Genomic DNA, 255,090 nt, shown 5'->3' on the forward strand with positions numbered 1-255,090 from the left:
ACTAATGAAATGACTGCTAATTAACACAATAGCAACAATTAACAAAAAGTGATGTTACCTGAATCAGTATGATTTGAAACCAGAGTATTCAGCATCAAAGAGGAAAAAATTAGATTAGGAACTAATAAAGAACAGAGGGAGTATCTGGTTCAGAAAGTCAATGATTCATATAATGTAGGGATGAAAAACACCCATGAATCATCTAGTGTGTTGTCTCTTTCATGGTAGTATTGTTCCCTACTGTAAATTGTTAGTTTACCCAGACAAAAGGGTTAGTCTGAAGCCTGAAATTAGATTAGTAACCCTCATCATTTCCTAATGAAGTGGCCCTTTCCCAGCACAGCTAACAGCTCTGGAAACACTAATTGATTGTATGTAGCCTCCACTCCCAGATAGACTGCCTTGTGAATTACTTAAGGTTTCTCATTTCCCAACATAGGATTCTTTCCTAACTGTAACAAGCATTCTGGTAAATAACCATACTTATCTCAGAGTTTTGTTTATTTTTGTCCTTTTTTAGTAATCAAAAATCACCATCATCACTCACGTTCTGAGTGATCAGATAAATTCCAGAATATCTTAATAGCTGGAATCATTTTGATCAAATGAAACTAAAACCAAACTGTTCTATGTTCTACAAGGAATAATATGGTGTCTTCATCTACCTATAGTTATGGCAGCAAAGCAGAAGTATACTGGTCACCATGGGAGACTCTGGATACCACAGACCAAGGATCTCAGGAATAGAAATGTCTTTGGTAATTGACTCCCCTCTTCCCCAAGGCAAGTAGGATAGTACACCCCTAAGGAAGCAGGGGAAGATTTGATATTACCGAGTACAGATTAAGAGGGAACCCAAATATAGTTAAAGCACCAAGGTCTATCCCCATCACTTAGTGATCCAGTACAGTAGGCAGCAAAATCAAGGCTGTGTCAAAAGCCTTTTTTCCATGTACAGAAAGAGCATTTTTCATGCAATATAGTATATGTTTTATTAGCGGCAATAGTAATAAAATATTGGCAGTTATAAATGTTGCACAAAGAAGGTCTACAAGTCTATTTCTGAAACATCCACATTTGGAAGCCCAAAGAGTTAGTTGCATTTGCTGAATCTGTTTCCAAGCAGAAACTAATTAAAGCATATCCATACTGGAAATTTTGCTAGGTGTGCCCTTTTAAACTCAACTGTTTTTTAGACAAAAATATCAGGCTAAGGCCAGAAAGTTGCATACAACTCTGAATATACAAAGTTTTCTGTGCAAAGGACCTGCTCAGCTCAAATCTTTATTATGAAAGCCACCATAAGCAGAATATAAAATATACACAAGATGCTGTAGCAGCAACTACATGTACCTGCATGCTCATAGAACTCTATAGAAAGGCAGGGCATTCCTTACTTAAAATGCACCCTCAATTTAATTTTTACTGGCTTCATAATTCATTTGCAAAACATAGCTAAACATATTTCAGCAAGAACTAGGATTTCAACTATATTAATAAGATCATAAGAAATTTTACTTCTAAACAACAGCAGGAGAATTCACTGGCTGAAGGATAATAAAACATATTGGAGAAGAGAGAAAAACATAATTGCAAATTCATAGAACATCAAGAAATTACAATTTTCTAGCATTTAATATGTATTTTTCCATGTTTTTTCCATATACAGCTTTTTCTAAAAGATGGTATTTTCCTCCAAATTTGGCATCACAGAATGTTCTACCTCTCTCTGACTGATAACACACAATGTGCCCCTTTTTCCAGACACCTGCTGACAGTAATTTATCCGAGAGAGAGCACTTTGTGAAGCAGGATTTATAAATCAGAGGGCAACACTCCACCACCCCATAGTTAGAGAACTGGGAAAATATTTAGCAATACCAACAGAAAAAAAAATATGTTTATCTTTTTATCTCCAGATTAAAAGCAGAGCATCCAGATCATGGTCATCACAGTCGCAATGCTGAAGGTTGTTTTACTAACCACTGTGACTGGACTCTTGTTGCAAAAGTCCTTTTGACAGCAGTGGAAATCAAAGTTGTCAGCACCAAAATCATCAGCAATCTCATTCATGTTGCATCGGGAGTGTTTCCAGCAGGCATAGGTTTTCAAATCAGCTTTTTTAAAAAAAAAAAAAAAGTAAAAAGGAGAGTTAGAAGCAGAATACCATACTGTCTGTTTCTCTGTAGAAAGAAGCAGAATCACTGCCCTGGTCTGAACATGCCCAGTTCTTGTCATTCAAACTACTTTCAACGTGTTCTAGCATTCTTCTCTGAACACACACTATCAACATGCTGGTGGGAACACAATATGTGAGGCGATGACATGTGTGTCGTCAGCTCAGTATTAAATTGAGATATAACTCAAGTATTCCCTCTAACTTAATGTCTACACACAAATATTGAGCTCAACTGAAATAGTGCTTTAAACTCGAGCTAGTTGGCCCATCAGGGATTTGGTTTGAATCTCAAGTGTTACTGTTTCTCAAGCTAATAATGCAGTGGGGATGCAGTTATGGCCAACAGCTTGAGTTAGCACAACTCATAAGCTACACAGAGTGATTGGGTTAGCAGCTGAAGTGTTCATTCCAGGTTTCTCTTTGAAAGAACTATTCATTGCTGGATAATGCCCAGTTTGTGCTCAGTTCTCATCACAGAGTCTACAGTTCAATGAAAACACTACATAGAATAGTCTCCTTTTCTAGTTGTGCCAGTGAAGTTTCCTTCATGCTCATGGATTCACGAGCTTGCAGCTTCAATACATTTTGACAGTGACAGAACTGGGGGCATTTAAAGATCCCCCATTATCACAAGACACCATAGTCAGTCCCTATTTTGGAAATGAAGAATGAAATGGGGGTGAGGAAGAGGGAGTGTGTGTGGTGGAATCTAAAGATAGTAGAAACATATTTAAGTTTGGCAGTCATTTATTTTACAAAAGGAGTTAGGTGTTGTCTACATGAGAAAGTTGCACTAATTTAAAAAAGTGAGATGTTCAACTGATGCAAAAGGATACATGGAAACTCTGTATAGTATTGATTTAAGAATGGCTTATTTCAATTTTAGTTTTCTTAAATGAATACAAGAGTTTCCACACAGTCTTTTGAATCAGTTTAACTGAATCAATTTAAAATCTCACTTTCAGTTAAAATAATGCAACTCTCTCATGTAGACAAGCCCTAAGTTAAAGGCTCCATTTACAGCTCACCATATGATCTCCCAGCCATTCTTGTAGGAATCCCAACCTACAAATTGCAAGAGGCAAAGCTACCGTTTGGTTTGGGCAGTGTGTGATCTCTGACAAGGTAGGTTGTTTACCCCAACAATTCTGTCCCTTTAAAAAGTTAGGCGTGGAATAAATCCACGTCCAAAAGAAACTTCTAGTCACTGGCTTCCTTTAGTTTATGCTTAAAGAAATAACAAAACTCCAGGTTAGCTTGCTTCAATCAAGCCCACAGTGATAGCTCACTTACTGAGTATATAGTTTTATACAGTCTGGCCAGCTGCTTCAGTTCTGCGCTTCTTTCTCAGAAAGAACATTCTCTCTCAACAGTCCTCTCTCTTCTGAAGGAATATCATTTATAAGAGCTCAAATCCATGCCAACTGAACCACTTACTGCTTCTCAGTGCCTCTTAGCATTTCCTTACTACCAGGAAGTATAAGCCATATAATGGAAAATATATGATTAAGACCAGAAAACAGATTTTTCTCCTATGAGGTTTCCTACAGTTCCTCATTCCTTGATATTTCTTTGCTGATTCTTAGAAAAGGTGAAGAATAAGTGCAATGTTTATGTCATCCACACTTGGCATTCAACACATGGAAAAACCTTGTTTCTCCAGGCAGATTCATGTTTTCAGGTCAATAACTCCTATGATAGATTATATATATTTGGCTTTTTACTATTCTGCAATAATAAAGCATGCACCCAATGTTCTGGGTGCTCATGACAATTTTTGAAAGAGATAAGTGGATATGACATTCTGGGGTCAGAAAAATTGGTTCATTTTTTGAAATATGCTTTGATTGTTCTGAATTTTTCAACCATAAGTTTATTTTAAGTGAAGTATATTTATGCTGAGAACAAATTATGTGAAGTGCACTTTATCCACTACAGTCTTATGCTGCCTTGCTGTTAATTCATTCACTTGGACTACTTCAATTTGACTTTTTTATGTACCTGGATATATGACAAATGTTGTATATCAGATACACAAACCACTAGTTATCTTCATCAGGTGCTCAAAAAAACAAAGTGTACTGATGATCATTCTCAGCATGTAATTCAAATGGACTACATTAACAAACCTGAACTATATTAACAAACCGGAGTTTGACATTTCCAGACTGGAAATGCACAGACTTTGAATGAGTTAATTTTTCTGTATTTATTTTATTCTGTGGGATAGTATACATACCAAACCTGATCTGTAAGCAACTATCATCTCCATGGGTGCAAGTAGCATTGGTTGAACACAATGAAGGACTATTTGCACAGATGTAACACTTCAGGGCATATCCTAAACACAAAAATAATATTTTATCATTACATAGGAACCAGCAGCTTTCCTAATACAAATTCAAAATGCTCATAATGAAGGACTTTTCAATATCTGTTAGACCAAACCATTTCAAATCCTCAAATAAAAAAAAAAAAAAAAAAAGACTGTTCTTCTCTAAGTACTGCAAGAGCCTCTTAGGCCGCAAATTATTTATGAGTCTCTTAATTTATCAGCCCAAGTTCAGGGAAACAGCAGCTGCATTTAAATAAAGCAAATTGGGACTGCGTCCAACTGCTGCAATGCACAGACTGAGCCTTAAGCTTTACTACCCCAGGGATATTAACCTGAGTTTCCTACATCTTTGTTTTACTGGTGACATTGATGCAGAACTGCTTATCCTTTTAATCAGGCTCTTTGTCCTTTCCCTCTCATTGCTTCTTGCCCCACCCCTCAACCCTTCTTTCTTTCCATCATTTTACCTCTTCTGTTCCATGAACTGACTCTCTTCCTACTTTTTTCCCCTGTCGTGAACTATGCATGTTCTCATAAATCTTCAACACCATGCTGGTGACATCTTTTCCTAATCCTGACTGCTAGTACACTCCCTTCCTATCATTAACCTCCTTGTATCTCATGCTCTAATTTCTTATTCCTTCCCCCCCCCCCCACTCATCTCTGTTCTCATAAATCTTCAACATTCTAGAATATCTGTCCTAATCCTAACCATTAGCATCCACCTCCCTCATCTTCCCACATCATTAACTTCGTTGTCTCTTATGCTCTTTTTTCCTTTACCCTTCTTGCTCCCATCTCATTCTATGTTCCCACTGAAATATATGCTACTGATTTTTTTCAAAGAAGCAAATATGTGTCTGTCCATCGCTGCCTCCTGCTAAATGTAATATCAGACTTGCTCAAATGTGTGTGATTCCATCTTTAGGCTGTACCCTAAAACAGCTATAACCCCTCATACTATGACAAAAATGAATGTTTCTAGTTACCATTTTAAAACTAGAAAAAAATAGATGATAATGACACATCCTTTTTTGAAAATCTTGGCTCAAGTGCATTTGTTTTTGTATAACAAGTGTGCTTCAGGTGAAACCTTCTTTGAAACAGACCTATTTTCCCCAATCCTTGCTTGAATCCTTGAGCAGAGCCACGGAGAGAAGGAACTGTGAGACAGCAGTAGCCGATATTTGTTACACATGTAATTGAAGAAGGCCAGTCTATCGTCTTGCATTATATCTTTAATTTTTGTTAATCCTTTTGCTATCGAAATCATTTTAAGCATGGAGTAGGCCTTAATCCTGAGGCACGGGTTATCCATACTGGTACAACAAGGATCTTGTGTGACAAGCAAGATTGTTTTTTTATTCCATATAAGTTGCATGATAAGCCTATTTATTTGAGCAAAGAGCAAGGGGAAGATCTTGAAAGGTAACAGACTAAGGATAAAGTCATTCCTGGGCAAATATTCATTTTGGCTATTTCTATTCTCCCTGATAAAGATAGAGGGAGGGGACACCACTTTTCCATGTCCTTGGAAATTTCTTTTAACATATAGTTTATAAAAACAATTTTGGGAAAATTAGGACAAATTTAACACCTGAATAAGTGATTACCTTGCACATTTGAAATGCAAAATGCTGAAACTGAGAAGAATACGGTCTTTTGGATATATCCATTGTTTGTGATTTATTCCAGTTAATGCAAAAACCAGAGATCTTTCAAAAAATATCAACTACATTCAATAGTACAAAAATGCCATCAGCATATAAACTGGTTTAGTATTCTTTCCTGTTTATAGTCATACCTTCAATGACTAAGTGCTGACCTATGTACATTGCCAGCGGTTCGAGAGAGAGATTAAAAAGGAGGGGCAGGAGGAGACAGTCCTGTCATATGTTTTTTTATAGTTGAAATGTGAGAGAAGTAATTCCATTAGTTGATAATGAAGCAAGGGGAGAGTTGTGTAATACACTGACCCAATTCAGGAATATTGGTCAAAATCCAAATTTTTTAGAGCAGCCATTAGATGAGGCCATTCAATCCTATCAATGGCTTTCTCTGCACCTAGAGATAAGGTGATATGTGGGGGAAATCTGACATCTGAGCTTGTTGGATCAAGTGATGTTGGATCAAGTTGGATCATCAGCAGCCAGTCTTCCTTCAATGAAACCCACCTGATCTGTGTGTATAATTGATGGGATGATAGTGTTCAGTTGTGTTGCTAAAATTTTTACAATTATTGTGCTATCTGTGTTCAACAGAGATATGGGGTGGAAGTTACCACAGTTGCAACCACCTTTGTTCTTCTTAATATTAAAGTAGTTCTCATGTCATGAGACATGGTTCCTTTTTGGAATGTTTCAGTAAAGACCTTTGAAAAAAATAGAAGATACCTGATTATAAAATGTTTTGTAGAAATCTAACAGAAAGCCATCCATCCCAGGGGCCTTGCTAGAATTCACATTTTTATAACATGTTTGATTTCTTGTGATAGCTTTGTCCATATGTGACCTTGCACTCCATAATGTTTTATGGAAATATGCTTATGAGTGTGAATATAATGTAACTGGAATATGCTTTATGCAAAAGGTCTCTTGTGTGTTCATCCCATTTGTATGAATGTATCATTCTTGTATCTGAAACTAGGAATATGAAGTATGGCTCTGAGGTCCTATTGTAATTATGCAAAGTGTGGGCCATTGATGGTGGTTTAGAATCTTGATGGCTCCCATTGACTAGGACAATTGGTTGTAAATGGCTCTGTTTACTTGCAAGCCTTCCTGTGAGTCAGCCCAGGAAGAAGGGAGGCTGGGGTTTCACAGCACATGTGACCATGTCACATGATGCTGGAATCCATCTTAGTTCTGGTACTTTTCCATTTAGAAGGAGGGGTGGGGATCCAGAGAGATAAGACTCCCGCCTTGGACCAAAGCTATAAAAGAGGGTGGAACAGGACAAAGGGGGCTGCCAGTCATGAGAAAACCCCTAGTTACCACCTGAGCTGGAACTAACAAGGACTGCAGCAAGAGAAGGAATTGGGCCCAGACTAGGAAGGAGTCTAGTTTGTGAAAGAAGCTTATTGGAACATCTCCGAGTGTGAGATATTACCTGTATCAGTTTCTTAATGTATTAGGCTTAGACTTGCATGTTTTTGCTTTATTTTGCTTGGTGACTTACTTTGTTCTGTCTGTTATTACTTAAATCCTACTTTTTATACTTAATAAAATCACTTTTGTTTATTAATTAACCCAGAGTAAGTGATTAATACCTGGGGGAGCAAACAACTGTGCATATTTCTATCAGTGTTATAGAGGGTGGACAATTTATGAGTTTACCCTGTATAAGCTTTATACAGAGTAAATGGCTTTATTTGGGGTTTGGATCCCACTGGGAACTGGGTATCTGGGTGCTGGAGATAGGTGACCTGCTGAGCAGTTTTTGGTTAAAGACTGCAGCTTTGGGGCTCAGAGGTAAATTCAGCACGTCAGGTGACAGTCCCAAGGGGGTCTCTGTGACCGAACCCATCAGATTAAAAACAAAATTTAACTTAGGGTATTAAAAGGTAGGCCTTCAGTAAAATAATCAAATGTATTAGAGTTAAATTAGTTGTCTGATTTATATAAAGTTTGATAGAATTGCTTAAATTGATTATGTATATAGAAATCATAGAAGTGTAGGACTGGAAGAGACCACAACACGTCATCTAGTCCAGTCCCCTGCACTCAAGGCAGGACTATACATTAACTAGACCATTCCCGATAGGTGTTTCTCTAACCTGTTCTTAAAAACCTCCAATGATGGAGATTCCACAACCTTCCTAGGCAATTTGTTCCAGTGCTTACCTACCCTGACAGGAAGCTTTTCCGAATGTCCAACCTAAACCTCCCTTGCTGCAATTTAAGCCCCTTACTTCTTGTCCTATCCTCAGAGGTGAACGAGAACAATTTTTCACCCTCCTTGCAGCAAGCTTTTACATACTTGAAAACTATTATGGCCCCCCTCAGTCTTCTTTTCTTCAAATTAAACAAACCCATTTTTTCAGTCTTTCCTCATATTTTCTAGACCTTTAATCATTTTTGTTGTTTTCCTCTGGACTTTCTCCAATTTGTCTATATTTTTCCTGAAATGTGGTGCCCAGAACTGGACACAATACTCCAGCTGAGATTTATCAGTGCAGAGTAGAGTGGAAGAATTACTTCTCGTGTCTTGCTTACAACACTCCTTCTGATACATCCCATAATGATGTTCACTTTTTTTGCAGTAGTGTTACACTGTTGACTCATATTTAGCTTGTGATCTAACATAACTTCCAGGTCCCTTTCCACAGTACTTCTTCCTAGGCAGTCATTTCCCATTTTGTACTCCTAAGTGGAGTACTTTGCTTTTGTCTTCATTTAATTTCATCCTAGTTACCTCAGATCATTTCTTCAGTTTGTCCAGATCCTTTTGAATTTTAATCTTATCTTCCAAAGCACTTGAAACCAGGTTTGTGTGGTCTGCAAACTTTATATGTGTACTCTCAATGCCATTATCTAAATCATTTATGAAGATATTGAACAGAACCAGACCCAGGACCAATTTGCCCTTCCAGCTCAATTGTGAACCACTGATAACTACTCTCTGGAAACGCTTTTCCAACCAGTTATGCACCCACCTTATAGTAGCTCCAGCTAGGCTATATTTCCCTAGTTTGCTTATGAGACAGTCATGCAAGACAGGAAAAAGAGAAATCCTGTGGCCTTTGTACACAAGGATTTCAGCTTTTCTGGCACCATTCATTAACATTACTTTATCATTGAACTTCAGCAGCTTAAAGATGATGGGTTTGGGCTTGTCAGACTCTCATTGTCTAGCACCAGGCCTTTGATGAGCTCTTTCAGTATCTAAAAGGAGCAGCTGTCCATCCAATTTAAGTATGTCAGGGAGCAGTTTCTGAAGAAAGCTGATAATATCCTTCTCCACTAGACCCTCAGCAATGCCCAAGAGGCAAAGGTGTCTGTGAGAGCCGTAGGGCTTGTCTACATTACCTGCTGGATCAATGGGCAGCAATCAATCCAGCAGGGGTCGATTTATCACATCGCCAAGCACTCTCCCGTCAACTCTGGTACTCCACTAGGGCAAGAGGCGCAGGCGGAGTTGATGGGAGAGGGTCAGCTGTCAACTTACCACAGTGAAGACACTGCAGTAAGTAGATCTAAGTATGTTGACTTCAGCTACGCTATTCACATAGCTGAAGTTGCGTAACTTAGATCGATCCCTCCCCTAGTGTAGACCAGAACTTAGACATCCTATTTTTCTTCCAGTTTCTCTAGTCTAAGCTTTAAGGAGAAAGTTCCTTCTTTAATTTCCCTGGTTTCAATGGCAGTTTTTTGTAGCTCATTTTCCATGTGAGTTATATGGGGTTTTACATCACGTGTATCTTTACAGAGGCCACGAAAATCTTTTGAGATTGAATCCAGTCTGTCTGTGAGGAATTCTTTCAGTGCTGTAATATTCTAGGCTAGGTCCTGCTGGGTCCTGGCCGTGTAGTCTCTCCTTTCAGTTGCTTAAGTGATTCAGGCCTAGGTCTTTTGTTGTCTCTCATTTCTCCATTGGCATCCATATTCAACAGTTTGAAATTTATCCATGGGATTAATTTAAACTTTAAGACAGAAACTTATTGCCAGTTTTCCAGGAAAGTAAGGATTAAAGATGAATTGATATGTTTTGAGTGAGGAGGTCTGAGACTGGGCAGCCATCCTCCTCACAGGTACCATGTGACCCGCTGCTCCCTCCCCACCCCCAAATCCTTCTTGGGGGACAAAACAAAACAAAAGCCAAAACCCAAATTTCCTTTCCATAAGCTGTCAAAGGAAAAGAGAGAAAATCAAGCAAGAAGGAAAAGGATGGGAAGGGCCAGGAAGACTGGAGCAGGAAAAGTGATCAATGGCTCCATGTCTAGTTGGCAGCCAGTATCAAGTGGAGTGCCCCAAGGGTCGGTCCTGGGGCCGGTTTTGTTCAATATCTTCATAAATGATCTGGAGGATGGTGTGGATTGCACTCTCAGCAAATTTGCGGATGATACTAAACTGGGAGGAGTGGTAGATACGCTGGAGGGGAGGGATAGGATACAGAAGGACCTAGACAAATTGGAGGATTGGGCCAAAAGAAATCTGATGAGGTTCAATAAGGATAAGTGCAGGGTCCTGCACTTAGGACGGAAGAACCCAATGCACAGCTACAGACTAGGGACCGAATGGCTAGGCAGCAGTTCTGCGGAAAAGGACCTAGGGGTGACAGTGGACGAGAAGCTGGATATGAGTCAGCAGTGTGCCCTTGTTGCCAAGAAGGCCAATGGCATTTTGGGATGTATAAGTAGGGGCATAGCGAGCAGATCGAGGGACATGATCGTTCCCCTCTATTCGACATTGGTGAGGCCTCATCTGGAGTACTGTGTCCAGTTTTGGGCCCCACACTACAAGAAGGATGTGGATAAATTGGAGAGAGTCCAGCAAAGGGCAACAAAAATGATTAGGGGACTGGAACACATGAGTTATGAGGAGAGGCTGAGGGAGCTGGGATTGTTTAGCCTGCAGAAGAGAAGAATGAGGGGGGATTTGATAGCTGCTTTCAACTACCTGAAAGGGGGTTCCAAAGAGGATGGCTCTAGACTGTTCTCAATGGTAGCAGATGACAGAACGAGGAGTAATGGTCTCAAGTTGCAGTGGGGGAGGTTTAGATTGGATATTAGGAAAAACTTTTTCACTAAGAGGGTGGTGAAACACTGGAATGCGTTACCTAGGGAGGTGGTTGAATCTCCTTCCTTAGAGGTTTTTAAGGTCAGGCTTGACAAAGCCCTGGCTGGGATGATTTAACTGGGAATTGGTCCTGCTTCAAGCAGGGGGTTGGACTAGATGACCTTCTGGGGTCCCTTCCAACCCTGATATTCTATGATTCTATGAAAAGTGCAAGTCCTACCCTCTTTAAAAATAACCCATATCCAGTTCACACACTGAGACAGACAACTATGAAAAGCCTCTTTTAAAAATAAGTTTAAAATTTTTTAAATTCACAATTAAGATTTTTAAATAAAAATTTAATCTTGACCTCCCCAATGGATGATCCATGAGATTTCTTTAGCAAATTTTACCACACCATCCTCCTGATGGCAACATTGTAGTTGTCTACACATCTGAAAACTTATCCTATGAAAATTTTAAATCTGCTTCTACTAAATATTTCCAGTTTTTATCCCTTTGTCCCCTGGCTACCTTCTGCTGATACTATATCAATGAAACAGAATATTTTGTTCCTATACTGCTATGGGACGTTCACTGTATGCCTGCATTCTTGCTTCAGCTTGAAAACATTCTGTTACAGAAATCTACCTCCACCCCTGAACCTGCCCTCACCGCAGAAAGTGACACTGAAATGCTGTACATTTATATAAACTGCACTGCTTCCCCCGCAGTTTGTGTCTATAATGACAAATTCTATCCATGACCACACTGTGCACCTGTTTAATGTGACATTGGTATGTATGTAAGAAAAGTGTTAACGCAGAACCTCCAGGACACTTACCAGAACTGCAATAAGCAATCAGAACAATGAAGACAGTGAACAGGATACAATTTATTTTGTTCATGTTTCTTCCAGAATCTGGAAGCAAGAATAAATGAAAAATGGTTACATGTACCTTAGTTTATAATATTTAAAACCAGAAAAAGTTTTGATTAAAAAAGAGTAAGGTCTAGTAGTCTGAACACATGCATCAGGAGTCAGGAACTCCCAAATTCTAATCTTGATCCCAACAGACTATTTCTATGGCATTGGGTAAATCACATAACTTCTATGTGCTCAGGTTTCCTCATCTGTCAAATGGGGATAATACTCACCTACCTTACAGAAGGGACGTAATGAAGGGTAATTCACTGGTATTTGATACAAAGCTTATTGATATCAGAAGGCTTTGGACAAGTTCCTTAATGTTTGCAAAGTACTTAAGATATCGCATCTGCAAAGAATTATTGGATACTACATATGGATGTGGCAGCTATCTAGGAAAGGAACACTAGATCACAGTGTCACCATGAGGCAGCTCACAGACATGCTTGATTTACTGATTTCTGTTCTCTGTGTTTTCTATTTTTTGTTTATTTTTCTATGCTTAATAGCCCACCCAACCCATACTAGACTTTTCTGTTGGAGCATAATGCAATTCCTTTTTGTAGCACAACTCTCCCTACCTCTTTGTCTCAAGCTGTTATACTTGAACAGCCAAAGTCACAGAGCAGAAGCCCAGGCACTTCTTTAGGAGCATATATCATCTTTTCTAAAGGCACAATTTCATAAACAGGCTTTTAAAGCTCAGTACAATACCCAAAAAACAAAAGTGGGAATCTGGGGGCAGCTGCACAAATCTATCCCTGAGGAAACTTTGCCAAAACCAATGGAGTTATAACACGGATGAACTTGGCACAGTATATCCAGGCATCTGCAAAGGGCAAACCAGAGACATAATTTTGCAATTAGAATCGTATATTTTATGACCCTCCATGTCTTTTCATCCCTCCTACAAGAAGATTGTCAAACTCCCTCCATTTGAGTGAGTGCTTAATTAAAGTCTTGTAAATAGATTCCTACTGTACACACTAAGGATATTTACACACACAAAAAAATTAAATTAAAAAAATGCATTTGTGCAATATTAAGACTGCACAGTTAAAAAAAATACAATGTGAGAAAGTAAAAAGGCAAGGTTCCAGTATCAGTATCTAGGCCATACTACACATACACTGTTTTCTATTCCTGTTTTGCGGGACACATATATAAATCATAAATTACGTACCATAAAGACTACAGAAAATGAAATACAGTGTGGCCAAGGTAATGTCTCTACTGTAATCTTAATTTTGGATTTTGTGACTTTTTGTGATTTGAAACTGCAACATAAAAGTTGCATTAATGCAGATTTTTTGCATTTAATAATTTAAGTGGACGTATAATTCTCTTGATTGAAAGTAAAAAGAAAAGGAGGACTTGTGGCACCTTAGAGACTAACAAATTTATTTGAGCATAAGCTTTCGTGAGCTACAGCTGACTTCATTGGAATGCATGCAGTGGAAATGCATATATCAGCTTATGCTCAAATAAATTGGTTAGTCTAAGTTCCCACAAGTACTCCTTTTCTTTTTGCGGATACAGACTAACACGGCTGCTACTCTGAAACCTGTCATTATGCAAGGCACTTGATTGAAAGTGTAGTCCACATAGCTAGTATTAGCACTTATTTTATTCAGCAGTAATGCAAGGAACCTACAGGCCTGTATCCTGTAAGATATTGGCTTCAGCAGTTCACATAAGGCTTGAGGCCTATGAACTTTGGCATAGATAAATGTCCCAGTGGTCACGCCTAAGTTTTGGGGAACTGGGAATAGGGTGTTAAGGGGAAGTTTGTCCATAACAACCCCAGGAACATGAGCTAACATCAGCTTTTGGATATTTTAGGATAGACACATCTGCAGATGTCTGATCACAAGAGTGCCATGGCAATGAACTGACATATATGATAATAAGTTGGGATCATTAATATACTAACCTTTAGGAGAAGGGCACTCCAACATTAGTAGGGTGAGGAAATACAAATAAAGAGGGGAGAAACCTACTGAATATACATTAGACAAAGTGGTGTCAGCGTAACGTATTATAAAAGTTGTATCCCAGCCTTTGTACGGGGGGAAACAGATGTAGCCCTTGAATGATGGCCAGTGGTGATCATGAGGAAGGTGATGGTGATGAGGAAGATAATGGCCTACATTTCCTGTTGTTTTGCAAGGGACAGTGTGAGTATATGGATGTTCAGATGTACATTCTATATTACCTCTATCTACCATACTGGGTTATAGTGTTTATGACTTTGCGAAATGTATTAATAAACTATTGTAAATACAGAAAGGCTCCTAAAGTGTGAGTGTTGCATCGGGGTTCCCAACTAAACAGTAATTTTAATAATATGGGGCCTGATCTTTGGACAAGAACCTCTCAAACCTCAGAGTTTCTTAAGTAATCAATATAATTAATACACAGTCCATAGATCGAGCTACAAAAGTTCTAGGATTTAGATATAGTATGTAATATTTAGTTATGTTACATAGCAGCTCCTATATCAGATTAGTTCAGAGATCTATTTGTTCAGAAACAGGATGCTAGACAGCAGCCAATACCACATGTCTATGAAAAGACCGTTTTATGAATACAATTATGTAATAGCCTATTTCAGAGGAAATTTCTTCCTAAACCCATGGAGCTGGTGGCTGGCTTAAGTCTAAAATGTGGAGGGTTTGTAGCCCTTATAAAGCTATCATATCTAGTACAATTGTAGATATGCTTCTTACATATATTAAATAAATGTCTTTTTGGAATCCTACTAAACTTTTGCCGTCAACGGTCTGGTGCCAGTCAGTTCCACAGGTGTACTAGGAACTGTACACTACAATAAATTCAGTAAAACAATCAAACACAAAAACAAACAAAACAATGTTGAGCTTCCCTAAAAATGTGCAGTAGAATCTGTTCCCCTCTAAGAGGGAACGCATAAAAACCACAAAGATAGCGTTTCTTTGAAAATGTCAGATGTAATCTATCAAAGCCAGCCATGCATTATTTTTGAGCTGGAAGAATTGACTTTGAAAAGACTCTCTTGATCTTGAATATCTATTGAGGATAGCAACATGTCACAAAACACTAACCTCCCTTGTTCTCCTAGGTCTCAGTTTCAGAAATCACTGCCATAGAGAAGAAGCCAAAAAAAAAAGAGTTTTCTAAATCTAAATCATTGGTCAAAAATTATGCATGAGTCACAAATCTTAAAAGCAGAAAAAAAAAGGCACAGAAGACAATATAATCAGGAGAAAAGAAAAACAAGGGCTTATTTCAAACTGTTGCAACAAACACTGTGCCAAGTGATACATAACCATGCACTTCCTTTCCAGACAGCAATACTGTACTAAAATCACAGTCTTGCAGTAAAAACTAAGCAGCATTTTATTTTTCCATTTTCTAAAAAATGTAAATACATTTTAAAAAACCCACTAAAATGCCATATACGTTATTTCACAAAACGCAAAATTGAAAGATCATTTTGTACAGAAGCACCTTTGTTAGTGCGTTCTGAAAGTCTGCCATCAGCAGCTGCTCTACAAAATTAAAGCAAAGATACTGGAAAACTATCCATTTCACTAAAAAATTCCAACTACTTGGATTTAGGGCTTGGCTACACTTGCAAGTTAGAGCGCTTTAAGGCAGCCCCAGGCACCCTAGCTCCTGAGATGTCCACACTGCAAGGCATGTAGAGCACCTGGACTCTGCAGCTGGAGCACTTCTGGTAATCCACCTCCACGAGAAGTATAAAGCTTGCTGCGCCCCCGCTGAAAGGCCCGCATCAGTGTGGACGAGGTGTTGCATTATGGTGCTGTGATTAGCCTTCAGAAACGTCTCAGAATCCCCTGAAGCCAAGTGGCCACTCTTCTCATTGTTTTGAACTCTGCTGCAGGCATGTGGATACCCCTTTCAAAGCTCCGTTTCTGACAGCCAGAATGCTTATCTGCTCCGGGACAAAGCAAACCATTAGTGTGGAATGCTGCTGTTTGAGTGTGTGTGGGGGGGGAGGAGGTCTGCTGCTGTCTGAACTTACTCTCTGCCCCTCAAAACACACTGTCTCTCCCCGCACATACACACAGCACACTCCCTGTCACTCTCCACCCCCCATCCCATTTGAAAAGCATGTTACAGCCACTTGCACACTGGGATAGCTACCACAATGCACTGCTCTTTGTGGCGTTGCAAGAGCTGCTAATGTGGCCATGCCAGTGCGCTTGCAGCTGACAGTGTAAACACTGCTGTGGTCTCCGAAGGCTGGTTTAACTCCCATCTCTCTACATCTGAAAGTGTAGCCATGCCCTTAGTAGATGTTCTCTCTCCGTAGCAAAAAAAACCAAAACACACAAACAAACAGGACATCTGACAAATCTGTTCATTTATTCCTTCTTAAGTATGTTGTCAAGTGGCTGCAGCAAGAGCATATTCAATACAAGCTTTGCATATAGTGTCACAAGCTTCTTAGTCAAAGTCACAACAGGAAAAAATCAGTAGCTTGACAAAGAAATTATGCTTTTAAATATGGTGAAAGTAGAGAACTGGTAATCAGTACCCTTTGGTGATAGCCTCTGCACTGCCAGTGACTCACTGTTTGACCCTGGACAAGTCATTTTAGAATGATTTCCCTTAAACTCTCTAAGGAGGGGTCTATTTTCTGCTCTGTTGTGAATTCCTGGCTTCTGATAGCCCTAATAGCTGTCTCGGGTGTAGGGAGGGACTCCTTCCACCTCATTCCAAGAGAGACACTGCTATTTTCTGCTGAATAGGGGCAGGAGATTTCCCCTTCCCCACAGCTGCTTTTTTACCCTCACAGTTCACTTCTGAGACAAGAGCTATATTCCTTTTTGCTAGGGTTATTACATTAACACAGTCCATAGTACTTTGGTAATGATATGTTGTCTGTGTCCAATCAACACATCTGCTGCAATGCTATCCAGTATGCCAACATTTAGAGTACCTTGTATATCTTCCCATTCCTGTTCTATTTAAGCTCAAGGCACAGTAATTTCAAATTTTCCTAATGCAAGGAGTCTTACATTTTTTCCAGGGAGCATACCAGCTTCCCTAACCAGATTTGTTCTGACCAGAGAAATCTGGGCACCAGTAGCTCACCAGCCTTGGTAGATTTGCCATTAGCCTTGGCATCTTCAATAAACTCTTTAACAATCTCCAATGGATCAGACCTTACAAAATTCACTGGGGCCCCTTCAGGGAGCCTCCTGGTTCCCAAGTCTAAGGCAGCAGGTGCATTAACTTGGAGTGACAGGGGTTTGTATTTGGATTCCCCTGGCTTAGGGCAATCTTTTCTCATGTGCTTAGTGCAGCCATATGAGTAACACTTTCTTGGACTGTCCTCCTGTGATTGAGGCCTGTAATTATGATTACCCAGAGGGGATCAGTTGTGGGGACTCTCCACCACCCTTGCTTTTGTCAGGGATAAGACAGAGACTCTCTCTCTTTACCCTGGGCTTCTGATCTTCTCTCTGGGGTTTGCATTCACTGGATGCTCTGGCTTGTACATAGGAAAAAGCAAAATTTGCTGCCTCTTGTTCCGTGCTAAGGGATTTATCCCAAATGGGCACCTTGATTTTTTTGAGCATATATTCAGGAAATGTTCCTTTGCAAAGAGGTCAAATAACGGGTCACAATTCTCTACCGCTTTTCCCTTTTGCCCACTTTTTTCACTGAATCACATATTTTATACACATATTCGCTAGGATTCATCTTATGCTTTTTGAGATTCCTGAATTTTAATACACTTCAAGGGTGATTTGAAACTTTGCAACACAGTTTTTGAAAATCCATCATATTTCAAAGCATCTCCCATCTCCATCTCACTAAACATATGCAACACTTCTCCTGAGAGCTCTGAGATAAGCAGGAGAACCCTCTTATCTTTTGGAATCTTATGCAATTTGCAAATTCTTTCAAAAGTGGTGAGATATTTTTCAACACCATCTGTTTCTCTGTATGTAGGGGACAGTTTGCCCCAGTCGGGTGACCTTTGGGGAGGACTGATCACTGCTTGAGGGTTTTCAATCTCTCCTGCACCTTGGGTTCATGCTCCCTCACCTCATGCTTCTGCTTCTTAGCTCCATGCTCACTGATGGTCAGTCGTTTCTGCTACCTTTTCTGCTTCTCAGCTTTCAGGGCTCTCTGGCGGACTGCTTCTTCCTCTCTCTGGGGCTGCACGTTTTCCATCCTCCAGTACCATTTATTATTCCTTCTCTGCTATTTCTAGGTTTTTGGTTAGGTCTGCTCTCTGCGAAGTCTGTATCTCCATCTCAGCCAGTGAGAGTTACATGGCTGTCTCACTGAGAGCTGTGTCTTTGCCATCATGTTCTTTCGGTGGTCTATTATGTTTACTCATCTTACACCTTCTTTTGCTGTATTTCTCTTACCCGAAATAAGCAAACAAAACAAAACAATAAACTAACCTTTTTTTTGGTTCCCAACCTTCTCCCTTGTGAATCTCTCAGAATCTAATTTTTCAGTGCTTGGATTGTGATTGTTCGCTAACCAGACAACTGTGTGTAAATCCTTGCCATGACTACACCAACGTGATGCTCCCCAGGGGTAACCAGGGTTGTGAGGCATCTCACCACTACCTGCCCTTAGTGTGAAGCAGTCTTGTCTGTGCCTGCTGTGGATCAGCTCCCTGAAACCAACAGCCTCTGGCCGCACAAGCACTGTCTTCCACAGCTCCACAGACCTTGCCATTTCAGTATAGGCTAGTACCAAGTACACCAACCCCTGAGTCCTTGGAGCACTCCCTGCAATATTCAGTCCCAGTCACTACTGGCACTCACAATAACTGCCAAGTAAGCTACCTCCAAAGAGACAGTGTACACACAGCTTGACTAATACAAGGTCCTTTATAACATTTCAGCACTGAAATACATGTACAGTAAAAACAAGCATAAATTTATTCACAAAGATTAAGATTTAAGAGATACTGAAAAAGGATAATGAGTGGAAACAGAACTGGTTACACATGAAACAAAACATAAAATAAAGTGGTAGGTCTACACTTATGAATGGTTACCATTCTTATTTAATAAAGTAGATCTTCTCCCAAGGATTCAGTGTCTTTGACAGAGCAGCTGGTTTTCAGTCAAAACCAGGATCCAAATTTTCATGAATATCCACATGCCCTAATAGGGAATTCCTCAGCAAATGGATACCAACATGGCTTTTTGCTTCTCCTTACATTTCCCATAATTCAGTCTTTTCACCCCAGAGTCAGGAGAACAGCTCCTTCCCTCCCCCCGCCCCCCCACCAGCATTGTTTGTTCTCCAATGTGTTGGCTGCAAGTTGTCTTCATATCCTCATGTTGACTTGAAATGCAAATGCTTACTCTACATATGAACCTAGGCAGACATGTGAATATACATTCCTCTGTCTGCCAAAACCAGTTTTTCACCTCTGCTGAGGAGTAACACCTTGATACTAACAATAAGGATATATTTTCAGTACATATACATGTCTTCTTAAATATAATCAGTACATACATTTCACAATAATATGAACAATCAGCATGATCTTGACTTTCCTTTAAGATCTCAAACAACATTCTTTATAGATAAATATTATGAAAACAAAGTGTTAGATGTAGTGAGTTTGTCAAGCCCGATAAGAGTTGCTGTTACAGAACAGTAAACCCTTTTCCAGTTGGCATCAAGGCGTTCTTAGGGCCACAATAACTACACTAGGTTTTCTATTTAAAGCAGCCGATCACTGACTGGTCCCTGTTTGTTTGTCTGCATACAGTGCCAAGCCCTAAGAAGGTTTTCAGATAGGTATCCTGAAAAAAATCAAAGGACCTGTCTTTCAGCACAATAATTTCTGTAAGAAGAATGATTCAAACTTGCTGAGGAGAGTGGGGGAAGAGAGAGAAGAAACACCTCCCAAAAGAAAAAGTCCTAGATTACAAGCTCCCCCAGTTTGACCATAGAGAAACTGATAGCTCTGAGCATTCTTCTCAGCAGCAGCATGACCCTCCCTTTTTTTATATCAGTGGCTGCCATCTGTCACTCACAGAGCTCTAAATTGTGGCCCTCAAGAGTACCTATCAAGAAAATGCTGTATCTGATAAATGAAGAGCTGTTCCCTCAGTGCACACTGTGATTTTTTTTAACTGAAATGTTTGACTCAGTCTCATCACTACAGCAAGGAGGTAAAGGACTTACCTTCTGGGCTGTGGGAGCCCCAAGGATGGCAATACAGGAGCTTGACTGGCTGAGTCTGAGCCTGAGCCTAAGAAAGTGCATAGTGAAGGACTGCTCCCCTCCACACACAGCTTCCCAAGGCAGTGCAGGTCAGGGAGAATGGAACACACACATATATAGATAAAGATCATAAGCTGAGAACCAGCAACTAATTAGGATTCCATGTGTCTCTGCCGCAGCCCAGATGAGAGCAGGCCCAGATGAGAGCAGTCTCATGGCTGCTCTAACTTGTACCAGCTGCCTGTGAACCATAGGCTACCTGAAGACACCCAGGGGACAATGCATATTAGCCTTTTTCCTCCCACAGAGGGGACATGGTTTCTGCTCCCTTTGTGCCAACAGCTTCATCTGCCATTTGTCATAAGTATCTGGGGAAAAGTAACGAGCTTCTGCGTTGTCTGTCATAGTCTGGGAATATTTTCCTTTAAGCCTAACCCCCCCCCCCCCGCCACCACCACCTTCCAGAAAATCATGGCTCTGCCAGGAAACTGGCAAGACCATTAGCACAGTGGGAACAGTATCAGGGAAACCCAAAGTCCCAAAGAAATTAATTCGCTTTTTTACCACACCAGACCCCGTCACAGTGCCATAGTGCTGCTGACGCTGCCTTCTCACTGCTCAGCTCAGAGATAGGCCAGATTCTACAGAGACGTAGCACAGTGCAGCACTGAGCCAATGCTTCATCGGTGTCAGGCAGGAAAATATGGAGTAAGAGACCCAATGGTGGGACTCAGATTGTTCTCCCTCCTACCACAAGAATAACTTGAGAGAGCCCTGCTCAGCCATAAATACCCACCCACAATCCAGCCAACCCCTCCTACTACTTCAGTGATCCCCAGACTTCAGGGTCAGGCCCCGCCCCTTACCCACGTCCACACCCCCCGGGAGCTGGGGCCAGGAGCAGGGCTGTGGCTCCGGGGCTAATGGGGCCACAACTGGGGTTGAGTCTTGCGCCAGGACCAGGAGCGGAGCCCCGTCAGAGGCTTAGGCTGGGGGTAGAGGCCAGGAGTGGAGCCGAGTGGCAGGGAGCTGAGCTGCGGGTAGAACAGGGCTGGGTAGTGCTCCCTCCCCGCCTGGCCTGCACCCCACCATGCCCCCTGGAAGTTCCTCCATATCCCCATAGTGGGGAAGGGGGGGCATGACCCACAATTTGTACGACATCAAGAGTGGGAGTACCCAGTGCTTAATTTCTGCCATGGCTTGCCAAGGCTGATCTCCAGCACCTGTAGACTTGGCAGTTAATAGCTAAAGAGCCCTGTGCGGATACCCGCTTTATATCCACAGATGCAGATATCTGCAGTTATAAAGCAGATATCTGAGGAACAACAGGACTCTTCTGGGAACAGCAGTGGCAAAAGCAGCCTCACATCAGGCCACCGCGTCCAGGAGCCAGCACCCTGCGCAGGCAGCTCCTCTGGCATGGCTTTACCACTCCCAGCCCTGCCCACTGGGGCACTAGGCTCAGCAACAGCTGTCCCTGGTTGTGCTAGTCCAGGAGTGTGCAAGCCGCTGAGCCTGGTACTCACTCCAGTGGGCGGGGCTGGGGGCAGTAGAGCCACACCAGAGGAGCTGCCTATGCAGGTCACTGGCTCCTGTGAGTGGCAGCCTGAGTGCGGCTGCTTTCACCTGCCGTTCCTGGTCGAGCCCTGCAGCTTCTCAGATATCCACTTTATATCCGCACATATAAATCTGGTTTCCGCGCAGGGCTCTATCCATAGCCCTGGCACCTCTGGGCTTGCTGCATCAGTTATGAATGTAAAAAAATTTAATTACAAATTAAGCACTGGGAGTATCTCCCCCTCTGTCAGTTCAAGGGGACCCCAAATCGCGTACAACTGTGTCTGAATCGCTCCTTTATGCCTCAGAAGAGAGACTGTAGAATGGGACAGAAAAGGCACTGAAATGAGTGTGAAGATGAGAGAGGAGATGGGGTGATGGATTGGGAAGGGGTGGAGGAGAAGGGAGAACAGTGGAATGAGGGTGAAGGTGAGGGAAGGGGCTGGGGGAGGAGCAAGGTGGGTGACAGAGGGGCTGGGTGGGGAACAGGGGGGACAGTGGAATGAGGGTGAAGATGAGGGAAGGGGCTGGGGGAGGAGCAAGGTGGGTGACAGAGGGGCTGGGTGGGGAACAGGGGGGACAGTGGAATGAGGGTGAAGGTGAGGGAAGGGGCTGGGGGAGGAGGAAGTGGGGTGACAGAGGGGCTGGGTGGGGAACAGGGAGGACAGTGGAATGAGGGTGAAGATGAGGGAAGGGGCTGGGGGAGGAGCAAGGTGGGTGACAGAGGGGCTGGGTGGGGAACAGGGGGGACAGTGGAATGAGGGTGAAGATGAGGGAAGGGGCTGGGGGAGGAGCAAGGTGGGTGACAGAGGGGCTGGGTGGGGAACAGGGGGGACAGTGGAATGAGGGTGAAGGTGAGGGAAGGGGCTGGGGGAGGAGGAAGTGGGGTGACAGAGGGGCTGGGTGGGGAACAGGGAGGACAGTGGAATGAGGGTGAAGGTGAGGGAAGGGGCTGGGGGAGGAGCAAGGTGGGTGACAGAGGGGCTGGGTGGGGAACAGGGGGGACAGTGGAATGAGGGTGAAGGTGAGGGAAGGGGCTGGGGGAGGAGCAAGGTGGGTGACAGAGGGGCTGGGTGGGGAACAGGGGGGACAGTGGAATGAGGGTGAAGGTGAGGGAAGGGGCTGGGGGAGGAGGAAGTGGGGTGACAGAGGGGCTGGGTGGGGAACAGGGGGGACAGTGGAATGAGGGTGAAGTTCAGGGAAAGTGTGGCTAGCTTGAAGGGAGGTGGATGAGGCAGGGAGCCAGGCTCCATGTCCGCTCCCCTGCAGCGGAGGTAGCTTTTCCCCCGTGCGGGTCTCTCTCTTCAGCCCCTCCCCACAGAGAACTTTCTTCAAGGGCCCTTGTTCCCCGCGCAGGCCCAAGGCGCCCCTCCGCAGCCCCGGTTAGCCACAGACCCGAGCGGGAGGCAGGTCCTCCCCGCCGCAGCGCCTCTGCGGCACGCGCGCTGCACCTCCCCACCGCCTCCAGCCTCCCTTCTGCACCCGCCTCACCCCTCTGCAGAGCGGGGGCGGCTGAGGGGAGGGAGGAGTCCGCAATCTATCCCTCCCTTGGAAAGGGGGCTTAGGCCCTCCAGAAGCGGGGAATAAATATGGGCAGGTTGCCGGCTCAGCAGCAAAAGGGACAAGGGAGGGGGAGGCTCTGCTCCAGCAGTAAAACAGCCTCTTCCTCTGCACTGGGGGGAGAGCAATCCATGCCCCCGGTGGCAGAGGGGAATAAGGAGAGCAGATCTTGTGGGTTGATGCAGCAACCCCCTACCCCCATCCCGCAATCCAGCCCTCTAGCCGGCATGCATCTCCTGAGAGCGCTGGTCTCCGCAGTTCCTCCGCACTACAGTACGCTCCAATAGCCTCCTACCTGCTCTGAGCTTGCACCTGTCCAGCTCCCCGCTCACTCTGCCTCCCTGCTAGATTCACGTCTGCTGGAGAAAGCTCTCCCAAGCCAGCCCCTTCTAGCTCCGTCAGCAGCACTCAGCTTCCCTGTTGGCTTTTGTTCTGACATGGGGAAAGTGAGATGAGAGGGAGAGGAGCAGAAAGCCCACCCTTTAGTTCCCCACACTCGCGTCGCATGGTAAGTCACTCCGCAGTGTGTTCGATCAGGACCTGTGCTCTCCCTTTCTTTTGTAATGGTTTGCATTAGAGCTTGCTAAGTAGAGTCGTGTGTTTATGTTATTTAAGCGAGGTTATCTTTCCCCCTCTACACTAAACAAACAGGGTAAGCCGCTATTTGGTTCAGTGAGTAGTTCTGATCCCTTTATGTGGTTTCCTCAATCCTTGCCACCTATTTCCAAGCTGTCAATGAGTCTTAGGGAATATTTTTTTCACCTCCTCTGCCTCTTGTAATTTGCACCTGCCCTCGAGAAGTGGTATTTTGACTTTGGGCTGGGGTTGGAGCCCTTCTAGAAGCTCCTGCTCTGCCCTGGGACTATTCCATTTACTCACATTCAGCATCTTGGTTAAGGAGCCGAAAAAGTGAACAGCAAATACACGAAGTTCATAGATGATGTTAGTACATCTTAAAGGTGAGGGGGGAAATCCTAACGGTTGAGAGATTCCTGTAGAGGATATAATGGAGTGGTTCTCAATCAAGGGTACAGGTATCCCTAAGGTTACACAGAGCCAGAGGTGTCCAGGGGGTACATCAACTCACCTAGATATTTGCCTATTTTAACAGGCTACATAAAAAGCACGAGCAAAGTCAGTACAAACTAACATTTCATACAGAATGAAATGTTTATACTGCTCTATCTACACTACACAAGGAGATGTAAGTACAATATTTATATTCCAATTTATAATTATATGGTAAAAAAAATTTTATTTTTATGTCTGACTGTGTAAGCAACTAGTTTTTAAGTGAGGTGAAACTTGGGGGTATGCAAGACAAATCAGAATCCTGAAAGGGGTATAGTCTGGAAAGGTTGAGAGCCATTCAACATAATGAACAAGTTAGCCATCTACAAGTGTAGACATCAAGGCTGGAGATGTAGCCTAGTACACAAGGATATAACTACAAGTAATAGGATGAAATTAAGCTATAAAAATTTACGCTGATAGTAAATTAGATAGGCTAAGGGAAAGCACCCCAAGAAAAGTAGTGGAATCCCATAAATTGGAATTTGCTGGGCAAAAAACTAGAACAATTACTTGCTCAAAACTTCTTTAAACACAGAATTAAAAGTTGACCACACAGTGCCCTGTACCCTTCCGCAACACTGAGTCCAGTATCCCAGCATAACATTAGTCAACGTCAACATTAGCCAGTGTTTAGAATAGGGCTGCGTTAGGGGTCCCGTTCCTGATGCTCAGCAACTTCTTCCGTCATGCGGACATTGATGAGAGTTGTCGCTACCTGCTTTTATTTGGTCGCACTCAGTCCCATTAGCCAGGAAGCAGTGGTGCTGGAACATTTTTGGTTCTAGGCACCCACTTCCCCGCTTTCCCCTGGGTGCTTGACACCCACACGGCCCCCGGCTCCACCCCCGCCCCAACTCTGCCCCCATTCCAACCCCTTCCCCAAATCCCCACCCCGGCCCCGCCTCCTCCCCGAGCCCACCAGGTTCCAGCTCCTCCTCCCCCCCCAGCAGGGTGCCAAACAGCTGTCTGGCTGCGGCTGGGAGGAAGGGCTGGGAGGTAGGCAGAGAAGTGGGGACAAGGCATGCTCAGGGGAGGAGGAGGTGGGACGGGGGGGGGTGAGGGGAGTTTGGCTACCAGTGGGTTTCCCCATGCGTATTCCAGCCCCAGAGCACCCACAGAGTTGGCGCCTATTGACTGTCTCTCAGAGCGGGGGACCCGGACAGGGGTAAGGGGGCTGAGGCTGTGGCCATAGCTAGGGGCAGGTATGGAGCCAGGAGCAGAACCCCTGCCATAGGACCAGGCATGGGGCCCTGAAGCAGAGGTCTGGGAGCACAGGGTGTAGGCAGGTGTGGGGCCAGTGGACACAACCCAAGCCCCAGGTGCCCGAGAGCAAAGTCCTACGTGGAAGGACACGAGTAAAGCCCTGAGCACAGAGCCAGCGTCAGGGGAGCAGGGCCTGGGGCAAGTTGCCAGGGATGGCAAGTTATATGGGCCCCTGGCGCCTGGGCTCCAGCAAATTCAGGGCAGGGGGGTGGGGGGGGCTGGCTCTACCAATGTTCAGGGCTGGGTCTCGCCTCCGGCCCCACCTGCTGCCCCCACGCGTCCCTGCCTGTCCTGGGCAGCGGGTAGCTATCTCTGCACTGCGCTCTCTCACTGGCCCCTGGCTGCTACAAGGGAGCGATACTGGGGGCAGGCTAAGGCAGCTGCAGCACTGGAGGAGGAACATGACAGTGCCCCCACCCCGCAGGTGACTCGCATTGACTCCGAGGAGGGAGGGGAGGGAGGGCTTATCCTGGCTATACCTCCTGAGCAGCAGGCCCGGGGGGCTTGTCCTCCTCCCTAGCCCCCAGCTCCAGGACAGCCTGCCTGCTACACCTCCAAACTCGTCATCCCCAGCCCTGCACCCAAACCCACACCCAGCACCCTAAACCCTTATCCCAGCCCAGAGCCTGCACACAGCACCCAAACTCCCTCCCAAAGCCTGTACTCCTCCTGCACCCCAACCCCTGACTGTAGCCCAGCCCCCCTTCCAGAGCCTGCACCCAATTCCCAAACTCTCACCCAGAGCTCACAGCCTTAGGCTGGGCAGGAGGGGAGGGGGGCAGGACTTGGAGCCGTTCTGGGTACCACCAAAAATTATACAAACCTGCTGCCCCTGAGTGGAGCCCCCGGCCTGGGGCCAGAGGCCCTGCATAAAACCTGGCGATGCTGCAGCACCCCCTGCACTCCTTCCCATGGCTACGGGAAGGGGGTCAGGAGCATGGTTACTCTGTGTTAACACTAATGCTTACTCCGGTCTTTCCTCTTCCCACTAAGTAATGCTGTTTTCCTAAAGGATATTTCAAAAGAAAATTCTGAGTATGCACATAGAGTTTTAGTGCATTTTGAAGTATCAGTTCAAACCATAAGATCTGCTCTCAGTAAAATTTCTAGGAGTCCCTGCTGAATGCATGCAGATAACAACTACTGTGTGCCACACTCCCGCAGAAAGCTGCTAACTTTCCAATAGCATATTGTGTCCCTAAAAGGTACATCAAATCAATCCCAGGGTTAAAAATACAAACATTCTACAACTCAAGCTTCAGAGTATTTGTGGATAGAATTCCAGTCATATATAATTGGAACTATATTATTCCCTTTATCATTCACTGTTCTGAATACCAAATTCTAACCATTCAGGCAAACAATTAACTGCATGACCACATATCCTCACCTATATCAAAAGGCATTCATACGCCAAACCTTTTACTGTAAATGTCATACCTCTGTTAAGGTCACCTTATCGATCTAATAATGCAGAAGTTAGAGAGAGAACTGAAGAACTATCATTTAACTGACAGAAGGAACACCCCACATATTAGCAGGCTGCATTAGTAGGAGCATTGCCAGCAGATAGAGGGAAGTGGTTATTCCCCTTTATTTGGCACTGATGAGACCACATCTGGAGTATTACATGCAGTTTTGGGCCCCCTACTACAGAAAGAATGTGGACAAATTGGAGAGAGTCCAGTGGAGAGTAACAAAAATGATTAGGGGGCTGGGGCACATGATTTATGGGAAGAATCTGAGGACACTGGGATTATTTAGTTTGCAAAAGAAAAGAGCAGGGGGGATTTGATAACAGCCTTCAACTACCTGAAGGGGGATTTCAAAGAGGATGGAGCTAGGCTATTCTCAGTGGTGGCAGATGACAGAACAAGGAGTAATGGTCTCAAGTTGCAGTGGGGGAGATCTAGGTTGGACATTAGGGAAAACTATTTCACTGGGAAGGTGATGAAGCATTGGAATGGGTTACCTAGGGAGGTGGTGGAACCTCCCTCTTTAGAGGTTTTTAAAGCCCGGCTTGACAAAGCCCTGGCTGGGATGATTTTGTTGGGATTGGTCCTGCTTTGACTAGATAACCTCATGAGGTCTCTTCAAACCCTAATCTTCTATGATGTCCAGCTATCCATAGTAAACACTTGTAGCCAGTCTACCATGCAAGTAAATCTATGTTTTCGTATTCTGCACGACATTCAGTGGCTCATGACACGTTCTACACAGAACTCTGGTCTACCTAGGCCGATACACAAGGGATAAGGTGGGGCTTACTGCAGATGCTTCAGCAAGGTGGTTAGAGAGACACCAGGTTGAGCAACTAATACAATAAAGTTTTTCTTCCTCACCTTAGCTGACATTCCATTAATAGCCTAAAGCAGAAGTTACGGTTCTGCAATTTTATCCTAGATGTAGTATAATTGCACAAGCTATTTTTATTCATGTATCTACACCACTTGTGAGCCATACCAAGATCTGTGCTTTAAGAGACTGTAGAAGAAGGTCCACTGAGTTTGTTAGACATTGATTATTCAAAGTGTTTCCTTTTAGTCGTATTCCCTTTCACACATCTCCTTGTTTTCATAGAACGTAGCCTTCCTCCTAATATTTACTCCTTAGCACTAGGACTTAGAGGATTGCCAGATGTAACACCTCCAGTTCTCTTTTCACAAATTCAATATATTGCATTTTTCTGTCTGCTTGTAAATAGCTGAACATAGCTCAAGCTTTTTAGCATAAAGCAGAATTAAAAGTTTTGTAAGTGAGCAATTCATTGCCCATATGTGGAAGTAAGACATGTATGAAGATTGATGTTAATACACGAGTGGTGCAGTTTTCCCTTAAGAGTATATTGCACAGGACACATAGCCAATCATTCATATAGCATGTAAGAAACCAGCTTCTGAGGTAAGGAAAGAAGAGCTACATAAAAACAAACAGATGGTATGAATCAGTAGCTAAAACAGAAGTGGTAGAACTTGATGAGCAGATGAATTACCCCTATAACCAGGCTTCAGCTGTAGAGCAGAGAACATCAAGAACATGATGCTTTAGCAAAAGCCCCCTTTGCACAAGCTATGGAAATTTGCAGTTTAAATTAGAAAAAGAAGCAAATCCATTTACACTGGTGTCCTCAATTGAGCCATTGTATCCATCTACGATTTCTGTTCACCACAGAGTTTTATGTTTATTTCTCTTTGTATGGTAAGTACCAGTAGTTTTGGGTGCACAGAGAAGAGTGATGTTTGGTTTTCCCCTAAAATCACATTTGAAAAAAAAAAGCTATATGTAAAAGCAGGGCTTAAACCATATGTGGTCACTGCTTTTTCACATATGAATTTTAGTTAAAGTGTTTCCCAAACTAGCTCTCTCCTAAAACACAATCCTCTTCCTTCCAGGTCTTTTCCTCTTACCCTAAGCACATCACCATAATAGAGGAAACTGAGTCAGGGAAGACTACAAACCTATAGATCACAATCTAGAGAATCGGATATAATTTTATTTAGGTGCTTATGTCAAAGTAAACACTGACAGTTGGGCTTTTAGTGAGACAAGGTGAATCAGGTAGTATCTTTTACAAGCTTGCTTCCCAGAACTGAAGAAAAGCTCTGTATAAGCTCAAAAGCTTGTCTCTCACACAAACAGAAGTCAGGCCAATAATAGGTATTACCTCACCCACCTTGTGTATCTAATATCCTGAGACCAACACAGCTACAACACTGTATACAATTGTGGTTTTTGTCCTTCCAGCCATTTACAAGCATGAGAGACAATGACCTTTCCAATTATTACTATTTAATACCTTATCTACTTAGACATTTTGCAAAAATTGTCCCCAACCCCCATTCAACTCTACCAGATAGCAATGCAGACAACAGCCTACCTAGTTAGAGCTTCCAATGTTCAGTCTCAGTGGGATTTTTTGAAAAGTTCTTGGTCTTAAGACTTGAGATTGAACACATGCAGCTGGCTGTGGGGCCACCTGAGTGGCTGGCTGCAGAGCCGCTCCAGCAGCAGCTGGTGTGGCTGAACCCGGCTGGACAGCCACACTGGCTGCTGCAGAAGTCACAGCACCAATGACTTCCACGACCCCCACAACAGACATGGAGCCATAATCATCAATAAGACAGGGGAACTTTCTGCCCTTAAAGAATATTAGAATCTTTTCATTTTAATACTACAGATTTGTGGTTATGCTGAAAGTTACTAGTCTCTAATCTTTTGTTAACTAATTATTTTTTAAAAAAACCTTTTGTATTTAGTTGAAATAGGAATCAAGGCTCTCGCATTATAGTATTTTCCTTTCACTCAGTATTTAGAAGGTTCAGTAAAAACAACAAGTGAACAGTTTCAAGTATTCCAATTGTTATACAGTTCATTAGAATTATCGATTACGGGCAGAGCTCTGTAGACCTAGGTAGTTATGTCTCTCATCCACTTCCATAGACATTTTTCCTGAGCAATACAGGATTCAATCCAGTAACGTTTCCTGGTTCTACTTAATTCGGTCTTGGGAAAACCTCCCTGACGTGAAGACAATAAACCTACGAGTGAATCTAATGGCACTAAAATCATGTAAAGGAAATAGCAGCCACAATCTATAATAGCTGCAGCCAACCATTACTCAAGGAGATATCCAGCAAATGAGGTTTCAGTTGGGTCCACCAGTGCCAGATACTTTCTGTCCAAGCTGGAGGGAATTTGCTGTGGTAAGTGTGAAGAAGGGCAGCCAACTACAATGTGGCATCAGTTGCAACTTTTAATTCCTTGTTCTACTCTTAGCAAGAGGAATAGTTCCAAGCAACATTTAGAACAATGAAGGCAATATATTTATTTTAATAGCAGTGGAAACAAAATAAAAACGATAGAACAAACAAATGTTTCTTTAAATATAAGGCTTTTAGACATCTGTGTACTGCTAAGCCCCAATTGTGAATCAAGCATAATTACAAAAATTCATATAGGATTCAGGAAAACATTTGATAATACTTAGTCTTACACATAAAATTTGTGTCACTTACCACAAAGTCTGACAGCAAACAGCATATAAAGGAAAAAAAAATCAAACAGTATTTACAAATTTGTACTATGTAATAACTGAGAAATTGCTGATTAGTAAACAGCAGATTATGAATTATACTACATCCCAAAAGGCATGTATCTGTGATCATCATCAGATATTTATTATAAACTAAGATGAAAGACAGATTGTCTGAAAAATAAAGTTTGTTTCATTTCAAACTTACGCACTCAGTCACCAGAATTTTATGGTATCTGTATATTAATATAAAAATGTACAGGAGCACCTGATCCAACCCAATGGGGTTACACAGGCCTAACTGCAAATTCCATTCATTCAAAGCAGAAATTAACAATTGGAAGTCAGTGTGAAAGGCCATTATATACCTTTTTGCAAACTCCTCTGTCTGTTGCTAAGTTTTAAATGCTTGTATAAAAACAAATCCCCATACCATGTTTGTAATATGATCATAAATAGGAAATAGTTTAAAAATGTAAGATATGATTTCCTCAGACTGTCAAGCTGTCTTGCACTTCAGAAAAAAAAGTGAACAAAAAACCCCCACAAAACCCTTCCCCCCGCCCTCAAAAAAAAAAATCCTTACAGTCCAATCAGATGAAAGTTAGAACTGGCACCAATATTCATGCTAGTTGTCCTGCTGTGGAAAAGAAACAATTCATTTACAATATTCAGAAACTGTCTTATGTAGAAGCCCCAGAAAGTTTAACTTCTCTAACCAACAGTTTTTTTGTTTTGTTTTTTAAAGAAGTACAATCAGGTATGACGTGGACAGCGTCCAGAAGGGGCAGGAATATCCAAGACTCTACGTCTGTCTTCATATTCATCAGTATCTGTTGAGTCTTCATCTTCATCCATAGCATATTCATTATGATTAGTTTCCTATAAACAAGACACCCCCATGTTTAACTAAGTACTTAATTGCCTCCTAAATCTCACTCTGATCAAGTGCTAACAATGTAACAAAAAAATTAAAATCAAGATGTCATTTACATCACATTTAAAGTCAGTCTCAGATAAAGACTAATTATAAATATCAAAATACTGTTAAATCAGATTTGTTTTCATGTATCAATTTTATAAAATTTAATCTACATGGCAATTATATTTATAATCTGTTTAAACTTTTATTCATAAACTAAGTAGACCAGTGAGATCAGAATCTGACTCACTAACTGTTGGAATGGTGTTGAATTATTATAAATTACTGTGGTTGACATGAGTTTGGTAAAGCTTGGTAAGTCTGAATTTGCTGAAGAATTCTGGGAGTGGGTTTTTTCCCTGGCACCAGACAGCCTGTATGAAAGTTTACTGAAAGTGCTAACATTACACTTGGACACTGACACAATTATGTACTTTAGATGTTTAACCAGGGTCTCTGTGTATTTGTGCTGATGTAAAAAAAAATCACTATGGTCATGGTTAGTTATGTTTACTAAACAAATCACACAAAAAACATGAAAATGGTGAATGTAGAACTAACTGAGCTGGGTTAACTAATTCTGTAAAACAGCACAACCACAAGAGCTAACCCAAAAAGTAATTCATAAATTAAAAAAAGTAAAATTTAAGCCAGCCTTTAGTCTGTTCACGTTATCCCCTTTAAAAATATTAATCAGAAAAACAAGTTATAAAAGACCGAAAGGGCATATTTCAGGAACATGTAACTTCTTTAAAAAAGGGGTATAAGAATTGGATATTATATGCACCTTTCTTCACCCCAATTAACATCTGAAAAGGCTTGTATCAGACCAAGTGTTTAAAAAACCCCAACACCTCCCCAAAAAATAAAGGCCTTCACCTAGAACTGGTAGCTATACCTGCTTTGTTTGTTAATCAGGGCTATGTCTACACTACCACGGTAAGTTGACCTACACTACACAACTCCAGCTACGTGAATAACGTAGCTGAAGTCAACGTACTTTAGGTCGAGTTACTGCGGGGTCTACAGGAAAAAAATCTCTCGTTTACTTACCTTATTCTTCTTGTCAGGGGTAGAGTACAGGGGTTGACTGGAGAGCGATCTGCTGTTGATTTGGCGGTTCTTTACTAGACCCACTAAATTGACCACCAGTGGATCAATCTCAGCCCTGATCTACACTACGAGTTTAGGTCGAATTTAGCAGCATTAGATCAATTTAACCCTGCATCCATCCACGCAAAGCCATTTTTGTCGACTTAACGGGCTCTTAAAATCAATTTCTGTACTCCTCCCCGATGAGGGGATTAGCGCTGAAATCAACATCATCAGGTCAAATTTGGGTTAGGGTGGACGCAATTCGACAGTATTGGACTCTGGGAGCTATCCCGCAGTGCTCCATTATGACCACTCTGGACAGCACTCTCAACTCAGATGCACTGGCCAGGTAGACAGGAAAAGCCCTGTGAACTTTTGAATTTCATTTCCTGTTTGGCCAGCATGGCAAGCTAATCAGCACAGGTGACCGTGCAGATCTCCTCAGCAGAGGTGACCATGGAGTCCCAGAATCGCAAAAGAGCTCCAGCATGGACCGAACAGGAGGTACTGGATCTGACTGCTGTTTAGGGAGACAAATCCGTGCTACCAGAACTCCATTCCAAAAGACAAAATGCCAAAATATTTGAAAAAAATTTCCAAGGGCATGAAGGACCGAGGCTACAGCAGGGACCCACAGCAGTGCCGTGTGAAACTTAAGCCTACCAAAAAACCCAAGAGGCAAACGCCCGCTCGGGGTCAGAGCCCCAGACATGCCGCTTCTATAAGCGGCTGCATGCAATTCTAGGCAGTTCTCCTACAACTACCCCACACCTGTACATGGACTCCTGCAAGGGAGTTTCACACAACAGGGATGAGGAAGATGAGGAGGAGAAGGAGGTTGAAGACAGCGCACACCAGGCAAGTGGATAAACTGTTCTCCCTGACAGCCAGGAACTATTTATCACCCTGGAGCCAATATCCTCCAACCCTCCCAACCCAGGCTCCTGGACCTTGAAGGCGGAGAAGGCACCTCTGGTGAGTATACCTTTGTAAATATAATACACGGTTTAAAAGCAAGCATTTAAATGACTAATTTGCCCTGAAGACTTGGGATGCATTCGCAGCCAGTACAGCTACTGGAAAAGTCTGTTAACGTGTCTGGGGATGGAGCGGAAATCCTCCAGGGACATCTCAATGAAGCTGTCCTGGAGGTACTCCCAAAGCCTTTGCAAAAGGTTTCTGGGGAGGGCAGCCTTATTGCATCCTCCGTTGTAGGATGCTTTACCACAGCAGGCCAGTAGCACGTAGTCTGGAATCATTGCATAAGAAAGCATGGCAGCGTGTGGTCCTGGTGTTTGCTGGCATTCAAGCAACATCCGTTCTTTATCTCTCTGTGTTATCCTCAGGAGTGTGATATCATTAATAGTCACCTGGTTGAAATAGGGGAATTTTATTAAGGGGACATTCAGAGGTGGCCGTTCCTGCTGGGCTGTTTGCCTGTAGCTGAAAAAAAAAAATCATCTCCGCTGTTATCCATGCAGTGGGGCGGAGGGATGAAGCTATCATCCCAGAGAATTGGGGGGGGGGGGGGGGAGTTAGTTGGGTTTCTGCTGCACATTAACCCAAAAATATCAGTCCCTCCTTTTAAATTGCTAATGTGTCTTTTTAAATTTTAATCTCCCTTTTTTTCCTCCCACAGCTGAAAATGTTTCAACACTGTGACTAGCATCTCCATCCCAGAGGCTAGTGCAGATAAGGCGGCAAAAAAAATGCACTTCCGATGAAATGTTCTCCGAGCTCATGCAGTCCACCCAAACTGAAAGAGCCCAGCAGAATGCGTGGAGGCAGACAATGGTAGAGTTCAGGAAAGCACAAAATGAACGCGAGGACAGGAGGGACATGCGAGAGAACAAGTGGCACGATCAGGAGGAAAGGTGGCGGGATGCAATGCTGAGGTTACTGGAGGATCAAACTGATATGCTCCAACGTATGGTTGAGGTGCAGGAAAGGCACAGACCCCCACTGCAGCCCCTGTGTAACCAACCACCCTCCTCCCCAAGTTCCATAGCCTCCTCACCCAGACACCCAAGAACGTGGGGGGGGGGTTGAGAGGCACCCCCCGGGCATCCAACCACTCCAACCCAGAGGATTACCCAAGCAACAGAAGGCTGGCATTCATTCAATAAGTTTTGAAGTGCAGTGTGGCCTTGTCCTTCCCTCCTCCCCCACCCCACCCGGGCTACCTTGGCAGTTATCCCTCTATTTGTGCGATGAATTAATAAAGAGTGCACGAATTTGAAACAACAGTGACTTTATTGCCTCTGCAAGAGGTGACTGAAGGGGGGAGAGGAAGGCGTTTGGCTTACAGGGAAGTAGAGTGAACCAAGGGGGCAGGTTTTCATCAAGGAGAAACAAACAGAACTGTCACACCGTAGCCTGGTCAGCCATGAAAGTGGTTTTCAAAGCTTCTCTGATGCGCAGCGCGCCCTGCTGTGCTCTTCTAACCACCTTGGTGTCCGGCTCCATGTAATCAGCGGCCAGGCGATTTGCCTTCCCGCCATAAACATCTCCCCCTTACTCTCACAGATATTGTGGAGCGCACAGCAAGCAGTAATAACAATGGGAATATTGGTTTCGCTAAGGTCTAACCGACTCTGTAAACTGCACCAGCGCGCTTTTAAACATCCAAATGCACATTCTACCACCATTCTGCACTTGCTCAGCCTACAGTTGAACAGCTCCTGACTACTGTCCAGGGTGCCTTTGTACAGCTTCATGAGCCATAGCATTAAGGGGTAGGCTGGATCCCCAAGGATAACTATAGGCATTTCAACATCCCACATGGTTATTTTCTGGTCTGCAAAGTAAGTCCCTTGCTGCAGCTGTTCATACAGAGCAGATTTCAGAGTCACAGCCGTGTTAGTCTGTATTCGCAAAAAGAAAAGGAGTACTTGTGGCACCATAGAGACTAACCAATTTATTTGAGCATAAGCTTTCGTGAGCTACAGCTCACTTCATCGGATGCATACTGTGGAAAGTACAGAAGATCTTCTTATACACACAAACCATGAAAAAATGGGTGTTTGTGTGTATAAAAAGATCTTCTGTACTTTCCACAGTATGCATCCGATGAAGTGAGCTGTAGCTCACGAAAGCTTATGCTCAAATAAATTGGTTAGTCTCTAAGGTGCCATAAGTCCTCCCTTTCTTTATACAGACCAGAGTTCCTGAAGATGCAAGCGTCATGTACCTTTCCCGGCTATCCCACGTTGATGTTGGTAAAACATCCCTTGTGATCCACCAGTGCTTGCAGCACCACTGAAAAGTACCCCTTTCGGTTTATGTACTGGCTTGCTTGGTGATCTGGTCCCAAGATAGGGATATGCGTTCCATCTATCACCCCACACAGTTCGGGAATCCCATTGCAGCAAAGCCATCCATTATGACCTGCACATTTCCCAACGTCACTACCCTTGATAGCAGCAGCTCAGTGATTGCGCTGGCTACTTGAATCACAGCAGCCCCCACGTAGATTTGTCCACTCCAAATTGATTCCCGACTGACCAGTAGCTGTCTGGAGTTGCAAGCTTCGAGAGGACTATTTCCACTCACTTGTGAACTGTGAGGGCTGCTCTCATCTTGGTATTCTTGCGCTTCAGGGCAGGGGAAAGCAAGTCACAAAGTTCCATGAAAGTGCCTTACGCATGCGAAAGTTTCCCAGCCACTGGGAATCTTCCCAGACCTGCAACACTATGCCGTCCCACCAGTCTGTGCTTGTTTCCCGGGCCCAGAATCAGCGTTCCATGGCATGAGCCTTTCCCATTGCCACAAGGATGGCCAAATTGCCGGGCTTTGAGAGAAGTCTGTGTCCATGTCCTCATCACTCTCGTCACTGCGCTGCCATCACTTCCTCACCTGCTGTTGCGGATTTTGGTTCTGCATATACTGCATGCTAATGCGCGAGGTGTTTACAAAGCTCATAACTGCTGCAGTGATCTGAGCGGGCTCCACGTTTGCCGTGGTATAGTGTCTGCAGGAGAGCAGAGTTGCAGGGGAAGCGGTGGTTGGATGACCAGTTTTGCAAACCTACTGGACCATCTGCTGCCAGGACACAACAGCTGAGCGGGTTGCACGCTTGCTGTGTTATCGCGAGACAAGAGCAGCTGAGCAGAGTTGCAGCAGAAGCAGCCCTGCGAGACCACCAGGAGAGCAGAGCAGCAGCGGTGGAGGATGATGGTCATATAGAGGACCTGCGAGGTGGATTCATAGCATCAGGAGAGCAGAGTGGCAGTGGAAGCAGTCGTTCGATGACGACGGTTTGCAAACCTATTGCACTGTCTGCTGAAAGCAGTACGGCGCCCGCACGGAAAAAAAGGCATGAAACAATTGTCTGCCATTGCTTTCACAGAGGGAGGGGCAACTGACGACACATACCCAAAACCAACCGCGACAAATGTTTTTGCCCCATCAGGCATTGGAAGCTTAACCCAGAATTCCAATGGGCAGTGGAGACTGCAGGATAGCTACCCACAGTGCAATGCTCCGAAAGTTGATGCTAACGTCAGTACTGTGGACACACTCCGCCGACTTAATGCACTTAGTGGGGACATACACAATCGACTGTATAAAATCACTTTCTAAAAAAACAGACTTCTATAAATTCGACCTAATTTTGTAGTGTAGACATACCCTCAGAACGTCGATCCCGGCGGTAGTGAAGACCTGCCCCAGGATACTGTGTAGGGCCAACATAGTAACTAAGGGTTTATGCTTGAAAAATTAAGGCTTATTAAAAAAAAGCATGGTATAACCTTTCTGACGACTGTCTGAAATTCTTTTAAATAGCTTTGCATTAAAAAACAAGAACAAAAAACTAAATCTGGGTTTTGCTGGCACTAATACTGTAAAATCTTCCCAGCTATGGGCCAATAAAAATCCCAGCTCTTAACTATTGAATTCAATTAGTTCTTTCAGATTTACAAGTATGTAACAGAGCAGAATTTAAGCCACTAGGTCTGAATTTGAGTCAATATGCTAAAATATCAAAGTACCGCTCAACTTTAATATACAATAATCCTCTGCTAAGCATCTGTATCAGAGGCAGAGTAATAAAATTACCAAATCAAATGCAAGTGATTTCTGCAACTTGTGGAACAGAAGAGAGGTCTAGGTTTAAATAAATAAAGGGAACCAAAGGAAAGAGGGGGGAAAAAGCAATGTATCTGTTACAAGTGTGACCTCTGTTGGCAGTTTGCATTCACTGTTACCAGCCTAAACCAGTGCTAGTTTCCCAAAATATCTTTTTAAAAATGTAATCTCCTAATCACATCACTTGAGCGCCCATATTCCTCTTTAGCATTGCCCTGCCCATGGATGCCAGTGTAATTAGCAGCTTCATTTCCCCTCTTATGGAATCGGTTGACTCTGGGCTCTTTTTGCTTATTTGTCAATCCAGTTTTGTTTTGCTGCTCTGCATTTTGCAAGGCCTTCTGCTTTCTTTGAGTGTTTAACTACAGGGCCTGAAAAACATTAAACACCCTAAATTCCATCTGAACTACCTAGACATAGAACAGTTTACAAATTTTATCAAGTCAATTTACACTTACGTCAAAACAAGCTAACAAAACTGCCCAGATTCACCAGCTGCTTCCAAACCTTAAAAATAGATAATCATTCAACAGAAAAGCAATTTATTAAATTTTTGGAATTGATGCAGGAGTTACTGGGTGAAATTCCATGGCCTACGTTGTGCAGGGTAGACTAGATGAACATTAAGGTCCCTTTTGACCTTAAAATCAATCAGCTTAAAAGGCCTGTTTAGCACATGTATGGAAACTTCTCTCCTATCGAGAAAAGCAGAGACATTCTTCTGATGTAGAAGGCAGCAAATTACAATCAGGTCACACCAAGACAGAAAGAGCTCAAATATGTAACAATTTAGATTTGTAAATAAGGGCGTATCCATCCAATTTCACATTTACAAAGGTGCCAATGTCACAAGTTACAAAAACATAAATCTAAGTCACCTGCAGAACAAACAACTCTGTTCTCCCTCTAAAGCCCAACACTGCAATAGCCTGCATAAATGGATGTGCCTGGAAGCATGCCCCGAAAGTCCACAGACATGAGCTATTTCAGACCCCTGGGCTAGAACGCGCAGGTAGAAGCCATTTCAGAATAGCAGACCCATCATGGACGAATTACTAGTCTACTCTCATTGTCAAGATGATTGAAGTTCAGCATCTCCATCCACTGAAGCTGTAACAGAGTGGAGGGGGAAAGGTGGCCCATCGAACAGGAAGGACCCAACCCATTTAGCGATTCATGGATAAAAAATTAAACATTTTAGCTTCAAGCCATCTTTGATTCAAAATGCAAATTATAACTCCAGTTATATGACATAAGCATGTGCTTGTTAGGTGCAGCATAACAGACAGACCACTACGCCACTCAAATTTTTGGATTGACTAAGTAAAGCCCCGCCTGGAGTGTACGCAGTAATCCAAGCATGAGGTGACATTAACATTTAATCATAAATGATAGTTAGATTCAGTTAATCTATTTTGTTATATTCTCTTGGCTACACAATCACTCCAAAGAACTCGGAGGAATTCAAATTAGGGGACAGGATTTCAGTGGGAGGCAGGGGGGAGGAGACGTCTCTCTCTAGATCTATCTCCAGATTTTGTAATTGTTGTTCTTGTCCTTCCCTCTTGTAGGGAATTGTCTATCTTATACTACTAAGAAATAAAATTATAAAACTGGAAAAAGTGTCATAATTATGGAGTCTGGTAAGACCTTTATCTAGAGAACGTACATTATACTATTCTATTAGAGCTAATTTCATTCATGTTTTCTGCAAAAAGGTTAGGGATAAAAGCCAAGCACAAATGACAATACCAACTGTATCTCAGCTTACCATGCGTGCTGTAGACACCTTGAATGTTGGGCATACCATATGAAATCTGGGAATTATGACGTTAAAGAACTTGTCCTTATAGTAGAGACAGTGGAAGGTATAGTATCCTTCCATGTATCCTGAAGTAGTGGAGAAGGTAGTACAGCTGGTATATTCGTAAACTCGACCTGGGCTGATTATTGGAAATTCTCCTGCAAATACAAAACACAACAAAGAACCATTGGGAGTTTTGAATTTAAGTATAAATAGTGTATACTTTCCTCTTGCAATATAGTTAATTTCTATAGACATTAAGTTCAGCTAGAGTTCTGCTGGAATACACAGCTAGTAACAAAAGTTTAAGCGCTTCTGTAACTGTACTATACGAATAAAAGGGGGGAAAAAAAAAGAGGTAAGCTTGTTGTAACAAATCCTGTTTTAATGAACATTCTAGTGACTAGTATCAGAGGGGTAGCAGTGTTAGTCTGGATCTGTAAAAGCAGCAAAGAGTCCTGTGGCACCTTATAGACTAACAGACGTATTGGAACATAAGCTTTCGTGGGTGAATACCCACTTCATTGGAGGCATGTCATTCTAGTGACTAGTTATCTTTGCATCACTTTCAGTCACAAGTGAATAGCAGTTTTTTAGAGAATATTGTTCACTAAATCAGAAGTGCCTAACTTGCTGAACAGGAGTCACTATAACAAGCTCAAAGGACAAGAATGCCCAAACAACAACATGTGTGTGTGTGGGGGGGGGGGGGGGGGAGAGCGGGAGTCTTTAAAAAAAAAAAAAAAACACAAAAAAACCCCCGAACTATTGCTACAAATCATTTCTAAATACAAAAAAAAATACTTAAGTCTTCTGACATGCACTTATGCTGTTAACCCTAATACATAGATAAAAACAGATGGCATTAGAGACTTCAGGATTATTAATATTTATTTGTATTATCAAAGTACTTAGGAGCCCCACTCATGGACCAGGACCCCAATGTGCTAGGTGCTGTACAAAAAGACAATTCCAGTCCCAAAGAGCTTACAATCCAAGTAATTAAAAAATCTTTAAATGGTTTGACTACTTATACTAATATTAACTACTGTATATTAATATACAAATTTGCCCAACAATTTAAAATAGTTAACCAAAAATTATATTCCTTAAGATCCTTTAAAATTGAAGTGAATGTTTAACTCTTTCACTTACACACAACGCAATATGAGAAAGTGGAACAGAATGCATGTTTGCTAAAAGAAGAGAATAGCCACCATCTTGCATCATTACTGAGAATGGCTCCGCCAGAAGTTACAGAATTTTCACATTAATCACTGGAATGCTATGAATGCAAAAATGAAACTCAAACTCTCAGTTTACATACCAACAACTCCAGGACCCTGAACTTCTTCTACATCACCTTTGGCATTGGTTATTCTCCAGTACCGACTGTCCAACTGACAAGCCTTTTCAGGGAGAGCATCTTTGGACATCTCAATTCTATGAGCCAAATCAAATATTTTTTGCGTAGAAATGAATTACTTGTCTAAAAACCACTATAAAATATTTAAAATACTATTTCTATACTCCCTACTGCTTAGAGAAAGTGGTATGTTCTAATGACCTGTATACAGATACAAGTAGGAACACCAGAGCACTAATCCCAGCTTTATTATTCCTCTTAATTACCTACCTCTCCTTAATTCATGACAAATATTGTGACAAATGTTTCACGTATGCAAAGTGATATGTGCTATATATTGTTAGTGAAAAGAAACTCCTCAAAGCACAGGACGACCCATTGCAAGTTTTAAAACAGTCAAATAGTCGTTTTATTTAAAACGATATTAAAATAATTATATTGCATGCTGTACACCAAGCTCCATATGTATACGATATCTAAATTTCATCATACTTCTGAGTACTGTGCATACACATGCAACAGTCATGAGGCTTGAACTCCAGACAGAAGACTCTCCTGTTATCAGGAAAGCCCATTTGCTATTCTCACCTGATTCTGTAAGTGAAGAAGTAATGAGGTGGATGTACAGAACTGAGTTCAGGTAGAAAAGACGTGGAGACTGAAACAGTAATATCTCCTGTTGTGGCCACACACTCCTTATCATGAACATACCTGTGCAACAGAAACATACAAAAGAAATTTCCAACTCTTTATTATGATGTAACCCAATTCTATGGGTTCAATACAGATGCTAAAAGGATATTTTTGAAGAATAAGTTTCCACATGCTATACTAATAGTATTTGGATAATTAAACCCAAAATGAAAAAAAAAAGTTATTGTGTGTGACTATTAGCCCTAAATGAAACTAGACATTCTTTAGTCTTTGTGAATGCACTAGTACAACAGTGCAATGCTTGCCTTAAACTATGAAGGCAGACTTTAGAAATGTCTTCATGCAATTCTTCATATTCAGTTGTGTACAAATCTATTTTGGAGATAGAAAATTTAGTTCTTACAGCATCCCATTAATCTTAAAAGGGGCTATTATACACCAGTGGCTTTCAACCTTTCGAGACTACAGTACCCCTTTCAAGAGTCTGATTTGTCTTGCATACCCCCAAGTTTCACCTCACTTAGAAATACAAAAAAGCATCACAGCGCACTATTACTGAAAACAAAAAATTATTACTTTTTCATTTTTACCATATAATTATAAAATAAATCAATTAGAATATAAATATTGTACTTACATTTCAGTGTATAGTACATAATATACATGCCCCCTTTTACCCCCAACCGTGCGCACGCACGCCCTCTGCCCCGCTCCAGGAGCCGGACTGTGACTCCGCGGAGGGTGGGGGGCCACAGACAGAGGTAAGGGGGCCAAGGCTGGGGACATAGCTGGGGGTGGGGCCGTGGCCAGGAGTGGGGCTGTGATCAGGGGCCAAAGTGTGTGTGTGGCGGGGGGGGGCAGCGACAGGGACGGGGGACACGCGCACAGGAGCGGGGACACGCTGAGGATGGGGTCGTCGCCAGGAGTCGGAGACACTGGTGGGGGCAGGACTGGAACACAGTGGGGGGCGGGAAGGGGCTGAGTGGCGCTCCCTCCCCACCCCTGTGGAGGCTGGCCCAGGTCCCACCATGCACCCTCCACCCCCAGACCTTTCTCCACAGCCCCCTAGGCGGGGTGTGCCCCACACTTCCGAAACCTCTGATATAGAGAACTATAAACAAGTCATTATCCATATGAAATTTAGTCTATACTGACTGCTAGTGTTTTTTATGTAGCCTGTGGTAAAACTAGGCAAATATCTAGATGAGTTGATGTACCCCCTTATGCGTACCCCTGGTTGAGAACTACTGTTATACACAACCAGGATAAAAACAAAAACATCTAGAGAAGTGCACGTGGAGCTTCAAGGTAAATCCATCTCCAAATCTTGTTTGTTTAGAGTATCATAATACATATATTCAATACAATATTTGAATGAATGGTAGATAGACCATATCAATGAAAGAATCCCTTATTTAAAATAGCAAATGTCATTTGTTTACCAGTTTTGTTGTAGCTGTTTTGGCCTCAGGATATTAGAGACAAGGTGAGTGAGGTAATATCTTATGGGACCAACTTCTGTTGGTGGGAGACAAGCTTTTGAGCTATGCAGAACTGCTCTTCAATAAACTCCTACACGATCTGCAGCTGTGTCTTTCTCACTAGCCCTCTCATTTTGCACCTCAAGTTCTAGGCAGGCGGATGGGTTAGAGCTGGTATTAATTACAGTCCCTTCAGTGTGATGCTACTAGTTCTAATATTCCTGGTAACAAAACAGGATTAGTTTAAGCCTTTTGATTCTGCAGCTGTCTCTTTCTCCATCCCCACCCATTAACCCTCACACCACACATCCACACCCAGCTGTCTGGAAAAAAAAAAATCAGCATTTAAAGAAAAGATTGATTTTCTCTGCCTTGTAATTATGCTGCACTACAGATCAAAGTCACGATACCTGAAAATCTGGTCCCTGATGATGGGATAGCCACCTGTTACGACATTGTTTACATAAGATGTGAACCATTCCAAATAAGAAGTACCTAGATGCCAAAGAGGGAAAGTTTTACAAAAGCAGGTACTCTTATAATTAAGCCAGTTATAATATTAACTTTCTTTTTAACATAGGCATTATAAAAGCTAGTAGGCCTTAATATAAACAAATTCCCAGACCTCTGTAGCTGAGTAACTCATTCCTCATCCTGCTCTATTCAAAACACTGACCTCTGCTTTTGCTGGGAACCTAATTGTGGCTTAAATGGTTTGCTTGTCATCCTCCACTCACTGTGTCACAGCTAAAATGAGACTGTATACTCTTCAGGCCAGGAACCATGGCTTTCTATTTACATTGTGAAGTACCTCGCCCAATTCTGGATGCTTTTATACTTCAACTGCCTTTTAGACCTTTACTGGTACTCCTATGATTTAAGGAGGTGATGTTGGCTTTACAAGTAATGTAATTACTATACCTATTTTTTAGGCACTATACTCCACACTTAATCCAATATACTATTTGCTAAAGCTGGTAGGTCTATTACTGGACCTACAAGCTTGGTTTTGTTTTGTAGGTATCTGCACACACACACATATATATACATAGGTAAGGTATTAAAATTCCTAAGAAATCTATAAAATTTTGTAAGTTTCTGTACTCCCAAGAACAAAGCTGGACAGTAGGGTGGAAGCATGTGCAACATGCACACCTGTTACCACCACAAGCTCAGAGCTCTGGATTTATAGGTCACCCAATATAGAAACTGAGATTTTCAAAAACTTGCAGTCATCACTTTGAGAGCAGCTGGATTTATCAGGATCAGTAAAAAATTCATTATTGGGCAGATTCAACCTTGACAGAGTCCCTTTAATGAACAAAGTCCTCAAAGACAAGACATTATCCTCTGTAAGTGAAATAAGCTATAGGTAATTCAATTAATTCAAGGAACATATTATGGGTTTTAGTAATGGAAGATCAATAGTTCTTTAAATTTTGGTTTATATTATTGATGTGAAATGTTTATTTTTAAGTTAATAATTTAATAATATTCTATTTCTCCCAAGCTACACAGGGTTGCTATGGCACAAAGCAATAATTAACATAATTTACTCATCTCTTGTTCCTAATTTTGCCCTAAAAAGCCATTTAATTATTTGTACTGTCCTGCCATCTTTGGGGCTCCTCTGTTGCTTAGTAGTCTCCAATAATTTCTCTTCTCCATTTTCCTTCTTCTATCACCCACCCAATCATCTTCAACATTTTGTCTTGGCCTTGAAATGCTAGAGTTTGGGGTGCACACTGACTATACTGATTCACTCTGCAGTTTGAACACTTGGTTTTTAGATGAAAGTAGGAAATACTAAGATTAATCTTCTCATCTACATGGAATGTGTTGTGCCAGCATACTCATCCACACAACTGGAAGTCATTGTTTCCATAAGACAAGGCCAACCCAAAGTAATAATTAACACTAGATCACTGCAGTCACTATCTCTAAAACAAATCTCCCTCACAAATTGCAAATAATTAGAATAGTACTTTGAACTTCTACAACACCTTTCATCTGAAGATTTCAAAGCACGAGACAGTAAACCTCAACACTCTTGTGACGAAGAAGACAGAGTGATTTCATCACCCAGCACTGCAATACAGCTTCTGGGGTGGAATAAGCGACGGATTTTCCAATACACAGCCACTGCAAGTCCAAAATTGCAGGACTAGAAAGTCTTAGTAAGAGTTTCTCTCTCCTACTTTTACCCACAAGTGAAAGCATTATAGCATAGTCCAGTGGGGCTGTTACTCATCATTGGTGTTGCAATAGAAACAACCTGTGATGCAGGTTAGCACAGATTATGCATATTAATGGTATTCTAAATTAAGGCACTGTTTTCACTCAACAGGAAAGCAGTTCAGTTAGTTGAAGGCTTCCATAGCCAATAGCTAGCCCTATCAAATTCACGGTCCATTTTGGTCAATTTCATGATCATAGGGTTTTTTTTAAATTGTAAATTTCATGATTCATGGGCGCCCAGCTGTGAAGGCAGAACTGCCGCCAGCAGCAGTGCAGAAGTAAGGATGGCATGGTATAGTATTGCCACCCTTACTTCTGCGCTGCTGCTGATGGGACACTGCCTTCAGAGCTGGACGCCTGACCAGCAGCTTCTGCTCTCTGGCCATCCAACTCTGAAGGCAGTGCAGAAGTAAGGGTGGCAATACCACAATCCCCCTATAACAAACTTGTGACATCTCCCCAACCCCCTTTTGGGTCAGGACCTGTAGTTTGAGAAACACTGGTCTCCCCTGAGAAATCTGTATAGTAGGATAAAAAGTACACAAAAGAGCAGATTTCACAGGGGAGACCAGTTTTCACAGTCCGTGACGCATTTTTCATGGCCACGAATTTGGTAAGGCCCTACCAATAGCCTTCAGTAGAAAAGGGAGGTGTGAGGGGGAAGATGAGAGAAACTTCCTACTACAGTCCCAGCCCATGTCAACAGATCATCACAAGGATTCTATAGTCATCAAGTAATGAATCTGAAATCTTCCTCTCTCCTCCTCTATGCTTTGAACAATGCAGTTAGAGAGAGAACCTGAAAAATCCAGGAACATTTTCCTTTTCAGGTATGGTTACATTTAGAAGAATGTTTCACTGGGGGGCACAATATATACTGCAACCTGTGATATGGTTGCAAAGGCTACTAAAACATTCTTCTCCCAGGCTACAGTTCATGGTGTTTTTGAACCACCTGTCTCCGACAGCTCCTCTGATGGTTACCCTAAAGGTGGCTATATATTTTGTCAGACTGACCAGTGTGTTGAATAACTCAAAAACAGAGGTGTGACAAGCATTAATAGGGAAATAAAACTGTTTTAGAACTTATTTTAGTTAATTGTTCAAGTTCCAATACTGGTTATAGGTTTCTTAGGAGTAAGAATACATGTACAAGTTTAGTGCTTACTCTGTGAAGGTCAAAATGTTCTGCACACGTACTAACCAGCTCACAGCATATGTATATTATTTATTAATATATGCAACTTAAGACAGAATGAAATGGTTAGATATACTGGCATCTATAAACGAGGTATTTTTTGCATGAATCCCCCTCCCCCACCACACACACACCCCCCCCTCTCAACATGCTCTTACCTGTAATGAACATATCAATAGCAGATGGATTACGGGCCATCTGATCCTAGAAAAGGAACAAATATTAAATGTGTATACTGAAAAGGAGACTGATGTTTTTTCTTGACATCCTAAATACCTGGATATTTTCCTAGTATTATCTAGGCCCAAATCTAGATTCTTCAACAGAGCATCCAAATCCCACAATCAGATGTTCAAATCACTATTTAAGACACAAATGTCTGTCCCATGTGTCTATGTGCCAAGTTGAGCATTCAAACAAACACACAATCGGGACATTCCACTAAGGTGATCACATTTGAAAATTAGACTTCATGCATCATTTAAAAAAAAAAAAAGAAACAGCCTTAGAATAATCTGAAAACTAACTCCACCTCATTTTTAGAACTCCCATCTTTACATTCCTTCCTACCAAAGGGTCTGTATTGTCTCCAGAGGAACAAAATATTAACATTTAAATGCCTTCAATTTCTCATAATATAGTCCAGGCAAAATAGACATTTAGCATAACATAAAGGTGTACAAGATTTTTCTCCAATCCCCCCCATCAATGTCAGGTGACTAGAACTCCCATTGCTACATATGAGGAAAATAACTAGGAATCCAGCAGGGTAAGGTTCTATAATAAAGTCTTACTTGAGAGTTCCAAGCTCCCAGTATCGTTCTTTAGGAATTTGTGCTGAATGCCCTGGACAGCTAGAATTAGGTCAGTAGTTTCAACAACTGCTTTTCAAGGGGTTTTAGCTTAATTCCAATTCAAAATTAAGACTCAAACTGTAGCCAAGGTATCTGTTGTTGTTGCTTGTCATTACAGTTTTACTGTGATGCCAAGTAATATGTACTGCAATAATTTTAGTAGTGAGAATAATGAATAGTTTAATCTTGCTTTTGAGCGTTTTAGACTTAACCTTGGTGTATGTTTTTAAAATGCACAGTTTAGAAAATAATGCACAACCTGACCAGGTAGGAAGTTGTAACACAAATATATTAAAAGTTAACTTATAATTGCTACTGCTGTAAACTCAACCTGGAATAGGGAAGTCAAGCCGAGTTCACCCTGTGAATTTTCCACAGACAGTACTAAACTCCAGTTGTAGATTTTGTAAATAATTTTATTGGTGACAGTGGACAAGCTGCACTGGCTCAGCAATGCTAACTAGAGTAGAAAAAATATATTTTTATCAATAAAATAGAACACAGATAGCAGATCCACTTATTAAAGAGAGAACTTAATCCCTTTTCTGACTATACTTGCACTTTAATCCACGAAAGAGACAAAGCTGTTCAGGAATTGAGGGCTTGATTCCCCCCACACACTAATGAGACTGAGGGCTTGTCTACGCTACAGCACGGGGTCGATCCAAGATACACAACTTCAGCTACGTGAATAGCGTAGCTGAAGTCAGCGTACTCAGATCTACTTACCGTGGTGTCTTCACTGCAGTAAATCGACAGCTGATGCTCTCCCGTAGACTCTGCTTGCGCTTTTAGTTCTGGTGGAGTACCGGAGTCGATGGGAGAGCACGCAGTGGTCGATTTATCGCATGATAAATCGACCCCCGCTGGATCGATCGCTGGCCGCCAATCTGGCGGGTAGTGTAGACAAGCCCTGAGGAGTAAACTCCACTGAAAATCAATGAAATTATACCAGTGCAAGTGAGAGCAACCAGACTCTGATATTAGAGTGTTGCTATCGCTGTAGTATCTGAAACAATTTTATAAAGCTTTAATAGATTTAAATCGTTTTTCTGTTCTTTCACTGTAGAGTAAGCATTATATATTTCCCAAAAAGATCATACCCCATTTTTCCTTTGTTTTGCTCTTTCTAGAAAAGAGACCTATAACTCACTGCTAAATCCAAAGTCTCCCACCATGCAAAACAAAGCTTAACAATGAAAAAGTGTGACTTGCTGAAACAGACTGGGACAAATTCATGGCTGCCGTAATTCTACCAAATTAAATAGATTAGAGCAGGAATAAATTTGACCATAGAAGTTGGCTACAATCATTGCTACTGGGGGAATTCTGCACCAAAAAATTAAAAATTCTGTGCACATTTTAAAATTCTGCAAAATTCTACAAATTTTATTGGTCAAAATAACACTACATAAATCACAAGTTTCAATTATTTTGGTAATTTCAAATACCTGTCAGCAAGTATGTCTAACAATACAGACATACAAAAATTCGCCCAGGAGTAGAGAGTTAAAGAAACCCCTATGACAACCCAGTTCCTGTTTCTCTGCCCCTTCCCCTCCCCAGAGCCCAGTCAAGGGGGCAGACACCCGAAACCTCTCCCACACAAAGCCCACCTGTGGGGCCCCCCACACTGCAGCCAATACACCCAAACCTCCTCCTCCTCAGAGCCCAACCATGCCCTCCCCATCAGCCCAGATACCCCACCTCACCCCCAGCTGCAGGGTCCCCCGCCCCCCCCCCCCGAGCCCAGGGATCCAGAGGGAGAAACAGCCTGATGCTCCATTCCACATTTGCACACAGTTTCCTGCACTCTGCCCTCTCCTTCCCTCAGGGCATGCTAGGAACTCTCTAGCTCTCTCCCCCCAGCAGTGTCTTCTATGTGCAAGCTGGGCTCTGCCAAGTCCACTGACCCCCTAGCAGAGGCTAGCAGCACTGCAGCCCACTTCTTGTGTGTGTGGGGAGGGGGGGTGGGGGGGGATTCTGCATGCACAACGTTAATTTCTGCAAAATTCCACACTGCGCGGTGTCACAGAATTCCCCCAGGAGTAACTACATTACACACTAAGGTCACTGTTGTGTTAAATATTCTTCTTGGGTAATTTTGGTGTACACCTGAGGGCAACTCAAAGACAGCATCATTTTTATTTACTAGTTAAAAAGCTCTCAGTCATAGTATAAAGAGCATACGCTCACTAAACTGTGCACACTATATATTTCACTTCTTATAAACATGCAAAGGACAAATGCCAGTTTTTTCAAAAAGATACATTTATAAACAAACATTTCTTCCTTACTGGACATTGGTAGAAGATCTCATATTTATTACGACCCTCCACACACTCCAGTGCCATGTATTGACTCAGGCCAGTGTGAATGCAAAAGGTGAGAGGAAGACATTGTTTCAAACCAAGACGCTGTTGAAATCCTCCAGCTGCTGTGTCAATATCCAATAAATCCTCAGAACGATAGTGATTGGATAGTGCCATACTTCCCATCAACCTTAGAAGGACCAACAAGAACAAAAATAGAAACAATGAATACTTGATTAACAAAGCAAAGATAGCTTTTACCTTTTACTCAATGAATAACTCCTCCTTCTAAGGTCTAATTCTGCCATCACTACTAGGCATAAAACTTATACCCAGAGAAGCCTGAACTGTAATATTTTCAACAGAATCAGGTCCTCAATTCGTAAGACCAGCCTTACTGATTTTTTTTTTTTTTTGCAGGGTGGGTTTAACAAATATTGTCTTGCTCATTTTCCACGCTTAGCACAGGAAGAAAGGGGATTCTTGGCCATTCTGGTGACTGCCAATTGCCTCACAAGTTAAAGCAGCCTCAGGACATCTGTTCACCATTGAAATAGCATAATAGGGCAGCTTCACAAGGCAGAAACTGGGACTATGTTTTGCATCAACTCCCTTCAGTACTAAAACAAATATTCATGAATACTTGGTTTCTATAGGCCAAGAAATTGTCAACTTTAGTAACAAATATTTGACAAGACACATTGTTACCTAGATTAATTCACAAAATGAGTTGAGACTGAAGCCAGATATAAGAAGTTAATAAAATTAAACTCTGCTCATCCCTTAAGAATAGTTACAGAAACAAGTCAGCAATTTTTAACAGATACATATTTATGGATCTACACTTAGGGTTTACATAGCCTTGAAGATTATTCAGTTACATTTGGAAGGAAAAGAAAGCATGAAGCATGCTTCTCTTTTTCATCAGTAGAGCCTGTGAAAAATATTTCACATTGAGCTGGCCAATCTGCCATAGGTTATAAACACACACTAAATCCAAAAAAGCACACACCTGAAACCACCATGAAAACTTTGACATGCAGTGTGTTAAACACCACAAAAGTTTGCAGATTGCAGCATTCTGATTATTGTTTTCTGGCACAATTTGACTGACATCCTGCAGTAGCTCTATACATACAAATATTTCCAATACAGTTGGGCTGGTGAGAGATGCGTTTGTTGGAAGACATTGGAAAGAGTTTTAATTCTAATGCAATGTAACTGGTAGGCAGAAAGGAGGAAGAATCACACAGTGCCTAGTTCAAGTTATACGTTTTAGAGCTAAGAACAAAATAAAACAAAGAAGTCAAGAGAGCTTTCAGACTTTTAGCTTGCTTTAAAAAAAACAGGGAAAGAGTTAGTAGGATAAAAAAGTAAACTGTCTCAGCATGAAGCCCTAGTTACTCCAAAGCATTGCAAAAGCAGGACACTCTTTATGTGGCAGGTAAACAGCTTTGGAAATTTCTGAAGTGTAAAAACCAACACTGATCAGATCCTTCAAGAAATGGTTTTATGTCTTTCACTATTTTCTCTCAAAATGTGCAGTTTGGATACATTAGTAATATTAAGCCAGGATTTAATAGGCCTTGAGGGTCATACTAGGATAGCATTTCCAGAAGTTTTTACCATTTCCTGACCAATTCCATTACATCAGTGCTTGGCACTTGGCTTTTTTGTTAAATCACTTACTTGCCCACAGAGGGGAGATTTTCAAAGGGGAACAAGGCATGTCACTCCCATTGCCTACTTCCCTTTTGAAAATCTCTTCTAGAATACCTACTTGTAAAAAGTTCAAGTCATCCTCAGGAATATGCAGAATTGACCGGTTACTTTTTACACACCTGGAGCTAGGGTTGGGGGTAAAAGATACCAAAAAAGGCTCCAGCTGCCACCCAGTGAGAAGTTAGAGGTGCCACAAACTTGCAAATGCCAGCTCAAAACACACACACACACCTCAAATCCCCATCATTTTCTATCAACATACCATTCTTGGCAGTATTTCTACCACTCATGTCACTTTCCCTCAAATACAGCCCAGTGTGCTAAACATGAGAGGCTTGAAGGTGCACTGTTTCTGTGTCTGGACAATATGCAATAATGTTTAATCACTTGCTTAGGACATCAAGAGCTGTCAGTTTTACATTTCAGGGAAACGTCATCTTTTCAGTAATAAGGAAAATTTAAAAAATATTTCTCTTTTGTAGGGTGCAAAATTTCTATTCTATCCTTTTGCTTTTCCAGTGGTTCCACCTCTCTCACTTAAAACTATTCTTGGATTGCCAGGTCTGAAAATTAGTTCCCTGACCATTTTATCACATTTTGCAAATTCTGGTTACAAAATAGGTTAATTCTGCCCTCGATTACAACACAGAGCATACAGAGTAATTCTGTAAACATTGGTGTAATTGAGGCCGTAAATATCCAGGGCTAAAATTTTGCTGATTATCAAAGGTAAAACTTTCAAAAAGCATTCAAGTCCCATTTTCAAAAGTGACTTGGGCATTTAGGATCCTAGCTCCATTGGCAAGGCACTTAGATGCCTAGGTCCCACTGCTAAGGCACTGCTAACAGTGGGACATAGGTTCTTGTGAAGATTTTACCCAAAGAACATAACAGCTAACTTCTATACTGTATATAATATTTTGGATAGCCTGCTTAGCAGGCATTCCAATCCTCACTCCATGTCTCAGTTTAACTGAACTGGCCACCATGAAGAAAAAGAAATAATTAAATAATGGAATTGATAGTAGGTTTAACTCCTTACCCAGGAACAACTAGTTTCTGTCCATTATGAATACGAAATGAACATCGATAATCATCAGGGAGTTTGCAGCCTATTTGTGCTTCCACAGCATCTAGGTCTTCCTCCTGCACACTATCTGCAAACACATTAAAAACAATTTTTGTTTAGGTGGTAGCTTCAGACAACAGAAACAAGAACTGTCGCTTCAGAAATCATCTCAATAAATTGCTTAAAGTACTTGCCTTTGTGTAAACCCCTCTTAAAATTCAATTGGATTATGCCTGACAAAAATTGGTGGATCTCTTAAGACAACTAGAGACAAATGATGCTTTCATTTACACAGTTGCAACCCTTTTGGCTTCAATGCAGCCTAAATCATTTCACTGGAGCTGCACTGCTGTATGTCAGAGCAGAATTTGGCCTAACTGTTTAAGTTTTTCAGTGTATATAAATCTCCCCACTGTATTTTTCACTGGAAAATGTGGAATGCATCCAATGAAGTGAGGTGTAGTTCATGAAAGCTTATGCTCAAATAAATTTGTTTGTCTATGCTATAATGGCAACAGCAAATGTACAATGAATTGGGGGAAAAAAAATCAGTTTATTTTAAAGCCCCTCTAGTCACCACCAAGTTTCAACTGCATTTGATATTACAAAAGTGCAGTGAATTAAAAAAAACAAAAACACAAAACAAAAAAAACAACACTTTTGTTTTAGGTGCAGTATTATTTGACATTTAGTGCAAAAGGAAAACAAAAATACAAATAATGATCTGGCTCAATCATCCAAGAGTCCAGAAATTCAGAATTTAGGTTATTACTCTCCTTATGTATCCCATTGTGACTCTCTCAATTCAAAAGTAGGATTTTTGATCACTTACTGTTAGGCACAAAAGAGAAAATAAGGACAGCATTATCTTAACTAGTACATCTTAGAACGTTCAAAATTCAGATTATTATTTGTACTACCAACTCCTCCTTCAAGCAAACAGCAAGTTTATTACTTGGTACTAACCCCAATAGTATGCTAGTGTGTGTTAGGTAACAGAGAATATCAGTATATCACAAATTTCAGAACAAGGGTTACTCATATAGCAGTAGTCTGTTTTTGCCTTCTAAGAGATCTCAACAATACAAATTTATCAGAAGTAGGTATTTCTTCAAGAGACTCACGTCAGGGTGAGTTTCAATAGCACTGGTTGGAGAAACAAAGTGATGCACCCTGAGACCTTCCCTAAAAGAAAAGAAACATCGCCCCCCACCACTAGAAGTTAGTTGATGGAGTCCTGACTCAGCCACTCTCAGCCAACCAAGTTGTAGCTCTACTTGCTACCATAAAAGGAGGTTCTGTGCAGATTTTATTTTTTGATCATTACCATAGAATTTAGAATTTTTCACTAAAGGAGGAGATGGCCACATTAAATTTCCAGCAAAAAAAAATTACAAAAGCCAATCTTGGAGATGCTTCCGTTACTCTAAATTTCTGATATGGTGTCTCTTTTGGGATCTCAAAAGAAATCTGCTCTTCCCATTATATAAAACTGATAACATTGCACATAGTGAACATTTCTCATGATTTCCTAGGGCTAGCCAACTACTCTCTCAATAGAGATATTCCATTTAATTTCAGTAGAGTTGCTCCTGAATTTGGCCGTATCTTTATACAAGTAACTTAAAAGTTATTGGGCTCAATCCAGGGACAACAGGATGAAGTTCTATAGCCACTGTTATACAGGAGGTCAGACTATGTGATCTATTACTGAATTAAAGCATATTTAGAAAATTAAGGTACCCAAAACGCAACATTTAATAGTCATCATAAGTAGTTACGAACCTGTTTTCCAAATATTTCTAATAAAAAAATCACAACCTAGTAATCACCAAGAGTAACCCCCCGAGGGGAAATCTCTCTCTGTAGGAGCGGGAATTTCTTCTCTGCTTCTGAGCTTTGCTATTCCACACCCCATCTTGAGCCAACAGCTCAGCACAGCTTCAGGTCAGTTTCACACAGAAGACTGAAATAAGCTTGAGGTGGTCTGAGTTCTTTTGGATTTATATGGAATAGGACCAAATAGATACCTACAAACCTGCTTGGGTCATTTTATGTTACAAAATAATTAGAAGCCCTTAAAAATATTTAAAATCAATTCAATTTGGCTCATAGATTCTGATGTTACAAGCAAACTTTCATAATAAGACAAAGTTAATATGAGGCTACAGATGATTTTTTTTTTTAAAAAAAGAATTTTAGCTCAAAGCCACTTGATTAAGTATTTGTTATGCAGAGATGTTTTCAATTAGGTCTTCAAAACAAACTTATGAATATAAGAAAAATATAGGACACAAAGGAACACTGAGAAGTTATGAAGTCCAGCCCCCAACACTGAGACAGGACCAAGTATACCTAGACCATCCCTGACAGGTGTTCGTCCACCTGTTCTTCAAAATCTCTGATGATGGGGATTCCACAGCCTCCCATGGAAGCCTATTCCAGAACTTAACTAGCCTTACAGTTAGAACGTTTTTCCAAATATTTAACCTAAATTTCTCACTGCAGATTAAGCCCATTACTACTTCTCCTGCCTTCAGTGGACAAGGAGATCAATTGATCATGATCATCTTGATAACAGCCCTTAATATATCTGAAGACCGTTATCAGGTCCTCCCCCAGTCTTCTTTTCTTAGACTAACCATGCCCAGTTTTTAACCTTTCCTCAAAGGTCAGGTTTCCTAAACCTTTTATCAGTTTTATTGCTCTCCTCTGGATTCTAATATGTCCACGTTTCCTAAAGTGTGGCACCCAGAAGTGTACACAGTACTCTAGCTGGGGACTCACCAGTGCTGAGTAGAACAAGACAAACACCTCACACCCCAGAAGATTTGCCTTTTTTACAACTGCACTGCATTGTTGACTCATTCAATTTGTGATCCATTAAAACCCCCAGATCCTTTTCAGCAGTACTACCACCCAACCATTTACTTCCCATTTTGTAATTGTGCATTTGACTTTTCCTCTTTAAGTGTAATTCTGTAAAGACAAGTGAAAAGTATTTCATCTTGTTGATTTCAGACCAATTCTTTAATTTGTCAAGGTTGTTTTGAATTCTAATCCTGCTCTCCAAAGCGCTTGCAACCCCACACAACTTGGTGTCATGCGTAAGTTTTATAAGCGGACTCAACTGTATTATCCAAGTCTTGAAATGAAAATATTAAATAGTACAGTCACACTATTATGACATCCGGACAGGCATTAAAACAATACCCCTATTTAATTACAGGATAGGTGCAGTATAGGCAAAAGCAATGTAAGGTTTCCACACTGTATGGCATCTTTTATTCAATAAGAAGGCAGTTACATTTTCACAGTAATTCAATCTTTGGCCCCTTTGCCGAGGCTGCCAACAAATATAGCGCTTTGTGCAACCTGGACATTCATCCTCTGGAAATTAGGCTGGGACAAACACACACCATGTTTAACATAGGCCAACAGCCACAAGGTAGTATTTACTACTGGTGAATGTAGTGACCAGGGAGGGATTTGAACCAGACACCTAGCTGTGAAAGACTAGCCAGATACAAGAAAACCCACACACCACAAAAAGTAGTTAACATGGAGTTAAGATTGCAAGACCTCAACCCTATGTTAGGTGCTAACGTGGCCCCTATTACTGCAGTATGCAAGTTTCTTGATCTTCAGTGTACTCATACTTAACACCTCTGAGGTAGGAAGTGCTATTATCCCCATTTTACAGATTAGGAAATTTCACAGAGACACACTAAGTGACTTGTCCAATGTCACACAGGGAGTATGTGGCATAGTAGGGAATTGAGCCCAGATTGTCTCCTGAGTCTCAGACTAGCAGCCTAGCCATCCCTTCCTCTACACTACCGTGAGCTCTTGTCCTTCTAGAAGATGAGAGTTTGGCTGTGATTTTCAAAGGAGCCTAAGAGAATTAGGCAGCCAAGTTCCCTTAGGCTCCTTTGAGCATCCCAGCCTAGATTCCTAAAATTCAAACATTCCAAAACAAAGATATGTAGAGTTAAGAATATTAACATAGAAAAAACATGATACCGATATTAGAAAACCAGGAAATACAGAGTGACACTTCCCACACAATAGCCATGCAACCTTAACTTAGGCCTTTTGATCCCTGCCCCAAGGATTCACTGAGGGAAATTATAATACCTCACCCCTATCTCAGCCTTTTTGAAACCTGATCTTGGCTACCAGGCTACAAGTGCTCCCCAAGTTAACAGTGCTGCAGAGAGCACAGTAAGGGGTCTGCAGGAGTGTATGAACAGCAGTGCCAATTGGGTGTTGAGGAAGGCACAGAGGAAGTAGCCAGGTTTTGTCACTGCTCTAGAATCTGTGCTGCCTATCAAGAGTTTCCTAGCTGAATTTACGATGTTTGTTTTCCCAAGGACACTTAGTGGGCCTGACTACTTGAAAAATCACCCCCTTTGCTCTCCACCTCCCTGTGATAACTCTTAAAAACACTTATGCCAATTTAATAGGGAGGGGGCTACAAGCATTAGGTCACTCTTGTGCAGGGGCTCAACTTTGAACCTTGCTTCATGTCTTGGTTCACTTGACCCTGGACTGAAGGCCTTCAGGACAGGAAATGGGCCCACATGTTACCTCAGACTTGTCCAAGAAGTTTGGAAATTCAGTGAGGAACAGAGGGAATAAAGGGACCAAGTCTAAGATTGGGGATAATCTTTTTTGGAGTTCAGTTTGATAGAAGTTGGTGCTTTTGTTTATGTAGTGCACCCAGATTATGCAGTGGGTATAAAACTTTAAAAAAAACACTATACAAATATCTTGGTTTTAAAAAACAAAAATAATGTTTATACAATACCTTTCAAAGAACCAATCATCCGGGGACACCGCTGTCCCAAGTACCTCTCTAGATCATCCCAGGCTTTTTTAAGTGTAGCATAATATTGAATATACCTTCCTAAATCAGAGTAAATGCTTATGAAGATAGCCTTCCAGCTCTGATTTCTCCGAGTCTTCTCTGCGCTGAACAGACAAGAATAAAAATACGATAAGTTTCTAGTCTAGAAAATTCACTTTAAAAACAATATGTTATTGCTTAGGCAGTTAGGGTTCTCCTAGGTAATATGGTAACATTAGGTTATAACAGTGTACATAGATACACTTCAGTCCTGTGAAGGTACAGATGCTCAACTAATTCATGGAACTATTCACATTTTTAATTTCCTTTGTAAGTAATTACATTTCAGCCAGTCATCTTTTCCAGGGAAAATTCAGATATGTTATTTCTTTAGAGGACTATATGCCATTATTAAACTCAGGAACTTGCAGAAAACTAAATCAGATCAATTTAACTTGCATGTGCAGAGGGCATTTAAGTTAAAAATAATTCCAACCCTGCAGTCCTCTCTCAATTTTGCCTAAATAAGGACTATGGGACCAGAAACCTGGTCACAAAACACAGAAGTGACAATTAAAATAAAGATTTCATGTGTAGATGAGATTTTATATTCCAAAGAGCACCTCCTGCAATAAAAAACCAAACAAACGCTCATTATAAATTGAGACAAATAGCAGGGGATTCAGCTTTTATTCATTTGTAGAACAGCAATGAACATTTTGGCATTTAAGTCATAAATAAACTCAGTCTTCAGAGAGTTTATAATCTAAAAAACAGATAGAGAAGACGGGACATATTAAGACAAACAGAAGGTAATAACTTGGAAGGTTTATTAATTGTTATGAATTCATTCTTGAAAACATCATAAAAGAAAAGTCTCTGAAAGGAGATGAGTGAGGAAAAGGTGGTGGGAGCATGACTAGGGAAAGCATGTGGCCTTATTTAAGTTTTCAAAATAGTTCCCATAAAAATCAGACTTAAAGAACGACCATGAATCAAAGTAAGGAACACTGAAAATGAACTCTCAAAATAATTCTCTCTTTAGACCTTTTTATTCAAGGACGGATGTTTAAGATTGGACCAGCATGCCAGGCACTGCCATATAGGAGGCTCAGATACAATGATATGTCCCATCCACCAATGCTGACTGTTGAAAGTTCTGCCAGGATTGAATGGTCCTGAGCTGCTAGAGGGCTGGAACCAGTGGCAGATTAACACACAGTCCCATGGGACCCATGTCCAGGGACCCTGGCCAATTTGGGGGCGCCTGCAGGAGCACTGGAATCTTTATAGAAGTGTGTGTGTGTTGCGAGGGACATGATGACACAGGGCTGGAATTGTGGCCCTGTTTCCTACTCTTCACCCTGGGGCCCTGTCCCGGCCAGATGTTGGAGCCGAGCTGTGGTAAGAACTGTTCAGGAAGCCTGGGCTGCTGTGGGGAGCCTCAGACCCTTCACCTGCCCTGGGTGGAGGGCCGGGATGCCCGAGAGCAGCCCCAGACCCATGTACCTGAACCCCAGGTGCACCACCCAGGGCAGATGGAGAATCCAGGCTCCCTAGGTGGTTCTTACCACTGCCAGACTCTGGCTTCAGGCCTGGCCAGGGCCTTGGAGAGGGAAGAGGAGCAGGGGGCAGAGCCATAATTCCAGGTGAGTGGGAGCTAAGGCCAATCTCAGCCCTGAACCGGGAAGAGGTTGGTACTACTAGCAGGGGCTGTACTTCCCTGCTGTGGAGCTGATGAACACCTTATCAGCTCCCTTGCTGTGAAGCACAGCCCCTGCTGCTCTGCATCTGCCCGAGGCTACTACACCCATGTTAAAAAGTGGGCAAGCATTGCTCTCCCACTTTTAGAAGGGGGGAGGGCCATGGCCCAGCTGGTCCTCTCTGGTTCCGGCCCTCTTAGCTCTGCCAGGGTGTTGGGGGCCCAAATGTTCTTTGTGCCCAGGACCACAATAAATCTTAATCCGCCTCTGGCTGGAACTGTTGACTGACCAATTGAGGAGCAAAACTAGCTCGCTCTCTTAAGAGAGTTCTTAGTCAAAAGGATGCTGTGACAGGTTTCCCTCTGGGGTGCCATCTTGAACTGGGGTTCAACTGAGTCCTCCAACCCACCAGCCTGGGCTACCCCTCTGACTGTCCTGCTGTGACAAGCTGTAGACCACTCCCAGTCCTACACTCCCACCAGCATTCACACAGGCAGGGACACCCAGCTGCAGTTACACGCAGGCTGAACAGTCACTGCATGAACCAGCAATAGAGAGGCTACAGCCAAAATAATCCCAGCTTCCCAGCCTAGGACCCCAGAGCTGTACCGCCTGAACTCTGGCCCATATGAATGCATTACTGGGTTCGCCCTTCCCTCAGTGTGGAGGGGAACATGCAAGTTGAGATTTTTCACCAGACACTTCACTTAAAGATACACTGGTTTAGATTAAAACATAAAACAAGTTTATTAACTACAAGATGACATATTTTAAGTGATTATAAGCAATAGCAAACAGATCAAAGTGGATTACCTAACAAAAACAAAATTGCACATTAAGCCTAAGATACTAGAAAGACTTGATATGATCAGCAATTTCTCACCCTGATGATATAAGCAGACTTGCAGATTCTCAAGGCACATGCTGCACTTGTTTTGAACCTTGGGCTCCCCAAGTTGTTTCATATGGTGGGAACCCTTTGTTTCAAAAACAGTTCCCAACCCAGCATGTGGAAAAATACAGGTACCCAAAATGGAGAATAGTGTCATGTGGTCTGGTCACATGCTTTTGCATGCCCTTCTAAGTCATAAAAGCCATTACTCACAGAATGTCTGCAGCATTCTCAGGAAGGCTCACCAGGTGGGGGATAAGCTTCTCTTAAGACCTACTGTTTTTCCTAATGGTCCATTACCCTGAATGGGCCCTTCACAACCAGCTATCTAGACTGGAAGCATCTTGCCTAGTGGGTGTCACCCTAGTGTAACTACATTTGAAATACAGATACATAGTAAATAGTCATAACTTTATATACAAAAATGATACATGCATTCAAATAGGATAACTGTATTCAGAAAATCATAACCTTTCCAATGACACCTCACGACTCATCTTGTACAAACTGCATCATAATTATATCATAATTGTACTCCCATGATGAATATCGGGTGTAGTGTTACAGATGCCATCTTGGTAGAAGCTGAGGGGGAGGACTGGCAATACTGGGTATGCATGAAGGGAAACAGCAACAAAATTCTCCATTTTGTATATTTCCACTAAGTTGCTTTTAGGCTGTTCTATTCAAAATGGGCAGTTTCTTGTCTCTCATTCAGCCTTCAGATGTGGAAATAACAGGTTAGTTATATTTTAGAGGGAAGGCCATTTCCAAATACTACAAAGCATGTAAAATGTTAGGAAATGCTTCTGCATTTATCGATTTAGTTTGAATGAGAACATGTAAATAGAATACACTATCTATTTGAAAAATGGAAATATTCACAGTCATTTTATTTTCACAGATTGCAAGTAAAGTGACAGTGACCGTAATTTTATGATGTGTGCCCTCCATTCCCCATGTTCACCCACTCCATTTGTCATCATTTGTTGAGTTTTGCCTACATTTAGGTCCCAATCCCATTAGAGTCTCTGCCCTCTGCAGCACTTCAATTAAGTCAGTGGAATATTATCCATGCAAAGCATTTGCAGGATCATGGTCTTAGTTTCTAAGTTCTTTGGAACAGGGACATCATTACTGAGGCTGCGAGTCTGTCACGGATGTCACAGCTTGCATGACTTTCCATGACTTCTGCAGTGGCTGGTGCTGGCCCAGGGGCTGCTTGAGCCAGGCAGCCCCTGGGCCAGCAGCAGCAGTTTGGGTGTGGGAGAAGAGGCTCAGGACTTGGGGCAGGGGTTTGGGAGGTGTGGGGGTGCGCTTACCTGGGGTGGGGGGTACCCCTGGAGCTCCTAGGTGGTAGAGCGGTCTCCACACTGCCCACGCACACAGACCCTGCTCCCACTGGGCACTGCCCTGGCCTAGCCCCTGCCTATGCCACCTAGGAGCTGCAGGGATGGAGCTGATAAGAAGCCCCGCCACCACTCCCCCAGCATAAGCAGCGTCCCGGGTCATCTCCCCCAGCATCCACAGGGCCCCCAGACCACCCCGCCCGAGCACCCCCACCCAAGTTTTAGTCACAGTGAGTATTTTTAGTAAAAATCATGGACAGGTCATGGGCCATGAATTTTTGTTCATGGCCTGTGACCTGCCCAAGATTTTTACTAAAAATACCCGTGACTAAAACATAGCTTTAATCATCATTTGTCTGAAAAGCACCACACAACATTGTGGCACTGTATAAAAATTACCTGAATTGCTCCCTGAATCCATCTCAAGTAGGAAGCCAAGGCATTCCTACAGAAGAGGCCAAATCCACCATGTAACATAGAAGTAACAATCTTAAACAAATCTCTGGGAGTATCTTTGAGAGCTGACATTAACTTTGTTCAGTTGATATCAGAGTACAGCTTATCTCAACTTCTGTTAATATTGGATCTACAAAGCATTAAAGACCACAAGAGGCTATGAAGCATTTTGCAATGTTATTCTGAAAGAGCCTATGCAAAAATAGCACTGTTAACAAAATGAGCTGGTTAAAAAGAACTGCTCCAAACTAAAATTTTTGTTCATAAAGAAAGAGTGCCCATACTTACTCAGATAAAAGCCAGTATTTCCTGCAGTGTCTTTTCCACAATGGATCATGACTTGATAGCTGGTTTAATCTTCGACTTACATAGCAGCAGCTATAAATACAAGTCAGTGTTAAGTCTGATTACAAAAAGTAGTAAAATAACAAAGGACAAATGCAAGTCAAGGTATTAACTTATTTAAGATTATATGTCATGAAATGAACATTAAAGCTATAAAATTTTAACAAGTTTTAACTTCATTTTTAGGGAGTGCAAACAGTTTTAAATGTAATACAACTGTCATTAAAACATGCTGTAACAAGGCTGTCTTGTCCACATAAGCAAACAGAAGAAAACAAATGTTATAAACCATGTTACAGAATCACATTTTTAAATCCTGGTAGATACCCAAGCAAGAACAGGGTTTTCTAAAATGGTTTATGACATTTGGGGGGGGGGGCACACCCCCTCCAGCCACAAAATAGTATTATGTTTGAGACAGTTGTTTGCACACTAAGTCATTTTTTCCGCAATTTTACTTTGTTATGAAGTTTCCTCAGCTTTGGGAAATTAGCCCTTTTAAAACACCAACTATACATATCACTGGATAGACCTATCCTCTGTTTGTCTATATTGAATCAGGTCATGATCACTAGTTCCTAGACAAGTATCAACTTCCAGGCAAGTGATGGATACATTGATTCATCTTTATCCACCACAATGATGTCCAAAATAAAGTTACCTCAAAAGTTATCTATACTTTTTAGAAACTAATGATATTTTACTACTGGCAGTGTAAGACCTCTAGCACACATCTCCCAAACTGAAGTTTCCCATAACCCCACAATTTCCTTTCCCACACATAATAGACATGTGTGTAAGAAGTTAATCATCCTGTTCTCTCAGGGGATTTGTAACACTCGTGGCAAGTGCTCCTTCCACTGATCCATATGTATTCAACGTCCTGAGTGAAAGTTAACAGGTAATGGGATCTTTACAGTATAGTGCCATCCCCTACCTGTTATCCACTCGATCCTTCGGAAGAGAGGTTATAATCAGCAATTTTAACATCCATTATATGGTTATCCCACCAGGTTTTAGTAATTAGAGATACAAGGTGGGTGAAATGGGTCCAATAAAAGATATTACCTTAACCACCTTGTCTCTCTAACAGCCTGGGACCAACACAGCTACAGCAACACGGTGTACAGGTTTCAATAAGTGTCACTTAAGTCAAGTTTCCTCTCATAAGAATGTCCAGGGTTTCTTGCCTGGTACCCAAACTCGAAACGTCTTCTCTGTACACGGTTTGCCACCCCAACTCAGCGTGCTCACAGCACTGCCCAGCCGGAACTTGCACGAAACGTCTCCCTACAGCGTCCCGGGAAGCTGGAGTTGGGAGAGCAATGTTGGAGCACACAGGTGCGCAGAGGGCTGGACAGCAACCCAGTGCGGCTGTCCTGAAGCCGGGGCGGGGGGCGACGCACCTGGCCCGGCGCGGGTCGCCCCGCAGCAACACAGGACGGGGGGGAGGGGGGGCCGCACACACGCTGGGGCGCCGGCAGCGGAGAACACAACACACCTGTTGACGCCTCATTAAGGGATCGCAAAACCCACTTGCTACGCTACCCTACGCCCCTCCCCCGTCCCGGGGCCCCCTCCGCCTGCCCGGCGACGCGCCGCACAGGCGCCGAGAGAGCACCCCGCTCCCCGGCAAGCCGCCCACCCCCCCAGGGGCCGCTACCGCCGGCCAAGGCGCGTGGGCGCCCGGGACACGCCGCGCCAGGGGCGCCGCCCCAGCCCCGCAGCAGAGGGCAGGTGGCGGCGAAGGAGCGACTGGCCCCCGGCCTGCGGCCCGCAGCTCAGAGGCGCCCAGCCCCGGGGTCCCGCCCTACCTCAGGAGGTCCCGGTAGTCCAGGAAGCTCAAGATGAGCAGCAGCGGGTCGGTGGGCAGCAGCTCCAGGCTCAGGGGCTGCGGCTCCGGCTCCACGGACGCCGCCATCTTGAAAGGCCTCCCTCCCTCCGCGCCCGGCCGGGCCTGCTGCTGTTGCTGCTGCCCGGGGAGCCCCGCCCCTCACGCCGGTTTGTTATCAAACGCCGGGGGGGGGGGGGGGGGCTGGTAGGAGGAAGCTCTTAAAGGGCCCGCGCCTAACCCTGGAGCGCAGAGCGCCCTTCAGGCCAGCGGGGGCCCTGCAGGCCCGGCGGAGACTCCAAGGTGGGGGTCCTGCCCCACGCGTGGGCCGAGTCTTAAGTGCTGCTGGAACAATGTTTATGGTGGGGGCGCTGAAGACCATTGAGCCAAACCGTAAACCCTGCATATGCTGGAAACCACTTCAAGCCAGGGGGTGCTGCCACACCCCCAGCGCTCCTAGTTTCAGCAGCTGGCTTGCCCCATGGGTTGGCCCTTCTGGGGAGCTGCAGTCACAAGAGTGGGCCCTTGCTTGTGGGGCGTCTTACCAGACATGTCAAGTCTCACTCATTGGGTGTGATGGTGAGAGTCACTGGTGAGCATGAAGCCTCACTCTCACAAGACACATGCCTAAGCTTAGCTCACTCAATTTGAGTAAACAGATAAAGATTTAAAGTATTTTTACTCAGGGACTGAAAGAGACAACAATACATCTGGGGATTCCGGCACGAGGTTTGGAGCTTGGTAATGGGTACTGTGGTAAGCATGGAGACAACAGGACCTTGTTGTATACAAGAGTGTGTGAGAGGAGAGAGAGGGCTATGTTGGAGGGGTGGCTTGTGTGTGAATACTTGATGGTCCAAAAAATATGAGTTTGCCCTAAAAATGAGCAAGACTTGATCGAAAGTGTGCAGGTTCAGCAAAATACAGTTCCAAATTTAAACCACACTGGACAAATTCATGGTCTTTCATTGTCCCGATACCAGGCAAGATTTTTTTTTTAATATGAGCAATAATATGCAAACCAAATAGTATTTGTGCTGTAAAGTGTTTTTCAAATGGGTTATCACTAGCACAAGGTGATATGCAAAATAAACATATTGTTGTATTGATAAACCAGTTTTCTTTTTAGTTAGATTTATATAAAAACAAGTTTATTTTTGAATATTTCTCCTGTTCGGTCCACTGACTGTATGCCTAAATTAGGGGTTATTAATTCTGGTCCTCAGGTTTTTATTGCAACCAGCAAATGATGGTTTTTATTAAAATTAGGGCTGTCAAGCCATTCAGAATTAATTGTGATTAATTGCACTGTTAATAACAGAATACCATTTATTTAAATATTTTTGGATGTTTTCTACATTGTCAAATATATTGATTTCAATTACAACACAGAATACAAAGTGTACAGTGCTCACTTTATATTTTTATTACAAATATTTGCACTGTAAAAACAAAAGAAATAGTATTTTTCAATTCACCTAATACAAGTACAGTAATGCAGTCGCTTTATTTTGGAGACGGGTGGTGATGGTTGGGGACTCTCTCCTCAGGGGGACTAAGTCATCTATCTGCCGCCCTGACCGGGAAAACCGAGAAGTTTGCTGCTTGCCAGGAGCTAGGATTCACGATGTGACAGAGAGACTGCCGAGACTCATCAAGCCCTCGGATCGCTATCCCTTCCTGCTTCTCCACGTGGGCACCAATGATACTGCCAAGAATGACCTTGAGCGGATCACTGCAGACTACGTGGCTCTGGGAAGAAGGATAAAGGAGTTTGAGGCGCAAGTGGTCTTCTCATCCATCCTCCCCGTGGAAGGAAAAGGCCTGGGTAGAGAGCGTCGAATCGTGGAAGTCAACGAATGGCTACGCAGGTGATGTCGGAGAGAAGGCTTTGGATTCTTTGACCATGGGATGCTGTTCCAAGAAGGAGGAGTGCTAGGCAGAGACGGGCTCCACCTAACGAAGAGAAGGAAGAGCATCTTCGCAAGCAGGCTGGTTAACCTAGTGAGGAGGGCTTTAAACTCGGTTCACCGGGGGAAGGAGACCAAAGCCCTGAGGGAAGTGGGATACCGGGAGGAAGCACGAGCAGGAGCGCACGAGGGGGCAGGGCTCCTGCCTCATACTGAGAAAGAGGGACGATCAGCGAGTTACCTCAAGTCCCTATACACAAATGCAAGAAGCCTGGGAAACAAAGCAGGGAGAACTGGAAGTCCTAGCACAGTCAAGGAATTATGATGTGATTGGAATAACAGAGACTTGGTGGGATAACTCACATGACTGGAGTACTGTCATGGATGGATATAAACTGTTCAGGAAGGACAGGCAGGGCAGAAAAGGTGGGGGAGTTGCACTGTATGTAAGGGAGCAGTATGACTGCTCAGAGCTCAAGTATGAAACTGCAGAAAACCTGAGTGTCTCCGGATTAAGTTTAGAAGTGTGAGCAACAAGGGTGATGTCGTGGTGGGAGTCTGCTACAGACCACCGGACCAGGGGGATGAGGTGGACGAGGCTTTCTTCCGGCAACTCACGGAAGTTACTAGATCGCAGGCCCTGGTTCTCATGGGAGACTTCAATCACCCTGATATCTGCTGAGAGAGCAATATAGCGGTGCACAGACAATCCAGGAAGTTTTTGGAAAATGTAGGGGACAATTTCCTGGTGCAAGTGCTAGAGGAACCAACTAGGGGCAGAGCTCTTCTCGACCTGCTGCTCACAAACCGGGAAGAATTAGTAGGGGAAGCAAAAGTGGATGGGAACCTGGGAGGCAGTGACCATGAGATGGTCGAGTTCAGGATCCTGACACAGGGAAGAAAGGAGAGCAGCAGAATACAGACCCTGGACTTCAGAAAAGCAGACTTTGACTGCCTCAGGGACCTGATGGGCAGGATCCCCTGGGAGAATAACATGAGGGGGAAAGGAGTCCAGGAGACCTGGCTGTATTTTAAAGAATCCATATTGAGGTTACAGGGACAAACCATCCCGATGTGTAGAAAAAACAGTAAATATGGCAGGCGACCAGCTTGGCTTAACAGTGAAATCCTTGCTGATCTTAAACACAAAAAAGAAGCTTACAAGAAGTGGAAGATTGGACAAATGACCAGGGAAGAGTATAAAAATATTGCTCGGGCATGCAGGAGTGAAATCAGGAAGGCCAAATTACACCTGGAGTTGCAGCTAGGAAGAGATGTTAAGAGTAACAAGAAGGGTTTCTTCAGGTATGTTAGCAAACAAGAAGAAAGTCAAGAAAAGCGTGGGCCCCTTATTGAATGAGGGAGGCAACCTAGTGACAGAGGATGTGGAAAAAGCTAATGTACCCAAAGCTTTTTTTCCCTCTGTCTTCACGAACAAGGTCAGCTCCCAGACTACTGCACTGGGCAGCACAGCATGGGGAGGAGGTGACCAGCCCTCTGTGGAGAAAGAAGTGGTTCGGGACTATTTAGAAAAGCTGGACGAGCACAGATCCATGGGGCCGGATGCGCTGCATCTAAGAGTGCTAAAAGGAGTTGGCGGATGTGATTGCAGAGCCATTGGCCATTATCTTTGAAAACTCATGGCGATCGGGGGAAGTCCCGGACGACTGGAAAAACGCTAATGTAGCACCCATCTTTAAAAAAGGGAAGAAGAAGGATCCTGGGAACTACAGGCCAGTCAGCCTCACCTCAGTCCCTGGAAAAATCATGGAGCAGGTCCACAAGGAATCAATTCTGAAGCACTTAGAGGAGAGGAAAGTGATCAGGAACAGTCAGCATGGATTCACAAAGGGCAAGTGATGCCTGACTAATCTAATTGCCTTCTATGATGAAATAACTGGCTCTGTGGATGAGGGGAAAGCAGTGGACATGTTATTCCTTGACGTTAGCAAAGCTTTTGACATGGTCTCCCACAGTATTCTTGCCAGCAAGTTAAAGAAGTATGGGCTGGATGAATGGACTATAAGGTGGATAGAAAGTTGGCTAGATTGTCAGGCTCAATGGGTAGTGATCAATGGCTCCATGTCTAGTTGGCAGCCGGTATCAAGTGGAGTGCCCCAAAGGTTGGTCCTCGGGCCGGTTTTGTTCAGTATCTTCATAAATGATCTGGAGGATGGTGTGGATTGCACCCTCAGCAAGTTTGCAGATGACACTAAACTGGGAGGAGAGGTAGATACGCTGGAGGGTAGGGATAGGATATAGAGGGACCTAGACAAATTAGAGGACTGGGCCAAAAGAAATCTGATGAGGTTCAACAAGGACAAGTGCAGAGTCCTGCACTTAGGACAGAAGAATCCCATGCACCGCTACAGACTAGGGACCAAATGGCTCGGCAGCAGTTCTGCAGAAAAGGACCTAGGGGTTACAGTGGACGAAAAGCTGGATATGAGTCAACAGTGTGCCCTTGTTGCCAAGAAGGCCAATGGCATTTTGGGATGTATATATACGGGCATTGCCAGCAGATCGAGGGACGTGATCGTTCCCCTCTATTCGACATTGGTGAGGCCTCATCTGGAGTACTGTGTACAGTTTTGGGCCCCACACTACAAGAAGGATGTGGAAAAATTGGAAAGTCCAGCGGAGGGCAACAAAAATGATTAGGGGACTGGAACACATGACTTATGAGGAGAGGCTGAGGGAACTGGGATTGTTCAGTCTGCGGAAGAGACGAATGAGGGGGGGTTTGATAGCTGCTTTCAACTACCTGAAAGGGGGTTCCAAAAAGGATGGATCTAGGCTGTTCTCAGTGGTAGCTGATGACAGAACAAGGAGTAATGGTCTCAAGTTGCAGTGGGGGAGGTTTAGGTTGGATATTAGGAAAAACTTTTTCACTAGGAGGGTGGTGAAACACTGGAATGTGTTACCTAGGGAGGTGGTGGAATCTCCTTCCTTAGATATTTTTAAGGTCAGGCTTGACAAAGCCCTGGCTGGGCTGATTTAGTTGGGGATTGGTCCTGCTTTGAGAAGGGGGTTGGACTAGATGACCTCCTGAGGTCCCTTCCAACCCTGATATTCTATGATTCTATGAAAGTTGAACTTAAAAATATAGAATTATGTACAAAAAACCTGCATTTAAAAATAAAACTATGTAAAACTTTAGAACCTACAAGTCCACTCAGTCCTACTTCTTGTTCAGCCAGTCGCTCAGACAAACAAGTTTGGTTACAAATTGCAGGAGATAATGCTTCCTGCTTCTTGTTTACAATGTCACCTGAAAGTGAGAACAGGCATTCACATGGCACTGTTTTAGCCAGCATCACAAGATATTTACATGCCAGATGCGCGAGAGATCCATATGTCCCTTCATGCTTCAACCACCATTTCAGAGGACATGCGTCCATGCTGATGGTCCATAATGATCCAAAGCAGAGCAGACCGACGCATGTTCATTTTCATCATCTGAGTCAGATACCACCAGCAGAAGGTTGATTTTCTTTTTTGGTGATTCAGGTTCTGTAGTTTCCACATCAGAGTGTTGCTCTTTTAAGATTTCTGAAAGCATGCATCCCTCTCAGCTTTTGGATTGCACTTCAGATTCTTAAACCTTGGGTCAAAAATAGCTTTAGCTATTTTTAGAAATCTCACACTGGTACCTTCTTTGTGTTTTGTCAAATCTGCTGTGAAAGTATTCTTAAAATGAACATGTCCTGGGTCAACATCTGAGACTGCTATTACATGAAATATATGGCAGAATGCGGGTAAAACACAGAGCAGGAGACATACAATTCTCCCGCAAAGAGTTCAGTCACAAGTTTAATTAACACATTATTTTTGTAGTGAGCATCATCAGGATGGAAGCATATCCTCTGAAATGGTGGCCGAAGCATAAAGGGGCGTACGAATGTTTAGCATATCTGGCATGTAAATACCTTGCAATGCCGGCTACAAAAGTGCCAGGCAAAAGCCTGTTCTCACTTTCAGGTAACATTGTAAATAAGAAGCAGGCAGCAGTATCTCCCAATAATGTAAACTAGCTTGTTTGTTTTAGCAATTGGCTGAACAAGAAGCAGGACTGAATGGACTTGTAGGCTCTAAAGTTTTACATTGTTTTGTTTTCGAGTGCGGTCATGTAACAAAAAAATTCTACATTTGTAAGTTACACTTTCACGGTAAAGCTATTGCACTACAGTATTTGTATGAGGTGAATTGAAAAATACTATTATTTATTTTTATCATTTTTACAGTGCAAATATTTGTAATAAAAAATAATAATATAAAGTGAGCACTATACACTTTATATTCTGTGTTGTAATAGAAATCAGTATATTTGAAAATGTAAAGAAATATGCAAAAATATTTAATAAATTTCAATTGGTATTCTATTGTTTAACAGTGCGATTAATCGCAATTAATTTTTTTGAGTTAATCCAGTGAGTTAACTGCGATTAATTGACAGCCCTAATTAAAATCCACTAATTTGCACTGCTTATAGAATTCTCACATGCCCTAGACTTTAGTATGAATTAGGACATTTATGCAGTATTAAGCAGTGTACATTTTAAAACTATTAAGAGCTGGTTGGATTAAAAATCTGGGCAATTGGTTGTCATCAAAGACCAAAGATGAGAGTCCCTATCTTAACCAATGACCTAACGCACTTCCTGGAAAGTGTCACAATTGGCCTTGAATCTCACTCTTTAGGGATGTAAATTTAACTCTTAAGGACAGCCAACCCTTGGCATCTCTTCCTGGCAGAGCCTCCCAGGCCAGACATGCCCGCTGTCATTGCATCTCAGTCCCATCCAGTTGGCACCCCACTAACCATGAGGCCACTAATGGTTCCTGCCAGTCGGGGCAAGGCGCACACAAGGGAAGGAAGGGGGTGATAGGAACAGGGCAGGGGAGAAGAGGGTAACAATGGCAGATGAGGAGTGACACTGAGGTGAAAGAGACTGTGAGGGAGAGGGAGAGTTGGAGCAAACAGCTAATCAGTACAGGGGAAAGAAATCCAGTTAAAACTGAAGAAAGTTCTGCAAATATCCAGAAGTCCCTGTTTTGGCTGCTACTGGTCCTACGCATCTCTGATTTACACTTGTTTTACACTGGTGTAACCCCATTTACTTCAATGGAGATAACTCCTATTCATACTGGTGCAAGTGAAAAGAGAATCAAGTCACTTTTGTACTCAGGATAAAAGACATCAGAACTTCGGATAACCAGGAGTTAGAGATAACTGGTGTTCAGATTATCAAAGTTGGACTCCTCCACATTAAATTGTGTTTTGCTTTTAAGGGACAGGGTAATTAAGCCTCCCACCCCTCCCAAAATTAAAATGTATAATAAATTGATCTCTCTTGGACTACCCCAGCCAGTGAGCATGCATAATCATAAATATGAGTAGGATCAGACCCACTGAAGTGCTCATCGCCTCCAAGAACAGGCTCCAAATAAGAGCACCAAGCCACTGACGTTGCTTCATAGCATTATTCCTATATTTAGCACACCCACAAGAGTTACCTTTAGAAATGTAGTAGAGCGGATCCCATGCAAGACAGTCCTCAACATGAATATTTTTCAACCTTTCTCAGGTCTGCTATTTGACTGTAGGTCGCATTGGGCAGTTATCCATGATTAGAATCCACTGGGTTTGAAATGATAATAAGAGCAATTGATAGTACACCTCCAAATTCATGAATTAAATAAATTAAATTAAAGTGATGAAATTGTGGAAGATTGGAAACAAATACAAATATAACGTATTTTAGAATTTTTAAATGTGTATATCTTCCACATTATATAAGAACCAAATTTTCTTCTCAAAGTTTTAAAAACATTGTGACTACTAGATATTGTAGTCATAATAACCAAAATAAATTTATAATTCTGTAGTCCCATGCAACCAAGGATCTCAAAGCATTTACAAGCAGTGAATGAAGTCTCATAACTATCCTGTGAGGTAGATAAATATGATTATGCCAGTTTTGCAGAAGGGGAAAAGAGGTGAGAGGTTTTTCGCAGGAGTGGGTGGGTGAGATTTTGTGGCCTGCGTTGTGCAGGAGGTCAGACTAGATGATTATAATGGTCCCTTCTGACCTTAATATCTACGAATCTATGAATCTATGACTAGTGTGACTGAATTTGAGAAAACTATAACACAGTGTGCATCCACACTAGCCATCTATTTGCAGTCACCCAGTGCATCATAATCCACAGCATTCTCCGAAAGTGTCACAGGGGGTGTGAATTGTTGCACCTAACTCACATAGGTGCTGGGACTACGGGTATGGGGGGTGCTGTAGCACCCCCTGACTTGAAGTGGTTTCCATTATATACAGAGTTTACAGTTTTGTTCAATGGTTCTCAGGATCCACACTATAAAAAGCTTCCAAGAGTCAGTGCATAATATCTGTGGTCTATATTATTTGCAGTTCTCACATTTTTGGTTCCTTCCAATGCATGATTCTGTCCAGCACAAGGATCCACACATGCACCCAAAAGAACAAGAAATAAGCCCTAGTATGATCTCATGCTGCCAATATAGATGCCATGGCAGAGAGTCACCAACCTCCCTCTGAAGCCCTCAACTTTGGGCCTGGAAACCCAAATTATTATGAAGAGCTCAAGGAGGTAAGAAGCTTGATGTCCTGTCCATGCATGCATTCAGTAATTTTATCAATTTAATTTCCTTGCTATTCTATTTGCTCTCTTTTCTGTTGTTCATTTTGTAGGGCGGAGTTCCCTATATATATTTATTCATACTTACTTATGCTTGTTTCACTGTTCACATTTGAATTTATTGTATTTGTATTAAAATAATTAAGTTATAAGGCATTTTGGACAATGGAACCCATCTTTTAAAATGGAGTCCAGTTTTGGTTGTTTACAACTCACTTTTTCGCACCTTTTCATTTGGCGGGAAACAGGGTTTGCTGCAGAAACTGCCTCTGAGGAGACTGGATCAAACCAGTCTGGACTAGAACTTTCGCGACACAAAAGGCATAAAAGGGCTGCATACCCTATCAGGGGGGCTGTCCGTCTGAGAGGCAGCTAGTGACTGTCACGTTTGCGCGGACATCGAAGACTTCCTTCCCACCGATCTGGGTATCTTCCACCTGAATCCACTTACTTTGTTCCTGGTTCCAGTGATTGCCTACACCAGCAGTCTCCTAGTTCCTGGTTCCAACACAGTGAACGCCTTGAGCTCCAAAAATAACCCAGGGTTTACTTATTTTTTATGGAGCATGCATAATGTACTAGATATTGTACAAAACATAGAGAAAAACAGGGTCCTTGCATTCAGGAGCTTACATATTAATTAGTCAAATAATGCTGAACAAAAACATAATACACTGGTTAATCAGTGAGTAGCCTCATCTGAGAGCAATGCACATATCTTTTTTTTTTAATATGCATATTTGTCTTCATTGGACTAACATTGACAAGAGTTGTGAAAGACATTTCAAATGACATTCTGCACAAGAAAGTTATTTGCATACTCAATTTGGGTCAAGGAAACAATAATGAACTGTTAGGAATATTTATAATTTTATTTTAGTTACAGCATTTGTCACTTTGGGTGATTTATGGTGCTAATAGGATGATAGGGTCCAGAGTGTCTGTCAGCTGTAAAAGGCCCCCATTAAAAGCAAGGCTTAAAGCAGTATTATTTTCATGATCTCTTGGAGAGTGCTTGGGCTAGATTTATGCATGAATTTAGTACTGGATTGAAAGTCCTGGAGAATGACGGTCCTTTTTTTATCCAGTGAACAGGTGCAGTGACCTGCAGTGGCTCATTACTGTGCTTCCTCTCTGACCCAAGGGGACCAATTGTTCAAGCAAGCTTGCAACTTACTTTTCAGGTACACTTATTCTTTGCTGCAGTTTTCAACAAGGGTACCAATTAGTCCCAAATGGGATGATATTTTTTGGAGATTCAGACACCTGTCCAGTGGGAACAAGCCCGAGCCCACCTAACAGTCGTCAGACAGTGAAAACTTCAGGTTACTTACAGCTTGGGCTGGATTTGACAAGGTGACATAGAGCTAAAGGGCTCCAGAGCCCATTAACAATCCCCTAAGTCATTCATTCCCACTGAGGGCTCCTCTTTTGAAGTTCCCAGGGGCACTCATATGACCTCTGTTTATCTCCTCTGGTAAAAACTCTTATCTGTCTTACACAGACCTCGCCACTTTTCCTAGTAGTACTCAAAACAGTTATTACAATGTAAACAAACTGTGCATGCTGGTACTCATTCTCAGTTCCCTTATCAACTGAACAGCATGCTCCTCATACACATATTGGGTCAAATTTACCCGTCATCTAACTCTAGGGATTTCAGAGAAGATATCCCTGGGCTCATTTGCTCACTCACCTCCTGAGCATACATAAAATGTAACAACAATATTGTAAACCACATGTCTGCGTGGCCCTTCAGACTACAAGGGTGTGAAAAGCAGCACACATTAATGCGCTGTAATTTAGGTGGAAACTAAAAGATAGCTAGTTCACGTTAACATAGCCCTCTTGAAACGGGACTATGTGACTTTTAGCCTGTGTCTACATTTGGTAGTTACAGTGCAGCATGCAAGTGCACACTGTAGTTCACAGCCCTGTAGTCTGCACTGTGGTGCTGTCGTCTAGACATAGAAATAGAATTCCCCCTTGATCTGATGTGACCTTGTTTTGATGAACCGTGCTATCCATCTTAGACATTTTAAGGAGCTATCACCTTAGTGGTGTCTAAGCACCACTACATGCAGCTCTCTGATTACTGAGGGATCCCGACTGGCAGGAGGCCAGTTGTCTCATGTCCATTTTGGAATGTTCCATTTTAATTAGGATAATCATTCTTTTTTAAAAAAAGGTAAACAAAATAACTGAATCTCAAAGTACTGGGAGGTTAGAAATAGCTGGTTAAAAGCTTTGTTGAAATACATTGGTAATGATATATAGTGTAAAGGGCAGAACATAATGCTAAATGGGAACAAACTCACCCCATACTAAAGTCAGGGGACTGTATAAATCAAAACATTAGGGACTAAAGTTGAGAGCTAAACTCCCCAGCAGGACTTTTGTATGGCTTCTTGCCAGCCAGGGGAAAGGTGCCTGCTCAGCTAAGATGCTGGAAGAGAGGTTAGCTAAAGCTACTGGAAGAGCTATACCAAAGGAACTACCTGCTCCAACAGATACAGACCAGAGCCCAGTCTGCTAATACTAAGCAGGGGAAAAAGTTCTTCTCGCTACTGACACCATATGTCATAGAGACCAACTCTCTGGGTTGCCTTTATAAAAAAAACAGGTGCTAACTATAAATTATACCATAAGGGTCTTATCCTACAATAAAGTGATGATCACTGTCACTTCCTGAACTGTGCTACTTCTTCTGCAGTTGCCTTTTTTAAAAAATCCTGCTTCTTGTGCCTCAGCTTCCAATTGGTTAACCTGCTGCACCTGTGCTTCCAGCAGGGCTTGGCTAATCTGGCCCATGCAGTCATTAGTAGCCTGGCAACTGTCTACAGTAGCTTTTACACAGGAGTAATGTTTTTGCTATTTTATGTTTTAGACAGAAAGCTGAAGGATTAAAAAAAGAAAACAAAAGCCTGGCCTGCCTTTCATATTACACTCACCTTTTTCACTCACAAACTAACCGCACAAAACAAGAAGGAGAACTGAATGTGGTAGAACAAAGGTCCCTATCCACTGATTCTAGTAGCTATGTTACAACATCCCCATTGCTGGGCACCTACATGTAACTAAAATCCCTAGGGCTAAATTCATCCCTCATTATTAACTTCAAGTGAGCTACACCAAGAATAAATCTGACCAGTATAACAAAGTCTCAGGGTACATTAGGAATCCAGTGGAGATAGTCAGAGACTGTTTTGTTTTTTCACAAAAACAATTAATTGTTTTTTGTTGAAAAACCAAACACATTTTGGCTGAAAACCAAAAATTTGGGTTTAATTTTTTAACATGAAGTGCTTTCAGCATAAAATCTTGTTTAGTCAAAAACCCACTTTTCCATTGAAAAACAGTTTATATAGAAAATGTTTGTCCAGCTCTCATACAGAGTAAAGTCTGAGATGGAGTCTTTAGCAGCAGTATCTATTTCAGCTGTTTCACACTCCTGGCTAGGAACACAGATTAAGGGTTTGTAAGCATTACAACAAACAATGAATACATGACTACAATTAGGTGGTGGGGGAGAATCAAGTAGTACATATAATCATAAAAAATAACATAAAATTGGTCTGTTTATTCTAGCAGAAGGGGGTTCTCTAGTTCACGGTATGGGTGCCAGAACCCTTAAACTTCAGCACGTCTCTCAGCCATATCACTTTAAGGGCAATGAACTGTCTTATACAAGAAGTGTATCATGAGAAGTCCACGTATTCTCACAGAGATTTAGTCTTTAAGTCTGCTAACACTTACGCATGTGCTTAACTTTACATACTATTAGTTCCACTGAAGTCAATGGTTTTTATCAAGTGCTTGTCATGCTAGTATCTGAGCATGTATTATTAATAATTTTTATATTTAATTTGCTAAAAGCCTCCATTAAAAATGTTCGGAGGTCCTTGGATGGACTGTGTCATGCAATGTACTTTTATTAAATGATACTGTCAGAGCTTTTCTGGTTTATTAGGTACCTTTCACAGAGACACCTTCTCATTAGGCTGGAACAGAACAGCTCCCAGCAGGATGACACAGCCTGTTTATGATTAATCTTAAATTTATATCAGCTTACCATTCATCTATTTGATACTACCTTTGAATCATAATTTAATGGCCTTATCTTAAATGTTCTCTGATACAGTGTCTCAATCTCTCTTTTTTATATCTTTGTGTAGTTTCTTTTTTTGTCATGGAACAGAAGGTTGGATGAATTGTTCCAGTGTCCATTAAAATTTCCTTTTGCCTGCTGTGCAGTGTCTTCTAGGAAGGAGATGAACCTGCTGCAAATGAAATCAGTTGAGGCTGCATTGTATTTATAGAGCGGCAGAAATCTTTGTAGATTATTTTTTCCAAGAATCATGAATCTCCTTCAGTGTTACAAGTCACTGTAATCAATTAATAGGAGTAATATTTTCATTTTCAATTAAAATACGGGCCATGCACAGTCTGTGTGCATCTTAGCAGATGTTTAAAAGCATTGGCTCTCAGAGGTGAAATGTTACCTTATATCTGATGGGGGTGGTGAGAGGGTGTTTCAGGAGCGGAAAGACATGTTAAAGTGCAGCACTTCAGACTGTCTTCTTTTCTGAATTTACAGCATTAGACTGGCAGCTGTATAAATGAATGATAGACTGCAATGTTCTTTTCCAAGCAGGCTATGAAATGAGGGAGCCTTCAGTTTTGTGCTGATGTGTCCCGAATTCAAATAATTTGTTTCTTGGGTATAATGACAATTGGAAGCACAGTATTACCTTGAGAAAAGAGATGGGAGAGATAGCTGCAGTACCCTGTACTCATGAAAGATATTGCATTAGCAACTGCTTCCCAATTACTCTCTCCACTGAAAACTCTATTATGCTGGGCTCTTATTGCCTTTATTCAAGGGCACAAAATTAAAAAGTGATATTGCTGGCACTACTCTCATCTTCCTACCATGACATTGAATAATTGGACAATGAAAGAAAATGTTGAATGATGCTGATATTAAACACATCTAAAGGACAATGCACCTGAACATCAGCTGATGAAGTAATGTCCACATTATTACGCATTCCCTTCTACTACTTTAAAATAAATTGTTTTTATTTTTGTTGTTGGTGATGGAACATTTTCTTTTCCTGTAATTGCTGGAGAGATGCCCTGTTTTAAGGAATATACTTGTGAAAGGGATGTGGGTGAGATGCTTCTCAAGTTAACACCCTCACTGTATTGGTCCTTTCTGTTAAAGGAGTAGGACATCTACTGCCTTTTTCACATGGATCTAGGGAATCAAATTCACTAATGACTTCAGGGTGGTGTAAGTTACACTTTGGTGAGTCAAAAAACTGGTGTAAATTGTGAAGGATAACTTGCATCAATTTGGCATACATTGGGTGAGCAAAATGAGTGTAACCTACACACAGAGGGGTAAGAAGTGGGGAGTTTAGAAGCAAAAAGGAACTGGCAGGAATGTGTACAATTAGGTTTCTTGTAGGGTCCGGTGGGGTGGAACATGCATTATTTTACACGTTACAGTTGTTTTTTAATTACCTCCTCTCCTCTCACACCTTCCCTCCCCCAACACACACATGCATATTCCTTGCTCCATGGTGTGTAAGGACATATTGACATGGGAAAGTTTTACCAGTTATATTGGTATGGGTATAAACATACAGTTATACCACTATAACCCCCTTATTCTGGTTTAAGAGAGTCTTTTTACAGTTTAGCTTAAACCTTTTCCTAGGTGACAAGCTAAACCAAAAAACTGACCTTATATGAGAATAAATGTCCACAGAGAGGGGTAGGGAGGAAGGGTTGTGTTATATTATTATAACTATATCTAACTAAATTCATATTTTAGGTTATACTGAAAAATCTTTCCCCTGTTAACAAGAAACTTTACAAAAGTCAGTAAGTGTTATTATCCCTGTTTTACAGATAGGAAGTTTAGGATGATGTAAATATTCCACCGAATATTTAAGTGACTTGCCAAAAGTCATACACAAAATCACTCTCAGAGGTAGAAACAGAATACAGATCTTCTGACTACCAGAACCTGTTGTAAACACTAAAACCACATCATTTCCATGGACAATTGAAATCATTATTCAACATCAATCTATTCAATATCAATCTAGCTAGTAATAAAATTATTTATATTAGTATTTCAGACAAACATCTATATGAGACAGGATCTCTGAAATTAGTCCTCCTTTTTAAGGGATGCCCAATGTATGAGTCAAACTCACAAATTATACACCATTAAATGAGTAGGAAATAATTATCAAAGCTTTCACTTCTTTGGAGATCATTATCTCGATGCTGCTTTCACCACACTGATCAGTTTTATACTGATGTAACGCCATGAACTTCAATGGAATTATTCATCCTGGATTTACATCATCCTAAATGAGATCTGAATCCACTAAGTACCTCTTTTGTAGCAATACAGAGAAGCCAAAAACACAGTGCTTATTTCTGTCAAAGTGAATCTAACTTTGTTATGTGTTTCTGCTAATGTAGTCATAACTGTCAACCAAGGTTCTTAAGTAGCAACAATCTACAGCCTAATGAAAACACATGGAAACCAGTCAGGGGTCCCTCAGCCAGCAGGTAAGTCTGACACACCAAAGGTCCAGAATGCCTAGTGCTTACTGCTCTGTACTATCATGCAGAAGATGCTCTTTCCTATGTAGTCTTCTTTGCTATAGGTCACTGATCGGCAAATACAGCAGGGGACAGCCTTATCGTTTGTAGCTAGCATCCTTACCTCTATCTTGCCATGGACTAGCAGAAGATGATCATCTCACGGTAGAGATGTTGACCATAGGCGGTGCCAAGCACTCCCCAGCCTATTAGGAAGCAGTGTCAGTAGAATGCGTGGACGAAAGGAGAAGAATACTAAGGCATAGATTCTCAGCTTTGCTCAGTATTTGCTAGGTGCTGCTGAGGGTGTCAGGAGGTCACAGCTGTGGCTCCCTGTTCCGGAGGCTGGTTCTATGCCTGCTATGCCCTGAGCATAGTGTAAAGCAGTGTCAGGGCTGCTAAAAGTACAGCTGCTGTTTATGGCCCCCAGGCCAATGCACCAGCTGAGAATATTTGGACCACAGTAGCACTCTCTGGCCACATTGTCTCTCTTCTTCCATGTCCTCATTATGGTCCTTATTCTTGGATCCCCAGTTCTGTGGCTACAGGGAGATCTGCTAGCTTACTGCCCCCCAATACCACTGGCTATATCAAAGAAGAGAATATAAATTGTAAAACTGTAAATCTAGGGGTCAGTGACAGCATGTGGTGAATGGTAATAGCTCTGCTGAAAACCATCAGACAGGCAAATGCACCATGCGTCGAAAGCCTTGGACTCACTTAGTTACACTCTAGTATTGACCTGGGTTCTTATGTCACTGCCTGAGACTGGAGCACATCCCTTTGGAATATGCCCTTGAGCAGATTGATAAGAATCAGCTGTGCACCAAATGGAGCCAAATGCAGCCATGGTGCAAATAAATGAAATAAATAATACCAATGCAAAAGCAAACTCAAGTCCAAACAGTTGTACATTATTGAAAGAAATAACAACGCTCAAACCTTCTGTTGTTTTTATTAAAGCATTCAGGTTCTTACTACACACAACAAATAGTTTATTGATATAATCTAAATTAATAAAATAGTTGAACAACTCTTTAGATTTATATTTGTATAGAAATGATCTGTGGAGCATCTCACCTTCAAACAGTGCTGCTTGAAAACAGCTATTCATCAGAATTTATTGAAAGAATTGTTTGGGGCTAGATGTTGCACTTTTCATTCTTAGGGAAGAGGGGGAGATTTCCATGCAAAAGAACCATTTTCTCTCCTGCACAAAGCTTAAGGCTTTGGAGACTCTGACTGACTCTTCATCTCCTGTGTCCTTCCTTATGTCTACATTGGAAACTATTGTCTAAACAGAGTAACTAGAAAAGATGGGAAGAAAAATCAATTGCACAATCCTAGTCTGCGAGTGTCAAAGTCATAATGTCTCTTTACACAACAAGTCGTTACTGCATTTCCAGTTATGAGAATCCATTATCACAATGTATTTGTTCCCCAACTCTCGCCTACATGGCTGATAAATGTCAGTTATTGTCAATACGCCTTTGCTAATAGAAGTCAGCCTATTTTCTATTGCTTGTAGTTTAGATTCTATGTAGCACTGTCTGAAAAGTGCCTATGCTGTGATCTTTCCCCTCCCAGTTTAGACAAAGCACATAGTTTGAGTGATTATCTCCTCATTGCAGCTATGCATTTGTGCCACCCATAAGATACCTCTTGATGACTATGAGGCATGTCCTGGCTATATCATCCCATTTATCTTAGTCCACTCATAGATGTCCTGCTCACACACTATGTCTGAGTTGATGAGGAGGTATCTGTCTCCGACACAAAAATGTTTCTGGCAAGCAGCACATTTGAAGCATTCCAGGTGATATACTTTGTCCTTCACTCGCATAGTCATCTCATAGGCCCGGATTCGCTTGTCACAGGAAGCACAAAGGCCATCTTGGCCAAAGAGTCTAAAACAACAACAACAAAGAGTTATGCAAAGTTTCCTTGGAGAAAAGGCAGGGTAGGGGGAAAGAGAGAGAACTGAAACAAAAGAAGTGCACAATATTGGCTTTTTGCCACATTTAACATTGCACTGTAAGATATATAGAAGTTTAAACATTTGCTTGATGAAATCCAATGAGCAGGGACACTCAAAACTTTCCAGCATCAGTGGCATCCAGCAGTGGTGACCTGCCAAGAACCCATGGGCGTCACCTATTTTTTAAAAGAATATACTTATTTGTTATGATCAAAGTAAGGGTCTAATTCTGAAAGGCAATGAACAACTTCAATGGGATTTGAACCTCTCTAGATCAGACCATGAATTCAAACCACTCTAATACTTTCTTTCCACTCTCAATACTTGTTTTCACTTGTATCTTTCCTAATCAATCAGTAGAAATTACCTGCTGATTGATAAATCTTGCCATTGCTCAGTTTTGTCCCCACTATGCTGCAGGCTATGTTTTAGGATTCTGTAGGGTATCTGAGATTCTTTTAAATTCAAATATCAGAGGGGTAGCTGTGTTAGTCTGTATCCACAAAAACAACGAGGAGTCCAGTGGCCCCTTAAAAACTAGCAGATTTATTTGGGCATAAGCTTTCGTGGGTCAAAAACGAAAGCTTATGCCCAAATAAATCTGCTAGTCTTTAAGGGGCCACTGGACTTCTCATTGTTTTTAAACTCAAATGTTTCTCTACTCATGAAAGCACTCCTGCTAGGTTTCAGCAGCTGGACTCTGTGACCCTCTAGAAATCCATTTTAGCCCGAAGGATTTTATGATCTGGATTGCTCTTTAAGCCATATTAAGAAACCCTATTGAGACCATAATTATTGGGTTGTCTATTGAAAGGACCCTCTAATGTATGCACAACATGTTTATCCCTCTCACAAATGCACTACTTTCAGCTGGAACACTATGACCTATTCATCCGTGTGTCATAATGTAATGTCATCCTCTACGGTAGGCTGCAGCTTGCAGAGTTTAAAAACCCTATAATTAATACATAAACAGAAAACATCTTATTATTTTTAATAAGAAAGGGAGAAATTCAGAAATATTATTTGTTTGAAATATTTGCTTGTGTGTTTAAGTTCTCTGCTTTGCTGCATTAATTTTAGAACTAGTGAGTCCATTTCCCATATTTTTACTGTGTTTATCATAGGCTGTGCCTGCTTCAAGAACCTACTAGGTTTGAAAGACAAAAAACCTATTAGACTCAGCTCTCTGAAGGAAAAAGAAATAATTTCTCTTGTCCACCAGGAGATGTCGCTGTTCACTTCTGCCTAATGAAAGTAATACTAATATTTTATAAAGGTTGTGAAATGCTCCATTTCTGAAAACAGGCAGTCTCATTGTACAAAAAACACATTAATTTTGTTCCCATGGCCTGTTATTCTAATTAAAAAGTTAGTAAATATTTGGCAAGTGCACATGGGACTGGATCAATGTTAGAATGTTTCATATAATGGAGATGTACAGTTTAAGCCATTATTGGGGCCCAACCTCCAGTCTCTAGCAAAACTCCCATTGGAAAAGCTATGGGATAAATTTACTAGGAACTCTACTCTCTCCCCCTCCCAATTACCTACACTCTTAAAGGAAGTTTTGTGTAAGGAATATCAGGTTCAATATAAAACTAGACCCTAAAAAGCTGGGGGAGGAGGGGAAATGTGGAGTTCCTACTTATTCCATGCCACCAGCTTCTAGAGCACAAAGAATACATTATAACAAGTGATGTAGAAGGAGAAATACACTTTAATTGTAATCAAGAACACACAGGTTCTTTGTTATCAAGGTATTGAGAAATAATATATTAAAAACTTTAACTCATCTGCTTTGTCAAAATTTATAAGTAGAAAGAGGGCAAGGATCTACTAATGCAAAAATTGTAACAGGTGCTCTTATAGGATCAGATTCAGGAAGACACTAAAGCAAATGCTTAAATCCATTCTATTCAGGACAATGCTTAGGCATGTGCTTTTAACTTTATGCACATGCTTAAATTACATTGATTTCAAGTTCTCCTGAACTGGGCCATAATTATTATAATAAATGTAAACAGCACCGTACCTTTCAGCCTGAAGGGTCCTAGAGAACTTTAAAAACTGATACTCAAACCACAGTTATTGCACAGCAAAACACCCCTCTTCCCCAATATAGAGAGTAGCAAAGCAAAACGTCTCTTTCCCAAGTGGTATTATTGTAGTGTGGAAGACGGAATTTGACTAGACACCAGGATACCTTGTTCTTACAAAAGTGGCAGAAGATCTTTCATATGCACTCATCCTTTAGGGCTCAGTTACTATATACATTGCATCAGAAAGGCAACACCTGCAGAAGTACAACTCCTCTAAAACCATGCTGGGGCATTGGCTCATTACTGACTCAGAGGGAAGAGTAACACTTCCTGACTCTTCAGCACCTACTCAAGGTGTCCTCATGCAAGTGCTAACACAGCTCAGTTCTGCTTAGCTTCCTAGATCAGCAAGCACACTTAGCAAAAGGTGGTGCAACCACTGTGACTACCCTCAGCATTTATATTTTAGGAATAAATTATTCAGTATAATCTTATCATGGATTTTTGTGCTGCAACATCATTAGGGATCCTAGCTTCATTCTAAATACCTCAATAAATCTGAATTTACAGAAAGCAAGCAAGTTAGGATAGGCTAGTATAGGGTAGGAAGGCTCTGTACCTGAGATAGTCCCTCCTGCAGAGTTTCCTGCCCAGTTTATAGTACAATCGTCTCCCCACCTCTCCAAGCCTGCATCCACATAAGTCACAGCTGAGGCAGTCCTCGTGCCAGTACTGATCGATCGCTTTCAGGAAATAACGGTCCCCAATGTTCTGCTGACAACCTCCACATGTCAGCAGTGAAGGGGGGATTTGGAGCACTTCATCCACTGGTTCCCTAAGAGAATGAAACAATTGTTGGAGAAGGGAAAGCCCTTTAAACTCAACCAAACAAGCAAAAAACCAAACCAGTCGCCTAATTAGAATAGGAATTATTGCCAGATTATTCTCCCATTGAAATCAATGGCAGCCCCCTTCACCTCCTTTTTATCAATGGGAGCAGGAGTAGGCTTTTTTCATTTGTTTTAAAAACAGAACAGCCTAATATTTAGGAAATCACCAAAGGTGGCTAAAACATTGTTAATTCTTTGTTTCTTCTTGTGCAAAGACTGCGGTGCAAACATGACAATCTGTACAACACCGCTCGCTGTTCATTGCAGTAAACACATTTAACATGTTGTAAATGAATTGTCTGTATATGTGTACTACTGCCCTCTACTGAAGAGAATAAAAATGTCCCAACTATAAGTCATAGTCACCACACTGCTATAAAATAAGCAAGATTGTAAAAATGAATAAATACAACAGGCGAGACTCTGGCCCCATGGAATTCAATGGAAGTTTTGCTCTTGACTTCAGGGGTGCCAGAATTTCACCCAACCTTACTACAATATTTTTTTCCTCCTGGTCAATGCAACCAAGAGCCTGATTCTGATCTCACTTACACTGGTTTTACACCAGTATAACTGCACTGACTTCAAGGAGTTACTCCTGATTTATACACATGTGGATGAGAGGAGACTCAGGTCCCAAAACTGTATTGTGGTAGTACCTTAAGAGGTTTTTTTGGAGCAAATATTCATCCACAGTATTTTGTTCCTATACCAGTCTGACATCTCATCATTTTTAAACAAGAAAAAGAAGGAATGGATCTACTAATACAGGGGATGAAGCCATAATTTTCTGCAAATACACTTTAAGAAAGTCTCATTGTTGCCTGTTTGCATCACTTTGCAAGTTCTGCCAGAAACACTACTGGCAAAACATTAAAAGAATGACCTATGGGCTTAATCCTGTAAGGTGCTGAGTACCCTGGCCTTGATCCAGCAAAGCATGTAGGGTCTTATGCAATGCTCATTGAAGTCACTGGAAATATGACTCCACTGGATTAGACCCTTAAGCACATGCTTAACTTTAAGCATGTGACTCGTCACATTGAATTCAACTACTCAGATGCACATGTTTAAGTGCATTCCTGAATCAGAGCCAGCGCCCTCAACAGCTGGTAGAATCTAGCCCAGTATTCTTAAGTACCTTATTCAGTTACCGAAATCACAATCTGTGGATAATTTGCTTTTATTACATGCTGCAACTGGACTGGTGAGGGCAGAATGTAACTACACTGCCAGAAGGAAATCTGGCAGTTTAGCATTTTCAACCGGCCAGGGAAACGAACATTTTTCTACCACCTTCACTTACTGGAGAAAATAGTTTCCTAGTCAAAAGTTACTTTCTTCAGTGTCTGAAAAAATGTACAGTGCTCCAACACTCATCCTAACAACTGCAGTTCTTACTTAGGCAAAACTCCCTCTGACTTCACAATTCAGTCATAAGATAGCATCTGCTCTTATGCACTTCCATTTTCACTCTTCACAGTTTATATAGCTGTGTCCTAACATTCTTATGACTTGCAGTCCACACCTGCCAGCCACTATTGCCAGTAAAGTCAATGGGAGTTTCTACATGCAAAGGATCTGACTCTAGAATTTCAGAGCATGTACAAGCAGTCCTCAGACTTACGACACAATTGGTTCCTTAAAATTGGGTCGTAAGTCAGAACGTCGTAACTCGGAACCACAATCTACTCCATTGCGGGACTGAGCATCGTAAACTCAAAACCTACAGTCATAAGTTGAATCAGGGTGTCAATGTAGAACCACCTTAAGTGCCGTTTGTTGTAACTCGAACGTCGTAAAGTCAAGGACTGCCTGTACCTCTGTGCCCTGTGCTTTTCATGCAGTGCTACTCATAGTACCATCCAAGCACATATATAACTATAAAGGAATGTATGATGTTTCTGTGAGGCTGGCTTGAAAACATCAATGCACTAAACAACACACATAAGCCAAATAATATAAACAGGGCATTATACCCACAGAACAAAGCACTGTGTTTTTACCTGCAGTAAATCCTACAGGTCCACATGAATATTTTAGGGATATGAGGAGATAAGGAAGCAGCTTTTCCACAATAAATGCATCCCTTCTTTTGGGAGTTCAGATGTACACATACATGCACCAATATCAGGAACCATGAGTTAGTTATTTCAAAGCCCAAGTCAGGTACTACAGTCTTACACTCTGGCAGATGATCTCTTGAGCTGCTTTCCAGCCCTGCTGGAACCTATGATTCTATGTTTATTTTTAATAGAATTTCTGTTTCATGCATTTGCTTTCTTATGTGCTTGGATTTTATACCCAACAGTTATTCACTACAACATAAAGTAGGTAAATAAATAAATAAATATTGCTACTACTTTGTAGTTGAAACCTTAAAAAAAGGTACCTAGAAGGTTAAATTATAATTCCTTAAAAATCAATGGGAAATGAGAAAAATGGTAACAAATGCAAAATGTCTGATATGACATATTAACTGCCTTAGACCATGTGTGAGTTATGTTTTACACGTATTAGATTAGGGCTTCAGAAGACAACATTCTTAATGACTTACAGGAAACAAAGCCCAAATTAATTAAATTTATAGGGGGAAATAATATTTTAAGTTTTACATTGAAAACCAGAATTTTACAAGTGTTTTTTCTCTGTAATATCACAGTGCCTCTGAGACACAGACAAGTGTAATGTGCCTAATGCTGCTCTTGAGATGTACAGCCCTGGAATTCAGTGAAATGACACCACACATTATGGAGCTGAGTTAACACTCCTCTTCCAATTAAGTGCCTGCATGTGCTTGGTGTACCAATGGATGGCTCCAGGAAATCTACTGAAAGAGCCAAATCATAATGCTACCATCAGTTACTGAATTTATGTAACCTCATCCACAAAGGTGGCAAATGAGAACAAATTTCTCCTCCCATGCCCTCCGTGTATCAATTCTTTATATATTTGTGGTCCATGTACAGAACCCCTACCTCTCACACACCACCATTATAATCTTTTGAAAGTTTCAAACTGTGTAGTATGAAAATGTGGAAGTTGTATACCATCAGATAACAGTTCTGACCTTTCAGTCTAGTCAGCTGGTTGGGCAGATTAAACATGGAGCAGAGACTGAAAATAAGTTAAGCTTTGGAAAGTATTATGCACCCGGTATCTCTGAATTATTCTCATCAGCATCACTGAATCTCAAGAAGTGGGGAAGGGGGAATGCACTGATGCTAAGGGTTGTTAGATTTTTTTCAAACAGGAGGTTTATTCTGGCAGGTTTTTCACAAAACCTGAGAAATCTGAAGACTTTATATTCTTGTTTCAACTCAAAATGGGGAACTGAATGTCTCTGGGCTGGTGCTGCCATCCACATGAGTAGCACACTGATATCCACAGAGGTTGCCTAGTTCAGCACCAGCTCAATGAAATCTACCAAACCTCCCCATTACATTACATGCACCAAAGTGACACACTACCAAATCCACCCAGGTTGTAATATTACAATGGCAGCAGGGTTTGGAAGGGGATGGGGGTTGCTCTGGACTTTGTGGCATGCAGGGATATTATTTTAAAGGTAAAAGCAGCCCTAGTATATTTCTGAACCACCTTTTACAAGAAAGATCTCCAAAGCATCTCCCTAGAACTGGTGCTTACACAAAATAAAAATAAATAACTAAATAAATAACAACAACAACAAATGACTCTTGAAGCTCATAAAGTCCTTTTCAAGCCCATTTGTTGGAGAAGCTCAATATCCATCAAAACACAGAGGCGGTTAGGAATGAAAAAAGGCCACTTACTCGGAAGGATCGAGGCTTTTCCTCTCGATGGCTGATGACATTGGCAGGGCTTGTTCCTTTGTAGTGTGTCTGTGGTAGGATCTGCCCCCTCTGCCCCTACAAAGGCTATCTGCTCCTGATGCCTTTTCACCAGCTGAGTTTCCCCTCCACCCCCCAATGACATTCACAGGATTTCCTCCTGCAACACCAAAGAGAGAAAGAAATATGGGCTGTTGCTGCTGCTGGGTTATGTCTCCGCAAGGCTGACCCTTAGGATCTAACCTCCCATCCTTGCAATGCTCCTCCTGTTTGCTGCGTGGCTGGGCAGCCCCAGCTGCTGCTGCTGTTCAGATCACTGATGGAAATAGACTGTCTCCGCTGTCACTGCTGCTTACCCTGGAGTCCTCTTTGCTTTGCTTATGCTTTCTGCCTGGACAGCTCTGTACATGCTCTAGACTGAGATAGGTGCATATGCTGCAGATGCAGAGATCAGCATCATCCTTATTATTATTTAGCTCAGCCCCGAGTCTCTGGTTTCATTTCCTTTTTCCTGATCACGATTCAAATACAATAGAAGGAAATCACACTTAAAGAGACAGCTGCCCATTTCTTAACTGGACTCCTGGGGATTTAGCAATACAAACAGCAGCATCACGACTGAGTTGGCTTCTTAAAGGGCCAGTAGCACCCTCGCCACAGAGTCCGTGCTGGGGAGCTGACTTTGCATTTTCACAATCCAGTGCAATTTAAGATTACGATATAGTTTTGCAGCAAGCGAACAAACAGATATGAAAACGATCTTCTGGGCGTGTATCAAGTACCCAGTACTATTTTTACTAGCACCTGAACCACATATATTACCAAAAGGACTCTAGGGTAATGGCATCTTTCTCTCTCCCTCTCGCTGTGTGTGTTCAGTGCTTTGAGGTCCAAGAATAAAAAGCATTATGTAAGAACTAAATATTACTATTCTTCTCTACCTAGCTGTGAGCCAGCTAGGTCTCTGTCTCTTTTATTCTATGGTTTGATAGTCATCAGGAATCAGCACAATTGATCCTCACCTAGTTCATGATGGGTAATATAGCAAATGTATACCTTATTGCTGTTTGCTGCTAATTAGCTAGAAAAGCTCTGGAGTGGGAGGTTATTGATCTGTAATTAATCATATAAACACTAGAGATGGGAACCTATGTGACCATTTCAGCTATCTCCCCATCCCTTGGCAGTCTTCACCCCTTACTCTCCCTCAAGGCAGGATGGTTCTCTGCAGTGCATCCTGGAGCAGAGTGATTTACACCAGTAAAATTAAACCTACTACTGCAATTATAGCATTTTGCCTTCCTCTGAAGCATTAGGTACTGGGCACTGCTGGAGGCAGGGCACTGGATTAGATGGACCATCTGCTCCAGTAATTGCAATGTGAAAGATCAGAAATAACATATGAGTGAAGAATGAGAGAACTAGTTCACTTATATATTGATTCCCATTTCAGGAATATATTTGGCCTATTTTTATTACCCCAGTCTCATTTTATTAACCCCTTGATCCAGTTCTTTGGTCAATGGGGCAATAACACCACAGAAACATTAAGGGTCTGATCCAAAATCCAGTGAAGTCAGCTGAAAGACACCTGTGGACTTCAAGGGGGATTGGATCAGGCCCTAAGAAATCTCTGAAGCCATCTTTGATCATTAGGAAACACCCATCCATTTTATTTAAATATAATGTGTCCAATACACTTTACACTTACAGTATGATAGTCACATTCATAATCCAACATTTTTAACTAAAGGAAAAAGCACTTAGTCTTCATCCGCAGGATGGAATGGTGTGATAAATATTTCATGTCAGATATATTAACTCTATGATCAGGAGCAAAAAGTAAACCTTCCAGAAAGAGAGAATAATTAAACTGCCCGGGACTTTATTAAGATGGCTTGAAGGATTAGTAACTGAATTTTAAGGGGGACCAAGAATAAATGTAAGGACTTGCTTTTTAAAACTTTAATTAAAAAAAAAAAAGTAAAGCACCAAGGGTTCAATCCTACCAGGAATGGAACACAGCTATAAGGCCACTGTCTGACCTCCAGTCAGACCAGTTCAGGCCAGGCCTGGAGCTGGCTACTAAACAGAGAAGACTCAGTGAAGTTAATGAGACACCCAACCTGCTTAAAGTGAAGCATGTGCTTAAAGGCTTGGCTGGACTGAGCAAGAGTGCTCAGCACCCTGCAGGACCAAACTGAAAGAAATGTAACATTTTACAATAAATATATTGATCCAGTTAACTTTGTGCAATTTCTAGATCCTTAATAAAATGCCAGAGTCAGTGGGGTTGCAAAGCAGTAATTGAGCATGGAATTTAGCCCACTGTATCTTCTTATTCTCTACATACTATTGTGCATTTGCACCTGCCTGCATTATGTCCAGCAGTAGGTCATACAACTTTGTTGCTTAATTTTTTTTAATAAAGCATGAATTGGTTGTGAAAATAACCTTATCACTGCATGTGTGAAGTAAAGTGTTCTAGATGGGATTGCTCTCAAGGACAGTCAATATTCAAAGTTCTAGCTCCAAAAGTCTTTTTCTTTTTTTTCTTCTAATAAATATTATTTATTTATTTAAAAAACCCACAACAGTGCACATATTTACAGGAAGAGCCTATTGGACACAGTCCAGCCAAGGAGAAAAATCACTCAGCGCAAACCTAACAATGGGTAGACAACTTTTGAAAGAAACATTTAGCGTTCAATCCTGTTAGGAATGGAGCACTGCTGTGAGGCCACTGACATCGGTCAACCACCTCAGGCCAGGCCTGAAGCTGGCCTCCAAGAAGAGAAGGCTCATTGAAGTAAATTGGACACCTACTGTGCTTAAAGTTAAGCACCTGCTTAAAGGTTTTGCTGGACTAGGCAGGAGTACTCAGCACCCTGCAGGATCAAACCTTTAACCAATAAGAACCTCTCCCATCTGGAAATGGCTGAACAAGGTTCAAAGCATCTGGTTAATAGGCTAAGAAGCTGAAGCAGGCTGTATATGCATTTTAGGTACAGGGTTTGACTCATGCTTTCAAGATCCTGGGCAAAATGCCTAAAGAAGGTGATATGCTCAGTTGCTTAAGTAGACAGCCTGTGAAAGTGCTGATGGTGTTACATGATTCTTCCAGATACCACCTATGTGCAAGTCTGAGGAAAAGCATGATGACCACCAGAAGAAGAAGCAAAAAGAAAAGGAGTACTTGTGGCACCTTAGAGACTAACCAATTTATTTGAGCATAAGCTTTCATGAGCTACAGCTCATGATGCATCCGATGAAGTGAGCTGTAGCTCACAAAAGCTTATGCTCAAATAAATTTGTTAGTCTCTAAGGTGCCACAAGTCCTCCTTTTCTTTTTGCGAATACAGACTAACACGGCTGTTACTCTGAAACCAGAAGAAGAAGCTCTCTCAATCTCCCTATTCTCCATGGAGATAAGATGCCAGCAGGAGGTAGGGTGGAGAGAACTGGATACAGAGGAAAAAGCAGATCACTTCGCTGGTGTGGAAGATAACAAATGTTCGTTTCACTGTGCTTAGTGAGAGAGTGCTGCTTGAACTCAATCTAGTTAAACAAACAGTAATCAGGAAATACTGCATGAGGATTAAAGTTGTCATGGTACCTTAAATAGGCTGCACTACAAAGACACAAGGTAACATTAGGCTCCATATGGCAGGTGCTGTTTCAAACCAAACCAAAAGAAGGTCACTTTGCAGGCAGCACAGTGGCTGAAGACAAAGACAAACTGTCAGGAAGAAGTATCCTGCATTGGTGGGCATGCACCAGACTGCAGGATTTGTCTGAGTGGAATTTCCATGAACAGTGCTTAATTTGTGCCAGGGCTTGCCAGGGCTGAGCCCCGGCACCTCTAGGCTTGGCAGTTCATAGTCCTGGTACCTATGGGCTTGCTGCATCAGTTATGAAAGTAAAAATATTGCTTGAGTCCTAGCACCTCTTTCATTACAAATTAAGCACAGCCCATAAGCATCTAAAATAAGTGCCTTCTCCTAAACTTTCAGTGGCTGGATTCAACACCAAATCCCAGTGTATTAACTGACTGAAAGCTGAGTAAGGAAGTTCTCCTTAAGAACTGGTTTTCTAGCAGCTCTATTAGGGTGAGGAAAATGCACATAGCAAAGTAATGGATTTCGTGAGACAACTCAATTTTTCCTGACCAGGTTTGTAGACAATAGATACTGATTCTGATGAGAAGGACAGTATTCTAGTGGGTAGAGCAAGAGACTGGGAATCAGGACGGGCTTTTTGCACCATTTGGGCAAGTCATTTAACTAATTGTGCCTCAGTTTCCCCATCTGTAAAATGCTTATCTCCCTCAATGGAATGCAAGTTTAATTAATTCATTTTTCTTTCCTTATGAGGAATGCTACAAAAGTACAGAGTGCTATTAATTGCTAGAGCCTGCAGTGCCTATGTTTCCTGCATGGGGACTAAAAGACAAGTATTATTTGTAATGTAATCTTTTCTTGTCATTGTACCTTTCTCCAGGAGGCCATGTTTTCCAGTGGTGTTTAACACAGCTTTTCATAATCATGGACTGCTTGGAAATCATGAGCAATGAGTGTTGGTTTCAATTAACTTTCATTAAGATGGATGATCCTGTAGACTTGCTCTTGAAGCAAGGCCTAGATCAAATCCAATGTTGCTGATTGTATTTATCATGCAGAACATGTGCACTAAAGGGCTGTGAATAAATTGGCTGGCTATGTCAGCATATTTCTCAATGAGAGCATTTTATATAATGTTTCACAGCTCCTATGGAAAGTGTCATCCAAGCAAAGAGCTAAATTAGTGCATTTCCAAAGAACTGCACCCCCGTTGGAATCTGGGGAGCCGTCATTATCCTTGCTTTTGATCTCTCCTTATGCGAGGACTTCCTCTTGTACTAACAGAGCTCAGTCCAGCCAGACCTTAGCATTATTTTAAGGCTGACTGTAGCTGAGCATTTCCCATACATTGCATTGATAATGTGGAACCATTTCAGATCACACCTGTTTATAGATGAAAAGGCCAAGAACTAATTTTGTTTCTTTCAACTATAATGGATGAAAATCATTTTGCTTTTTACCTTAAAGTGTAGTTAATGAACCATTTAACACAAGAATAGAATCTCATTGACTGTGTGGTGGGTTAGTTGCTAGCCCTCCAGCTATTAGGCCAGAAAGGTTTGGAATCAAAACCATGTCTAGTGGTTAGAGCAAGACTCCAGGCTTCTATTCTTGATTCTGCCACTGTTTCACAATGTGACCTTCGGCAAATCTCCTCACCTTTTGTGCCTCAGTTTCCCCATCTGCAAAGAGGGGAATAAGGGCTTGTATATGTGGTGAGTTACTGAGTGGCAAGCCAGGATCTAAATCTACCACACACCAGCTTGCTACACAGTAATTCACTGTATGGACGTTGCTACAACTCACTGAAAGTTCCAGACTTCAGTTTAGCATGTGCGGAAAGCTTGTGCACTATAGGTTTACACCCTGGCTTGCTGTGCAGTAATTCACCATGTAGAGAACTCCTTAGATGTATCTGCTTCACATGCGCTGTGTAATAATGATTGTACAGTCCTTGCATGAAGGTCCTATAAAAGTGTAAAGCTGCCACTACGGTGCAAGCTGCACTCTGAGAAGTGCAAGCCTTCTGCTAGGAGATTTAACTGAGGTACTTTGTGTCCACCTGTAGTCTCAATTAAAGAACTCAGTTTACTTTATGAAAACTATATGTGACCTACTGCTGGACACATATTGGCAACTCCATTACAGTACTATCCCATTACATTGCAAAGTGCGGATTTGGGATACCTTAAAGGTGAAAGGCAACATACAAAAACATATTCTTTTCCTTTTTTCATTTGCTACCTTTTCAAGGATCTGGAAAGCTCTTTTATCCAATAACTTTGTCTATGTGCACTGCATCTTTCAAAGTGCTGTTTCTTTTATATGCAGGACTCTACACCTTTAAAAAGAGCTAGCTGCTATCATTCTTTTTAAGTTTTCTAGGGATGGAGATGGTGATAGGATGTAAGGGAGGTTTCTCTGAGTGAGGAGAGCAGGATCTAGCCCTAATGGCTTTTGAAACTCTTGGTAAATCATGTATTCAGAGGACTTGAAAAGTCCTGGCCAAGGACACACTTGTCTTTTTTTCAGGATCAACCTTTTCCTTCAACTGAAGAAAACAATGAAGTCTGCAGTTTGGGTGAGGGTTGCCCTGGGATTGTGGAGTCTAGACTTTCAGATAAGATGATAAAGTGCAGAAAGAAGATCTAGTGACTAAATGTTTTGCCTTATTTCTTTCAACAGGCAACAAAGATGAAATCAGCCTGCTTTTACAGCCAAGAGAAAGCTTCCATGGCAGGTCACACCACTGATGATGAAAATTAAGTTATAGGCAGCCGGATGAAAGGATGTTTCACTGGAGAAATGTGTAAAGGGTTTTTTTCCCCCCCCCCTCTTCCTCCCTCTTTTTTTATTGATTTCTCTCACTCCCATCAAGACTTTGCTGCCTTGCGCACAAGCACAATCCAATTACGTAAGCGCCTTTCTCCACAAGGCTATTGCTCTTCGAAGTCATCCTTTCAAGTAATTTGCACTTTTCCTGTGGTAAGTACTTTCACTCACTCTCTCATGTGCCACTGCCCAGGCACGTGAGTCACAGGGTATGGCTACACTGCAATCAAGAGGTCTGATTGCAGCACTTGTAGACATACATGAGCTAGCTTTGATCTAGCCCCTGACTGTGGGTACATACAGATTCTTGCATACAATTACACCATTAGGGTGTGGACGGAGAGGAGCACTTTCTGGCTAATGGGCACAAAGCTCTTATTTTAGTATTAAGGGTCTGATCCTAAGCCTATTGGAGTCAAGGGATAGATACCCATGGACTACATGGGCTTGGAATCAAGCCCTGAAAGAATTATTGACCTTAGAAAATGACCACTAAGTGTGAATACAAAATAGTTGGTCTCTCCTAGGTGGAAGGCCCAAGGGAATTATTGGGCAACAAGAAATTCTGTAGTTCAGTGTCCCCAGGGAAGACTCTATCATAATGATCATCTTTAGTACTCATATGGTGGTTTTCATCTTCCAATAGCATTACAAACAATAGCATAATTTGTGTGCAAGTAGCCTACATGGTTTCACATTGCTATTTGCCAGGCTGTTTAGTAACAAGACAGATTTGTAAGATTATCCCTGGCATTAGCTGGCACACACAGTGCCCAGTGCATCCATTAGTAGATGGAGTCTCCTGGTAGACGCAGTTGCCTTGGCATCACTATTAGATGTATTAATCCTGGCACCACCTGACAATATACACCATTATCTCTAACATCACCTAGGACTTACACTAACCTTGTTGTCACCTCCCGCAGGGTTTCCATTCTTATTTTTAATTACTTGTGAGCACTTAAATACCGTGGTGATGGGTGCCATAGCACAGAGCTGCAGATAGATTAGGTACATAGCAGCACTAATCTCATCACCACCAGATCTACATGGGCATCTGGTATCACAAGGAGGCTGTATGGCCTAGTGGCTAGAACATAGTGGGTAGAAAACCTGGGTTCTATTCCTGGTGATGCCACTGGCCTGCTGGGTGACTTGGGCCAAGTCACTTCACCTCTGTGTGTCTCGGTTTCCCGATCTGTACAGTGGGGGTAATGATACCGACCTCCTTTGTGAAGCTCTTTGAGATCTATTGATGAAAAGTGCTAAATAAGAACTAACTATTATTATTGAGGGGTCTCTGAAGAGTAGCATAGGTGAGTGCCCTGCCAGTAACACAAACAGCAGCACAGAGAAACAAAGTTCACATCTTGGAGCTCAGCATTTGCACCGTTCCTTAATCTCTCAAGCCCTGTCACTCTCCCTCCATAGTCCCTATATATATATTCACCCACTATCCATCTAACCCCTTGTTATGCTGCACCCCCGGTTGCAGCTTCATCTTCAGGCCACTGCACTGTAGCTCTTTATCCTCACCCGCACACATTATCCCACAAGCCTACTTTCAACTGATCTTGTAACACTTCTTAACAGGACAGAAATCTCCTCCCCGGGGAATGTGTGATGCATCATTTGAGTTATTTTTTGTACATAACGAGGTTGTGTTGCAGGCATTCCAGTCACCTAATTATTATCCTTGACCTTGGGAAAAAAAATCTGAGTGCATTTAACAACAACCCCAGTGAGCTGAGGCAGCTTTGCAATTACGTTGCATAATGTTGTCACGCAAAGGAGGTTGCCAGGGAGATAATGGTAAACACCAGCCTCAGTTCTGTCGGAAAAATAATTGGAGTCATCTCCCTCTGTGGCTGGTGCAGAGGAGCAAATTGGATGGGTAAATTTTCAGTTACTGTAGACATCAGCAGCAACACCGCACTTCACCATTGACCAGATCATTAGTCCCCTTTAAATGCTATGGCCATAAATTGTCTGGCTTCCCCTCAGTACGCACAAGAGTGCATGTAAGCATCATTGCAGTGTGAAACCTGAAAGCTGACTGCACTATAACCTTTATTTTTTTTTCATGCTGTTATTACATCTCTTCTGATTATTTACAATGGTCCTATCAAACTGCTGCATTTGCCAGTGAATCCATCACTTCTGACAACTCCACAGATAATATAATCCTGGTAGTTTTGTAAATAAGGGGCTAAATTCTCCTTTCAGTTACACTGGTCCAATCCCATTGCCTTCACAGGGGTCACACAGAGTAATCAAGTGAAGAATTCAGCTTCTGGCAATTCCCTGTTATTCTACCTCCTTGCTTTCTGCACTAATTGCTGCTATACAACATCTGTTTCATCTCAAAAGGGCCTCTACAGCGGTTGTCGGTACCACCTCTGCTTTGCTAGCATATAAAGATGCTTAAATGAATGTAGAAGAGCTGGGATGCTTTGAGGCTCTCTGGCAGGATTGTTAGGTACTTTTCTCCCCATTCTTGGTCACCAAACAGTATCTGTATTTGTTCCTCCTCCCCCCTCCCCATTATTCATAGAAGTGCTCCCTTGAAATGTGTTGTTTTCTGAATGGACATTGTAGCACTGGAAAGTCTGGTTAGCATGGGGCAGTTATGAGGGAGGCAGTTTCAGGGCTGATGTGAGTTATACAGCTATATCCAGAGGTGCCCACAGATATTTCAGCAAGTATTTCATTTCTTGCCTATGTTTCAATCAGACACCTCACTCTGCAATGAATTAGGGTCTGAACATTCCCGGCTAAATTCTGCTCTCAATGACACCCATGAAATCCCATGATAACAAAGCACCAAATCTGGCCCGAACAGATATAGACTTTAAGGCCAGAAGGGACCATCATGATCATCTAGTCTGATCTCGTGCATATTGAAGCCCATAGAACCAGGGCCAGCTCCAGGCACCAGCTTTCCAAGCAGGTGCTTGGGGCGGCAATTAGAATGGGGCAGCCGTCTGTGTCCCGCAGCAGCAATTCAGCAGCAGCTCCGCCGCTTTTCCCGCCACAGCAGCTTTTGGACGGCAGCTCCACTGCTGTTGTGGTGGCGGCAATTCGGCGGTGACTGCTTGGGGCGGCAAAACTGGTAGAGCCGCCCCTGCACAGGACCTCACCCATCCACTCGTGTAATAGACGCCTAACCGCTGGCTGAGTTACTGAAGTCTGCAAATCATGATTTAAAGACTTCAAGTTACAGAGAACCCACCAAGTTTAAACTTGCAAGTGATCCATGCCCCACGCTGTAGAGGAAGGCAAAAAAGCCCCCGGGGTCTCTGCCAATCTGAGCCAGGGGAAAATTCCTTCCCGACCCCATATATAGCAATCCATTAGACCCTGTGCACGTGGACAAGACCCAGCAGCCAAATACCTCAGTTGACTAGTAACTCAGTAAATATTCATTCAGCATCCCCTTGGTGTTTCCAACTCTTCTTTCCTGGGGCTTTTAAAGGTTTTCCCTTCTTCTACGTGGAAAGCCCCTTGCAGCTTTGCCATTGGAGCTTAGGCAGAGTGTATGGACCAGTAGTGGCCTTCCTGGTGGTTTGCAAACTGAAACGTCTGATGACCCATGCACTGTAGGTTTGGGCTGTTGGGAGGTGAGCTCTTTCTCTGACAGAATAAAGAAATCAGAGAACAATCGAGCTATGCCATTGGGTTCACATCTCCACCCCTGCCTGATTGCTCCTGTGGCTCCCATCCCCCAGTCTGGCTGAAAGCTCCAGGTCCTATTTCCAGGACCCCTTTTCTCACTGAGCAATCAGACTGTCAGTTGGCGCTGATTCTGGGTGTTACTGATTCCGGTCAAGCCTCTTGTTCTCTACCGTGGCTGTCCCTTAGCTGCTTATACCTTTGGCATTAACAAACTCTCTCCTGGCCATGCAACACAGGCCCTGCCATATTATACATGCACCAAGCATTGCAGTATTGCTGTTCTTTCCCTACCCCTTCTCAATAGATCTCTCTTGATGTCAGACACACTTGTTGGCGCACACATCTTTTATAGCTGTTCTCTCCTGGCCCCCTCTACCATCCAATTAGAAGGCTGTCAGCGACAAAGCCATCACTCCTCCCGCAGCTCCTGACAACACTGGGCACTGCTGTACTGCTGCAGAAGATTAAAGGAGCCTTTCCTTTGTATTATTATCCAGTGGCTGTGTGCTCGCCAGAATCCAATTTCTCTTCTCAATGCATGTGTGTATGGAGCAACTAATGCTCTCCTTAAGAATCCTGTTTTCATCTTTATTAAAAAGAACAAGAACACCAAAAACCAGAGCTGTCTAATAAACATTTCCCCGCTATTTTCTTTTTACCAAGCCTCAAGAGAACTGCAGACCTCGACAGTTACAGGGTTGAGGGAGTGGAGGTGCTTTCTAATGGTTATAACAGGGGACCGGAATCAGGAATCCCAGGTTCTTTTTAATGATTCATTTAAAAATAATGGTGATTCTATTTCCTATTCGGTGATTGCTCTTTACCTTGGAAGTGCTCTGCAACTGAGAAACAAATGGATGTGGAATTCTTTCACCTCTAGATCACTGATTCAGATCTGCTCTAGGCTGGTAGTAACTGAAAGTCACTGTACTCTGAAGACTGTTCAGCAACCTATGTGGTGAATGACAGTCCTGTATATTAACTTTACCACTCAGCATAAAGATTACTGGGTAATACAAAAGAAAAGTTGCTTTAACCTTCTGCAGCAGTACAGAGGTGCCCAGATTTGTCAGGAGCTGCAGAAGGAGTGATAGTCTCAGTGCCTAGATCTCAATGGCATTCCAGGAGTTCTACTGCGAGCGGAGTTGAGCCCATTAACTTTCAAACTATGGATTGCATTAAACAGTAAATGTGATGGATGGAATATGTAGCGTTGAGATGCAGTGTAAATTATCAACAAATGTTGTATAACCCCCAAGAAGGGAAACTAGCAATGTACAAACTAGCTTCAAAACAACCCCTCTGTTAATTTGTTTAGTGTCAAATACTGCACTCAGTTACACTGATGTAAATTTGGAATAATTCCACTGGTACTGCAGTGTGAAGCCAGTGGAGTTACACTAGTACCACTGAGGTCAATATCTGATCCATACAGAGTTAAAGATAAATGCCCTTTAGAATTCCTGATCCCGCTATTCAAAATGAAATGCAAGATCAGGATACTCTTTGAAACCGATAGAAATCGCTCTGTTAGATCTTTCTCTCTTGATCCCGCTCGATCTCTCTCCCCTCTCTGTTAATCAAATCATTGCACTGTAATCAGCTCTGATTCTAAGTCTCTATCTGTAAGGAACAGTGTGAGCTTAGAAAATAAAATGATTTAACAAGTTGTTTCCTTCCTCATTTCTGCCCCGATTGAGTTTATTTCACAATTTCTCCTACTCATATGACTGTTGTTCTGCAACCAGGAAGCCAGTAGGTCATTAATGTCACCTTAGTGTGACACCTTGGCAGAAAGATATTTATTAGGGAATCACTATGTTTGGATTTTCCATTTCAGAATCAGAGATGTCTTCAATGCCTTCTTATTTTCTGAATTCCTAGTCCCCTTAACTCTTACTTACTATATTAGGGAACATATACTTTGCACCAAAGCCTGTGTCCTAAAATAGGATGTAACCAATATGCAGCCACCTGATGCACACAGCAGTAGTAGATATAGCTAAAATGAGCTTTTGGGAGAAATACATCTTTCTTTCCTTTCTAAGATAAATATTGCAGAAATTACATTCTTTCAGTTTACAAATTCGTGTTCTGTATGAAGAGGGGATTTCTTTTGGTCACTTTCAGATGATATAAAGAAAAATGCTAGGAATGCTAAAGCCATAATCCTTCTATTCCTTTTGGCTACACTGTTTTGATAAAAAAATGATTGCAGAATCCTCTTGATTTATAATCAGTATGAGATAAATGTAAACAGGGTATTTGATTCTGAACGAATATGTTTTTCTATTAATAATTGTTCTGAGGGTTTTCTGAAGATTTTTACAAGACAAAAAGCACAGTAATTAAACAGCAGATGGCCTGGAACTGGGAAAAATATTTACAAGTTGGGATATTTTCCCTGATATGTTTTGTTCTCAACATAGTTGTGAACAATTTAACTGTTTTCATTCTCGACAACATAATTCCCAAGCATTTTCCTGCCCACCATAGTAGGAACAATTGAGGGCAGCAAGAGAATAGTCATTATTTAGCCCTGGAAAATATATTGTTAATTCCAAAGCAGGAGACCTGGGATTGGCCCACTTTCTTCGGCGACACAGAGCAAGGACTCTCCATTGGGATCTGATCGGAGTTTTCTGCATTGTTGCTTTCCCATGAGTTGAGGGTCCTTGGTGGACTTCACCCCTCCCTATTCAAACAACCTTCTTGTCTCAGTTTCTGTGTCTCTTTTACCCCAGAAAACTAATCCTATTTTTTTCCTCTGTGTTCTTGTGAATTAACCGAACCACTAAAGCATAAATTTCTGCATGGAAAAAAATTCCTCTGCCCAGGAAAAGGGCATCATTGTATTTTTATATTTATGTCTACTTCAAGTGGACTTCCCGTCAACAACGCCCTAGAGGAAATAAACCAAAATCTGTTACGCATCAGTCTCTGTACTAAGTACTTTGCATTCCATAGCTAATAATAGGTAATGATTTTCAATTGACAACTTACTTCCTCCCAAGTGTCATTTATAGACAATGTCAAGGAGAAAACTGTCAGGGACAGAATCATGTTTGAGAATGCAGCTGGCCTGACTTGACTTCCTGTATGGCTGGCTTCCTGTAGACCCCCAACTGCAAACAGCACATTGATAGGCTAGCTTTGTACAGATGGCTTCCTGTGATAGCTCTTCCTGGTCACCACAGCCTGCTGGATACAGACAATTGTACATCAGCAGTGAGCATTTTATATTTGTAAAACATTTGCATATTTGTCCTCAAGTTGCGGTGACCCTGGTGCAGTTATTCACGCGTGGAACTTTCTGTTCAATCTACTTAGAAAATTGTTCATTGAAATATTTATTCTGTACTTCTCTATTTCCAGCCAACTGAGTAGCTCAAAGGGGTTTGCAGACAATTATGAATTAAGACTCATAGCACCCAGCTGAGGTAGGTAAATAGCCTTCCAACCATTTCACAAAAAAGTAAATTGAGACACAAAGAGGTTAAGTGACTTGCTCACGGTCATAGAGTGAGCTGCAAAAAAGGACCTATGATTTGTGACTCATGGTCCGAAGCTGTACCCACTTCTTCGCTGCTCTATGAATTCCTTTCATAGTTCGATAAAAAGTCTCCACTTGGTGTTATTATGTAATGGGAGGGTTCGTAGCACTATTAAGAGAAGCCATATTTATGGTGCCTCTAGTCTTCAGATTCTTCCCAGATCACCCTCCTGTGTGTTTTTGCTACTTTGTAAGTCAATTGATACACAGCATAGAGCCAACTCTGGACTCCATTCCACTGCTTAGGAGTCACAAGCCAAGGGACAATTCCCCCAGCATATGAGCCAACAAAAGCAGACCTGTACAGTCCCCTCCTTGCCAGTCTTGGTATAGGCTGAAAGTGGGAGAGACGTCCCTGTAGCACTGAATGCTCCCCTGGGAGTGTTCTAACTTACTCTGGGAGCCATTTTGTCCCCTGCAGCAGCCTGGAATCCAAGGGGTGGAAATATGGCATAAGGTGGATAGCCATCTGTCTTGGGCAGGTTAGACAGAACAAATCCTGCATCTTGGCAGGGGGTTAGACTAGATTGGCCTTGCAGTCCCTTCTTTGACCCTTGCGGTCCCTTCTAGCCTGTCCCTATGATTTTATAACAACCTTTTCCCTGCCTCCTTCAGGGCTGTCCCTGGAGGGGGCAGGGCCAGGGGCAGAAGTGACAAATCTGTCACTTCTGAGATTGCCCACACTGGCCAATCGTGCCAGCCTCTGGGGCCCCCCAAAGCCCGGGGCCTGGAGCGGTCTTGGAGCCCTGCAGCACACCCAGGCAATTTAAAAGGGCCCAGGGCTCCCCACCGCCGCTACTGCAGCAGCAGCTTGGGGCCCCTGGGCCTTTTAAAGTCATATTTCTGAGTAAAGTACGTTTGTATTTGTGTTTGTAGGTTGCAGAGCAACTGCTCTCTGAATACCCTGTTTTCTGAGTGCTCTGCAGATACAGTAAATCACCTTTATTGACTACAGTCATTCACCATTGAGCTCCCAGTGACAGTGCTGCAGACTTTGGGACTGGCTCCTGTTCAGGGTTAGAAATGCAGCTGGATCTCTTCCTCATTTAAAATCAAAATGAGAGACAAGCCCATGTTTGATGTTGCTTTCAGTGGTTTTTAACAGAGAGATGCAGATTCTTCATCCTGACTGAGCTCTGATGATAAAAACATAAGAATGTCTGTACTGGGTCAGACCAATGGTCCATTTAGCCCAGTATCCTGTTTTCTGACAGTAGCCAGTACCAGATACTTCAGAGGGAATGAACAGAACAAGTCAATTATCGAGTAATCCATTCCCTGTCATCTAGTCCCAGCTTCTGTCAGCCAGAGGTTTCAGGACACCCAGAGCATGGGGTTGCATCCCTGACCATCTTGGCTAATAGCCATTGATGAACCCATCCTCCATGAACTTATCTAATTATTTTTTGAACCCAGTTATACTTTTAATACAAGAACCAGGGAACACTAAATGAAATTAATAGGCAGCAAGTTTAAAACAAAAGGAAGTACTTCTTCACAAAGCACACAGCCTGTGAAACTTGTTGCCAGGAGATGTTGTGAAGGCCAAAAGTATATAACAGGATTGAAATAATACCCAGTGCCTCTCCTCACTGACCTGTACTAAGTGCATATTTAGACATTTCATTTAGGGTCTCATCCTATGAGGTGATAAGTGGCCCTCAACTCCCACTGTCTTCAATAGGAGTTGAGGGTGCTCAGCGCCTCACAGGATCAGACCCTTAAAGCACTATCCTATCCAGCTTGCCCAGCTTCAGGCAGGAGTAGAAAGTATTTCCTCGGCATTTGGGGTGACTCTTAGCTTCATCCAGACAAAGCTAAAACTACACTCAACCCTTCACTCCACATATGCACCCTCAAACTCCTATGGAAGCTGATGGGTGTCTGAGATGCACAAAGAATGTAGGAGTAAGCCCATATCGTGTAAATATTTTCCATTTGAAAACAATCGTTTGCCTCCCCAGTGATTTATCACAGCACAATATGTAATTTTTCTGATGAAAATTAGCAGTAGCAGTCGGCCGGACATGGCATGACTCTTGGATAATGAGGAAGCTTTGCTAGTGTACATCTCTCAGAACTAATATTTACCTAGACTACTTCAGATTTCATAAGCTTTGAAGGCTATCAAATCATATGCTGATCAGACTGGGTGAAATTCACTTCAGCCACATACAGTCAGATTAATTCTATGGGCCAGAATAGTGGCTGTGGCCCCTCCATGTCTCTTGCACAAGGTGTTAGGACCACTGGATCCACACAAAGGTAGATCCCACTGCTTGTTCCCTGACTTGCTCCCAAAACCACCTTCTGCCAGGACCTAGATGAGGCTGGCGTGTGGGCCCAGGCTGGGACATAGAGTATGGGAGAGGACACCCAAAGCAGATACTCTGCCAATTGTTCCCCTGTCCAGCTGCCCTGCAGTGGCACAGAAGGCATTGCATAGCCCTTCACATGAAGGTGATTTTCACTCTTTATACCTATTAGGCCAAATTCTGCTCTCAGTTGTACTCATACAAGTTCAAGGAAGTTATTAGTCCTGATTCTTCTCTCACACTGATCTTACACTGATATAACTATAGCTGAGTAGGAAACAGTTTTCCTGTCCTGGGAAAAATGTCAAGATTTCAAAACAATTTCCCATCCCAAATAGAGACAAAAGTCAAAAATTTCAAAAATTCTCTCAAACCAATCACCCCACCCTCCAAAAAAAATTCAGTTCAGGTCAATCCAAACATTTTATTTAGATTTTAACCTTTTTTGTTTAATTATTTTAAACTATAAATTAACTTAATTTTCAAAACAAAAAGTCATTTTGAACGAAAAAATTGAAACTTTTCATTTCAAAAATATGGTAATGGGACATTTTGACTGTTTCAAAGTGGGGTTTTTTTTTGCCAAAACTTTTTTGAAACAGGAAAAGCATAAAAACTGACCTTTGCCCGTGAAAACCTGGTTTTGATAAACCGACATTTTCCAACAGAAAAGCATGTAATTGAAAAACTTCCAGCAGCTCTGGATAGAACTCCATTGATTTAATCACTTATTCCTGATTTACTCCAGTGAAGGAAGAGGAGAATCAGGCCCATTGGATTGGTATAAACATTTGGCCCACTGGTTGTTATTGGATCAGATGTGTGATCCACCCTGGAGTGAGCACACAGACATGTAGAACCATGGATGCATGTAACAGGCATATTGTCGCTGATTCAGAGTTACTCTGTTCCTGTGTTCAGTGCAGAAACAGAATGGGGGGAGGCCTTTAAGCCATCTTTACCCTTCCCATATTCTGGGGTAGTCAGGGTCCTGCCCAGGCCTTGCTGTAAATTAGAGCAGCCTAACTCTAGTGACCCTATGGACCATGAGAAGTAGAGACTAGCCAGAGTGTATTGTGCTCGAGGCACACACTTCCTCCTTCCCAGAGTGTCCCTTCCCACCTCTGGCCCACATCTCACGTGGTTGAGGACTTTAGGTGTTATTTCAATATAAATGTTATACAGTAGTAATAGCACTGCCCGCCTTCCAGTGTACCAATGTCCCACAGCACTATCAGAATTTTCTTTTTATTTATCTGACTGTTTCCCTAACACTGACATTGATTTTAAACTTCTTGGGCCCATGAGCCCAAATCAGCTTATCCTGACTCAGTGCCAGCTGAGTTAGGCTCCATGTGCTGTTAATACAGCCTAAGAGCAGTATCCACCAGCTCTCCACTCCCTGATACTGGAGCAGCATACAGGGGCACAAGAGAATTGGGCTCTTTATGCCCATTTCACGAAGGTATGTTGTACAGCAGACAGCATTTCATTCTAGCTGCATATGGGCTTCAGTGTCAGACTTATAAATATTATTGCATTTCCTAGAGCTGTGACTGGGGAGATGGAGTAGAAGAGATAGGCAAAGATTCATGTGTTACTTCTGGATTTATGTTTGGAGGAAAGACTGTAAATCTGGCAGAAAGGCAAGAGGCAGGACATTTTCTAAAGAATGAACCTTTTTACCTGTGTACATTTTTAAGACCTTAGTTTGGTCCCTTTCCCCTCCTCCTACTTCCTTTTGGATTCTAGCATTCGTAATGCTGGTGCAGGGAAGAAGACTCAACACTGCTGTTGAGTTAATGATGCAGGAGTTTGTAATTGCTGATACTGGCTTATGTCGTGGAAGCTGTCTTGCTCTCTTTGTCACTTTGTTTTTAATTTCCTTTCCTAAAAAAAGCATCTTATTGCATTGGTCAGGTCTGGATATTTGTAGCCAAATTTTCAAAAGCAGCCTCCAATTTTGGGTGCCACAATTTTTGGATGCCTGACTTTAGTCACTGCGGGCCTTTTTTCAGAGATGCGGAGTTCCTGCTGCTCCCATTGACTTGAAGGTGGAGTTTAGCATGCACAGTACCTCTGTAAATCAGCTCTTAGGTGTCACAGTTGGGCATCCAGAACATGAGGCACTGAAGGCAATGGGCACGTTTTAAAGTTTTGTTCTTGAGTTATTTTCAGGCTATGATATGACCCAAGCCACAACACTGAACTTCATAACTGAACTTTTCCAAAATTTGGGATGCTAGATCCAGGGTTTTGGTTTGAGTCTCTCCTACTTTTTTGTATAGTGATTAATATTCCTATGTTAAGAAAATGTCACATAAAGCTAGTAACAATCATTACTTCTGCCCAAGAGTGCTGTGTCCCACTCATCATAACATCAAGACCTTTTCTTGCTCCGTATTCTGTCTTATGTTTCCATATGATATATTCTGTCTGTTCTTAGAGCCCCTAATCCAAAATCTATCATAACGCTTTTGTAGTAAGGGGGTGTTTGAGATTGACAGGGCCTGGGCTCCTAGACTATTGACTGTTTGGCCCTGCTTGAGGGCCAAAGCCATAGACTGTTTGGGGCTCCACCCTGCCTGAGGGCTTAAGCCCCAGAGACTGATTACTGCCCAGCCCAGCTCAGAGAGCCTGGGCACCAGAGGCAGCTAATTTTCCCCTTTCCACACTGCCTTTCTAGGTATGAGACAGCAAGGGGGCGTGACCTCCCTCTGAGACTGACAGGGAGGGATGGCCACACACGCATACATTTTGAATATTTGTGTGTTCTACTTTGCTTGCCTGGATTTTCTACTCAGCAATTTTGTTCAATCAGCAAATGCAGCCAGTTTTAAAATTAAAATCTGTCTTCTCCAGGTCATTTTCCAATATTTTAAAAATTTTACAAGATGAATAAAACTGCCTCTGCCTTGTTGCATTCTGCTGCCTATTCCTTCACTGACTAGACTTCTTTCCTTCTTCTGACAATCTCTGTTTTCTTCTCCCTAACCCAATTATTTTTTCCATTTTAAAGGTTCTTCCCCTTCTTCCACGTAACCAAGATACTATGCTGGTGAGTGAGATAGATAGATAGATAGATAGATAGATAGATAGATAGATATAGATACGGGCTGTGAGGGAGGGTCCATCTGGAAGGCCCAAAATATTGGCATCTCCCACCCTCCATTTAGCCTCAGTCCACCCTTTCTTGGGGAGCTGGCAGAACCACATATAAGTCAGCTCCCCAAAAGCTGCTTTGAAATTCTAGCAGAAATTTCTTAGCTTATATGCACATGTTTATAGTCATTCTCACCATCTTCCCTTTCATCTTCTTGCTCTGATATTTTAGATGTCTAATAAGCTGCCTGTTTTGCCTTTAATCACACAGCAAAATCCCCCTTCACCGTTTATGCTGGACTCTTTTTATTGCCATTATATTCATTACTAACTGATCCACAGAACCTATTCAGCACATAACCCTCATTTTTTTTTGTTTGAACATCATCCATTTCCCCTGTGTGTATGTTTCTTTCTTGCTCCCTCTGTCTCATCCCATCCCATTAGCTCTCTCTGCTGAATAGCCTGTTCCAGGACATCAAACTTTAATTTAAACAGAAGATGATCAATAAGCTTAGCAAACTGTCCATGTCAACCTCAGCGGTTTGACTCAAAGTGTTTTATAGGTAATTTCAGGAGCATCCTCATTCATCCCTATGATGTGGGAAATATCTACTGCTGGCTTGGCCTGCTGCAGCTCAGCATGCTGGTTGAGAAGAATGTGAACCTCCTTTAGACACCCATACTAGTAAATGGTACAAAGCTGTTCTGGGTCTGAATGTTAGGGTGTGTCTACACAGCTATTAAACACCTGCAGCTGGCCCAGGTCAGCTGACTTGATCTCATGGGGCTCAGGCTGTGGGGTTGTAAAATTGTGGTGCAGATGTTCGGGCCCAGGTTGGAGCCTAAGCTCTGGGCCCCATGATAGGGAAGGGTCCCATAGATCAGGCTCCAGCCTGAGCCCAAATGTCTACACCACATTTTACATCCCCGCAAATGGAGCCCAGGGATGCCAAGTCAGCTGACATGGGCCAGCTGTGGGTGTTTAATTGCTCTATGGACATATCCTTAGTGTCTTCTGAGGCCACAAAAACCAGGACATTTGGGACAAGACTTCCAGTCACACAGGGAGTGTTGAAAAAACCCTAGTTAGAAGATTAAAATCAAAGTCTGTTAGGGAAATAGTCAGATACATAAAAAGAACATTTAGATGGTGCTGTGGGACACTGGTACACTGGGAGGCGGGCAGTGCTGTTACTATTGTATAACATTTACATTGAAATAACCCCTAAAGTCCACAACCAGGTTGGGCCAACACCATTGTGATGCACAAACACATAAGAAATGACCGTCACTAATAATAATGACCGTCACTACCCTAAAGAGCTTACAGTAGGGTTGCCAACAGTCCCTTATTTTTTCATCTCTGTACAAGATCAGGAATTTCTGAGAGATGCAAAAAGCAGAAAAAAATACCCCTGCCGAATGTAGCTGAGTACTGCTTATTTATTATCATTATTACTATTAATAGCAATAATAATAATAATAATTACTAATATCAGGAGGCAGGGTGGGGCAGGGATGCTAAGAAAACAGTCCCTTATTTTTGAAATACGTTAGCAACCCTAGCTTACAGTGTGATGGAAGTTTGTGCTGCCACTACCCTGCACTGGTTCTGTAGATAAATAGACAACTCCTGGCTCCTGCTTAAAGTAGTTTTAACTCACCCCCTGGGAAGATGATTCCCACCCCAACTTTAGTCTGTGGTGGCAGGATAACAGGACAAGCAGACCAGCTATTGCCCAACTCCCATTTTTCCTGCCTGGCCTATGGGCTGAATGGAGTTTTTGGGATGGAAAGAGGATGTTGGGGAGCGGGGCAGTATTCTAGCAATACATTGGACACAGCTCCTGGCAGGGGTGCCTGATTGCACTTCCTCATTGATGTGAGGGCTGAGATAACTACTATTTAAGCCAGCAAACAGCCAAAGCTCGCTGGCTGCTCAATGAGTTTCCTGTCTTTGGTCCCACTTCCTGTCCTGCCTGCTCCTGTGCCCGCTTCAGCCCCTACCCTTCTCCATCCTTGACACCCCTGGCTCTGCTTCCTGACCAAGTTTCTCGTTCACCCACTGATATTCGGCTTCTGATCACTGGCTCTTGGCTCTGCTCTGAGTTACGTCCCCAGTTGTCCCACGGCCCTGATTCTTGACTCCAGCTCAGCTCCGCTCTCACCTCCAGGCCAGACTACTCTCAGGGCTCTGACCATTAGGTCCGATCATGCATGTCCCAGTTATGTTCATGACAGATTGAGCAGCCCAAGAGAAAAAGACCGAAGACCAGGCTCAGCTATGAGACTGAACCCCTTTAAGGCATCCCTCTTCCTGATGGAGGAAATGGGCACCTTGCGGAGGCTGCAGATCCAGATCATGGCCCTGCAGGCACAGATCTCACGACCTCGGGCCCATGTCCCTCAGGAACCAAAGAGTCCACTGCTGGCTCAGTTTGATGGTGACCACAGGAAACTTTGCAGCTTCCTGAATCAGTGCCGGCTCCTCTTCATGCTAAGACTCCTGTCATTGCTCACTGACTAGGCCCAAGTGGGGCTCATTTTCAGCCTGCGAGGGCAACTTGAGGAATTTATCCAAGCCATGGTGATTGTTTTCGATTACCCAAATTGTGCCCACTCTGCTGAGAGGGCACTTGAGAGCCTATGCCTAGGGAACAGACCAGATGCCAGGTTCGCTGAGGAATTCCAGCACTTAGCAACCAACACTAGATGGAATGAGGCAACACAGCGCTACCATTTCTGGCATGGCTTGAATGAAGAAATTAAGGATGAGCTGCCACAGATAAAGTCACCATTCCACCTAGACATGCCCTGGTCAAACTGTGCATCAGCATCAACAATCGCTTAGCCGAATGCCAACTAGAAAGGGAGTCCAGTTTTTGACCCCCAAAAGCCAACCAGATTCAACCCTACATAACTGACTCAGAAAAGAGCTGGCGACAAGCTTTTGACTTATGCCTATATTGCAGGGAACCTGGGCAGTTCATCCAGGGATGCCCTAATAAGACCCGTGTCCTATCCTGGTTGGGAAAGCACCTTTTGTCAACCAGTACCCTGGCCATTGGTGGCCAATGAGCCACCACCCTCCAACTTCCTCTTCAGTTATGCCATTTTGCTTTATCTGAGGTTGAACTGAGGGCGCTGGTGGACTTGGGTTCTGACAACTTTATGGACGTAGGATTTGCTCAGACTCATAACATCCTCAGCATGAGAGATCCCTGATTAACTCAGCATAAGAGCAACCCCAATTAGGTGGAATCCAATGATGGGTTCCCCACTCTCCTCTGGCCCAGTTACTCATCAAACAACACCACTGACTATGACCACCACCCAAGCCCATTGGGAGAGACACAATTTGGACTGATATGCATCCCTCACTCCCCTGTCATCCTTGGTATTCCTAGGCTGGTTGCCCACAACGCATGCATCCAGTGGGGATCACTCACAGTGCACATTACCTCAAGATTCTGCTGCCAGTCATGTCTTCCAAGGTCAGGCGTCAGAGCCGAACCCATTCACGATGTAGCGGCTGAAGGGGAGGGGAGACTTTAAAGCTAGAAGCTGCCCTCTTTGTCACCCCTTCAACCACGTTGAGTATGCCAGAGAAATATTGAGACTACGCTGATATCTTTGACAAAAGGAGGGCAAATGTTTTGCCTACACATGACAATTATGATTGCAGCCCGGGCCTGACATTCCCTTCGGCCATATTCACTCACTTGATAACTCCGACACCCCTGTCAACTTGAATTTGCATTTGCACAATGGTCTATTATATCATGGGAAGTGCCTTTGCATTCCAGAAGGTCAGCCCAGACTGGAAGTGTTGTGGATGTGCCATGATATGCCAGTGGCTTGGCGTTTTGGCTGCTATAAAACTCAGGACTTGGTGTTATGATGTTTTTGGTGGCCAGGGGTGAGTACTGACATGGCAAAGTATGTCAGCTTCTGTGACTGTGCTGTTGGAGCAAGTGCCTACGTGCTAAACCACTCAGTCTACTTCAGCCTCTGCCCACCCCACCTCAGTCCTGGTGTGTGATCTCGTCGGACTTCATTGTAGAAGTACCTTGCTCCTAAGATCATGGTAGCAGTTGATCTGTTCACTAAGATGGCATGCTTTATTTCTATTCACTCTCTCCCCACCACTCAGGAAACAGCCTGCCTTTTCCTAAACCATGTTTTTCAGCTCCATTAATTGCCAACTGGAATAGTGTCTGATCGGGGCCCACAGTTCACCTCCCGGTTCTGGTGTGAACTCTGTAAACTCCTAAGAATTGAACTTTTCACCTCCTCAGCCTACCACATGCAGACCAACAGGCAGACAGAGCAGGTAAATCAAATCCATGAGCAATACTTCTGATGCTTTCTTAACTACCGCTAAGTTGATTGGTCACTTTCCTGCCATATGCCAAATTTGCTTATAAAAACTCCATCTGTACCACCTTCCAGTATAGTCCATTTTATGCCAGATATGCTCTCACCTCCATCTAGTCACTTCTGCATACTCACAATTTCCTGCTGCAGCAGACCTCAATACCCACTTTCACCAAATTCACCTGGAGCATCTGAAATCTGCTAAGGAAACACATAAGTGTCATGCCAAACCTGCCAATCTGCACCAACACTAAGAGTGGGGGATAAAGTCTGGCTGTCTGCTAAACATCTCAAATCCTCCCACCCATCTGTCAGATTAGACCATCGACACCTGGTTTATTTGAAATTATTGAACAAGTCAATCTGTTAGCATTTTGACTCCAGCTGCCGGAATCTGTGAAAGTCCACCCAGTTTTTCATGTGTCCCTATTGAAGCCCTACACAGAAAATCCCTTCCCTGGCCACTCCACTCCACTCCTTCCTCCCTTAGAGGTTCAGGGTCAGGAAGAATATGAAGTCCGAGAAATCCTGGATTGTAAGCGAACCTGAGATCTGCTTTACTCCCTGGTGGACTAGGAGGGTTATGGCCTGGAAGAACAATCTTGGGAACCAGAAGGGAATGTCTATGCTCTGGAGCTCCTACTCACCTTTCACCAGAAGAACCCAGAAAAAACATGTTGAGGATCTGGTCCATGATCTGAAATCCCCCCTCCCACACCCCCCCCCCAAATGTTAATATTTTGGATAATATGGATCTAACAACTGCTGGGTTGAGTTTTGCAAAATCAAAACCCAAGCAACAACTTTCCACAAAACCACACCCAGCAGACTCAACTCATCTCTGCTGTTTGTGCCATAGCTTGGAGTCCATATGTATTTTCAGTCTATTAGAAAAAAGAAAAGATCTCCATCCCATTCCTGTACATTGCCCCCCCCCGCCTCAGTGTGAGAATTTACAGCAAGAAGCTTGGGTCACTGTGACCGCTCAAGCCTGAACCCAATTGGGTGTCCCAAATAGGATAAGTTATCTATCCATAAGGCCCTATGGTCTAACATTCAGGCACCCTGGGTAAATCTGTAATCTACAGTGCTTTGTGTCAGAGAGTTTACAGAGGCAAGACTACATCCATATCCTTTATTTTGAAAGTACCTGTTTTATATCAGAAGTCACATGCCTAGCTGAGCTGTAAATACACTCTTGAGCTTCCTGTGATAATAAAATGAACTGGGTTGAACATAACTGGTGAGGTAAATGAGCTAGTTAGAATATATTCAATGTTATAATGTACAGCTGGTTACAATGGTAGTTCACATTTCCTATCCTCATCCCAGACTGTCTATACTAACAGCAGGTGAATACTTAACTGGGGGATGTTCCATTGCTGCATTTACAAACTCAAGCTATCAACTATTAGTTGGAGAAGTGATATGACCCAATACTGTGTCTGAAGGAGGAGGAAGGAAACTTAATTAAAATTAATACCAAATTAATGCTGGGGAATTTTTGGCTATCATAGAGTATGCTCAGAAAGACAAGATACAGAAGAAAGTGACAAGGAGAGCCTGTGAACCAGTGGAATACAAAGTTTATGGAATCTTGGGTGATGGAGGTTGATGGTTTCAGCAATCAATCCTCTTATCATGATGACATTATTCCATTTGCTTTAGGTCTTTTACTCACAAAGCACTGTGGATGCAAGACCAGGGGCACCTACAGAAAATAGTGGTCCTGGGGATGTAAAATTCAGTGCACCCTCAGCCAACACAAAAAGGGCTTGCATCAGCCACATAACTCATCCATTATTTTTCCCTGCCAGCTCTCTGCTTGGAGCAAGTATCTGCGATTTAGCATTCGAGAAAAGGGCAGTTTCCGAATAAAGACCCCAGGTCTCTCTTCTTTTATAGATCAGGTCTTCCTTGGGCAGTCAGAAGTCAGTTCCCTAACTCCTACTCCCTTCCCTCCACCTCTTGCCCCATCAGAATAGGCCTAAAATGATCAGCTGGCCACTATATCTTACTAGAATGACTGACAATCTATTTTTTGGCTGCTGGACAAAGTTAGGGGAATCTGCTGGGTGCATGAGATATGCACTGCAGGCAGCTAATACCTCACAGCCGGCTTCATTGGGTAAGTGTTGTGAGGGGAAATCCTTGAGGAACAGTAGCTAGCATTCATGTTCCCAGTGCTATGGGAGGAGTTGCCAATTGCTAATGTTAGAGACTGATAATCCACACATGCAAGTGGTAGACTTGGTTATTGAAGGGGCCAGGTAGGATGTTCAGACTAGGAGAAATCAGCAGTAAAATGTATATAACTGTGATGCAAACAGTTTGCGGGAACTGTTGATAGGTCCCCAGGAAACTTTTTCAGAGCATGTTTCAGAACTGCAAGCATTGTTGTCTCTTACTGAGGAGCGCAGAGTGCCAAGCAGGCCCTTACAAGACAAGCTATACGTTTCTAAAGGCATTTAGCTCCTAACTGACTCTGGGAAGGAAATTACAAAACGGATGTTGAAATGTTGCCCTGCTGAAAAGTTGTCATTTGAGTAATGGATGTTTTATTTCCTGTTTTTGCTGAAAGGTAAAGTGCAGCATAATTAGCGAGTGAGAAAGCAACCTTGGCAGCCAAACAAAAAAAGCACATTTTGGGCGCCTGAGCCAATTAAAATTGTTTACACAGCCACTGAACAATATTTTCTCCAAATAATTATGACTGGGAGAATTGATCATAACAAAGCTAGGCTTACCCGTCACAAACCTGATCTTGCAATGTGCCTTCAACTCCCAGGGATGCGAATGGAAGTTGAGAGCATTCTGCAACTCTCATCATGCAGAGTTTGGGAGAAGGGGAGGAGGGCGTTAGAGCCAAACTCACTCCTATTCTTTAGGTTCTGGGTAGGATCCCAAACTGGAGAAGATTAGATGTACAGTACTTTCTGGATCTGGTTCAACTGCTCTGGGGAGAACTGCTGTGCTGCTCTCAGCTAATTACAGTTCAAGATGGTGGAAGTCTGAAAGCAATAGATATTGAGAGATTTTTGACATTTTGGGCATTAATCTCACATGATTTTGGCTGTTTAATATGAATCCAAACTTTAATTTAACCTCATGTCCAAAATGTAGATTAATTCTAATCCTGATTCAGAGTCAGATTGAACACTGCTTCCTAAACTCAGTTTTACATTGAAGAGGCTAAAATTCTCTCATGCTTCTATAATAACAATCTATATCTTTAATAAACCTGCACATACACTTCTGAATCACCTGACCCACACCCCATGAAGCTCACTCAGACAAACACTCAGCTGGATGTCCTAGCTATTTCTGTGATGATTGGCTCTCCTTCCTAGGAACAAAATAATCCATCCAATGCAACCAGGAGTCCAGATAAATATCATTGCTTTTTGACATGATGTTAATATGCTCTTCTTATGGCATAATAACAATATACTTACCATGCATTGGAAGTCTCTCACTCCTGGGTCCTGTATTCATACACATACTTTATTTACTATATTTTTATGCATGACTTCTCCCCATTCTCCTATTTTAATATTTTCTTTGATTGTTTCTGGAGTATAATTAAACCAAACTGTGAAAGCTACTACAGGATGACATACTTTGGTAAGGGTGCTATACAGAGTCGGTAATAAGCAATAACACACATATATACACACATTCTGGATGCTGCTTGTGTCCAGACTTGCACAGGGTTGTATTTTTTGTAAATAGGATCTGCCTGCTGCCTATTTCTGCCTTGCACAGTGTTGTGCATGTGTCTGTTTTAATTATTAGGTACGTCCTGTTTTGTTTTGAGACTTTCAAAAAGAAAAATGAACTGGGAGTGACCTGCCCAGGGAGAGTTATAAAAACAAAAACCTCTGGTGGGTGTGCAGTCTGTTTTGACTTGCCCTTGGTTTAGAGCACGGAGAACAATTGGGAAAAATATGCTCATAGATCAAATTTGCTGGAAGCAGAAATCCTGGGCCAAGGCTCCAGTCACTGGAGAAATTTGAAGTGCTTGGAGGGAAAGTTAGGGCAGAAAGAAAACAGACTCATTTGAAAATACTCCAGGAAATGTCAAAGTGGTCACCACAGAGTTCAGTTTATAGCTTCTTGGTGCATGGGTTCAATTTCCATTGATATCTGAATTCCTGCACTTCAATGGGAGTTGCCCACGTAGGGCTACACTGTGGTTTTAGTAACCACCGCAGAGCATGCAGAATGGGGAAGGATGCAGAAGGGCATTGTCACAAATCTGTCCATGGTAGGGCACCCCCTATAGGCAAAGTGGGGAGTACATCTACATGGGTCCAATTACTCCACCCACACACCAGCAGGCACTGCAGGGTGTCTTTTTAGTGGGTGGATGCTTACCTTACGACTGGGGCCTCTTGACTGTCTCGTCCCCTCTCTGTGTGCCCCCTGATGCCACAAAACAGCCTATAGTCAGCAAAAGGGGTTAAGCAAAAGAAAGGTAAAGAAAAGCCTGTAAGCAGCTTCCACCAGGATATGGGCCTCTCTTACTTCAGAGGGGCCCTGGGAGTGTCAGTGTCCCCTTCAGAGTGCACTGGACTCCAGTGCAAGCCTCTGTTCTTTTCCCCTTCAACTCAGGGGCTCTTCACCCTCCTTCTGCACAAGTCCTCTCTCCAGGGCTGGAGAAGCTCGGCAGTCTGTTCCCTTCCCAGGGTTGGCACCATATGACTGGAGTTGCCTCTTTTTAACTCCTCCTCCAGTCCTGGCTTGATTTTCAGGTGTGGCGGGGTAGGGCCACTCTAGCCCAAAGCCGCTCCTTAACCCCTTCCATGCTAGTGTGAGGTTTATATACCCTGTCACAGGCCTCCGACCACTGGACCATCCTTGGCCAAACATTTTTTACAAGGTCTGTGAGGGGGGCTGCAAGGGTGGCAAATCCTGGCATGAGGCGCCAATAGTATCCCCAGACCCAAGAAGTCTGCCAAACTTATTTCTTGATCGTGAGCACTGGACAGTCTGTCAATGCTTGGACCTGGTTGACTAGTGGCTGCAGACAGCCTCCGCCCATGGTGTATCCCAAATAGGTGACTTTGTGGTTCCCTATTTTACATTTTGCCAGATTAGCCATTAGGCAGGCATCTGTGAGGGCCTGGAGAACTGCTACAAGGTCTTTATGTGGCTGTCCCAATATCATTGTCTACAGTCAAGGTCATCCCAGTAGGCAGGTGCATGCTGCCCATGTGGCTAAATCCAGTACAGTAGTCTCTAGAAAGCTGCCACTGCCCCATGGAGATCAAGAGGCATGAACTGGAATTTATACGAGCAGAAGGGCATGGACAAGGCCATCTTCTGTCAGGATTCTGGCATCAATTGTATTTGACAGTAACCTTTCAAGAGACCTAAAGTGGCTATATATCAGGCCACTCCCAATTGTTCTAATAGTTCATCCACCCTTAGTATCAGGTAGTTATCAAATTTTGATATTGCATTGATCTTGCAGAAATCAGTTCAGAAACTGATCATGTCATCCTGCTTTGGCACTAGTACAATTCACTCCAGGGTCCTGAATTCATGCACGTACATAAAAAATAGCAAATATTTGTCTGTTTTAATGTTTTCTTTAGTTGTTTCTGAAGTACAATTAAACCAAATTGTGAAAGCTACTACCGGACAACATACTCTGCTGACGGTGCTATACAGAGTCTGTAATAAGCAATAATGACTGAATGAACACAGAGAATAAATAACATTTATATTATGTAGCCCGTTACCAAGCAGAAAACGTTACGTTAGATACATACGTATATACACACATTCTGGATGCTGTCTTTGTCCAGACATGTACAGGGTTGTATTTTTTGTAAATAGGATCTGCCTGCTGCCGATTTCTGCCTTGTACAGTGTTGTGCATGTGTATGTTTTAATTATAAGGTACGTCCTGTTTTGTTTTGAGACTTTCAAAAAGAAAAATGAATTGGGCGTGACCTGCCCAGGGAGAGTTATAAAAACAAAAACCTCTGATGGGTATGCAGTCTGTTTTGACTTGCCCTTGGTTTAGAGGGAAGAAAACAATGGGGAAAAACATGCTCATAGATCAAATTTGCTGGAAGGAGAAATCCTGGGCCCAGGCTCTAATCACTGGAGAAATTTGAAGTGCTGGGGGAGGGGAGCGGGAGGAGAGTTAGGGCAGAAGGAAAACAGTCATTTGAAAATACTCCAGGAAATGTCAAAATGGTCACCAGAGAGTTCAGTTTTCAGGCCTCTGGTGCAATTTCCATTGACATCTCCTTGCACTTCAATGGGAGCATCTGTATCATTATTATTATGAGGCCATAATTAAGAAGGATATTATTGACTGAGACGTGAGTAGTGGTGAGCATACTAGTTCCCATTGTAGTCAATGGGAGCAAGGGTACTTAGTTCCTCTCAAAATCAGGCCCTAAGTATTAAATGTCGTACTCTAGCCAGATGGCCTATGTTTAACGTTTCTCAATGTTAATTCTTCTTGGTGTGTAACTTCAGTTTTGTTCCTGGAGTGGTGGGTGAAATTCTGTGGCCTGCGTTGTGCAGGAGGTCAGACTAGATGATCATAATGATCCCTTCTGACCTACATATCTATGAATCTATGAAATCCTATAAAGGGTGCATCTTTATTTTGCAGATGCACAATAGAGAAAGAAGTGCAGAAATGTAAGCCATGGTTCCCTCGTCCGCTGGTTAAGAATTTATGTGTTGGAAAGGGATTTGTTCCAACCAAGTAAGTGGAATTATTTGGCAGCAGGGTTGTTAACATTAAACCTGTAATGGAATGTGAAATGTGAACATTTATTTGATGAACCAAAAGCAGTGTTTCTTTGAAATATACGGGGCCAAATCACTCTCAGAGTGATTCGACTGGCTCTCTTGGCTGAATTTAGGCCGCTGAGATACCACAATGCTCCAAGCCATCTTGATGGGGGCTGAATATCTCTGATAGAAAGTAGCAGCCTGACATGGCCAAGACAGCCAAAGAAATGTGTTCAAGGAAATAAGTACTGGACTGAAAGCTATTGATTTGGTCACATCAGTAGTGGTGGATGTGAGGTCTCCTATTAACTGGCAATGTGGTATTAATGCACTATGAAATTCAGTCTGTTTATCCGTCTCCATCAAAGAATGGAAGGAAATTAGGACAAAGGCTCATTGTTTATTCAAAATTGTATTTTTATTTATCTTTTGGTTCTTAAAAGCCGCTTGGCTTACATCTCCTCGGGGCAGAGGCATCAATTTAAAGACATCACTGATGAAACAAACAACTCAGGGAGAGCAACAGAGACATGAAAGCAACTTAGCCTCTCAAAGTGCCCCTGGAGGTAAAAGCCTGAGTAAATAGGCTTTGCAGTGAGCTTTGGAAGGCAATGATCTCTGGCTTTGTCAGACCACCCAGGAAGCTGTGTTACCTGCCATAGGGAATGCTCTGATTTTGACTCCTCAGAGTTCAGATCTAGGGACCACTAGCAAGAGCATCTAAAATTATCTCAACTGTTGGGATAGAGCATAAGGAGAAATGTGGCACTGGTGCATGGATACGACAGCATCAGTGCCTTGGACCCCCATCCTACAATGGGTTGCACATGGGTGGATCCTTGCATCCCTTTGTATGTTGCCACAATACCGTTAGGGGGCTCTGCAGAGACACAGCGGTGCTTTGGTGTGCAAACATTGCAGGACCCGAGCCGAAAAAAAATATAAATGGATAGATAGAAGGTAGACAGAATTTTTTGAGTAAATCCCACTAATTTCCATGGGCTGCTAATCAAAACAGAGGGTTCTGGCTACCTGATTTTCTACTATGCTCTTTTAGTCACGCCATTAGGCCAAGGGCAAATGATTTCAGAGATATTGCTGTACATCTACCTGCACATTTGCCCATAACTAGAATTGACCCCACAGAAAACATTTTTGAAGGTTCCAAACTGTTCCATTCCCATTTTCTTTACTTTGCAATTTTGTTCATTTCTTTGTTTCCCAGATACAGCTGGGATGGTTAGTGCCAAATTCAGCAGAATCCTTCATGACAAGCATTATCAGCAATGGAAAACTGGGAAATCTTCTGAGTGATATTTTGTAGCCCAAAGATGGTAGGTTAGTCAGGGTAAGCTCTGTGGAAGTATTCAAATCTTGGGATGCTTAATCAAATTGAACCAGGACACAAATAGTTTGAGATTCTCTCATCACCGCTAATCATGCTGGGTACAATTTTCAAAAACTCCCATGAGATTCAGGAGCCTGAGTACCATTTTCATAAGTGATCATTTGCACTCCAGGATTTTTGAAAACTTTACTGGCTATCTTTTTCAGGTAGTTCCTTTTATGCCAGCAGAGACATATATCTTTGCCAGGGGTTCTATTCTGTCAGGAACCATGAGTCTTGAACACTGGGCCATAGGGCGTTTTTGGAACCAGTACGTTCCAACCTGGCCACCCACTGCCCTACTAACTGTCACTAGAATAGGAGTTGACCCTTGATAGAGGACTCCAGTCCTGGGAGTTGATTGGCTGAGTGCTGGGGGTCCTCATTTGTTCACAGCTCCTATTTAAACCCAGCAGAGGAACAGGAAGTTGTCCACGTAAGTGGGTTCATCCTGCTTAGGACTGCTTCCTTGGCAATACTGGCTCCTCCTGCCTGCTGCTGATCTCCTGGTAACCTGACTCTGCCTGTCTCCTGACACCTGAGTCCTCGTTTGCCTTCTGGCCTGGCTTGGACTCTGATTTCCTGGTGTCTGACCTAGCCTGACTTCCAACTCCTGCTCTGACCACTAGGTCAGACTGCCCATGTCCTGGTTGTGACATATTCAGACTCCTAGCTACTTCAGTTAAACTCCTGAGGATCTCCCATTGGTCAACTATGTTTTACCCTCATGTAAAGCTCTGCCTCTCTTTGGACAGCAGTGGTATTAATTCTCTTGCTTCAGCTAGGCTACTGGAATGAGGACCCTCCTTTAAAACTGACATGAGTGCCACGCCAAGATTAGGAGGTATTCAAGTGATGAGTGACCATCACTCTTCACCTATATCACCTCAGGGACACAAGTCCATCAGAGTGAGTAGCTGGAGATTCAGTGTTATTTCTGACTCTCAGTCTCTTTGAAAAACATACAGAGCCAGGGTTTCAGTGCTGGCTTCCTTTTTTACAGGCACAGACATTACCATTTAGACAAAAGTACTGCCTGCCTGAGCCCTGCTCACTGAATGCCAGGCATTGCTGCATTTCACTGGTCATCATGATCCTCACTTCTAACCAAGGAGCATTTGGTGTTCCTCAAGATGGTGCTGGTGACAGCGTAGCTTGAAGCTATCTTTGTCCTTCACTGAGCCTGAAAAGAGCTATCTCCTAGGCATACACTAGAGGAGATGAGCCTGAGCACAGCTTTAATTGATACCAGCTGCCAGCAGTCCCAAGGGGGCATTATGGTAGCTGGGAATCAGCCCTGTATGAGAGCCCTGACCATACCTCCTTATTCTGGCCACAGCCCCTGTCCCAGTGACTATCTGCATATACACATATGTACAGATACATGAATCTCTTATATAAAACTCTCAGACCAGCTACCCACAGTGGGAGGGCCGGATTAATGCAGGGGCTTTAGGGCTGCAGCCCATGGCCTCGGACTAAGAGGGTCTCTGCAAAAATAAATACATAATTATATATAATTCAGTGGTCACCAACGTGTCGATCACAATCAACTGGTTGATCCTGGAACCTCCGCCAGTCAATCGTGATCTCCAGGCCACTAAAAGTCCAGCGGCACAGCAGGGCTCAGGCAGGCTGCCTGCATGCCGTGGCCCCACACTGCTCCCGGAAGCGGCTGGCTGCTGGCACGTCTCTGCGGTCCCTGGCAGGGTGTGGGGGAGGAGGCTCAGCATGCTGTCCCCACCCTCAACACCGTCCCCACAGCTCCCATTAGCCAGGAACCAGCCAATGGGAGCTGTGGGGGTGGCGCTTGTGGGTGCAGGCAGCACAAGGAGACATGCTGTTCCCCTTCCCCCCAGGGGCGTACAGAGATGTGCCAGCAGCCGGCTGCTTCTGGGAGCAGCAAGGGTCTATGGCAGGCAGACAGGCAACCTGCCTGAGCCCTGCTGCACCGTCGGCCAGGAGCCACCTGTGCTAAGCACCTCCCAGCCAGAGCCTGCACCTTGCATTCCCCTTCTGCACCCCAACCTCCTGCCCCAGGTCAGAATCCCCTCCTGCACCAAACTCCCTCCCAGAGCCCGCACCCCTCACCCTCTCCTGCACCCCAACATTCTGCCCCAGCCTGGAGCCCCCTTCTGCACCCAAACTCCCTCCCAGAAAGAAACTAATATAACAGCTGTTCTAAGGTAAGAAGTAGGCTATTTTGAATCAACTTAACTATACATGTTTTAAGACTGAAATGTAACCACATATGGTTTTATGTTAATTAAAAGGCAATTTTAGTATAGTGTTAATAGCCTCTATGCCATAATTGTGATAGTTTTGTTTTAAATTAGGGAAAAGACTTGTATACAGGGACCCCACAAAATCTAATAGCCCTGGGCCTACAGGAGAGTTAATCTGGCCTTTCACAGAGGGCAGGCTGTAGGAGCTGATGCCTATGACTATGCCACCTGAGGCTCCCCCTGCAGTAGGGTGATTCCTTTCTGTGGCTGTGGGGCAGCTTTGCAATGATGGGGTGGCCAGGGGAGAGTCAGGCTTGTAGTTTCTAAAACACCCTTCATGGGGTTGTACAGTTGTAAAGGCCTTGTATAGTCACCCTGGTGGTTTGTGTTCCTTCTGATTAAGGAAATACCGTAAATGCTTGGAAAAGCCCCAGTGAGAAACAGAGGGGAATTTGGACTCTTCAAATACTTTTGTTGCAAACAAGTCCCTAAACTCTTTTTTTCCTGCCTACTGTACTGTCCGCACACAGGGACCAGCAGCCAATTGGATTATAGCACTGTTGATTACTCACAATTCCCTTCCTGTGAGGACAGGCCCTGATGTGTTGTTTTTTGATAACACTGGCTCCTTTAGAGCAATAATGCTGGTACAGCTTCCTGTCTAATCGTAAAACAATTACTGCACCTCGAAAGGGAAAACATTTTGGAGAATCCTGTTTTAGCTCGGAAGTGATAATAGAAGCATTTTCTTGCTAATCAATGGTTTGGCTTTCAGTTTCATTAAAACATCCCCTCTGGCCACATGACCAGTGTTAAGTAGACTGGAAGGCTCAGGTTTGGAGACTGGGTAGAGATGGACCTAGTCTCAACATCTCAATCTGGAGCTGAATTTCCCCATTTTTTTCAGGGGAGAGAAGCTGGGGTTTTTGTTTGGGCCCATCTCCAGTAATAGGATATGTAACTTTTCACTTCTAGGTCCCTAGTCTGAATTAGCTCCAAATTGGTAGTGACCAGCAGTTGCCACCATGTAATGGGTGTTCAGTGGTCTATGCGAAACAAGCTAATGGTCTTCCTCCGATGGATAGTTTCCATGTTCCTCACTGATGGCAGTCACACCACTACAGCTGGTATTAACTGAACCCTTGCTCGTAATTTTAACAACAAAACCAAAGACTTAATAATGGCCTGAGGAATGAACCACCCTGTCACCTGTGGAAGTGGTCTGGCAGGCCAGGGCTAAGGTACAGTGGGGTAAAGTGGGGTGAGTCTGCACTGCCTTGCCTAGGCTGTATGTGTCTTGTGCATGAGGTGGGACCCTCACTCTCCAGGACTGGCACCTGTCATCAGCACTTGAGAAAATATTAAACAAGAAAACCAAGGCTGACTGCTCCTGATCTGCACAAAAGCTTCCTGAACTCTCTAGACTGTGAAGACTAATGTTCTAATAGATTGAGTGGCAGACATGGAGCAGTATAGAGGAGACTAGCAAAAACTCTGTATTCATGAGTTAATGTATTGGTGGCAGGATAACTCTGGAACTCAAAGACTGGAGAAAAACCATGGGCCTGATTCTCCTCTCACTTACCCCAGTTGGTGTTATTCCATTGACTGCAGTGAAGTTACTCCAGATATACACCAAGTTAGCAGAGCAGAAACAAGCCCAATAGGTGTATGAAACATGGGACTAACAATAGTATTTGATGGAGAACAGGTTCTGTACTCTAGCTAGTCATCAAGTTTCACACAACAACTACACACTGTGTAAAGTTCTGTACAGAATCCTTTACTTTCCTTTGTGAATTTAACAAGTAGTAAGAAGAAGCAAAGTCCTACTAACTAGTCCAGGATTTCTGTTTTAAGAAGGCAGATTCTTTGAATCTCACTTTTTTTAACAAAAAGTGTTCAACGTAGCGTTTAAACATCTTTCTAGGAAAGAGGATTTCTTTTCCAACAGAGTGATAAATACAAAATTAAAAAGTAGTGTGATCTGGACTGGGACTCAGGACACCTGGGGTGAAAACCTTGCCCCACTGAGGTGGAAAAGCTTCCATTGACTTCAGTTGGGTTAGGATTTCACTTCTGGATTCTGTTTCCAGCTCTGTGTCTGACTCACAGTGTAACTTCGGGCAAATCCCTTAAACTAAACAACATATTACTTAAAAGCATCACGGGTATTGTGTGACTTAATGGATTGTTAAAAGTGCTTTGAGATCCTTCAGTGAAAAGATAAGTACAAAGTAGTATTAGTTTTATGTGACAGGGGAGCACCTAGACTTGTGACATATTTCCACTGATCACTGCTTTATTGCATTTTCTAGGAGCTGTAAACTCATGCACCTCCATCTCAGGCCAGGGTGTGCATCTTTGAACTCCCTGCTGGGGGACTCTACGGATACAAAGGGTGTGTGTCTGTGGTGAGAGAAGCACTATCTTACTGAAGTAGAGCAGAGAAAGGAAATGACTCAATCATCAAAAGGCCCTCCTTCCTCAGGGAACTGTCCCTAATCAGTATTATCCCCTTACAATAATACTATTTCAGAGGCACTGTGAACCAGAGCACCACGTAGCCATGTAAACTGCTTCCTGTATTTGCCAAACAAAACAGCATTCAGCAATTAATAGAATTTAGCTATTAGCTCTGCTATGATATGCATCCAATGAAGTGAGCACGAAAGCTTATGCTCAAATAAATTTGTTAGTCTCTAAGGTGCCACAAGTACTCCTTTTCGTTTTGCGAATACAGACTGACAGGGCCGCTACTCAGAAACAAACATTACAGCTAGTCATATGGCCATTCTTGGTACCATGCATCTCCTATGGAGAATCCTTTTCATTTTAGAGGGTAGTTTACCTGCTGTGCCATAACACTTTTGCCAGGAAAGAACAAACCTGGTTTGTTACATTTTGCTTGGCTTAAAATGTCACAGCTGTGAAAATTGTCCTCATTACCCTTGCAAGAGTTATTGCAACGCTTTGCTCCTGGGACACCCTGATTAGTCATTGCTGTAGTATTAAGCAGGGATACTTTGTGTTACTTGCCAGGGATCCTGTAAAATCTCTACCTTTTTGATGCTTGATAATAGAAAGAGGCAGCTACAAAAGTTGGCAGTGAAAGCTACAGAATAAAGCGATGGGCACTCCAGAGCTCTGGGACCGGGAATATTGCAGAGACTCCGCTCTTTATAATTAACTGTGATTAGACACAGACACAGATGTGCAGCATCTCAGCAACAAATGAACCATTTGTTCATCTTTAATGCTGTAGGAGGGAAATGCATAAGATTGGCAAGAAAATGCACCTTGTAGCTTTCTTTCATTTCCCTCATTCTTTTTTTGATCATCCTCAGTCAGTCACCCCTCCTGCTGATACAGTCACCTGGAGGTGGTGGTGGGAGTTGGCTATTTGCACATACAAATAAAAGGCAGCCAAGATGCCCAATTACCCTCTTAGCATATACTAATAGCTCCCTGTTTATCCACCAGTGTGGATCTTCACTTATGGGAATGAGAATATTATCATATAGCTGGATACATTTAGTGTGACCATTTTCAGATGACAACTTGTCAAAGCCTCCATATGCAGGTTTAATTATAGAATACAGACTTAAGCAGGGTGTCATGAATTTATGGTGGTTTCAAAATGGGGGTATAAAGTCAAACTTTGGGTCTGATTCTGGGGCTTTCTGCATTGGTGCAGGAACACTTTTTATAATGGGGATGCTGAAGGCAGAAACCATGTAATTTGGGTTGTTATTACTATTTCAAGCGAGGAGTATGGCAGCACCCCTAGTTCCAGCACCTAAGGTTTTTCTGCTAAGCCTCAGAACTCTGAGATGTTTCAGTCAGGCAGAGAGTAAAACCACTTCCCTGGGAATGAAGTATTTGAACATAAAATGGACCTTTTTTGATCACAGAAACTCACCCAAGAAACCTCAATTAACTCATCATGATTTCTGTATCAATAGGAATGATGAAAAACAGAAAGTTGCTACAGCTCATGGCTGCACCATAAATAGTATCTCCTCATTGCAGGGGGCAAAAATAATTGGCCAAATTAATATCTGATGTAATTCCATTGACGTCAGTACAGTTACACAGAGGAGGAGATTGTCCCTATGTATTTTCTTATATATGTGATAGTGACAAATGTAATGCCTTGTTTCAGCACCTGCAGAAAGACTGCAGTTTGAAATTGTATGAAAACACCCCTGCCATGAGTCCAGAGGGGATTATGGAGCAATAAGGAAGCTGTAAACTTGATGGAATCCTGGTCAGGAATAACATGAAGGATCTTGTGAAGCAGCACGTTCCCTTAAGTACATTGTATACAACTAGCAACAAAGGTCAAATCTGAATCCAAATGTGAAGGTTCAGGAAAGTGGTTCCAGTTCAATATGCATGAAACGTGGGCAGCAATGAATGGTGACAAAAATACATAAAGTTCCTGTAAGAAATCTTTTTTTTGTTATTATTTCAGTAAACTACTGTAGTGATAGCTCTGGACCTTTATAATATTAATTGTCACACGAATATCTTTTAATATTCCTCATAACAAATATAAGCAACCTTCAGTGCTAAAGTCTTGGAGGAGAAAATTAGGGTTGCGGTTTCAGTGTTTGATACGAACCTGAAACTCTCAGAGCTTCCCCTGATTCCTGAAGAGGACACAAGGCCTGATTCTTCTTTCATATTCACTGCGGTAAATCAGGAGTGACACCAGTGAAGCCAACAGAGTTACACTGGTTTAAGTGGGAGGAGAACCAGGCCTTGGTTTGACAGGGCCAAGGTCTGACTGGCTGGAGAGAAAGTTCAGCAGAGGGTCATTGAAACAGAAATGAAACTGCTGAGCTTTCAGGTTTGGTTTTTACAGGAGTCATGTGAAACAAAACAACATATAAAACCTCAGAGCTGTCTCAGCCTTTAGCCACATTCTATTCATGATGCTTAAATCCATAAAAAGAACTAACTATGAACATAAACCCAGTTAGCTAGTTCCCTGTAACACTCCCTACTTTGGATTCTGCCCAGCAACTCCTGTAACTAGCCCAGATTCTTTTCAAGAGTCTGAGTCTAACTAGGCTCAGCTGCCTCTAATTCTTTCCCAACTAAAGTGTCTCAAAACCCCACAACCACTATCTGACTCAATAAAGCCCCTTTCAGGCCACTCCTAGCATAGGGCTAGGGAGCACAGAACACTACCTTTAACTCATCCTTGTCTAGGACAGGTTTCAGAGTAACAGCCGTGTTAGTCTGTATTCGCAAAAAGAAAAGGAGTACTTGTGGCACCTTAGAGACTAACCAATTTATTTGAGCATGCTCAAATAAATTGGTTAGTCTCTAAGGTGCCACAAGTATTCCTTTTCTTTTTGTCTACGACAGTGGTTCTCAAACAGGGGTACAGGTACACATATCCCTGGGGGTATGCAGGGGTCTTCCAGGGGGTACATCAGCTCATCTAGATATTTGACTAGTTTTACAACAGGCTACATAAAAAAACACTAGAAAAATCAGTACAAACTAAAATTTCATATGACTTGTTTATACTGCTCTATGTACTATACACTAAAATGTAAGCACAATATTTATATTCCAATCAATGTATTTTATAATTATATGGTAAAAATGAAAAAGTAAGCAATATTTCAGTAATAGTGTGGCTGTGACACTTCTGTATTTTTATGTCTGATTCTGTAAGCAAGTAGCTTTTAAGTGAGGCAAAACTTGGGGTACGCAAGACAAATCAGGCTCCTGAGAGGGATACGGCAGTCTGGAAAGGCTGAGAATCACTGGTCTAGGGTAGCAAAGGGGTGCAGCCTGTGACATCTCTATTCTCCTCATGTCTTCAAAAGGTGACTGTCTGGCCAGTCCCCACAGCCTGTACTTTTGGGGGAGTGGTAGTCAGCAAGCTCATCTCCACACATCACATGCAGAATATCCAGCTTCTTCAGGGCCTGATACATCAGCAGTAGCTGGACTAGGGAATGCTCCTCATTTTCTACCGCTGCCATGTATTCTGATGTCTCCACGCTAATGGGGACTAACAAAGCAAACAAGACACTCTAACTTCTCTCATCCAATTCCCTTTGAGAGGAAACAGTAATTAGTGATAGTAATGGTAGTAAGCTCCGTATTTCTAATGAGCAGACACATTTCAACAGAACAGAGTTAAAATATTGTAAAAAGAAAAGGAGTACTTGTGGCACCTTAGAGACTAACAAATTTATTTGAGCTGTAGCTCATGAAAGCTTATGCTCAAATAAATTTGTTAGTCTCTAAGGTGCCACAAGTACTCCTTTTCTTTTTGCAAATACAGACTAACACGGCTGCTACTCTGAAACCTTAAAATATTGTGCAGCCCGGCTGTCCATGTCACTGGCTTTCCTCCTTTCACAGCTGCACCATCCTCTTGGCCAGAAGTAAAATTCTCACTTCTCCAAACATCCCCACTCCTCCTAAGTTAGTTTCACCAAAATAAATTGGTTCCGAATAAATAGTTTCCCTTCTGATTTGCTAGCCTTACCTCCCACAAACATATCCTTGTTCAAAGCAAGTCATAAGCAATAGGGATCCAAATGAGCTTAACATCTACAATAACCCAAGGCAGATTGCAAGTGGATCCCTTGTTTGTTATGGCAACTGAGCAGGAAAATCCTCTTCCAAGATAACAGCATTAAATTCAGGAAGAGCAGAGGCCTGGTAAATAAAAAAATGGACAATATAAGAAACAAAAATGGTTACCTATGTTTCATATGGGTTAGGAAACAGGTCCAGGATGGGTCAGAGTAAACTGATACAGGGTCAATAGTTAAGGGAATACTGATTAGGAGGACAGATGACAGCAGACTCCAAAATTAAAATCTTTCCTGCTTGAATTGGAAAGGAATAGAAAAGGCCAGATCCTGCAGACCTTTGTGGCCCTGCCACTGGCCTGCTGGGCGAGCTGGGGAAAGTCACTTCACCACCCTGTGCCTCAGTTTCCCCATCCATAAAATAATTATACTGGCCTCCTTTGTAAAGTGCTTTGAGCTCTACTGACAATAAGCACTATATAAGAGCTAGGTATTATTGTTATTATTTGTTAAGTCAGACGCCACTGTCTTCACTGGGATTTTATTTAAATACGTACCAAAGGCTCAGACCCAAAGAAGACATAAAAAATGCATTAGGCTCCCCGCCAATAACAAACCCTAATCTACCTAAATAACACTTTGTAATGGCTCTTCCTGACCAGATACTAGCTCTGTGTCCAGAACCAGTGCTAGGCATAAGCAGGCTAAGCAATTGCTTAGGGCCCCAAGCAGCTCAAGGGGGCCCCTATTCGCTTTTTATTATAAGAACTTGCCTGTGTTAGTATTGGAGGGGGGGTGGGGGGAATATTCCCACTTGGACCTCCAAAGGGCCAACACCGGCACTGTCTGTGCCTGCCTATTAAACATCCTTCATATTGTACAACAATCTGAATGGTAGAGAAAGCTCGTGCTCATCAATGATGCAACTAGGAATAAAATAAAAGGGGTTTTAATGGAGACTAATATATATATAGGTGTATGGTAAATTATACCCCCTTCTCCTGGTCAGGTAAGATAGCAAGAAGTATAGTAAACTGAAGTAGGACAGTCTGTATCCAAATAGCACTGCCAGTGAAAAGTTAATTTAAGAAAGCTCTCTTGAGGCAACGAAGGTGTCTCTGTTAAGCACAAAACAAGATGTACATCATGAGACGTTGATGACATAGTCTGGATTAGTCTTCATGCCTTGCTGGCTGTCTCAAGTTTACTACTATTTATTATTTTATTACAATAGTATCTAGCAGCCCCAGCTGAGATCAAGGTCCTATTGTGCTAGGCTCTGTATGAACACATAGCAAGACAGTCTCTGTCCTGAAGAATTTACAGTCTAGGGTCTGATCCTACAAACTCATAAACATGAATAACACAAACTTAAAGTTAAGCATGTGCTTAAGTCCTTGCAAGATGGGGGCCTAAACAGATATGACAGCCCAGGAAGGTATTATTAGCCCCATTTTACTTAGGGAGCGCAGAGAACCAAAGCCTGTGGCAGAGCCAAAACTTGGACCCAGATCTCCTCAATTGCAGGCTAGTATTTAAACCACAAGCTCATCTTTCCTCACACATTTATTGCTATCCCATCATAGCATCACAGACTGTTGTTAGAGAGAGAAGACAGAAGCAATATTATACCTGCTACCAACTGGTACACACCGACTGGTTAACACTATCACTCCACAAGCTGCCAGCTCCTTTCCAGATAATCCACAACATTTTGAAAACTCTCTCTCTTGGACTCTAATTCTTTTCCTTGAATTCCCAAATTTATCATTGTTGAATTTAAACTCTTGCTGATGCATTCAACACCATGATCTATGGAACAGCAACGTCTGATTGATTGTTAGGTTTCTCCTTCACCTGTTTTAACCCTCACACTGTTATTTATATAAAGGAACATCAAAGTGCTTGGGATGTAATGCAATATCCTAAAAACAACATAAAATAAATATTTATTTAAAATAATCAATAATATAAAAGGCCACGCAGTAAAAATTCAGACAAAACTAAGCAGTGGGAAAAAACAGTGGGGAAGGAGGAAAGATAATAAATATGAGGCCTTGCTGTCAGAGTAAAAAACACCATTGGAACAGAAAAGGTTAAAGGTGTTGTTATAGGTGGTGAGAAATGGACTGAGCTATATATATATATGTCATTGGGAATCTAGTGGTAACTATAGCTAACCTGCCGCTGAAGACACAACAGTGGGGTTTTTACGAGGCCATAGATACCTGTCAGGATAGACTCTAGTTGTGGGAAGCTGAGAAGAAATGAACTCTGAGCATGCTAGTCCTGGGAGGGTGCTCCTAGCAGGGTAAAGCCTTCTGAAGGGGATACGTGGGAGGATTACAAGCCACAACTTTTATAGGCACATCCCTGAATGATGAGGGAACCTGCTGGAAGGTAACCAGCTCTACACAGGATTTTAGTGGCAGCAACCACTAGAAACACACAACGCTGCTGGCCTGATCCCTCACTCAAACTAAACCCCCAATGAAGTTTTGCATGAGCATGGAGCATAGTTTGGAGCCCTGCCTGTGCATTGCTGTTATTGTGCTTTGAATGAATATTCGGCTTTGTGCTGAAGTGCAGCTGCGATACAGTGGACCTGGCAATGTGAAGCATACAACACGGCCAGTGAAGTTAGGAAGAAGCTGTGTGAAAGGTGGCTATACTGCAAAGGGATGTGTTGCTGTGTGTTTTCTCTGCAGTATGCTGATAATGAGGGGGCAGCTATCCCTCCTCCCCCCTATGTCCTGCCATCCAGAGAAAAGGATAAGAAAAAAAACAAAGCAAGCAGGGGAAAGGTTATGTGGTCAGAGTGGGTGGAGTAAGACCAGCACCCATCATGTCTTATCATCCCTCACACATACATAAACTCCGTTCTAGAAGGGCGTGCAAAACGGTATTCAGAGTGATAGCAACGGAACCAACTGAGAAACAACTCACCAAAGGGAATTACAAAGGAAAATATACTTGACCGTTGTTCTCTTTTTTTGCCTGAATCCTTTAGAATGGTCTTTTTGCAGCCCACAGTCCTGCACAGTGAACATGGGCAGTCCCCTGAAACACCCAAGTTAGGCAAATCGCCTCTGAGGAATACTTTTGCCTGTCGGCTGCAGGAAATGCCCCCTCCCATCCCCCGGGCACAGTGAGAATGACTCAGTAAGTGTCAGGCCATAGTTAAAAAGGAAGTGTACAGAATGTTCTAAGCACTGAAAAACTCATGTAGGTGGGTGGGTGGAAAGCAAATCGGGTGTGAAAGGGCACCTAACCATGTTCTACAAGCCTACGTTTGGTTTGGGGTTTTTTTAGCCTTAAAGATGTTTCTTATTTACAGAGAGTGGTAAGTGTGCAATGGCCTTTACAAAACCAGAAAGAGGCACCGGAAGAAATTCATCCCTGGTGTAACTCTATTGACTTCAAAGGAGTTGTGCCAGCAGTTCCTTTGGGTCAAGCTCCCTGCCCACAAGCACTAGCCATCTGAAGACTTGATCCTGCAAATTGCTGAACACTCTCAACTCCCACAGACTTCAACAGGAGCTGAGGGAGCTCAGCAGTTTGCAGAAGACACTTGGCACTCAGTAGGTTTAGGTTCAAATTCAGCCATAAACTGGGCAATGGGTCAGGTCCAGGAAGGTTTGGAGACAGAGGAGTGGGTATTAAAAGGTTCATGGCACACTAAAAGTGTCAGTGTGCTGAGCATAGAGGCCTCATGAAAGAAAGCGTGGAACCAAGAGTGGGAGCAGTCAGAGAAAGCTGTTGCGTCCAGAGGAGCGTAAGAAACGAGATGCAGTACAGACTCAAATGATGGGAAGAGTTAGTTGGTGTAGAGTGAAAGGAAACCATATCAGTTACTGTAGTGGAATATTCAAGGGCATCCATTTGAATAATGAACCATGTTTACACTAACGATACATGGCAGGAATTTACAATCCAAATCATAAATAAACATAGTACTCGGTTTGTCTCTCCTCAACAGAGCTGTACATAAAATTGAAAGGTAGAGAAAAAGCACCATAAAGAGGAGAAGAGCTCTTATTTATCCTTTCATAACACTAGAACAAGGAAACATTCAGTGACATTGAAAGGCAACACATTTAAAACCCGTACAAGGAAATTACTTTACACAAGGCACAAGTTACCCATAGAATTCACTGCCATGGGATATGATGGAGGCTAACCATGATCGAACATTTATACAGATAATGAAAACATACACAGATACATCAATCAGATATGGAAAAAACCCCTGTTTTTAAAAGGAATATAAACTCCGATGCTTCAGGTCATAAGCCAATTACTAACGTCTGTGAGTTAGAAAGAAACTTTCTTTGGGGGAAGATTATTCCATAATTGGTCACTAGGGAGTTTTCCTGCAGCTTACTTTGATGCATCCGGTTCTGGCTGCTGATGGAGACAATACTGACCTAGGTGGACCATGGATCTGATCTGGTCTGGCTGGCAATTCCTATTTTGTCTTCAATATGGATCTTTATTCCACACTCTTTCTGTGCAGGCTGTTACTTGTTGAATTCAGTGGGAGTTCTGGAAACAGATTAGCTGTGGAACATATACTGGATATCACAATGAGGGTAAGAGACAGCCCTGTGGATTGATGAGAAGAATTTTGTTCACATTTCGAAATCCTTAATTATAATGGAATTTATCAGGTCTGTTTCTATTCAAAGAATGATACATTCTGTACCTGAACTTTATATGAATGTTACCATTTTAAAAAGCCAAGTATTCTATTCACAACAGCAAACATCACAACTTGCAAAAAGATCAATTTGGAGAAAAATAAAGAGTACCAAGCTTGATTTTTCCAGAAGGATTCCATAAAAATATATCCTTTTATTCCCATCACATTCATGGTATATCCCTCCCATTTTATCCTCATCTCTCTTTCCCTAAAACTCCCTCTCCTGGGACTCCAACAGATTGTGCCCATGGCTTCAGGCATTTGAAAGGTTAATAGTGAAAATTATTGCTGTTTCATTACCAAAAAATACTGTGTAGAACCTGCAGATATGCAAGGTGGCCTTGCACTGCTGCCCTGTCAGATCTCTTAAACTAAGAAAGATTAGTATTTGATGGGAGACATTTACAGCAAGTCATGGTGGTGGGCCTCTTCTCATTGATTCAATGCCAGATGTGTCTGGATAAGAAACAAAACTGATCCCCTGACCACCTGTGGGTTTAAAGATCCTATGGCACTTTTTGCAAGAATAGACATGTTAAAGCCTCTGCCCTGGCCAAATTCCAATTTGATTAATTACATTCTGCCTCCTTGAATTCCCTCTGATGTTTCAGCTGGATAAGGTATTCTTCACTTCCTGTCCTATCATCCAGTGTACTATGGACCCAACACTGGTTGCTGTGGATGAAATGATCCCTGTGAATAGTTTGAATACCAGTGTGAGTTTCTAAAGACTTTGGGATCCTTCAGGATGAAAAATGCTCTGTAAGAAGTAAGATGATGAAGATATAATATAAATAACAACAAGCAATAGTAGCCTTGCTCTAGATCTTCCCATTCTGTGTAATACACTTGATGAAGATACTGATAAAAGCCCGCTGCCCACTTATGCCTTCTAGTAGATGGAAGATAGGAGAAAATCAGTGCAAAAATGGAGGGGAGACAACTTAAAACAAGAAGCATTGGATTTTGCAGCACAGATTATCCACATGATGCATGACTCAGAAGATAAGACTAAAGCAAAAATCATATATTTGTGACTCACAGCAACAAAAGTTTCAATCAGCTCTTGCTCCCTCAGGCCTGAGCTTTCTTTCACTTCAGTGAAGCAGGATCAAACTTTAATATGGGCCTGGTTCTGTGAGGATCACCTCATAACCATCTATTGAAGTCAGTGGGCACTGAAGCACTTGTTACCATGATGATTCAGAATGTATATTTGCAAATGACAACAAAATTTAAGAGGACAGGGCTCTGAACTGAGTACGTTGTCTTTGCTGTCATTCTTCTGCCAAGAGGCTTTGTGAGAATTTGGTTTTCACATTGTCATAGGTAGAGCCCTGCACGGATACAAAATTTTTATCCTCATCCAATCTCCGAACTGTAAACATGGTGTAAACATGATATAAAGTAGATGATGGTCCACAGATATGGATATCTGCAGATATAAAGCATCGGATATCTGCAGATCTGCAGGGCTCTAATCATAGGACACTATGTACTCAATCCAGCTTGCCAAGATGTTTTCCTTTTTGCAAATAATACTTATTTGACATGATTTTCAGAGGTGTTGAGCATCCACAATTTATGCTGAAGTCTACAAGTGGGGCAGGAGTTCAGGACATCTGGTAATCAGGCCAATGATATGTAATTTTTAAGGATTTGATCCAAAGCCCATTAAAATCAATGGAAAGACTCCCACTGACTTCTCTGAGCCTTGACTCAGGCCTCAAATGCATTAATTTCTATGCATTAGCAAGCAGACCATATTAATCAAGATGTTCCCATGTGAAGGAGGCAGGAGGAGGGGAAGTAGTTAACATGTTTCATCCTCATTTTCCATTCAGACAGAAGGTATTTACATATTTGGTATCAGATACTGATAACCTTATTCATGGTGAATGAGATATCAATGGGACCACTTGTGCAGTAAAGTGCTATTTAATGTGAGTGAGGAGAGTGAATCTGGCCTTTAGGATTTTGTTAGGCTGCTCCCCCAACACAGTTTCCTATGTACATAAAATGTACTGGCAACCAAATCTCATCAGAATGATCTATCCAAGAGAGAAGTTATAGAGCTTGAGCCTTCAAATACTTAATCATGAGAGGCAGGCAAGCAGCTGCAGTCTAGTGGACTGCACATGGGGCTGAGAGTCAAAAGATCCAGGTAAAATCCTGGGTCTATTGAAGTCATTGGGAGCTTTGTCAGGGATTTCAGTAGGGCCAGAATTCTACAACAGGTTCTAGCCCTGACTCTGCCACTGAGGTGCTATTTAACCTTGGGAACATCAGTTACCCTGTCCGTAAAATAGGGAGGCTAATAATGCTGACCCACCTTTGCAAGTGCTATGTAAAGGCAAAGTAAAATTGTATTAAATCAGTGGGTTATGGGCCTGCTTGCATAATCAAGAGTTTGCAGGATCAAGCCTCATTCTCTTTTACCAAAATGACTGATTGATTAGGTTTCACACAGACTACCTTGAATGTGAAGAAGCCTCCATACAAGCCAGGACAAGAAGTGTGTCAACAGCAGGGCCTCCTCTCCCCACGTCTACCTACAAAAGTGGGAAAGTGAAGTATTGTCCTTCCACTGGTCATTTCCACTTTCCTCCGCCATGCTTTGTTTCTTTTCTGGCACACTCTTTTGGCTCTGAGTATATTCCTTCTATTACACCTCATCCTCTTATACCAGGTAACCAAAGCTGCATGCATTTTACTACATCAGAGATTCAAATTGATAAAATACTACATTTTCTAAAGGATCCTTCTAAGGGTTTCTTGTTAACAAAGCAGTGATGCCACCTGGAGGCCACCATACAAATGCATATAAAGGAGTAAGAGACAGCTAGTGAACATACAGGCAATATTTCTCCCAAAGTTCTTTACTTGTTTTATTAATGAGTTTGCTACCATCAGCTTCTTAGACGAAGGGGAAGGACAATGTGAAGCACACAGCAGTAGTGGCATAAAACAACTTACTTACATTTTCTTATTCTGGTTATTCCTTTACACCACGTCTTGCTGCAATCTTGGATCACCTTCACTCAAAACTCTGAGCTAATATGACAAAAACAACAAAGGAAGGAAATGTGTTAAGCTACTAGTGCTGAGTCTGCAAGACAGTCTATCTCTTTTATGCACAGAATACCAGGTATAAGATTAGAGTGATCATTAATGTTTTCGTAGTAGCAGAACAACAGCAGCCTCTTTCAAGGAACGTATTTAAATGGTACCTTTCTTAAAAGTCATGCTACTAGTCATATTTGCAGCTGTTGATGGCTTTGTTTTAAAGATATGTTTGCTTACTGAAAACAATCAGAAAAGATTTTTTAAAATAGGTTTACAAAATCAAGAGCCAATTTAAACTGAAGGCAGTGTTGCTAATTAATGACATTGCCTTTACTCCCCTATGTCCTTTTGGAATGAATTCTACAGGAATGATCCCATTACTTTTCATTGCACGGAAATGTAGGGATCTGTCATCTGTTTTCCTCTGGTCTGTTTAGCAGGATACTTGGTGGGGTTGCAGGAGTATCTTTATTGAGATCAACAGGTACCTTTCTAGAGAGATGCTTGGGACAGAAATTTAATTATATTCTAGCTCTCCTCCCAAATGAGATTTTGACTGATGGGTCCAACAACTTTCCTTGTATGGATGCAGCATTATTTTTATAAATAAACAATCGAATACCACATTTGAAAAATGATGATATCTATCAGCACAAATTGCTAGTCCAACCTTCTTGCAAAGGAACCATGGCTTCTGTTATTCAAATGTGATTCACAAAGCATTCCTCTGCCATCCCTTCTCTTGTGCCTGCCTGTGGTGACTCTTGATCATTTATGGAGGCAAAAAATTGCCAACCAAATATAGGTCTAGAGTGACAGAATAAAGAATACAGAAAATGACACATTTGTAGACTTACGGATATAGACAATGAGACCTGCTATGGAAAATGACACAGTCCCAGGATAGAAATACATACTTCATAGACAGGGATCACACAGGCTAACATTTGTGGGATTATACTGTCAGTGTCTTTTAAAAAGTTGCTTCAGTGCTGTGATGAAAGGGAGTAGTGATAGTTATAATAATAGCTAACTCTTATGTAGCACTTTGCATCAGCAGATCTCAAGGTGCTTTTCAAAGATGGTGAGTATCAGAGTTGACTAGAATGACAGGCCTTTGTAGGTTCAATGTTGCCTGAAGGTGTCTATGAAGGGACTGAGTTTCCTATCTGCTCTCAGTACAGTACACACACAGGGTTAGTGTTCAAAACTCAACCCATATCCAGGATTTTCCTTTATTCTTAACTTAAGAACAACAAACATAAGTTTTAACTAATTTAGTTGTTCCTAGGACTTTTCCCTGCAAAGTATTTTGTCTCAACCTGTAGCCATTCTTTTGACTTCAAGACTCTTCATATTTTGTCCTCTTGAGTAGGCGCTAATGAGGCCACCTGGTATGGCTGCAAGAAGTATCAGAGAAATAGCCATGTACCTCTTCTGGTTCATAGAACCTGACATCCTGCTCCAGTGTCCTTCATGGTAGGTTAAACCAGAAAATACTGAAGTTCTGCAAAAATCAACGTGGTGTATTTTCCTGTCCTTGGACCCACTTAGGAAAGATGCGGGAGAAGGTGCCTTCTCAGAATGAATCTTTTCCAGCAATTTTTCCTCAGGTATTAGCTGGATCTAAACATTCTTAACCTTCCAATGACTTGGCAAACATGGAAAAGGGAATGCATTCACTGACTGCATCCTGAAATAACCTCTGTCCTCAGATTCCAAGATAAACAGCTTACAGGAGGTCATTATTATATACAGAAGGTCATTAAACAGTCTTCACGCAAGTTAAATGGGTAGAGAAAATCTGAATTCTGAAACATTATCATAAATTATACAACATGTGGGGGGGTGGATGGGTCATTTATTGTGCCACTATGACTTTCCCAGTAAATAATAATAGGGAAAGATTCAGGGCCAAATTCTGTGCTGGTATAAATGCATATGATTCCAGGGAAGTCTATTGATTCAATGAAGTGGCACTCACTTATATCAGCAGTGAATTTGGCCCTTGCTTTCTGTGTTTCAAGCCATCCCCATCTGTTTCCCAGAGGCTCAGGATGCCTTGTAGTACAGAGCCTATGAAATTTTCCCCCTGCCATTTCTTGGCAAAGTTGGTGCCACTGTGGAAATGAACCTTTTGAAACTTTGGGAACATTTCAACTCTTTAAACTCCCCGTCTTCCCAATGCAATGATGATGACTGTTATTAGATGTCCGTTACAAACCTGAAAGTTGAGACATTCACAGTCTCAGTAAGAAAGACCATTTACAACTAAAATGTTTCAGAATGAACACTTGCCATCCACATTGTGTGAAAGCAAAGTGTTTGATGACTTTCAGTACCAGGACAGTTGTTCTGTGCACCTTTCTTGGGTCAGCCTACAGCTGTACAGAGCTTTGACTCCAGCTGTTGTGTCTTTTGTACTCTAGAATTTATTTTCCTCATCTTATGATGGGAAGATTCTGAACATGTCCCACATACTGCTGCTTAGCACATAATGACCCAAACAGCATATGCCAGAGCAGTTTCTCTTAAGGCCTCAGATGTTTGAAAATGCACTTGAAACTTCATGAAGGACATTTTCCCCTTCTCCTCCCAATCACTTATTAAATATACTAGCTTCCCTGCAGTCTGCATGGAAGGAGACTGCCTTTTTAACAATGCTAAAGAAAGTGTTAACTAGGCAATAGGAATTACACATTTCCTTTATATGAACCAAAACTGAGATGTCTCTGTGCTCCTATTAGACATTCACACACAAGTACTGTATCTTTTTAGCCAAATCTAACCTACAATCTGGCATACAGTTGTTTATTCTGATGTCCTTTTGTTGAATATCCTCAAGGCCATGCATCAGTTCAACCATATTTGCATGTCCGAGGAAGAAAACACACTGTACTGGTCCTGAATTGAGTCTTGCGTTAGCTATAACATCCAACCTGGGATTTGGTTTCCTAAATGGTTTTGCAGAACAGTTCTCCAGGGCCCTCTAGTGGATGAGGTATAAAATATTTTCTGTGTCATAATTTCAAGCCATTCCTGTTACATACATCACCCACAAGCAATGACTCATGCTTCTGGGTTAAAAGGTTATTTTATGTTTTGTATTAATTATTTATTGGCCACCAATAGATTGGTTGGCATTGTACAAAACATAGAGGTAGAATCTTGCATCTAAAACATACACAAAAACACACCTTCCATTTATTTTGGCCAACAAATTAATTGCAGTTTTAATCTTAGACTTACGTTTGCAAACATCAGTGGTCACTGATCACTCATATCAAAGAATTTGTAAGTACATTTATTACTGGGAGGAAGTTGTTTTTGCATAAGCTGTAGGTATTTTATGTTGCCATTCTGTTGTTAATGTGAACAAATGGAGAAAATCTTTAAGAAAATTGACGAAAATAGCCATTTGAGATCCTTATAGCAGCCCTGCATGTATGTAGCAGAAAATGCTAATTTCCACTTTACAGCAGAAAGCAGAGTTCAAAAAGAACTAGGTGACCCATTTATTAGAATATGGCAGCTCCAAGACCAAAGATTAAAGCAGAGAACATGCAACAGACAGTAATGACAAAATGCCCTTATTGTTTTATGAATTACTAATACATTGCACATGAACATTGGCTTGAGACTTTATTCACAAACCTACTTAAACATTCATTGCAAACCTGTTTTATCTATTTTTTAAAAAAAGCCACACACTTTTCTTGAATGTTTTCTCTTTCCTATTTGCGGTTTAGTATGGACTGTGTCTTCCTGTCTCTTTGGCCTGCACTGAGCATGTTGGGGAGGCTACTATACGACCGTAATAAATAATAATAATAACCCTGAACACCGACCTGTTCTTAAAGTAATCTGGAGCAAGCTGGAAAGCTTCGTCTGTGGCACCACAATATGAAAATATCACACAAGGTCCTTTCCAAGGTATCATATTCCTAATATTTTTTGCCATAAACACACTTTGCAAATTTATGATGCAATGTGTGTTTCATTGTAGTTGAAACTGTTAATTTGATGCAATTTTTCTCTCTTAAATATTGGGACTGGGAGAAGTGCTGTGTCAGATTATACCACCTTTTCCCCTGTGGAGTCTGTGCCTGCCTGGCCCTTAGCATAATATAGAGCAGCTCCAGCATTGTACTAAATTACAGTGCCCTTACATCACTGCCTAGGGGCTACTGTGCATTGTAGAATAGCTGGAGTGCAACAGCCATCCCCCATGTCCTCCAAACCATCTCCAGGCATGCCCTTATGATGAGGCCTGTCAAGGAGTGCACTGTTCTGCAAGATGCTTGCCAGTGATGGAAACCCCTGCACACCGGGGGTATTGCCCTGGAACACATTTTGCACCCGCTAGACAGGATCCATAATAGGGGATATAGTTTGATCCTCAGTGCTGTACCTTTCTAAATAACTCTGGCACTCAGCTCAGTTGCAAGGGAAGACTGCAAACTAAGAGTGAATGGTTTCATAATGGATTGTACACTCTTTGTGGCAGGAACTGTCTGCTATTCTGTGTTTGTACAGTTCCTACCACAATGGGGTCCCACTCTTGGTTGACCCTTAGGCAATACCATAATAAACATGATTTGTAATGATAACATTATAAGCTTGGTGAGACCTTGTTATCCACTGAGTTAAAACCTCATTGAGCTAGGTTGGTGTGAACTCGCCTTTCAATTAACATAACTATAAGCATAGTACAGGAAGGGGTTCCAGGTCTAGGGGGGCTCAGAACTGGGGCAGGGGATTGTGGCGTGGGAATGGACTTATGTCCAGCAGCTCCCTGTTAGCGGAAGCGGCCAGCAGCATCTGGGCAGAGGTGCACAAGCAGCTCCACGTGACTTTCACCTGCAGGCACTGTCCCCTCAGTTCCAATTGGCCTGTTCCCAGCCAATGGGAGTGCAGAGCCAGTGCTCGGGGCGGGGGCAGCGCACGGAGCCCCACGGTCCCCCTGCCTGGAAGCCGGACAGCTGCTGGCCACTTCTGGGGCACCGCGCAGTCTCAGAAAAGGTAGGCATTAGCCTGCCTTAGCTGGGCAGCTCTGCTGACAGGACTTTTAATGTCCCGGTTGACGGTGCTGACCAGAGCAAGGGGACCCAGTGCCTTACATGCTGTGACCCAATACTGGGTCATGACCCATGGATTGAAAAACACTGATCTAGTCCAATCCCCTGCTCAATGCATGACCAACCCCAACTAAATCACCCCAGCCAGGGCTTTTGAAGGCTGCTATCAAATCCCCCCTCACTCTTCTCTTCTGCATACTAAATAAGCCCAATTCCCTCAGCCTTTCCTCAAAAGTCATGTGTCCCACCCTCCAATCATTTTCGTTGTCCTCTGCTGGACTCTCTCCAAGTTGTCCACATCCTTTCTGTAGTGTGGAGCCCAAAACTGGATGCAATACTCCAGATGTGGTCTCATCAGTGCCAAATAGAGGGGAATAATCACTTCCCTCGATCTGCTGCAGTGCTCCTACTAATGCAGCCCAATATGCCATTAGCCTTCTTGGCAACAGGGGCCTACTGCTGACTCATATCCAGCTTCTCATCCAATGTAATCCCCAGGTCCTTTTCTGCAGAACTGCCACTTAGCCAGTTGGTCCCCAGCCTGTAGCAGAGCATGGAGTTCTTCCGGCCTAAGTGCAGGACTCTGCACTTGTCCTTGTTGAACCTCATCAGATTTCTTTGGTCCAATCCTCCAGTTTGTCTACATCATTCTGGACCCTATCCTCCAGCATATCAACCTCTCCCCCCAGCTTAGTGTTATCCGTGAACTTGCTGAGGGTGCAATCCATCCCATCATCCAGATCATTTAACCCTATACCCCTTAGCTCTTGCTGCTAGATATGTAGGACTAGGGTTAAAATCCCACTCTCATTCCAAGCTGCGTCTCTTACCAGAGGGCTGCTACAACATGGAACTTAAACTCCAGTGGCTTCATGGGGCCTGTTACAGGGACACTTTCACATCTCACTCTAGGAAGAAATTTGTTTCTATTAAATCAACAAATTACATCCTACCATTTTTTGTGTTACCAATATTCATACTGACAGTCACTTCTCTCTCTAATCTGTTATTAAAATTAAAAATGCAATGTAGCTAGCTTGACTCTTTTAATTAGATAATTGTTGTAAATTTGTCATTATAATTCTTGGAGGGTAACATCTGGTTATTGTGATCACTTTTTGTGGATCAGTTACTTATTCACTTGATTTAAAGTGTTTTATAAAAAATAGGATCCTGCATTAGTCAACAGACTTGTTCCACTCTGCGGAAGATACTTATGCCTCTAAAAGAAGTAAACTGCCTGTGGCAGACAGAGAGGGGATCAGACTTTGCTGGAGGCATTATGCCTTTCAAAGGCATATGTATTCTGGATGCTGTGGGGAGCTTGCTGGGAAGTGCCCCTTGCTACATCTGTTCAACAAGTCTAATCACCAGTACTCCCCAGGCCTCAGAGCAACTCTGTTGTTGCATAGGGTGGGTGAAGGCAGAACCATAGCCCTGTAGTGCTGCTAGACTATCCCATTCTTGTCTTCCTCAGTACTAGGAACCAGGTTATGCCTGTTTGAGGGAGAGCTTTCACCCCTTCTTGCATTTATCCAGGTGGATGTATAATTTTGTCTATTGTGCTGAACTGTGAACTCTGTTACCAATATATCTCCTGTTGTGCGTGCACACACACACACACACACACACTTACTTTAAAAAATATTTAGATATGGCCAGATTTCCAGTGATACTAAGCAACCACAATTCCTATATACTCCCATGGGAGCTGTAATTACTCAGAATCTTTGAAAATCAAGCCATTAGTGCTTAGATACTATGTAAGGGGCAACATAAAACAACCCTAAGAAAGAGAGTTTTCCTTACTTTCAAGTTATTTTGTTATAATGTAATGATTGTTTTCAGGGTGTTAAAGCCTGTCATCTGTTGATTCACTGATACAACAACTCTTAGCTTTTTTGGCTATATGCTTACTAAGCACCCTCATGGTTATTTTTGGTTTGAGAGTATTTTTGTGAGAGAGGCATTAGGTGTATGTTCTGGTTTTCACTCAAACTTTGTACCATGTGGGAAAGCTGACAGCAACTTTAAAAATAAGATAAGCCTAAAATAAGCAAGTCAGTATAAACAAAACCAGAAGAGCTAGACTTCAGAGAGGCATATGTTCATCTCAGTGCACAGGGATTTACACCTCAGCACTAATTATTTTCTGTTTGACAATGTGATTGTGCCATTTTAAGCTGGAGATAGGAGGTGCTAATAAGTACTTCAACGAAGAGTGGAGATCGAGGCAACAGGTCAAGCTAGTCCCTTGCCAAAAGTTATATATACCAGGAACTTTCTAAATAAACCCAAATAATCTAATCTGCTCTCTCTTTTACATCCCAAGTAATTATGAAATCAGTATTACATTAGTAAAATTAATGGTATCCAAATTGTGCCAGTTATAAAGCACTTGGCCGTGCTCATCCATTCAGACCCCTCCAAGATAAGCGGAACATTTCTCCAGTTTGGAATAGTATGTATCTTGTTTTTGAATTAAAAAAATAATAAACAATAGCTCTTGCTTAGCAGTCACTAGCTTAAACTGGGTGACTGTTCTGTCCTATACATTTGAGAGAGGGGAGTCAGTCATTTAAAGTCAGATTTATCACTAATCTTTCCACACTTACTAATAGGTGTGTAAACATCTCTGAAGATCATCCCTATTGGAAGAGTGCCTCATGCACAATTTTGAACCTGTGTTAAAATTGTTCAACTTCATTTGGCAATTCTATGTCTGAGAAACCACTTTGATGATGAATGTGATATAATGCCTTTCAAGAAAGATTTAACTTCTCATTAAGCAGATAGTTGGAGGTACTTATAAACATACGGGGCCAGATCCTTGGACATCTGAGGGGGTGGGACGCATAAAGGAGCCATTTTGACTCCCTCCTTCCTTGGGTGCTCTGCACTGGGCTTTGACCTTAACCAATTGTTAATAACTTCAAGAGGCCATTACAGTAGGTAGGGATCACGTATGTGCCAGAAGTCTAAGCCATGCACTCCTTTCAGTCTTGCCATTATCCTGCGTGGAGAAGTCACGCCACCTGAAAATCCCCCTATGTGGTGGAAGTCATCTAGGAGTCTGATCTGGAGGGTTTATGGCTGCTTAGCACCTGTGCAAAAACAAAAAGCAGCCAGAACACAGCTAAGAATCAGGGCATCATGCACGGTGTGATGTGTCACACTATCCTCATTTCTGTCTGGAAACATAAGACAAAGAATGGCTACTGCCTGAGTGTAATGGAGACATACCAGCCCATAAAAGTAAGATAGTTTATTTGAATGTAGAGAATGTAAATATTTTATATGTATTGTAAGCAGAGTAGATAGTGACACCTATAGTACAGTTGCCTTGTGCTTTCCATTATAAGCCCTGGCTTATAATTGTCCCTTTGCTAATAGCCCCTTTGCTAAACTTCACCCCTTTGGGCTGAATTTTTCCATGCTTTCCTCTTTGCCTCATACTGAATTTTTGGAAAGTTTCACTGAAAATGGTTCAGCCGTTTCAGGAAATGAGGTTACGGAGAAAGAAGTAGATTTGGCAATGTCACCCATATTTTGAAGAGCTCTAGCACCTTTGTACCCTAGAGCAGGAATTTGAAATTTGGCAAGGAAATACTGCTGGGGGCAGACAGGTGCCTTTTCCTGCCTTTGTGAAAATTCACTCAGATTTAGCTAAGTTATAAGACTCTGAAAATCAACATTTGAACCTAAATTTATAGATTTTAAGGCCAGAAGTGACAAGTGTAATAATTTAATCTGACCACCTGTATAACACAGACCGTAGAATTTCATCCACTAATTCCTGTATCAAGTTCCATAACGTAGTTAAACTAGAGTATGTATTTTAGAAAGCCATTCAGTTATGATTCAAAGTTTTCAAGTGATGATGCTTATTAATTATTTAGCATTATGATAGCGCCTAGGGGCATCAGTGATGGATCAGGGCCCCACTTGGTTAGGTGTAGTACAAATGAGTAACAGAAAGATAGTCCCTCCCCCGAAGAGCTTACAATGTAAATATAAAATGGGAGGGGACAGGTGACAACAGTAAACAGATGACAGAAGTACAAGGAAACAATAAGACAATACTGGTAAGTTGGTTAATTGCCCTTACTGTTAACATTTTGAGCCTTATTTCTGGTTTGAATTTGTCAAGCTACAACTTCCAGCCATTGGCTCTTGTTATGGCTTTGCTAGATTAAAGAGCCCTTTGCAGGTACTTATAAGTCATGATGAAGTCACCTCTTCATCCTCTCATTTATAAGCTAATTAGATTGGAGCTCCTTAAGGAGACTGTAGGGCATGTTTTCCAGTCCTCAAATCATTCTTGTAGCTCTTCCCTGAGCTTTCCCCAATTTTTGAATATCCTTTCTGAAGTGTGGAAACCTGAACTGGCCACAGTATTCCAATAGTAGTCTCACCACTGCCTTATAGAGATAATATAGCCTGCCTGTTCCTACTTGATACTGTTCATATATTCAAGGACCACATTAACACTTTTGGTCATAACATTACATTGGGAGTTCATGTTAACTTGTTTGCCCATCACTATCCCTAAGATCTTTTAAACAGTTTTCTAGGATACACACTCCTATCCTGTAACTATGCCCTACGTATTTTGTTCCTAGATGTAGGACTTCATATTTGGTGCTAAAGTGCATGTTGTTTGTTTACACTCAACTTTTAAAGTGATCCAGATTACTCTGTATAAGTGCCTTGTCCTCATAATTATTTATCATTCTACAAGTCATTATAGGCAATGATTTTGTATTTTCTTCTAGATCACTAATAACAAAATTAAATACTGTGGGGCCAAAAACCAGTCCCGTGAGACCCCATAGGAACATACACTTGTTGATGATTTCCCTTTAACAATTATGTGGTAAAATCCATTAGTTAGACAGTATTTAATCAATATAATAGGAGCTATATTGATTGTATATTATGTTAATTTTGCAACAACGTACCCTCTGCTGTAGAGTATGAAAACCTGTCTTACACCTCGAATACCTGATTCCTCAACCAGTGTGTTATGCACAGATCTTTTTCAACAGAAAGCTTTATGAATATTTTATTGATTTTGCTGCTGACACATTAATGTTTAACACTTATGTCACAAAACCTGTAATTTCAGTTTATTCAGACAAGAACTCCTTTGAGCTTTTTAATTCTTATTCAAGAGAAAGGTTTATTTTGTTTGAATTTAATTTTATTATGAAAACTTAGTCAGCCTGTAGGTTTAAATAGAACAGGAATTTTTCTCCCTGGGGCAAATTTGCTTGGGAATAGGAAACTAAAAGAAGAACAAAATGATTCATAATTTTACAGAAGTGTCTGATCAGCATTAAGAAATACAGCTATTGAAACTTGGTCTGCTTTAAAAATGTGAATCTGAGTGAAAGCTAGCATCTGTAGATTTCACTGGATCTTCTTCTTTTTTTAGCAGATATTGTGCTGTGTTCATATTGCTGAAGGTGTGGTGCAACCCAAATGCCCCTCTGCCATGTACATTGGGCAAACTGGACAGTCTTTACGTAAAAGAATAAATGGACACAAATCAGATGTCAAGAATTATAACATTCATAAACCAGTCGGAGAACACTTCAATCTCTCTGGTCACTCAATTTCTGATCTCAAAGTGAGTATCCTTCAACAAAAAAACTTTGAAAACAGACTCCAATGAGAGACTGCTGAATTGGAATTAATTTGCAAATTGGATACAATTAACCTACATAGGGAGAGTGGTCGCTTTGGATAAGCTATTACCAGCAGGAGAGTGAGTTTGTGTGTGTGGTTTTTGGAGGTGGGTGAGGGAGTGAGAGAACCTGGATTTATGCAGGAAATGGCCCACCTTGATTATCATACATGTTGTGAAGAGAGTGGTCACTTTGGATGGGCTATTACCAGCAGGAGAGTGAGTTTGTGTGTGGGGGGGCGGAGGGTGAGAAAACCTGGATTTGTGCTGGAAATGGCCCAACTTGATGATCACTTTAGATAAGCTATTACCAGCAGGACAGTGGGGTGGGAGGAGGTATTGTTTCATGGTCTCTGTGTGTATATAATGTCTTCTGCAGTTTCCACGGTATGCATCCGATGAGGTGAGCTGTAGCTCACAAAAGCTCATGCTCAAATAAATTGGTTAGTCTCCAAGGTGCCACAAGTACTCCTTTTCTCCTTACAATGTATATTTTTCATGGTCTGTGTGTATATATAAAATCTGCTCACTGTACTTTCCACTTTATTCATCCGATGAAGTGAGCTGTAGCTCACGAAAGCTTATGCTCAAATAAATTAGTTAGTCTCTAAGGTGCCACAAGTACTCCTTTTCTTTTTACGAATACAGACTAACACGGCTGCTACTCTGAAACCCAAACAAGGGCTCTGTTATAAAGACATCATGGGCTCTGTGTTCATTATACTCCCCAGACCAAGTGTGCTCAATTGACAAGTTAAAATACATTTTTTTAAATTGTCAGTCATGCAAACAAACTACGAACTGAGAATCAAGATTAGTTCTTTGCTTCTCGCATATCACTACCAGCAACAGAGATTCTGCAGATCACACTGTACCCCTGTGCCAGCCCATTCTCTTCTAATGAGGCTGTCAGTAACACTTGTGAAGTCCCATTTTATTCATCAGCCCATGGACTAAATTCTACTTTCAGTTACATCATGTAAATCCAGAGTAACCCCATTGACTTCAGTATAATTACTCCAGATTTGGAGTATCTCATCCATGTGGGACTACTGATACTGCAAGGTATGACCCTGAACATATCAGAAGTGACTACAGGGCTCCCGGAGTCAGGGTGAAGGAATTGGGGGTGTAGGTGGTTGTTAGGATCAAGATATTCAGGCCTGTCTGCAAAGGCCTGTACTTTAAGAATTTAGGTGTATTCTTATCACTTGGCTAGTTCTAGAGGTATAAAAGAAAGAATCAAAATCACTGTCTGCTGGTGTAAGGGCCTTCTCTTACTGTGACAGTCTGAGGCCCTGTTCTTAGGCTAAGGCCTTTGGCTAAGCAGCAGAGGCAGCCATAAGCTGGGAAGCGAACAGTCACATCCTCACATTCCAAACTAGTCACACTGAAATAAGGTGCTATTGGGCTGTTAGGTACTATCAGGACCGAGTGTATTCCTATCACCTCCAGAGAAAGGGAAGTGCCTAGAAAATGTAAAAGAAAACTTAGTTTGATAGCATCCTGTCTGGCAAGAACTCACTTATCAATAGCTGGGATGTGAAATCCTCACTTCTGTATTGTTTTGTCATTATAGTTCCCACTTTGCTATTGTTTGTCTGTATAATCTCTGTCTGGTTCTGTGATTGTTCCTGTCTGCTGTATAATTAATTTTGCTGGGTGTAAACTAATTAAGGTGGTGGGATATAATTGGTTACATAATCATGTTACAATGTGTTAGGATTGGTTAGTTAAATTTCAGGAAAATGATTGGTTAAGGTATAGCTAAGCAGAACTCAAGTTTTACTATATAATCTGTAGTCGATGAGGAAGGGGGTGGGTGTGTGTGGGAGATGGGAACAGGGAATGGGAGTAAGGAAGTTGGAATCATGTTTGGCTAAGGGTAGGAATGGGAACAGGGACACAGGTGTAAGGCTCTGTGGTGTCAGAGCTGGGAAGGAGGATACTAAGGAAGGAAACTGGAATCATGCTTGCTGGAAGTTCACCCCAATAAACATTGAATTGTTTGCACCTTTGGACTTCGGGTATTGTTGCTCTCTGTTCATGCGAGAAGGACCAGGGAAGTAAGTGGGTGAAGGAATAAGCCCCCTAACAGTGGTATTCTCATTGATCTTTCTAGTCAAGGGTAAGGATCCAGGCAGAGACACACACATCCTGGAGGTAAATACGTGGCTGTGTGGATGGTATCACCAGGAGGGCTTACTTTACCATGGGATCCTGTTCTGAGAAGGACTGCTGAGCAGAGATGGGGTCCACCTGTCTAGGAAGGGGAAGAATATCTTTGGATACAGACTGGCTTACCTAGTGAGGTGGGCTTTAAACTAGGTTCAATGGGGGCAAAACCCCACACGTAAGTCCAAAACATGAAGGTCTGACTGAAGGGTAATGGGAAATTGCAGCATGGCCAAAGGACAAACATGACATAATAAAGAGGGGAAATCTAATAATCCTTGTAGATGTCTGTATTCTAATGTAAGAAGTATGGGGAATAAACAGGAAGAACTAGAAATACTAGTGAATAATCACAAATACAACATAATTGGCACCACAGATAACTTGGTGGGATAATTCACATGACTGGAATATTGGTATAGAAGGGTAGCGCTTGTTCAGGAAGGAAAGGCAAGGAAAAAAGGAAGGAGATGTTGCTTTGTATATCAAAGGTGTATACACTTGCACTGAGGTTGAGAAAGAACTGGGAGGCAGACCTGTTGAAAGTCTTTGGGTAAAAATATAAAAGGGGTAAAAAAACAAGGGTGAAGTCATGGTAGGGGTCTGCTAACCAGGAAGAAGAGGTGGATGAGACTTTTTTTAAACAACTAACAAAATCATCCAAAACACAGAACTGGGTGGTGATGGGGGACTTCAACTACTCAGACATCTGTTGAGAAAATAATACAGCAGGGAACAGATTATCCAAAAAGTTCTTGGAATATACTGGAGATGACTTTTTGTTATAGAAGATGGAGAAAGTGACTAGGGGAGTGGCTATTCTGGATTTGATTCTGACAAACAGAGAGGAACTGGTTGAAAACCTGAAGGTGGAAAACAGTTTGGGTGAAAGTCATCATGAAATGACAGAGTTAATGATTCTAAGGAACCCAGGAGAGGAAGCAGGAGAATAAAGACAATGGACTTCAAAAAGTCAAACTTGAGCAAACTCAGAGAATTGATAGGTAAGATCCCATGGGAAGGAAATCTACGGGAAACAAGAGTTCAGGAGAGTTGGCAATTTTTTAAAGAGACATTATTAAGGGCACAAGAGCAAATAATACCAATGTGTAGGAAAGGTAAGAAGTATGGTAAAAGGCCACCTTGGCTTAACCAGGCGATCTTCAATTACCTGAACTCAAAATAAAGAGTCATACAAGAAATGGAAAATAGGTCAAATTTCAAAGGATGAGTATTAAAAAAAAAAACACACAAGCTGTTAGGGACAAAATTAGAAAGGCCAAGGCACAAAACAAGGTTAAACTAGCTAGGAATATAACAGGTAACAAGAAAGCATTTTACAAATACATGAGAAGCAAGAGAGGACAGGATAGGTCCGTTACTAAATTAGGAGGGAAAGACAATAACAGAAAACACAGGGATGGCTGAAGTGATTCAGTTTTGTTTCAGATTTCAACAAAAAAGTTAGCAATGATTGGAAGACTGTGTGACCATCAGATCATCTCCGGAGGTAGCTAGGAAAAGAACAACTTAAGAATTACTTAGACAAGTTAGTCTTCAAGTCAGCAGGGACTAACAAAATATATCCTAGAAAGGGGTGGGCAAACTTTTTGGCCTGAGGGCCACATCGGGTTTCTGAAATGGTATGGAGAGCTGGTTAGGGGACGCTGTGCCTCCCCAAAGAGCCAGGCATGGTCCGCCCTCTATCCAACCCCCCCCCCACTGCTTCTCGCCCCCCGCCCGGGACTCCTGCCCCATCTAAACCCCCCTGTTCCCTGACGGCCTCCAGGGACCTCTGCCCCATCCACCCCCCGCTCTTGTCTCCTGACCACCCCCAACTGCCCCCTGCCATCCCATCCAATTCCCCTCTCCTTCATTCCTGGGACCCCTGCCCCATCCAACCACACCTTCTCCTTGACTGCCCCTCGACCCCCTGTCCCTTACTGCTCCCCGCCACCCCATCCAACCCCTCCTCTCCTTCCTGACTGCCCCCCCAGGACCCCTGCCCCCATTCAACCCTCCTGTTCCCCGCCCTCTGACCGCCCCAACCCCATCCACACCCTCAGCCCCTGACCACCAACCCTCCCCCCCCGCTCCCTGCCCCCTTACCACGCTGCCTGGAGCAGCGGTGGCTGGCGGCGCAGCTGCACCAGAACTGGCAGCCGCACTGCGCAGCACAGAGCACCAGGTCAGGCCGGGCTCTGCAGCTGTGCTGCCCTGCTGCCCAGAGCATTGCCCCGGTGGCGCAGTAAGCTGAGGCTGCAGGGGAGGGGGAACAGCAGGGGAGGGGTCGGGGCTAGCCTCCTAAGCCAGGAACTCAGGGGCCGGGCAAAACGGTCCTGCGGGCCGGATGTGGTCCACAGGCCATAGTTTGCCCACCTCTGTCCTAAACTAATTAAGGAACTATCTAAAGAGATCTCTGAGCCATTAATGATTATCTTTCAGAACTTGTGGAGGATGGGAGAGATATCAGAGGACTGGAAAAGGACAAATACAGTATCTATCTAGCAAAAGGGAATAAGGATAACCCTGGGAATTATAGACCAGTCAACTTAATTTATTTTGCTCCAGAAAGATAACGGAGCAAATAATCTAACAATGAATGTGTAAGAACCTAGAAGAAAATAAGGTAATAAGTAACAGTCAATAGGGATGAAGTGAGCTGTAGCTCACGAAAGCTTATGCTCAAATAAATTGGTTAGTCTCTAAGGTGCCACAAGTACTCATTTTCTTTTAGTCAGTAGGGATTTGTCAAGAACAGAACCTGTGAAACCAACTAATAGCCTTCTTTGACAGGGTAACAAACCTTGTGGATGGGGGGAAGCAATAGATATCCTATATCTGAGCTTTAGTAAGGCTTTTGATATATGACCGTCTCATAAACAAACTAGAGAAATACAACCTAGGTGAACCTACTATAAGGTGGGAATACAACCAGATGGAAAATCGTACTCAGAGTAGTTATATAGTGCAGTGGTTCACATTCGAACTGGAAGAGTATATAAAGTGGGATCCTTCAGGGATGTGTCCTGGGTCTGGTTCTGTTCAGTATCTTCAGAAATGACTTGGATAATGGCATAGAACATATGAAGTTTGCTGATTATACCAAGCTGGGAGTGGTTGCAAGCGCTTTGGAGGGCAGGATTAGAATTCAAAATAATCTTGATAAACTGGAGAAATGGTCTTATTTAAACAGGATGAAATTCAATAAGGACAAATACAAAATACTACAACTTAGCAAGGAATAGTCAATTGCACAAATACAAAATGGGAAATGAGTTCGTAGAAAGGAGTTCTGCAGGAAAGGATCTGGTGGTTATAGTGAATGACCACACTATAACCACAAATGAAATACGGGTCAACAATGTAATACTGTTGCAAAAAAAAGCAAACATCATTCTTGGGTGTATTAGTAGGAGTGGTATAAGCACGACACGAGAAGTAATTCTTCCATTCTACTCTAATAAGGCCTCAACTGGAGTATTGTGTTCAGTTCTGGACGCCATATTTTAGGAAAGATGTAGACAAACTGGAGAAAATCCAGAGGAGAGCAACAAAAATTATTGAAGTTCTAGAAAACATGACCTTTGTGGAAAGATTGAAAATTTGGGCTTGTTTAGACTGGAAAACATAAAACTGAGGGTCCCCTCCCCACAACATGATAACAGTCTTCAAGTATGTAAAAGGTTGTTTTAAAGAAGAGGGTGCTAAATTGTTCTCCTTAACCACTAAGGACTGGACAAGAAGTAATGGTCTTAAATTGCAGCAAGGGAGATTTAGCTTAGACATTAGGAACAACTTCCTGTCAGTATAGTTAAGCACTAGAACAAATTATCTAGGGAGACTGTGGAATCTCCATCATTGGAGGTTTTTAAGAACAGGTTAGACAAACACCTCTCAGGGATGGCCTAGATAATACTTAATCCTGCATCAGTGCAGAGGACTGGACTAGATGACCTATGAAGATCCCTTCCCGTCCTACATTTCTATTTCTATCCAACAATTGAAATTGGCCCCCAGTCTCCTCACTAGTTTAATAATCTCATGTATATGAGCAGCAGAGATTCACAACAAAGACCCTCCAGTGTAGATGAACAACCACCCAAATGCTACCCTATGGGAAATGTTCCTTTGTAACGTCAGCTAGAAAGGGTATTCTTCACTTCCAGATCAAACTATTGTGTAATGTTGCTGTTCTACAGTTATGTTTCATCTTGGAGGTGGCTACACTTATATGAATTGCTTCCTAAATATAGTTTGCACCATCAACCTGTACAGCACTTTGAATAAATGATACTTCGTATATGCAAGGACATTAACTATTGCAAATTATTTGTCAGAGATTATAGAAAAGCCAGAAAGCAGGTTTGCTTAGCATGGAGCTAAAAGTAGGTAAAATGAGCAACAGAAGTATAGGAACACAAGTTAGCTAATTATCAAATTCACAAGAAATGTAAGGGGCATTTCTCCCCTAAAATACCAAGGAAAACATTCCCTTATATTATAAAAAAGGGCAGCTGAATAATTGCCAAAGCCTTTCCAGCTTGGTTTGCCACATTCAGGGGCATTTCGGTTGTCTCCAGATGTCACACTTGCATCTCCTTAAAATAGGTACAGCATTCCTTTTGAATGCAAATTTGCCTTTGTACAACACAAGCCAGGTATTGTCTCACTGTTAATTCCCGCAAATGATAAAGAAATAAAGTAATAGGCTTTCAGTTTCCTGGACTGAAATTAAAGTCCAGCAACAGCTGAAAGGGGTTGGATTCATTATACTGTCTTAGGTCAGAAATGTATATAAAGTTTAATAGGCATGTATTAGACAGGCATCAATATCTGCAAGAAAGACACTGGAACCTTTAACACCACACCTGGCAGGTAAGGAAAGAAAGGCAATTGTTTGCCCGTGCCTACAATGCATGTATTATATCTCAACCCCCAAACGTGGATGTAGCAGGTGGCTCGCATTGGAGATGTTGATCACCCATCCTGTTGTCTCAGGGATGCTCCTTACGTGGTACCTAACATCCCATGAGCCGTACCCAGTAAGGAGCAGCTACTGAGCGTTAGCTGATTAGGCAAAAACTAAGCTTCCAAGCCACACGTCTGCGGGTCAGAAGTTCACGGTGACTCTGCACCAGACACAAACCACCCCACAGGGACGGTCCTCAAAGGGCCCCTGTCCTGTACCGTCCGGGCAATGGGGTTTCTTTGCGTGGAACCACAGCGGCCCACAGGCGCGCTGCCGGCGGCCTCGCTCGGGCACCGCGGGTGACAATGCTCAGCGCGCGTGACGCCCCGGGTCATCCCCAGAACGCTCCCGGGCTCGGCAGCCACTGCCCGGCCCACCGGGCGCGCCCGCCCGCCAGCGGAGCCGAGCGGCCCCCACTGCCGAGCCCCTGATCCCTTCCCCCGCCTCGGGGGGGGGGTCCACGCAACCGTCCCCACAGGAGAAGGGGCTGGAGCTGCCCACGCGGCCGCTGCCCGGGCCGGATTGGGACGCGGCTGGGCTGGGCTGGGCTGCCGCTAGAGGGGATTCCCCGTTGCCCGACAAGCCCGGCCCGTTCCCGCGGGGTCCTGCCAAGAGCCCCTTTGCTCTTTCCATTGTGTGCCGGGTTTTAGTGGCTAGCGCGCGCCTGAACGACTCGTCCGGGAAAGGCCTTGGCATTTGGAAGGGGGATTGTTGGATGCACGATGGGGGCGCGCCGCAATCCTGAGCCCGTCCCGTTATGGGATGCAGAGCGGTCAGTGGCTCAGGCGTTCTACGAGGACACACCCCGCCGCCGAGGACCCATCGCTCGCTCGCAACCCGGCCCTGCCTGTCTGAGGCGCGCGCGCGCCCCAGTCTCTTCCTTTAGTAGCTCGGTGCAGAGGTAGCAGGAGCGGCGCAGGCGGCGGCGGGGCCGGAGTGGGCTGAGGCGGCCATTCCCAAAAGCGAGAACGCAGCGCACTGAGCCCCTCCCCTTGGGACACTCACGCACACACACGGTGAGGGGGGTGGTGGTGACGAAGGGTTCCTGACACGGGGTCGGGAGGGTTTCCGTGAGTGACCGTTGAACCGGGATAGGGGACGAGCGGCGCCAGGAGGCTGCTGGTCACGTGATTCCAGAGCGCCCTCGTCGTAGGCGGACAGAGCCGAATCGATTTGGTTGCGAGATCGTTGGGCGCGCGCCTGCAGGTGCGGCTCCGACGCTCGTCCTGGGGGTGGGGTGGGTGAGGAAGGTTGGTGGGTGCGCGCGCGCCCTCCCGCGTGTCCCCTCCGGCGGCCCGTCCAGCCATCCCCCTTAACGCGCTCTCCATTTCTCGCCTGTAGAGATGCCCTCGGCCACCAACAGCACTATGGCGAGTAGCAGCGGCAAAGTGGGGCCAGTGCCGGCGGGTAGCGAGGCCGCCCCGGCAGCGGCTCCCCCCCAGGCGGTAGTGGCTGCGGGCGGCAGCACCAGCTCGGTGCAGACAGAGGCCATGAAGCAGATCCTGGGAGTGATCGACAAGAAGCTGCGCAACCTGGAGAAGAAGAAGGTACCGTATCTCCCCGCACTCCGGTCTGGGCCCGGCCACCCCCTCCCGCGTTCTGGCTTCGCTGCACCAGCCCTCCCCGGACTCCTCTTTCCCTCTGGGTCTCCAGGTTCCCTTCCCCGCCCAGGGGTTTCCTCTCCCCGGCGGCCTGTCGTCCTGTCTCACGCCGGGACTGTGGAATCACCTTTCCCCATCATCCACGGCGGGGATTGGCCGGCCCGTGCCCCGCTGTGCGGGGAGCGAGGTTCCGGGTCTCGGTGCTCCTGCACCTGGTCGGCCTGGTCCACGGGGGTTGCCGCGGGCGTGCTCGGGGCGTTCCCGGTGCGGGCCCGGCGGAGGCTACCGCCCGAAGGTTCCAGAAGAGCGCCCGCCTCGCCCGGGGCATTCCTTTCCTGCCCCGCCTGGCCGAAGCGCGCAGCCCTTTGTTCGCAAAGCCCAGTGTGGGGTGATGCGCGTCCCACTCACGGGGCTGTTTGGGTTCGGACACAGGCAGGAGGAGCCGCCACTGCCCCCTTTCCCGTCCTCTCAGTCGGTGAGACAACGCAGTCCCCACCCCCACCCCTTTGTTCCTGTGGGCCGGGGTCTTCGCGAGCTCAGCCTTTGCGGGGGGATGAATTGGGCTTGTAACCGCCCCATGGAGTAGCGGCGTCTCTCCCGGGATAGAGAGCTGGGTGGGTGCGGGACGATAGGATCTGCAGTCTGTGGGGCTCACGGACTGTGCACATGGAGGCTGAAGCTAACATGGCGGCGGCGAGAGGCAGTCTCAGCCTCTCCGAGGCAGCTGCATTGTGTGAGCAGGCACTGGCAGCACAAAGCCGGGGCCAGCCGGCCACCCTGCCAGAGATTCCCAGCCCCTGGAGGCTTCCTCTGTATGGGTCACACAGCCAAGACTCGAAGGCTTCTAGGATATTGTACAACAGCCCTCGCCCTGACTCTTGGGGTGTCTCTTGTGGGAATATCAGTTAATCTCAGAGGGTCTGGGTTGCCCCTCAGAGTGATGGTGTTGTGATTACTTACCATTTCTATGGTACCAGTTGTGTATATGGTGCTGTGTGTCAGATGGATCTTGCCACACAAGTGGCCCGGTTCTACAGAGCTTAATGGGTAAATGTAATAGGACACAATAGCAAAGACAAGTTTGAATGGTTATTGCCCCCCATTAAAAGCTCTGGAGTTTTGGTGATATACTTGAGAAATATTGGTGATATACTTGAGAAAGTTAAAACTTGGGATACTACCAAAAAATTCTGAACTGCAGCAAGGTTAATCTCTTAATTCTGCTTTTGTTTTTAATGTTAAAAAAACCATAAATTCAGTTATGAAATTTTGTTTCACTTTTAATTAAAAACAAAACTTGAAATATGAGTAGTCTAGTTTGGGATGAATTAACTATATTAAGGCAGTAAAGGTGACGTGCAAAGGGGCCAGAAATTGTGCTTACTTTACACCTGTATGCATGAGTGCACTGCTTTTTTTCCTTTTAAAAAATACAAGGCATGTTAACTGCTCTCATTTTAAAGAGAGAGGGAAGGCTTTCTGTATGACTTTAAAATGTGGCCGGGGAGTTCTCTCATACTTTGCCTGTAGACAGACTTTACACTTGTACAAGCAAAGGTGTGATATTAAACAGTTAAATCAGTGCAAGCTTATGTGTAGACAAAGTCTTAGTCTTTAACTGAAGGTTTGGAGTTTTTCAATCAATCCTTAAAACTTTCCTCAAGTGTTTTAAGTGAATTAAGTAAATTGTAAATGGTCTGAATAAAAAACTTCAGACAAAACAAGGAAGTGAAACAATATCATAAATCTGCTAGTTTTCCAAGATGGACACAACTTGAATTTTCAGTTAAAAATTCGGAGGGGGGCAGGGTGGTAGGGAGAAGAGCTTTTCAGACCTTCTGCCCTAAAACAAGCAAAAACTGCACAAGTACAGCCTTTCTGCCTTGGGTCACTTTTACCTGTTGTCTGTATGCAGCAGTTTCTGAAGTTTTAAAGAAACTTCATAACTTACATTTTAACGAATGCCTTTAGTGTTCGTCTTTTAATGCAGTTGCTCTCAACCTTTCTAGACTACTGTAACCCTTTCAGAAGTCTGATTTGTCTCGCATATCCCCAAGTTTCACCTCGCTTAAAATCTACTTGCATACAAAATCAGACAAATATACAAAAGTATCACATACAGTATAACTGAAAAATTGTTTACTTTCTCATTTTTACCATATAATTATAAAATCAACTGGAATATAAATATTGTACTTACGTTTCAGTGTATAGTGTGCAGAGCAGTTTAAAAAGTCATTTTATGAAATTTTAGTTTGTACTGACTTTGCTAGTGCTTAGGTAGCCTGTTGTAAAACTGGGCAAATATCTAGATGAGCTGATGTACCCCCCTGGAAGACCACTGCATACCCCCAGCGGTACATGTATCCCTGGTTGAGAACCACCTTTTTAATGGACTTTCTGGTAAAGTTCTATGGAGAGTATCTTAAACTAGAAAGTTATAAGTAGAAGACCTCAGAATTCTGATACAAATGCATGGAATTTGGGACATTTTAGCTTGTGAATTCCTTAGTCTCTGTTAGTTCCCCATACCTGTTATAATATACGGAGAGCAGTAGTAACTGCTAAATTAAGGTGTCTTGAGCATTTCATTATAACTTTACATTTGCTTATTACTTTCTGAAACTTGGCAAGGAAACTTCCCTCACAGAGAAGAACCTTTGAGTGGTTGTGGTGTGAATTGCTTTTGAGTTGAGAAATTATTGTGTATTAGTACTATATTTTGGTTTTTTTTTTTGTTGCACACAAAGTGTGCAGTTAAGGTCAGGTTGTATGTGCATAGCTAGCTTAGCACTGTGCACGGTGATGAATGCGTGAAGGGGACAAGCGCTCCTGCACAACTCTGAAGACTTGCTGCAGACCTCGTAATGTGTATAGGATAAATGGTTCTTGGATGTGTCAAGCCAAATTGTTAAACTATGGATTTTTTTTCTTGTCTTTAAAAAGAATAAATCAAAGGTGTTCAGAGAATACTAAGTTTTGAAGATTGTCATTTCCTTACTTAGCCATGCAGAGACTACGTTCGCAGTATTTATTTGTGCTTATGTATTGTTTGTGATCACATGCTGTTTCTTAAATGCAGTATTCATACAACTACATTTTTTAATCTTCTAAATTTCTGAAGATTTTTTGCATATAAAGGGTAAGATCAGAAATTATACAGTCTCGAGTCAAGTGGATGAAAAATGTTAAATGTGAAAACATCTGATAATGTGAAAGATTAAATGCTTTCACTAAAGGAGTTTACAGGTGTTCATCTAGAAGGACAATTGAGTTAAATTTTGAATGCTTATTAGCAAAGAACAAAGTAAAAATACTGTTGATTTGGTGACCTGTGCAATTAGTTAGGACATATTTTAGATATTTAAATCTTAAATGGTAAGTGTGGCTTGTGGTCTAATAAAATACACTTTTGCTGTAGAAATTAGAAATGCCACATCTTGACTCAGAAGTCTTTTTAGCTTCACACTTTCATTAGCTGGTTTCAGAGTAACAACCGTGTTAGTCTGTATTTGCAAAAAGAAAAGGAGTACTTGTGGCACCTTAGAGACTAACCAATTTATTTGAGCATAAACTTTCGTGAGCTACAGCTCACTTCATCGGATGCATGCTGTGGAAAATACAGAAGATCTTTTTATACACACAAACCATGAAAAAATGGGTGTTTACCACTACAAAAGGTTTTCTCTGCCCCCACCCCACTCTCCTGCTGGTAATAGCTTATCTAAAGTGATCACACTCCTTACAATGTGTATGATAATGAAATTGGGCCATTTCCAGCACAAATCCAGGGTGGGGAGAAAACCTGGATCTTCTGTACTTTCCACAGTATGCATCCAATGAAGTGAGCTGTAGCTCACGAAAGCTTATGCTCAAATAAATTGGTCACTTTCATTAGCTGGCTCTGTAAGAGTAAAGTGATATTGCTAAACTCAAGTAGTAATAATTTTGGAATTACAGTACAGTATTTGTTCAAAATATGTTGAAAATAATTCAAGCTAGAAACCATAGTAATTACAGGTGTTTATACTAAATTGCTAGTTATATTTCATTCTTCTTGTTTTCAGTTTGCTGCAGAACTAAAGTGTTAAAAGTTCCAAAGAGCCAAAGTGGTACATGTTTAAAGGGGGATGACAGTAACCCAGTTTCTTCTCTTTTAGATGTATAAAGAGAGCCTGAGGATGTGTTTTACCTTTTAGAAAGATAAGGAATGCTGAATCTTGTTTTTGGACTGCTTAAAGGTCTCTTACGTGTTAAGAGCTTCCTTAGGTCCTAATTCAAGGGATGTTCTATTGTTTAAAGTCTTTTTTCTTCCATCTACTTATGAGTTGAATTAAAGAGGTGTTTAAAAAAGTTTTAAACAGTCCGAATAAAAATCACTTAAACCTCTTTCGACTTCACTTGCATGATGTGTGATGTTAAAATCCTACTAGTTCTGTAATTACTCATAGTCTTCCAGGAAAAGCAAGCTAGATCCAAATCTCAGTTTCTGTTGTGTTTTAATACAGAAGCTTTTTTTCTCGGGGTAGGGGTAAGAGCAAACATTGTCTCCATTTTACAGCCTGGGGGCAGGAGAGAAACACATGCACCAGTTGAGCTGTAGCTCACAAAAGCTTATGCTCAGATAAATTTGTTAGTCTCTAAGGTGCCACAAGTACTCCTTTTCTTTTTCTTCCCTTTCAGTTCACCTATAATACCATACACAACCAAACTTCATGTGCTGTGCTAACTGTGCCATTGTCTTATGAAGCTTTAGAATGCTTAAAAATATGAAAGATACTGTATTAAAACCATATTCTGTAAATTGATAAATATGAATGTGAGAAGGCTGTACCAGTTTAACAAGAAGTGTAGGTTTTAAACCAGTTTGGTAAATCCAGACATTCCTTTTGATTTAAACCAACCTTGATTTGGCTTGGCTGAAGTCAATTGGGAAACGGTTTAAACTAAAATAGGTGGCCATCCTGGAGATAGCACTAATTTTAAAACAGATTTAAGTTAAATTGCTGCATCTTTGTCTTGTAGCCAAACCATAGATATGAGTCTAAATATCTTAATGACGTTTGCCAATATATATTTCATGGATGGTTCTACTATCCTCAGTAACATAGGCATTTCCATTGGAATACATCAATTGGGTATTTCAGATTGACCTAATATTTTAGATAGTATTTGTCTCTCTGCTTCCACTTTTTGATAGATGTGCTAGACTTTCTGCATGAAAGATCTGACTAACAATCAGTCTATACTAGGGCATTGTGATAAGTTTCTTCTGAAGAGGTCTTATGGAAGCAACCGTTGTTGCTAGGTTTAAGGCCCCTCTGGTGATCAAAGGCTCTTCTCACCGATACACTGATCTCTATGTAGCTTTGGTGAAGCAGTTGCATGTTCTGTCAGGAGGGCTGTCTTCCTATTTCCTTGTGGGATAGCACTAAATCAGTCCTGAGATTGTTGTCTCTTTTTTCCAAGTTACTTTCTTTTGTTGGTATCCAGCATGGCCTGTCTTAGGACAAAAAGAAAAGGAGTACTTGTGGCACCTTAGAGACGAACACATTTATTTGAGCATAAGCTTTCGTGAGTTACAGCTCACTTATCGGATGCATGCAGTGGAAATGCATATATCAGCTTATGCTCAAATAAATTGGTTAGTCTCTAAGGTGCCACAAGTACTCCTTTTCTTTTTGCGAATACAGACTAACACGGCTGCTACTCTGAAACCTATCTTAGGACAGTATCAGTCAGCACTGTTGTTACACTGCACAACACACGTTCAAAGAGGTGGGCCCAGTCCCTGCATTTGTTTTTTTTTAAGGAAACATGCTCAAAAGAAATGTCATCTAAAATGAAACTCAAAATTAGTTGTAATAAATCTGATTGGAGGTTTGTGTATTGAAATTGTGAATGGAGGCAGACTATGTGAAACCACAGCTGAATTCTTTTGTGTTGGAACCTCCAAGTGGCAGCAAGGATATACTGATTTTTGGATACATATTAAGTCCCAGCTCCAACCCTCAAAATTAAGCTCTCATACCTGTGTTTAAAAAAAAAAAAAAAAAAAAAAATTTGGAGGCACTAGTTCCTTGTTTGATCTCATTGTTTCATTTATAACTATTAGATTTTTTAAAATAGTATAGAAGTTATTTCTCTCAATGGTTGATATAACTTCTATTAACTAGTTATATATGCTCACTGAAGAGAAAATACTCCTTTTCTATGCATTGGGCAAAATATCTTAATTACCAATGTAAGTAGTTTTCCTGACTTTTTGCATTGATGGAAGCATGTGTTTGCCACAACATTTTAGAGCATCCAGCTCTCTGGACTGCTTCCCCCTTTAGATGACTCTTAAAAGATCATATTTATGTTTTGACTCTGGATTAAGCTACTGATGACTGAAAGAGTCCTTTGGCTGGACTAAATGTGTGTATTTAAAGGACTATGAAAGCCACTTAAGGTTGTACTTTCATAATGAACAAGAGGTAGCTCAGATCAGTAAAACTCACTAAGGCTCCCTTACGTCGACTTCCGTCTGTAAGCATCTACATTAAAATGCCCCTCCCGCCAATGTAAGTTGCCCACCCACCATACCAACTTAGTAACTCCATCTCTGTGAAAGGGGTAGCTTGTAAGTTGATTCAGTGTCTGTGTAGACACTGAGTTGTTTACATAGCCTGTTTCCGCGCTGGGGCTGACAACCCAGGGCAGTGAGGCTCAGGCTCACAATGTCCCACACTGTTAGTTAAATCGGTTCAAGCCCTTCTGGTGAAGACACGCACTGCTGACAGAAGGAGCATAGTGTGGACATTACAGTTCAAGTAATTACTGCGGTGGCTGTACGTTAACTTTGTAGTATAGACGTGCCCTGAGGCAGTGGCTTCCAACCTTTCCAGACTGCTGTACCTTTTTCAAGAGTCTGATTTGTTTTGCATGTCCCCAGGTTTCACCTGACTTAAAAACTACTTGCAAAATCAGACCTAAACATACAAAAGTGTCACAGCGCACTATTACTCAAAAATTGCTTACTTTCTAATTTTTACCATATAATTATAAAATAAATCAATTGGAATATAAATATTGTACTTACATTTCAGTGTATAAAGAAAAGGAGGACTTGTGGCACCTTAGAGACTAACAAATTTATTTGAGCATAAGCTTTTGTGAGCTACAGCTCACTTCATCAGATGCATTCAGTGGAAAATACAGTGGGGAGATGTGTATATATACACAGAGAACGTGAAACAGTGGGTGTTACCATACACACTGTAACGAGAGTGATCACTTAAGGTGACAGGTTTCAGAGTAGCAGCCATATTAGTCTGTATCCGCAAAAAGAAAAGGAGGACTTGTGGCACCTTAGAGACTAACCAATTTATTTGAGCATAAGCTTTCATGAGCTACAGCCAATGAACTGGACAGCCTCTATGTGAAACAATAAATGGACACAAATCAGACATCAAGAATTATAACATTCAGAAACCAATTGGAGAACACTTCAATCTCTTTGGTCGCTCGATTGCAGACCTAAAAGTGGCAATTCTTCAACAAAAAAACTTCAAAAACAGACTCCAACAAGAGACTGCTGAATTGGAATTAATTTGCAAACTGGGTACAATTAACTTAGGCTTGAATAAAGACTGGGAGTGGATGGATCATTACACAAAGTAAAACTGTTTCCCCATATTTATCCTCCCCCCATGCTGGTCCTCATATGTTCTTATCAACTTCTGGTAATGGCCCACCTTGATTATCACTACAAAAGTCCCCCTGCCCCCCCCCCCCCTTGCTGGTAATAGCTCATCTTACCTGATCACTCTTGTTAGTGTTCTCTGTGTATATAAATCTCCCCACTGTATTTTCCACTGAATGCATCCGAGGAAGTGAGCTGCAGCTCACAAAAGATTCATAGATTCATAGATATTTAGGTCAGAAGGGACCATTATGATCATCTAGTCTGACCTCCTGCACAATGCAGGCCACAGAATTTCACCCACCACTCCTAAAAAAGACCTCACACCTATATCTGTGCTATTGAAGTCCTCAAATTGTAGTTTGAAGACCTCAAGGAGCAGAGAATCCTCCAGCAAGTGACCCGTGCCCCATGCTACAGAGGAAGGCGAAAAACCTCCAGGGCCTTCCAATCTGCCCTGGAGGAAAATTCCTTCCCGACCCCAAATATGGCGATCAGCTAAACCCTGAGCATATGGGCAAGATTCATCAGCCAGATACTACAGAAAATTCTTTCCCGGGTAACTTGGATCTTACCCCATCTAAAAACCCATCACAGGCCATTGGGCCTATTTACCATGAATATTTAATTACCAAAACCATGTTATCCCATCATACCATCTCCTCCATAAACTTATCGAGTTTAATCTTAAAGCAAGATAGATCTTTTGCCCCCACTACTTCCCTCGGAAGGCTATTCCAAAACTTCACTCCTCTGATGGTTAGAAACCTTCGTCTAATTTCTAATCTAAATTTCCTAGTGGCCAGTTTATATCCATTTGTTCTTGTGTCCACATTGGTATTGAGTTTAAATAATTCCTCTCCCTCTCTGGTATTTATCCCTCTGATATATTTATAGAGAGCAATCATATCTCCCCTCAACCTTCTTTTAGTTAGGCTAAACAAGCCAAGCTCCCTGAGTCTCCTTTCATAAGACAAGTTTTCCATTCCTCGGATCATCCTAGTAGCCCTTCTCTGTACCTGTTCCAGTTTGAATTCATCCTTCTTAAACATGGGAGACCAGAACTGCACACAGTATTCCAGGTGAGGTCTCACCAGTGCCTTATATAACGGTACTAAAACCTCCTTATCCCTACTGGAAATACCTCTCCTGATGCATCCCAAGACGACATTAGCTTTTTTCACAGCCATATCACATTGGCAGCTCATAGTCAACCTATGATCAACCAATACTCCAAGGTCCTTTTCCTCCTCTGTTACTTCTAGTTGATGCGTCCCTAGCTTATAACTAAAATTCTTGTTATTAATCCCTAAATGCATGACCTTACACTTCTCACTATTAAATTTCATCCTATTCCTATTACTCCAGTTTACAAGGTCATCCAGATCCTCCTGTAGGGTATCCCTGTCCTTCTCTAAATTAGCAATACCTCCCAGCTTTGTATCATCTGCAAACTTTATTAGCACACTCCCACTTTTTGTGCCCAGGTCAGTAATAAAAAGATTAAATAAGATTGGTCCCAAAACTGATCCTTGAGGAACTCCACTGGTAACCTCCCTCCAGCCTGACAGTTCACCTTTCAGTAGGACCCGTTGTAGTCTCCCCTTTAACCAATTCCCTATCCACCTTTCAATTTTCCTATTGATGCCCATCTTATCCAATTTAACTAATAATTCCCCATGTGGCACAGTATCAAACGCCTTACTAAAATCTAAATAAATTAGATCCACTGCATTTCCTTTATCTAAAAAATCTGTTACTCTCTCAAAGAAGGAAATCAGGTTGGTTTGGCACGATCTACCTTTTGTAAAACCATGTTGTATTTTGTCCCATTTACCATTGACTTCAATGTCCTTAACTACCTTCTCCTTCAAAATTTTTTCCAAGACCTTGCATACTACAGATGTCAAACTAACAGGCCTATAATTACTTGGATCACTTTTTTTCCCTTTCTTAAAAATAGGAACTATGTTAGCAATTCTCCAATCATACGGTACAACCCCTGAATTTACAGATTCATTAAAAATTCTTGCTAATGGGCTTGCAATTTCTTGTGCCAATTCTTTTAATATTCTTGGATGAAGATTATCTGGGCCCCCCGATTTAGCCCCATTAAGCTGTTTGAGTTTCGCTTCTACCTCAGATATGGTGATGTCTACCTCCATATCCTCATTCCCATTTATCATGCTACCATTATCCCTAAGATCCTCTTTAGTCTTATTAAAGACTGAGGCAAAGTATTTGTTTAGATATTGGGCCATGCCTAGATTATCCTTGACCTCCACTCCATCCTCAGTTTTTAGCGGTCCCACTTCTTCTTTCTTTGTTTTTTTCCTATTTATATGACTATAGAACCTTTTACTATTGGTTTTAATTCCCTTTGCAAGGTCCAACTCTACTTGACTTTTAGCCTGTCTCACTTTATCCCTACATATTCTGACCTCAATAAGGTAGCTTTCCTTACTGATCCCTCCCTTCTTCCACTCCCTATATGCTTTCTGCTTTTTCTTAATTACCTCTCTAAGATGCTTGCTCATCCAGCTTGGTCTACAACTCCTGCCTATGAATTTTTTCCCCTTTCTTGGGATGCAGGCTTCCGATAGCTTCTGCAGCTTTAATTTAAAATAATCCCAGGCCTCCTCTACCTTTAAACCCATAAATTCTTCAGTCCAATCCACTTCCCTAACTAATTTCCTTAATTTTTGAAAGTCAGCCCTTTTGAAATCAAAAACCCTAGTTGCAGATTTATTTTTGTTAATCCTTCCATTCAGTTTGAACTGAATTAGCTCATGATCACTTGAGCCAAGATTATCCCCTACAACCATTTCCTCTATGAGATCCTCATTACTCGCCAAGACCAGATCTAAAATGGCATCCCCTCTAGTCGGTTCAGCAACTACTTGTTGAAGGAATCCATCAGCTATCGCATCTAGGAAAATCTGAGCCCTATTATTATTACTAGCACTCATCCTCCAGTCTATATCTGGGAAGTTAAAGTCTCCCATGATCACACAGTTTCCATTAGTATTTACTTTATTAAAAACATTAAAAAGGGCTCTATCCATATCCAAATTAGATCCCGGCGGTCTATAGCACACCCCAAGCACTATCCCAGGGGAGGCTCTAATAGTTTTCTTCCCCAATTTAATTATTGCCCAGACAGACTCAGTCATATCCATTTCATCGCTTCTTATTTCTTTACATTCTATCTCATCATTGATATACAGTGCTACTCCACCACCTTTACCTTTATTTCGGTCTTTCCTAAACAGCACATACCCTTCAATACCTGTAGCCCAGTCATGACTACTATTCCACCAGGTCTCTGTTATACCTAGAATATCTGGTTTCACTTCCTGCACCAGTAACTCTAGTTCCTCCATTTTGTTACCTAGGCTCCTTGCATTAGTGTACAAACATCTTAATTTTTGCTGTTTGGCCTCACTCACATTCTGTACCCTATTAGGCACGGTTATTTTACTACCAGTATAACCTATTAGACTTGTATCTACACTGCCCTTCCTCCTACCTACAGCTGTATCCACTCTTACTTCGTTTTCTTTCCACTCTATGCTAAATTCTGGCGTGGAGATTACCTGGACATCTCCCAACCTTCTCCCCCAAATTCCTAGTTTAAAGCTCTCTTAATCAGTTGTGCCAGCCTCCATCCTAGAAGTCTATTTCCTTCCCTACTCAGATGAAGTCCATCCCGAGAGAACTGTCCTCTATCCATGAATGCCTCCCAATGGCCATACATCCCAAAGCCCTCCTTATAGCACCACTGCCTAAGCCATCTATTGATAGTCATAATCTTGTCACACCTTTGTTGCCCTTCTCTAGGAACAGGCAAAATCCCACTAAAGATCACCTGAGCCTCAATTTCCTTAAGCGTCCTCCCCAGCCTAACATAGTCTCCCTTAATACTTTCCAGTGAGAATCTAGCCGTATCATTTGTTCCCACATGAAGGATAATTAGGGGATTCTTTCCCGCTCCCTTTAGAATCCTTTTTAACCTCAGGTCTACATCCCGTATCTTAGCACCTGGAAGACAGCACACCCTCCTATTTTCTGGATCAGCTCTGGTTACAGGCCTATCTATTCTTCTCAATAAAGAGTCCCCAATCACATAGACCTGCCTTTTCCTAGTGACGGTGCTATTCTCCAGTCTATCCCCTGTTCCCTCTGGCTGCAAGTTTTTTCCATTCCCATTCTCCCTTGTAATCCTTTTTAACCCATCCTGTATCCTCCTGGGGCTCATATTTGGTGTAATCTCCATTAACTCTTCCCCTTTTCCTATAGGACTAACCCCTCTTCTCTTCTTCCTTGCCCTGTCACCTTCAGTGACTACCTGCTGAGCCCCTTCTTCATTTTCCAACTCTGCAAACCTATTCTGAAGCTCTATTTCTCCTTCACTAGCCCGTCTTTTCCTCTGCCTAGTTTTTAGTCACATGTTTCCACTGACCACTTTCCTCACCCAGTCTCCCCTCAAAATTCCCTAGTCCTGCTTCCATCTGCAAGTCTGAGCTTTTCCCTTCAGATACCTCATGTCTTTGCTCCATAATCTGCTCAAACCCCTTCCTAAACTCTACCAGACTTTCCACCTGCATCTCCAAACCTCTGATCTTTTCCTCCATCAGCTCTATCAGACGGCATTTCATGCAGACAAAACTCTTACCAGGTGCCCCCTCCAGGATCATGTACATACCACAGCTTCCACATCCAGTCATCTTCATTGTGTCATCTGCTACATGGGTCACTCCCACTGCCACCTCTGAATCTGTCATAGCCTTCCCACCTAAATCCTGTTAATCTGGGAAACACAAACCACACCAAAACACCACCACCCACAGCAAAACCAAACCCCACACAAGCACCACAAGACAAATTCCGCTTTCAAACTCCCACTCAAACTCCCCTGTTTACAGCTCTGTTTGCTAGCTCCTGTGCTGCTGCAGCTATCTGTGCTGCTGCCTGACTGGCTGCTACCTTTATAGGACCCCTAGTCAGTGAAGCCCCGCCCCCTAATCAGGGCTCAGCTTCTCTTCCAGCACAAAGCCCCTACAAGCCTCTACACATACAAATACTACCAATACAAAGCCAAACAAACACAAATACCTTCTCCTCCAACAGAACTCCCACTCAAACTCCCCTGTTTACAGCTCTGTTTGCTAGCTCCTGTGCTGCTGCAGCTATCTGTGCTGCTGCCTGACTGGCTGCTACCTTTATAGGACCCCTAGTCAGTGAAGCCCCGCCCCCTAATCAGGGCTCAGCTTCTCTTCCAGCACAAAGCCCCTACAAGCCTCTACACATACAAATACTACCAATACAAAGCCAAACAAACACAAATACCTTCTCCTCCAACAGAACTCCCACTCAAACTCCCCTGTTTACAGCTCTGTTTGCTAGCTCCTGTGCTGCTGCAGCTATCTGTGCTGCTGCCTGACTGGCTGCTACCTTTATAGGACCCCTAGTCAGTGAAGCCCCGCCCCCTAATCAGGGCTCAGCTTCTCTTCCAGCACAAAGCCCCTACAAGCCTCTACACATACAAATACTACCAATACAAAGCCAAACAAACACAAATACCTTCTCCTCCAACAGAACTCCCACTCAAACTCCCCTGTTTACAGCTCTGTTTGCTAGCTCCTGTGCTGCTGCAGCTATCTGTGCTGCTGCCTGACTGGCTGCTACCTTTATAGGACCCCTAGTCAGTGAAGCCCCGCCCCCTAATCAGGGCTCAGCTTCTCTTCCAGCACAAAGCCCCTACAAGCCTCTACACATACAAATACTACCAATACAAAGCCAAACAAACACAAATACCTTCTCCTCCAACAGAACTCCCACTCAAACTCCCCTGTTTACAGCTCTGTTTGCTAGCTCCTGTGCTGCTGCAGCTGTCTGTGCTGCTGCCTGACTGGCTGCTACCTTTATAGGACCCCTAGTCAGTGAAGCCCCACCCCCTAATCAGGGCTCAGCTTCTCTTCCAGCACAAAGCCCCTACAAGCCTCTACACATACAAATACTACCAATACAAAGCCAAACAAACACAAATACCTTCTCCTCCAACAGAACTCCCACTCAAACTCCCCTGTTTACAGCTCTGTTTGCTAGCTCCTGTGCTGCTGCAGCTTATGCTCAAATAATTTTGTTAGTCTCTAAGGTGCCACAAGTCGTCCTTTTCTTTTTGCAGATACAGACTAACACGGCTGCTACTCTGAAACATTTCGGTGTATAGAATATAGAGCAGTATAAACAAGTCATTGTCTGTCTATATGAAATTTTAGTTTGTACTGACTTCACTAGTGCTTTTTATGTAGCCTGTTGTAAAACTAGTCAAATATCTAGATGAGCTGATGTACCCCTGGAAGACCCCAATGGGTACGCATATTCCTGGTTGAGAACCACTGCTCTAAAGCATGTGGTAAGTATTGCTGGAGAAGTCTAGTAGAATGGTAAAACAAAAATGCAGGTTATGTTGGCTTGATTGTATCGATAGAAGACTAGGGATGTCCAGATTGCAATAAAAATACTGTAGACAATGCATTGTGTTAGTATTTCTGCACTGAAATTTGCTAGCGATAGGGAATTCATCCACTAGGAAGACGTACAAAATATCTAGGTATATTCTGTCACCAATGCACAAATAATTTACTGACTAATTTCCAGTAAGATTAATAGGCCTTAGTGGGTAAATCACCGGTATCCTTAAGTTAAGACATATACACGTATTGCCTTGCATATTCAAGAGTGATTTTATTCAACTAAGATATTAGATATTTCCAGTTAATGGTGTAAACAAATAATGTTCTTAAAAACCAATTCAAATAAAGTGAGATTTTAAATTAGGACTGTCAATTAAAAAAATTAATCATGTTATTAATTTCACTGTTAAACAGTAATAGAATACCATTTATTTAAATATTTTTGGATGTTTTCCACATTTTCAAATATATTGATTTCAGTTACAACACACCACCTTGTGTTGATTGATCCACCTTGATTGATTTGGCCTCGTTAGCACTACAAAAAGTAATTTTCCCTCTGTTGATATTCACCCCTTCTTGTCAACTGTTGGGAATGGGCCACATCCACCATGATTGAATTGGCCTTGTTAGCAGTGACCCCCCACTTGGTAAGGCAACTCCCATCTTTTCATGTGCTGTGTATTTATACCTGCCTACTGTATTTTTCACTCCATGCATCTGATGAAGTGAGTTCGAGCCCAAGAAAGCTTATGCCCCAATAAATTTGTTAGTCTGTAAGTTGCCACAAGGACTCCTCATTGTTTTTACAGTGCTTACTTTATATTTTTGATTACGAGTATTTCCTAATGGATAAGGCATTGGCCTCCTACGCCAGGGATTGTTGGTTTGAGTTCCATCTGGGGTGAAGAGAATTTTAGGGGAGAGGGATAGCTCAGTGGTTTGAGCATTGGCCTGCTAAACCCAGGGTTGGGAGTTCAATCCTTGAGGGGGCCATTTAGGGATCTGTGGCAAAAATTGGGGATTGGTCCTGCTTTGAGCAGGGGGTTAGACTAGATGACCTCCTGAGGTCCCTTCCAACCCTGACATTCTATGATTCTATTAGCACTGTAAAAAACCCAGAATAAATAGTATTTTTCAGTGCACCTAATACGAGTACTGTCGTGCAATCTCTTTATCATGAAGTTGAACTTAGAAATGTAGAACTATCAATAAAAATAAATTGCATTCAAAAATAAAACAGTGTAACATTTTGGAGCCTTCAAGTCCAGTCAGTCCTACTTCTTGTTCAGCCAATCGCTCAGACAAACAAGTTTGTTTACATTTGCAGGAGATAATGCTGCCTCCTTGTTTACAGTGTCACATGAAAGTGAGAACAGGGGTTCGCATGGCGCAGTTGTAGCCAGCATCTCAAGATATTTACATGCCAGATGTGCTAAAATTCATGTTTCTTCATGCTTCAGCCACCATTCCAAGGGACATGTGTCCATGCTGATGACAGGTCCTGCTTGATAACCATCCATAGCAGTGCGGACTGATGCATGTTCACTTTCATTATCTGAGTCAGATGCACCAGCAGAAGGTTGATTTTCTTTTTTGGTGGTTCGGGTTCTGTAGTTTCTGCATCTAAGTGTTGCTCTTTTAAGACTTCTGAAAGCATGCTCCACACCTCATCCCTCTCAGATTTTGGAAGGCACTTCAAATTCTTAAACCTTTGGTCGAGTGCTGTAGCTATCTTTAGAAATCTCACATTGGTACCTTCTTTGCATTTTGTGAAATCTGCAGTGAAAGTGTTCTTAAAATAAACGTGCTGGGTCATCATCCGAGACCGCTATAACATGAAATATATGGCAGAATGTGGGTAAAACAGAGCAGGAGACATACTATTCTCCCCCAAGGAGTTGTTACAAATTTAATTAACACACTTTTTTTAATGAGCATCATCAGTATGAAAGCATGTCCTCTGGAATAGTGTCCAAAGCATGAAGGGGCATACAAATGTTTAGCATATCTGGCATGTAAATACCTTGCAATGCTGGCTACAAAAGTGTCGTGCTGGTGACATTGTATATAAGAAGAGGGCAGCATTATTTCCTGTAAATGTAAACAAATTAGTTTGTTTAGCGATTGGCTGAACAAGAAGTACAATCGTGATTAATATTTTTTGAGTTAATCATGTGAGTTAACTGCGATTAATCGACAGCCCTAATTTAAATGATGGTAAATATTCAGTTTAATGTCTTTGGTATTCTTTATAAAGCTGTGTTAAGTGCTCGACACTCAGATTTACATGAGAGCGCTCACTTACATTTTTTAATACAGTACATTGAGAAAATCCTCCAGTTCTAAATTCTTAGTTTCTGAATAAGAAACAAGGATGCTTATATTAATACAGCGTTGAAGCTGAAAATTCAGGAGCACATTAATATCATAGTAATATTTTATCTTTTGGATTTATAATGTGACCCTGTTGCATGTCCTATCTATTTTAGAGTATAAATTAAATAAGAGTGATCAACTATTTATTGTGTACAAGGAAAATAGGAACAGATAGTCCTATATGTGACATAGCCAAGTTGTGGATGTGGGGAAACAGTACCTCTTGGAATTTCTGAAGTTTTGAGTGCTCAGTTTCAACTTTCATATCACTTGAATGCTTGTGTGCATTTAGTTTTCCTGATTCTTTTTAAGAATGGGGAAAAAGTACTTTGTAGTCACTTTCAAGATGCCTTTGTGGTGCTAGATCTGTTAGATGACACATAATTGAGGAGGCAGTGAGTTGGGGAACATTCTAAACGACATGCATGAAAATATCAAACATTCGTTCATAAACTCTTTAATATAAAGTCAAGTTTTTCCCTCTTGAATAGTGACTATATAGCAAGTCACTCTTTAAATATTGACAGGTTTCAGAGTAGCAGCCGTGTTAGTATGTATTTGCAAAAAGAAAAGGAGTACTTGTGGCACCTTAGAGACTAACCAATTTATTTGAGCATAAGCTTTCGTGAGCTACAGCTCACTTTATCGGATGCAGTGAGCTGTAGCTCACGAAAGCTTATGCTCAAATAAATTGGTTAGTCTCTAAGGTGCCACAAGTACTCCTTTTCTTTAAATATTCTGACTTCATCTATCTGAATTACAAAACAATGCCAGTCAGAACATATATAACTTAGAAAAGACTAAGATAGCTTTACTTAAAAAAATAAATGTCAAGACCAAGCATGGAAAATTTTAGCCCAAAAGGAATTTGCTTGAGAAAAGTTGAAGTGAAATCAAAGAGGGTGATGGCTCAGAATGAAAATTAAACCTTATAGTTGCCAACAAACTCGGTATTAAAACAGACCAGTCAGACTTGGTCTGTCTCAGTTCAGGGCAACTGCACTTGTATTTTTCCCCTTCGTGATCCACCAAGGCATCTACTCTAGGCTCCTGGTTCCTCAGCTGTCACCTTTGTTGGGTGGAGACCTGCAGGTCTCTCCCTCCTGACCAGGGTTTTTTTCAGGCTGTGTAGTTCCCTGCTTACACATCCACAGCAAGCCAGACTGCCTAAACTGGCCAGCATCTGCGCTTTACTTGCCAGCAGTTGCTGATTACCACACAGGTCCTTCTAAGCAAGCATATTTATTCTTAAAGTAAAAGTATTTCAGAAAAAAAAATTAAACTAACAATAGAACCTACATGCTTGCTTAAAGCTTACCAGAGGTCACTCCAGCCTCAAACTCTGGTAGGCGTCAGTCCTTCAAGACCCACAATTGGGTTTTCCCTGTAGAAGTAAGTTCACAACAGTTTCAGATTCAGAACCAGAACAACCAGAACTAGTTCAGTCTTTCCTTTATACAGCTTTAGCTTTTGACCTTGTATTACAGGTGATCAGCAGATAGAAGCTCAGGGCATATCTTCAAAAGAATGGGGTTTGGGTAGCTGGACTTAAGGAATTTACATTCACCTCCCTTGAGCTATTTCTAGGAAATCCATTTCATATGTACAGTCCCAAACATCCATTCTTTGGCACGTTGTTCAGTATAGTCCTTTGATCATCCAAGCTTTATATCACATCTCACAGGGTCACCGTGGGTTGATGGCAGAGTAGGGACTAAAATTGGGATCTGATGACTGTCCTGTGACCTGTTTACTGGATCACTCTTCCACTCACTTTCCTCTTAAATTTTTCTGCTGTTTGTGCTTCAGAGTGCACATTCTGTGTGAGAACGTTGGATAAGCTTGTACAGGGAAAAAATCAGTAAAACATCTCATTTTGCGGGGCTACTGCAGTTGGGCTGCTAAGCAAAAATTAATGTTACAGCAGTTATTTTACAGCACTTCTTGCTGATGTTAGTTAACAGAGTAAATGAAGGTTTACAAAATGACACCTTTCTCTTTCTTATCTAGTAGTATCTTAGCCTAATGCGGTAGGTGACCTTCTGGAGCATGTCTACAACTACAAAGAAGTAACACTTATTCTGCATTTAGAATCTTGTTTGTGATAATGTGCATTTAGAGTAGCTTGTCCGCTGCATTACAGAGGGCAAGGCTGCCTTCCTTTGCCTTCACCTAAATATACTAAACATACTAAATATCTGGAAGCTTTGAGAAAGTAACATTAAACAGGAATGACTTTTTTTCCAGTTTGTTGTGATGGAGAAGCCTGTATAAAAACCTTTGTTTCTAATAGTTAAAACTCTTTTGAAAGAAAGCCAGGTTACCAAATTTAAATCGTGGTTCACAGCAGACTTTTTTCTTTTTTGGTGGTCAAACGTGCATTGTGTGACTGACTAGGCCAGGGGTGGCTAACCTGAGCCTGAGAAGGAGCCAGAATTTACCAATGTACATTGCCAAAGAGCCACAGTAATACATCAGCAGCCCCCCATCAACCCCGCTCCCAGTGCCCACTCCCTCCCCGCACCTCCTGATCAGCTGTTTCATGGTGCTCAGGAGGCTCTGGAGGGGAGGGGGGAGCAAGGGCATGGCAGGCTCAGGGGGGAGGGGGCAGGAAGGGGTGGAGTGGGGGCAGGGCCTGTGGCAGTCAGGGGTTGAGCACCCCCCTGCACATTGGAAAGTTGGCACCTGTAGCTCTGGCCCCAGAGTTGGTGCCTATAGAAGGAGCTGCATGTGGCTCCGGAGCCACTGGTTGGCCACCCCTGGACTAGGCTAACTGTAATGTGCTCAATGCTCTATTTAAGAGGGCTGTATCCTGAAGCTTGAGCTAGTGCTGAACATAGTTGCTTACCTCTTAAATGGTGATAGGCTGTTAGGAGTAAAACGCATTTGCTGCTTGCTCTGCCTGGCTAATGGTCTTTTGGGTATAGTTTAGTGCTCATCAGAGTATCTTCCGATCTATCTGTTGGTAACCACCTCACCTACTGTGTACCATTGTTGTGGTTTAATTTGACCAGGATACTCGGGTTGCTAGCTGTTGCCCAAATCAAACACTTGGCCAGGGACATTACATTATTGAGAGTTCAGGAAATCGTTAGTTGGAGAATTAATTTTCTGTGAAAAAGCTAATGTTGAACTATTTTTATTTTTTATGGAAAGGTGAAAAAGTTAACTATTTTGTCTACCTTTTTTAATTGTTGAGTTTTCAGTAAAATGGGCTGTTTTGGCAGAGGATGACTTAGTTTAAAAGGTATAGCTGGAGTATGAGTGGCTATAACTTTCTGTCTGGGACCACTGTCAGTAATTTATCTTACATAGCAGTTTGCATGTTATCCTTACTTTCACAAGCCCACAGCTTTCCGAAATAAATCTTTTGGGCTGAACTTTTCTACACTCAGTTTCCCAAAGTGAATTGTTTCAGAAACTTTGATCAAATACTTTCACTATCCGTTTTGTCTTTCAATCAGAATGTTGTCACTGTCAACAAATGATGGTTAAAGAAACATTTAAACCTAGAACACAATCATGCCATGGTTTGCAGTGGGGGAGGTTTAGATTGGATATTAGGAAAAACTTTTTCACTAAGAGGGTGGTGAAACACTGGAATGCGTTACCTAGGGAGGTGGTAGAATCTCCTTCCTTAGAGGTGTTTAAGGTCAGGCTTGACAAAGCCCTGGCTGGGATGATTTAACTGGGAATTGGTCCTGCTTTGAGCAGGGGGTTGGACTAGATGACCTTCTGGGGTCCCTTCCAACCCTGATATTCTATGATTCTATGGTGTTTTCTTTAGTTTTTCTACTCCAGAGACCTTTTCCGCCCCCCCCCCCCCTTTTGTGCCTTCCTGTTTTGGTTACTATTAGTGATTCCTTTAGTTTACTCTGGAATTTAAAACTGAGAGGACATGAAGTAGTAGGTTGAATCCAGATCTCCAAACAGCTTTTCATGGCGAACTTCGTGAAATATGCTCAGTCATATAGAAATAATGAAAATTCCAGATATATGAATACATTAACTTTTAGGTCTATGTAGACTTGAAAGGAATAGAATTTTAAGACCAAGTTTGCTGTTATGAGGTTGGATCCAACAGGCCTTTTCCCAGTATTTTATAACTTTAAAGTGACTATTAGGTCATCATTAGCCCAAAACATACATCTAGTAAAAACAAGTAGTGGTGGTTTTTTTTTTTTTTACAAAATCAAATGTTTGTCAATTTTTAGAATTCTAATGGAAACAGTTCCATGGACAAATACAGTAAAATTTTGAAAGTCACTGAAAAATAAATTAAACTTCAAAAATTTTTCCAGTTATAATAGCCTCAGATGGTATTAAAAATGGAGCTAGGAAAATTTTAAGATTTAACTTGTATTACCTTTTACAATGCTTCTATCTAAAGCGACATTTTTCAAACTGCGGTCTGCAGATCCAGGGAGGTCCCATTGATCAGCCCCTCCCCCTCCCTTCCAGTGCCTCCTGCATGCCAGGGAACAGCTGTTCAGTGGTGTGCAAGGAGGCGCTGGGAGGAGGAGGAGTGGGGAGGGGGCAGAAAGAGGTGGGGAACAGGAGGGGCAAGGGTGGAGTGAGGGGTGGGAAGAGGTGGGATGGGGGGGGTTGGATCTGTGAAAATTTTTATATCAAAATGGGGGTCCTTGGGTTGCTAAAGCTGCATCAGCAGCAACCAGTTATCCCAATGTTGGCTTCACTGCCTGTATCTAAGTGAAGACAGAGAAATCCTTTGGTGTTAAAAGTTCCATCATGGGTTACCTACATATGTAGTGCTAAGTAGTAGGGTTAGTGACAAAATATAAAAGGGGGAAACGTTCACTGGAAATTTTTGTCCTTTTGGGACTAACTTTTCAGAACTGTATTTTGATTCACATGAATAAAACCTTAAATTCAAGTGACTAAAAATAGTTTTGTGTAGTATTAATCTTATATTCCCAAGATATGTGACCTTCCAATTTTAAGAACAACTGACAGGTGACTAAAACTAAAAAGCCCTGTTCTTTAAAATAAATAGACTATAACTTGTAACTAGAATATTCTTTGCAGTGATTATCCCCCCCAAAAAAATTGTGTGTTTTTTGTGGTGGTCTTTTTGGTATTATGGTGATCAGGATATTCCTTGGTTGTTTAAAAAAAAAAAGGAAAGAAAAAGTTGGACTTGAATTTTGATTGTTCAAGGCAATATCTTTCCCAGTGTGTTGTATTTCACAAACATTAATCTGAATTGTGTGGACAAGCACTCATTTAATATCTGTAAATTTTCATAGTCTTCAAAGCTTTATAGCAATTGGTAAAGATATTAGTGTAGATTAAAGTGAATCCATAATTACAAACATCTTTAATAAAAACTGGTTACTATTTTAGGTCTCTAATTGTCTTGGGATGACTACCTTTTTCTAAGAATTGCTAAATTCTAAAGGCAGAAGGGGAATTTTTGAAGTTTGAAGAGAAGTTACCATTTGACTTGAGTTACATGCCACTAAAAATTACTGCACTTTGAAATATTGACTCTTGTCGACCATTTTTATCATCTTCTAGCTCTATTACGGCAGTTTTCTTTTTGACAAAATAGGCATTTCTTTATATTTGATAAGTATGTTTATTACATGGCTCGTGTATCATTTAGGTCGGGGTGGGCAAACTCTTTGGCCCGAGGGCCTCATCTGAGAATAGAAATTGTATGGTGGGCCATGAATGCTCACAAAGTTGGGGTTGGGGTGCGGGGGGTGGTGGTGAGGGCTCTGGTTGGGGGTGCGGGCTCCTGGGGGGGGCGTGGCAGAAATGAGTTCAGGTTGCGGGAGTGAGCTCTGGGCTGACGTGGTGGAGTGGGGTGCGGGGGGGAGGTGAGGGGTCTGGGGTGGGACTGGGGATGAGGGGTTTGGGGTGCAGGAGGGTGCTCTGGGCTGGGTCTGGGGGGTTCACAGGGCAGGGGGTTGGGGCACAGGGAGAGGCTTGGGTGCAGGCTCTGGGCGGTGCTTACCTCAAGCGACTCCCGGAAGCAGCAGCATGTCCCTTCTCTGGCTCCTATGCAGAGGTGCAGCCAGGCGTCTCTGCATGCTGCCCCATCTGCAGGCACTGCCCCTGCACTCCCATTAGCTGCGGTTCCCAGCCAATGGGAGCTGCGGGGGCAGTGCTTGGTGTGGGGGCAACGTGTGGAGCGGAGCCCCCTGGCTGACCCTATGTGTAGCAGCCGGGGTTGGGGGGGGGGGGCGGGGGCATACCACTGCTTCTGGGAGCCATGTGGCACGGCCCCCAACCCTGCTACCCGGCTGAAGCGCTGGAAGGGGGCCATGCCGCTGCTTCCAAGAGCCATGTGGAATGGCCCCTGACCCTGCTTCCCGGCTGGAGTGCCAGAGTAGGGCACGCCCCAGACCCTGGTCTCTAGTGGGAGCTTGAGGGATGGATTAAAACAGCTGGCGGGCCGGATACGGCCTGTGGGTTGTAGTTTGCCCACACCGAATTTAGGAAGTACTTTAACGATTTTTGTTTTGTAAACTAAGTGATAAGGGACAGTAAGCAGTTACCTAACTACATTAAATATTTTGCTTCTGAAGAGTATTGGTTTGACTTTACCAAGCTTGGTTTTGGAGTCTCATTTCTTTTGGAGTCATATCTCTGGCCGTTTAGTGCAGTGCATAAGATTTTTAGTTCAGGGCTGAGCTTGGTTCCTCACTCCTTGGGTTAGCAGGAAATGAACACAAAGGAATTAGAAGATATTTGCCTATCTGACTTAACTCTTAAGTCACCAGCAAAAGAAAATGTGTGTGTGCTCTGTGTGTCTTCGATGTATAGAGGTGTCCTACATTAAATGTGAGGAATGTTAAGTCTGGTCTGGTCCTTCATGGTTTACTTGAGGACTTAATAAAGTCACATATGGATTGACAGTTTTCGCAGCCCATAACTGGAGGGGAGGTGTTGAATCCAAATATTAGGAAAATTAATGTTAGCAAAAATAAATGTTTAAACAGCATAAATAAAAATTGCCTCCTCCCAGTTAATTAGGTTTCACTTTCTTGGTACTTGTGATGTATTTCTCTGGTTCTTGTTCTTTAGAGTCTCCCAGAGCAGATAGACCCTGAGTAGTCTGTGTGAAAAACAAAAATGAAGAAAGCTTTGTGTTGTCTTTATGCACCATGAAACTAAACAGGGCGCACACGCCTAGTTGTGTTTCTTTGCAGGTCACTTTCAGTGCTGATGCAAAGTAACTTTCTGTTGGTTGCAAGAAAGGTCACTAAGATGTGCATTATAGTAACAGAATAAGTGAGATTAAAATACTTCCTCCGTGTAAAAGTGTATTTTTAAATGTAAAATGAGTGCAGGTATTTACATACAAAGCTCATAATCATGTCCGTTTGCGCCTTGTGTTACAGTGTAATTTCATATAAAATAGGTATTGTGACAAACATGGGAGGAACCGTAACATAACTCACTTCTGTTGTGGTTAACTCTTCATGACTTGTAGTACCCAAAACATAAAAGCATTTATTTTTCCCCCTAGGGCAAACTCGATGATTACCAGGATCGAATGAACAAGGGAGAGCGCCTTAATCAAGATCAACTGGTAAAAATCGAAACTTCCATAAATCTCTTCTAGCAGGCTGTCAGTGCTTGATTTTTTTTTTTTTAAATATGAACTCAAATTTAAAAATATCTGAGTAGATCTGGCTTCAGCTATACTGATGATAGATTGAAAAGCTACAAGGATATGTTTGTGTGCTGGTATTTTTGTTTGTTTAGGTTCACAATTGTTAGTGTACTGTGGTGAAAACTGACTTAAATTTCAGTGGTACTGTTGTTTATCTGTGGTGGTGCTATAATTAAGATTATGTTCAGTTTCACACCGAAAGCAAGAGTTCAGCCTCTTTTATAGGAAAACAGTGTAATGACCGAAAGTTCAGCACGTAATCTCAAAATCAGACTTGAATTTTTGGGGGAGTTTCAAGAAAATCTATCAGTTAAAAGTTGGCTCCCCAAATTCACATTTTTAGTGCCATAATTTTTTGGACCCTTCTATCTTAAAACATACAAACTGTACAATTTGTGCGTAGTGATCATTTAGATCTCTCTCTTGGCTAATATAAATTGGTTAATTAACAAGATGAAATAAGGATTAAGTTATGGTCAATGTTAATTTATGTGCTATAGCTGAGTGAGGGAAAATATGATTTACATTTGATCTCAGTTTTTGTAATATGTGAAAGCTGCCTGGTATGATTTAAGAGAGGAGAAGAATACCATCTTTCTTATATGCCCCATTAATGTTCTCTGGGTCGGAACTGAGGGCTAACCTGATACATGGAGTTAGCTACTTGAGGAGGATTTGTTGCATTAGAAAATCTTTTACAAAAGAAGGGGAACTTTGTTAAAGAACAGGTCTTCAGCATAACAGCTGCTGCTGCTTTGATGAAGACCTAGATCTGAACCAGAGCTGCTGACCTAGCAGAACAATCTCCTAAAACAGGATTGTCATCTAAGGTTTTGTCTACACTGGAACTTGGTCAGCAAAACTTTTGTTGTTCAGGGGTGTTTAACTCCCTCTCCCCCTGTCACGACAGAAATGTTACTGACGAAAAGCGCTCTCCTACTGACAAACGGCAGCTAAACGGTGAGCTTTTTAGTGGCACAAGTGTAGCGGCACAGCTGTGTCGCTAAAAGGTGCATAGTGTAGTTAAAGCCTAAATATCTTTTTGGGTTGTCAAAAATCCTGTTCATGAAAGTGCTAAGTAGAGCAGTTTGAAAAAATGGGTTAGCCAGTTGACTGGGCCACTTGATCGCTTGGGCCACACAAGCTAACCACCTTGTGGACCACATTGGTTACTTGACAAAAGACAATGACTGAATATGAAGATAACCAAAGACTAAACTGTAGAGGCTAAATTTTTTGGGGTACTTCAAATATTTTCTATTTTAAAAAAAAATGAACATTTTCACTTTTGGGGAAAAATCTTTCAGCTAGTAATGCTTTTTGTTCATAAATGTTCAGCTAGCTCTGTTGCTGTTCATAATCAGGAGTGGAGCTTTTGAGGAAATGAGAGAATTTCATGAAGAGCATGCTATTTAATATTGGAATGAGTACATTTGTAAAGATCCTATCTGTGAATGGTGCCATTACTTCACTGAATATCCAGGTTTAGTTTTCAGGGTTTTGCTTCTGAGTCACTTGAGTGGCGGTGATCTTCAAAATCACTTATCTTTAAAACAAACCACCTGGGAACCTAATTACACAAACACTGCCTTGTTATTAAGCTAGCTCTATGTAATAAGCCTAAAAGAATTTAAAAAGCAAGGGAGTGGAAAAATTAAAGGAACCAATTATACATACCCTCTATTCTTACACCTTGAGAGAGAGACATCTCTGCTAGCAAAACCATAATTCATGAAGAATGCACCACCATTAACTACCCCAACAGGGATTTCAGCTGTCTGCTGTATCCTTCCCCAAACTTGTGTGTAGAACTTCAGAGTTTTGCAGGAGTCTGGCCTGGTTTTGGTGGAGGGGATGATGGAATATAAATGTAAGATGTGAGCAAATATTTAAAATCGCTTGGGAAGGAAATTGTCTACCAGGATGTATTGCTTTAAAAATAATCTTAATCATTATTTAAATTAGCAAACAAATGTTTTGCATTTTTATTTAGTTATTAAGAAAAAGTTCTCACTGGTATAAACATTAAAACATGTTGATTTGCAATTAAATGTACATTTGCACTACATTTGGTACTACTTGCTAACCTAGAGGATCTGTTATGTCTGCCCACCAATTACTTAAGCAATTATATAGCTCATCATTTAATCAGAAATGGTGAATGACACACTTATTTGCCAGATAAATTTTTATTCAGGATTTGTCAAGTTGCAGTTGGATGGAAATTGAAATTACATTAAAAATACAAAAAGAGCATTTTAATTTTATTTTCACTAGTTAAATAAAACTACCTTAAATGCACTGGATATTTAAGAAAAATTTTATAAGACATGTTTTGCGTTTAGAATTAACTGATTTTTCAGCAAAGGAAGTATTAACTATTATTAGTAAATGGATATATTGCCACCATCGTGATCACAATGCCTAAAGATGCAGATAGGTGATGGAGGGGGTGGGGGAAGGGGTGGTCTGGGTATGCGTGTGTGTGTGGTTTCAAAAGTGCCTGTGCAGCAGGGTAGATGGATTTTTAAATCACAAGTTCCTTGATTTAACATCAATTTTAATTTCCTTTTCCATTTGTACTTATTTTCAAAAGAGAGGGTCTAAATAGAGCCTTTACATTAGATTTGATACATCCTTTTGCTACCTACAAAGGTACACTGTAACTATATACAAATATTTTCAGATCCCTATTAAGTGGGGGGGGGGGGTGTGTGTGTGTATATATGTATACTATATATATAGTATGTTAGAAAATGGTGAATGATATATTGCTTATTTACAAGATAACTTTGCTCATGATTCATGTCAAGCTGCATTAGGATTTTAACTGAAATTTAATTAAACACGAAATGGTGCATAAAATGTATATTAAGTGAGACAACTTTAAATGTTTTGGATATAAAACTTATCTTATCAAAACGTTTCACATTTTTTACAACTGAATGATTTATAAAACAGAGGGATTGACTGTAATCAGTGAATTAAAATGATTTTCAGGTCAGCCTGAGAAAATTTTCAAATATGCCTATGTTAAAAGTGACTGGAGCTGAAGTTCTTGCTCTCCTATGTTTCATGAAAGTGACAGTCTTCCAAGTTACTTACACTCGCTTATTGTGCCATATTTATAAAGCTTGACCTCATAAGATTTCCTGCTGGTTCTTTCTTTAAATAGACAAGCAGCCTTTAATGTTTTTGATAGAGGCTTATGGGTTCAGCATATTTATATTTTTTAAATGTTTTAAGAGATTATAAAAGTTCAGGCCTTAACATATCTGTTTTCAGATTTCATTTTAAATAGGTTTACTTTTAAAAAGAAGAATGTATTTAAATTATTTTTTTTTAAATTGAGTTTAATTTTTTGTTTTAATCCACCCTGCAAAGCAGGTTGAGCATCTAAATCCCACTAGTCACATGGCTGCATCTTATGTACTTAAATAACTTCTGAAAATCTGGCCCCATGTCCTTCAGGTTTTTAGAATTTGTAGATCTCCTCCTCTCCCACTTGGTTTTTATTCATAATTTGGAAGAGGAAAACAAACTTTCCTGCTTTTTCAGCTCCCCAGTTTCTCAATTTTGAATGAAGTAGTCCAAATGAAGAAAATATTCTCTTCACCTGCTAACTAAACTGAACCCAGAGTCATCTTCACGTAGATGTAGGCATGTATTCCACTTAAACATGCACCCACCTAAGTGGAATACACATCTGCATCATATCTTAAAGCACTACAGTTACAGTAAGTAACTGTTTCTTATAGTAAAAGTAGGCCTTAACATAGTTGGTAATTTAAAATTAAATTTTAAACAAGGTTATTTCTAAAAAGAAATATGTATTAAATTAAATATCAGATTTTTGCTTTTTTCTTTAAAATCCTCAATTTTTATCCATCCTGCTTTCCACCCTTTTTCTAGGCTGCATTAATTGTAGGTTAGTCTGACCTGGGTTAGTCTTAAAAATGTTTTGTATTGCATATGACTTTCTAGGAGTTGCTTTTTGTTTTCATGAGACTTGACCCATTTTTAGTTGACTAAAATAGAGTAATCAAACTAAATATTAAAACAACTCTCTCGTGCATGTGCACATGCACGGTGGCCCCTTTATTCCAGAAAGCTAAGTCCTTAAAACTTCAAACATTTGCATGTCTCTTCTACTCAATATATTTGAAGCCTCAAATATCAAACCCTCATTACTGTTTAAAGATGCTCAACTTATTTTTAGAGGAAGACAGTGCTTTATGCAGAAAGTTATCACTTGGAAGTGCATATCTCTTGATTTGTAACAAGTGTCGCTTTAATTTTTTGTTTGTCAAGGATGCAGTGTCTAAGTACCAGGAAGTCACGAATAACCTGGAATTTGCTAAAGAACTGCAGAGGAGTTTCATGGCTCTGAGCCAAGATGTAAGTAAAGGATTGAAAATCAGAGGCAGGCTAACAGTTGAAATAGAAAAAACTAAACTGTTTTCTACAAATAGTAAGTGATATTGAAAATTACTTTTTATCTAGAAAGAACCTAATGCATGTTATATATTTTGTATGTTTGACTTCTTAAATTGCAACATGTTAAACACTTGTCTGAAAATAAGGATGCATTTAAACTTCTGACTTACTCTTTTCTGAGTCTTTCAGACCCAGTTCAGTATATTGTCATAGCAAGTTGGTTTCCTGTTAAAAGTAGTTGAGCTCAAAAGGTCTTTGTTTAAAAGATTTTCTGTAGCGCTTAACAGCATGGAAAAAAATAATGTATTCCTTTGAATTCTAAGGCCTTTAAAGCACTTGACAAAATATGACCAAAAATAATGAAATGCCTCACAATCCACTGAACACATAACATAAGTGGTATACAACAGTAACCCACCAGTTCAGTAACAGTAAAATTGTCATAAACCAACAAATTAAAAAGGAAGCAGGAGGGATGCCACAGATATATTTAGGCTTTTGTTCAAAGGCTGAGTGTTTTTTAATATTTATGTTGCAGGGCCCCTTATGCTAGGCCGCTAGGCCATAATAAATTATAGTCTCTGCCTCAGATAAATTAGGCCTTGTCTACAGTATAAATTAAAAAGAAAAGGAGTACTTGTGGCATCTTAGAGACTAACCAGTTTATTTGAGCATAAGCTTTTCGGATACATTCATTGTAGCTCACGAAAACTTATGCTCAAATAAATTGGTTAGTCTCTAAGGTGCCACAGGTACTCCTTTTCTTTTTGCGAATACAGACTAACACGGCTGCTACTCTGAAACTACAAATTAAGTCAACCTAAGTTAGGTTAACTAACAGCTACCACAGTAATTACTGCATTGTGTGGCACTCAGCTGCGTAGCCAGGTGGAGAGAACAAGGGGAGCGATCCAAAAAAAAAAAAGGCACCACCTGCTGCTGCGCTTTTACTCACCCAGTGGTGCTCCGGTGGCAGGCCCTCACTTGCTCCAGGTGTCTTCGGCAGCACTGAAGATCCCGCCACTGAGGTGCTGCCGAAAACCCCGAGCGAGTGAAAGTCCCGCTGCCGAGGTGCCGCCAAAGACCCGGAGCGCCGCCGGGTGAGTAAAAGCGCCTCAGTGGGTGGTGCCTTTTTCTCTTTTGGATCGCTCCCTCTGTTCCCCCAACAGGGGAAAATTTAAAAGGCGCCAAGACGCTGACAAGGTGCCACTTGTGCTCAGTGGGGGAGCAGTTGCTGCCCCTTCCCTCCCCTCCCCCCCCCCCAGCTACGCTACTGGTGGCATTGATAGCTGGAGCCCTCCTGTCGTGGGGCCAACAGCCAGAGCTGTCAGTAGCAGGGCTGATGGCTTGGGCTGTGAGGCCAACATGAACACTGCATTGCCCTAACTACATCAACCTAAGTGCTACACCTCTCATGGAGGTGGAGTTGAGTCAATTTGTGGGCGACTTACATCAGTAGGACCACTGGTGTATTGTAGATGCTTAGAGTTAGGGCGACGTAAGTTGCATTACATCCACCTAACTCTGTAGTGTAATTCAGGCCTGAGAGTGAACCCTATTACTCCAAGAGGACATATGAATACAGGAAAGTTGTCAAGTCAGATAAGACATGGCTCCCATAAAAGAAAATTTGAGTCTTAAAGTTAACTGGATATGACTAAAGTGAAGATTCTTTGTTGAAGTGTTTATAGGTTAAAATAATCTTCTAATGAACAATAATAAACTATTAATACTTATTTTCATACATCGTAACATTTTAATTTTATTGAAAATTCCATTGGATGTGTGGAAATTTCCAATCCTGTGAACTTCCTCTCTGTTTCCTCTGCTTACTTCCTCCACCATAGCAAAGTGTACTAAACCTCGTCAGTCATAGGTATTCTACACCAAAAAAATAAAAATTCTGCACACTATTTTAAAATTCTGCAAATCTTATTTGTCAATAAATAAATGTGGAGGTTCCAGCATGGCAGTGGGGAGCGCAGACCACTGGTTTCATGGAGGTGGGAGATAACCAAGTCAGCATCCCACAGGTGCGGAGTGTTGAGGCTGCATCCGACTCTGACACAATGCAAGGGCCAGGCCTGCTCCTCTGCACCAAGGGTGGGCAAATAGGCTTGGGCAGGCAGGATCCTAGTGTGGTGGTATCTAGATGTGGATTGAGAGGGTTTTGTGAGAGGCAATCTGGGTGAGGGTGGTTCAGTGGGGTGTGGGGGAATCTGGATGCATGGAGGCTAGTTGTGGGGGTTCTGAGTGCAGGGGTAATGGGACTCTGCAGGGAGATCCAGGTGAAGTGTTTGGGCCTCAACGGGGGGAGGGGTCTGGGTGTGGAGGGATGGGGCTTGGCAGGAGGGCTCAGTGGGGGGAGGGGTCCAGGTACAGGGGGAATGGGGGGGATGGGGGTTAGGGTGTGTGGAGGCTCGTTGGAGTGGTGCGGGGCTTGGTGGGTTGAGTGCAGGGGCTCAGCAGAGGATGGTGTGGGTGCAGGGGTGGGGGTCAGTGGGGGATTTGGGTTCAAGGGGGCTCCTTAGAGTTGCGATTCGATGGCAGGTGATTGGTATGGGTCTGGGTGCAGAAGGATGAGGCTCAGTCAGGGGGTCCAGATGCATGGGGGTTGGGTGGATCGGGGAACAGCTCCCCGTACAGTGATCCCTCCAACTGTGGTTGAGGAGCAGTGAGGGCAGGAAACAGGTGGGCAGGGGTGTGGAATTTCCTACAACCAGGGGATGTGTCTGATACAGCACCAGCTGCTCTTTGCAGGGGAAGAGGAGATTCTGTCCTCCCCCAGCCCACTTGGGACTAGCAGCTGAGCCCACTGAAGGGTAGGAGCCACTGGCTGGGGCAAATACAGCTGCGCCCCTGCCCTCTCGCAGAGATTTAATGCTCTGCTGGCTGTTCCAGGCGCCCAAAATTAGCACCTGTGCTGTTTAGGAGGGACATGTGACCACTCTTGCTTCCCCTGTCAGAAAGTCCTTTTTCTGTGAGGAAGTGAAGTAAAGCAAAGCAATCTGCAGGGGACATGAGTTATGGGAACGTAGAGTGGGGCAGAATTCCCCCAGCAGTATATTGCATTGACAAATTGAGCTTAACACATGCATCAGGATTAACCACTTTGAAGCATAGCACATTTTTAAACACAATAAAGCACCTAGAGCAGTGATTGAGAAGAGAAATAAAAACAGCAAAATTTTGTTTAATCAGTATAAGCACATCAGATTTGTGTGTCTTTAAGACTTGGAAGCATGTTGAGTTTGCACACAGAAGGGTGTCTTTTGATGTTCCAGAAGGGCATCAATACATGCCACATATAAGTTCCTATATTTGATTCAAGTGTAAAGGCTTGTCTACACTAAAAACTTAAGTCGACCTATATTACGTTAACCTAGAGCTACCGCAGTAATTACTGATGTCCACACTACCCTCCTTGGGTTGGTGGTGCATGTCCTCACCGGGAGTGCTTCTATGGACAGAAGAGGGGCAATGTCGGGAGCTGAGAGCTCCACTGGCAGCTTCTTACTGGGAGCCAGGCTGCTCCACAAGCTCCTGGGCTCCCAATTATCCGCCGGAACCAGGGGAAAATTGCCTTGCGCTTCTTGGTGCACCCCCCCTACCCTCTCCCTGCTGGGAGCCAGGCAGCCATGTCAATTTCACAGCTCCACCATGGAGCCCAGAAATTGGCAAGACAGCCATTGGTCCCAGCTCAGGGGGTGGGAGGGGAGGAGAGAAGCTGTCCTGGCTTCTTGTCCTCTTCCCCCCCCCCCCCCCCCCCCCAAGAGTGGGGGACAGGGGCCCAGGGGACACTGACCTCTAGATGCCCCTGCTTCTTGTCAGTTTCATTGCTCTGGAGCTATGAAATTGACTAGCACTATCAACCCATATAAGTGTGTGTCTACACAATCACCCTAACTACAGCGACATAAGCTCTACACCTCTTGTGGAGGTGGAGTTATGTCCACGTAGTAGGGCACTTACATTGGCAGGACAAAGCTGCAGTGTAGACATTGAGATAATTAGGTCGACATAAGATGCCTTATGTCAACCTAACTATAGTGTAGACCAGGCCAGAGTCATTCAGGCTTTTTTGGGCCAGTTCCTAGTTACCCATTTGCATTGGGACTCTACCTTTTCACATGTGAAGCTCAGCAATCAAGAGCTTTCTTCTTCTGACAGCCTTGTCTTGTCTTTTTCAGTCTCTTTGATCAGCTGGTTTCTGAGAGCCAGTCAGTTCTGGAGTAACAAATCAGATGCCGCCTTCTCGCTCAATTTTTCTTCCCCAATTAGGTCTAGTTCTTCTTAATTTAGAAGTTTAGTGCTAAGGAAGTTTTAGAGTTGTTAGAGAAATGATTCTCAAGGAATAAACATCTCCACAGAGATGCCAGATCTGAAAAAAGGAGATTAATGGTTGCCTGCATTGTAGTTACAGAATTACTTCTCTCAGACCCTCAAACATGCTTTAGATGCTTGGATGAAGGATGCTTACCTAATAGGTGCCATATCTTGTAGATTAAAGTGACAAAATATCACTCGCGTTGCTTAGTATAACTTCTAACCTAGGACAATACTATTTTTATACAATGGAAAGGAGGCAACAGAGGCCAGAAGTCAAGTGGTAAAATACTATATGAAAGATACCTATGAAGCTTCATATATGGCTCTTCTGTTTGTAGCTACAGCTGTTGCTTGATTGAGCTGCTTTGGTCTCCTCAGTCATATAGAAAGAGAGATGGAAGAGCTCTCTTTTGAAGCTCGAGATCTGGGATTCTTTCCTGGGTGAGATAGTGAGGAGGGAAACGATCCCAGGTCCACCTTGAAGTGTCAAAACATTGATTTCCTATTAAGAAGAGAATATATTTCCAATATCACATATAGTCAGCCTTTTCTAAAAATAAGACTGACAGCATCTCAGAAAATGTTTTATTTTCATAGGCAGAAATTTAGACACTACTGTCAAAAGCATATTTGTGTTTGCTGCTTTAGGACCTTCTACTGCCAGATAGACTGTTAATGGGTTTGCACAAGCATTAAGCCAGCTGCTGTGAGTGACTAGTATTAGAGTAGCATCTAGATATCCAACCAGGAGTGAGGCCTAGTATGCTAGGCATTGTTCAGATATATACAGTCACTGCCACAAAGATCTTAGTCTAAACAGACAATGCGCCAGAGGGGGAAAAGAGGCACAAAGGTGAAATGATTTGTCCAGTCATTAAAGCTGAGAACAAAACCCCTGTCTCAAGAGTCTGAGTCTAGTACCCTGTCCACTAGATCACACTCTTTACTACCCCCGCGCCCTCTTCCCCCTCCCCCTTCCCCCCATTTCAATTTATCCTCCTTACTTTCTTTTTGAGGACTGTCTTTCTTCTGGTGACAATGACTAGAATCTCCTCTGACAAGTAAATTCTCATCTCTTGGTCTCAAGGTCGTCATCTTCCATACCCCTGATGCCCAAAGTCATAAGGGGGATAAGGCAGGATGCAGCCAGAGTGATATTGATAGCCCCTTATTGGGCCAGATAGTATTGGCTCCCAGACTTATTGCATCTGTCCAAACAGCCATTGACTTTTGTTCCTGATCTGTCAGATTTAATATCTCGGAATCGAGGACAAATTCCCACCCAGATCCCCCATCTCTTCAACGAACTCTTTGAGCAGAGCAGATGGATTGTTCCATAGAAATCCAAGTGATACCCATAGAAGGTCTCCTGCTCTTTATAGGTATGTCTACACAACAAAGAAAAATCTGCAGCTGGACAGTGCCAGCTGACTTGGGCTCATGGGGCCTGGGGCTGTAGAGCTATTTTATTGTTGTGTAGAATTCTGGGCTTCAGTCTGAGTCTGGAAGTCTACACAGCAGTGAAACAGTCCCACAGCCTAAGCCCCGCAAACGGGAATCAGCTGGCACAGGCCAGCTGTGCGTTTTTCTTTGCTGTATAGACATACCCTGTGAGACCAGTGTACAGATCATAATGGAGGAGATTTTCCATCTGAACTTCACAACAAGGTTTTGACCCGTTGCAAGCTTCTATTCCCAAGGTTTTGGATTATATTCTCCAACTCAGGTTATCGGGCCACATCATCAGTTCTTTCAGGGTCCATTTAGCTGCCATTTCACAATGACTCTCTCATTTAAATCGAGTGTTTTCTCATCCCATTGCTTCAAAAGTTCTAAAAGGATTGGTTCACACCTATTGCTCCCATTTGGGAGTCTCCTCAGTCCTGAGACTTTAATGTAGTTCTTGTGGAATCTCTTTTTAGACCCTTATCCAAGTGCTTTTTTCATCTGAGTCTCAAAATCACCTTTCTCGTGGCTATCACTTCAGCCAGGATAGTTAGCAAAATTCAAGAACTAATGACGGACACCCCTTACACTGTTTTTCACTGGGATAAGGTGTTACTGAGACCTCACCCTGAGTTCCTCACCAGCATGGTATCTCTTTTCATTTACACAGTCAACTTCCCCAAACCACACACCTGGGAGAAGCACAGCTCCATGCTCTAGTTGTTTCCAGAGCTATTCTTTGTTTAGGTAAGAGAACTGTTTGGGAAATCACTCAATTTATTTGAGGCATTAGATAAGGCTGTGAAAGGTCTGGCTGTCATAAGTAGGATCCAGAGACTCAAAGAAGATTTACAGTATACTGTGGCTCTTCAAGAAGTTTTGTCTGGATGGATCCCAATACCTGCTTTCCTACATAGCTCCTTCAAAGTCCATATTTACTGAGTTTTTCGGTGAAAGAACTGAAAGACAGTTGGGCTGCTCTGCCTATATACTTTTAGGGGGGAGGGATGATGAGAACATGCAAGGCTCAAGTGCAAACCTAATTGAGTGCTGGTCAAAAGATTCCTCTTGTATGTGAGGTGCATGTCCACCAGAAGGTAGGGGTTCTTTGCAGAGTGTCCCTTTTGGGTGTTCCACTTTAGGTGACTTGGCACCCTGCACTTGTAATCGGAGATTTGTAGTAGCAGTGCCCGGCGGGCCACGCATGCGCCGTAGCTATCTCACACCACTCCGAGCGGTTACATAGTGGTGTGCAGCCAACCGTCCCACACTTCCTTCCCTACCGCCTTTGGCTTGAGTCGGAGTGACAGCAGTGCCTTTTCTTATCTCAGGTAAGCTTAATAGCTTGTGGTGTTTCTGATAGGGTTAGTTTAGGTGTAGTTATCTACCCTACTCCTTTGCCTTTTATATTTTAGTTTATATATTTCTTTCTTTAAAGAAAAAAAACCTTTCCCTTTTCCTCTTTACCCCTTCCTCCCCAGTGGGTACTTGACTATTTCCTTAAATAAAAAAAAAGGGGGGGGGGAGAGAAAAACAGGGTTATCCCTCTTCTTTCTCCAAAGGACTCGCACGCTCTCAGGCATGTCTGGCTCATCTGGCTTTAAAAGCTGCCTGACTTGCAGACTTTCCATACTGGTCTCTGACTACTACACTCAGTGTGTGTCTCTCGCCAAGGCAGTGGACATTACCCCAAAGTGTCCACATTGCAGAAAATTGACTGCCTGGACAAGGAAGGCCAGGGATCTCCAACTGAAGCTCCTGATGATGGAGAAATCCATCAAACCTGCCTCTGACGCCAAGTCCAGGACACCATCTGGCCAACGGTCGCCAGTGGCAGCGTCTGACAAGGGATCTACTTCAACAGCTGCTAAGGAGCCTGCTCCTAGGAAGGCTACCAAAAAGCGGTTGCACTCATCTCGACAATGAGACTTGCCTAAAAAAAGTGATTGCCAAATGAGAAATCTGCCTGGTTCCGAGAGCGCTGGACAGTGAGGCACCAGGAACGTCCAGTACTCAGATGTCCCGAGGAGTTGAAGACCCTATGCGGGCAAGCTCTAATGGAGGTGCACTCAGTAAAATCAAACCTTGGCGCTGAGCACTACGATGGCACCACCTGCTGTACCTATTCAGCACAGCTCCAAGTTGTCGGCACCAACAGCTGCGATCCTAATTCCAGGTCAGTGCATGATGCTGTCCCTGGCACTGAGCCTCGCGGTTCCGCAGCAATTCATGAGGCATGCAGGCCTGATAGTGGCCTCCGTGCCTGGAACTCCCCTACTTGGTACTAATGGTACCCCAGTGAGACTAGGACCAAGGCTGGTAACCACTCCCTGTGGATCAGCCCCTCCTCTCTCCTGCGATGAGGAAGAAGAGGATGAGGAAGTAATATATACTCCTCGCCATTCCTCATCTAAACCGTGACCCTCTCAGCACCAAACTTGTACAGACATGCGGGGCTGGTATGGGCAGCCCTAGACACCGCCTCCTATACCCTTGCCACCTGACTGGCCATACTGGTATCCGTGGGCAATGTATAGGTAAGGCTATGTTTTAGTCAGGGGTATTTTTAGTAAAAGTCATGGACAGGTCACAGGCAGTAAACGAAACTTTGTGACCTGTCCATGACTTTAACTATATACCTCTTACTAAAACTTGGGAGGGGGGCCACGGGGCTGGGGCAGGTTCCCTACCTGGCTCCTGGGAAGCAGCAACCTCTAGCTCCTAGTTCCATATGCTGCCTTCACTCCGCCCCGAAGCTCTGGTTCTTCAACTCCCATTGGCTGGGAACTGTGGCCAATGGGAGCTGCGGGGGCAGTGCCTGTGGGTGGAGGCAGCACATGGAGCTAGGAGCTGAGGGAGGAGAGTTCCTGTCGCCTTTCTGGGGAGGGCCCCCCCAGGTGAGCATGGGCCCAGTCCCCAGCCCTGAGCCCCTCCCCACACCCAAACTCCTGCTGCAGGAGGCCCCGAGACTGCCCCAGCAACAGCCAGCGTGACTGGCCCAGGGGCTCCCCTAGCTGCTCAGGCGACTCCTGAGCCAGCTGCATGGGCCACTGCGGAAGTCACGGAAAATAACAGAATCTGTGATCTCCATGACAAACATTGAGCCTTATGTATAGGGCCCAAAGCCTCAGGCCCCCTAACTCACCGAGGTCTAGAACAACACAGTCCCCTTCACCAGCTGTCCCAGCACCCTTAGAGACACAAGAAGAAGAGATTGAGGAGCCTGAGGACACAGCTGAAGGTGACACCCTGCCAACCACTCACATCTCATCTTTGTCAGCGGATGAAACAATAATGCTACCACCCCCCACTATGGGGGTTGATAACAAATCTTTTCAAGACTCTTCAGAAGGCTAGCTGAATCTCTGGACATTTCACTAGCTCAGGACATACTCCAGGCATCCCCAACAGCAAAGATAGCACTGCCAATTAATGATGCCATCATGGACCTTGCAAAAATAATCTGGCAGGCACCTGTCACAGCCCCTCCCTCCTGTAAGAGGTTTGACAAAAAGTATTATGTGCCAGCAAAAGCGGCTGAGTTTTTATTCACCCACCCCGCATCAAACGCGGTGGTGGTGGATGTGGTCAACCAAAGGGGAAAAGCACCACTAGTCCGGAATTACCCTGCATGATAAGCACTAGAAAAGGCTAGACCTTTTTGGTCAGAAAGCGTACTCCTCTATCACACTCCAGTTTCACATAGCCAATTTGGCCGTACTGGCAAAATACACACATAATCTGTTTTGCAAAATGTTGGAATTAACATAAAAATGGCCATACTGGGTTAGACCAAAGGTCCATCTAGCCCAGTATCCTGTCTTCCGACAGTGGCCAATGCCAGGTGCCCCAGAGGGAATGAACAAAACAGGTAATCATCCATTGACCACCTTATTGAAAGTTTACCCGATGGCAAAAAGGAACAGTATAAGGCAAACATCTCTGAGGGGCAGGACAGCCCTACAGCCTCCCTTGACTCTGCAGACATGGCAGCACAGTCCATCAATACATCCATGATCATGTGCCGTGCATCCTGGCTCCACCTCTCCAGGTTCCCCAGGGAAGTCCAATCCACTGTGGAGGACTTACCCTTTGAGGGTCAAAAATTGTTTGCTGACAAAACCGATGTGTTCTTACACACCTTAAAGGATTCACAGGCGACGTTAAAAACCCTGAGCATATATGTACCTGCAAACAAAAAGAAACAAGGCAAGTTTTACAACCAGAGATGCCAGGCTGCCCATACTCTCAACCTCAAAGACAGAATGACCAACGACTTAAACAAAGACAGACCAGACATTGGCAGAACTAAGATCAGCCTTCAATGTCTCAACCCATCTACTTCCAGACAATCATTTTGAAGGGGTGGTCGAGGGCAGGAGACCTCCACATTCTCTGATTCTGGAACCAGATCTAGTCTCTTGCTCACTTGGAGACAGTCTGTAACCATACTACCTTGTTTGGAACACCATCACAACAGACAAATGGGTTCTAGAGATTATCCAGAATGGTTATTCCATCCCTTTTATTTCTATCCCACCTACCCACTCCCATTCCCCGTCCCTCTTCAGGGACCCCTGTCATGAGCACCTGTTACAACAGGAAATAAACCACCTTGTACAGTTGGGTGCTGTGGAACCTGTACCATCTCAACACGGGTGGGGGGTTATTCCCGTTTATTTTCTTGCTCAGACAAAGAACGACAGGTGGAGACCCATCCTGGATTTGGGAAAACACAACAAATTTGTGAGAACATGACGTTTCAAAATGGTGACTCTTATCCACAGTAATTCTGGCATTAGAGAAAGGAGATTGTCTCTCTGCCCTTGACCTCCAGGACGCTTATTTTCATATTACAGTTTAACCCGGCACACCGAAGATTTGTGCGATTCACCCAAGGGAATCCGCATATCCAATACAGAGTGCTACCCTGCCTGTGTACTGTGTACTTCTGCCTGTCAGCTGCCTCAAGAGTTTTTTCCAAGGTTCTCGCTGTCGTTGCAGCTCACCTATGCGAACAAGGAGTGATATTTCCATACTTAAATGACTGCCTTATAAGGGCACTAATGCAGCAAGGAGTGCTAAATGCCACGCAAACCACGATAACCCTATTCACAGACCTTGGGTTACAAATAAATGTACAAAAGTCCACCCTGGTTCCTGTCTAACTGTTGGAATCCATAGGAGCCTACTTCAACCATCTCACAGAAACAGCAATGTTACCCCCACAGTGCTTCCTTACCCTAGTCAACCTAAATTTCAACAGTGATGGACAGCTCACTAACATCTGCCACACATTTACAACTCTTGCGGCACATGTCGCCAGCAATGTTTGTCGTACAATATGCCAGGCTCCACATGCAATGCTTACAGGCCTGGCTTCGAACCATGTATATAACACACACACATTCTCTCAACAGAAGCCCTGCAGGGTAAAAGACTCGCTAACATGGTGGACGCAACCACAGAACGTCTGCTCAGGAATCCCTTTCCAACAAAAATTTCCAACCATGACAGTCATGACACACTTTTCTCTAGTTTGTTGGGGGGCGCATTTATGTGGCAAATCGATCCATGGCCACTGGTCCATCCTTGGAGCTAAGGGCAGTCCGAAATGCATGCAAGCACTTTCTCCCTTAAATCAAGAACAATGCTATCAAGATCCTTACTGACAATATACCATGCATTTACGATATAAATTGTCAAGGGGGAGCACGATCATATCCTCCATGTGCAGAGGCAATATGCCTCTGGAATTGGTGCAACACCAAGAGCATAGAGATATTGGCATCCTGTCTGCTGAGATGTCGGAACACAACAGTGGACCAACTAAGCAGAGATTTCTCACAAATCCATGAGTCGGAGATGGATCCCAGAGTTCTCAAAGCCGTATTCAAACTATGGGGGTTCCATAGATTTATTTGCAGCAGCTCAGAGTGCCAAGTGCCCACAATATTGCTCCTTGGCTGGATTGGGACACCTCTCCCTGGGCGACGCTCTCCTCACAAAATGGGAAGCGCCACTGATGTATGCTTTTCTTCTGATCCCACTACTGAGCTGAGTTGTTCACAAGATCAGGCAGGACAAATCCAGGGTCGTTCTCATTGCACCCACGTGGCCCGGATGAACGTGGTTCCCATACCTGAGACAGATGGCAGTGAAACTGCCTCGAACCCTTCCCTTAGTGCTTCACCTTCTGTCACAGGATGCAGGGCTTGTCCGTGACCCCAACCTCGCAGTACTCCGCCACAAGGCCTGGTTACTCCATGGCTAATGGGGGGTCAAGAAGGACTGTTCCGAGGAAGTGAAAGTTATTCTACCGAACGGTCAGATACTAAGCACAAGAAAGACACACAGGTGGAAACGATTCGGCACTTGGTGCCAGTACAAGCAGATTTTTTCCACAGTCGGCCCTAGTATATAGTCGAGGATTCTGGGACTTAAAAAATCAGGGCTATCCACCAGCTCAGTCAGATTACATTTGACAGCCATCACCTCCTTCCACGACAAGGTGGACGCAGTCACTGTCTTTGCTCACCTAATGACTAAATGCTTCCTTAAAGGCATGGAAAACACTTATCACACACTAAGAAACCCTACTGCCATGTGGGATTTCAACCTTGTTCTATGCAGTCTCATGGGAGACTCATTTGAATCCCTTGCAACTTGCTTTGTTGCACTTAACAGTGAAGGTTGCTTTCCTAATTGCCATCACATCAGCAAAGATGGGGTGGGAGAATTAGGTGTCCTAATGGCACACCCATCTTATGCTACGTTTTTTTAAGGATAAAGTACTCCTATGACCACACCCTAAATTCATACCCAAGGTTTCCACCCCTTTTCATTTAAATCAGCCCATTTACTTACATGTATTTTTCCTGAAGCACCATACTGACAACAGGGAGGCCTCACTCCACACGCTAGACATTTGCAGAGCATTAGCTTTCGTCATAGAACAAAAACATTCAGAAAATCATCTCAACTATTCATTTCCATAACAGAATGCTCGAAGGGCCAAGCCATCTCAAAACAGACTATACAAATGGATATCTGTATGTATTCATTTGTGCTATCAAACAAGCAGTCTGCAATCTCCACTTGGAGTTCACACACACACACACACATACACACTCCACCAGAGCGTTATCAACATCTGTGGCCTGTCACTGACATTTGCAAAGCAGCTACCTGGGCATCCGCCCATACTTTCAGTAAACATTATGCTTTAAAACAACAATCAGCAGCAGACACTCAGTTTGGACTCAGTGTTATCCACCGTCCAGTGAAGCAACTCCGAAACCCCTCCGCTGAGCACCCCCAAGGACACTCCTTGAAGAAGAGAAGGTTACTCATCTTGTGCAGTAACTGAGGTTTTTCGAGATGGTTGTCCCTGTGAGTGCTTCACTATTTCCCTTCCCCCTCCCCCGCCAGCCTACACTTCGGAGTTTAATGCCACCTTCTGAGGTAGAGAAGGAACTGGGGGATGGTTGGCTTTGCACTGCTATGTAACCACTTGGAGAAACGCGAGATGGCTACAGCGCATACGCGGCCCAACCAGGCACTGCTACTACAAATCTCAGATTACAAGCACAGGGCGCCAAGACACCTAAAGTGGAGCACCCACAGTGACAACCATCTCGAAGAACCTCAGTTACTGCACAAGGTGAGTAACCTTCTCACCCACATGGACAACGTGTCTTGAACCACAGTTACTGTAAAATAAGTAATTGTTCTTCTTTCTACCATGCCACCAAGTCTTCTCCCTGCTGCATCCCTTTAAATGAATCCCACAATCTGCCAAGGAACAAAGTCATTGTCCTTCTGTAACTTGGAGAAATAGAATTGGTTTCTCCCTTCTTCTCTCTCCTCCCCTCTCCCCACAGTTGTCCCTGGCCCCTGCTGCCTCCCTACTCACCTCATCCAGGACTTAACTTGTCCCTGGGCTTACAAGGGCTGAGTAAATCTGCTGTGAACGGGGATATTTGTATTTGTTTAATACCACTTTTCCCAGTAGACTTAGTAGCTAGCTGGGAGGCTGTGAAAAGTGATGTTAACATACAAGTATACCTTTCTACAGCAGCAAAAAAAAAAAAAAGCAACCAAAAAAAGAAAAGAAAAACAACAACAAAGACAAGAATGTGCAAAGCACCTTATTTGTTTCTCTATTCTGTTTAGGTCCAGTAAAGAATAGAGACAACTGTACGTTTTTATTACTGAGTGGAAAAAAAACCCAACACCTCCCCCCAAACCTTACATAAATAAATTGCAATGGTTTGGACATGTGTATGTGCATAATTAACTTTAACAAAAACAAATAAAGTATTTTAGGAAAAATTGTCAGAGCCACGACCAGCAGTAGTTGGTGGCCACGCTCTGAGGCCACCAAAAAAATTTGTTGTGTGAACCCCTGAGGTCACTAGCCAGAAGTTTTATTCTGTTTGTCACCAGTACTTATGCAGATTGATGACGAAGGGTTGCTCTTCCCCTTCTCTAGAGCGCCGGTGCTCCTTTTCTTTTCTGAAGCTGAATTACTGTACTGCTCTGGCACAGCCCTTTCCATCTGACTTTTTATAACTCTGTATACGAATAGACAAGTGGATTTGTTGGGGGATCATAATATAATATTCCAACAGTAGGTCTCTAAAGTTGATCTTCGATAATGTTGGTAAATGTCGGTTATTTTTCTCTTTTAGTGGAGTATACTTTCATTGGTACTACATATGAAGAATATCTTGGTAAAATCTTAAAGATGGTTATATTGATTATGATTAGAGCCAGTAGCTTGATAGCAGTGGTACTCAGATCTCAGTGGTTCAGGAGCCAAATTAGTGATTTGCATTACCCAAAAGAGCCACAGTTTTGTGAATGCATAGATTCATTTACCATAGTACTATATATTCATGTTTAAACAGTATGATGGCTGTGTGTGTGTGTGTGTGTGTGTGTGTGTGTATGTATAGATAGATAAATTCTCACAGCAAAATGATTGACCAAGTATTTTGTCAACTACAATCAGTTAATAATGTAAAAGCATCTTGATTGGCTGTTAATTATATCACAGTATTTTAGTATGTTCTGTAAAGAGCTGCAAGAGTCATATCAAAGAACCACTTGTGGATCATGCGCCTCAGTCTTGAGTATCATTGCTTTATATAAACAAAATATAGTATTTGTGGTGGCATGTAAAAGCCAGTTCCCTGGACACATAGATTCTGTACTGGATCGAGTTAGACTGCAACTCAAAATGATCTATCTTAAGTAGTCTAACGTTCCTCTTTCCTTGTGAGCAGATCCAGAAAACAATAAAGAAGACAGCCCGCCGGGAGCAGCTGATGCGAGAAGAAGCTGAACAGAAACGTTTAAAGACTGTACTTGAGCTGCAGTTTATTTTGGACAAGTTAGGAGACGATGAAGTGCGCAGTGACCTGAAACAGGGCTCAAATGGCATCCCTGTACTGACAGAGGAGGAACTGACAATGCTGGATGAGTTTTACAAGCTAGTTGACCCTGAGCGGGACATGAAGATAAGGTAATGTGCTAGTTTTACTATTAAGTAATCTCTGTAATGTTAATATTGATCAGTGCATTTATTCTAATTATCTTCAGCATAAGAATTTTGAGACCTGTCAAGTAATGTTATGCTTCAATTAATTAATATTTTTGTTGAAGGTTGAATGAACAGTATGAACAAGCATCCATTCACCTGTGGGACTTACTGGAAGGGAAGGATAAGCCTGTTTGTGGAACTACGTGTAAGTATGTTTAAAATAGAAGATTGAATGCAAGGAAAAAATATACGAAATATATGAGTAAAAGTTACATTACAAATTCCTGTGATTATAGTTTTAACTGTCAGAATTGCTATCTTTTGCTAATTGCTTGTCAGGATAGTGACTGAATTATCTTAGTCTCAGCTATGTTGTAACTGTAGTTCAGTGAAATGCTAACTTAGTGCATATTGTATTTGGCACTGACACAACCTTACTCATCACTTACTGGGCCCCCAGTTTCTGCTGCTTCAGCAGTGTTCTGTCACTGATCGTGCTTAGTAGCAGTTTTTTGCTTTCTAGAAAACTGTGGGTTATGCAAGGAATATTTTTCAACTAAATATGTACTTGGTTAGTTTTAGACCTTAAACAAGGCAAGTTATGACTTTTTTTTTTTTAAATGGAATGCTTAAATGGTAGCCAAATTTTCAGGCGACCTCAGCTTCTGTTGAGGTGCTTAAATGGGAGTTCGGCTCTTTGGAAAATCTGGCAAGAATATCATCTGGTTTCTTAGCAAGATATGGTTTGTTTTATTTGTGTAAGTAAATCCATCTACATATGTGGTTTTATGAAAACAGCTATATATCCAAACATATTGCTTAATTTGAGATGAAATGAACCTTCCTGTTGGAGGAATTAAAGGAGTGTGGTTTTAAAACGAATCTCAGCAATTATATTTCACAGAATGGATGTTTTGAAGTATATTTGTGTGAATAAGATAAACCATTAAAGGATAAGGGGTTTAATATTTCCAGGGTTGGTTGCTTTTCTCTGAAAACTGCTATAGCTGTTGAGATAATAATTCTCTGACATAATTATACTTTGTGATTTTGGACCAAATAGATAGTTTAGGCTGAAAATGTGACATAAGGATGTGCTAACCTTGTCAAGAATTGTTGAAAACAACTTAGAGTTTTAGGAAGATAAAATATTTTTGTACGTAAAGCAGAATTTTGTCAAGTAAAAGCAATCTTTGCGTATGCTTTCATTTACAGTTGCTGCTTATTCTACAGTTGAAATTGTTCTCTATTTTCTTCATCGCTTAGAAAATGTGGTGTTAAAATCAGGGTTTTGTTTTTAGTATTTTCAGTATTACAAATAATGCACAAAAGAATAATTACTTGTAATTATAACAAAACATGGCATTTTAAGTGACAACTAGATACTATTAGGATTTTCTTGTGTGGGCCCAAGATATGTAGATGTATGCTTTACAGTGCATTCAGCTTATTAGGGAAGTGCTTGTTGTGACTCCATATTTTAGACTGAGTTCCATTTTGTACTTAAAGCAAGGATTTAACATCTTTGCTATATATGAAAAATGCAGTGTATCATCCAAAGTTACACAACTTAATTTTTGAGCACAGAAGTAAATTTTTGAAAATTCAGTAGATTAGTTGGACATAAAATCGATTGAAAACTGTGTTCTTTAAGAAATTTAGCATCTACCATACTTAAATTCACTCCCAAATGAGTTTAACGGAAGAAAATTCTTCAAACTTCCATATATAAAAGTAATAGAAATCTTGTGTCTATGCTATATTTGAAGAATTTTTTTTGTAAAAAGGTAAGTTATTAAAAATTGTATATAGTTATGATATAGGCTTACGGACAGGTTCAGGTCAGCTTTTACCTCTGATGTCAAATGACTCCATGTATCCCAACCAATTGCCACTATTCTTCTGCAGCTAATTTGCATGCAACAAATGGGTTGTAATATGTTGGTGAGATAAAGACTGGACACATGTCAAAAGTTCTCATTGGCAGATTAGTTGGCCTGGCTGATGCATCTCTTCGTCTCTGAGTAGATGCAGCTGTGTAGTCCATTTAGGGTGGGTGTGTGGGCATGCGCGCCAGCCAAAGCTGAAGAAACTTTTCTAAGCCATACCTGTAGAGGGGCAGTGCTTATGCCTTATGACTAGCACCTCCCCTGGCTCTGTGCGGTGTGCCCCCACTTCCATTTACTGCCTGTGTCTGGGGTTGGAGCTCTGTCGTTTTCACCTCACAATCCCTTAATATAGTGTTAGATTTAGTGTATATGACCTGTAGTTTGTCTTTCCCTGGTGATGTGTTCATCAGGGTTTAAACATCTGTAGTGTGGGGGAGTGATCCCCACATGTGGGGCTTGCTGGCCCTAGGAAAAGCCTACATTAAAGAGGAGTGTTCAGTTTGCAGATTATTTACCAAATGCACTCAAGTGGCAAGGGACCATCAGGGGAGGGCATGTGGATTGGTCAAACCCCCCCGACCTGACTGCATCCTCCTATGGGATCTATGCCCCTTGCTGGGGCATTCCCCCTGTCTCAGGGGAAGCACGCTCCCCAGATGTGTGCTGCAGATGATACTGCTGTCTCTGACTGCCATAGTGGCACTTCTGGACCACCATCATGTATACCCCCCAGAATCGTAGCATAACCCTAGACTTTGCAGTCGTTCCAGGACTCTAGGGTTATGCTATGGTTCTGGGGGGGTGTATGCAGATGTCATGGAGATCTTGCATATACTTGAGTTACCAGTGTCTAACAACTTATTTCATGGTACATTTTAAGATACTTACCCCTTAGGATCTAATCAGAAATGAAGTTCAGCTTTTCATAGATTCAAGAAGAAGAATTGCTTCAAAATAACTTTGAAGTTGTTAGCTGCTCTTTAAATTACCGTGGTTTAATGTATAAACAGACAGTATGCAGTGCTGGCACAACTCAGGAAATGCTTTTAATTTCTGATTGTTAAATTCCAGAGGACATTCCATGGTAGATAATTAAATTCAAAGTGACATTAGACTAATTCTGGACAGTAAATGTTGCCTACCAATAAATGGAAAAGAAGTTTTGAGATTTTGGGGAGGGATGGGGGGGGAAACAGACATCATCCTGGAAAATAGTTATATGATCTTTAGTCTATACTTGACCAGAGTTTAATTCCTTTGCAGACAAGGCCTTGAAGGATGTTGTTGAACGTATTCTTCAAACTAGTTATTTTGATAGTACCCACAACCATCAGAATGGATTGTGTGAGGAAGAGGAGGCAGCCCCTGCACCTGCAGTGGAAGATCCTGTAGCAGAAGCTGGTAAGTACATTTATCTGTTTTGGTCTCCATATGTAGGTTGTAGGTCTACTGTTATCCCTACTTGCTGGGGTCCATGAGAGCAGTGGAAAAATAATTACAAATGTGAAATAAATCAAGCTCTTATATCCGAACTATTCAGTCAGCCTAGTGCCGTAGACAGAATTTCATGCTTTGTAAAAGAACATATGTAGCCTGGCTACATACTAGATAAATGCAAAGTGCATAAATGTTAGGAATGAGCTAACTAGCAATTAAAATCCTGAATATAGCAGCAGCCTAACAAGGCACAGCCACTTAATGGGATCTTCACTGATTGGGCAAATGTTCAAAATATGCACTCAAGACAAAGCTCATTGCACTTCTATTGAGGAATCCATCTTAACAGTGAAACTGTTTATGTGCTATCGTGTAGATTAAAATTGGTGACCACATCTTGCTTTCCCTTGCAGTCCAGTTTGCTGTAGAGCTGTAGGTTTAAGAACAGAACCTATGTTCTCCTAATTCTAAAATCACAAAGATTCAACAAAAACAGTGTTTGTCAAAGGAAGATACACTGTTAAATTACTGGTTGGGATTGGACTATCCCCTCCCCCCCCCCAGAGTCAAAAGGAAAGAGTAACATATACATTTACTTAATGGAATGTGCCTAAAATAGTATATTTTTCTCATAGAACCTGAGCCAACAGAAGAATACACTGAACCAAGTGAAGTTGAATCAACTGAGGTACTATTCAGTGGAAAGATCGCAGTCACTATTTTAGTTTTAATGCCACTGTCTGTCTTTCATACCTTTTTTTTCATTTTTATTTTAGTTTGTAAACAGACAGTTCATGGCGGAGACTCAGTTCAGCAGCAGTGAGAAGGAACAGGTAGATGAGTGGACAGTTGAAACGGTTGAGGTAAGATGTCTTATGTGCTGCTGGTAAAATTGCAGTCCCTGTTTTCACTGACTCACAACTCTTCAAAACATTCATAATAGATTTTAATGCAAAAATAACCTTTTTACCAGTCTTGAGCTGGCCATATTTTCCGGTATTGTGTACCCAGCTCGAAGATCTCTATAGCATTAACCTTGCATGTAGCTAAATCTCAATGGTGAAGTTCCTTTAGTAGTGTAGTAGTAGGTTTAGGAGGTGGAACTAGAAGAGTAACAAGCAGTTTTAAAATTGTCACTGATGCATAGCCAGTGTAAAACTTCTAAATTGTAGTTACAGCTATTGACAGCATTATGGAGCTGTATTGCTTTATGCAGTTCCCTGGTGATACAGCTGCTAATTCCACATGTAAACTCAACCACAGTTTACATTGCCTGCTGGTTGTTCACAAGTCTGCTCAGACGTAGATAAATCTATATGTACTACATATATTTTTACTTCTAGAAGAAAAGTCATACTTAAAAAGAAAACTGTTAATGCATTATTCATTCTTCATACAAGTCATGAAAATGAGTGTTCAGCTTTAACACTCTGTTTTGCACATATGAATTACAACACTAATAATAAGAATTTTACAAATACTGTGACTTACATAGATTTATTATCTAATATTTAAATCCACCACTCTACTAAAACAGAGGCTCTTTACACACATTTTCATGTATTGGAGAGAATAGTTATCCACTGTCTTACTTCATAACTTCTTGATCGGTGGATTGAACATGAACTTACTCCATCCATTAGGGGTGTGTGTGTGTGTATATAATATGAACAAAGTAATCTTTCAGTGTATATGACTGGATTAGTGCTTGGTTCAGCTTAATCTCATGCAGAATCAAGTTCCAGAGCTGCCCCCTTCCAAGAACATTTTTATTCCCTTTGACTCCATGCGGTGTCTTCCTTGCTCTTTCAGCCTTGAGATGGAGTAACTGCCTGTCACTGCTTCAGGATTTCTTGAGAAAAGAGGAACCATCTTGATATGTGCTCTGCCAGATATTATAGCCAGTCCATCAGAAATTCATGATCCACAGATTTATTCATGGTTTTCAGAATGAACAGTACTTAGAATGGATGTGAGACACCAGTCTATAGCTAGAAGATTTTTCATTTGTATAACTGCTGCTGACTGTGCCATATTCTGATGCTTAGATCCCATTCCTTGTCTTAAAAAAACAAAACAACCCCCCCCCCCACATATATTTAAATTAGGGCTGTCAAGCGATTAATCTGTTTAGTCGTACGATTAAACAATAATAGTATAACATTTATTTAAATATTTTTGGATGTTCTCTACATTTTCAAATATATTGATTCAATTACAACACAGAATACAAAGTGTACAGTGCTTATATTTTTGATTATTTGCACTGTAAAAAAGCAAAAAAGAAATATTTTTCAGTTCACATAATACGAGTACTGTCATGCAATCTCTTTATCATGAAGTTGAACTGAGAAATGTAGAACGATGAATAAAAATAAAACAGTGTAACATTTTGGAGCTTGCAAGTCCAGTCAGTCCTACTTCTTGTTCAGCCAATTACTCAGACAAACAAGTTTGTTTACATTTGCAGGAGATAATGCTGCCTCCTTGTTTACAGTGTCACCTGAAAGTGAGAACAGGCGTTCACATGGCACTGTTTTAGTTGGCGTCACAAGATATTTACATGCCACATGTGCGAAAAATTCATATGTCCCGTCATGCTTCAACCACCATTCCAGGGGACATGCGTCCATGCTGATGATGGGTTCTGCTCGATAACGATCCAAAGCAGTGTGGACTGACGCATGTTCATTTTCATCATCTGACTCGGATGGATGCAACCAGTAGAAGGTTGATTTTCTTTTTGGTGATTCAGGTTCTATAGTTTCCGCATTGGAGTGTTGCTTTTTTACGACTTCTGAAAGCATGCTCCATACCTCATCCCTCTCAGATTTTGAAAGGCACTTAAACATTGGGTTGAGTGCTGTAGCTGTCTTTAGAAATCTCATGCTGCGTTGCATTGTCAAAATCTGCAGTGAAAGTGTTCTTAAAATGAACTTGTGCTGGGTCATCATCCGAGAGTGCTATAATATGAAATATATGGCAGAATGCGGGTAAAATAGAGCAGAAGACTTACTATTCTCCCCCAAGGAGTTCAGTTACAAATTTAATTAACACACTCTTTTTTATTGAGCGTCATCCACATGGAAGCATATCCTCTGGAATGGTAGCCAAAGCATGAAGGGGTATATAAATGTTTAGCATACCTGGCACGTAAATACTTTGCTATGCTGGCTACAAAAGTGCCATGCAAATGCCTGTTCTTGCTCTCTGGTAAATGATAGGGCTGCATTATCTCCTGTAAATGTAAACAAACTTGTTGTCTTAGCCATTGGCTGAACAAGAAGTAGGACAGAGTGGACTTGGGGTCTCAAACTCAGTTTACCTTAGGGCCAGTGCCAGTCCTCAAATCCTCCCAGCGGACCAATAATGTCACTCATGCCTCCCAGAACCTGCCCCCCCCCCGCCAAAAAAACTCCACCCCCCCACCTGCCTAAGGCTCTGGGAGGGAGTTGGGGTGAGGGAGGAGATCTGGGGTAGGGGATTTGGGTGCAGGCTCTGGGAGCAAGTTTGAGGGGTATGTGGGGGGAGGGGTGGAGGTGCAGGATTTGGGAGGGGGTGCAGCCCTTACTTGGGGATCCAAGACTGGGTGAGCTGCGGGGCCTCCGCACGCTGCTGCCCCCAGGCACTGCCCCTGCAGCTTCCCATTGGCCGCAGGGGTGCTCAGGGTGGGGGCAGCGCATGGAGGCACAACCTAGTCCCTCCCCACTGTGGGGCCACAGGGAGGGGCCGGCAGACACCAGGAGCGAGCAGGCAGATGCTGCTCTGCTCTGTTGCGCTGCCGGGGCCCTGGGTCATTGTAAATTGCCTGGGGGGAGGGAGTGCCCGGGGGCGGCACGTGGGGCCAGTGGAGAGACCAGGCCCCAACACAGCTGAGCCCTGTGGGCCGCAGATGGCTTGCGGGCTGGGAATTTGAGACCTCTGCTCTAAAATCTTCGATTGTTTTGTCTTTGAGTGCAGTTATGTGACAAAAACACCCTACCGTTGTAAGTTGCGCTTTCATGACAGAGATTGCATTGTAGTACTTGTATGAGGCGAACTGAAAAATAGTATTTCTTTTATCATTTTTACAGTGCAGATATTCGTAATAAAAATATGCACTTCGTATTCTGTTATTGAAATACATATATATGAAAATGTAGAAACATCCAAAATATTTAATAAATTTCAGTTAGTATTCTATTGTTTAACAGTGCGATTAAAACTGATCAATCAGTTAATTTTTTTTAATTGAGATTAATTTTTTTGTTAATCGTGTGAGTTAACGGTGATTGACAACCCTAATTAAGATGGCAGCAAGGTTGAGTATGAGTAATTTGGAATTTTAAAAAAGTTAGGATTTTATACCCAAAACAAGAAGCATAAACCCAGGAAATTGAGTAAAGGTTTAACTTAAGTTAACCAAGCATTATGGTACAGTTGGACTCTCAAACAGCTCTACACAGTAGTGATGCTATGCAAAGCTATACAATTATGATAAATTTTAAAATGTGTAGTAGTCCTACATGAAATGATTTTTAAAGAGCCTTTACATATTTTTTCTCATGGTATCACTACTGGGCAGTTAAACCTGGTCTACAGCTGCTTTGCATTTCCAGAACAACACAAAGTGGTAGGAAAGTAAACCCTAGTCCTCCTGCCCTTTAAGTGCGTGTGTGCACGTGCACCTCCCCCAGCTCTCTCCTGCCCTGTGTGTCAATCTGGTTCTGTGGGGTAGTTTATGGAAAGAAATGTTGAAGATTAAGGGTCACATTGTTCCATTCTTCGTAATTGTATGTTTTTTGCTCTTCAGTAGAGAATAGTAGACAAAGACTTCCTCAGAGAAGTTCACAAAGAATGGCCCTCTTTTTAAAATGGCCATCATTTCCCAATGTACTCCATGGGACAGAGGTCACAGCTTCTCTTGGCGAAGATAGCCACTATTATGCAATGGGAATTAAGCCATTTTTTTATCAGGGAGGATGCCAGCCCTTTTGCTCTCAGAAGTCGGCATCCATCTTAACTGAGGGCCGCCTGTTGCTTTGGTTGTGTTGAGAAATATTTGATGTTTTGAAAGGATGCAATTCATGAGTTTCTCTGAAGGAGAAATGTTGACTTCTGAAGGAAACGGTGTGGTGGTGGAAATGACCGTGATCTTAAATTCTCTCTAAAAACTACTCATTACAAGGATATACTCAAGATTTACTCCTCTACAAATTTTTGTATGGCTTAAAAAATTAGTGCCTGAGCTAAGGGAAATTTAGTTTAGGTATTGGGCAAATACCTAACTATGAGGCTAGGCAAGCATTAGAACAGGTTACGTAGGGCTACAGAAGCTTTAAGAAATAGGTTAGACAAGCATCTGACAGGATTAGTGGTAGGCATACTTCATCCTGCCTCATAATGGGAGGCTAGATGACTTCTTGAGGTTCCCTCCAGCATTGCATTTCTCTCATCTAATTCAGCGTGCTACATTTCTTAAAAGATGCAGTTTTAAATTTCATGCAAAAACTGTCCAGTTTTTATAGATTTGCTCAAAACTACTTAGGTTGGATGTTTTTACTAGTCAATTTCAAACCATGGTTTTTTAGACTTATAGCCTCGTTATATTAAGCCAGTAGCTGCTAACCAAGTTTTGTGTCTGCTTTTAAAAAAATGGAATCAATTATTGTCAAAGCTTTGTACCAATATCTAAGTGAGGGGGATTCCATACTTGCGATCTTATCATTGTTTTCAAAATGTGTTTTACAATCTAACTTCCATTCTCCAAACAATCTTTCTATTTTTTATTTCACACTGAACCACTCTATAATTGGCATTTTGGGGATTGTACAAAGCAAAAATTTAGAATTGGGCCTTATAAAGTGAGAGGGAATTAAATGTAGTGTAATCTTTTCAGGAGACTTAAAAAACTTAAACAAAAAGCCCTCACTTTGGGCAATGCTTCTGAGATGGTGTTAAATCATATGTACTTATAATGGAAATTTTCAAATGGTCTTCTTTGGATGGCCAATTGTGTGCACTGGGACATGAGGAATTTTAAACCAAAATGTGGGTGGAAGTTGGTGGGTTTTTAAATTTATTCTTGGTGCTGGGGGTTCCTAGCCACTAGGATTTTCAAAACTTTACTACCGTGTGAAGCTGTGCTCTGTGCTGTTGTGTTTCTGAATGCCACACTTCCCTCCATCCTTTGCTCCACGGTCACTCAAGACATCTAGTGATGTCAGATTTCTTCCAGTACCTTTTGGAAAACATAACATCACCTTTTGGGTACCTTTTGGAAAACATAACATCACCAGTCCCACAAAATTGGTGCTAAGTCTGGGTTTTTTGTGGAAGTGGAAATCGGTCATTGTTTTTAAAGTGGTATTATATTAACTTCACGTATCTGTGCTCAAATGCTGTAGAAGAGGAATATAAGTCAGGAATATCTGTACACTAATCAGTGCCTCCAAAATATTGGGCAGGCGCAAATAGCCATACCCATCTCTGGAAATGCTGGCTCGGTGCAGAATATCATAGTGAACTAATAATTCACATAAACTAAAAAATTGTAGACACCTAGTTGTAGCGAAATAAGACCATTTTTGGACACCATCGGAAAGTAGCTCATCTGACAGCGTTTGAGGGTGAGACAAAAGGAACTCAGCTATGAAGACACTAATTAATACTGTAATCATAGAATTTCCCCCTCCGAGAGCATGATTCTGAGTATTAGCCATCACAACTGTGAACAGTCTTCATCTTAGACAATCAGATGTTAGGTATGTTTTTTGTTCCTATAAGTATTCTTCCCTTGATTCCCTCAAGCCATGTGCACCATTTACAATGACCAGTACAGCTAGATTTCAAAGGCATTTCTGCATAATTTGATGTTGGGTCTGTTTGAGGCTGGTCTGTAACTCTTTAGATTTTGGCATTTACTAACTCCTAGATACAGAGAGGCTCTGGACAGATTACCAGTAATGATCCCAATTAATATTTGAAAGGGCCACCACTGTGTTTGGCTTCTGGGGATCAGCAGGGAATGTTCTCAAGCTTGGACACAGTTACGAGCCTCTTCTAAGTCTTAATCTCTCTTGCTTGCCATCTCCTGCTGCTCAGTTATTTCATGCCTGAATGTAATCATATGCTATACTGCAGTCCTGTTACTGTGACACCACCACCACCACCACCCCCCCCCCGCCCTTGAGACTCTAATGTGTAAAGAAAATCCCACTATTCTTTGTCTCCAAATGTGTGGCAGAGATCCTTTACTCTATACTGTTTGTGTTCAGGGTATACAGGTTGCAGAGCAGACTTAAGAGACTACTGCTTGAGCATCTTAACTTGCACCTCCAGGCTTAACCATGCCTCTGGGCCTGTCTCAGAATACTGTTTGGGCACCCATTTTCGCTAGACCAGGCTGCCTGAGACCAGAGGTCACTGCATTCTCAGGCAATTTATGTAGAATAACATCTGGTTACTTAAGTCCCTACAAAGCTGGTTAGGCCTACCTAAGATTTAGAAACCCTGTTGAAACAGACTATAAGGGCATGTCTACACTTGGAAACTTACCAAAATAGATATTCCTGAATAATATTCAGAAATAACTCCATGTGGAACTCCCTTATTGCAGAAATGAATGCCTTTTTCTGATTTAGTTTAGTGGATTAAGTTAAATTGGAAAAAAACTCTTGATTTCAGAATAAGGCCCCATCTACACTGGCAAATTTGTGCGCAGTAAAGCAGTTTTGAGCGCTATAACTTCCAAGGTGTACACGTTGCCAAGTCAGTTAGTGCGCAGAAACTGTGTAGATGCAGTGCTCTACTGCCCTGGCCTGAGGTGACCATCCTTCAGCCCCATCCCATGCATTCCTTTGCACATTTGAAAGTCCCCTTCCTGTTTGCTCGGTGATGCGTGCAGTAGTCTCAGTGCATCTTTCCAGGTGGCCATGCCAGCTCCACACAATCCCCCGCTTGGAGCAATGCAGAGCTGCTGGACCTCATTGGCAGTTGCGGAGAGGAGGCAGTGCAGTCACAGCTGCGTTCCAGCTGTCAGAATTATGAAACCTATGGATTTCTAGATGCATGATAGAAAGGGGCCATGACCCAGGATACATTGCAGTGCAGGGTCAAAGTGAAGGAGCCGCAGAACACCTACCACAAGGCGCAGGAGTCAAATTACCGCTCTGGTGCTGTGCCCATGAGCTGCGGGTTCTACAAAGAGCTGGACGCTATACTTGGTGGCGATCCCACCTCCACTGAGAGAGACCCTGTGGATATTTAGTTGGCTCGTGTGCCAGTCGAGAGTGGACTGATCTAGGAGGAGGCAATCTTGGACAAGGAGGGGGACCCAGAGGCAGAGGATGACTCAGAGGCCAGAGATGCATGCAGTCATGAGCTCTTTTCTCCCCTGGAGCCTACCCAGTTACAGCAGTTGGAGGTTGACGAAATGCAAACAGGAGAGGAGGCCCCTGGTAAGTGGATCTGATTTTGGGAATTGCTGAAGCGAGGAGTTGGGTGGGAGGGTTTCAGAAAGCAGGCTTGTCTCCCACCTCATGCCTAGCCTGAGCGGTGGAACAGGCTGTTGATAGACTCCCTCACTTCATGGGAATCTCGCTCAGATCTCAAGGAATCTCTCATGGAGATACTGGGCAATCTGCTGCCACAGGTTCCTCGGCAGAGCTGCTTTGTTTCTTGCGCCATTAACAGTAACTTGGTGGGGGGACCATTGCTGCACACAGGCTAGCCGCATAAGAGCCAGGGCGGAAGCTGCAGGCTTGGAGAAGACCCTCCCTTGATTCCCTGCTCACCCTCAGAAGCGAGATATCTTCCATAATCACCTCCTGTGGAAAGTGTGGGGAATAGGAATGATTATCAGGCCAACCTTACAGTGCTGGCTCTCCCCAGGTACCCAAGAGCCATGTGCCCAGTGTACAGCAGGAATAGTGATTTACCCTGCTGTGGCTGCTCATCATTTTGGGGGTCTTGTGGCTCATGTGTGCTTGCCTGGGGACTGCCAGTTAGTGATAGGTGTGTGAGTACTGGCTGGGTTTTTAAAGCACTGTAACAGTGTTGTCTGTTGCAAACAATACTGCTTCTGTAAAATGTTGCATTTAAACTTCACAGAGATGACCTTGAGATTACAGCCTCCCTCTTTGTTATTGGCGGTAGAATGGCTGCACAAAATTAGAAAGCGTCCAAGAAGAACTAAGGAGGACTTTATTTGTGAGGTTATGATGCATTTTGCCGCTAAGAAAAAAAGAATTGAAGGAGTGGCGGTACAGCGAGAAGAGAGACCAAAAGGAGAATGCAGCACACCAGAAAGAAGCCACAGAGTGGCTCTTAACAGTTACGGAGCTCCAAGGTGATACTAGCTCTTTAAACTGAGCAGCTCCATGCACGCATTCCCCTGCAGCTGCGGTCGCAAGACTCTTTACCATGCCACGCCCCCAGACTGCCAACACACTCGTATCAATCTCCTGGCTCCGCTCTCTACCTGCAGCATTCCATTCCTCGCAGTCCAGCAGTGTGGACTCCCACTGCACTCAACACAAATTCCTCTGCAATTTGGCCCTGCTGAAGTACAGCACCCCCTGCATCATACTCCAAAGGAGGTTGGGTATGATCCCTGGATATACACAAATCTGTAGCTGTCCTGGGACCCCTCCTCCCCCTGAGACCTTCCCTTCCTCCATCCCCCTCCCTGCTGATGATTTTTTTCATTTGACTCTCTCTTTTGGTTGTTTTTTTCTTCAATAAAAGAATTATTTGTTTGAAAGCAATCTTTATTCTATTAAGTGAAAGCAAAAAGAGCACTGCAAAGCAACATACGATTATGTTAAGGCCCCTTCTTGCATCATGTGCACCAGTCACCACGTAGCATTACAGGCACTGCAATCCCAAGCATAGCCACAAATATTAGTCACTTTCAGCTTCAAATTGCTGCCTCAAAGCATCCCTGATCCTCATGGCCCCACGCTGTGCCCCTTTAATAGCCCTGGTCTCTGGCTGTTCAAACTCAGCTTCCAGGCACAGAGCCTCTGTGGTCAAGCCCTGAGTGAAGCTTTCACCCTTCCCTTCACAAATACTATGGAGCATACAGCACTCGGCTGTAAGCATAGAAATATTGTCCTTGGCCATGTCCAGCTTCCCGTATAGGCATCGCCAGCAGTCTTCTAAATGGCCAAATGCGCACTCCACAGTCATTCTGCACTTGCTCAGCCTGTTGTTGAATCACTCGTTGCTGCTGTCAAATTGCCCTGTATATGGCTTCATGAGCCATGGCATTAAGAGGTGGGCGGGGTCTCCCAGGATCACAGTGGGCATTTTGACTTCTCCTACGGTGATCTTCTGGTCCGGGAAGAAAGTCCCTGCTTGCAGCTTCTTGAACAGGCCAGTGTTCCAAAAGATGTGTGCATAATGCACCTTTCCAGAGCAGCCTGTTTTAATGTCTGTGAAATGCCCATGGTGATCCACAAGTGCCTGGAGAACCATTGAGAAATACCCCTTGCAATTAATGTACTTGGTGGCTAGGTGGTCGGGTGCCAGAATTGGAATGTGTGTGCCATTGATCGCCCCTCCACAGTTAGGGAAGCCCATTTGTGCAATGCCATCCACAATGTCGCGCACATTGCCCAGAGTCACAGTCTTTTGGAACAGGATGCGATTAATGGCCCTGCGTACTTCCATCAGCACAACTCCAACGGTTGACTTTCTCACTCCGAACTGGTTAGCAACCGATTAGTAGCAGTCTGGAGTAGCCAGCTTCCACAGTGCAATCGCCATGTGCTTCTCCAGCGATAGGGCAGCTCTCGTTCTCGTGTCCTTGCGCTGCAGGACTGGGGCGAGCTCGTCACCTAATCCCATGAATGTGGCATTCTTTATCCGAAAGTTCTGCAGCCACTGCTCATCATCCCCGACGGGCATGACAGTGTTATCCCACCACTCAGTGCTTGTTTCCTGAGCCCAAAAGCGGTGTTCAACTGTTGTCAGCACCTCCGTGAATGCCACAAGCAATCTCATGTCGTAGCTACTACATGTGGCGAGATCAATGTCTCACTCCTTGCCTTTGTAGTTTAAGGAATAACTCCACTGTCACTCGTAACGTGTTGGTCAGTGCGAACAGCATACTGGTCAACAGCTTGGGATCCATTCCTGCAGCCCGAAAGGGGCAGGGTGCACAGTACACAAACCATTGAAAGATGGCGCCAAATGTAGACGGAAGCACAGTGATTGCTGGGATGCGAAGCAGTGAATCACTAGGCATTGCGACAGGACCCAGGATGCCCCACGAGGCCTTCCCACAAGTCTTAGCGGCAAAAGAGAAAGAGGTGCTCTGTGGGATAGCTGCCCATGGTGCACCGCTCTGAATGGTGCCACAGGTGTGAACATGCTATTGCGCAGGCAGCTGTCAGTGTAAGGACACAACAGTGGTTTTCCTTTGGCGCTCTGAGTGGCACTGTAACTTTGCAAGTGTAAATGTACCCTGAGTGTGCCCACATGGAGAGTTATTCTGGAATAACTATTTTGGTAAAACTTCCAGGTGTAGATGCTTCCTTAGTCTCATTGGTAGACAAATAACTGATTTTTGTATTTCACCTGTCAAAAACAATGCACCATGATGGTGCGTGGATGGATATTGAATAATTGAAGTAATTGTAATGGTTGCTAAACCTTTTGTCACAGCAGCATTCTTTGAGCAGTTCATAGTTCTGAAAAAAGCAAAGGAAATGTATAGAAAAATAAGGCATTAAACCTCCTAGGAAACCTATGTACTGGTAATAGAGGCCCCTTGTGCTGGCATTGTAGAAAGATACAGTCATACTCTTTTCCAAGAACTTGGAGTTGTTTTGCACTTACTAGTTGGCCAAACCTTTGTCATCAAAGTTCCAAGTTTTTACTCTTTTTGATAAATTGTTTCTGATATTCTCAACCAAATATGTAGATGAAACCCATGAGCCAATTGTTACTTCGTCACTAGGTTGTAAATTCACTCCAGCAACAACCACAAGCTACATCTCCTCCAGTTCCTGAACCCCATGCTCTCAGTACTGTGACTCAAGCAGACCCTCTTGTTAGGAAACAGCGAGTACAGGACCTTATGGCACAGATGCAGGGCCCATACAACTTCATGCAGGTATGTAGTTGCTCTGCTGTGGTGAACTGGTTTAAGAGGGACACTAAACTTTCTTACGTTTTGTTAGTAATGCCTCAGTTATCCAAAATAAAAATAATAAAGCCATCTAAATAGTAAAGAACAGGTTACCTGCTTGTCTTTTGTACTTTGTTCTATTTGCCTATGAAAACAAGCTGACATAGTTAAATTATCTTTCAGTGGAGTATACTTCATAGTTGTGAGGTAAGTTCCGTAATTTTGGGGTTGTAAGTGGTGCAGGAGAATCCTTGAAATCTTAATTGATTTTAAATATATTGATATTCCTATTTTTTGTTTTAAAAAAAAAGACCAAATACCTGATCATAACAATCTAATTTAATACATTTTTAATCCTGTTGAATTATTCTATTAGGATTCCATGTTGGAGTTTGAAAATCAGGCTCTTGATCCTGCCATCGTATCAGCACAGCCCATGAATCCAGCACAAAACTTGGACATGCCTCAGATGGTTTGCCCTCCAGGTTTGTAATGGTAAATCATAAAACTGCATCTTGGGGGAGGTTTGCAAAACTAACTTGATTTCAGTCATTCCTAACCCTGCTATCTCTAAGGTTAAACCCACTTGGTGTTCAGTGAGGTCATTATGTGATTTTCATGGAATACAGCTGTGCTGCAGAGCACTTTGTAGACACCTAGTAGTCTATTGCTCTAATTTTCATTTGTGGCATTGGTGTATAAATTATTGCCCAAAATCTCTGGTAATTGGGTGTCCTTTCAGTTATTTGAGCGTAAGACCAAGCGTTTGGCTCGTGAAGGACATGTCACTGAGTTTAGGCTAATATTTCTGGATTTAGTGGATAATTCTGACCTTAATTTCTGTGCCTCGGTTCCCTTTCTGTAAAATTCAGATAATACTCCCTCATCTCACAGGAGTAATCAAAAAGTACTTGTGAGTCACTCAGACACTATGGTGATGAACACCATAGAAAAGCCCATGTGAAAATTTAATAATTCTGTTTTCAGAGCAGGGTTTGATCAGTGTGCAATAAATAAGGCATGGGGTCACTCATTAAATGATAAGGAGAAAACAAAATATTGAATAATTTCTCAGTTAAGTGAGTACTATCCATTCTGTGCTTTGAGTCAGGAATCCTTTGTGGGGTGGGAATAGTTTGTGACCATGTAATTAAAGACTCTATCATGTATTGCACAAGGGGGCTGAATTATAGTTGCACAAGCAACATTAATTCTGACATTGCCTAACCTTTTTGAGTGCTTAACTTTAGGGCAATAATAGAATCCCATTTATTTCGATTTTTTACGTGTTTTCTACATTTACAAATATATTGATTCAGTTACAACACAGAATACAAAGTGTATAGTGCTCACTTTATATATTTTTGTATTACAAATATTTGCACTGTCCAAAAAAAAAAGTATGTTTCAATTCACCTAATACAAGTATTGTAGTGCAATATCTTCATCATGGAAGTTGAACTTACAAATGTAGAATTATGTACCCAAAAAAACCTGCATTCAAAAATAAAACACTTTAAAACTTGAGCCCATGAGTCCACTCAGTCCTACTTCTTGTTCAGCCAATCGCTCAAACAAACAAGTTGGTTTACATTTGCAGGAGATAATGGTTCCTGCTTCTTGCTTACAATGTCATCTGAAAGTGGGAACAAACATTCGCATGGCATTGTTATAGCTGGTGTTGCAAGATATCTTACGTGCGAGATGCACTAAAGATTCATATGTCCCTTCATGCTTCAGCCGACCTTCCAGAAGACATCCATCCATCCATTCTGATGATGGGTTCTGTTCATTAACAATCCAAAGATGTGCAGACTGACACATCGGGGGTTGGACTAGATGACCTTCAGGGGTCCCTTCCAACCCTGATATTCTATGACGCATGTTCATTTTCATCATCTGAGTCAGATGCCACCAACAGAAGATTTTTTTTCTTTTTTGGTGGTTTGGGTTCTGTAGTTTTCGCATCTGAGTGTTGCTCTTTTAATACTAATGAGAGCATGCTCCACACCTCGTCCCTCTCAGATTTTTTGGAAGGCACTTCAGATTCTTAAACCTTGGGTTGAGTGCTGTAGCTATCTTTAGAAATCATCTCACATTGGTACCTTCTTTGCGTTTTGTAAAATCTGCATTGAAAGTGTTCTTTAAATGAACAGTATGCTGGGTCATCATCCGAAACTGGTATAACGTGAAATATATGGTAGAATCCGGGTAAGACAGAGCAGAAGACCTACAATTCTCCCCCAGGGAATTGAGTCACAAATTTAACTAACACATTTTTTTAACAAGCATGGAAGCATGTCCTCTGGCATGGTGGCCAAAGCATGAAGGGGCATATGAATCTTTAGCGCATCTGGTACATAAATATCTTATGACGCTGGCTATAACGGTTCCATGTGAATGCTTGTTCCCACTTTCAGGTGACATTGTAAACAAGAAGCAGGCAGCGTTATCGCCTGCAAATGTGAACAAACTTGTTTGAACAATTGGCTGAACAAGAAGTAGGACTGAGTGGACTTGTAGTAGGACTGAGTGGACTTGTAGGCTCTAAAGTTTTAAATTTTTATTTTTGAATGCAGTTTTTTTTGTACATAGTTCTACAATTTGTAAGTTCAACTTTCAAAATATTGCACTATAGTACTTGTATTAGGTGTAGTGAAATACTATTTTTTTTACAGTAAACATTTGTAATAAAAATGTAGAGTGATCACGGTATCCTTTGTATTCTGTGTTTGAAATTGAAATCAATATATTAGAAAATGTTGAGTAACATGCAAAAATATTTATTACATTTCCATTGGTATTGTTTAATGGTGCGATTAAAACTGATGGATCGTGATTAATTTTTTTGTTAATTGTGTGAGTTAACTGTGATTAATCGACAGCCCTACTTAACTTTGCAACCGTAATGAACATTTAACACTTGTGTACGTAACTTCCTTTTTTAAAAAAAGCAAACTAAAAAATCAGAATTCCGTTATGTGACATATTGATCATTGTATGATGAGTCATCAGTGGGTTTGGAATCTTTGATCCACTGCTCCAAGCCCTGACACTTGAGATAACAGAGTAACTGATAGTAGTAGTAGGTTGTAATCCTTTGTGTCAACTAGCACTAGCGAAAATGGGACACTTTGCCAGTAGGTTTGACAGGAATTTGATAGAGGAATGGAGAGAATCAAGAAAAATATGTTTTGCCCATTTTAAAAACTCTTGGAGTTTTTCTACAAATAGCTTTAGTGTATCATGCTTTGGAGAAGAGACCTGAAATTTTGAAGGCTGTGGCTGTTGTGGCAGGGATGTTCCTCTTGCTGTCCTCATGAAAACCCACCCACATCATGCCAATTTATAAGCCTCTGAAAAACAGTGGTTCATGTGTTCAGTAGAGACTTTGATTTTAGCAGTCAAATTCCCCAAAGATTCCATCTGCACTGAGAATGTTCCAGCTCAGGGCTGAGCAGGCCTTTTGCCGCAACTGCAGTTCTAGGCTGCTGCCAGCTAAGCCAGGTTTGGGCACCTGAAATGTGATCAGGGTGTCTCTTTCCTGTACTCTCAGTGACTCACTGCTGGGCCCAGGCAGCACAGTGGAGCACACTGCCTGATTCAGATGCAGACAAGTGGGGAGGACTGGCGCTTGAATGGAGTCAGGAGGCACAGGACTGGGACTTGCTAGAGACTGGGACAAGGAGCCAGGGTGAGGAGGAGAGAGGACTGTGGTGGAGCAGAAGAGGTGAAACAGTCAGAAGAATCTGTACCCACATGGGAACACTCTCCTCCACAGGCTGGAATGGAACCCAAGATTCCCTGTCCTTGTTCTCCACAATGGATGAACCATTTTAGCTGCAATTTTCCCCTCAAAATTCATCCTGAGGCTGACAATCAACCTGAAAAATTTCAACCCAAAATGTTAGTTTGGCAGAGTTGTAAACAACTTATTATGGGCTGTGTTGGGCAATCTTAGTAAAAGGTGGTGTTTCCAGTCCCGCTTATAATTTATACCGTGTAAGAAGTATACAGTTACATAGTAAATAAAAGTTTATTGTATTTCCAGTTCATGCTGAATCTAGACTTGCCCAGCCTAACCAAGTTCCTGTGCAACCAGAAGCTACGCAGGTAAGATCTATGCTCGATAAATCATTTACTAGATCTTTAATTTGCTTTAGGTTTATTTTAATTGGTAACTATTGTGTTGGAAGAGGTTAACCATTAGATGCATCAGAAATCAAGCTTATTTTTTCTTGTAAGATTTTTTGGTATTGTTAGTTTCCACTCCCCTTCAATTTTGGTGTCTGCGAACTTGATGGTGGCTGAATTTACATCGGGAAAAGCTGATACAAGAATCAGTGACGGTGTAGAGGGTCTCATGACTTTTTTGTTCAGTAGAGGCATAAAAGCCCTGGAATGAATGGAAACTAGCAGGAAGCGTCCCTGCTAGAAGACTGACAAATGCTTCACCATTGAAGATCAACAGGAAGTGCCATGTGGAGTAATAGAGATTGAAAATGTGCATTAGGAGTAACATGCCTTTTACACTAAACTCTGTGTGGGAAACGTGTGTTCTTACAGTGATTGTCCACACGGATTCTGCTTTAGGGGCCATGCGTGTGCCCTGGGTGCATTCATTCCCCCCTCCCTCCCACTTTATATTTTCCAGGGTTTTTTTGCATTTTACAATGTTAAGTGGTGCTTATGGGTTTTCCTCAATGCACTTCCCCCCCCCCCCCCCCCCGTCCAAACGAGTTCTAACAGTCATTCCTCAACCATTTATGTAGCTAGCAGCTAAACTGCTTCCAGCTCTGCTGTACAATGGATTAGGGACATGTGATGGTTCAAAAAAGGTGACTCTGGCAACCAGTCTTGTGGACTTCCTCTCAAGAATTGCCGTCAAACCTCTGTTGCAAGGCAGTGCTTTTATTTTCAGATCATGTTGGTGATGGAAGCAGAGCAGTTTTTAAAACAACTTTACTGGTCTGCTTCACCCCCTAACTTACCATCAGGCCACAAAGCCTGCAAGGAAGTTGAGTTAAAAGGAGGTAAATTTAGTTCGGGTGGGTTCATGCCAACAAACATCACCTATGTGCCTGCTGCTACACACTCTTCTTCATCCCTAGTATGCTATGTGCTTTCTCTTGTGGTCTTCTTAGGAGACATAACAGTAGGAAGAATTTTCATTTAAATCAAAACTTACACCTTCAACTGGATTGGACAAAAATATAAATGAACTTAAAACTTTTCTCCAGAGCAGTGGGTGTACACTAGAACAAATCAATTAAAATAAATTCGCTTTGCCCCTGTTTCAGCATTACTAAATTTAATCAAATTATGCATAAGTATATTGCTACTGTGGATATTAGTAAAAATTTTGTGTATCCGTAACAAGATTTTTACTACAGGCACAGTTCCTTCCAAAGTTGTCCTGTTTGGTTCTCCAGTTTGTAAAACTTGAAGGAGCTTCTACTAATCTTAAATTCTTTCTGGCAGGTGCCCTTGGTTTCTTCTACAAGTGAGGGTTACACAGCATCCCAGCCCATGTATCAGCCTTCTCATACAACAGAGCAACGGCCACAGAAAGAATCAATTGACCAGATTCAGGCAAGTCCTATTAAATTTTATTTTAGGAGCAATATACTATCTCAATCTGCAAGTGAATAAAGGGGTAGTGTATGACACTTTGAAGATAAAGCTTCATAGTTAAAATATTTGTTTCAGGTGTCAATTGATAAGGCCTTTTTTATTACAAATGCCTTGACCTTATTTGTGACATCTTATATTTTTGATAGCAGTTGTTTGAGTCGTCTGTATTCAAGGCTTAAATTTATTAAATCACCAGCAGCGAGATGCTGATAAAGAGGAGAGGGGCTAGTACTTTTCAGTGGAGCACCTTGTGGAGAATTGCATCGCATAAGCATACAGGATGCTAGCTTGGAGGACGTTATTGACCATGGCTAGTAGGTGTCATAATGGGCACTTGCTTTTCCTCCATTCACTCACTTCTCTGTCATTCTCTGAGGTTCATGAGTGTGGGAAGACTTCTTCGTTTTCATTCATCCAGTTGTGCTGCGGGGGGCTACAGTTTAGTTGAGGTAGCTCATGTCAGTAGCAATATTTTACAGGCCTTGCCTATAATTTGGTATAGGATGACTTGACATAATCAGTTGCTGTATGAATTATTGCTTAAGTGCTCTTCATTTCAATTGCTAGGCTTCACTGTCTTTGAGTGCAGACCAAACCCCAGCATCATCACCACTTCCTACTGCACCCCAGCCGCAGGTATTCCAGGCTGGGTCTAGCAAACCTTTACATAGCAGTGGAATCAATGTTAATGCAGCTCCATTCCAATCAATGCAAACAGTAAGTACCAAATGAACTTAATGCTGAATCACTTTGTTTGATTAATCAAATCTTCTGATAGCCATTATTTTGACCCTGGAATCTAGAATTGCACTTAGAATAGGCTCTGTTCTTCTAGTGGTTGCACATGTTCATTCCACCGTAGGTGTGTGCATGCCTAGTGCACAGATGTCAGAGACTTTTTTCCCCTCAGTGGTACCTGTTGGGGTGGCTGGAGTGCCCCCTGTGGCCACTCGCCACTGTGTGCTAGTATAAGAGGAGCCACCCTCAGCTCTTCTCAGTTCCTTCTTACTGACAGTAATGGTTGTCAGAGCGATTTCAGACTTGTTTATTCAAATACCTTCTTCACGCCTTGTAAATAGTATTTCTAATAGGATTCTGTGCAAAACAATTAAAAATTCTGCACAATATTTAAAAATCTGCAAATTTTATTTGTAAATAAATAAAGGTGGAGGCTCCAGCATGGCAGCGATGAGCACGGGCCACTGGCTGCACGGAGGTGGGAGATTCATAGATTCATAGATATTTAGGTCAGAAGGGACCATGCAGGGCGCCCACTCCCTTCCCCTCCCCTGCCCTCCCCTTCAGGGACATGGACTTGTAATGAGGGTGCACCCACCCTAACGTAGCACAAGGGCCAGGCCTGCCCCTGCATGCCAGGCGCACCAAGTGTGGGCAGGCAGGCTCAGCCTGGCAGGATCCAAGCTCGGATGGGCTTAGTGTGGGGGAATCCAGGTGTGGGGTGTTAAGGTTCTGGGTGGGGGCATCTCAGTGGGGATACTGGGGTGTGGGGGAATCTGGATGCACTGGGGGGTTCCAGGTGCAGGGATAATGGGACTCTACAGTGGGTCCAGATGAAGGTGTGGGGGGGGTGAAGGGACTCGGCAGGGGGAGTCTGGGTACTGGGGGAGTGGGGCTTGGTGGGGTGGGGGTCTGAGTGCAGCTGGTTGGGGCTCAGTTGGGGGTTTCAGGTGTGGGGGGGGCGAGTTGGGGTAGTCCAGGTGCATAGGGTGTGGGATTTGTTGTGTTGGGGGTTCTGGTGTGGGGGGGTTGAGGTCACCAGGGAGGTGGCTGGGTTCAGGGGTAGGGCTCCAGATGCAAGGGGGTGGGGCTTGGATGGGAGTGCTGAGTGCAGGGCGCGAGGCTTGGTGAGGGTTTGGGTGCGGGGGTAGGGGGGTTCAAATGCATGAGGGTGGGCTGATGGGGGAGCAGCTCCTGTGACAGTGACCCCCTTTGCCTACCGCTGAGGAGCGATGGGGGCAGGAAGCAAGGGGTGTGAGGATGTGGAACTTCCTGTAGTGGGGGACGTTTCATGGGAGGCAGGGGGGTCTGGCCCGGCCACTTTGTGCAGGGGACGTACACTCTTCACCCAGCCCCACCGGGACTGACCAGGGCATCCCAAGCCCCAGGGCTGGGTGGGGGATTCTCGGTGAGGAGGTGTTTCTGGGTGAAGGCAGGTGAGGCTTGGCATGGGTCTGGGTATGGGTGGAGTCTGGATGCACAGCAGTTGGATGGGTCTGACCCAGCACCGGCTGGGACGTCCCTAGCCATTGCCTCTCAACTCTCCCTAGCCCATAGTGATTTACCTCTCCATCAACTGCTCTAGGTCTCCGAAAAGATGCACCTGTGCTTCTGACCTGTCTGATATGAGGCCCACATTAGTGACAAGTGTCACATTTGCAAGGCCTTCAAACTCTGCTTGAAGAAGGATAGACCAGCTAGGCTTAAGTGCTTGCTTATGGAAGCAGCATTTTGACTCTCAGCTGAGTTATCGCATGTGGAGAGTGCCCAAAGTATTTCAACATTGATATGGAATACTCCACCAGAAGTATTTTCAGCTCCACGGTCCCGATCTCTGGTGCTGAAGGAGAGATCCAGAACTTTCTCGGGCTCACCATCTTGTTCGTCAGTCTCGGTACTGAGATGAGATGGGGCATAGACTCTAAGCATGTGGCAGAGAAAGCAGCCCCGCAAGCCTTGCCTACTACGAGGGGTTCACTGCCTTTAGAGCTTGAGGCAGGTCCATTGAGTCTATCCCACAGGCACATGCAACCGCAAGAGACTTGTTTAGTGTCTCAGTACTGTTTTCACCAGTGTTGGAAACTGTCCAACCACTTCCTGCTCCCTCAGCTCAACCCTCAGTGCACGGAGAACCCCTCGTACCCCTATCTAGACCTCTTCTCAAATCAGTTTTATCTAGAGGGAAACCTTCCTTGATTTCTCCAGTACTACCATCCCCAGGTTCAAGTTTCCTCTCTCCAGTACCATCTGCATCAGTGCCTCTGCTATCAGAAGCCTCTGACTCCTTAGACTTGGAAGTGAGGGCCTCCTGTTTCTCGGCAGGGACACAGCACTTATCCTCCTGCAAGGTCACTGGGGCCATGGGCAGTGCAGCAGCCCCATGGCTGGCGTTTTCCCTAAGTCACAATGGCATGGACGTGGATGGGGCCCAGGTCCATACCAGTGGCCACTCTGGGCTCCATGTGGCATTCCTCCCTCAGCTAGGATCTCACCCCAGCAGTCTCGACCATTGCGGGGAGCACATTGGACATCATGGCACCAGGAATTTCATTCTTCGGTAGATGACATGGAAACAGGTACCAGGCACAGAGGGCGTCTCTGCTTTCCAGTACTGTGACTGGTCCCAGCCGACCATGATCTTCTCAGGTAGTTTCTCCACCACAGATTATGAAGTTGCCACTACCTCACATGCTGGTTACAGCCTTGTCTTCATCACCAGATGCAACTATAGATTCAGTGGGAGATTCACCTCCTCCAGAAGGCTACAGGGCCCACCAAAATCTCCTGAAAAGGTAGTCTCGGGTCTTTGGCATCAAGGTGGCAGAGATACCTCTCCTGCCTAGATTGAGATTGCTCTGCCAATCAATGAGGCAGTCATGATGCATTTTCATCAACAACCACCTTTTCTTCGAGTGATTGCTCATGTGTATTCCACAATAGGTGTGCGTGCTCAGCACGTGCACCGGTGCCGGAAGTTTTTCCCCTAGGAGTACCCGTAGGGGAAGCGCCGCAGCGACCTCTGGAGTGGTGCCTCCATGGCATGGTATAAAGGGAGCTGCGCACTCCCCCACCCTCAGTTTCTTCTTGCCGCCAGCGAAGGAGTGTCGGAACTACTCTGCTTCAGCTTTGCTGTAGCTCGTCCCCAGAACTGTTCGTTCGTTCAGTGTTGGTACCTGTAGTTAGTTAGCTGTTTAGTTAGTTCAGTTAGAGAACCCAGACTGGGGCATGCCCCACGCCCCAGATTTTAAGTTGTGCGGCACTTGTACGCGATCTATGCCAAGGAGTGACCTGCATGCAGACTGTCTGCGCTGTTTGGGAGAAACCCATACCAGCGATGGCTGCAAAATTTGCAAGTTGTTTAAGCCTCCGACCAAGAGAGAGGGGACATTAGGCTCAGGGCCATTCTCATGGAGTTGGCGCTGACCCCGACTGCAGCGCGCCGCTCTGAGCTGGCACTGGGCATCAAGGTGTCGGTGTGCAGTGACCTTCCGGTGCCATTGACCAGTCGGCACAGCTCCCCGTCCATGGGGCACACCAAGAAGGCCAGAAAGATGCCTTCTTCGCAGGGCACTGAGGGAAACCCGGGAGAGAGGCTAGACCCATGTTGGGCAGTCCTCGGTCCCCACCAGCCTCTAGGTCTCTGACTCATGTATAGCAGAGTAGCCCAGCCTCTTTGAAGCAGACCTCCCCAGATGTCCAGATGCTATCCATGCTGGAGGCCCTGCAGGCTATCCGGGATGTTATGTTCATGCCGGTACCAGGAGCACCGCCGATGTCGGCCCCACACTCCAAGGGCAAGCAGCCGCTGGGATCTCCACTGTCACCCCCAGTTCGGTACTGGTCTCAGTCCAGGGAACATTCCCAACGCTGTTCGCTGCCCAGCAACAGTTAGGGGCAAAGTCCCCATGGATCGCCCTTGACTCCCACCACACTGACTGGTTGGGGTCTGTCAGTTGGAGACTCTCGGCACCGCTCCACCTCAAGGAGCGAATACCGACCAGACTGGGACAGGTGTTGCCAAAGGTCCTTGTGTCGGAGGGGTCATCGCAGCTGGTCACAGCACGGATGTCGATGCCATGTTCGCTCAGTATCCTACTCCAAGACTCTGCCAAGGCATCGCCTCCACAGCCCCGGACGTCGATCGCCGTCGTCTCGACGTCTCAGATCCGCCCAACGGAGCCAAATGCAGGGCAGTTGTTACTGACGGTACCAGTCCTCCACATAGGGATCACGGTCCCGTGGTCGGTGTCACTCCTGGCACCGCCGCTCTTCCCGGTCCAGGGACAGTGGCAGGTCGTACGTCAGCCCAGCCTCCATTCGTAGTCATCCATCGATGGGCCAGGCCAGCCAGGCTGAACAGTAGGCCCCGCCAGGTGCAGTGGCACCGAGCGCCGTGGCTGGCCCAATGGTACCTGTGGGCATCGTGGCCAGAGCTTTAGAAGCACTGTTGGCCTCCCTCTCCAGACCTCTGAGGAAGGAGTCGGTGAGATGTACTTCCTCGGCACCGTGGCCGGAGATCGACCAGGTGGTGGACCCTCTGGTGCCAGCGGACACCCAGAGTACCACACCGGTCTCCTCGCCCTCAGTGGATGAGGCGATTACGGCCCCACCCCTCTCCGTCCTGCTGGAGGACTTTAGGGCCCACCAAGAACTCTTAAAAATGGTGGCATCAAGCCTCCACCTCCAGACAGAGGAGATGAAGGAGCCCTCGGACTCCCTGTTTAATGTGCTGTCCTCTTCGGCACCGGGCAGGGTAGCCTTGCCTCTCCGTGAAGGGGTGGCAAAAATTTCAAATGCCCTGTGGCAAACACCGGCCTTGTTGGCCCCCATCTCTAAGAGGGCGGAACACAAGTACTTTGTGCCCACCAAGGGACACAAGTATTTATACACCCATCTGGCGCACAACTCCCTGGTGGTCGAGTTGGTCAACCACAGAGAATGGCAGGGCCAGCCAGCCCCTACCCCAAAAAATAAAGATTCTCGGGGGCTGGACTCTTTTTTGGAAGGAGAATTTATTCATCTTCAAGCTTTCAGTTATGAGTGGCAAACCACCAGGCTCTCCTTGGCCGGTATGAGTTCAGTCTGTGGGGCTTCCTGCCCAAGTTCGAGGACTCCCTCCAGGAGCGCGATAGGAAGGAGTTCAAAGCACTGGTGGAGGAGGGTACAGCGGCTGCCAGAGCAAACCTGCAGGCAGCTTCGGATGCGGTGGACATGGCCTCCACGGTGTCCATGAGAAGAGCGTCGTGGCTCCTGTTCTCTGGGCTGTCCAGCATGGCGCAGACCTCCATGTAGGATCTCCCATTTGACGGCAAAGCTCTGCAGCACAAACGGATACAAGGCTACATGGCATGAAAGACTCCCTTACGACCCTCCAGACTCTGGGTCTCTATGTTCTGGCTCTGGCTAAATCTAAGTTCAAGCTGCAGCAGACTCCCACTCAGGCCATCACCCGAAATACAAGGCCACCATAAGAAGTCATGGGACCATAAGGAGGTGCCCTCAGAGGCAGTCTCTGCCTGCCCCCCCAACCTGGGTCCTCCAAGGGCAAGCAGGTGGGGAAAAGCCATTTTTGATGGGACGCTTTGGGGCGCCCTGCCAGTTCTCCTCAGGAATGTGCCCTCAAAGCTTCCCTTCTCCAGCCGGCTGTGTGCTTTCCTCCCGGAGTGATTGCAGCCGATCTCTGACTGATGGGTCCTCAACACCATCTCCCGGGGCTACACCCTCCAGTTTACTTTCTCCCTGCCCAACCATCCCCCGCCCCCATCCCTCCTGGGGGACTTCTCGCACGGAGCTCTGCTCGAGCAGGAGGTGGGGTGGCTCCTGGGCCTAGGAGCAGTGGAAGTGGTGCCCAAGGAGTGCAAAGGCAAGGGATACTACTCCCGCTATTTCCTTATCCCGAAGGCCAAAGGGGGACTCAGGCTAATCCTGGGCCTGCGAGGTCTGGACCAGTTCATGGTGAAGCTCAAGTTCCGCATGGTCTCCCTGGCCTCCATCATCCCCTCCCTGAATCCTGGGGACTGTTATGCTGCCGTCAATGTGCAGGACACTAACTTCCACATCCCTATATTCAAGGAGCACAGACGCTTCCTCCGTTTCTGGTGAGGCAGAATCGGTACCAATTTATGGTCCTCCCATTTGGCCTGTCCACTGCCCACAGGGTATTTACAAAATGTATGTTGGTGGTGGTAGCCTACCTCAGGCGCCGGGGGGTCCAGATCTTTCCCTTGTTAGGGACGATTGGCTGGTCAGAGGCAGCTCCCGGTAGCAGGTGAGGGATCATGTGATGCTCCTCCTGTCCATGTGCACTGCTTTGGTCCTGTTGGTAAACAACAGCAAGTCCACGTTAGTCCTGGTTCAACACAGTTTATCAGGGCGCTCCTGGATGCCTCGTTGGCCAGTGCCTCCCTCCCACCGGACAGGTTCGAGACCCTGAAGGGGCTCATCTACCCATCACAAGATTCCCGGTGACAACAGCCAGAGCGTGCCTCCAGCTCTTGGGTCACATGTTGGTGTGCATGTCCCTGGTCCATCATGCCAGACTCAGGATGAGGTCCCTCCAGCTCTGGTTGGCCTCAGAGTTCTCCCAGGCCAGGGACAGGACGGACAAAGTCCTTACTGTACCAACTCGATCGCCTCTCTATGGTGGTTGTCCGCACCACGCAACGTGCTCCAAGGGCCCCTGTTCAGGGACAGGGCCCCGTCGCTGGTGTCCGATGCGTCGGACATGGGTTGAGGGGCCTTCAGACCCAAGGCCTGTGTTCGGCTCAAGATCTGACCCTACACATAAATGTCAAGGAACTCGGGGCGGTACGGCTGGTGTGTGTGGCCTTCCATTTGCACCTGGAGGGCAGGGTGGTCAGGGTCCTCACAGACAACGGCCTCAATGTTCTATATTAACAGGCAAGACAGGGCCTGCTCCTCTGCCCTCTGCTGTGAAGCCCTCAGGCTGTGGGATTTCTGTATAGCCCATGACATCTGTCTAAAGGCTTTCCGTCTACCGGGCGCCTGGAACGTGCAGGCGGATCGCATGAGCAGGGACTTCTCTCAACACAAGTGGTCTCTCCACCAGGAAGTGGCTCACAGGCTTTTCTGAGTGTGGGGGACTCCCCAGGTGGACCTGTTCACCACTTGGCAGAACCGGCGCTGTCCCTGGTTCTGCTCCAAGGGGGGGACTGGGAAGGGGCGCTATCTCCGATGCCTTCCTCCTGTCCTGGTCAGGCCAGTTTGTCTATGCCTTCCCACTGTTCCCACTGATCAGCAAGGTCCTGGAAAAGATAAAGACAGACAAGGCCCAGCGTGGCTCAGGCAACATTGGTACGGGATCCTCACGGGCCTGGCGGTTGCTCCGCCATGGCCGTTGCTGTTCCGCCCGGACCTACTCTCCCAGGGCTGCCTTCTCCACCCCAATCTAGTGGCTCTCCACCTCACGGCGTGGCTGCTCAATGGCTAGTAGGGAGGAGAGGACATGCTCAGAAGGGGTTCAACGCATCTTCCTAGAAAACAGGCGGCCCTCCACGCACCGCGCCTACTTGACGAAGTGGTCCCGGTTCTCTAGATGGGCGGGTGAATGGCGTTTCCCTCAGTGGCTGCCCCGATCCAGATTATCCTTGACTACCTTCTCCACCTTAGAGCCCAGGGCCTGGCACCCTTGTCAGTCAAGGTGCACCTGGCAGCCATATCGGCCTTCCATCCACCAGTGCACTGCCATGCTATGACTGGCCGGTTCCTTAAGGGTTTGGACCGTCTCTTTCCCATATGCCCTCGGTCCCGCAGTGGGACCTGAACCTGGTGTTGGCCCGTCTCACAGGGCCCCCATTTGAGCTGCTAGCCATGTGCTTCTGGTCCCACCTCTCATGGAAGGTGGCCTTCCTGGTCGCGATCACGTTGGCCAGGCAGGTCTCGGAACTCAGGGCCATGACCTCCGAGCTTCCATACACGGTGTTTCATAAGTACAAGGTCCAGCTCCTCCCACACCCTGCATTCCTCCCAAAGGTGGTCTCCACCTATCACATAGGTCAGGACATTTTTCTGCTGGTCCTCTGCCCCAAGCCCCACGTGTCCAGTGAGGAGCGCAGTCTCCACACGCTCGATGTGTGACAGGCTCTGGCTTTCTACCATGAGTGAACCAAGCCATTCAGAAATTCCTCGCAACTGTTTGACTCAGCTGAGCACGAGGGGTCAGTTGTCCTCCACTCAGCGGCTTTCCAACCGGATCACTTTGTGCATCCGTACCTGTTATGAACTGGCGGGTATCCCCCTGCCACTGATTGTGAAGGCACACTTGACTCGAGCACAGGCCTCATCGGCTGCCTTCTTGGCCTATGTCCCCATCCAGGACATTTGTAGGGCTGCCACGTGGTCTTCCGTTCACATGTTCACCTTGGACTATGAGATTGTCTCCCAAACCAGGGATGATGCCTGGTTCAGCAGGGCTGTCCTCCGTCCTGAGAACTTGTGAACTCCTACCCACCTCCAACAGGTATAGCTTGGAATCACCTGTTGTGGAATACCCATGAGCAATCACTCGAAGAAGAAAAGACCGTTACCTTTTCCATAACTGGTGGTGGTAGAGATTTGTTGCTCATGTCTGTTTCACATCCTGCCCTCCTTCCCCTCTGTTGGAGTTGTCTGGCAAGAAGGAACTGAGGGTGGGGGGAGCACGCAGCGCCCCTTATACCAAGCCATGGAAGTGCTACTCCAGGGGTCGCTGGGGCAATCCCCCCCCCCCCCCCCCCCCACGGGTACTCCTAGGGAAAAAACTTCCAGCACTGGTGCACATGGTGAGCACACAACCTATTGTGAAATAGACATGAGCAACACATCTTGAACACCAGTTACGGAAAAGGTAACTCTCCTTTCGTCACCATAGCTTTGCTCCGCGTTTCCAAGATCCTCCTAGGAAAACAGAGAAGGAGCTATAGAAGGTGCCCTCCTCTTCAGTGTCAACGAGCCCATCACATCCAGCTGCCTCTTCCAAACAGGCATTTTGATTGGGTAGTTGAGGACATTATACCAGTCTCTTCACTTCTGTCTGTTCCCCCGCCCCCCCCCCTTTTTTTTTTTGTTTACCAAATGCTTGTCCCACTTCCTAAGTACTTGGACCCACATAATATAAGACAAGCGTGCCTTAAGTATGGTGGAACAGAGGTATGTCATCCAGTTTAATACACCCTACCCCTCTCTCTATACTCCTGCTCCCCCAGTCAGGGACCACTCTCGATCTCCCACTGAAGGGCAATGTCGAGAATCTCTTTCAGACAGACTGTAGAGGAGGTACTGTTGAGCTACCAGAGAGAAGGCTTCTATTTCTGTTTCCTGATTCCCAAGACAAAAGGAGATCTCATGCCCATCTTAGATCTCAGAGAGTTGAACAAATTCCTACAGAAAATAAAATCTCACACTGTTCCTAGTGTCAATTATCTCTTCCCTAGAAGAAAACTGGTATGGGGCCCTTGACTTGAGGGACACTTACTTCCATATTGCAATATGTCCCAACCATTGAAAATTTATCAGGTTAATGCCTGATATTCAACATTATCCATTCATAGTGCTTCAGTTTGGCTTGGCAGCTGTGGAACCAGCTCATCTTCCAAAATTAGGTATCCATGTCTTCCCATACCTGAGTGACTGACTGGTTGATCAGAGGTCGATCAGAGTCGCGGGTCCTGTCCAGCATATTCATTGCTCTATCTATATTCAATGCTCTGGAGCTCTGAATGAATCGAGAAAAATCCGTATCGAAGCCTGTACAGACAGTAGATTTCAGTGGAGCAATCCTTGACTCCACAAGCCAGAGCTTTTCTACCACAAACCAAGTTCAAAACCATTTGAGACCTAATAGTTTGAATGAAGGCTTCCCTGCTCATAACAGCAAGTAAGTGCCTCAGGTTGCTAGGTCATATGGCAGCATGAGCCTGTGTAGTGCAGCATGCCAAACTGTCATTCAGGAAGCTGCAAACGTGGTTAACATCAGTATATGCCCTGAATTGCCACCATTTGGACAAGATGGTTCAAGTTCCAAAGCTAGTTGTGTTGTCTCTGGATTGGTGGATAGACCCTCTAAATGTTTGCTTGGAAGTTGCTTTCCTTCCCACACTATGAACACACCCTCTAGTCTCTCACACATCCTCTCTAGGTTGGGGGGGCTCACATTGGGTCCATGAAGACACAAGGCCTTTGGTAATAAATGTCAGGGAGTTAAGAGCAGTACATCTAAACTCCATTGTTTCACCTCAAAGCTGCTTACCTTTTGGGGAAACAGAACATCCTGGCAGATCAGCTGAGAAGATCCTTCAGCGATCAATACGAGTGGTCGTTAGGTCCAGTTGTAGCCAGGTTTATCTTCCAACTCTCGGGGTTTCCCCAAGTGGACCTTTTTGCAACAAGACCCAATAGAAAATTTTGCCAGTTCTGTTCCCTAGGCAACCTAACATGCCTTTCTCCTATCTTGGAGAATTCCCTTCTATATGCCTTCCGTACAATTCCTTTGTTCTTCCGAGTAATATCCAAAAATAATAAAGGACTATGCTTGTCTCATCCTTTAAAGTATGTCACGGCATGGCTCTTTCAATACTGCTATTCAGCTTTCCTGATTCTGTCAGAGGTTCCTCTAGTCTTCTTGTTAGATCCAGACATAATTTCTTGAGACCATGGCTGCCTTCATCACTCCAGCCTCCAAGCTCTCCATCTCACAACATAGATGCTTCGTGGCTGAATCCCTTTGAAAGGTCCTGCTCACAGGATGTCCAGAATGTATTTCTAAATTAATGGAAGACCCTCAACTAGGGTCACTTACTTGGTCAAATGGAAGTGCTTCTCCATTTGGGTTCATGAGAAATGTGTGCTGCTCAGCAAGCACCCTGAGTATTGTGCTGAACTATCTGCTAGATCTAAAACAGAATCTGACTGTTTTGTAAGGGTGCATTTGGCTGCTGTCTCAGCTTTGATGTATGGGTGGTGTGACAAAGTTCCTCCTCTGCCTTGGTGGGTCCTGCGCTTATTAACAGATTTGGTTGCCTCAGAGATTCCTGGCAGCCCTCAGTTTGGCCACTTTTGCTAGTGGCTCAAACCTGCCGTCCACTCAGCTAACTTCATCACTGGCCAGCATGGGGAAAACGGAGAACAATCCCTGCAGTCTGTGTCCCACCCAGTGGGTCGGGAACAGGCCAGATCCCTTTCCAATTTAGACCTTTCCTTCTGGTGTTTTTCACAGACTTGGTCAACTCCTCCTGTGTCCTATCAGGAGTTGTGGGGATGGGGGGAACCCGGGCCCACCCTCTACACTGGGTTCCAGCTCAGGGCCCTGTGGATAGCAGCTGTCTACAACGTTCCCTGTATCACCTGCATGACAGCTACAACTCCCTGGGCTACTTCCCCATGGCCTTCCCCCAGCACCTTCTTTATCCTCACTGCAGGATCTTCCTCTTGAAACCTGATCACGCTTGAACTCTTCAGTCCTCCCGCAGCACGCCTTCTTACTCCCTGCTCCTTGTGTGCCCCCCTACTAACTGATGGGAGGTCCTTTTTAAACCAGGTGTCCTGATTAGCCTGCCTGCCATAATTGATTCTAGAAAGTTCTTAATTGGCTCCAGGTGTCTTGATTAGCTTGCCTGTCTTAATTGGTTCTAGCAGGTTCCTGATTGCTCTAGGGCAGCCCCTGCTCTGTTCACTCAGGGAACAGAAAACTATTCATCCAGTGGCCATTATACTTGCCTTCTGCCAGATTCCTGTACTCTACTGGTCTGGGTCTGTCACAGTGGATAATAGATTATACCCTCAAGTGAATGTCCCATCCCACCTTGAGATCTCGACTTAGTCCTGGCAATTCTAATGGAACCCCACTTTGAACACCTTGTGACTGGCTCCCTCCTTAACTTTTCTATGAAGGTGGCATTTTGAGAGATTTAGTTTCAGAACCCCCTTATACAGTTTTTTATAAAGATAAGGTTTGTCTTACGCTGCATTTATAAAGCAGCAATTTGGTCATTAGCCACACCTTCTCTTCTCATTACACCATTGACTATCAATCCAGAGATTATGCCAGTTTCGGCAGGTGGTCTTGCAATTGCTATTCAGATAGACTCCGAATCCGCCTCCATAGACGTTTGCTTGAGAGTCACCTACTGTGGAAGTTATGTTCAATAACTTGAAGAAGAAACGATTACCTACCTTTCTGTAACTGTTGTTCTTCGAGATGTTCCACATGTCCATTCCATAGCCTGCCCACCTTCCCCTCTCCATCAGAGTACATCCAGTACAAAGGAACTGAGGGGGGTTGGGTTGTCTCCACCTTCTTACATCACCATGCATTGGCATGTGGCGTTGGGGCGGGGGCCTCCAGCCATCCTGATGGGTACTGCTGAAGGGGGAGGAAAATGACATTTGTGCACACAAAGTGCACACCCATCCACAATGGAGTGGGCATGTTCAACTCATCTCAAAGAACAACAGTTACAGAAAGGAAGGTAATTACTTCTTTTGTCAGTTTATAAAGCATATAGTCTCGGATTGTGTGCAAAAGACACGTAAGTACAAATTGGGGAAAATGTAGACCAGAGAGATATTTAGTTTTTTCCTACCATTGTAGGTATTCAATATGAATGCACCTGTTCCTCCTGTCAATGAGCCAGAAACCCTAAAGCAACAAAATCAGTACCAGGCCAGTTACAACCAGAGTTTCTCCAATCAGCCTCATCAAGTAGAACAATCAGAACTTCAGCAAGAACAGCTCCAGACAGGTAAACTTGTTAGACAAAATTAAAACATTATTTTAGCCTAAAAGGGAGGCTTCCAGTGGAGGATAGTCATGGAGACCAAATACCAAGAAACCAGGCAGCCGACTTAAAATTAAATGGAATTTAGAATGTGTAAAATTTTGTTCAGGGGGAGTCTCTGCAAAACCAAAACTTTTAATGAGGAGGATGCAACTGAGGGGAAGTTCTGCACGCAGAATAAATTTTTATGGAGCAGTGTCGCTGCCTCTGGGCTCTATGTTTAGCAACTTCATGGAAAGATTGTGGAAGTCACTTGAGAATGTTTCCAGTTGTTTCAGGGTTGTGTGGTGTGTTGATTTTTATTATCATTATTATTTAAATCTACAAACACCAGTGAAAAGATGAGAGTAATTGTACTAACTTGAGGCCTGTTGACACTGTCTTTGCTGAACACTAGACATCTTGCATTATTTTAGTACTGTGGAATGTGTCAGAATAGCAACTTTTAGTTCTGCAAAGCATCTGTCTTTGGGTTTGTAAACATTTACTGCTCTGCTTGATGGTACTAAGGCAGACTTGATTGGTTTAACTTGATACCTATCAGTCTTTGGGGAACATAGAAAACATAAACTTCCATTTTTGGTTTTTTATTATAGTGGTTGGCACCTACCATGGTTCCCCGGACCAGTCCCATCAAGTGGCAGGTAACCACCAGCAGCCTCCACAACAGAATACTGGGTTCCCACGTAACAGTCAGCCTTATTATAACAACCGGGGAGTGTCTCGTGGTGGATCACGCGGCACTCGGGGCTTAATGAATGGATACAGGGGACCTGCCAATGGGTTTAGAGGTAAAAAATAAATATATATATGTATATATATTTTATCTAAATTTTGAGAGTTTATATGAATTTTTTTTCAGGTTTACAGAATGGCAGGAGACCTTATGTTATGTTGACCCTATTGTTTAATACAGAAATATATTGGGAAGATATTTAAGCTTGTGGTGGTATTCGCTTTTTTCTATCTTAACGAAGCAGTTTAAATTCTAGGCTTGTGCTAGACTGTCTCTAAGAACTGAATGAAGAATCATCTTTTGTTCTGTGTTTGTGCAGTGCCTAGCACAACAAGGTCCTGGTCCATGACTAGGGTTCCTGGACATATGGTAATACAAATAATAAATAACAGATTATCAGAGAAACATCCTCAGATACCACTTCCCCAATTTTTTATGAGGTCTTAATGAGAAGATGTAGGTTATTTTACAAGTTTTTACAGTCTGCTGGCGCACAACACTTTTTTATTCCAGTTTTTTTCTTAATAGTCAATGAAATCCCTCCGTGGCCTTTCATGTGTGTATCATAATTTATGAAGACTGGTTATGTGCCCTTCAGTAAGCATTTGTATTCTAATCCTTAGGAGGGTATGATGGCTACCGCCCTTCATTTTCCAACACTCCAAACAGTGGTTACTCGCAGCCCCAATTTAATGCTCCTCGGGACTACTCCAACTATCAACGGGTGAGTTGACGTTTAAATTAAAATGATAAGAATAGAAAAATCAGTCAAACTAAATGAAATAACTTGCTTACAGCAACTAGTAAATATTCTTAGAGTTTTAATTGCTAAATCTCAACGACTCCATATCAAATGTGCTTAGTTTACAAGTGAAATTAAAGCTCCTTGCTCCATAACCATCCAAATGGCCAGTCTTACTCACCCTGGGATTTTGAAAATAAAGCTTTTTTTGTGACTTTTGCTTCACCAGTAAAAATTTAAAATTCGTCTGTTGTCATTTATCTGTGGGCAACCCTTTACAATAGACATACTGGAAAATCCTGCAGTTGGAACTTGGCTAATGATTCTGTTGGTGGATGAGCCAAAATGGAATTAGTCTACTTTCTTACCTGTTTTGGCTCTGCAATGCTAACAAATAAAATGTAATAACTGTATTACTAAACAGATATACTCCCTATGTTTATATTTTTATATATCTATATCGGGGTTCTCAAACTGGGGGTCGGGACCCCTTAGGGGGTACAAGGTTATTACGTGGGCAGTCGCGAGCTGTCAGCCTCCACCCCAAACCCCGGTTTGCATCCAGCATTTACAATGGTATTAAATATATAAAAAAGTGTTTTTAATTTATGGGGGGGTCGCACTCAGAGGCTTGCTATGTGAAAGGAGTCACCAGTATAAAGGTCTGAGACCACTGATCTCTATGCTTGGCAGAATTTGCTTTTTTTTATTTTAGCTGCTAATATTTATTTTTAAGCATTTTTTAGATTTATCACTTTAAATTTTCACAGTTGCACAAAATTACGGGCTTTAAGCATTTTTTAGATTTTTATTAGGGCTGTCAATCACAGTTAACTCACGTGATTAACTCAAAATAAATCGTGATAAAATTAATTGCAATTAATCGCACTGTTAAACAATAGAATGCTAATTGAAATTTATTAAATATTGGATGTTTATCTACGTTTTCAAATATATTGATTTCTATTACAACATAATACAAAGTGTACAGCGCTCACTTTATATTATTTTTATTACAAATATTTGCACTGTAAAAACGATAAGAACTAGATAGTATTTTTCAGTTTACCTCATACAAGTACTGTAGTGCAATCTCTTTATCGTGAAAGTGTAACTTACAAATGTAGGTTTTTTGTTTTGTTTTTTTGAGAGCAATAATGTAACAATGTAAAACTTTAGAGCCTACAAGTCCACTCAGTCCTACTTCTTGTTCAGCCAATGGCTAAGAAACAGGTTTGTTTACATTTACAGGAGATGCTGCTGCCTGCTTCTTATTTACAATGTCACCTGAAAGTGAGAACAGGCATTCGCATGGCACTTTTGTAGCTGGTGTTGCAAGGTATTTACATGCCAGATATGCTAAACATTCGTATGCCCCTTTATACTTCAGCCACCATTCCAGAGGACATGCTTCCATGCTGATGATGCTCGTTAAATAATGTGTTAATTAAATTTGTGACTGAACTCCTTGGGGGAGAAGTGTCTTCTTCTCTGTTTTACCTGCATTCTGCCATATATTTCATGTTATAGCTGTCTTGGATGGTGACCCAGCACATGTTCATTTTAAGAACACTTTCACTGCAGATTTCACAAAATGCAAAGAAAATACTAATGTGAGATTTCTGAAAATAGCTACAGCACTTGACCCAAAGTTTAAGAATCAGAAGTGCTTTCCAAAATCTGAGAGGGACGAGGTGTGGAGCATGCTTTCAGAAGTCTTAAAAGAGCAACACTCAGATGCAGAAACTATAAAACCCGAACCACCAAAAAAGAAAATCGACCTTCTGCTGGTGGTATCTGACTCAGATGATAAAAATGAAAATGCATCAGTCTGCTCTGCTTTGGATTCTTATCGAGCAGAACCCATCATCAGCATGGACGCATGTCCTCTGGAATGGTGATTGAAGATGAAGGGACATATGAATCTTCAGTGCATCTGGCATGTAAATATCTTGCGACACTGGCTACAATAGTGTCATGCAAATGCGTGTTCTCACTTTCAGGTGACATTGTAAACAAGAAGCGCGGGCAGCATTATCTCCTGTAAATTGTAACCAAATTTGGTTGTCTGAGCAATTGGCTGAAGTAGGACTGAGTGGACTTGTAGGCTGTAAAGTTTTACGGTGCTTTATTTTTCAATGCAGTTATTTTTTTTGTACATAATTCTACATTTGTAAGTTAATCTTTTGTGATAAAGAGATTGTACGACAGTACTTGTATGAGGTGAATTGAAAAATACTATTTCTTTATATTTTTATTACAAATATTTGCACTGTAAAAATAAGTGAGAGCTGTACACTTTGTATTGTGTTGTAATAGAAATCAATATATTTGAAAACGTAGAAAAACATCCAAAATATTAAAATAAATGGTATTCCATTATTGTTTAACAGTGCGATAAATTTTAAAAAAAATTTATTGCGCGGTTAATTTGTATTCAAATTTTCACAACTGTGGTAAATTATATTTTGGGTTGTGTCAGACTAATTGACAGAAAACATTGAGATTCAAAAAGTTAAAGCTTTATAAACAGTTAAAACACATTGTCAATATCACATGTCCAGATATACAAAGCCAATATCTATAAATCAGCAAATCATAACTTTTTACTATTCATTTGCGAGTCCATTTGTAACAAACCTAAGTCTGAATCACTAGATTTTGACGCTTAAATTCTCAAGCAGCATTTTTCTTTCTTTGCCTAGCTGTAAACTTCCATTATTTATCAATATTATTCATCCGTTTGTGTGTGTTATAGTGACATTTACATTTACCAATAAAAACTGTAATCCTTCCAAGCCTAGATATGTTATGTAAAGTTTAATCACTTAGTCAGTGAAAACAGTTTAAGATGTTTATTAGTAGCTAATGAACCTAACTCCTTTCTAGTCTTGTGAGGCAGATTAGGATTTCCTACTAAGAATTACAATTCTGTATGTTGGCAATGCCCCCACTGGCATCATTTACCTGAATTCATATACTGAAAATGGATGGGTTATTCTAAATACTCTTGAAACTTAATATTTTTAATAGCAAATATTTAACTTTCTAAGGCACAACAAATGATTGTGATGGTTTAATGAGGATACCTTTAATTTACTTTTCTCACTTTATACTTTCTTTAGGATGGATATCAACAGAATTTTAAACGTGGCTCTGGACAGAGTGGACCGCGGGGAGCCCCTCGAGGTAATACTCAAATGATATGTTCCTCATTCTGCTGAACTGGAGTTTCTGATGCAATCTCTTAGAGGGTTGTGGATCAGAAAACATTTTATCATATATAACTAATAGGCCACAATTCAAAAAATTTAAATTTTCCTGGAACTTTTTGTTGGAAATTGTTAATTGGCTGTTGAATGAAGTATTTTTGTTTGTAAGAAGTTACATTTGTCTGCTAAGATTTAAGTTTATCTTTGCATTCACACTATTTAGTTGCCTTTTTTCTTAGTAACACAAAATGAGCCCTGAAAACTTGAAAATATATTTTTTTTTGGTAAAGCTTTGCACCCCTTTCACTGCTGCCCCATCTGACCCAATTTGGAATTTTAATTTTTTGCTGACAAGATTTGCTAGAATTTTGACTGCAGGCTTTACTTTTGTGCATTTTTTAAAGCTCCCTTGACTTCTGAATTTGTATATTGATGTTTCTTCAATTTCAATAAAGATGTGTTGCGTTACTTGCAGCCTGTTGCGGAATACTTTTGTTTGGTCTACATATTTACAAACGCTGCCTTTTTTTAATTTAGTTCCTAGAGTCTGCAAGAAAGTGATTATAGGAATTGATACTTAAATAGAGATGGGTGGGTTTTTCCCTTTGTAAAAATCTCCTAAAATATTTCCAGCCTTATTTGCAGCTGCACTGTGTACTTTATTTTGAGAATGAAACAAAAATATTAATATATTGAAGTCACTCAATCATGTAGGCGCTTAAACTAACTGTTTATCAAATAGCCAAAACTGTAGTTGAGCTAATATTTCTGCATCTGAACTTTAATTACCTTTCAACAATACTTCCATAGTTTTTCAACAGGCATTTGGTAACTACATTGCATGTTCTCCATTTCTGCTGCCTAAAACGTTGAAATCTATAACAACATTAGCCACCTTGTGGAAATGTCTGTATGCGTTGTCAAAAGGAACTGTCCTAATAAATGGTGTGATGGGAATGGGGATTGAGAGTCTATCTAATCGTGGTGAAGTTATAGCAGTGCTGTGCATAAATATATTCCAAATAACAGGAAAGTCCAGGGCTCATTGCCAATAAAATGCAGGTAAGTATTTTGGCAGAAGGGTGGATTGATTGAAGATAGGTTTTCTAAATTGATATGTCTAGCTTCAACAGAACAATAGCTGGTGATCTATTTTCAGAATGCTGTTTGAGACTTTCAAGACTTCCTGCTCGATACAAAGGAGCAGGAAAGTGACAGCAGACCTGCGACTGGCTGTTTGATAATTTAAGAGACCCTTTAGCTTAATGGCTTTAAAATAAGAATTTTTTAAAAATGCTAACGAATTATTTTTTAAAAATCTTAGTTTAACTTGCACTGGATATGTTATCCCATACATGTGTGGGTGACTTGTGTCAGTAGTTGCTGTTTAACTGAAGAGGAAAATCTTGTTAGAAGTTAGTTTAAATTAATCTAAGAGATTGAGGAAAATTATGAAAAATACCAAGAGGGGGAAACCAAGGAATTGATTAGATGATTTAATAGGCATACATGTGTGATTGTGTTTGAATGGATAAGAATATTGACCATGTATTAGTACAGTAAGCATATACCTATGAATTCTAAACCAAAGTTATTGAGACCAAACTTGAGTCACACCCTTTATGAACTCTAAAATGGTCTGATTCGATACAAAATGTAAGTGCTGTTTTTATTTTCTAGGTCGTGGAGGGCCCCCAAGACCCAACAGAGGGATGTCTCAAATGAATGCTCAGCAAGTGAATTAAACTAATCCACAGGATTATATTAAACGCCAAAAACACACTGGCCAATGTACCATACATGTTACCAGAAGAGTTATTATCTATTTGTTCTCCCTTACAGGAAGTTCATTGTAATGGGACTTTTTTCATTACCCATAAAGACAGGACTACAGTTGTCAGCTTTATATTACCTGGATATGGAAAGAAACAACGTTTACTCTGCATGTTCTGTCCTAAGCATCATCTTGAGCCTTGCACATGAGATTCAGATTTGTTATTCTGGCTATGAGTAAAGAAAAAAGGCAATTTCAGGGTGATCAAATCTCCGTTGTTAACTAAAGTGGCAGAAAAAAGCAAGACTGCCTCACTTCTGACATTCTATAGTGATTCAACAAATAAAATCAGCAAATCCCTAAAGATCTTATTCTGATGGCAGTTGACAAAATTAAACTTTCCTCATGAAAGAAGGATGGAAGAAATGAAGTGTGGTTTGGCAGAGCAGCTGCATTTCAGCCTTTTCATGTTAAAATGAAGCACTGAACAGTTTAAGATGCATAATGATGCATATATCCCTAACTAGACAAATAAGCTTACAGCCAGCTTTTGATAGACAACACACCCCTTAGCTACAGCATTCTCCATCACCAGGCTCAGTTTACTGTGGCTAAGGATACATAAATTGCTTTTGTGTAACTGCTGATGTAATTGTATAAGGTTTTTTTAACCCTCCTTCCCCCCCAAAATTAGCTTTGATTGGCACTTTAAAACTTCTGCAAATATAGGATATAATCTGGATGGCCACTTGTATATTTGATGTGAAGTATTTAGATATCTCTCTTGAACATATTTAAGTTTCTTTGATAGCAATGACTTTTGTAAGGATTGGTATTGTCTCTATCATTCCTTATGACTTGCACATTGTCTGTCACTAATACTTGACCTTCTGTATTATCACCTAAATAACTGATACAGGTACTGATGGAAATCTCTAATGGATAATCATAACACTTTTGGTCACATGTCCTTTCGTCTTTCCTGCAGCCTGAAGGTTTTAAGAAATCTCAAATCCCCGCTGCTGCTGCCCTTTTAATTGCTATCTTTTGAAAAGCACCAGTATGTGTTTTGATTGGTTTCCCCTTTTAAGGGAAATGACAGCCAGCAGTTACAGTTCTAACGGTATAAGCAAGACAAATAAAACATGTTTATAAAAACTGTATTCTGGAACAATCGTTTTCAGCTACTGATGCAGACTTAACATAATGGGGATAGACCTTTCATAAGCTTATTCTCTAATTCACCTTACAGATTTACATAAGCCTTTTGTTCCTTTTTAAATTATTCCAGAAGTTATAACTCTCACAATTATTGTCCGTTGTCTTCATATTAATTGGATTAACTGGGAATTTTTTTTCCCCATGGAGACTTTCATGTTCGTCAAGTCAACATATGGTGTAGAAGAATTAGCTTGGGACTGGGAGTTGGGAACTCATAAATCTTACCCCAAGTTTGCCACTCACTTCTGGTATGATCTTGGTCAAATTGATTAATCTCTTTGTGCCTGTTTCCCTATCTAAAATGGGGAGAATACATAGCTACCTCAATAGAGGTGTTGAGTACAAATGCATTTTATAGCACACTGAAAATGTAAAGTGCTATAAAGGGTCATATTAAGCAACAGCCACATATCGAACAGAGGATGTTTAATCACGAGGTAATGGTATTGCTTTTACTAAACCAAAATGAAGGGTTTGCTGTCATTTGGAGGATGTTTTATACTGTGTCATGACAGTCCGAAGCTTTTTTTACTTTATTATGAAATAGTCCCAAATTCAATGCATGCGACTTTCACTTTGTCATGACCAGAATGTAAAGACCACAGAAATTAATTACAGATATTGTACTTACTGGGAGACATCACAGTCTTGTGGAAGCAACAGTAAACAGTCATCTTGCAAACACATTAGTTGCTTGGGGTGGCACTTTTTCCCATAGTAATTCAATGATATACATTGCAGTATGATGGCAAGTCACTCTTGTGACCATACAGCAAACTGCTGCTGGTGCAGTCCCATTTAATTGTCTGTTGCTATTTTCTTACAGTTGGAAAAAGATAAGCTTTTTAATGCTGATTTTTAGGAAAATAGGGGAGTCTTCTCAATGTTTTCCTTTTAAGCTATTTATAAATAAGTAGTAGACAGATAGCCATTCAGCTTTTGGCTGCATCCCAACTGATTCTTAAATAATTTTAGTTTTTCATTGAACTTACAACATACTTAACTGAAGGCCATTGAATAGATCAGGACATTCCATTTTCCAAAAATGTGGGCGTATCCATTTATTTTCAATGATATCATTTAAATGAACTAATAAAATGTGGGTAATTGAGACCTGTTATTTTGAGGTGTTATCTTGTGAGCTTGTGTGTGAAAATGGCCTTTAGACAGTCTAACCCTTCTACTGTATGCTAATGATACATAGAAATGTACTATAATCATCTGTAGTACATAAAACAAGTGCTTTGAATACATATCTAGCCCGAATGTTCACTCTAATTCCATTAATCTTAACAGATGTATGGTTAATAAACCCCTTGCTGAAAACTGACCTTCTCCATCACATTAAGGTTCATAGATCCACTAACTAGTCTTCCAGCCTGCACTTCAGAATATAGCACCAGATATATCCATCATTGGCATAGCTGTCCACACCTGCCTAGAGATGTTACTCTGTTTCTCTTCTGCCTCCATGGTGCAGACAGGACAAACTAATACTCTCCTGCTGCAGAACTTTCTTTTTGAGTTTCATTCTGCATTTAAGAATTTCAGAGCTCTTTAGCCTCTGCAATCCCTGATTTGACTTCAGATTTGATTCTCTCCCGAGAGAAAGCATCCCCAGTACATTCTTCACTCCTGAGGGTCACTGACTGATACACAGCAGTCACATATAGTTGCTAGTAAGCTTGTTGAAAAGGAAAACTGTATGCTTGGCTAGTCCTGCTCTGGGGTTTAGCTGAGGCCTGTTCTTAGGAGGCACCAAAGACATCAGAATTGGCCAGGTCAGGTGGCATCCCACTCCTCATCACCATGACTGAAGACCTGAGCAGCAGTCAAAGCTCAGCTGGAGATGCTACAAGTGGCACCATATCACTGCACATCCCAGCTTTGATGGCATTGGTTATACCGAGTCATCTGATTAACTGTTGCCACATCAAGCTCTTAGGGGAGTAACTGAGGCCAGTGAGGAGAGCACCACCTGTGCTGCTACTGCATATGGAATATCAGATAAGCTTCTGCCTTCCTTTGGGCTATGGAGGATTGAAGCCAAGCAGTCAGTTTCAAAGGATACCCCTAGACAGTAGTTAAGGGTTTGTGAGGCTTGACTCTGAGCTCCTAATTTACTTCCTTTTCAGGGCATATATCCATGGATCTCATATGGCCTGACTAATATGGTCATTACCCTGAAGCAAATCACCCAGAAGCTTGGATTCTATGGCTGGACCTTCTCTGCCTGATTCTAATGCCTGTTGGATTCACCTGAGCTCCTTCCTAGGGACTTGCAGCCTTTATTATCTCCTCAGAAGAATAATTAAAGGAAAAAATCCCAAGCCTAATGGGGGAGTTCCTCACCCCTTTGCACAGGACACCCCTCCTCACAAAGGCTCTCTTGGGAATGATTCAGAGAGGCCTTTTTAACTTGTTTCTGGGGAGCTTTTATTACTGATTCAATTAGCCCTTGAGTGAGTTTGGTAGATTTCCTTCCTAACGAGCCACAGGTGACGGGATTTGTCACTTCCTGGGAACTTTGAGGCACCTATAGCAGCCCAAGAGACCTCTAGCATCCAGTCTTTATGGGTTGATGTCTAGCCAGTCCTCTCTGTTGTTCAGGAGACTTCAGGTTCTGGGAGCTTCTCTTCACAGAATGGCTTCGGCCAGTCACATTTTGTCCAGAGTCTCACTGGATGGTCAGTTTCTCTCTTGCTAGGTTTGGTTCAGATTCTGGAGCAAGGACACTCTAGCTAAAATCCTCCCTTTGAACAGGATCTTAGGCAAAGTAATCTCTGAATTGGGCAAGACAATAGAAATTTTGTCCTCGTATAAATCCAATATTAAAGGACTTGGTGGTAGTATGGGAAAGCAAAGCAGCCTTTAACCCCCTCTGATCAAAATATAACTGGATGAAGGCCTCCGACAAAGTGGAACGGACCCAAAATCCAACTGATCCAGAAGAAACTTGGACATTCTACTTCTGATTCCAAGTCTTCTGCATGGCTTCTTCATAGCCCCGTTTAAACCAAATGGTCAGTTCCGAGTCCTCGGAACTGAGAATTCACCTATCAGACTGTTTGAATACTAATCACCTCAGACATGGGTTTTTTGGACATTAAACAGCTCACTTCAGAAAATTGTGCTGTTCTTCCCAAACTTCTGCTATGTAACCAGTGTCTAGCCACGAGAAGAACAGGGACATAAAGAAGGCTATTCACTGCCTTTTATGAATTGTGGCAATAGAATCAGTTGCCTTCAGAGATTTTTTTTCTCTAGAACACTTGTTTTCAACCTGAGGTCCTCATGACCCCAGGGGGCCGCAGACTGCTTAAGGGGTCCATGAAAAGTGACTATGAAAATAAGGTGAAAACCCAGAAGTGATGGTATTACCATAGAAGTCCACAGTTTAGTGCCCTTTCTTACGCTGTGTCAAATGCCGGGCTGAGCAGTTGCAGTGTTTATAGTAGAATTCTATTCAATCAGTTTTCGTCCCAAGACTTATATGATAGGGATCCGTTGACCACAGGTTGAATTTCCAAAGGGGTCTGCACCTCCACTTGAAATGTGGTAGGAGTCTGCAAATGGAAAACCATTGCTCTAGAATAACAGTGGAAGCTTTGACCGATTTATAATAAATGTGAATACACCTATAGATTGAATAGGCTGAGCCTAATGGGGATTTTGTATCCTGGATGAATACTCTACAGTGGAACGACGTGTGTATAAAGGTCTAGAATCTTCACTTGTCCTGAAACTCAGTGTTCCTTTTGGAGGCTGAAATTACTTCAGAGCTTGTGTTTATCTTGCTGTGTGATTTGAAAACAAGATCTCTGTCAACTTCCTCTCAAAGCATCAGATGGTCTAGACATTTGTTCAGTAAAAAAAAGTTCTATTGTATCTACTGACTGGAATGTTAGGATATCTGATATGCTCTCACGGCCCTGTTTCCACTCCTCAGAAAGATCATGACCATCATCAGCTCATCTAATATGTCATACATTATCAAAACATTCCAGAAGGAGGCCTAACTGCTGTTCACCTGCCCCGAAGAATATCCTCTTTCTAAGGGCTATATGCATCAGAGGGACATTGAATTCTACAGCCAATTGACTCACTTATCAGAGGGTTGACCTAGCAGAATAATCATCTTTCTCAAAGGTTTTTGTAGAACTGATAGCAGTTTGGCACTCTGCAGATGGATCTGTTTGCCTCCCGTTCAATACAAAATCTCCCCAACACTTTTCCAGAAGTGGTCCCAACTGTAGGGGCATCATATGCTCTGTCTCAGAGGGACAAACAGGTTTTCTGTGTGTATTCTTTTTTTCCCCCTTTAAAGAGCCAGTTACCTGATAAGGCAAAACTATCTCCTAAGCCAGATCTGATGTCAGATCTGGTAAATCTAATCTCCAACTAGAGTGACCAGATAGTAAGTGTGAAAAATTGGGATGGGGGTAATGGGCACATCTATAAGACAAAGCCCTGAATATCAGGACTGTCCTTATAAAATTGTGACATCTGGTCACCCTACCTCCAGCCCTCCAATATTCTTGTCAAGGAGTAACCTTTATCCTAAGACCCTGTTGTGTACGTACCTGGGCAAACAGAGGGAGACTAGCTAACTGGACTTCGAAGAGAAATCTAAAGAATAACATGGTGAAAAATGCATTCTTGAAAGCAATTAAGTGTATGCTTATACCTAGCTTTGCTTCAGATCCTGATGTAACGGAGGACGATTCCCTGTCTTCAGTGGGAACAAAGCATACTCTAAGATTTCTCTTACAATCTAAATATGGGATCCAAGCTAGCCACCCTGAGAGTTCAAGTGGTAGCCTTGTCACCCATCCTTTTATATTAGGAGAAGAAAGCTTTTGTACCTACTCAGACACTGAGCATCTTCTTAGGTAGCATAATTAATATCTTCTCAAATTCACCGGACTCCGCTGTGGAGTTCTAAACTGAGTAGTCAGTGCTAACGATAAATTTGAGCCTTTGAGAGAAATCTCCCTTTAATTTCTTTACATGGAACTGGCATTCCTAGTAACATTGTTGTCCATTAAGGAGTGTCAGAAATTTTCACTGATTCTACGCTTTCCATATCAAAGGGGATCCAGAGGGCCATTTTGGAGGCTTCTGAAGTCCCACCCCTGCTATCCTGTGGGCTCATTTCTCTGAGCTATGAGATCTTCATGCACTTTTTTTAAATAAGGAAATTTATAAAGTGACAAATTATTTTTCTCTGTTCTTTGAACTGGATATTGTCACATCTTCTAATGTGGCCTTTTGACATTGAATGTTACAGGCATTGGTTTGCTAGTTGATATACATTCATATTGTAAATGGCTCACCTCAGAGAGGAGCTGCATGGATCGGTAATGCTATTAAAATTTTGTTCATAGATCTGTGGACCTAGACTTGATGAAAAACAGGAAAGTTCCTTTTGCTAACTAGAAATTTTCTTCAAGAACCCAGGTCTTGAGATATGTGTTTGGAATGTAAAGGGGGTTGTATTGAGACGTTGTTTGGTTTGAGAAGTTTAGCTATTCCACTTCTGAAATTGGATTTATTAGAATTGGATATTGTGGTGGTACTACTACTATGTAACTTTGAAGGGTAACTTCCTGATTCCAGAAGTACTCAAACTGAGCAGCATTTCCAGATGGGTGTAATTAGTCCACCCCGCCAGTGGTAGACAAATCTCCAATTCTTCATTATTAGTTTTTAATAATCTGGGGGTTCAGTTTATATATTTAACTACCTGTACATCTTCACAGTTTTTCATCTTCACATTTAATGAATGAATCCATTCAGGGCCAGTATCAAAACTTAAAAAAACAAAACAAAAAAAACCTTTAAAAAGTACTTTATGCCATCCTTCCCTCTTATGCACACACATTCCACTTACATTTTATAGGACTGTTTTGTTACTACCACTTTCTTGTTACTTTGGTATTATCCTGGTAATACATATCACTTGCTCATATGGTACTATTTTACAGCCTTTATATTGTTAGCAAAAGTGGAACTTTCATTCGTATTCATAGTTGCATGGAAATTAAACTACACTTTTAGTGCAATTCTTTATCTAAAAAGTTTGCTATATTGTAAAACCCAATATTTCTTTTGCATTAACATCTCTCAAACATTCCCAATGGAATCTGAATGTAAATGAATCATTTTCTAGGATTGGGGGAGGGCGGGAGGGGAGAGAATGTAGTTTTAAATTGTATCCGTGTACAAGAAATTTAGATAGTTGGAAATTCTTAAAGCCAGGGATGAGTTAAATAAGTATCTATGCAAATATCTTGGATCAGGTTTTGTTTTGAAAAGATTGATACTACAAGTCTGAGGTTACCGGCATTGAGAATAAATTAGTGCCGGTGCAGTCTTTTCCTGGAATTGATAACCTAGAGTTCAGGTTGGCAAATTTTTCTTACCAATATGATGAACTTGCAGTTTTTGTATAAAAACTTGACAGTTGGGATTTTATTAAATAGAGCTTAAATATTATAAGCTTACCTAGTTTTATTGAATGAGAAACAAGATTACCAACGTCTTTTGCAATCTTATAGTTTCTGAAAATTTAATGGATATTGAATTAGGTAGCGTGTTTGCACCAGCACAGATGCATTTGAATGTATAGCAAGGGATGGATGAACAATGCATCCAGCAAATCTCATTGATTTCAAGCCTCTGTATTTCTCTGCCATTGAAAAGGAGATACTACTTGGCTTCGCTGTGACGTAGTAAATAGGGTTAAAGAGGAATGTTTGTACGATTTTGTGATAAAGGGCTCCCTCTGTAAATACATGCTTTTTCTTCCATCACCTGTGGGGTAGGTTACCAGAGAATTTCAGATTTAAAACAAGCCCTGCCCATCTCCTAAATCTATGACTCACAAAACTGAAAAGGATAGGGAGACTTCTGATGTAAAACAGGGAAAAGGAAGAGGATTAGGAGGGTAGGGAGAGGTTTGGCACAAATGTTTTGTTTAGAGAAACTGACTTGAGAAGACAAGGAGAGAAATTACACATAATGGAACTTTCAGTCTATGCTGAAGGAGATGACTTAGCAGTCTAAATACAATGCTTGAAATACTTACCTTGGTATGACCATTTCCAATGAGGACAAGGTTGGATTAGACTGCCATGTTCAGAATACACAGTTTTCTGGAGTTCCAGAGAATTTTTCAGGCCAGAACTGAAAGCTTGTAGCTCTGTTGGCTGTGTGTGGATGTGAAGAGTTAGGTTTGCTACATCCTAATACATTTATCCTCACTTGTGTAGTATTCTGGCCTTTCTCAAGGGGTTAATGAGGTTGTGGTGCTTTAGATCTATAAAGTGTTACATGAATTAATGATACTACAGTATATTCTCATTTATGGGGATGGCTCCCAGAAGGTGAGTATAGCCCAATGATAGCGAACGGTAATACTGCTTTGCTGAAACAGTATTAGCATTATGTTAACTAGTGGTGATTGGCTAAGATGACACATTGGCACTAGAAAAAAAATACATTAGGAGTTTTATCTTGATATTTGTATAATTGTCTAGTGTTTCAAGACTTTGTTCAAAGACCTGATGGACCTCGGAGTTTATTGTGAGCACTTAACATCTTAATCCAAAAGGGGGAATATATATAATATATTTTGCTGGTTTTTACAAAATAACAAACAGGAGTTATTAAATAGTTTGACTAAAAATCTTTTCTCTTTGTTAATAGCACTACTTCCACCTGTTTAGCTGCTGTGATGTTACACTAGTTTTCAAGGCAGAGCCTTTCAGCTTGCTGATACAGGATGAGAATGTCTAACAAAACAAGAAGAAAACATTTCAAGTTGTTTTTATCGAGCATAAAAAAATCAGGTGGGGAGAGAGGAGACAGAACCCTCAATCTTTTTTCCTTTGCAGCTCACTTAACGAGCCTATACTCTAATCACAAAAGCTAGGGCTCCAGCCTGGAAGGTGACACCCTGTCAGGGCAGAGCATACAGCCCATCAGTAGGGCAAGGATAGAATAATCTGACATGGGAGTGCAGAGTGCTTAACCAACTTTAATATACGTAGTATCCTCTATTGAAAGGCAATTGCTATGACTTGGCTAAACTTCCACAGGAAATCAATAGCAGGTTCTTCTTCAAGAGATGTCCCTGTGGGTGCTCCACTTAGGTCAACGTGCGTCCCAGCGCCTTGGATCAGAGATTTCTCCAGCAGGACCCCTACACGCTGCGCACACGCTGTGCCCACCTCTTAAGCGGTGAGCGTTCTAATAACGCATGCACAGCCGGGGCTCCTCAGTTCCTTCTCTACCGTCCCCGGCTAGAGATGGAGTTCAGCAGTGCTCTTTGAGACTAACTAGTTAGTTTGTTTCTCAGTTGAGTTAGATAGTTTCAGTCATCTAATGTACTTAGATAAGTTACATTAACTGTTACTTTTATTTCTTAAAAAAAAAAAAAAAAAACTCCCCAGGCTCCCCAGGCTTCAAGAGATGGACCTCCTGTAAGGATGCCATCCCCATCTCTGATGGGCATTCCCAGTGCGTATGCTGTTTGGGGGAGTCTCGTGTACCCCAAAAATGCATCCACTGTAACAAATTGAAAGCGCAGACCTGCAAGCCCATGGAGCTCAGGCTTAAAATGTTACTCCTGGAAAACTCCCTCATACCTGCCTCTGACCCTGGCCAGCAAACCTCTGTGACACCCTCCAGAGGCAAAGGAAAAGCAAAAAAAAAAAAATGGCCAGCTTCCTCTCCCCTCAGGAGTCGTTCCTTGGGGGCAAAGTTAAAACCGGCTCTCCGGGCTCCGCTGGCTCTGGCTCTGCGGCTCAGCCCCTTCCTCAGCCCCTTCCCCTTCCTTGACCTAATTCGCTAGTGGTCAATGCGGCCAATCAGAAAAAGCAATACTAACACTTCTGCTCCACTCCATCAGACAAAAATAATAAGACTGGACTCTTTGGCTGCAAAGTGTATCTTCTTCCACTTTGCAATTTAGAGTAGTGAACTATTTGGCGCTCTTAGCATAATTTTGGGGGTCATATTTTGCTAAGCTAATACAATTTATTGATTATGTGTTGGAGGATAAACGACAATAATTTCAAGCAGTGGTGTCCGAGGGCCAGTTGATCTCCCACACAGCTCTTCAAGCTATCCTCGATGCTACGGATGCAGCGACCAGATCTACAGCCACAGCCGTCATCATGGCTTGCTTCTTCCTCCTTTCCGAAGGAGATACAGAATACAGTCGAAGTTGGCGACAAGCTCTTCACCGCTACAACCAAGGAGGTCCTTCACTCCATGAAGGATTCCCATGCCACTCTCTGATCCTTAGGCATCCAAACACCTGCCTCAAAGAAGAGACAATATAGATATCAGCCATACCAACGACCGCGTTTCCATACCTTTGCGCAACATCCACCTTTCAGACAATATGATACACAACAATGACATAGGCCCAGGAACCAATGATGTCGCCTCCGCAAACAACGGCAACCCACCCTCCTAACCTAAATAAATTTGAAGTCTTGGTCGAGGGTATAGAAAACCTCACACCCTCTCCAGCGCCAACTCCAACCAACCATTTTTTTGGATGCTGTTTGCGTCCGTTCCTGGCCAACTGGCAAACCATCACTACGGACAGATTGGTCCTGGAAATTATCAGATTGGGTTATGCCATCCCCTTCCTCTCCTTACCTCCCACCCACCCTAACACCCCGTCCCTCTTCAGGGACCCCTCTCATGAACAATTGCTCTGTCAGGAGGTACAACATCTCATACATCTCGGAGCAATAGAGGAGGTACCCCTTCAACACAGAGAGAAAGGGTTTTACTCCCACTACTTCTTGATGGAAAAGAAAAGCGGCGGTTGGCGCCCTATCCTCCATCTTCGATGTTTGAACAAGTTCGTCAAGAAACAGAAATTCCTGATGGTTACTCTCCTAATGATAATTCAGACGCTGGAGCAAGGAGATTGATTTTCAACCCTCGACCTCCAAGACGCATATTTCCATGTCTCTATCCACCCTGGCCATCGACGTTTCCTCAGGTTTGCTGTGGGAGCACAACACTACCAGTACAGGGTCCTCCCATTTGGCCTCTCCACCGCACCATGAGTCTTCTCCAAGGTGCTAGCAGTTGTAATAGCACATCTCAGGAAAAAAGGAATCCTCATATTTCCTTACCTGGACGATTGTCTCCTCAAGTCTCCCACTCAGTTAGAAGCGAACCACAGAATTCTTGCAACCCTTCACTGCTTCCGCACCGTGGGCCTGCAAATAAACAAAAACAAATCTACCTTACAACCTACCCAACAAATCAACTTCATCGGCGCCCACCTCAATTCCACCACTGGTGTTGCAATGGGCATCCTTATTACCCAGATATGTGCCAGCCCACAGACTACAGTCTGAGACTCCCTACAGCTCTTAGGACATATGGCCACTTGCATGTTTGTGGTTGCAAATGCTCGCCTGTACATGTGATGCCTTCAGGGTTGGCTAGCCATAGCATACAAACCAAACAAACACAGGTTAAACAGGTTACTAACTATGCCCCAGTAAGTCAAGGACTCACTTCTCTGGTGGAACTCTCCCAACAACCTCTGCACCGGGATTCCCTTCTGACAAGATCCCCCTTCAATTGCCATCATCACAAATGAATCCCTCACAGGATGGGGAACACACATTGGCCACCTCACCATTCAGGGTCTCTGGGCCACTTCAGAAACCAGGCTTCACCTAAATTTACTAGAGCTCTGGGCCGTATTCAATGCCTGCTTCCATTTCCTTCCCATCATCCAAAACTGCCGAATTCAAATCGTGACAGCCCACATCGCATGCATGTTTTATGTCAACAGGCAGGGGGGAGCCCGATAACACTCCCTTTGCACAGAGGCGGTAAAACTTTGGAACTGGTGCCTTCAACACAACATCTATATCTCCATCTCATACCTGCCAGGTTCTTGAATACCACCGCAGACGAGCTCAGCTGATCGTTCCCCTGATAGCACGAGTGGGAACTCAACATCATTCTTTCCGATATTTTCCAGACCTGGATCTGTTCGCCACAGCAACAAACAAAAAATGCCAGACATTCTGCTCCAGAACAGGCCTGGGGCAACACTCACGGGGGGATGCCTTTATACTCCCCTTGGACCAAGACTCTCATGTATGCGTTCCCACCAATGCCTCTGTTACACAGAGTAATTCAGAAGATATGACCCGACAGAGCCAACATCGTTCTCATAGCCCCAGCGTGGCCCAGACAACCATGATACCCCTTTCTCCTGCAAATGTCGGTCAAGCCACCCATTCCCCTTTCACCACTCAGCAACCTCCTATCACAATATAGGGGACAAGTCTTTCACCCCGACGTACAATGTCTCCACCTGAAGGCCTGGCTGATCAATGGTTCTCTAATGTGGAGTTAACATGTTCGGACCAAGTATGTACTGTCTTGCTACACAGCAGAACACACAACACATGCACTACCTACCTGCATAAATGGAAACTGTTCACATCTTGGTGTGCTGGCAAACAGACCTCCCCAGTTTCTGCTTCTCTCCCACTGATATTGGATTACCTGTTACACCTTAAAACATCTGGCCTCTCTACGAGCTCACTGAAGGTCTACCTCGTGGCAATCACCGCCTTCCACCATAAGGGTGACAACGTAACGGTCTTTGCCCATCCAATCAGCAAAAGGTTCCTGAAGGGCATCCAGACATTATACCTGGATGTGAAACCACCTGCTGCACCTTGGGATTTACACCTAGTTCTCGAAGCCCTGATGGATACACTCTTTGAACTGACGGCTACTGCTCCCTTCTCCACCTATCCATGAAAACCGCCTTCCTTATAGCCAGATGAGTAGGAGAAATGGGGGGCGCTTATGGCGGACCCTCCATATACCGCGTTCTTTCGCGATAAGGTCACACTGTGCACATCCAAGGTTCTTACCTAAGATACATTCTCCCTTTCACCTCAATGAACCTATACACCTTCCAACACTTTTCCCAAACCCTCACGCTAATGCCTTTGAAATGACAATGCACAGTCTTGGTCACAGAGCATTATCCTTTTTACCTGGATACAACAAAACCATTTAGGAAAACCCCCAGACTTTTTGTCTCTACTACTCTGGACTCGCAAGGAAATGCTATCTCTACACAGAGACTTTCCAAATGGATTGCTGACAGCATACACCTTTGTTACCAACTCGGCAAATACACCCTCCTACATCAATTAGGACTCACTCTATCAGCGCTGTCTCCACCTCCACGGCCTTTCTCTGTAATGTCCCTCTGTCTGACATATGCAAGGCAGCTACCTGGGCATCGGACCTTCTTCGAGTGCTGTCCCTGTGGGTGCACCACTCTAGATGTTGGTGCGTTCCGGCGCCGTTGATTGGAGATTTTCGGTAGCAGTGCCTGGTCAGGACACAGGCGCCCATTTGGCATCTCCCATCTCATTGGAATTTTCCTGAGCGCCTACCTCCCACACCCCCCTCAGTTCCTTCTCAACCGTCCCCGGCTGAGGACGGGACTCGGGGCAGTGCTACTTCTCTTCCCTGGTCTTTGTTGGAAAAAAGTATCAAAGAATATAGAAATAGTTATTAGTTACATCCCAGTTGTTTCCCTTCCTTTAGTGTTGTTACATAGTTAATTACTTAGTTTCAAACAAACAACTTTTTGCTTCAGGCTTGTCTCCAGCTGAGACACTCTCCCCTGCCATTTCTAGTTCACAATGCCAGGGACTTCAGGATTCAAACAGTGTGTTTCCTGTCAGGACTCCATGCCACGGTCTGAAGGGCACTCACGTTGTGTGAACTGCCTCGGGGAAACCCACATCCCTGCAAAGTGCTTCCACTGTACGAGCCTCAAGTCAAGGGCTCGGCGTGACAGGGACCTGCGACTGAAAATGTGTCTGATGGAAAAATCCCTGCAGCCCCTTTTGGAGACAGAGAAAGTTAAACCCGCTCCTACATGCTCCCCGGCCAGATCCGAACCAGCTGGGAGCGTTGCTTCACCCTCTGTGGAGCAGAGGCAAGAAGCACAGCAGTCTCAAGGGAGAGACTCTGACAAGGGTAAGTGGTCTCCCACGAGATCCTTACCCTCTGTGTTGACAGCACCACAGGCAGGTGCCTCAGCCCTTTCTAAAGC

General features: G+C 42.8%; 3 protein-coding genes and 2 long non-coding RNA genes across 18 annotated transcripts; 3 read left to right on the forward strand and 2 right to left on the reverse strand.

The window, feature by feature from the left end:
* Positions 1-4,431: 4,431 nt before the first annotated feature.
* On the reverse strand, positions 4,432-64,265 carry FBXO3 (F-box protein 3). 7 transcript variants are annotated; one of them, XR_012159383.1, is made up of 13 exons: positions 64,076-64,264; positions 62,205-62,294; positions 57,478-57,641; positions 52,641-52,755; positions 49,862-50,066; positions 46,869-46,914; positions 43,685-43,769; positions 41,728-41,850; positions 41,101-41,216; positions 39,741-39,931; positions 12,075-12,152; positions 6,689-6,885; positions 4,460-4,520 (listed from the first exon to the last, which is right to left on the reverse strand). XR_012159383.1 is itself a non-coding variant. In XM_073347905.1 (11 exons), the coding sequence occupies exons 1-11, from the start codon at positions 64,180-64,182 to the stop codon at positions 31,621-31,623; spliced, it is 1,368 nt and encodes a 455-aa protein (XP_073204006.1). In that variant the 5' UTR covers positions 64,183-64,264; the 3' UTR covers positions 30,633-31,620. The 7 variants fall into 7 exon arrangements, 5 of the variants coding, with proteins under 5 accessions (XP_073204006.1, XP_073204009.1, XP_073204010.1 ...); XR_012159382.1 differs by lacking the exon at positions 6,689-6,885 and having other exon boundaries at positions 4,432-4,520; XM_073347905.1 differs by lacking the exons at positions 4,460-4,520; positions 6,689-6,885; positions 12,075-12,152 and adding an exon at positions 30,633-31,746.
* Positions 64,266-70,411: 6,146 nt separating this feature from the next.
* Positions 70,412-77,422, forward strand: LOC140912816 (uncharacterized). Of its 2 annotated transcripts, XR_012159388.1 has the most exons (3): positions 70,412-72,629; positions 73,766-73,861; positions 76,648-77,422. It is a non-coding gene; the product is annotated as an uncharacterized lncRNA (long non-coding RNA). The 2 variants fall into 2 exon arrangements; XR_012159387.1 differs by having other exon boundaries at positions 73,766-77,422.
* Positions 77,423-80,243: 2,821 nt separating this feature from the next.
* Positions 80,244-88,332, reverse strand: LMO2 (LIM domain only 2). Its single transcript, XM_073347910.1, has 3 exons — positions 88,009-88,332; positions 83,944-84,159; positions 80,244-81,211 (listed from the first exon to the last, which is right to left on the reverse strand). Exons 1-3 carry the CDS (start codon positions 88,047-88,049, stop codon positions 80,992-80,994), a joined length of 477 nt encoding a protein of 158 aa, XP_073204011.1. The 5' UTR covers positions 88,050-88,332; the 3' UTR covers positions 80,244-80,991.
* A 33,140-nt stretch (positions 88,333-121,472) lies between these two features.
* On the forward strand, positions 121,473-126,331 carry LOC140912815 (uncharacterized). 3 transcript variants are annotated; one of them, XR_012159386.1, is made up of 3 exons: positions 121,473-121,838; positions 124,196-124,291; positions 126,043-126,331. It is a non-coding gene; the product is annotated as an uncharacterized lncRNA (long non-coding RNA). The 3 variants fall into 3 exon arrangements; XR_012159385.1 differs by having other exon boundaries at positions 124,196-124,278; XR_012159384.1 differs by lacking the exon at positions 124,196-124,291.
* A 28,662-nt stretch (positions 126,332-154,993) lies between these two features.
* CAPRIN1 (cell cycle associated protein 1) lies at positions 154,994-243,069 on the forward strand. Of its 5 annotated transcripts, none has more exons than XM_073347912.1 (19): positions 154,994-155,144; positions 155,470-155,675; positions 179,773-179,835; positions 184,231-184,317; positions 199,422-199,660; positions 199,801-199,883; positions 202,831-202,968; positions 203,640-203,692; positions 203,781-203,867; positions 214,949-215,104; positions 215,496-215,604; positions 219,171-219,232; positions 220,601-220,711; positions 221,321-221,470; positions 234,078-234,228; positions 234,861-235,055; positions 235,624-235,724; positions 238,868-238,931; positions 240,635-243,069. In XM_073347912.1, the coding sequence occupies exons 2-19, from the start codon at positions 155,472-155,474 to the stop codon at positions 240,697-240,699; spliced, it is 2,118 nt and encodes a 705-aa protein (XP_073204013.1). In that variant the 5' UTR covers positions 154,994-155,144; positions 155,470-155,471; the 3' UTR covers positions 240,700-243,069. The 5 variants fall into 5 exon arrangements, with proteins under 5 accessions (XP_073204013.1, XP_073204016.1, XP_073204015.1 ...); XM_073347913.1 differs by lacking the exon at positions 154,994-155,144 and adding an exon at positions 155,174-155,334; XM_073347915.1 differs by lacking the exon at positions 234,861-235,055.
* Positions 243,070-255,090: the final 12,021 nt, after the last annotated feature.

The sequence above is a fragment of the Lepidochelys kempii genome, chromosome 6, assembly GCF_965140265.1.
Source record: "Lepidochelys kempii isolate rLepKem1 chromosome 6, rLepKem1.hap2, whole genome shotgun sequence".
Classification (NCBI taxonomy): domain Eukaryota; kingdom Metazoa; phylum Chordata; order Testudines; family Cheloniidae; genus Lepidochelys; species Lepidochelys kempii.

Coding starts and splice junctions, on each gene's coding strand:
- FBXO3 (XM_073347905.1), bottom strand. CDS start 64,182: ATGGCGGCGTCCGTGGAGCCGGAGCCGCAGCCCCTGAGCCTGGAGCTG. Junction 57,642..62,204: donor AAATACTGGCTTTTATCTGA/GTAAGTATGGGC, acceptor TTGTCTGTTCAG/CGCAGAGAAGACTCGGAGAA. Junction 52,756..57,477: donor GATGATTGGTTCTTTGAAAG/GTATTGTATAAA, acceptor ATGTGTTTGCAG/ATAGTGTGCAGGAGGAAGAC.
- LMO2 (XM_073347910.1), bottom strand. CDS start 88,049: ATGTCATCAGCCATCGAGAGGAAAAGCCTCGATCCTTCCGA. Junction 84,160..88,008: donor AAAAGCCTCGATCCTTCCGA/GTAAGTGGCCTT, acceptor TCATTCTCTTAG/GGAACCAGTGGATGAAGTGC. Junction 81,212..83,943: donor TGCAGGAGGGACTATCTCAG/GTACAGAGCCTT, acceptor TTGTTGTTTTAG/ACTCTTTGGCCAAGATGGCC.
- CAPRIN1 (XM_073347912.1), top strand. CDS start 155,472: ATGCCCTCGGCCACCAACAGCACTATGGCGAGTAGCAGCGGCAAAGTG. Junction 220,712..221,320: donor AATCAATTGACCAGATTCAG/GCAAGTCCTATT, acceptor TTCAATTGCTAG/GCTTCACTGTCTTTGAGTGC. Junction 234,229..234,860: donor GCAAGAACAGCTCCAGACAG/GTAAACTTGTTA, acceptor TTTTTATTATAG/TGGTTGGCACCTACCATGGT.